At 51.2% G+C, this 269,336-nt stretch overlaps 4 protein-coding genes and 1 long non-coding RNA gene across 6 annotated transcripts in view; 2 read left to right on the top strand and 3 right to left on the bottom strand.

Annotated features, from left to right (window-relative positions):
* Positions 1 to 10,273: 10,273 nt before the first annotated feature.
* Positions 10,274 to 48,237, top strand: MBTPS1 (membrane bound transcription factor peptidase, site 1). 2 transcript variants are annotated; one of them, XM_059999969.2, is made up of 23 exons: positions 10,274 to 10,744; positions 11,448 to 11,705; positions 14,640 to 14,843; positions 16,450 to 16,560; positions 16,971 to 17,080; positions 18,658 to 18,774; positions 19,437 to 19,504; positions 23,108 to 23,210; positions 24,522 to 24,673; positions 25,993 to 26,154; positions 30,277 to 30,421; positions 33,152 to 33,340; positions 33,775 to 33,947; positions 34,437 to 34,552; positions 35,046 to 35,202; positions 35,930 to 36,054; positions 36,748 to 36,825; positions 39,869 to 40,009; positions 41,808 to 41,939; positions 42,792 to 42,918; positions 46,102 to 46,232; positions 47,413 to 47,626; positions 47,999 to 48,237. In XM_059999969.2, exons 1-22 carry the CDS (start codon positions 10,576 to 10,578, stop codon positions 47,607 to 47,609), a joined length of 3,165 nt encoding a protein of 1,054 aa, XP_059855952.1. In that variant the 5' UTR covers positions 10,274 to 10,575; the 3' UTR covers positions 47,610 to 47,626; positions 47,999 to 48,237. The 2 variants fall into 2 exon arrangements, with proteins under 2 accessions (XP_059855952.1, XP_059855951.1); XM_059999968.2 differs by having other exon boundaries at positions 47,413 to 48,237.
* Positions 48,238 to 61,320: 13,083 nt separating this feature from the next.
* Positions 61,321 to 92,569, top strand: SLC38A8 (solute carrier family 38 member 8). Its single transcript, XM_060001040.1, has 10 exons — positions 61,321 to 61,509; positions 65,902 to 66,100; positions 75,360 to 75,501; positions 76,332 to 76,433; positions 79,592 to 79,649; positions 85,308 to 85,422; positions 86,706 to 86,853; positions 87,234 to 87,442; positions 88,640 to 88,691; positions 91,000 to 92,569. Exons 1-10 carry the CDS (start codon positions 61,321 to 61,323, stop codon positions 91,091 to 91,093), a joined length of 1,308 nt encoding a protein of 435 aa, XP_059857023.1. The 3' UTR covers positions 91,094 to 92,569.
* A 4,093-nt stretch (positions 92,570 to 96,662) lies between these two features.
* Positions 96,663 to 205,466, bottom strand: LOC132417328 (oxidative stress-induced growth inhibitor 1-like). Its single transcript, XM_060001038.2, is given in 19 exon segments — positions 96,663 to 96,828; positions 97,360 to 97,451; positions 97,868 to 97,945; positions 99,772 to 99,884; positions 100,457 to 100,510; positions 103,545 to 103,624; positions 103,838 to 103,941; positions 106,443 to 106,579; positions 124,107 to 124,204; positions 126,383 to 126,491; positions 131,832 to 131,856; positions 135,144 to 135,248; positions 136,243 to 137,121; positions 139,677 to 139,768; positions 140,004 to 140,195; positions 141,308 to 141,444; positions 142,555 to 142,659; positions 192,313 to 192,465; positions 204,896 to 205,466. Coding segments are annotated over 17 exon segments (2,391 nt in total). The 5' UTR covers positions 142,622 to 142,659; positions 192,313 to 192,465; positions 204,896 to 205,466; the 3' UTR covers positions 96,663 to 96,799.
* MLYCD (malonyl-CoA decarboxylase) lies at positions 189,654 to 206,418 on the bottom strand. Its single transcript, XM_060001039.2, has 6 exons — positions 206,411 to 206,418; positions 204,896 to 205,688; positions 196,202 to 196,314; positions 195,174 to 195,330; positions 192,313 to 192,465; positions 189,654 to 190,187 (listed from the first exon to the last, which is right to left on the bottom strand). Exons 1-6 carry the CDS (start codon positions 206,416 to 206,418, stop codon positions 189,654 to 189,656), a joined length of 1,758 nt encoding a protein of 585 aa, XP_059857022.2.
* Positions 206,419 to 263,081: 56,663 nt separating this feature from the next.
* Positions 263,082 to 269,336, bottom strand: part of LOC132416463 (uncharacterized) — an 8,682-nt gene continuing 2,427 nt past the window's right edge. The window contains exons 2-3 of the long non-coding RNA XR_009517600.1: positions 269,087 to 269,164; positions 263,082 to 263,137 (exon numbers count right to left, since the gene is read on the bottom strand). This is a non-coding gene — a long non-coding RNA (uncharacterized lncRNA). The remainder of the gene's footprint in view (positions 263,138 to 269,086; positions 269,165 to 269,336) is intronic.

The raw sequence follows: 269,336 nt of genomic DNA, 5'->3' as shown, positions 1-269,336 counted from the left end.
CATGTGGGATCTTAGTTCCCGACCAGGGATCTTACCCGAGCCCCGTGCAGTGGAAGCGCGGAGTCTTAACGACTGGACGGCCAGGGCAGTCCCCTGGACACTTTTCTCAAATAAAATGTTACGTTTCCACGTATGATGCAGATGGCCAGAGCCCTTTTTGTTAGAGGTGGCAGCAGGGGTGGCGGGTGGAACTCTTGCCCATAAGCTGTCTCAATGGTGCTCCCCAAGTATCCTTTATATCCCTTATATTATAAGGCTTATAGTTATAATTGATTATAAGGCTTATAATCAAGAGTTGGTTGCGTCTATAAATAAAGAAATTTTGGTTCAGTGCTTGCAGAGCCTTAGAAGCACCTAGGGTCCTATGGGATCAAGCAGGCTCTCTTCTGAAGAGTCAGGAGGTTTTAGCGTTCCCTTCCCATCCACGTGTTGTTTGATCGCATTTTCTGTCGGTCTGGTGGTAGATAGTTCTTGCCCCGCCTGCTGCCTCTTTCATTTGTGTGGCAGCCACAGTAAGTGCCACAGATAGTGAGAGGCCGCAGGCCTGGGCAGACCACACATGGCTCCTAGCGTAGCGCTTTAAGTGGAGCTGGGGTGGGCGTGTGTTGGCATCTGCCCCCTGACACCAGGGGAGAGTTAAGGTACTGGTTATATTTTGGAACAACTTGGCAACTCCAGCCCTCGGTGACTTGAAATATTAAGAACGGGAGGCTGGACCTTGGTTTCTCAGTGTTTGGCCTGAGTCAGGTTAGGGAGACTGATTTCCTCCTCCCTGTGGCCTGATCGGTTTTGACACGCTGAGAAATCTGTTAACTTGGTTTATTAATATTGAGAATGTCTTTTTGCTTAAGAAAATGAGTTTCAAGTAAAATGAGGAAAGTACTAGCCTTCTACGGGGCTGGCCAGTACTGGATGGCTGAAGGGTCAAGAGAATAAGGAGACAGGAGCCACATCTGAGAAAGAATAGGCAATAAAAGCAGTGTGGACCATGATGGTCCTTCACTTGGGCACTCTTGACTCTTGGGGCTGAATTGCTTGTGTTTTTTCCCCCTACGAAACCTACTAATGGACAGAATGTGCCAGAATGAATGGTTCAGTCAGGCTTAAGAATACACCTTTGTTTTGGCATGGTCTGGCATCTCTTAAATGTTAGCCTGCTAAACAATGGTAATACAGTCAAGTATGCAGTTAGTTACAAAAGCGGTATTTTTACAGTCAAATTTTAATTGAACTGAGTGGTATCCTTCCATAGCCTAAACAGTTCAATTTTCTCTGGATCTGTTTCAGTAAAGGGTCATTAAAAAGCAAGGCACATCTTCATAATTAGACGACTGTCAGGTGATACAAGTCATTTCCTCTCATCTGAATTGTGTTCTTTAATTATTTGCAAAGAAATCCTTTTGGATGTACTTGAGCTCTACGGGGCATCATAATCCTAGTGATACCCTTTTATAATGCAAAGTAGAAGATTCTCAGAGCTGTAAGGAATGTTAGCTGTCACTTGCCCAAGTAATACATCTCCTCTACCTTGTCTCCCTTTTATACACGTCTCATTAAATATTATTCCTGGCATTGTATTTTTTGAGCTGTTCATTTTACATTTAGTATTTAATGTCAAATGTTTTTTGATTGTACCTTTATTGGAGGCATAATTATACTTATTTATGGAAAATCCATAATTTTGTAAATACCATCTTCTAGGGTGTACCTTTGTATGCAAAGATAACCAGGTCTTCTACGTTAAGAATTTATAGAAATTAAAACCAGTAAACACTTAGTGGATCCAGTAACAGCCCTAACCAGGCCCTATGAGTAAGTGATATTACAGATGATAAACTCGTTCAGAATGTACTAGCTAAAAGCATAGCCTTAAGCTAGAAGGTAGACACAGAGATTTTTGAAAACAATTCCTAGGAAATAGATCCCTTTTAAGCGCTGCTATATGTACAAATAAAATTACATTTTTAACATATTTTGACTTTGTGCCGCTGTCTTACCAGAAAATTTGTTTTTCTATAAAATTTATTTTAAAAGATTTATTAAAGTATTTAAATAATATGTTTTATCTAATTTAAAAGTGTAACATGTGCTCTTTGTGAAAAGGTATGAATAGAATTAAGAACATAACTACCTGTAATCATAGTATCGGAAAGTAATAGAATCATTGGTACCATTTTGGTAGATAGTTTTTCGTGTTCTTTTTTCCTTGTGCACATAGATACATATTTAAAAATCAAGATTTGGGGGCTTCCCTGGTGGCGCAGTGGTTGAGAGTCCACCTGCCGATGCAGGGGACACGGGTTCGTGCCCCGGTCCGGGAAGATCCCACATGCCACGGAGCGGCTGGGCCCGTGAGCCATGGCTGTTGAGCCTGTGCGTCCGGAGCCTGTGCTCCACAATGGGAGAGGCCACAACAGTGAGAGGCCCGCATACGGCAAAAAAAAAAAAAAAAAAAAAAAAAAAATCAAGATTTGGATCACACTGTACATGAACTGTTTTCCTTAATATTTCATTAACATTTCCCCCATATTCTTCGGGAAATATATTAGTTTCCTATGGCTGCTGTGTCAAATTTCTATAAACTTGGTGGCCTAAAACAACACAGATTTATTCTCTGGCAGTTCTGGGGGTCGGTAGTCTGAAGTCAGTCTCACGGGGCTGAAGTCCAGGTGTCAGCTTCATTCTTTCTGGAAGTTCCAGGGGAGAATGTGTTTCCTTCCCTTTTCCAGCATCCAGAGGCACCTGCATTCTTTAGCTCCTGACCTCCTCCTGTATCACTTCAGCCTCATGTTTCCGTCATCAGTTCCCTGCCTCCCTCTTATAAAGACTCTTGTAATTACATTGGACCCACCTGGATCGTCCAGGACACTAGACATCCTTAGTTTAGTTACACCTGCAAAGTCCCTTTGGCCATATAAAGTAACATTTATAGGTTCTGGGGATGAGAATGTGGACATCTTTTGGGGACCATTATTCAGCCTTCCAAAGGACCATAGTTTGAAATTGCTGCACTGCATTCCATAGTATGGGTGCACTAATTATTTAGCTAGTCCCCTATTGCATTTAGGTGGTCTGTAATTTTTCCCAGTTAAAATCCTTGGACGTAAATTATTGTATGCTTTCAGGTTTATACTTATATGGATTTTAGGAAAGCAGGGTAACCTACCTCGTAAGAGTGTGGCCTCTGGAGCCAGACCACCCAAGTTCCCAGCCCAGCTTCCCCACTTACTGGCGGGGTGACTCCAGGGAAGGTGCTGAGCCACCGTGGGCCTCAGTTTTCTCATCTGAAAATGGGGGGATGGGTAGGAACAGGTTGTCGTGGGATTAAGTGAGTTAATACATGCACGCTACTAGGATAACACCTGCCACATGATAAATGCTCAGTAAGTGTTAGTTGTTGTTATTACTGAAGTTATTAGACTAAAAGTTTTTTACGTCCATATATTGGCAAATTACTCTAAAAGGTCATAAGAGTTTTTTGCATTCACTAGCAACCTATGAGAGTACTCATTTTATTGGGTGGGATTCTTAAACATGATTTTATTTTATACTCAATTTTTGTCTCAATTTTTGTCAAAATGTTACTTGGTTTTCATCCTGTAGATTATAGAGGCACTGGGGTTAATCTTAGCAGCTGTTTACTATCTCAGTTCCTTAATTCCTTGGAATGAGAAATACTTTTAATTTCTCTTTGACTGGCTCAGTCCATCTCTTGGTGTGTTCAGATATCATTCTGTGTGACAGGTGGTGGGTGTAAACCTATTTGATAAGGTCCATGGTCTGGTTGTGCACACATGGGTCTGTGCAGAGTGAGTCTCACAGAAGAGGCTTAAAGTTGCCCCCACCCGTCCACCACATTGTATTTTTATAAATTATTTTATTTATTTATTTATGGCTGCGTTGGGTCTTCGTTGCTGCCCGCGGGTTTTCTCTAGTTGCGGCGAGCGGGGGCTACTCTTCGTTGCGGTGCGCGGGCTTCTCTCATTGCGGTGGCCTCTCTTGTTGCGGAGCATGGGCTCTAGGCGCACGGGATTCAGTAGTTGTGTCACATGGGCTCAGTAGTTGTGGCTCGCGGGCTCTAGAGTGCAGGCTCAGTAGTTGTGGCGCACGGGCTTAGTTGCTCCGCGGCATGTGGGATCTTCCTGGACCAGGGCTCGAACCCGTGTCCCCTGCATTGGCAGGCGGATTGTTAACCACTGCACTTCCAGGGAAGTCCTCCACCACATTTTCAAATTCATACTCCCACCCTCCTGAGGGCAGCGCTAGCAACTGAGACTAAATGTAGGACCTTTTTTTTGCATATTTTGGAAACCATTCAACCTGCCAGAAAGGGTCCAAGAACAATAGAAGCCCTTTTTTCCCTCTGAACAATTTGAAAGTAAGTTGCAGACCTGATGTCCATTACCCCTAGATACTTCAGTGGGCATTTCCTGCAAGCAAGGACCTTTTTATGCAGTCACGGCACAGCCTTCAAAATCCAGCAGTTAGTCTTGATACGCCACTGCTAGCTGATCACAGGTTGGCCCCATTCAGGTTTTGCCAGTTGTTCATTCCGGTAATGTACTTACAGTAAAGGGATCCAGTTCAGAGTCTTGAGTTGCAGTTAGCGGTCATGTCTCTTGAGTCGCCTTCAATCTCAGCCATTCCTTGACTTTCATTACCTCAGTACTTATGGAATTTCTATGCGAGTTGTTTTGAAAAATGTCCCTCGATTGGGGTCCTGATGTTTCCTTAGGATCTGATTCAGGTTGTGCTTCTTTGGCAGGAGCCCCTCAGGTGACGCCAGGCTCTTCCAGTGCGTCTGCCCGGCGGACCTGGGTCCATTTGTCCCATCGCTGGTTAACCTGATGAAGCGTCTCCATTGTAGGGTTACCCTATTTCCTTTCGTAAATCAGGATTTTGCTGGGAGCCATTCTGAGCCCATGTGAATAACTTATTCCTCTTCACAGTTTAAGTTTATTTTACGTATATATGCTACAGTGGACTCATGCTTTCCTGTTGTATTCAGTGGGTCAGGATCTGTTACGTTCATTATTTGCTTCGATGCTCAGATTGTCCTGTGCTGGCCTCTGTGTCCCTTTGACACGTCCCCACCATTCTTTGAGCTTTTCCTTACTTTCTGGCGCAAGAAGATGTTCCAGACGCATGTCTGTTCACCCTGCCCAGCCTGGAACTAGCTCTCTCTCCAAGGAGCCTGGTTTCTTTTAGTGGAGAATAGTTATTTAGAAAACCAGTTCTGGCTTCCCTCCTGTTGGGATATCACTGCCCCTGTGTCCTTTCAGCAGACAGAGCTAGGAAATACATGTATGTGTGTTTGTGTGAGTGTATTTTTCTACATCTGTCTGTATATTGAAAACCTTAAGTTCACACCACTACTTCCAGTTTTATTGTGATCCTGCATGGTTCATTCCAGTTTTTCCCCTTTCATATTTGAGACTTCCTTCCCTGTCAGTGAGAAATCTGCCTCCCATCATCCACAAAATATTTATTTGATCAAATCAGTGTCCCTTCGCGCCTCACGCAGGCTCTGATACCCCTCGCCAGGGGCCTCTCCCCTCAGCCTCCGTCACTCCGCGCCAGGCCGCTGCAGCTCTCCCACCGCTGCCTCCTCCTTATCCTCGGCCGATTATTTTTACAGAAAGTGTTTTCTTTTCCTGTTGTGTCTGTGCTCCTCTTCTCTGTGCTCACCTTACGCTTGTTGCTGCGTACGTGTTGGCCACTAGATGGTGAGCCCGTCTTGGGGACACACTCTCCAGGGCTGAACTGTGGAGTGAGAGCGGAACGCAGCCGTTGTGCACGCGGTCGCGGGGTGCCTTCAGAGCGCTGCGGAGGAGTCGGGGGAGCCGTATCTTTAAAACAAACAGGCCAAGGGCGCAGAGGTCGGTAGGCGGTGGCGGGTCTTCCCTCCCCAGCGCCCACGCCGTCACTCACCCGCCTCTAGGTCCCCCGTGGCATTTTTCTTTTCCTCAGTGCAAATTTATGTTTTGAAGCTCTCTCTTTCTGGGACTGGGAAACGTAGAAACCTCCATATCTGTTGTCACTCTTGAAAAAGAGTGTCTTCCTAGAACCAGATTTTAGTTCACCTTTAAAGAACGGAAGCAGGTCAGCCAGGTCCAGATAGGGAGTGTCTCCTTGTTCCGGTCCTTCCCAGCCTTCTCCTTCCTCCCCCTCCATGGGGATTGTCCTCATGAGGGTGTCTGCTTTCCAGCCCCTGTGGTTTGGAGACTCCTCTAGTGTGGCCCTCTGGTGAGAGGTTCAGTGACCTTTCAATTACTAAACCAGTGACCGCTGTTCATTATGGAAATGTTTCCCCTAATTTGGGGGTTTTGACCTCCCTCTTCCCCTCTGCCCTGAGCCATGCCGCAGCCCCCCCCCCCCCCCCCCCCCCCCCCCCCCCCCCCCCCCGCTCTCAGGCTCGCCCGACAGCACTCAGGTCCTGCTCGTGTTTCCTGAGCCGGCTTTTCCTGCAGCCTTCGCCATCCCGTTTGGGGCAGACGCCCTGGGCGTTGGGCCGGAGGCCTTGGTGCCGTCCCTGCCTCCTCACGGGCGCGCCCCACATCTGGTCGTCAGCGGAGCCTTTCGGCTCTGCCTTCGCCACCCCTGCCCCTCCCTGGCCCAAGCCACCCTCTTCACAGGGGCCTTCCAGGGGTTCCCCGCTTCCGCCTGTGTCCGCTCCACACGGAGCTCCAGCCGGCCGGTGAGGCTCCTTTGCTCTGCTCATGCTTTCCCTGCCCGTTCAGCGCTAGGGCACGGGCCTCTCATCTCCCCCCCGAGGTCCCCTTCCCTCGCCCCTGGCCTCTGCTCTTCCTGGCACACACCAGGCGTGCCCTCGCTCGGGCTCCTGCCCTTGTCTCCCCAGCGCCCGCGGCACCCTTCCCCAGGGGGCTTGGTGAGCGCCCCGCTTCCATCGGGTCTTCACTCAGAAGTCCCCTTCCAGAAGCTTCTGCAGCACTCTGTCTCAGCTTCACCCCTCTGCCTGACTTGTCACATCCCCCTTCTTTCTTTTTTCTGCTTTCAAAATTCAGCATTTATCACCAGCTAAATGCCACGTCTTCTCCTCATCGTGCGTGATACCTGTCTTCCCCCGAAAGGGCCGCTCCACGAGGCAGAGATTTCGGTTGTCTTGTGCTCACTGCTCTGCGGGGCGGCCGGAGCAGTGCCTGGCTCTGGGGCTCCGGGGAAATGGGTCGGAGGAGGGAACTGAGCCGCTCGCCCCCCCCCCCCCGCCCCGTCGCGGGGTTCTCGTTCTGCAGGGCGCTCCGCTGGCGCTCTGAGCGGCTGTTTCCGCCTGTCGCTGGCCCTGCTGTTCAGACCCGTGCCTGCCTCAGCGCCCGCCCTGTCACCCTCTCCAGCCTGGCACCGCTCACTGGCTGCTCCTGCGCGCACCCAGCGTTTCCTCGCCGGGACGTAGCTCTGCTCAGGATGCCCCGCTTCTCCTTCCGTATTTCCACGCTTCCAGCCCTGCGGGGGTAGAGTCGGCCAGAGCCAGCTGCGCCCCCTCTCCCTAAGGCTCCTCCTTCCGTCCCCCGTCCCCACGCGGGCCCTGTGCCTCTCCTTTGCTGTCGTCCTTTCCTGCGCTTGGCTTGGCCGTTGGCGTTTGTGCTCGGCCTCCTTGCAGGCTCCCACCTGGAGGCCTGCGTCCCTCACCTACTAACAACACGTGTTTCCTCTGTAACCCCTGGCAATGTCTGAAACTTGGTTAGCACTTCATAAATTTGTACGATGTAGTGAGTAAATTAAGGTAGACTGTCTTACGATCGTGCAGTGTCCTGTTTTCCAAAGACCTAAAAAGTTTCCTGTTTCTGTTTGGAAGAGAACTGATTACTTTAGTCATTTTAAAATTTCAGAATCCCTGACCTTTTCTTTCCGTTTCTCTTTCTTTTCAAGTCAGGCCCCTGCCCTCAGCTGTGAGAGAACATCAGCCATCTCTCCCCCACAGGCTGATTGTAAGTTCACTGTCTTTACCTGTGTGTGAATTATTTTGGAACAGGTTTAATTGAAGTTGATGTAACTCAACTTGTTAGGTGTAATATTTGCTCACTAGTATGGCTCACTAATATTTGCGTTATATCCAGTCCAAATGTGTCATAGATTCTTTTTTTTTAAAGCTATCTATTTTACGTTTGGTAGTGTAAAGATGTGTCATAGATTCTTTAGCATTCTGTTTTTATTTTATTTTTTTAATTGCCTTAATTGAGACCCATTTAAATCTTTTCACTGTAAGTTCATTTCCTATGAACATAAGAGCTCTTATCACCAGTGATTAGCTTTCTCTACTTTGACCCGTAATACTATAATTAAGTCAGCTATATACTTCAGATAGTTGTATTCTGTGATACTGCTGCAGGTATCAAGTATGAACAAGGACTTGGGCCTCACTCCCAAGCGGCTTTGCTGTAAAATAGGTCGGAGTGACTGTTGGTGTCCCCTGTTGCTTTTCTTCCATCTTTCTGTTCTGGTCTTTGTTTTCAATTTCTTTGTTTATATGACTGGCATTCTCATTGTTCTTCATGTTGCTATGGAAATAAGTTTTAATATTTCATTTCTATCTGATTAACTCTGTTCCACCAACCTTGGTCTCCAGTTGCAGAGATAGGCCTGCTTTTCAGGTTCGTTTGTTATTATAACAATGAATGTCCTAATTTTTGAACTTCAAAGATTGTTTAGATACTCTTAACCCTTTACTTTTCTTTTCCTTTAATAAATTTATTTATTTGTTTATTTTTTGGCTGCGTTGGCTCTTTGTTGCTGCGCGCGGGCTTTCTCTAGTTGCGGTGAGCGGGGCTACTCTTCGTTGTGGTGTCTGGGCTTCTCACTGCAGTGGCTTCTCTTGTTGCGGAGCGTGGGCTCTAGGCATGTGGGCTGCGGTAGTTGTGGCTCATGGACTCTAGAGCGCAGGCTCAGTAGTTGTGGCTCACGGGCTCTAGAGCACAGGCTCAGTAGTTGTGGCGCACGGGCTTAGTTGCTTCGCGGCATGTGGGACCTTCCCAGACCAGGGCTCGAACCCGTGGCCCCTGCATTGGCAGGCGGATTCTTAACCACTGCGCCACCAGGGAAGCCCAAACCCTTACTTTTCTTTATCAGTGCTTTCCTGTTTATAGAAGCACACATGAATAGTTCCAGAAACCACAGACTCCTTGTTGCTCTCAGGTACCAGTTTCTGCCGGAAGAATAGGTTTAACACCCTGACATCCCTCTCCTGAAAGGGGGCTAACTCCTTGTCCTGCGTGTTTTCTTTTTAGAAACAAGTAGGAATGGAAGGCCTGTCGGTCTCACTGGTCTGTCTTCCCCCTGCTGGATTATTTGTTTCTGGTGTGAGCTGTGCAACGGATTTTTCTGGGCGTGCTGCAGCCTGTGTTGTTGTTTTATCACTGCTCTGTTCTTCATTGTGAAGAATTATGATTTTCCTTACCATTCAGATACTTTGAAAGGTATTCGTGCTCACGTGCAGTTTAATACTCAGCAGTTTTCTTTGGCAACAGCTTTTACCTCACGAACTGTCCTCTCATGTCACTCCCAGTAAAGAGGTAATTTGATTTTATAACATATTCAGCAGGTTGAAAATCTTTTAAGTTGAGGCTTCAGGTAAAATACACTTAGTGACAATAAAAACTCTTCTGTGCTCTCTTCATAGAATTGGCAGAAAGTATTTCAAAATCTGAAGAGGCATAGTTTGAGTAATTTTAGACCATTTATGTCGTCTCTTAAAGAAGGTGGTAAGTACATGACTTGCATGGAAATTAGTTTGCTCTCAGGTGTTAATTTTAAAGCAGAAAGTAAGGGTGTATACCAAGCTTTTGCCTGAAAAATTGGTAAAATTTATCGGGAATTAAAGTGCTGACTGGGGAAACGCCCTGGAAATGAAGAGCTGCAAATGATGGGAAAATACAGCATCTGAAATAGAGGCGTAGTAAGGACCATAGGCAGAGGGTCATGGTTCCTCCTCCTCCGTGGTGCTGGGTGCTCAGGGCCAGTGTGCTTAATATTCCCGGGGTTATTTGTCATCCTTATTTTTCTCATTTATTTTATCCTATTTTATTTTTGAAGCTGTCTTAAAACATTTTTTCCCCCTGAAAGAAGTGAGGAGTAACTAAATGAAAGTGAAATAATAAGATGTTCCATGGTTGTGTCATACATTTATTTCGTCTTGTAGCTGGTGTGTCTTTTTGACCCTCTTATCTAAATTGCAGGGATCACTAACCCTCCCGGCTCTGTCAGCGCACTGCTCATGTCTCTGTGCGCTTGCTTTGTTTTATAGACTGGCTCACGGAGTGATCACTCATCCCAGTTGGACTTTGGTTCTGTGGTGCAGATGGAGCGTAGGACTCAGGTGTCTGGGCCAGAGTGAGCGAAGCCTGAGGCCCAAGATGGAGAAGAAACGAAGAAAGAAATGAAAGCCTCTTTTCAGGCCAAACCACAAAAGGCCATGAAATTTAACTTTTATTTACCTTGGACTAGACTGTAAAATGGCCGATCAGTAATGTTTCAGCTTTTAGCTGAAACAAAAATTAACTTATAATCAAGGAAGAAAAAAGTGCGATTTGAATTTATGCGATTTTATGACCATATTCACTCATGACCATGAAGCTTGTCCACATCTGGCTGCTTCTGCTGGTGGTTTTGCTCTGTGGGAAGAAACATCTGGGTGACAGACTGGAAAAGAAATCTTTTGAAAAGGCCCCATGCCCTGGCTGTTCCCACCTGACCTTGAAGGTGGAGTTCTCCTCAACAGTTGTGGAATATGGTAATGATATTATTTTAAATGTCAGGGACTTTCCCCCACCCCCAATGCGGTTTTTTTCAGATTTATTGTAAACATCAGCTTTTGCCAAAAACAATAAATTTCGAATGGGCTGAGTGCATAGTTAGTTCTGCTGAAGTTTGTTTTTCCCGTATAATCAGCTTATATGAAGGAAGTAAATTGACGTTCTGCATTATTTCCCTAAAACTGGATTCCATGGAACAGATGTCATTGTAGCTGGTGAGGGTGGGGACTTTGGAGGGGCTGAAAGTTTATGTGACCAGTTGTGGATAACTAAGCAATTAGTCTGACATAATCTGCTCTACATTTTGTTACTGTTTTCAGTAAAATAAAACTGAGCCTTCGCTTCTCTGAATTCCTTCTTCCTGTTTGAAAACCTTGCATGCATTTCTCTGCCGTACACTCAAATTTCTGTTAATGTTTGGTTTTTGAAAAATAGCCCAGGTATCTGATTCGAAGTGATGTGTCCTGTGATCAGTGGGGGTTCATCCACATCGTTTTAACTCAGAGCTCTGGAAGCTGCCATCCAGGGTGTTTAAAGCAGTCTGTTTGTTTACTCCTCTTTCTACTAGGTTTTATGATATGTAAGCTTTCTTTTACCAGGGAAGTTTTAGATTAAGTATAATCTTATGTCATAATATAAGTACGTAAATTCTCACTTTTATTTTGTGGTCATTGATTGCAGAGTATATCGTGGCTTTCAATGGGTACTTTACAGCCAAAGCTAGAAATTCATTTATTTCAAGCGCCCTGAAGAGCAGTGCAATCGACAACTGGAGAATTATACCTCGAAACAATCCATCCAGTGACTACCCTAGTGATTTTGAGGTGATTCAGATAAAAGAAAAACAGAAAGCGGGGCTGCTAACACTTGAAGACCATCCAAACATCAAACGGGTAACACCCCAACGGAAAGTCTTTCGTTCCCTCAAGTATACGGAGTGTGAGTACTGTGACCTTGGGCTGGTCTGTATCCATTTCTGCTGCGCTGGGAATAGGGGGAGGATGTGCGTATTCACACGTGGCAGAATTTGAAAAGCAGTACAGGGAATATTCCTGTCGCTCCATCTAGTTTCGTCAGTCGTGAACGTTTTCCTGGCAGGAATTTAAAAAACCAAAAAGAGACTTTGTGCTTCTGATAGAAACAAATAACGCAGGTTTGCAGTAGAGGGTGATGGTTGTGTCTGTCGTGTGGGAAGTGATTTTCACCAGGTTCCTCTCAAAGCGTTCAGGCTTTGAGGCCCTGATGCCCCTTCACACTCTGAAACGAAGACGGTGTCTTTGAGTCTCCTTTTTATTTGCATTTTGCTTCTTTCAGCGCATGTTTTTATTTTTGAAGGCATCTCGCGAAACACCTCTTCCTTGGGTTTCATTTTGCTTTTCTCAGACCCTCCCGACCGCGTACCATCGCGCCTCCGCTGGGCTTGTTTAAGCTGGGAGCTGGGCAGGGGCAGTGATGGAAGGAATTTGCTGAGTCCCTTTCAGCTCCAGGGCTTACTCTCCTATAGTCCTTACAACTCGGGCCTGTCGAGATAAGTTTATCCTTAGATAACAAGTTGCATATTATTGCATAATATTTTCCAAAGCAAATGTATTACCAAAGGAAAGGGTTTTTATCCCCCATTTGACGTAAACTGGGGCAACAGATTGCTAGTTCCATTACCGTTTATTGTCATTTCTTTCATTAGATGGAAAAAGAAAATTTTGCTCTTCTTTTTTTGTCTGTCGTATACTAGGCCTGAGAACCTCTGAGGTTTCAAAAACACCCAGGGGACAAGCCTGACTAATTTGCATCCTGTGACAGCCAGTTGGAGAGTCAGCTGTGGAATTCAGGTGTCTGGCTTTGCAGAGCTCTCTCTGCTAGTCCACGTTTCGTGGTGCCTTTTCTCTTTGAAAAGCAATAACCTCAGAGCAATCCAGGAAGATAAAAGCAACCCAAAACTTGTACACTTAGCCAAATATATAAATTCGGCCTTTTTTATTTTTTAATCTTATCTTAAAGAGCTGCAGAATATTTTGGGAAACATAGAAGGGCTGATTTTAGCACAGGAAGCGTAGGGCTCATGGTGGGGGTTCCCTTCTGTATCCTCTCCACCACCGTCGTCAGATGCTGTGCTCGGCAGCCCGTAAGGAAATAGTATGTATCTCCTTGTTAGCCGTGGCCTTCTGTGGTAAGCAAGGCCTCTTTAAGCTTCAGTGCTTCTCATCCAGAAAATGGAGACAATACCACCTACCTCGGAGTTCTTACAAAGGTAAAAGGAAGTAGTGCGTGTGAAGAGAGCTTAGCAGATTTCTTAGGCTGTTGTGAGCAGGCATTAAATGTTCATTTTTGGGGAATTCCCTGGTGGTCCAGTGGATAGGACTCCGTACTTTCACTGCTGGGGCCCGGGTTCAATCCCTGGTCAGGGAACTAAGATCCCGAATACCACGTGGCACGGCCAAAAAAAAAAAAAAGTTCATTTTTTTCTGTGGCTCTGTTGTTCAAAGGCTTTGCTTTATTTTGGGTTGGAATCTGTTACGCTCTGGATCCCATCCCTGGTCTCTCCATGGGCCATAAGACAGAGCTAACCTGAGTTCCCCAAGACAGCACTGCAGGGTATTTCAAGGCTATCCTGGTGTCCCCCTTAACAGTTCCTTCTCTCCAGGATAATAAAAATATCCAGTTCCTCCAGGGGTTACTAATATGACCTGGCGTCAAGTCCCCTCACCACTTTAATTGCTTTTCTTTGAATGCTTCCTGTTTTCTCTTAACGACTGAAGCCGGAGTTGAATGCAGTCCTTTGGTTGCAGTCCAGTCTGCTGAAAGGAGAGCACAGCAGACCCGTCCTTAGTTCGAATACTGTCCTTCAGTTAGTGCCCAGGCTGTTGACCGAAGGAACAGAATCAACGTGGGAGGTTCAGTATAGAATAATTTCAGTTGCACTGGGCACATAATTACTTAATAGAATTGACATGACTGTATATTTTTCCCGGTCCCTGTGCTTTCATGGGTGTAGCCTGGTGAGACTGGAAGGAAAGCTAAAGTAATTGGCTTTAGAAACAGAACCTCAGTGGTATTACAGATTTGCCCTTTAGAAACGGATGTGACATATGATTTTTTCTTCATTATAGCATGGTTTTTGAAAGGTAAAGGGACAACCCTTGTGGTATTTCTTCTACTTTTTTCTTCCACTAAGAAAAAAAAAAGTATTTACAGATAGTAAAATCCATGCTTTTTAGTGCAGTTAGGCGAGTCGTGGTAAAAGTGTGCAGTCAGGTGCCCACCAGCAAAATCAACATACAAGACAGTTCCTTCACCCCCAGCAATCCCCCGAGCCCTCTGTTCTGCTTTTTGAAGGGTGACGTTCTAGCAGATACGCACGCTACGCACACTGAGGACGTTGGGCGGGTCACAGTAGGAAAAGGTCAGAGCGAGGTGTCCTGGGATCACACGGCTTTTTCCTGTCCCAGGGATCACACTGTAAACGGTGAAGTGTCACCATTGCTTAGTGGACATTTTCTTATACTCCGCCCTCCCCACCCGACACACACACACTTCTGGTTCAGTGGGAACAAGTGGTTGATGAAAAACCAGGCATTTCTTCAGTTTTATTATCACAGTTGACTTTATTTCTTCAGAAATGATTATCTTATCAGTCTTTCCCTGCCTTACATTGGTTAGAAAATTCCAGGTAAAGACCTATTTGGGAATAACGTGATGGCTAAGTAATATCCTCTGACTCTAGCCACGTGGAGAAGCTCCTTCTGGCCGAGGGGAGGGAATATCACCACCCTGCAGAAGGGATTTCAGACGGGAGTCATTGCACTGGGGGAGTGGCTGTTTCCCTGACAGGTACGTGTCCCCTGCGTTTCTGATCTTTCTCTCCCGTGGCTGCAGCTGACCCCGCCGCGCCCTGCAACGAGACCCGCTGGAGCCAGAAGTGGCAGTCGTCCCGCCCCCTGCGCAGGGCCAGCCTCTCCCTGGGCTCGGGTTTCTGGCACGCCACCGGGAGACACTCGAGCAGACGGCTGCTCAGGGCCATCCCGCGCCAGGTCGCCCAGACGCTGCAGGCCGACGTGCTGTGGCAGATGGGCTACACAGGTGGGCCTGTCAGCCGGGGTGGCCTCCCCTCCAGGGCCTCACGGGTCTGTCCTTCTGCGGGTTGAGCTGGACGCAGTCAGCTGCCCCTCGTCTCTGGCTCCTGTTGTGGGGGGCATCTGTTTCTGTGGCTTTTCTAATTGTTTAGTCCTGTTCACTTTTTGTGTCTTATTTCCCTGTACTGTTTCTGAGGTGACAAGGAGTAGATTGTGGAGTGTTTCTTTCCTGTTGACACACGTGAACAGACACAGCACTGCCCCTGCCAGAGCTGACTGGCAGTCCAGCAGAGTTCTGTAATTTCCCAGGGAATGAGATCAAATCCAGAGATAGTTACCTTGATTTGGGCAGTCTCGTGAAATGGAGCACGTCCCTCCTGTGTGGTGCCCTGTGTTCGGCATGGCTAAGTGATTGACTGTCGAGGTGGTTACCTTTTGTTTCAGAACAGGAAACGATAGTAACGACCATACCCTGGGAAATAAAACTCACAACCCATCAGATTTTTTTTCTTGCTGATACATCAGGGCAGAAGATTCCTGTTTTAACGAATGTGGAGGTTTGGACCCTAAATATCAGCCCATGTCTCTGGCGCCTCATACATCACAGTTTGTCTCAGTGTCTTTCCATTTCTCCTTGGCTTAGAGACCCTTACCTTAGAGAACCAAAGACCTTCCCTAACCGCGCCTCAGACTTAAAACCTGGGGGGCTGACATTTTATTAAATTATTGTCTCTTCTTGGTTTATCCTTTTAGGGGGAAAACTTCACAAAACAGAAGTTCTCTAATCATCAGAAAAGCATTTTTCCTTCCCCCCAAACCAGCTGGTTTCCAGTATTGTGTCTGCATTTTTAAAAAGTAAACAATACACTTTGTTGGTTATCTCAGTGTAATTGATTATTTAATGTAGTACTGATACATAAATACAACCCTCATACCAAAAAGACATTACCTTTGTTACTTCTGTTAGCCTTTCAGTGAGTATCTTGTATTTTTTCCTACGTGTTTTCTAGAATTCCTTGATCTAACAGCTTGAGTCATGTTTCCCATCGCAACAGATGGCTTTTGGCCAGCATCTGAAGTAGACTTGTTATCATAGAAAAGTGTGCAATACAGTGGTCCTCCTTAAAGTGTGCTTTTCCCTGCGTGTGGTGGACAGCCCCTCTCTGCAGAGTCGCTGTCCGTTAGTGAGCAGCACCGAGTCCTGGTCGGGAGTAGAAGCGGCCCCTGCCCTCCCGGAAGTGAGTGCTTTGTGGTGCCCTTCGCCCCATGGGCCTCTCTAAGGAGATGAGGACGTAGAGACTTGGAGAAAGTTGCCCAGAGGGGAAAGTCAGTCATTGGTGGAGGATCTGGAGAGGTGGTCCCCCCGCCCCCCTGAGAGCCGGTGACGTTGAGGGGCGTCCGGAGGGACTTTCTGTGTGTCCTCAGGTCTCATTTAGCGGCAGGTGATGGTATTCCCCTGCTGTCCCCTCCTCTCCTTCGCACCTGGCCTACTGTGTGCCCTTTGGGCAGGCTTTGGCCCTGGGTCGCCTGTCATTCTCTCTGGGTCCCAAAGAGGGATGTATTTCATAAACGATGATTTCTCAAACACCATTGTGCTTTCTTTTTGGCATAAGGTGCTAACGTAAGGGTTGCCGTTTTTGACACCGGGCTGAGTGAGAAGCATCCCCACTTCAAAAACGTGAAGGAGAGAACCAACTGGACCAACGAGCGAACCCTGGACGACGGTGGGTGGCTGATGTCCTGAGAACCTGAGGGGGTGTTTTCTGGTCACCGGCGGGCTTCGCATCACTCCCATCCTCCGTTTTATCAGCTGCGAGGGTATTTTTCAGTGTAGATGCTTAAACAGTCCGGGTACAACAGTTACTCAGGCAGACCCAAGTTGTTTTGTGCCTTTTGGCAGAAGCTTTTCAGAGTAGGTCGGGAGGTGAGTGAGGAGAGAGGGACGCCTGGTGGAAGGGAACCTCCTTTTTGGGGGGAGAGCAGGAGTGGCTGCCCGCCGAGGTGGGGCTGGCGAGGCCGGAGAGGTGCTGGGGAGTCTGTGTCTCGGGCTCGGAGAACGAGCTCGTTGGAAACGCTGCATCGTGGCACACGTCGTATCAGCTGAGTTTCGTGCCTTTTTCCTTTTGGACAACAGGGCTGGGCCACGGCACGTTCGTGGCGGGTGTGATAGCCAGCATGAGGGAGTGCCAGGGGTTTGCTCCGGATGCAGAACTTCATATTTTCAGGGTCTTTACCAACAACCAGGTAGGTGTTTTGAGGACCCCTGAAACGTAAAGGGTTGATATTAAAATGTGAAAAGTCAAAACTCTAGAAAACGCGCTGCTTCAAAAGCAGCGCACGTCTGCGATGCTGAGCTGCGGCTGGCGTCCCCCGTGTGCCGTGCTGTCCCTCCCGTCCCTCCGCGGGGCGGCTTTGCCCTGCTCCCACCGCCCCCTTCATCGGCCTCACTGGAACCCCAAAGACCCTGCTCCGAGGGGATTCCTTGACCTCCCATTTCTCCTGTCCCGCCGGCCGGCCCAGGGTTCCTGTCCACCATGTCTCGGGCACACTTCTTGTGCTGGAGAGAACAACCCCGTGTCTGTGTGTTCGCTGCCCCTGCTGGACTGACCGCCTTGAGGGTAGCCTCTGTGCCCAGCACCCAGTGTCGTGTTGGGTAACGTGGATTTGGAAACTTGTTCCCTCACTCTGCATTTGGAAATGTTACTGAAAAAAGGGAGGGTCCTAGTATTTATTAACTGTTAAAATTTAATTTTTGCATAGGTAATACATAGTTCAAAAACATCAAAAGGCAACACAGGGATACTTCTCCCAACCCTGTCCCCGTCCGACGGGTTCTCACCTTTACTTCCCCATGTTCCCTATGTGGTAGTTTCTTTTTTTCACATACCCACTCCTAGAATTTCTTTTGCACATTCAAGCAAATATAATGTTTTATTTTTAAAAGCCTTTAAAAAACATAATTCTTAATCATTATGTTGATTCTTTTTCCACTGTAAGGTTTTTTTTTTTAACATTTTCTATTTATTCACATATTTTCAATTTCCAGTGCTCTCTATTTCTACCTGTAGATCTAAGTTTCCACATCACGTAATTTCCTTTCAGCATGAAGAGATGCTTTTAGTATTGCTTGTAATGCAGTCTAGTAGCTATGACTTCTCCCAGCTTTAGTTATCTGCAAATATCTTTATTTCATCTTTATTCTCAAAAAACTATTTTCACTGAATATAGAATTCTGGATTGAAAGTCTTTTCATTCCCTCCAGCGCTTATTTTATTGTTTTCTGTCATCTATTGTTTTTTACTCTAAGTTTAATTTTGTACCTTACAAAACACATGAATGGCGATACACAAAGAAATTTAACTTTTGTAAGGAAACTATGAGAGAAATAATAACTATCAGAAGTAATTCTGTGAAATAACTTTCATTGATACCATTTATTCTTCAGTCTATTTAGGAATAAAGAATATTAGACAAATACATCAAACTATTTAGAAACACTTAACTGAATAGACGTGTCTTAGGACAAGTCCTTTTATAAGAGGGGCAGTTAGAAGTTTGAGGTCTTCCCTGGGCAGGCAGGCTGTAAGGTCAGGAAGGCGCTGGACGTGAGGCCGGGCGGGACGGGACCCTGGGAACCTTGCCTCTCCCCAGAGTCCAGCCCCGAGGATTGGAAGCTCTGGGTGTAGTGGTTTACATCGCAGGGCATTTGTTGTTCTTGGGATCTGTTTCTGAAGTTTAAGTGAATACTTCATGCTGCTGAGAATCTAGCATTTGGAGACTTCCACTGAAACACCTAAAGGACTGTTTTAAAAATGGGCCAGGTCTCCTACACGTCCTGGTTCCTGGACGCCTTCAACTACGCCATCCTGAAGAAGATCGATGTGCTGAACCTGAGCATCGGGGGCCCCGACTTCATGGACCACCCATTCGTCGACAAGGTTGGTCCTGCCGCTGTGCGGAGGACGAGGCGTTTGGTGACGACTCCTGCTCTGCCTTGCGCCCCGCTTTGCTTCGTGTCTAGTGTGCTGGTGGCTAGTCGCCCACATGGTGACCACTCTGTGAGGACGTGAGCCATGGTGACTTGTGTGGGAAGCAGCACAGGGTGCTGTGTTGCTTCCTCTCACCTGAGCACACGGCCTGTCTTTTCTGGGCGTGCCTGGAAAGCCCGGGTCTGCTCTGTGTGCGTGGATCTGTGTCCTGGAGTCTATCGTTTCTGGAAATTCTGACTGCCAGCCATACCACGTCTGTACTGGCCTGGTGTTGCGCTTTCAGGGGGATACCTTCTTTTTTTAGTTCTGTTTTTGGAAGTTGTGGTTATTTTTGAACAATTATATATTGATTAAGAGTGGTGGGGCTTCCCTGGTGGCGCAGTGATTGAGAGTCCGCCTGCCAAGGCAGGGGACGCAGGTTCTTGCCCCGGTCTGGGAAGATCCCACATGCCGCGGAGCGGCTGGGCCCGTGAGCCATGGCCGCTGAGCCTGCGCGTCCGGAGCCTGTGCTCCACAACGGGAGGGGCCACAGCAGTGAGAGGCCCGCGTACCGCAAAAAAAAAAAAAAAGAGTGGTGTACTTTCATAAATAAATGCTTGTTAATTTTGTAGGTGTGGGAATTAACAGCTAACAACGTCATCATGGTTTCTGCTATCGGCAATGACGGGCCTCTTTATGGGTAAGTACCCCTGATAGGAATAACCTTAGAGGTATTTTTTTCCTTGAAATAACTGAAAACCTGTTGTTTGTCTGTCTCTTGCTATACCTGTTTATATCTGTCTAAAACTTTGTATTGTGGATATTTTCAGCACATACAAAAGACTTTGTAATGAATCTCATGTGCCCACTCACTCCAGCAGTTGCCAACTCAAGGCCGATTTTGTTTTATTTTTTGTGTTTTTAACTTTGCTGGAAATAGCAATTTGGAGGCCTAAAGTTTTTATTCTACTCTTTTTACCCCCAACCCAAAATCAATCAGGAAAGTAAATCTGTTAGAAATAAATGGATTCTACCGTATTTATTGAGACCCAGTGTGCACAAGGCACAGGGTAAAGAGGTAGGTAAGTTGAGGTGCCTGCCTTTTAGGAAAAATAAGGTACAGGTACGATGAGAGGAGAAAGTGCAGGGTGGCGTAACAGACACCGTGTTTGGGGGACTGAGGAGAAGGATCAGATAGGGAGGGAGCAGAGAACAGTGTCACAGAAATGTCCCTTTGTGCCGGGTTATGGTGTATTAAAGTGGCTTGAGATGCAGGACATCAGTCACTGAATCACAGGCAGTCGTAAGCGTTTGTCTGGTTAGTGATCCCAATTTTCCTTCTGCTTACACCTCCAGTTTTTATTCTGTAGATAATATAAATAACCTCTTGTGCTGAATCACTTCTGCGGTGGGATGTCTGTCACCCCACTTTACCAGGCTCCCGGGACGTGTGTGGTTCAGTGCCGTGGCAGAGGGCTTAAAGTAACTGCACAGGAAGGAGAGAACATACGGAGCCTGCCCGGCGTGCCCTGATCCAGGAGAGCCGCCTGGCATGGCCGTTTGCTCCTGCCTTCAGGAGCACGTGCCCTGTCTTCAGGGACACCCTGGCCGTGCTGCTGGGGCAGAGCAGGCCGTCTTGAGCGCTGACTGAGCTCATCCAGGGTGGGGATTAGGCTGGACTCTGTGAAATTACGATTCTATAAGTCACAACCCGTGCACATGCGCAGTCGTGGTTCCAGCCTAAGAGCTGTTCTGTCAGCGATCCCATCTCCTTGTAGGGCTCCACGGTTGGGGATCTGGCTGGGTCCTCAGTCACGTGTGTTGTGACTCACAGGCGTGAGTGGTGTAAACACGTCCCAGCTGTAGTTCTGCCACGAAGAGCACCAGTTACTTAGTGACCTCACCCAGTTTCCATGTCTTCTCTTTCTAACGCTTCTCCATTTGTCCCTCCCCCCACTTCTGACGTCCCCGCCCCAGGCCAGCCCACCGCAGCTCAGCATCCCCAGGTTATCTGTCAGTTCCCCCGCCCATCCTCTTGCCTCCAGTCTTCCCCAGCCCAGCTCTCCCTTCATGGGGGATGTGGGGTGGCGGGGAGGGTGCGGGGACGGAGCCAGGCAAGTTTGACCTGCCCTTGGGCTGTGGGACCTTTGCTTCTCCGAGCCCTGGCCCCCTCGCCTGGCTCTGGAGGGCACGAGACCCGCCCGGGTTGGTGGCTGTGAGGATGAGGATAAAATGAGCCAGCCGAGGGAGAGCACCGCGAACACGGAGCCTCTGTGAGTGGTAGCTGTTCCTTTCTCTTCCGTTTCTCTGTGTTTCTGTTGTTAAAACAGAGTCTAGCAGTTTCTTTAACTAAGGATCTGCAGTGGCTCGTTATTGCCTGATCAGATCTAAACTTTTCTCCTTGGTTTTCAAGGTCTTCAGTAGTCTAGCCTGGAGCTGGCAAACATTTTCTGTAAAGGATCAGGTAGTAACTAGTGGAGTCGTTGTGGGCCACATGGTATGTTGCCCCTACTCGCCTGCCCTTGTAGTGCGAAGGCAGCATGGATGTGTAGACGAATGGGCGTGGCTGTGTCCCGGTAAACACTTCCCACTCCCTCGTGCACTCTTCCTCAGAGCAGGCTCCTCCTCGGGTCTTCCTGGGGAAACCGTGTTCCTCTCGGTCTCCGTCACCTGATCCTGCTGCTGACCGCCCCCCCCCTCCCCCGCTGCCGCAAGCCTGCCTTTCCGTTCACACCAGCTCTTCCACGTGCCATCCTGACTGCTTTGCACACACTGGTCACTCTTCTGAAATCCTGTGACTTCTGTGGGCGGTCCACGTGAGGGCTTCTAATCAAAGAGCTGCTCGTGTTTAGTGTGTCAGGGGCATCTCGGGAGAGGAAGCCCCGGTGTGGGACTCATGTCTGCCCACAGAGCCTCACAGCATCTGGTGTCCGCCAGCTGCTGGGTAGGCTGGGGGTGGCACGCGGTCACGGTGCCACAGCCTGAACGGGTGTGGCTTACTGTGGGGCCTCGGATAGGGCTGGTCACGTGACAGTCATGCACTTGAAGAGCCCGGTTATTTATCGGAGGCGTGACGCTGCCCGACATGTCCCCACGGGTACCCCTTCTGGGAGCTCTCTGGGGTCCGGCACCCTCGATGCTTAGATTTCATGGTGCCAAGGAGTCTGCAGCTGCACTTCCCCCTTCTCAGCACCAACAAAGATTTTCTGATGCTTTCCCCTGATTTTAAGGGTGTAAAGTATAGGGATTGGCAGGTAGAGGCAGGGTGGGAAGCTGGTGTTTTTTGCTATCAACTTCAGTGGGAAATACTGCCAGTGACTTCTGTTCTAGTCTCTGCTCTTTGATGTCATAGAAATTTGTAAACTTTTACTGTCAGCCGATTAACAAATCACTGTTGGTGCTTCTGAACAACCAGCTGGTAGCATGCTGGTGGTGGGTAAGCTAAGGAGGTGATGCTAGGGTCGGCCCCGTGTGGTTGAAACAGTAGTATCTTGCTGCTGCTGTCGCTTCAGCTGCTCGGATTCAGTTGTGGTTCAGGAGTTCATGTTGTGGTGGTGGAGCGGAAATAGATAAAGCTGGGAAGTGCAGTTCCGTAAGTGGTTGTTTCATACTGTCAAATAGTTCATCTTGACTTACATCTTGACTCCGTAGTTTAAGTGTTCGTGTCATTGCGGATCTAGCGCCCTTGAAGTGCAGGGGAGAACCGCATGCTTTTTCACGCGCATCCGTGCCTTCCCGCTGAGGAGCCCGGGGTTACGGAGAGATGAGTGGTCCCCACGGTTCCCATGAGGAAGGGAGACACCTACCCGAGACCCAGGGAGAACTTTCACTTTCTGACGGTGGCAGGTGCACGTGTGTGGCTGTAGTTCCTTCCCAGAGGAGCCGGGGACCGAGCTCGGGGGGGCTGCGCTCGCAGCAGTTGGGAAGTGGTGTACGGACGTGTACGCAGGTGACGGGGCTGGTCGTGGCCAGTCTTGTGAAGCTCGGAGGAAGGGGACTCCTGCACGCCTGGCAGTAGTGAGGGCAGAAGAGAGTCTTGGGCCGGAGGGCGATAAGTTGACAGGGAGGAGGGAGGGAGGGGAGGAGAGAGGGAGAGGAGGAGAGGGCCTCTCAGGTGTGGGGAGACCACCGGGCCGGCAGAGGTGGCAGTGCCGGGCCGGGCCCTCCCAGCCGCACGCGCCTCGCCGCGGGAGAGCTGCTGTGGGCTCCGACCGTCCCGGGGCTGCTTGCCCTTGTTTGACTCTCTCACTTAGAGTGATTCCTCTCCCCCCACCTTTTGTGTCTTTTTCTTGCCTCGCTGCAGCACTCTGAATAACCCTGCTGACCAGATGGATGTGATCGGAGTGGGCGGCATTGACTTTGAGGACAACATCGCCCGCTTCTCATCGCGGGGAATGACCACCTGGGTAGGCGCTGCTCCTTTTGTCCGGTGTGCCCGCGGGAGCCGCGTGCAAGGGCCTCGGGGCTGTCTGTGAGCACGGAGAGAAAAGCAGCCTGGAGGCAGCCCGCCACGAGGACACGCTCTAGCGCCTTCCCTGCCGTGTCCCTGTGGCCCAGCGGGCAGGTGCCGGTTCTCACTGTGTTTCCCGGGTCCACTTCTTTTTAACTTGTTTCTGAGTAACTCGTCATTTAGGTCGGTTGGATTCATGTGCACTGGTCCTAACTGGTAGGAGGAGGGCCAGCAGTCCTCCGTGCTGGGTGGGATGATTTTTTTTGGCCTTGGGAAGCAGGAGAAGCCAGTGAGCACGGCTTAATATCAGCTCCCTAACGTGGGAATGATTGCATTTAGCTGGACAAAATTGAAACGACTCTAGCAAGGTAATTAGTTCAGCTGCGTGAGCTGTAATTATGTGGCCGACTCCTCCCATCTGAGCAGAGCTGGGGTCGCTCCCTCGGGCGACACTTGGGGACCCTGACCTGCCCTCCGCGTCCCCCTGCTGCTCCGACCCCCCTGCCTTGTCCTCGGCCTTTATCGAGGCCTGTGTTTTGACGGCATTTTGAGAAACGTTCCTGAATTATCTGTGGGGCTGCAGGTGAAGACGTCTTTGCTCAGTGTCCCGCGTGTGAGGCTCCAGGGTCCATTTATGCTTGGTTGCCGGGAAGGATTTTGTCACTTCAGATTGGTGTACTTCTTTCTTACAGAATATAACTCCTATTGTAATTCTCACTTTGCCCCAGTTTCTGGGAAGCTTAAGAGAGTTCTCAGTTAAACTCTTATCCCAGGTTACTTGTATGGTTATATACTCACTCTTCTAAGTCATTCTTTCCCCTCTGGTGAAAGATTGAAATATCCAGTCATATCACGTACTTTTTTTCTTGTAAAGGAAAATGTTTCTTTTTTTTTTTCCTAATTTCTAATTTTTATTTTCTGATTTTTCTAGCATATTTCTAATTTTAAAATTATCTAGAAATACATCAGTTTCCAGTTTCCAGCCTTGCATGTTAGCAGAATTTAAAAGATTCACTTTTAAAACGCTTGATGGCATTACCGTCATGCTGGTCATTACAAAACGCACCAAAAATAATTTTATTTTGTATACTGTCATTTAAGCTTCTTCTGAATTGCAGTGAATTTCAGATGAAAACCAGCATCGTACTGAGGTTACAGTGTGTTTAGCTGACCCACATTTCTGTTCTGGTTTTATCCACTCATAACTGCGCGTGGCCATGTGCCAGTGTATGTGCCGTGGTAAAGACCACCCTGCTTTTGTTTACAGGAGCTGCCAGGAGGCTATGGCCGCATGAAGCCTGACATTGTCACCTACGGCGCTGGAGTGAGGGGCTCCGGCGTGAAAGGCGGGTGCCGGGCGCTCTCGGGGACCAGCGTGGCTTCCCCAGTGGTGGCAGGTGCTGTCACCTTGCTGGTGAGGTGAGTGTGGCCCAGCTGGGAGGAGGTGGCGTCAGGGGACCAGGAGCTGAGTCTTGCTTGTCACCAGCTTGGCTGTATGTAGAGCACATCCCGGGGCCTCACCCCATCTCTACAGAAGAGGCAGGAGTCCGTTCTTTCTTAGATGGTTCTTGTGGGCGTTAGATGAGCCCGTCAAGCCTCCTGCTGTCAGAGGAGTGAGGAGGGGAGGCCATTGTGTCTTCCGTGCCCAGCCAAGCAGCTTCTCTACGTACAGATGTTTTCAGTGGTGAGGAAGCTTTTGCTCTCCTCTTCTCCCTGCAGCAGGTAAAATGCCTCTGTGGTGGGTCAGAAGTGCTTTTATGGTGTGAGGAGGAGCTCATAACAGATGCCGAGCGGCAGAGAAGCGCTTCTTCGTTTCCAGCCTTAGAGCCCGGCGAGGAGCCAGAGCCTGAGCCTGGTCTTGCGCTGTCGGCAGGAGGGGGGCTGAGCTGTGAGCAATTCTTTTTTTCCGCCAGTAAGACTTGATGCCACTTTCCTCCCCTCACTCCTCCTGAAGTCGGATCTCCTGTCTAGACCTATTAGAAAAGGTCCACCTACACTCCACGACCACCCATCATCGTAGAAAAATATTTAGCAACTTAGTAGAGTCAGGTTTTCCTTACTGTTTACTGGATTTTCTCCCCTGCATTTAGGGGCGTAAAATTGACTTGTATTTATAATACGTAGATACGCAGAAATGCGTGTTTTAATGCTGGTGTTCTAAAGCAAGTGGGAATGTCTGGGCGCCGCTGCCCGAGTCCAGCTGCGTTCCAGTGATGAACCCTCTACCAGGCCTGTCCCACCGGGGTGACGCGTCACACACAGGCCTCCAAACAAAACAAGCACTTGGACGCAGTGGGCCTCACTCCGAGGCCGGGCCTCTTGGCCACGCTGCCTCGAGTCCCCGCAGGACCCACCTCGATCCTTCCCTTCTCCCGGCCGGGCTGCGTCCACGTGTCCGGAGCCTGTAACTCCTACCTGTTCTTGTCTCCTGCAACCTCTGAGGTCGACTGTTAAGTTAGTGGGAAGATGTGTTTTCCCGATCGATTTAGTAAAAACAGGCGCTAGCCCAAGAGTCCGTGTTCTCACAAGCCACACGGAAGGCTGATGAGTGGTCAGTCCCTAGGCAGGTGCAGAAACGAGTACGTTCGTTTGCATCTTGCATGAGTTTTACCGAAGAAGCTCCTGTTAGATACAGATCAAGATTGGAGGTCACATGACTGCGCACGAACAGGGTAGGGATAATCTGGTTTTCATTCTGTTGCTGAGAGAAAATGAGCGAATATGGTATTTGCCCCCAGCACAGTCCAGAGACGGGAGCTGGTGAATCCGGCCAGCATGAAGCAGGCCCTGATTGCAGCAGCCCGGAGGCTGCCCGGCGTGAATATGTTTGAACAAGGCCACGGCAAGCTGGACCTCCTCAGAGCCTACCAGATCCTCAGCAGCTACAAGCCACAGGCCAGGTCGGTGCGCTTTCCTTTTGAACAGGCCTGCCTTCTCTGCCCCGGCCTCCTCGGCACAGAGTATTAGCCTCCACGTGGAACCAGCCCCAGTCACACAGCGCTCGGGGGCCTCGGGGAGAGCTTTGCCGTGCTGCTTCTGCTGGGGCGCTGCCGACAGGATTGCTCCCCACTTCCTCATGTTCTGCTGTTTGTAACGTCAGGGGTTCCCTTTCCTTTGAAATCATCTTAGATTTACAAAAATCTGCACAAATCGTACAGACGTTCTCATATACCCTCTCCTCGGCTTCCCCTCAGGCCAACACCTTGGTAGTCTGTGATTCCTCTGCTAGAGCCAACAGGTGCACCCTGATGCTGTGCTGGGGTTAGTCTGCAGACAGACGCGCAGTGGCCGGCTCCCCTCGTGTTCTTTGGTCCAGGGTCCAGGCCCCACGTTGCGTGCAGTTGCCATGTCTCCCTGGGCTCCCCGGACCCCTGACAGTTCATCTGTCTCGTCATTCATGACTCTGAGTCCTCTGATGCTTTCTCGTGATTAGTGAGGTGCTGTATTTTTGGCAAGAATTCTTTTTCACTTCTTATTTTGAAATGATTTTAGATTTACAACAAAGTTTTAAAAATTGGTGCACGAGGACTCATAAACCCTTCACTACCTTTCCCTGATGCTAGCAACTTACATAACCATAGTAGAAGCCTCAGAGCCTGGAAGTTGGCACTGATACGTTACCATCTCCCAAGCTGCAGACCGTATTTGGATTTCACCCAGATTTTTCCCACCCACATCCTTGGCCTGGTCCAGGATCCAGGCCAGCATCCACGTTGCGTTCAGTCGCCGCGTGTCCTTGGTCTCCTCCAGTTGGGACAGTTGTCTCAGTGTCCTTCCTTTTGTTCTGGGTGGTGCTCACCTGCATCATGAAGTTTAGGTGATGTGTCAGGCTGGACCCTCCAGGAAGCAGGTGCCAACGTAGACTCAGACGGCCAAGAGACTTCCTGGGGGGAGGGGCCTATGAAGGATGAAGGGGCGAGGAGGGAGGAGGACCCTCACACCCAGCACAGGTCTGAACTTTTCCCAGTCACCGAGATTCCCTGAACCGCAGTCGCCTGGTAGAGGCACCTGTGTCCCCCAGGGCTGGGCCTACCCTGGTGCCCTCTGTGCTCAGTCCTTGGCACAGATGTAGTGGAGGGTCCACTGGCGTCCGTCAGCTGGGCTCCGCAGCAGGAGATCTGGTGCGGTGAGTATCTCTGCCAGGTGTCCACTGCAGTGACTGTCCCTTTGTGACTGCGAAGTGTCTTGTGGGGACGCCCTTGAAGGTGATCTTGTTTCTTATAGCACAGGGAACTGTACTCAGTGCTCTGCGGTGAGCTAAATGGGAAGGAAATCCAAAAAAGAGGGGGTGTATGTATACGTATAGCTGATTCACTTTGCTATGCAGTAGAAACTAACAACATTGTAAAGCAACTATGCTCCAATAAAAATTAAAAAAAAGCAGATGATCTTGTTTCTTAACATACTTTCCATCGCTAAGTTTAGCATCCTTTGATGGTTCCTCCCTGTAACAGTTCTTACTGTAGAGATTGTCCCATGGTGATTTTCTGTTTCTCTCATTCCCTTCTGCATATATTAAATGAAATTCTGCTGTAAGGAAGAGCTGTCCTCCTGTCTTATTTATTCAGTGGTATCAGCGTGGACACATAGGTACTTATCTGACTCTGTGGGTCATGATCCATTAGTGTCATTGTTTATTGCTCATTTGTCCCAGGTTTGGCTCTCTAGGGCTCCCGCTGGTTGGCTCCCGTGTCTTTTCAGCACGTCTCCATCAGTTGGGGGCACTTTCTCACTTTATGGCAGCATTTCTGTGCCCAGTGTTGGTATCGCTTCTTTGCCCGAGCAGCCCTGGTCCTTTAATTGGAGGGTGGGTTTAGAAACGGACACCTGGGCACCAGGCGTGCTCTTGGCAGCTGTGCCCATAGCCCCTTTCAGCAGACAGAGCTGGTGAGTGTCTGCACACACACACACCTGTACCTGTTTCTATGTCTGTCCGTGAAGTCGTCTGTCTCCTGATCCCACCTGACGCCACGGCCCTCATCTTGAGTCTTCCTTCTTGCTGGCTGTCCTTCCCCAGCAGCCAGAAACCTGGCTGTCACTCGCCACGATGTTTATTTGCTCAGTCCTAGTACACGCTTGTGGACAAGTTTTAGAACTGCTAGCTCGTACCGTGCTGAAAACAGATATGCTAACCAGAGGATTGTGTTTGTGTGTAGTTCTTTTTATCTTTAGCTTTATAGCATGTAGTCTACTGTTTGTCACAGTGATTTAGGTTAATATCTTCCTCCTCACCACACCCCTTTCAATCTGGTTTTGCCGTTTATTTTCAATGCAGTTGAGTTCATTTGTCAGCATTTCTATTTCTTTTCGGATTCCTCCCACATCCTGGTTGATTTCAACTAGTTATGTATCGGGTTATGACTCTAAGGTTGGAACTGGACAGAGTGCACCGGGCCAGGTATGGCTCCCCTCAACCCTTCTGTGCCACTCCCCCTGCCCCTTTCCCTCCACCCCCTAGGTAACCACGCCATTAGTTTTTGCTTTATCCTTGCATTTCTTTTTTCACATGCGAGCAGATACATACCTACCATCTCATATCCCCTTTCTTACGTGAAGGACAGCATTACTATAAATACTCTCTTGTACTTTTTTCACTTAACAGTATCCTGGAAATCACCTTGTGTCGGTTCACAGAGATCTTTCTCCTCCCTTTTCTTTTACAGCTCCATAGTGTAGATACCTCTGTTTATTCAAGCACATATCTATATATGGGCGTTGAAACTGTTTCCAGTATTTTGTAATTTTAAGCTGCTTGTGCCTGTGCATTTTAGTTTTGTTGGAGGTGCGTCTCCAGGGAAGATTCCTAGAAGTGGGGTTGCTGGGTCCAAGCTGAGAACAGAGGGCACTCTTCCAGGTCTCTCCCTTGCCCTCCAGAAGGGCTGTGCCGTGGGAGCTCGCCTGTCTGCCCGGAGCCTCACCTGCAGTGTCCGGCCATGCTCTCCTTTCTGCCAATCTGACACGTGAGAAGTGCTATCTCAGTGTTGTTCTAATTTGCCTTTCTCAGGTTATGAGTGAGTTTGAACACTTTGTCTAGAGTTAAGAGCTGTTTTTATATCTTTCTTGTGAAGTGTTTGTTCATTTCTTTCACCATTTTTCTTTTCTGGGGTTTTTGTCCCTTGGTTTTTACGTGTTCTTATGTTAGGGTAAGCAACCCTTTATTGCAAGTATTTCTCCCAGTTTGTTGGTGGCCTTTAGACTTTGTGAAAGTGTTTTCGGCCATGTGTTTTTTTTCTTTTTTAACAGCCGAATTTGTTAGCCTGTCGTTGCTGTTGCCCCTGGATTTTGAGGCACAGGAAGCCTTTCCCTGCACTGAGGTGAAGGAGGGACTCGCCCATGTTTCCTTCTAATGCCTGTGGGCTTTCTTTTATTTACTTGAGAGGATCTGATCCATTTGGAGTTTATTCTTGTGTATGGTCTGAGGTGGGGATCTGATTTTATCTTTTGCCGAGTGACCACCCATTTGTCCCCGCTCCAGTTATTTAAAAGTCCATCTTTGCTCCAGTGTCTTGAGACTGAGTCCTGCGTCTGCTCTGGGGCTGGTCACATACTCGTTCTCCACCAGCCGCAGCCACCAGATTCCAGGCTCGCAGAGGGGAGAGGTGATGCCCACGCATCCCGCTGTGCTGCTGGTGAGGCAGGTTGGCCGGGAGGCCTCCGCAGCACAGGGCGTGTTCTGAAGCCAGGTTCCCAGACCTCAGCCGAGGGCAGCCCTGGAGGCAGGCTCTTCCGAGGCTCAGGGCCGCCCCGTTGACGCTTTCCAACGCCGTCTACGGTAACACTGGATTTTTTTTTTTTTTTTTTTTTTGCGGTACGCGGGCCTCTCCTTGCTGTGGCCTCTCCTGCTGCGGAGCACAGGCTCCGGACGCGCAGGCTCAGCGACCATGGCTCGCGGGCCCAGCCGCTCCGCGGCATGTGGGATCCTCCCGGACCGGGGCACGAACCCGCGTCCCCTGCATCGGCAGGTGGACTCTCAACCACTGCACCACCAGGGAAGCCCTGTAACACTGGATTTTTTGTTTCAGTCTGAGCCCCAGCTACATCGATCTGACCGAGTGTCCCTACATGTGGCCCTACTGCTCCCAGCCCATCTACTACGGAGGGATGCCAACGATCGTCAACGTCACCATCCTCAACGGCATGGGTGTCACAGGAAGAATCGTAGACAAGGTGAGACTGCCGTCTGGCCAGCGGTGAGCTTAGACGTGACCCAGATTTACTCCTGCAGTTAAAAGGGACGGGTCCTCCTCCTGCCTGGGTGCCGGGGGATTGGAAGTAGTGGTTTGTTCTCCCCTGAGTGCTTTGTATATAAGTCAGGGATACAGTAATGAGGCCAGTGTGCCACTCTTCTACTTTGGCATCTTGGGTTTGACTCCTGAATCAGCTAATTGCATTTGAATCTTCATTTTTACAGTTTCCTGTCTGTAATTAAAGGCTCACTTACAATTATTTTATTGTTTAATGAGGACACATGGGCCTTCATGTTTAGAAGGCATGGTCTTTATCTGAATTTTGTGTTTATAATTTGTTTTACACTTACTACGTAAACATTATCACAAAAATAAAGGATTGGGAAAGAGAGCAGAAAAGCGACTTCAGCCCTACACACTCTAGAGCCACGATTTGAAAGAAAAAGTTCAAATCATATTTTCTAACAAAGCACTGTAGTTGTTTAAATAGGTGTGTTTAAATTGATTCAATGCCCCCCAACACTTCCTGTGTTCGTCCTTGCTTTTTCATTTCCAGGTGCCTCATTTCATCTATTTCTTGACTGCAGGATTTCACTTTTCATCAAGCTGTCACAGAAAGTACATTTCTTATGATTTCGTGAGATTAATAAAGTCAGTTGCCTGCAGGAAAGAAAAAAAAGAATCTTTTCCAGCCCTTATCTGAAATAGATATTTTTAGTTATCTTTGTGTGGCAGACAAAAATTTAGTCTTTTTTCTTTTTCAGTTCTCACGTTATAAACATTTAAAAATGTTACTATATATAAGCACCGATGTTCTTTCTAATGGTTGTTTAATACTCTGTAGAATTGTTGAATCGTTACGTGCTTACTGTTTCTTCTTGCTTGAACAGTTAGGTGGTTTTCAACTGTAAACATCTCACTGAATATCTTTGTATATATCGTTTTCTTTTGTTCTGAATTATTAACATAAACTCCCTGGATTAGAATCCCAAGTAAGAGGGTGTGAACATTATTAATGGCTCTTGGTACGTAATACCAGATTCTTTTCAAAAGAGGTGCATCAGCTCAGACTGCCGCTGATGGTGTACAGAGGGGTAGTGTCTCTGCTCTGGTGGTACGTCCTTTTTTTCCCAGTTGCATGAGGTTTTAAAACATTGTGATAAAATTCACATGCCATAAAGTGCACCCTTTTACATTGTGCAGTTCAGTGGTTATTAGTATATTCACAAGTAGTGATGCAGCAACCATCCTACTGGATAATTCCAGAACATTTTCATCACTTGAAGGAGAAACCCCTGTTAACACTTTCCATTCCCCTTCCCCCAGACCGTGGCATTTCCTAATCCCCTTCTGTCTCCACGGAGTTCCCTTTTCTGGACGTTTCCTATAAATGGAGTGGTATGTTACGTGGTCTCTGTGACTGGCCTCTTTCACTGAGCGTAATGTCTTTAAAGGGGCTCATCTGCATTGCAGTGTATATAGTGCTTCACTCCTTTTCATGGCTGAAACGTGGTTCACTGTGTGGATAAGACCCCGCTTTGTCAGTCGGTGGACACTTGGTTTGTTTCTGCATGGTTCATCTTTTAACTTTAAATCTGCAGGGGGTAGTCGGTACCTTGTTTAACGATTCGTAAGGTGCGTGTCTGCACGTTTGTTTGCTGATTATATTTCCTCTTGTGTGAATTCGTGTTTCATTTCCTTGGCCCATTTTTCGCTAGGATTTAGGTTGTCCCTGTCAATCCGACCAAGATCTTCACTTCATAGAGAGATTAACCACTGTTGTGTGTCATGCAAAAAGATTGCCCAGATTATTGTTGTCTCTTTAATGTTAGAGGTGGTTTAAAAACTTGGGGGGGTGGGTGCTGTAAAAGTTTCACTTTTACATGTAGTTGAATTTTCATCTTTTGTGAGTTCTTCTGTTTCAAAAATTAGAAGCTTATCCCTCCAGAAATATAAGAAAAATCTCAATTTTATTTTCTACTCACTTTCCTTTTATGCTTGTTAAATATTTAATGTTTTCACCTGTGTTAACTTGATATGTGTTACAAGCGATGGATAAAAGTTAATTTTCTTCTCTGTTGTTAACCAGTGGTCTTGTGCCCTACGAATGTTTTTCTTCTTTTTCACAGTTTTTTTTAACATGCCGACTCGCCTGGGGGGAGTATGTCGTTGCACTCTGGCTTGTGAGGGAAATGAGTAGTTCAGGTTAGCTTGAAACGTTGGTTCGCTGTGCGAGCTGATGTGCGTTTCCGGTCTCGTGCTTCCCTTTCACCTGCCCCCAAGCCTGGAGAGGCCTCCTCCGGGCGCCGCGCACACTCCGCCTGCCCGGTCGCTGGCCCAGAACCTGACTGGTGACACTTTGCAGCCGTGTCATTTTATTATTTTATTCCTTTCAAGCAATGTGATTCGTTAAGTGTACAGCCAGTTGAGATCTAACCCCAAACCTGGGAATATTCTTTTCTGTAAGTTCTCTGCAGGTGCAGGCTCTTCGTCAAGCCGTGTGCGTCCACACTCCCTGCCTCCTTTTAAGCTTGCGGGGAACTTGTCTTTAAAGGCGGGGTTGGTCAGCGGCGGTGTCCCTAGGCCCCTCCGGTGGGTGACGGCCTGGCGCTGCACGGCGGCCTTGGGCATGGGCTCCGTGGTACCGGCTGAGCGGGCGGTGACCCGGACGGAGCTTCTCACCCGAGCCTCTGCCACTTTCCTCCCGCAGCCCGAGTGGCAGCCCTACTTACCGCAGAACGGAGACAGCATCGAGGTGGCTTTCTCTTACTCCTCAGTGCTGTGGCCTTGGTCGGGCTACCTGGCCATTTCCATCTCTGTCACCAAGCAGGCCGCCTCCTGGGAAGGCGTCGCGCAGGGGCACGTCACAGTCACCGTGGCTTCCCCGGCGGAGGTGGACGTAAGTGCGCGCGCGGGGGTTCATGTGCAAAGGGGGACGGGCTGAGCGCCAGGCGCTGGGCTGTGAGGCGCCGTCCACGGGGTCCCGGCCCGGCGAGCAGGGGGGTCACAACCCACTTGGTGAAGGGGGCGTGGGTGGGCTGTTCTGTGCCAAATTTCAGGCTTAAAATGATTGTAAAATGTAAGGCTCATGCTATGCAGTCTAGTCGTTTTTAGAAACCAGGTGCCTTAAATTTGAATTCTGAAACCATCATAATTGAATTCATAATTCTGAATGGAATTAATTATGGTACACAAATGTCCTCTCCTACCGTTGTTGTGAGAAATTCTTGTGTTCTGTTTGGGTTAAATTGATAAATAGAAGTGAGGTTTCCAACCTGAAAACCTGAAAGTTTCTTCTGAGCCAAAGGGACGTTTCAAATTTATTTTTTTCAGTCAAACAGTGGTGCAGAACAGACTTCAACAGTGAAGCTCCCAATTAAGGTGAAGATAATCCCCGCTCCTCCTCGAAGCAAGAGGGTTCTCTGGGACCAGTACCACAACCTGCGCTACCCGCCCGGCTACTTCCCCAGGGATAACCTGAGGATGAAGAACGACCCTTTGGACTGGTAAGTGGCCGCCAGACCCGGCGTCCGTCCCCGCCACTGCCCCTGTCCTTCCTCCGCGGGGCTGGGACAGGAGGAAGGGTGATCAGTGGCAGTGATGCAAGGTCACCTGTGTGTGGCCACCCTGGTTCACTCCCAGCATGCCTGCGTTGCCATGCTGAACTTGTCCAGTGCAGGTGGCTGTTGGCCTTTTACTCCCGCGCCACCGCTAGAGTGACGCTTCAGGGCCCTTCACGAAACGTTTCTTTGGCCACATCTTCTCGTCATCTTACCTCCTTCGTGCTTGTGCCGCGCAGGTGATTTCCTGTTATCACCCACTTTATGTGCAGCCCGGAGAGAGCTGCTCTGAAAGGCTGACTTTCTTGCCAGTGGACTGGCTCCCAACCCTCTGTGGGCGGTGGAGCTGCTCCTTCAGAAATGCGCCCTGTGGCCACGTGGCTTTTATTCCGAGTAAGGACTGTTGGTTTTAGTGCCGGGCTTCCTGTGTTTCAGGAATGGTGACCACATCCACACCAACTTCAGGGACATGTATCAGCACTTGAGAAGCATGGGCTACTTCGTCGAAGTCCTCGGCTCCCCCTTCACGTGCTTTGACGCCAGTCAGTATGGTGAGGGACACGAGGTGCCGGCGCGGCGGTCCCGCTCAGCTGGGGAAGGGTGGAGGCAGGGTAGGCTCTCCCGTTCCCAGTGGCGGCCAGGACCAGAGAGAGTGGCCCATGTTCCTAGCGTTCAGCTGAAATGAGAAGCTCTCAGAATCACTGGGCACAAGGACGTTTGTACACTTCCGTTGCATTTTTTATTTTAATTAAAAGAAACTCTAGCACAGAATTTTGCTTCTCTTCAGGTGAGTGAATATCCTTCACGTAGAGCATCAGCAGTGAAACAGGCCGCAGCTGGCTGGTGTCCGCGTACTGTTGGACCCTGATCCTTTCTTTTTCACCCCCTTGTAAAGCGGAACAGGGCACAGGCCAAAGTACTAGAGGCCAGTGACTGGAGTTGCTGAGGCCAGTGAAGTACCGTGCTCCTGAAACGGTGATGTCCTGTGGGTGCGGCCCTGTGGGCGCAGTGGCCGCTGCTCTCACCCTGGGCTCTCTCCCTCAGGAACGCTGCTCATGGTGGACAGCGAGGAGGAGTACTTCCCCGAGGAGGTGGCCAAGCTCCGGAGGGACGTGGGCAACGGCCTCTCGCTCATCGTCTTCAGCGACTGGTACAACACGTCCGTGATGAGGAAGGTCAAGTTTTACGACGAAAACACAAGGTACTGATACCAACTGGTGTTTGGGTAAGAAAGTTGACTCTCTGGGAATTAAATTCCACCCAGCAAAGACGTAGATTGCTTGGCCTGTCGGTGGTCCTTTCGGCTGTCAGGTTCCGACAAGCTCTCTCTTCGTTGGCAGAGATGTTCTTGAAAGTTGCTTGGGAAGGAAGTAAACTGCTCACTGACCCAAGTCGTGACTGAAAGGGTTCCTCGTCCTTGTTGATCTCAGACCCTTCGGCTTTAAATTTCTGTTGAGTTCTTTTCCGCTCTCCCACCTCTCCTTTACCGAATCTGTGTACATTTAAATGCACCGAGAAGACAGTTATTTAAAGAAACCTTTCAGTAGGTTGGTTCTCGCTGAAGACTTCCCGGCGTGTTATGAATATCTCATCCTTACGATGTGCGTTCTTTCTTCAGAGTCTGTGCCTTGAACTTCATGAGCTTCTTTCTGCGTTTACTCATCCTCTCAAGGTCTAGGCTCTACGTGCAGCGCGTTTATGTTAAATGTGGCGCATTTCATGAAATAAGTTGGGCTTTGCTTTATTCTGCACGCTGGCGGCAGCATTTACATTGCAGTGTTAGTGAAACCCAGGCAGTTAGGCTCGTTTTTAGCCGAAACCTAGTGTGGAGGGGCTGGACTCTGGTGGGAGAAGTCAGCTTTGTGACAAAAATATCAGGCGTTTGTGGGACGCTTCAGTCCTTCATGAAGTCCCTGTCATTTTCACAGGCAGTGGTGGATGCCAGACACCGGAGGAGCCAACATCCCAGCCCTGAATGAGCTGCTGTCGGTCTGGAACATGGGATTCAGCGATGGCCTGTACGAGGGGGACTTCACCTTGGCAAACCATGACAGTAAGGTTTTGTGTTTGCTTTTAGTAGGGCTCATCATTCCCAGAGATGGGCAAGCAGAAGCCGTGCGTCTTTGAAGTCTTAAGTTTCAGAGAGAGAGAATGATGTGATATCACCTGAGTAAGCAGGGTCTGTGGAGAGAACGGCGCGGTGTCTTCACAACGGGCACCTGTAACACTGGGTGTTGACCCTAGTTTTTGTCCAGACTTTTAAAATGAAAATACTTCCTGTGAGCATTCCTAACCCACCTATAAGGTTCTTTGTGTCCTGGGTGTTCCCAAATATGTCATAACCCGCCAGGCCCCTGATAATGTATAAATTCTGTTTATGAAATAATGGCGTATCTCATTTAAGAAGTCCCCCCCTTTCATTTTGGTGACTAGTTTCTAAAACAATATCTTGAACGTTGCTGTCGCTAACTCTGCTCATCCTGACTTAGGTTGTCCCCAAGCCTGACAGCTCCAACTTCTAAAATCTACCCAGAAACCTTAGATTAATAGAATAATTCAGCTTGAATTTTGACGTAATTACTTGCAGTTTGTGTGACCAGGCAATAATAGCAGCTCCTCTCTTAAGATGAGAAGCGATTTTAGCAAATACATGACATGCCTGAAGATTGCATCTGCCGTAGATGTGTAGCTGCTGCTGGAAGCGTTCAGTGTTCCTACGTTCTAACTTTGAACGACTGTTCTCTAGTGTATTACGCGTCGGGGTGCAGCATTGCTAAATTTCCAGAAGATGGCATAGTGATAACACAGACATTTAAGGACCAAGGTAAGGAATGCTATTCGTATACTTTCTGGTTTCCCTTTTTCTTTCTTTCACTTTTTTTTTTTTTTTTTTTTTTTGTGATACGCGGGCCTCTCACTGCTGTGGCCTCTCCCGTTGCGTAGCACAGGCTCCAGACGCGCAGGCTCAGCGGCCATGGCTCACGGGCCCAGCCGCTCCGCGGCATGTGGGATCCTCCCGGACCGGGGCACGAACCCGTGTCCCCTGCATCGGCAGGCGGACTCTCAACCACTGCGCCACCAGGGAAGCCCTCTTTCACATTTTTAAATCACAGGGTTTTTTTTGTTTTTTTTTTAATTTAACTTATTTATTTTTGGCGACGTTGGGTTTTCGTTGTGGTGCGTGGGCCTCTCACTGCGGTGGCTTCTCTTGTGTTGCAGAGCCCAGGCTCTAAGCCCATGGGCTTCAGTAGTTGTGACCTGCAGGGTCTACAGTGCAGGCTCAGTAGTTGTGGTGCACAGGCTTAGTTGCACCACGGCATGTGGGATCTTCCCGGACCAGGGATCGAACCCGTGTCCCCTGCATTGGCAGGCGGATCCTTAACCACTGCGCCACTAGGGAAGCCCAATCACAGTTTTATTACATGTAATTCACCTACCATAACATTCACCCTTTTAAAGTGTGCAGGTCAGTGATTTGTAGTGTTTTCACAAGTTGTACGGTCATCACCACCATCTAATTCCAGAACATTTTCATCACCAGAAAAGAAACCCCGTACCCATTAGCAGTTTGGATTTTTAAAAAATTCTTTGCAGTATGTGTATGGTACTTCAGGTGAGACGTCTTGTGTAATACGTTCTGGGGGATACGTAGAAAGATAAGACAGTCTCTTGCTACTAGTTGGAATATGTGTGTAGTGACCACTGCAAAATAAGTTGAGTTTCTTACAGGAGAAGAGGGGCTTTTGAATATTTGTAGGGTCTTTTTTTAAGAGTGTCTTCAAAGTTGCTTGAAATTTTTGTTACTGTTTATGAATTGTTCTGCTCTGTGATTGCCAGATTACTAAAATTTTAGAAAAATGTTGACTGTGCTTTGAACTTAACTGTGTAAACATAAAGAATACTACAGTCATCTAAAATTCTCTGAAGAATTAGAAGGGAAGAAAGGTCTTTACTTTCAGTTTTGCCTTTTTACTACAGACAGCCATCACCTAGGAAGGCAAACGATGCCATGTCCCCTGGCATCAGTACCTGTGACACTGCTGAGCGCGCTGAGCAAACCGGGGTGCGGGAGGAGCGGGGTGCCCCGGGCTGCCTCTGCCCTTCCCGAAGGTGGCAGCCGCCCCCGTGCTGCCCAGGGTGGTCTTCCCCCAGCCCCGCCCCTCCAGAGCCAGGGTTCCGCACCGTGTGTCCCTCTCACCTGTACAAGGCTGTGAGAGAGTATTCCGTGACCGATGTGATGGGCTCATGGAAACTCATAGGATGGATCCGTTTCCTCCTGCACGTTGATATTTTCTGTTTCAAAAGGGAAGGCCCCCTTCCTTGTGAACTTTGTCATTTTCTGTAACTGGAAGTCGGGGACAGTTTCCCTAGTTGAAAATGACAAGAAGTCAGGATTTCTCACTCATCGGTTTGTGTCTGCAACGTATAATTTACTTCTGTGTTGCCTGGAAGGGGCTCTTTCCTTCCGGTCAGGGCAGAGTCAGTCAGTAAGTAGTTCTGTGTTCATAAGGGTATATATTAACTTTTAGAACATAAATGATCCTGTCTTCCCAGTCCCCTGGCACAGTTTACCGTGGCTTAGTAATTCTTTCTGAGATCCGTTGCTCACAGGGCAGTGTTGCTTCTGGAAACTCCCCTGGGGTGAAGGCCGTGGTCTCCTTGTCACCTTGTTGCCATCTGGTAGCTCCTTTTTTTGTGGGGGGGAGAGGAATCAAAAGGTTTAAGGGTGCGTACTTTATTTTGGTGTTCTGCTAGCCTGAAAATGAAAATTAATTACCTGGGAATCCTTTTTAAGGGACTTTTTATTTCCAAAGAGGCTTTAAGTTGAGTAATCTTTTGGGTACAAAATAGGAATTTGAAAATCTGGGTTATGCTGGATCAACATTTTGTTTCTATTGTCAGAAACAAAACTCTGTCAAACCACGAGGCCAAGTGGCAATGCTGTGTGCACTTTCCCCACGTCATCTGTTTTACTGATGTGTCTCTCCCTCCCAACAAAGAAAATCTTGTTTTCCCTTCCACTCAGTTCCTAGTGGGATTATACGTAGAGAGCAGGAAGCACTGCATTTTTGAGCCACAGACATTTTAGGTGTGACCAGCGCAGTGGATGCTGGATCCTGGTGCAGACGTGTGTCGTCTCCAGTGTGCGGGATGCGTTTGCTTCAGGGGTGGAGACTTTGATTATGTGATGGTGTCACCAGCAGTTGCTGCGTGGCATCTGTGCACTGTTGGCTTCTTGATGTGGTCAGCGTTGTAAACTGTGTTGTTTGGGTAGAGGTGAGAAGTCTCTGCTGTTGGAACGTTTGTTACTGTATTTATGAGATTCATGTAACAGATACCTTAAATCTAAACTAAAACTACATGGGCGTATGTTCTAAAAATTAGTTCTGGTTGTCCTAGCTTTCAGGTATTCAGTGTGAAGCCTGGGCACCAGTGTGTATAACTGTGTCCAGAGAGGCACCTGTGTGTTGGGCAGGAGCTGCCCCTTGTGTGTGTGATCCGAAGACATAAGCCTCTCAGCATAATAAGAAGAGACAGAAATTTGGGTTTGGTGGATAAAAAGGGAGAAGCAACGCCTCTAGGATTGTGAATACTATGTACCACCATTTCAAGTGAAAATGGAAAAGGAGGGTTATGGGAATATACGTGCACACATACGTGAATTTTGCTGCAGCCCAAATTCGTGGCACTTTACATGTTGTTTTCTTATCCTAAAAGTTGGCGCGGTTGTGATTACTGGATTTTGCTGTGGGTTTTTTTTTTTTTGCAGGGGGGTCATATGGAATAAATGTCAAGGTAAGGGGCATCTGGAAAGTTGTTCATGCCTCCACAGAACTTCTCACTGCTGTTTCTGTTGTGTTGTTCAGGATTGGAGGTCTTAAAGCAGGAAGCAGCGGTGGTTGAAAACGTCCCCATTTTGGGGCTGTATCAGATCCCGACCGAGGGTGGAGGCCGGATCGTGCTGTACGGAGACTCCAATTGCTTGGATGACAGTCACCGGCAGAAGGGTGAGAAGTGCTGGTGCGGCCGCAGCGGGTGGGCCTTGGTGGCTTTGAGGTTCCTGCCCCTTCTCCCCCTTGTCCCTGGACAGGCACCCATGAGATGCTGGTACCTAGGGGCTGCTCAGGTGAGCCAGGTGCTTGGGATGTTCTGATAGGTATCTCGGGCTGGGTGTGTTTAATGAGCAACACAAAAGCGCGCTCGCAGGCTGCGCTGCCCTCCCCTCCCCCTCCACGCTCCTTGTGCTGAGGCCAGCGGAGGCCAGGGCCCCCGTGTTTTGGTAGGGAGGCCAATTTACCCAGTCTCTGCCCTCCCTGGTGTCCCCCTCTGGAGGCTGTGTCCCTGGCACTGCCGCGCAGTCCCCCTCTCAGGTCTGACCCACCCTCATCCCAGACTCGGGAGTCTTGGCCCTCGTGAGGGGTGCTTGGTGTGATCGCTGGGTGTGAGGTGGGGGCAGAGAGGCGCAGCTCGTCCTCAGCGCCCCTCCTCCTCCTCGGCCTCTCTCGATGCACCTTCAGGTCTGGGGGTTTGAACTTGGACGAAGGCTTTCATTTTTCTCATTTTGTAAAGGAGGCATGGATGGGTGCAAGTGTTCCGTCTCTTTGCTGGTGAGATGATGACTAGACCAGACCAGAACCTAGTCTTTCAGGTCCCTGAGGATGGGGGGCAGGAGGGGCCAGGGGGAGCCATGTCCTCATGTGCAGGCAGAGGGGCCGAGGCGGTTTGGGCGTGAGCTGGGCGTCTGCGCTGCGTCCGTCCCCCCCTCTCTCTCTCTCCCTCTCTCGCTCTCTGTGATGTGAAGGTCAAGTGACTACGTTCCTAGCATTTCATATAAATCCATAGAACGTTTTCTTTTAAAACAGTCCAAAGTGAAGGTTAAAGTCATAGTTGAAAGAAGATTAATGTTTTATTTCTACAGAGATTGTCTTTTAAGACCTGAGATCTCTGGTGAGTCTTTATGAAAACTGTAAATGCCTGAGAGAGTGTCCTGGTCCTTACACTTCCCGTGTCCGCCTGGAGGAGCTTTTGGGGCCGGGAGCACGTGACTGGGTGCTCCGTCGGGAGACAAGTGCTTCCTGCCGTCCCCTCTCTGTGACCCTCACCCCGTCTGTGCTGGTGTTGATGGGATGCAGGGAGGTGGCCGCTGGGGAGCAGTGATCCCAGGTTTAAAGTCCGTGCAGCTCCTTGTCTCCTGATAGGAAGGATCCGTCCGTGTGGCCCTGTGACGGAGGCTGTTGAGTGCAGCCCAGCACCTAGACTCCCTGGGATGACCCCCGAAAGTAACTGACCATTTTCAGCTTTCCTGCTCTGTGGTCAGGGCCCACTGACTCAGGGCGGCCCAAACTGCTAGACTTTGTACTTGCGTTGACCTTGAACCCACCTCCCTGTGGTGTGCACCCACTGGTCCTGGCTCTACCCTCCCCTGAAAATCTAGATCCCTCCACCGGGACAGCCTGCGGGCATTGGCGGGAGCTTTGGTGCCCGGTTCTCCTGTCCTTTCTCGCAGACCCCCAATCTCCGGGCGGTTCTGCTCTCTGGTGGCGCGTGATCCCACCATCCCTGCAGGAGCCCCTTCTGTCCTTGTCGTGAGGAACCCAGAACCGAGGGGCGCCTGGGGGCTGGGAGTGAGGCCCGCGTGGGCTGCCGATGACCGTGGAGGACGCGAGTGTCTCACGCACAGGGGTGTACTGGGACCCGACCTTCTGCCGTCCCGTTTCCCCCTTGTTCGGGGGCCAGCTTTGATTTTCCTGTAGAGGTCGCTGTAAACAGGTCTAGTTGCTAAGCAGCCTGTTGCTGAACCCGCAGACTGCTTCTGGCTCCTGGATGCGCTCCTGCAGTTCACGTCGTACGGGGTGACGCCCCCCAGCCTCAGCCACTCGGGCGCTCGGCAGCGCCCCCCCAGCGGAGCGCGCTCGGTGGCTCCCGAGAGGATGGAAGGTGAGTGGCCGCGGGGGGCGCCCCCGCCCGTGTCCTCCCACGAGACGGGCTCTTGGGAGGAGCGCCGGCAGCTCAGAGCGCTCTCGAGGTACCAGGCGCCAGCCCGGGGCTGCTCACAGGGACTAATCTCTAAGCCCTCTCCGGACCCTTGAAAATAGGTACTTCTTTCCGGTTCACAGAAGAGACAGGGCCCCAGGTCGCCTAGCGGGTGACAGCCCCGTGGCCACGCAGCCCGAGCCCCCTCCTCCCAGGCTGTCCCTGGACGCGGTGCGAGCCGCGGTGTGGTTCTGAACTTCCCAGTAGCCGCATTTAAGGACTAAAAAGAAACAGGTTAAGTTCATTGTGATAAAACTCTTTAGCCCCATTCACCAGAACGCCATTATTTAAACGTGTGACGCCCACCCTCTCAGTCGCTCAGTAGCCGCACGTGGGCAGTGGCTGCAGTAAGGGACGGCACAGATCTGAGGAGCAAAAAGAATTTTGAATTTTGAAAATGCAGATTTTCTTTTTGGCCTGAGCGTTAAATATTTGAAAAGAGGAAGCTGTTTCCACGAAGCGTATCTACAGGTTAGACTCCTCGAGTACAGCCTAGTGCGTGTCATTCCGGTCAGCGGGGTGGCCCGGCCGCTGCCGTGTGTACAGCATGGCCACCTTAGAGGGAGCGGCTGTCCTGATCTGTTCGCTCACTCTCGGCAGCAGCCAGGCCTCACCCCTGAGCACCTGGCAGGCAGGTGAGAAGCGCGTGTAGTGGGCCTGACGGCCGGGAAGCAGACAGACAACTAACGAAGCCTTGTTTTCTCCCTGCATCTTCTTAACAACGATGGCCTGGTTGCTGGCATGGGTGCTGCCCAGGGAACCACCTGCACCGGTACTCCAAGGTCCTTGAGGCCCGGCTGGGAGGCCCTGAGCCTCGGGCACTGCCGGCCTGTCCGCACCTGTCGTGGGCCAAGCCACAGCCTTTGAATGAGACGGCTCCCAGGTTGGTGACACTGTGCTTTTCCACTCCTGCTGGGTTTATGATTCATTGCCTTTTTTTTTTTTTTTTAGTAAGAGGGAGCGGAATTTTACTGACATCATTATCGAATAATCAAGCCGAGCTTGTCATTTTGTGATGTTTTTTAAATTAGCGAACTCCTGTATTGACCTTTGGAGTTCTGCACCCTGGTGGTGTCCTGCATAAAAAGTGCTTTGGGTAATTAGCCTCCCGTTAGGTTTGGTTGGTTCTTGGTTAAAAAGCTTGTGATCTGACAGTGATGTCCCCTTGAAGGGAAGCTCTGGCTCCCTTAGTTCGAGGTTCAGGAGTTGAGCGCTCCCCATGTGTGGTGTTGATTCTGGGCTACAGACAGGGTCTTTCTGTGTCACACCCGGGGGCAGAGACTTCAGGAGTAGATCTGGGTTCTGGCCTGTCGCCGGGCCCGGGGTTGCGTCTGTGCCCTCACCCTGGGCTGAGTGTCGTCCCTGGTAAAGTGACTTCTTAACCATGACAGACGTTGATCTGCCTGCTTCTCCATCTGTCACGCTCAGCCTCTTCATTTCTGTCGTTTCCTTTCAGAAGCCAAAAATTGAGCGACCCCTGCTGTTTCTCTCTTCGGGCAGAAGAGCCAGCTCAGGCCGCTGGTTCCAGGTTTTCTCTAGATCAGTCCCTCTCCCTTTTTCTCTCCTGGGCATGGCTGGCCCCAGCAGGACAATTTCCTGCTCTGGTGAGGAGATTTGAGGTCCTGGTACGTGATGCAGGGGCCCATGTTCTGGGCGTGGCTGTGGGAGCAGTCCCACCCCCACGGCTCCCGCTTCCCTGAGCGACGCCGCGAGCAGCTGTTTCCCCTCACAGGCGGCACGCCTCACGCACGTGGCAGGTTCCCCTTGAGGGGGGCCCCTGCCTCCTCTCCCCCGCCTAGCCTGCCCACTTTGTCTGGGTCTCCGTGTGTACAGGTGTTGGGGTGTGTGTGGCAGGGCATGGGGAGCCACTGTCTACACTGTGAGCCACAAAGAGGGGGCTGCCCGCAGGAGGCCCCGAAGCTTCCTTTGCTTTACTGTCATGAACAGAAGCACTGAGTGCGCCACTCACTCAGTGAGTGAGGAGCACGACCTCTTCAGAACACGCTCGATGGAAAACAGCATTGTAGATTCATTACGCTCTCTGCTCGTCAGCACTTTTGGTCCTGAAACTTTAATTACTGAGTACTTTTCCATTTCAGTTACCATGCCATCATTTAAAAATTTCTGATAAGATTCCACTTTTACATCTCATTTATTTATAACGTATCATCATCCTAGTATTCACACCAGACTTGGACTCCAGCTGTGGTCAGCAGTTCATGCCCAGTGGACAGTGGCTGTTGGCAGAGGTTCCCGAAACCCAGTTATTCTCCACAGTGCTGCTCGGGGCTCTGAGCATAGATAACAGTATCCTTGGTGTCTGCGTGTCCACGTCGAACAACGTGTCAAGTCCCAGCCTGGCCCGTCAAGGATGCTGCTGCTGTGCGGCTCCTAGACTTTGATTTTCACTGTCGCTCTCAAGAATTCCTCCTTAATACACCCACCAGGCTTCACCTTTACCTCACATCTCACATCTTGTGGAAAATTGTTCTCAGTTCTCATCGCCCTAGATCTAGGTCTAGATTCTGAATCTCTGAAGCGATGCGAGACAGTGTCAGAGAGCCCTGGAAAGGCTCAGGGTCCGTCAACCCAGTGCTGAGTGCAGGCGTCCACTCCATTCCTGAAACCAGGACTCATCTCCCAGTGTCGTTCCTGGGCGTCAGGCATCTGTACCCAGAGCAGTTGCAGGAATGTCAGACCTGTAAGGAGCCCCTGGGTGAGGCTAACCTCCTGTCCTCCCATCGGGACATTGTGAAATTCTCAAGTGATAATGTGGTGCGCTGTCACCCCGTCTGCTCAACGAGAAGGGGCCACTGCCAGGTAATTAAATTCCAGAACAGGAAAGCACCGTGAGAATTAACATACAGCCCCATGTATATTCACCTGCAGGGTTATAAAGCTTAAATGTCATTGATTCTGTAACTTAGCATTGTCAGTTTAATTTTCAGACTGATTAAACTTGAAAAGTAAAGTTAAATTACATAAAATAGAACAGGTTATAATACTCGGCATTTTCTGAGCAGTTGCCCGGTTGGACGGGCAAGATAGCAGCTTATCTGCTTCCTGCTTGGAAAACCTCTTCACAGAGCCAGTGTCGGCTTCCTGCTGACCTTCATCCTGATTGCTGATAGAACTGAACTCTTTGCTCTCTCTTGGCCAGAGTGAGAGATGGGCCAGCAATTTCCAAATGAATGAGAAGCGGAAAAATGGCGAATTCATAATTTGCAAGCATATTTCATTCTCTTCCCTGATTTTAGCCACAGCAGTCTTCAGAGTTTCCATTCGCACTCTTTGCTCTAATCTCTGTGTCTTCCCAGGCTGCTCTTGGCAGTATACCAGCCTCTCTTCCTCGGTTACAAGCCGTATTGGCCTGAATAAGTTCTTCTTCCGATCTTAGAATTAGTGATACGAATAATGGTACCATCGTAGCAAGTCCAGTACCTTTCGCAAAGCACGTGTGTTTCCTTTCTCCTCATTGTGGCCCTGCAGGCTAGGCAGATGCTCATCCCTTTATGCCCATGGTTTCTGTCCACGCCTCGGTTACTCGTGCGTCTGCCTTGTTCTGCCTCCCGAGAGGGGTGTCCTTGAGGACCAAGGTGACGGCTGGCCCCTGGCACCAGATCTGCCCCCTCTGCCGCCGTGGTTTGCGTCCGTCAGAGAGCAGTGCCCACGGCTCTGCTGCCTCGCGGTGGAGACCGCGCACCTTCCAGCCGGGCCGTGTCCACTCGCCTGCGTCCGCCGGCTCCTTTCAGAGGTTACGTGTAGTTTGCTCTCCTTCTTCTGGGTGACGTTTCTGGTTGAGGCCAAGGCAAGCTCGAGTTGCTAGTGGTGTAAACCCTCTAGAACTGAATCTTGCGTGTACGGACTTCACTTGACGTTCCTGTCTCGGGGCCTGGAAGTGTGCTGCCAGTTGTGTTTACCTCAACAGTTGTGTTCAGGTAGACGTAGGTGGGACAGCGTTTCACATTAATGTTTAAATCACTTTCTGTTTCTTAGGGATTGGCTCAGCTTCCTTGGGCCAGTACAGTTGCTTATTTTTATTTTGTTTGAATCCGTTTTCCTGAAGTAATCTTTGGAAACACCAGAAGTTACTCTCCATCGACCTGGACAAGGTGGTGTTACCCAGCTTCCGACCGAATCGCCCTCAAGTGAGACCCTTGTCTCCGGGAGAGAGCGGAGCGTGGGACATCCCTGGAGGTCAGTTCTTCGGCGTTTGACTGCTGGGCTGACTCATACTATGGTTTGTTCAAAAGAGCCTCCCTCTGTCCCCCAGGAGGTGGGCCAGGCCGTTCGTGTCTCTGCCTTCCTGGGACCACGGGGCTCCTGGCTTTCTTCGTGGTACAAATCAACAAGGCCCAAAGCAGACCTAAAGGATTCACTTGCTGTCGTCTCTTAGAAAATTCTACTTGAATTTTCAAGTTAGAATTTCTTTTATGATGTCCGTCTGTCACAGCATGGCCCCTGAACCCTCAACCCAGATGTCTTCACCGATTCTCTGCCCCGGCCCCCCTAGGATGGGACTTCCCTGAGCTGGGATTCTCAGTTAAATGTGGGGTGTCCCTCACCCTAAGTGACATCAAATGGTACCCCCCCCCCACCTGCCACATAATGGCTTTGGCCTCACTGGACTGTTGGGGACATCCTTTGTCTGGGATGATTGGACCAAGTCATTCCAGCAGAGTGCGGGCTCCTCTTCTGTTCCGGAAATCCCTGTGCTCTTGCACGAGTTTACAGCCCCCCACGGGCACTTCTCCTGGTGTTAGGAATTGGCCAGGAACTCCAGGGATCAGGAAGGGGTACCCTGGCCCACGTGGTCCAACCCTGGGGACTTTGTGTGCTGACGTCAAGCTCCTGAGGGCCTTGCCTGCAGGTCCCGGGGTGCACTGGTAAAGGTTAGTTCTGGAACCCCAGCGTCGCTCAGTTACAGAGCCGTGTGATGGCACAAACCAGGTTCCTCCGATGGCCACTCTCGGTTCCCGACCACGTGTCCCATCTGCGGGAGTCCTTCCCAGCAGCGGGAGCGTGGCCGGCCGTCCTCACCTTCCCGCCAGGCCTCCTCCCTCTTCCCCCCGTCCAGCTAGTGTAACACCAGCACCTAGACTTGTCCGTCTTCCGTGGTTTTCATGATAACAGAGATAGGGCGCCCCCGTTGCAGATTATCCGCGGCAGCAGAAGGACCACGCTGGCTTCTGAGGGAGCACAGGTGGGGAGGCGGGGCAGAGACCTCACACCCCACCCCCTGCCCCAGGAAGCCCTCGTCTGAGTTTGGATGCACTTCTCTCTCATTCTTTCTCTGGGTCACTACGAGCCCAGCTCACCTTGTAGGCACCGAGGCCGCGGCCGTGTGCACTGACCGTCCCCCGCTGTCCTCCTGCAGGGATCATGCCTGGCCGCTACAACCAGGAGGTGGGCCAGACCATTCCCGTCTTCGCCTTCCTGGGAGCCATGGTGGTCCTGGCCTTCTTCGTGGTGCAGATCAACAAGGCCAAGAGCAGGCCAAAGCGGAGGAAGCCCAGGGTGAAGCGCCCACAGCTCGTGCAGCAGGTTCACCCGCCAAAGGCCCCCTCGGTGTGACGTCCGCCCGGCTGGCTGTGAGCGCCAGGGAGCGCCTTCGAGGGTGGCCGCGGCGGGCGGGTGGAGCCGTGGGCTCCCGGGGTCCCCCTGCTCGAAACGCTCTGAGAGCCTGTGCTGAGCGGGCCTCCCCTGGCGAGGAGCGCAGGCTCACGGTGTGTCGTGCGGGGCGCGGGGCCGCGGGAGGGCCCCGCGGGGCAGCCTGGAGTCAGACCTCGCCGGCCACCCGTGCACCAAAGACTCGGACGACTTCTAAAGGCTGTCGGGGAGGAAACGGTTCTGACCAAGCTAGACGTGCTCCATAAAGGCTATTTTCTATATTTATTGTTGGGGAAAAGTCACTTTAAAGACTTGTGCTGTATGGAAGCAAAGCTATTTTTTTTTGTCAACAGAACGCAGTTTTTTACTATTACATCATGAGGAACTACACAGATGCCATGATCTCCTTTTTGATGAGAGGACCGACTGAGATTTTGACAGAAACTTGCACAAATCTGTGAAACATAGCCCTTCGCTTTATTTTTATAAGTACCAACTGCCATCGTGTTTTGTAATTTGGGTCTTGGTTTCACCATTATCGGTGAAGAAAATTTTCAATAAATACGCATTACCTGTATGAAGCTAAAAAGAAGTGTGTAACGGGCTCTTGCCCACCTGTCCATTTCTCTTTGATGACAACCTGGAATGGCTTCTGAGTCAACCTGTTAAGTATTTTTTTGAGATGTAATTCACGTCCTACAAAATTCTGTTTAAAAGTGTACCGTTCAGTGGTTTTTAGTATATTCCAAGGTTGTGCAACCATCACCGCTGTAATTCCAGAGCATTTTCATCGCCTCCAAAAGAAACCTCCTACCCAGCAGCCAGTCAGCCTCTATTCCCTCCTCCCACAGCCCCAGGCAACCACTGATTTGCTGTCTCTATGAGTTTGCCTAATCTGAACATTTCATAAAAAGGGCGTCGTATAATACACGGCCTGGGCGGACTGGCTGCTCTCGTGCAGTGCGTCTTAGTGATTCATCCATGTTGTAGCTGTCTCCGTACTTCCCTCCTTTCTAGACCTGAATGACACTCCGTCGGATGGATAGGTCTTATTTTGTTAATCCTCACTTGATGGACCACTGAGCTGTTTCCACTTTTTGTCTGTTGTGAATGGTGTGGCTTTGAGCATGCATGTACCGTTTCCAGTGTGGACATAAGTTTTCATTCCTGTTGGGTTGGCACCGCGGAGTAAAACCCTATAGTTTTATTCTTCACTTTCTGAGGAACCGCCAAACTCTTGTTCCAAAGCTGCTTCACCGTTTTACATTCCCACCAGCAGCGTATGAGGGTTCCAGCTTCTCCACATTCTCACCAACAGTTACTGTTACTCATCTTTCTGACGATAGCCCTCTAGTGGGTGTGAAGTGACATCTCATTGTGGTTTGATTTGCATTTCCCTAAAGATAATGATGTTGAGCATCCTTTCATGTGTTCATTGGACATTTTTATGTCTTCTTTGGAGAAGTGTCCATTTCGATCCTTTACCCATTTTTTAATTGAGTTGTCTTTTTATTGACTTGTAAGAGTTCTTCGATAGCTTCCAGATGAAAGTCCCTTATGAGGTACATGACTTACAAATAGTTTCTTTCATTCTGTCTGTTGTCTTTTCACTTTCCTGATGGTATCCTTACAAGCATAAGAGTTGTTCATTTTGATGAAGTCCTTTTTATGTATGAGGGGCCATTTCTGAGAAAGAAACCGTTGCCTAACCCAAGGCAGCCTGTTAAGTTTTAACCCCTGCCTGTACCGTTTTCTGTCCTCCAAGTGGCCAAACATGAGCTTTCGGATCATAGGTGAGGACAGACTGACCGGAAAGGGCAGAGGGCCTGTGGGATCGGGGTGCTGGTGAGGTCCTGCGAAGAGACAGGCCCAGGCCGGGGGGTGAGGGAGGAGCTGCCAACGCCCAACTCTCCCTGCCACGCGCCACCCTTGGCAGGTCACAGTGGTGAGCTGGCAGCTTGTCACCGCCTTTCGTGGCTGCCGTTGCTTCGAGGACTTTAGAGGAATTGCCGAGGGCCCCTCAGAGCTCTCCCCATCCCCAGCAGCCCACAGCGTGTCAGCATCTGCAGGCTCACGGTGGTGTGTTGTCCTCAGAGACGGGCTGTAGACCTAAGCGTGGTTTCAGCATCTCAGGACGAGGGGCTTGTGCCTCTGGTCTTCCTGCCTGTCCTCCACAGGTGTGGACGGCTCACCACCTGCGCCCAGCACTGTGAAAGCTGGGGTCCAGGGAGTGAGGACACGGCCCTAGTGAGACAGCGGGTCTCGGGGGGCTGGGACTCACCAGAGTGCTCAGGCCACATCTTGGGGATGGCACGTGTTTTGATCTTTCTAGAGAAGCCTACAATCTGGAGAATGTGAAATCTCCCAGTGCTTTTTGTTTTTTTTTTTTCTTTTTTTAAATATCTTTATTGGAGTATAATCACTTTACAATGTTGTGTTAGTTTCTGCTGTACAACAAAGTGAGTCAGCTGTACATATACATATGTCCCCATATCCCCTCCCTCTTGAGCCTCCCTCCCACCCTCCCTATCCCACCCCTCTAGGGGGTCACAGAGCACCGAGCTGACCTCCCTGTGCTATGCGGCTGCTTCCCGCTAGCCATCCATTTTACATTTGGTAGTGTATATATGTCCGTGCCACTCTCTCACTTCATCCCAGCTTCCCCTTCCCCCCTGTGTCCTCAAGTCCATTCTCTACGTCTGCATCTTTATTCCTGCCCTGTCACTAGGTTCATCAGTACCACTTTTTTAGATTCCATATATGTGCGTTAGCATACGGTATTTGTTTTTCTCTTTCTGACTTGCTTCACTCTGTATGACAGACTCTAGGTCCATCCACCTCACTACAGATAACTCAGTTTCGTTCCTTTTTATGGCTGAGTAATATTCCGTTGTATATATGTGCCACATCTTCTTTATCCATTCTTCTGTCGATGGACACTTAGGTTGCTTCCATGTCCTGGCTATTGTAAATACTGCTGCAGTGAACATTGCGGTACATGTATTTTTTTGAATTGTGGTTTTCTCAGGGTATATGTCCAGTAGTGGGATTGCTGGGTCATATGGTAGTTCTATTTTTAGTTTTTTAAGGAACCTCCATGCTGTTCTCCATAGTGGCTGTACCAATTTACATTCCCACCAGCAGTGCAGGAGGGTTCCCTTTTCTCCACACCCTCTCCAGCATTCGTTGTTTGTAGATTTTTTAATGATGGCCATTCTGACTGGTGTGAGGTGATACCTTATTATGGTTTTGATTTGCATTTCTCTAATGATTAGTGATGTTGAGCATCTTCTCATGTGTGTGTCAGTAATCTGTTTGTCTACTTTGGAGAAATGTCTGTTTAGGTCTTCTGCCCATTTTTGGATTGGGTTGTTTGTTTTTTTGATATTGAGCTGCATGAGCTGCTTGTAAATTTGGGGGATTAATCCTTTGTCAGTTGCTTTGTCAGTCTTTTCGTTCTTTTGTCAGTCTTTTCGTTCCTTTGTCAGTCTTTTCGTCTTGTTTATGGTTTCCTTTGCTGTGCAAAAGCTTTTGAGTTTCATTATGTTCTATTTGTTTATTTTTAATTTTATTTCCATTGCTGTAGGAGGTGGATCAAAAAAGATCTTGCTGTGATTTATGTCATAGAGTGTTCTGCCTATGTTTTCCTTTAAGAGTTTTATACTGTCAGGCTTTACATTTAGGCCTTTAATCCATTTGGAGTTTATTTTTGTGTATGGTGTTAGGGAGTGTTCTAATTTCATTCTTTTACATGTAGCTGTCCAGTTTTCCCAGCACCACTTATTGAAGAGGCTGTCTTTTCTCCATTGTATATTATCAAAAATAAGGTCACCATGTGTGCGTGGGTTTATCTCTGGACTTTCTATCCTGTTCCACTGATCTATATTTCTGTTTTTGTGCCAGTACCATACTGTCTTGATTACTGTAGCTTTGTAGTATAGTCTGAAGTCAGGGAGCCTTATTCCTCCAGCTCCGTTTTTCTTTCTCAAGATTGCTTTGGCTATTCGGGATCTTTTGTGTTTCCATACAAATTGTAAAATTTTTTGTTCTAGTTCTGTAAAACATGCCATTGGTAATTTGATAGGGATTGCATTGAATCTGTAGATCGCTTTGAGTAGTATAATCGTTTTCACAATATTGATTCTTCCAATCCAAGAACATGGTATGTCTTCATCTGTTTGTATTGTCCTTGGTTTTCTTCATCAGTGTCTTATAGTTTTCTGCATACAGGGCTTTTGCCTCCTTAGGTAGGTTTGTTTATTCCTAGGTATTTTATTCTTTTTCTTGCAGTGGTAAATGGGAGTTTCCCTAATTTCTCTTTCTGATGTTTCGTTGTTATTATATAGGAATGCAAGAGATTTCTGTGCATTAATTTTGTATCCTGCTACTTTACCAAATTCATTGATTAGCTCTAGTAGTTTTCTGGTGGCATCTTTAGGATTCTCTATGTATAGTATCGTGTCATCTGCAAAGAGTGACAGTTTTACTTCTTCTTTTCCAATTTGTATTCCTTATATTTCTTTTTCTTCTCTGATTGCTGTGGCTAAAACTTCCAGAACTATGCTGAATGATAGTGGTGAGAGTGGGCACCCTTGTCTTGTTCTGATCTTAGAGGAAATGCTTTTAGTTTTTCACCATTGAGAATGATGTTGGCTGTGAGTTTGCCATATATGGCTTTTATTATGTTGAGGTGGGTTCCCTCTGTGTCCACTTTCTGGAGAGTGTTTATCATAAATAGGTGTTGAATTTTGTCAAACGCTTTTTCTGCATCTATTGAGATTATCCTTCAGTTTGTTAATGTGGTGTATCACATTGATTGATTTGCATATATTGAAGAATCCTTGCGTTCCTGGAATAAACCCCACTTGATCATAATGTATGATCCTTTTAATGTGCTGTTGGAATCTGTTTGCCAGTATTTTGTTGAGGATTTTTGCATCTATGTTCATCAGTGATATTGGCCTGTAGTTTTCTTTTTTTGTGAAACCTTTGTCTGGTTTTGGTTGCAGGGTGATGGTGGCCTCGTAGAATGAGTTTGGGAGTGTTCCTCCCTCTTCTGTATTTTGGAAGAGTTTGAGAAGGATAGGTGTTAGCTCTTCTTTAAATGTTTGATAGAATTCGCCTGTGAAGCCATCTGGTCCTGGACTTTAGTTTGTTGGAAGACCTTAAATCACAGTTTCAATTTCAGTGCTTGTGATTGGTCTGTTTATGTTTTCTATTTCTTCCTGGTTCAGTCTTGGGAGGTTGTACTTTGCTAAGAATTTATCCATTTCTTCCAGGTTGTCCATTTTATTGGCATGGAGTTGCTTGTAGTTTTCTCTCATGACCCTTTGTATTTCTGTAGTGTCAGTTGTTACGTCTCCTTTTTCATTTCTAATTCTGTTGATTTGAGTCTTTTCCCTTTTTTTCCTGATGAGTCTGGCTAATGGTTTATCAATTTTGTTTATCTTCTCAAAGAACCAGCCTTTAGCTTTATTGATTTTTGCTATCGTTTCCTTCATTTCCTTTTCATTTATTTCTGATCTGATCTTTATGATTTCTTTCCTTCTGCTAACCTTGGGGTTTTTTTGTTCTTCTTTCTCTCATTGCTTTAGGTGTAAGATTGGGTTGTTTATCTGAGATTTTTCTTGTTTCTTGAGGTGGGTTGTATTGCTATAAACTTCCCTCTTAGAACTGCTTTTGCTGCATCCCATAGGTTTTGGGTCGTCGTGTTTTCATTGTCATTTGTCTCTCGGTATTTTCTGATTTCCTCTTTGATTCTTCAGTGATCTCTTGGTTGTTTAGTAGCACATTGTTTAGCCTCCATGTGTTTGTGTTTTTTATGTTTTCTTCCCTGTAGTTGATTTCTAGTCTCATTGCCTTGTGCTTGGAAAAGATGCTTGATAAGAATTCAGTTTTCTTAAATTTACTGAGGCTTGATTTGTGACCCAAGATGTGATCTATCCTGGAGAATGTTCCATGTGCACTTGAGGAGAAAGTGTATGCTGTTGTTTTTGGATGGGTTGTCCTATAAATATCAATTAAGTCCATCTGGGCTAATGTGTCATTTAAAGCTTGTCTTTCCTTATTTATTTTCTGTTTGGATGATCTGTCCATTGGTGTAAGTGGGGTGTTAAAGTCCCCCACCATTATTGTGTTACTGTCAATTTCCCCTTTTATGTCTGTTAGCATTTGCCTTATATATTGAGGTGCTTCTATGTTGGCTGCATAGATATTTACAATTATTGTATCTTCTTCTTGGATTGATCCCTTGATCATCATATAATGTCCTTCCTTGTCTCTTGTAGTAGTCTTTATTTTAAAGTCTATTTTGTCTGACATGAGAATTGCTACTCCAGGTCTCTTTTGATTTCCATTTGCATGGAATATCTTTTCCATCCCCTCACTTTCAGTCTGTATGTGTCCCTAGGTCTGAGGTGGGTCTCTTCTAGGCAGCATATATATTGGTCTTGTTTTTGTATCTGTTCAGTCAGTCTGCGTCTTTTGGTTGAGGCATCTCCCAGTATTAATGTTGGCAAATGACTGAATTAGAGTAATTGTTTGCCAACCAGAGTGTTTCTCCGGCTCCATCGTAAGACCATCCTAATGCTGCAGCCATGTGGTTGTGAAAGGAGGTTCTAGACCTCAGAGCATTGAGCTGGGCACCTGGTCTCCACATCTCCACATTGGCTGCAGGCTTTGGGTTCGCCTGTCTCTCTGGGGACTTGGATACCTCGTGCCCTAAGGATGGAGCTTGGACCTGGGGTCTCCTGTTCCCACTTGCTGGGAGGACCCCTCGCCCAGCCTTCGAGGTCTGCATCTACACGCGTTACTTACTTTGGGGACCAGGTCTCCTGCTCCCGTCCCTTCCCCGTGCTGAGGCTGGTCACTGCCCCACCTGTTCTCCAGAGACCAGCGTCCCCTGTAGCTGGTGCAGCCCCTGGCCCAGCCTCGAGTGCTCTTACAGCAGCCTCGGTGCACACGTGTGTCCTCTGGGTGTGGGCATTTGTAGGGTCATGTAGTTGGGACAGGACGAGGACAGAGATGGACAAGCGTGGATCCCCAGGGCACACGTTGAGGCCAGGTCGACACCACAGGAGAGTTGTTAAGGAACCGAGAGCTGTAGGGCCCTGTGGTTCCTGCCGCTGCAGAGGGGGTCAGGTACAGGTGCCGGCCAGCAGCAGCCCAGTGTGAAGGGAGCATCAGAGCAGCACCGAAGACACAGGACCTGCCTGCCGTGACCAGCTGGGTCACACGTGTGTGGATCCTTTCCTGTCTGCCAGCCAGAACGGTCCCACTGGGAGCTGCCTGCCTTGGGACAGTCAGGGAGGAGGGAGGTGGTGAAGCAGCAGTGAGACCGAGCTGGAGAGAGGGCTTCAGTGAGGCGAGCGTACGCAGGAAGGGGATCGGCTCTCCGGAGGACCAGTCGATGGGGTCTGCTGTGTGCTGCCCTGTCCGAGAAGGGAGGCCTTGTCGGGTGTTGCGGTGGGATACCCAGGTCCACCTGCGAGGAACATTCCAGAGAGGGTGTCACCATCCAGGGCTCTGGCTGTAGACTCAGACCGCCTGGGGTCCATCCAGTTCCCACCTGGCCACTTGCTGCCCGTGGGCCTTGTCTGATATCGGACAGCCCCGGGCCGGACACAGAGCCAGTGCTCAGTTATGTCACCTGTCCCAGTGGCGGGTCCCTTCGCGGTGACAGATGTGCCTAAGGCCTACTCACTGCTTCAAAGATTCCCTTTCATGCCCTGGCGTGAGCTCTCATTGTTCTAGGGAACAGCTCTATTTCTTTTAAAAACCAGAAACCGGAGGAGCCAACCCAGCACAACCACAGATAGGCCTGGGAGTCCTCGGGGGCCCTGGGGTCCCCGAGGGGCCGGGCATGGGGGTTGGGCCCCAGGGCTGGTCCCTAACCGTGCTCATCTAGCCAGGCAGCGCCCTGACTGCGTGGAGATGGGCCAGAAATAAGGGCAGCAGGACACCTGCAGCTGCCCACCCTTAGCCCCGCCCTGTGTCGGCAGATGGGCCTAGCTAGGGTCTTCCCTGCACATGCACTTAGCCCTCCGGTGCCTGGGCACGAGGACCCTGAGCACCTCCCACCAGAACAGGTCTGTGCTCGGTGAACCTGCCCTGGAACAACCGTGCTGCCTCTGCTGGGCACACCGCTGGCCTGGTGTTGGCAAAGTCTGCGTGCGCTGTGGGATCTGGGGGTCTCAGCGGTCCCGTGATGCTCTCACCACCATTTCTCAGATGAGAAAACCGAGATGGGACCAGCATTCCAGCCCAGGTCTGGCCTGGGCCTGAGCTCTGAGCCTCCAGTGCCAGACTGCTTCCCCTTTCCTTATGGCAGGAAGGATGCCCACTTGCTGGTAATAATGGGGGTGCTACTTAGGTTCACCGGCTAGAAAATGAAGTGAGTTAAGGACTTATATGTAGAGTAAGTAGAAGTTTTCAGAGAAAAAAATCTTGATTTTTTTTTTTTTTTTTAACCGTGGTGCCGTTAAGAGGATATTAACACGCAGAATGTTGGTTTAATTTGCTGGTAACATGAGGGCAGTGCAGGCGAGTGTCGTAAACATAGATTCCTGGGCCTTGCTGTAGACTTAACTAACTCCTATGCTCCTTGGGAAGAGCCTAGAAATCTGTTTTAGAAGCTCCCCAAGGTAAACAGAATGACCGTACAACCCCGCTATTCCACTCCTAGGCATAGACCCAGAGGAATTGAAAACAGGTGTTCAAACAAAAACTTGTACGTGAAAGTTCATAGCCGCATGAGTCAGTAGCCAAAAGGTGGAAACTACCCAAGTGCCCATCAAATGGATGAATGGACGACAGCAGCAGGACCATCCGGACAGTGGGATACTAGTCAGCCCTAAGGGAGCCGAGCTCTGACCACGCTGCAGCGTGGAGGCGCCTCGCAAACGTTACACTCATAGCGTAGGGTTCCATCTGGGTCAAATGTCCCGAACAGGCAAATCCAGAGACAGGAGGCAGGTTAGTGCTGCTTCGGGCTGGGGGACGGGAGGATGGGGCGTGCCTGCTGGTGGGGACGTGCTGGGCTGTTGAAAGTGTTCTGGAACTAAGCAGTGGGGACAGTGCACAGCAGTATGAGTGCATGAAATGACACTGAACTGTACACTTGGGCTAAAATGGTGAATTTCATGTAATTTTACCAGAAAACCCCCACACAGATCTCCCCAGAGGATTCTTGTGAACAGGCCAGGTGGGAGCCCCCGGCTCAGGGACGGGGAGAGGCTCTCCGGCCCCCCAGACCACACGTCAGCATGGATCTGGGGGTCAGGATCCAGGTGACCTGGATCCAGGTGACCAGGATCCAGCCCACCCGCTGCCCTGTGACTCAGCCTCCAGTCTGGCCGCTGATGCCTCCCGGGTGCCCCTTCCTTGGGATGCAGTGGGTGGAGGAGGGTCAACGTTAAGACTGTGTGAAGATGCTCCCTTTCACTTTCCAATCCAAGGTGCAGTTTTCTTTTCCTTCACCCAGAGTGGGACTCCGGATCATGACTCAGGGCACCAGCCCTTCAAAAAGAGGGAGGGGACAGCAAGGCCTGTGCCCTTGGGCTGTGTGTCACCTGGAGGCCCCCAACCTCTGCTCTGCGGCTGAGAAAAGACCCCTGCTGTTGAGCTTGGGGGTCGGGGGGTGGGGACGCCATGGGCCTCCAGCCTCTCAGAGGTGCCCGACCACCAGCACTCAGGATGCTGGGTGTGTCCGTTTCCTGCTGCCACTATAACCAGTTACCAGGAAGCAGTGGCCTGAAACAGCACATTTATCCCCTGCAGCTCTGGAGGTTGGAAGTCCAAAATCAGTCTCGTGGGGCTAAACTCAGGGCTGGTTCCCTCCGGAGGCTCCAGGCGAGAACTGATTCCCAGGCCTTCTCCAGCTTCTGGAGCCGCCCGCATCCCTTGGCCGGGGGGCCCCTCCGCCACCTGCAGTGCACACCACTCCACCCTCTGCTTCTGTCCGCACGTCTCTGCCCTCTGACCCTGCTGTGTCCCTGTTCTCGGGCGCTGTGATGGTGATCAGGGCTCACCGAGACCACCCAGGATACTCGCCCCGTCTCAAGGTCTGCACTTGCTCTCATCTGCAGAGTCCCTTTGGCCAGGTGACACAGCCGTAAGTTCTGGGACGAGGGTGAGGACATCTTTGGGAGCCGCGAGTCTGCCCACCGACCGCACTGGGTTCCTGCCCCTGCGCTGGCGCCTGTTCCCCGCAGAGGTTAACTGTCGCCCTGAAAGGTCCACGAGCTCCTGTATCTGCAGACCTGAGGCTTTATTCCTGCAGCGTCTGGTTCACTCCACCTTTCATTTATTAAGCCGCCTTTTGAGGGCCAAGGCAGGGCACAAAGCTGAAGGCGAAGCAGTCCCTGCTTGACCTTGTCCTAGGCAAAAGCCCTAAAAATTCTAAATGGTAACCACGTGTGTCATTCTGTGTGCCCCCTGAGGGAATATCTTGCAGGTTCAGTTAACAGTCTTGGGCCTGTGGCTGCCTTGACAGCTGGCCCACAGGTGGTATTTGCTTATTGGGATCAAAATATGAAACTAGAAACAAGAAAATACTGTCAGGAGTGCCAGCTAGTTTCATTCGTCAAGCCCTTGTTGGGGCTCCACCCCGTCTCAGCAGGCGGTAGCCAGCGCCTTCCTCTGCTGCGTGCTTCCGGGTTCCCGTGCCTTCTCCCCGTCACCTTTGCGCGCCTCCCCTCCCTGCCCAGGCCGCGCAGGCCTCAGACCTCTTCCCTCCTGATCCCACAGATGCCCCGAGGCCCTGGCCTCCGGCCGAGGCGGGCTTGAGGTTTGCGCGCTTGCCCGCCCTCCCAGTCACATGCGCGCTCCCTTGCTTCTGAGGGCCGAGCCGCGGCACAGAGCTGCGGCTGAGCAGGCGCCGTGAGCCCAGGCGCACAGGGCTGCCCTCCTCCTCCACACGGCACGTGAACACCTCTTGGGGAGCGTTATAGAAAACCGGGTGCCCGTCCCGTCCAGACCAGCTTCATCCGAAGCTCTGAGGGTGGGCCTGGCGCCGGCACTTTGAAGGGTCCCTCGGGTGTTGTGCAGCCCAGGTTCAGAGCATTGTCCTAGAAGCTCAGAGGCCGGCGGAGGTAGAAACACAGACATGTACAGGTCATTGGATTTGCCCCGTGCGTATTTCGACAACAGCAACCCTCTTCTCACTGGGTCCTCCTAAGGGCCCTGCAGGGTAGACAGGGGCTGTTACCACCATTTCGCAGGGGACCGCAGTGAGGCCTGGATCTCAGTCCTAGGCACTCTGGTTGCTGAGACCATCCCACCCCCCGACCCCTGCCCCGGTCTGTCTTCCAGAACTTTCTAAAGGGTGAGACAAAGGTTTGCGGAAATGAGCTGAGGTCACTTTCTCCCTGAAGTTCCCAACCTGTCAGGTGACCAGTACTCTGTGGTGACGGAAAGGAGGGAGCCTGGAACATCCCTTGACGGGTGCTCCCATGGGGGGCGACACGGGGCCGTGTGCGGGGCGCTGGGCTGAGCCCCGTGTGCCACCAGGGCTGCCCACCCACACAGATGGGGCCCCACAGGCACCTCTCCTCCCCGGGAAAGGTCACACAGCCCTGAGACTGGGTAGAGTGCAAATCAAAGCCCCTCAGAATTAAGAAGTTTCCCCCATTGAGTGGAATTTCACAGCCCAGTGGCCAATTTCTAAGTCATGCACGTTAATGGGCAGCTAATGAGGGACCCAGGCAGGACAGGGGCGTGCCCCGGGCGCCCAGAGCCAAGATTAAGGAGTACAAAGCCAGGCCGCTCTGAGAGCCCTTGATCTCCTTTCTCACTGCCTCGGGGTGGATGTGGGGGGAGAGAGCCATGTGAATTCCGGAGGGGTGCGCCCCAGCCCCTCACATCCTGCCGTCTGCTCACCCATTCATTCCCTCCCTTACGTGTCCGCTCCCATCCGGGCACCATCAGGGTCCGGGCGGGTGCAGGAGCCAGCGTGACACTGCTGGCTTTGAGATGACACACACTCGGGGCTGATTTCCGGACCTGGCCCTGGCCAGCGCTCACGTTTTGAGCCTCTTGCCCCACCCGTGGGAGCCCTGCGCTCTACGGACCGCGGTGACAGCCCTCGGGTTTCAGGGTGAGGACGCGGGGAGCGCTTGCTGCCAGGCCTGGGTCACGGCGAGCACCGCTCACGTGGTCGCAGCAGAACTGCGGCCCACGACGCCGTCCAGTTCCGGGCTTCCTTTCCCCTGGAGCCCGTGGACAGGCTGGCCACTCAGCAGATGGAGCAGAGCCCGCAAAGTATAAACGGAGCCGCTGCAGGGAGGTGGCACGGTCAGGGGCTTGAGACCATACGAGCAAAGCCTTTGGTGCTGATCTCGACGGAGAAGGACTGATTGATTGGGGGAGGCGTTGAACATGTTTAACTTACAGCAGCAGTTCTCAGGAAGGGGCCCCGGACCCCCTGAGTCAGAGACGCTGGTGATGGATCCCACACTCGGTGTTTTAACATGCTCTCGGGGGGATTTGAGCCTGGGCTCCAGGAATAAACAGGTTCACCTCTGAATTCAAGATCCGACCTTCACGGGGCTGTGTTTTCCGTGTTGGGACTGTTTCCAGAATTCTGCCGTCCTAGCCGACTGTATCGGGTCGGAGAGGTAGTCTCTACTCAAAGTGTGGTCCAGGGACCGGCAGCACCCACCTCCGCAGAGCTCGCGAGAAACGTGGAGTCTCGGCTCCACCCCAGGTGGGACGAATCAGCACCTGCCTGTTAACAAGACCCCAGATGATTCCCGTGCTCGTCTGCCTGGGGCGCCTCTCCAGAGCCTTTGCATGCGTGAGTCCACAGCACCCCCCCCCCCGGAGGGCACACGGACCCCCTTCTGCAGATGGGAAAGTGGGCTGGTCCCCCAACAGGTGACAGATGGGGGTAGGGGGCCTGGGAGGCATCCCGGGAGGAGGCGTTGGAGATGGTGAGATTGGTGCAGCCTCCCTGATTTCTCCCAGCTGAGCTCTAACCCTCTGGGGCGGCCGGGAAGGCCCCGCCCCCAGGAGTCTTAAGACGCCCGTGCTCAGGCCAGAGGTCTCAGAAGCTACGAGTTCTTGGGACGGGTGGCGCCGACCTCCTGTCCGTGTCCTCCTAGGTTCGGGGACGTGACCCCAGCACGTGCTCTCTAGGGCTCCCATAATTCATGACGCATTTGCCCACCCCGGTGGAGCTAGAGCCTTCCTCCCACCCCTCTGGGTCCTCTGAAGTGAGCCCGAGTCCCCGTCCCTGATGGCCCAGGACTGTCTGTCGTCTTAAAGATTGGACTTGGTGGTAAGGACCAGGGGCTGGAGCCCCTTCGCTGTGGAAGTTGGCCCGGAGGCGGGTGGGTGGGTGAGAACAGCCATGGGGAGGAAGGAGTTGGGGATTTGGAACAGAAAGGGGGTGGGAGGGTAAGAGTGCCCGTAAACAAGGTTGGAAGTTGCGGGGGCAGCGTTGGTTGAGGGGAAAGGCGTGCGGACCGGAAGCTAGGGGGCAGGTGGTTGCATAACGCTTTGGAAAGGGGGCAGCAGATGCTCGGGAAGAGGGGTACAGAGGCTGGGATGGTTGGGACAGGCGTCCTGGCTCTGGCTGGATCGAGGAGAGACGCATCCCAGCTGGAGAAGGGTGCCGTGAACTGGGAAGACAGTGCCGGGACCACCCCCTCTCTCTGCCCCTCTGCTGCTTCTAGCCATGGAGGGACAGACCCCAGGAGACAGAGGCCTTTCGGAAAAGCCGGTCCCCACGGCCACCCGCCCCAGTCTGTCCTCACTGGGTGCTGTCTTCATTCTCCTGAAGTCCGCGCTGGGCGCCGGCCTGCTCAGCTTCCCGTGGGCCTTCCACAAGGCGGGTGGGGTGGCCCCCGCTTTCCTAGCGGAGCTGGTAAGCCCATGGGGAGCATTTTGAGGCGGGGGGCGGGTCTCCGGGGGCAGGTAGGAACTTAATTTTATTTTTCCAGCTAGAGCCCTGGGTGTTGCTTTTGCAGAGCTGCCTGTCTCCGAAATTACTCCTGTGGCTTTTGCTTTTCCATCCCGCTCAGCTCACGAAGGGAGGAGGGAATCCCCCTGTAGACCCGGGGCGAGAGCATCCTCTAGGCGGCTGAGGGCCTCGCAGCCAGGCGGGGTGTGGGGAGGGGGGGAGGTAGAGGCGCGCTGGGTCTCTGCGGAGCGCTCGGCACCTGTAGCCAATCAGCGCTCCAATGCGGAGCGCTCCGCACCTGTAGCCAATGAACCTGGCCTTTCAGCTGGGGAGGCGCTGTCTCCGAGCCACGGATTGACTTCTCCTGCCTCCCGGTTTCGGCTCCCCAGTGAAAGCCCAAATCTCGTGGACAGGTCAGGACTGAGGCCGCCGTGACGCCTGCAACCTGCACGGTGTCAGCGGTGTTTGGCCAGTTCTGCTGGCTGCGTGTGGATTCTGAACTCTCTCCCTTCGCAGAAAGTTCCAGGGCCCGACCATCCTCAGCGGGAAAGAGCTGCTGATTAGCACAGCTTCATGTTATTAGCAATCTTTTCCTTGAGCTGATAGGAATCAGGCATTTCGTGGTAAGCTCTTTGACGGGCATCATCTCGAGTGCTTTTTTCTGGCAGCTGGCTGATAATGGCCCCATTGGTGGGCCCACGGGGCCTTTCTTGTCCTTCTGGAAGCTGCCACATGCTGCCCTGTGTAGTGTCTGGTGTAACCCGTGCCACCCCCATGCTGGCTGAGCGCCTGTCTGGCGCCGGGTGGCTGAGACACTGTGGTCTCCGTCCTTGTGAAGCTTGTTCTAACAGGGAACTCGGACAAGATTCAAGAAGTCGAATGACACAGTGTCAGATGGTGGGCAGTGTGACGGGTGGGATGACATCCGTGGGAGCGGGAGGGGGGCAGAGAGGCCCCCGCCAAGGCGGCGCTGAGCCCCAGCTTGTCCAGGCGCACGTGACGGGCAACAGAGCGGTGTTTGGATGTGTGCGGCAGAAAGGCCGCGCTTCCGGTACAGGGAGCCCGACCTCCAGCCGCAAAGGGTCAGCGATAGAGCGGATGGGGCCCGCATGGGGGTCCGTGGTCAGGCACAGACGGACCAGTCCGAGGACGCCAGGCAGGGCGGAGGCAGGGACGTGGCGCGCCGCTCCGCAGGCTCCGTGTGGGGTCTCCTGGCACCTTTCGGGAGTACGGATGCCGACTGCCCAGGTTTGGGTGGACCTGAGATCGTGCATCTCTGACAGGCTCCCGGGTAACAGAGATGCTGCTGGGGTGGCTTGCCCTTTGCACAGGATGGTCTAAAGATCCCGTCTTGGGCAGGCAGCTAGCCTTCAGGAGAGGGGACCCCAAATATGAATAAGTGGAAACTCCCGACAAGGGGAGAAGTCAGGCTGGTACTTAGCAACTCCCCCATCATTTCCTGACTCTCCCCTCCTCTTAGCCAGTGAGACTTCTGCCCTGTCCCCAGGTACAAGGCCTCCCCTTGGACGGGAGGAATGTTTAAAGATGCCTGCCACTGGGAGGTCAGTGGTGTGAGGTTTTAGGTCTCTAATGGCCCCATGAGCACCGGAGGGTTAATGAAATTAATGAGCTTGGACCCTCCTCGGCTCCAAAGAGAGGCGCGCCTGGCCAGGGGCTGTGAGGGCTCTTTGCTCACTGGCTGCTAAGAGGCTCAGGGACCGTCTCGAGGGTCAGCTACTCCTGCGTGGACAGCTCACTGCGTTAGCAGAGACGTACCTTCACTGGCAGAGGCTCAGCCTGACCCCCCACCCCCCTTCCCTTCCTTTCATCCCCAAATACCTACGAAGCACCTGCTGTGTTCTGGGTGCTTTTCTGGGGCTAAATGGTAAGCAAAAAAGACACGATCCTAGTCTCCATGGAGCTTAGAGTCTGGTGGATGAGCGAGACAGGGATCCTCATGCTGTATGCACTGTTGTGAGGCTGTGGCCGCAGGCCCCTGGACCCAAGGACCACAACCTGGGCAGCGTAAAACAACAGAAGTGTATTCTCTCCCAGTCTCAGAGACTGCAAGTCCGAACTAATGTGTCGGCAGGGTCCTTCCCGCCTCTCCAGCTCCTGGGGGCTCCAGATGTTCCTTGGCTTGTGGCCATGTCGCTCCAGTCTCTGCCCCATCGCCACACAGCTTTCTCTGTGTCTCCTCCTCTTCTGTCTCTTATTAGGACACTTGTTGGATTTAAGGCCCACTTGGCTTATCCAGAATGACCTCATCTCAAGATCCTTAATTTCACCTGCAAAGACCCTTTTCATTTAATTACATGTTCATTATTTGCATCTGCTAGGATGACTGCCAGTAAGTCCCTTTCACAGGTTCTGGAGATGAGGATGTAGACAAACCTTCTGGGGGGTTCCACCCACCATGGGGAAAAAAGTGGGCCCACGAAAGGTGTGGTTCTGCCAGAAGCGGAGGGTTGAGCCCACCTCGGGGGTGAAGTGTGGGGAGGCTTCCTGGAGGAGGTGACCTTGGAGAGGAGGGGGGAAGAGTAGGAGTTCCCCAGGTGAGGGACGGTGGTGGAGGCGGGGAGGGTGGTGTTCCAAGCAGAGGAACCGGCACGGGCAGAGGTCGAGGGGCTGGAGGGAGCATGCATGTTCCTCCTGGCTCTGAACTTCCAAGTTTCTCTCAGGAGGTCCAGTTTGATGTTCCCTTCAGCAGCCCTAGTTGTGGCTGCTGGCGTAAGAACGCGTCTGCTGTTCAGGGGCACGAACTGTGTGTGAAGACGGCCGTGCTGGGTCTCCCCGGGCTTCTTAGCTGAGTACCTCACAGCTCCTGCATTGTTCTCCTCCATAGAAGTGTGGGAGGGGCGTTTGGCCGTGGAGACCAGGTCCAGCTTAGAGACAGGCAGCCGTCCATCCTGGAGAGGCTCAAAAACATTTAACTACGTGGGGCAAGTGGGTCTCAAATGCATCAGTTGAGGCGGGGGTGGGGGGGCGGCAGGGGGGTTGTCGAGTGGCGCAGATGATTTGGAAAGCAGTTTGTAAGAAATTGCTAGAGTCGAACACACATCTACCCTGACACCCAGGAATTCCACTCCTCGGTGTGTGTCCAGGAGAAGGAAACGTGGGTCCTCAGAATGACTTATTCTAGAATGCTCAGCTCTTCATTCATAGTAGCCAAACACGAAGAACAGCCCAGATGTCTGGCAACAGGGGATTGGATTAACCAATTGTGCTTCTATCCACACAGTGAAATAGCACTTGGCAAAAGTAGGAATAAACTTCACCGATGTGCCCGATAGGGCTGGCCCTCACAAACGTTACCACTCAGTGGAAAGGCAGATAAGAAAATGGCTAAAAGCAGAAAAATATTAGTGGTTTTTTTCTGGGCACGGGGACAGAAAGTGACTGGGAAGGGACAGGAGGGAACTTCGGGGACGTGGTAACATTTTGTGTTTTGGTAGGAGTTTAGGTTGCACATGTACGTTGGTTATACCCCTTCCAATGATATACTGATATACACTTAAGACTGCATTTCACTGTGTGTAAATTTTATCTTACGAGAGGGACTGTAAACACACATCGAGCTCTAATTAACGATACGCACGCCCAAATCTTTAGGGGGAAGTATGCTAATTAATACCCACAACTTGCCTTGAAACGTACACCCAAGTTTAGATGGACGCATGGACGCACGGTAGAGATGTGATCAGATAAGCACAGTGATCTGCTCCTAGTAGAATCTAGGTAGTGGGTACAGGGCGTTCATTGTAAAATGCTTCCAACTTTCCTAGATGTTTGAAAATTTTTCAGTGTTGGAAAAAATTCCAACAGAGCACTGGAGAGGGAGTCTGGAGAATAAGAATGACCATCATTTCTTGAGCAGTTACCACGTGCCAGGCACTGAGCTGGCACAACTCTCCAGTAAGGTAGATGGTATCATCCCCATTTCACAGATGGGAAAACAGAGGTTGATGGTGGGCCTCATGCCACAGAGCAGGCGAGTGGCAGAGTTGGAATTGAACCCAAGTATGCCTGCTTCCTAACCATCATGCTTTATGGCTCTCCACCTGCAACGCATGTGATCTTAGGAAAGTAATTTAAACTCTGAGTTTCTGATGCCTCATTTGTCCAACTGGTGTGGAGTGGTGGGAACCCCAGATTCACAGACGTAGAGCCAGTGCGGCCTCTAGAATCCACCTGCTTTGCAGCTCTGGTTTCAAGGGAGGGGGCTGGTCGCTTGTCAGGTAGAGGCCCTAGGCTGTAGGCAGCCGTGGCCTCTGCAGGTGAGACCCGGAGGGAGTGGTATCAGCATCCTGGGGGGGTGGTTGTGGGCACACCTGGCCCCATGGTCCTGTTCTGCAGGTCTCCTTGGTCTTCCTGATCAGTGGGCTGGTCATCCTGGGCTATGCCGCCTCCGTCAGTGGCCAGGCCACCTACCAGGGCGTGGTCGGAGGGCTGTGTGGCCCCACCATCAGGAAGCTATGTGAGGCCTGCTTCATCGTCAACCTGCTCATGATCTCCGTGGCCTTCCTCAGGGTGATCGGGGACCAGCTGGAGAAGTGTAAGTACCTGCCCTGGAGTCAGGGCTGATCCCGGGTGTGGAGCTCGCGTCTCCCGAGCTCCTGGTGGATGAGCAGGATGTTGGCTTGGGCCCTTGGCAGGCAGCGGAGGCCGAGACCACTGCCAGCTCCTAACGTCGTGGCGAAGGGAGGTGCAGGGTTAGCAATTACCACCACAGTGAGAGTCAAGGAGCGGGAGGGAGCTGTGCTGGGGATCCAGGGGGGACTCATTCTACAGACGGGGAGGCGGCCCCAACTGCAAAGACACCCCTGTGAGAGAACCGGCAACACCTTGAATTTGGGGATGTCAAAGACGCTCAGCCCCATGCTCCCTTGGCCTCTAGTCCCCCCACTAACAATTTCCCTCTAAGCATCTCTTTGGCTGCGTCTTACCGATTTTGACTTGTTCTGATTTCGCTTTTAATCCATTCAGTCCTTTGCTAGTTTTTGCTATGATTTCCTATTTGACTCATGGGATGTTTAGAATTGTGTGATTCAATTTCCAATTATTTGGGAGTTTTCTAGTTGCCTTTTTGGTTTCTTTTTTTAAAAAATTTTTTTATACAGCAGGTTCTTATTAGTCATCAATTTTATACACATCAGTGTATACATGTCAATCCCAGTCTCCCAATTCATCGCACCTCCACCCCCACCCCCACCACTTTCCCCGCTTGGTGTCCATACGTTTGTTCTCTGTATCTGTGTCTCAATTTCTGCCCTGCAAACTGGTTCATCTATACCCTTTTTCTAGGTTCCACATATATGCGTTAATATATGATATTAGTTTTTCTCTTTCTGACTCACTTCACTCTGTATGACAGACTCTACATCCCTCCACGTCCCTACGTATGACCCAATTTCGTTCCTTTTTATGGCTGAGTAATACTCCATTGTATATATGTACCACACCTTCTTTATCCATTCATCTGTCGATGGGCATTTAAGTTCCTTCCATGACCTGGCTGTTGTGAATAGTGCTGCAGTGAACATTGGGGTGCATGCGTCTTTTTGAATTATGGTTTTCTGTGGGTATATGCCCAGTAGTGGGATTGCTGGGTCATATGGTAGTTCTATTTTTAGTTTTTTAAGGAACCTCCATACTGTTCTCCATAGTGGCCGTATCAATTTACATTCCCACCAACAGTGCAGGAGGGTTCCCTTTTCTCCACACCCTCTCCAGCATTTGTTGTTTGTAGATTTTCTGATGATGCACATTCTAACCTGTGTGAGGTGGTACCTCATTGTAGTTCTGATTTGCATTTCTCTAATAATTAGCGATGTTGAACAGCTTTTCATGTGTTTTTTGGCCATCTGTATGTCCTCTTTGGAGAAAGTCTGTTTAGGTCTTCTGCCCATTTTTTGATTGGTTTGTTTGTTTTTTTTAATATTGAGCTGCACGAGCTGTTTATATATTTTGGAGATTAAATCCTTTGACCGTTGATTCGTTTGCAAATATTTTTTCCCATTCTGAGGGTTGTCTTTTCGTCTTGTTTGTAGTTTCCTTTGCTTTGCAAAAGCTTTTAAGTTTCATTAGGTCCCATTTGTTTATTTTTGTTTTTATTTCCATTACTCTAGGAGGTGGATCAAAAAAGATCTTGCTGTGATTTATGTCAAAGAGTGTTCTTCCTATGTTTTCCTCTAAGAGTTTTACAGTGTCCGGTCTTACATTTAGGTCTCGAATCCTTTTTGAGTTTATTTTTGTGTATGGTGTTAGGGAGTGTTCTAATTTCATTCTTTTACATGTAGCTGTCCAGTTTTCCCAACACCACTTATTGAAGAGACTGTCTTTTCTCCATTGTATATCCTTGCCTCCTCTGTCATAGATTAGTTGACCATAGGTGCGTGGGTTTATCTCTGGGCTTTCTATCCTGTTCCACTGATCTATATTTCTGTTTTTGTGCCAGTACCATATTGTCTTGAGTACAGTAGCTTCGTAGTATAGTCTGAAGTCAGGGAGCCTGATTCCTCCAGCTCCGCTTTTTTCCCTCAAGACTGCTTTGGCTATTCGGGGTCTTTTGTGTCTCCATACAAATTTTAAGATTTTTTGTTCTAGTTCTGTAAAAGAAAAAAAAAAAAATGCTATTGGTAATTTGATAGGGATTGCATTGAATCTGCAGATTGCTTTGGGTAGTATAGTCATTTTCACAATATTGATTCTTCCAATTCAAGAACATGGTATATCTCTCCATCTGTTGGTATCATCTTTAATTTCTTTCATCAGTGTCTTATAGTTTTCTGCATATAGGTCTTTGGTCTCCCTAGGTAGGTTTATTCCTAGGTATTTTATTCTTTTTGTTGCAGTGGTAAATGGGAGTGTTTCCTTAATTTCTCTTTCAGATTTTTCATCATTAGTGTACAGGAATGCAAGAGATTTCTGTGCATTAATTTTGTATCCTGCTACTTTACCAAATTCATTGATTAGCTCTAGTAGTTTTCTGGTGGCATCTTTAGGATTCTCTATGTATAGTATCATGTCATCTGCAAAGAGTGACAGTTTTACTTCTTCTTTTCCAATTTGTATTCCTTTTATTTCTTTCTTCTCTGATTGCCGTGGCTAGGACTTCCAAAACTATACTGAATAATAGTGGTGAGAGTGGACATCCTTGTCTTGTTCCTGATCTTAGAGGAAATCGTTTCAGTTTTCCACCATCGAGAATGATGTTTGCTGTGAGTTTGTCATATATGGTCTTTATTATGTTGAGGTAGGTTCCCTTTATGCCCACTTTCTGGAGAGTTTTTATCATAAATGGGTGTTGAATTTTGTCAAAAGCTTTTTCTGCATCTATTGAGATGATCATACCGTTTTTCTTCTTCAATTTGTTAATATGGTGTATCACATTGATTGATTTGCATATATTAAAGAATCCTTGCATCCCTGGGATAAATCCCACTTGATCATGGTGTATGATCCCTTTATGTGCTGTTGGATTCTGTTTGCTAGTATTTTGTTGAGGATTTTTGCATCTATATTCATCAGTGATACTGGTCTGCAATTTCCTTTTTTTGTAGTATCTTTGTCTGGTTTTGATATCAGGGTGATGGTGGCCTCATAGAATGAGTTTAGGAGTGTTCCTTCCTCTGCAATTTTTGGAAGAGTTTGAGAAGGATGGGTGTTAGCGCTTCTCTAAATATTTGATAGAATTCACCTGTGAAGCCATCCGGTCCTGGAGTTGTGTTTGTTGGAAGATTTTTAATCACAGTTTCTATTTCATGACTTGTGATTGGTCTGTTCATATTTTCTATTTCTTCCTGCTTTAGTCTTGGAAGGTTATAGCTTTCTAAGAGTTTGTCCATTTCTTCCAGGTTGTCCATTTTATTGGCATACAGTTGCTTGTAGTAGTCTCTTAGGATGCTTTGTATTTCTGCGGTGTCTTTTGTAACTCCTCCTTTTTCATTTCTAATTTTATTGATTTGAGTCCTCTCCCTCTTTTTCTTGATGAGTCTGGCTAATGGTTTATCAATTTTGTTTATCTTCTCAAAGAACCAGCTTTTAGTTTTATTGATCCTTGCTTGGTTTCTTTGTTTCTCTCTCATTTATTTCTGCTCTAATCTTTATGATTTCTTTCTTTCTCCTGATAACTTTGGGTTTTGTTTGTTCTTCTTTCTCTAGTTTCTTTAGGTGTAAGGTTAGATTGTTTATATTAGATTTTTCTTGTTTCTTGAGGTAGGCTTGTATAGCTATAAACTTCCCTCTTAGAACTGCTTTTGCTGCAGCCCATAGGTTTTGGATCGTCGTGTTTTCAGTATCATTTGTCTCTCGGTATTTTTTGATTTCCTCTTTGATTTCTTCAGTGATCTCTTGGTTATTTAGTAACATATTGTTTAGCCTCCATGCGTTTGTGTTTTTTTACATTTTTCCCCCCTGTAATTGATATCTAATCTCATAGCGTTGTGGTCAGAAAAGTTGCTGGATATGATTTCAGTTTTTTTAAATTTACTGAGCCTTTATTTGTGGCCCAAGATGTGATGTATCCTGTAGAATATTCCATGAGCACTTGAGAAGAAAGTGTAATCTGCTGTTTTGGGATGGAATGTCCTATAAATATCAATTAAATCTATCTGGTCTGTTGTGTCATTTAAAGCTTGTGTTTTCTTATCAATTTTCTGTCAGGATGATGTGTCCATTGGTGTAAGTGAGGTGTTAAAGTCCCCCACTATTATTGTGTTACCGTCGATTTCCTCTTTTATAGCTGTTAGCAGTTGCCTTATGTATTGAGGTGCTCCTATGTTGGGTGCATAAATATTTACAATTGTTATATCTTCTTCTTGGATTGATCCCTTGATCATTATGTAGTGTCCTTCCTTGTCTCTTGTAACATTCTCTATTTTAAAGTCTATGTTATCTGATATGAGTATTGCTACTCTTTTGGTTTCTATTTGCATGGAATATCTTTTTCCATCCCCTTACTTTCAGTCTGAATGTGTCCCTAGATCTAAAGTGGGTCTCTTGTAGGCAGCATATATATGAGTCTTGTTTTTGTATCCATTCAGCAAGCCTTGTGTCTTTTGGTTGGAGCATTTAATCCGTTCACTTTTAAGGTAATTATTAATATGTACCTATGACCATTTTCTTAATTGTTTGGGGTTTGTTTTTGTAGGTCTTTTTCTGCTCTTGTATTTCCCACTTAGAGACGTTCCTTTAGCATTTGTTGTAGAGCTGGTTTGGTGGAGCTGAATTCCCTTAGCTTTTGCTTGTCTGTAAAGCTTTTGATGTCACCATCAAATCTGAATGAGATCCTTGCTGGGTAGAGTAATCTTGGTTGTAGTTTCTTCCCTTTCATCACTTTAAATATATCATGCCACTCCCTTCTGGCTCGTAGAGTTTCTGCTGAGAAATCAGCTGTTTACCTTGTGGGAGTTCCCTTGTATGTTATTTGTCGTTTTTCCCTTGCTGCTTTCAGCAATTTGTCTTTAATTTTTGCCAATTTGATTACTGTGTGTCTCGGCGTGTTTCTCCTTGGGTTTATCCTGTATGGGACTCTCTGCACTTCCTGGACTTGGGTGGCTATTTCCTTTCCCATGTTGGGGAAGTTTTCGACTATAATCTCTTCAAATATCTTCTCAGGTCCTTTCTCTCTCTCTCCTCCTTCTGGGACACCTATAATGTGAATGTTGTTGTGTTGAATGTTGTTGTATTGACTGTTGTCCCAGAGGTCTCTTAGACTGTCTTCATTTCTTTTCATTCTTTTTTCTTTATTCTGTTCCGCAGCAGTGAATTCCACCATTCTGTCTTGCAGGTCACTTATCCGTTCTTCTGCTTCAGTTATTCTGCTATTGATTCCTTCTAGTGTAGTTTTCTTTTCAGTTATTGTATTGTTCATCTCTGTTTGTTTGTTCTTTAATTCTTCTAGATCTGTGTTAAACATTTCTTGCATCTTCTCAGTCTTTGCCTCCATTCTTTTTCCGAGGTCCTGGATCATCTTCACTAACACTATTCTGAATTCTTTTTCTATCTCCACTTCATTTAGTTGTTTTTCTGGGGTTTTATCTTGTTCCTTCATCTGGTACATAGCCCTCTGCCTTTTCATCTTGTCAGTCTTTCTGTGCATGTCGCCTTTTTGGTTTCTGCCTTAAATGCACCATGGTCAGAGATGTGTATCTGTATAATTTTGCCATGTGAGACTTACTCTCTGGCTCGGCATGTGGTTTCTCTTGGTGAGCTCTTAAAGGGTGTGTATTCTGTGGTTCTTTGATACAGTGTTCTAGAACTCTCCATTAGATCAGGGTGATCCAGAGCTTTGATCAGATCTTCCATGGCGTTGCAGATTTTTGGGGCAGTGGGGGAGTCTAGTTATTCTGTCAGGTTATGAGACAGAGAGTGTTAAAGTCTCCAATTATGATTGCAGATCTGTCTACTTTTCCCTTTAATTCTATGAATTTTTTGCTCATGGTTTTTGAAGCTCTCTTATGAATAAGCACACACAGTGAATTGCCTTTTTATTATGAAATTTCACTTTTTGTCTCTGTAATGCTTTGTGAATACACCTGTGAATATAGCCTCTCCCACATCCTTAAGATTAGTGTTTGCACAGAATTTCTCTTCCCACTCTTTTACTCTGAACCTTGGAATTTTAAAATGCACTTCTTGTAGACAGCATATGGTCGGGTCTTGCTTTCTTATCATCTTGACAGTCTCGGGTTTTAATTGGCATATTTAGACTTTTACTTGGAATGTAATAATGACTGATGGTTGCATCTCGGTCTATCATTTTGCTGTTTGTTCTGTCTCTTGAACCGTGAAAAAAGGTCCCTGATGCAGGGATATGGAAATTAAAGGCTCCCATGTTGTGGGAAGGACTCTTATCCTCCACAAAAATGAAAGTTGGTAGATCTGAACCAACTTTAAATTGGCACTGAAATGCCCTGCCTGACAGTGGCAAGTAGAGGTCATGTCGGATTTCAATTCTGGTCAGCTGGTGGTGCTGCTCTGCTGAGATGAATTCTGAGGTCCTGCCGTGTTGAGAAGGATTCTGAAGGCCTGACTTAGTGGCAAGGATCTGAGGGGCTGCCATGATGGGAAGGATTTTGATGGGCTGCTTTGTGAGAAGGATTCTAGGGGCTGCCGTGTTGAGAAGAATCTTAGGAGCTGCTTTTTTGAGGAGGATACTAGGGGCTGCCCTGTTGGGAAGAATCTTAGCGGCTACAGTGTTGAGAAGGATTCTGAGGGCCTGACTTCTTGGGAAGGATCTGAGGGCCTGTTGTATTGGGACGGATTCTGATGGGCTGCCATGAGAGAAGGATTCTAGGGGCTGCCTTCTTTAGAAGAATCTTAGGGGCTGCCGTGTTGGGAAGGATTTTGAGGGCCTCCGTGCTGAGAAGAATCTTAGGGGCTGCTGTGATTTGGAGGGTTCTCAGGGGCTGCTGTGTTGCGAAGGATTCTGAGGTGATGCCGTGTGAGAAAGATTCTAGTGGCTCCCACAGTGGGAAGAATCTTAGCAGCTGCAGTGTTGGGAAGGATTCTGAGGGGCTGCTGTGTTGAGGAGGATTCTGAGGGGCTGCCTTGTTGGGAAGGATACTGAGCGGCTGTGGTGTTGGTAGGGATTCTGAGTGGCTATCCTGCTGAGGACAATTCTGAGGGCCTGCTGTGTTGAGAAGATTCTGAGCTGCTGCCATGTTTAGAATGATTGTGAGGGGCTGTCGTGTTGGGAAGGATTCTGAGGGCCTCCGTGTTGAGAGGAACCCTAGGGGCTGCCATCCTTTGGAGGATTCTCAAGGGCTGCTGTGTCGAGAAGGATTCTGAGGGCCTGCAGTGTCCAGAAAGGTTCTGAGGGGCTTCCGTGTTGGGAAGGAATGTGAGGGGCTGTGTCTTGAGAAGGGTTCAATGGGCTGCCACGTGAGAAGGCTTCTTCCTGTTGAGGCTTCTGAGGGCCTCAGTGTTGAGAAGAAATTAGTGGCTGTCGTGTGGAAGAGGATTCTGAGGGGCTGCCATGTTGAAAATGATTTTGAGGGGGTGCCCTGTTGAGAATAATTTCGGGGGCTGCTGTGTTAAGGATCTGAGGCCCTCAGTGTTGAGAGGAATCTTAGGGGCGGCCACGTTGAAACTGATTTTGAGGGCTTCCCTGTTGAGAAGGATTCCGAGGGGGTGTCATGTGAGGCGGCTTTTGAGGGCCTCAGTGTTGAGAAAATATGGGCCACTATGTTGGGAAGAATCTTAGCAGCTGCCATGCTGAGGAGGGTTCTGAGGGGCTGCCATGTTTAGGAGGATTCTGAGCGGCTGCTGCGTTGAGAAGGTTCTGGGCTCAGTTAGTGGACCACCTGGAGAGAGTATTGATGGGAGGCATGCCACCCCAGCTCTGGGTGGATTGACTGGTGGGAGGAGAGCATCGTCTGCGTGTTTCTGGTTAGGTATTTAGGGATATGTCTTTCTGAAGGCAAGTCCAGGTTACTTGGGCTGAAGGCTAATTGGACGTTGGGCTTTTGGATGGAGTCATTACGTTCATCGGGTACAAGAGACTGTAAACGATGGTGCCGAGGACACCAAGGTATGGCCTGGAAAGTGAGGGCTCAGGAAGGAGCTGGGCAGCCCAGATGGCAGAGGGGGTGCCTTCCTGGCTTCAGGAGTCCAGATGGCTAAGAAGGGCTTGCCCCCCGTCCCAGGCCACGTGGGATCTCTGTGCACCTTTGGGTACGCGCATTCCCTTGGCCTCTCTGGCCAGGAAAGCCTGCCTTGCCGCCCTCAGGGGAGGTCTCTGTCCCCTGAGCTCCACGTGGAGCTGTCCCGTTGCGTCACTCCAGTAGAAGCAAGCCATTGTGGTCAGGCCGTTGATCTCTTTTCATCGCGTGCTTTACGGAGCACGTGAGAACCGGAAGGGTTATGTTACAGCAGCGCCAGCCCCCCGAGTGGGCACCTCTATCTGCGTGCTTCCGGCCTCGAGCCATCTCGCTGTCTCCCCTCTCCCCCATCTGTCTAGCCTCCTCTATCTGATAACTCCAAATTCTCCGTCTTACTGTGGTGGAATCAAAACGGGTCCAGACTCTTAGGTGTTCCTTCTCTTGAGAGTTTGATGGGGTCTGTGTCCCCTCCCCCGAATCAGAGCGGGCTCCGTGACGGCTCGGCCTGGTGGAGGAGGGCAGATGGGACACTGCCAGTTCTAGGCCTGGCCTTTAATAGGACGGCACCTTCCGCCTTGGGCTCGGGACCCCCCAGCTGTCATGGACCAGCCTGCTGGACGGTCTGCAGGGGGGGCCCCGCGGAGCCCAGGCATCCCCACCAGGCACCCTGTGTGAGCGCAGCCGCAGCCGTTGAGGACCCTCCAGCCCCGCCCCCTGCCAAATACCCCCGAGGGCCCGCAGCCTATCTCTTGCGAGGGCCCGCAGCCTATCTCTTGATTCTCCTCTCTCTGATAACGGGGTTGCCCGGGGCTGCTGTTTGGGGGAAATGTATTCCAGGCCCCGACTTCACCACACACACCCTTTGAGCCCTTGAGTAAATTTCCACAAACAGGAGGGCCTGGGTGCCCCAAGGGCAGACCGTTGTGTTGTTTGCTGCCGATTCCAGCACTTAGAGCAGCGCCTGCCAGGCGGAAGGAACTCGGTGAAGGTCTGTTGAATGAATGCCTACAGCGTGTTCCCTCCGTCCTGGTGGCACGTGACAAGGTCCCCATCATGCTTGTCATCCCACCCCTTTAAACTCACGGGGATGACTCAGTGCCCACGGCGAACCCACCCGAGGACCCAGAGCTGGGAAGCCCGTGGCCGCGGCTCTTCAGCTGGGGGAGGCCACGCGGGGCTCGCTGCGTCTCCCTCCCTCCCTCCCCCTAGTGTGCGGCCTGCTGCTGCCCGGCGCCCCGCCAGCCCCGCAGCCCTGGTACACCGACCAGCGCTTCACCCTGACGCTGCTCTCCATGCTGGCCATCCTGCCCCTGTCTGCCCCACGTGAGATCGGCTTCCAGAAATACACAAGGTACAGGCTGCAGCCCCTTCCTGGCAGGACGATGGCTGGGGCTGGGTCCCCACCTCGGCGGACGCTTGGTGGGTGGTTCCTGTCCGCCTGGGATAGGGGAGCTGCTAGCACGGGTCTTCCCATTTGCAGAAGGGGGAAAAATGTTAATTACACAAGTCATACATGTGCCTGATAGAAAATACAGATAAACAAAAAAGAAATTTACCCGTAATGACAGGACCTGCAGCTGACATTTTGTTACCTAATGATTGTAGACTTTTTCTGCACACACACGCACATATGCTGGCACGGACACACACACACACACACACACACATACACACACTTTTTCCCATTTTACCGTCTTAGGCTCTCCGCGTACTTTTGGAAAAATTAAGCCTGGCAAAAGTCTTCACACAAGTGTGCCACCCACCTTCCCCTGTCGTGTAATGAAATGGAGCAGAGAAAGAGTGGGCAGGACCCCCTTGGCCCCCAGGCACCCCCAGCCCTCACCAGCTGAGTCAGGGTCCTCCTTCCCCCTGTGCTGTGGCCCAGTGGGCAGTGTCCTGACTTAGATACTGAATCCCAGTGGCTGTTGGAGAGACGGGGGCGCCCGTAGCGATCACAGGCTCGCAGGTCTGACCTCGCTGGGCCTGAGCGTGGCCCTGCCCTGCTCGCCTGGAATGCTCTTCCCGCTGTCCCCATTGTGCAGATAAGGAAATGGAGTCCAGACACTGGCCTGACACCTTGCCTGTGTGGGCAGAGCTGGCATTGAGACCCCGCTCCGTGTGGCTCCCCAGCCCCTACCTCACCATAGAGGCCCCTAACGCTGCGCTCCGTCCGTGTGTTAGCATCCTAGGCACCCTGGCCGCCTGCTACCTGGCCCTGGTCATCGTGGCACAGTACTACCTCGGGCCCCAAGACCTCGCTCGTGAGCCCCACCTGGCATCGAGGTGAGTCTTGGGCGATGGCTTCCCGGGGCTGCTGTGAGGGCTGCTTCTCCCCCCGACCCTGCCCATGGTTTGCACAGAGCCCTGGCTCGTCCCGTTCCTTCAAGTCTCTGATGCCGTAGAATTCAGCAAAGCCTCCTTTCCTGGGACTTCCCTGGCGGTCCAGTGGTTAGGACTGTGCTTCCACTGCAGGGAGCGCGGGTTCAAGCCCTGGTCGGGGAACTAAGATCCCACGTGCCACACGGTGTGGCCAAAAAAAAGCTCCTTTCCTTCTTCAGAACGACAGTGCTATCACTAGTGAGGACGGGGGACAGGCTAAGGGACACGGAAGCACTGGACACCCCAGCAGTCTGGGGCTCCTAGGCTGTTGCAGACGCGTTCCCCACAGTTTAGGGGCCGCAGAACCAGCCAGCAAGATGCAGGGGCAGAGGCCAGTGAGGCCCGACGAGCCTGAGCGAGGCCAAGATTGGGAGTGGGCCTGGGGGGGTTTCCTGTAGGAATGCAGAGCTGCGGTGAGGACTTCAGTTTTGCACGGAAGCCACTGCAGGGTTTTGATCACAGCAGGGGCTTGAAATCAAATCGGCTGGTGGTAGGCCAGCTCCATGAGCCTGTGACCTGTGACGTCCCCCAGGGTCCTGGGCTGAGAAGGGCCCTGCGCTTGGTTTAACGCCCTGCTGTCGCCATCCTGAAAGGCTTAACCGCTGTTGAACAGGGGCCGGGACTTTCATTTTGCACTGGGTCCCGCAAATCGTGTGGACCCTCCTGGAGGGTAGGTTGGAAGTGGAGTGAGAGAGAGAGAAGAGAGTCCGGGTGACTCTGAGCTTTGGCGACGCCGTTTCATGGGCTGGATGGGACGGGGAGGGGTCGGGTGGGGATGTGTAAGGTTGGAGACGGCTGTGAGACACTAAATAAAGACGTCAGGGAGCTGGTCAGACTGTGCGCCTGGAGTCCAGAGAGGCCTGGGCTGGAGAGAGGAACATCAACCCATAGATGGCGTGGAAGTAAGGCCAGGAGCCCAGGTGAGAACTGAGCTGGTGGCCCTCCGCCAGGCCCTGGGGGATCAGCGAGAGGGATGGCAAGTTAGCAGCACGTGTTAGCTTCTTGGGGCTGCTCGTAGTAACACATGAGCACAAACCGGGTGGCTGAAAGCAGCAGCGACTTCTCCCCTGGTTCTGGAAGCTAAAGTCCAAAATCAAGGTGTGGGCACGGCTGCGCTCCCTCTGGAGGCTCCGGGGGAGGGTCCTTCCTGCCCCTCCCAGCGTCGGTGTTGCCGGCACTCTTTGGCCTTCCTTGGTCTGCACATGCTTCGCTCCAGACTCGGCCCCCATGGTCACACGGCCTCTGCCCTGTGTGTTTCCTCTTCCTATAAGGACACCAGTTGTTGGGTTAACTCCCAGCCTACTTCAGTATGACCTCATCTTCATTTAACCAATTACATCTACAAAGACCCTTTTTCCAAATAAGATTTCATTCTGAGGTTCCCAGTGGCTGTAAATCTAGGGGGACACTGTACAACTCAGGACAGAGGATAATAGAATCTGGGTCTCAGAAGTCAGCAGAATTTCAAGAAGGTTGGGGTGATCGCCACCAGCTGCCGCTTCTGGGTCACATGGAGCTGAGCCCTGGCGCCTGATTTGGCCACAGAGGCCGCTCGATGTGGCTGAGTTTCATCAGGGCAGGAGGCGGGGTTGAAGGCCCAGGTGGATTGGGTTCAGGAGAGGGGGAAGGGAAAAGCCGGGAAAGAGCTCTTCTGAAGAGGGGAGAAGCGGAAAGTGCCGGGGCACAGAGGCCACGTCCCGTGTGGCCCACGGCACACCGACGGCATGACCCAGCAGTGGAGGAAACCCGATCAGAAGAGGGCCAGGTCCACTGCTCATCTGTGGCCTTGAGTCTACGGAGGGGAGGGTCCTGCTCTCTGGAAATGCAGCCTCCAAGGCTGGAGCTCGGGCAGTCTCACCCACGGGAACAGGAGAGGACAGCACGTGAGGCCCAGAGGACGCGGGCAGGCAGATGGAGCCGTGGGAGCGTGGGCGCTAAGAAGCTGGCCATCGGCTGACGGTGCTGTTGAGGGAAGTCCAGGAAGGCAGGGCTTGGCGGGGAGGCTCCGTGATCTGCACCAGAGTTAAGAGGCGGCCGGAGCGCAGCACAGAAGGGAGATACTTTGCCCACTTTCCCCGTGGCTGCTGTGACACGTTCCTGCCAAACTTGGTGACTTAAAACTACACAAATTTATTCTCTTATAGTTCTGATATCAGAAGTCCAGAATAGGTCTCACTGGGCTAAAATCAAGATGTCAGCAGGGCTGTGTTCCTTTTGGAAGCTCTAGATTGGAATCCGTTTCCAACTCCTAGAAGCGCCCACATTCCTTGGCTCGGGGCCCCTTCCTCCATCTTCAAAGCCAGCAAGGTTCCATCTCTCTGACCCTGCTTCTCTGGTCACAGCTCCCTCTGACCATAGCTGGGGAAGGTTCTCTGACTGCAAGGATCCTTGGGCTACGTTGGCCCGAGATCCTCCAGGGTCATCTTGTGTCATGTAAGGTTCCCAGGGTTAGGACATGGATCTCTTTGGGGCCCACTCTTCTACCACAACCAGGAAACCCCGATTCTATAGCGGGTGCTGTATATGCTCCCTCCACCATGTGTCCCTAAAGGTGCCGGAAGCTGGTACGTAGAGCTGCTTATTAAAGGAAGCTGGAGGGCCACCATGTGCGGACCACTGAGAGGGCTTGACCTGAAGATTCTGCCCCATGCACACCTCAGTTCTCTTGGGCAGCTTGGACAGAGGTCAAAGCATCCTTGCCCTGTGGGGTCTGTTTGATGGAGGCTGCCTGTGCCCCCAACCACCCCAGGCCCTAAGCTCACTGGGCACAGGCAGCCTCCAAGGGAGGCTGGGAGTTCCTCCCAGCCACGCCCTGCTCAAGTTGTGCCTGCAGGGAGAATGTCAAGTTACCATATGTCAGCACAGATGTACTTAGAAAGTGCAGCATTTAACATGCAGGCTTTTCCAACCCCCCAAACCCGGCAGTGGACATGGTTTTTAAAACCTGTCTTACAGTCACGCTTAGTTACATCTTGCTGGTGGTGTTGAAAACTCATTTTCAAGTTGAAGGTTGTCTTGAGTTTAACTTTTTGTAACAAGCACCCGTTTTCATCTCTTTACAGTCCTTCCTCCTGGGCCTCCGTATTTAGTGTCTTTCCCACCATCTGCTTCGGATTTCAGGTAACCTTGGCGTCCGTGTTGCAGAGGGTGGCATTTGCAGGCTCTGGGGACCGCCTGCTCCCTCAGGAGAGTGTGGCCTCCCTGTCGGGAGAAGCTCGAGGACTTGTGCTAGGGTGAGATGGGCTGTCTTTGGCAGACGGTGCACGTGGCCGGCATCTGGGCTCTGGGAACCGGCCCCGCCGACAGCCAGCAGCAGCACCTTTGTTTGTTGGGTCTGGGGTCCAGTGTGTGGGCCCGGGACCTGTCCCCTCCTCTGCGAAGTCCTCACGGCCGAGTCGCCACGCCTGGGGACCTGGAGCGGCCTTTTTACGTAGAACGCCTTCGTGCAGGTGGCTTCTGCCGCGCAGGCCTGGAGGCTTGCCGGCTAGGAGGGCGGGAAGGTGCGTGGGGAGCTGGCGGTACTGGGCAGAATATATAGAGTTTGATAGAATGGCATGGAGTAAGGAATTCCGTGCGTGGAATCCAGTGGAGGGGCTTCTGCCGCAGCGCTGGGTGGGGCAGATTCAGAGATGCCCTTTTCCAGGCGCAGATGCCTGGGAGGAGTCTTGAGCAATGTGTGGGAGGTGGCCAGCTAGAAGGGGAGGGCGCTTCAGCTGGAGAGCCCCGGAGGGGGCGGGGGTCCCAGGCTGGAGAGCTGCAAGGGGCAGGGCGGGGCTGGAGGGACGGGGCTGGCGTTGGGCTTCGCTCCCCGCCTTCTGGGCTTTCCTGGGGTCTCGCAGTCTCCTAGCAGGCGGCAGCTGACTCCCTTGCTCCATTGTTTATTGTAGGAAAGATTTGCCTGTCTCCTAAAAACAACCACCTCCCCACCACGACAACAACAAAACCGCCCCCAGTGAAATCCAGTTCTCGAGGGAAAGTGGCTCGGGGTTGACAGTGTCTCAGCTTCGTAGCCTGAGCGGCTTCTTGCTGTGCTCACCAACCAGCTCCACTTTGTGTTTGTCAGCTTATGTTTTCTTTGAGAACCACTTTTTGGGGAAAAGAAAAGTCCTGAAACATTTCCGTTGCTCTTTTTTATAAATGAGTCGCTGTAGCGTTTCTGGGGCTTAGCAAGCCGCTTACAGGCTTGCTAAGCGTTTCTTCCTGCACACCCAATATTTTGAAAGATGGAAGGCGACGATTTTGCTGTCAACCGTTTAGCCAGTCCTCTCTCGGGTCCCCGAGCACCATATGGTGTAGCAGGCTCGCGCCGGGCAGGGGGGTGCTTTCCAGATGCTTGTGAGGAGGTGCCCCCCTCACCTTTGCCTCGGCTCCCTCATCCCATTCTCCTAGCAACCGAGGCCTGGGCTGCCGTTTCCAGGGACACGGGATGCGGAGATGGGGGAGTTGGGAAAGGATGTGGATTGCAGGGCGGGGGTGGGGCAGAGGACTAGTTGCCGAGGCCGGGGATAGGGTTGCCAGGATCCAGCTTGGGGAGTCAGGGATCTGGGGGTTGGGGAACTAGGCGCAGGTGAAGGTGGAAGGGAGCCGGGTGAGGAGTGGCGCTGGGCTGGAGGGGCTGCTGAGCGGGGGAAGGCGTGGGCGGTCACCTGGCGTCATCGGGAGGTCGGATTCAAACACACTGCTCCCCACGCACTTAGCGGGGCACCCCGTCCAGCCTGCGCAGAGTCGGAAGGAGGGGCTTGGGGGAGCACGGGTTGTGGGTGCAGGCTCTGCTCCCAGACACCCTGGCCACACGCGGTACTTCTCCCTTGTTTGTGTTTTTTTAATTGAAGTATGACTGATGTACAACACCGTGTTAATTTCGGGTGTACAGCACAGCAATTCAGGCATATGTAGCTGAATATATATGCATGTTCGTTTTCAGATTTTTTTTCCTTTAGAGGTTATTACAAAATATTGAGTATAGTTCCCTGTGTTATACAGGAGGTCCTTGTTGGTATTCTGTTTTATCCGTCGTAGTGTGTATATGTTAATTCCAAACTCCTAATTTATCCCTCCCCCCATCCCCCTTTCCCCTTTGGTGACCATAAATTAGTTTTCTATGTTTGTGAGTCTTTTTCTGTTTTGGAAATAAGTTCATTTGTATCTTTTTTTTTTAGATGCCACATATAAATGATGTCATGATATTTGTCTTTCTTTGGCTTACTTCTTCTAGTATGATAATCTCTAGGTCCATCCATGTTGCTGCAAAGGGCATTATTTCATTCCTTTTTATGGCTGAGTAATATTCCATTGTATATATGTACCACATCTTCTTTATCCGTTCATCTGTCAGTGGACATTTAGGTTGCTTCCATGTCTTGGCTATTGTAAATAGTGCTGTAATGAACATTGGGGTGCGTGAATCTTTTCGAATTATGGTTTTCTCCAGATATATGCCCAGGAGTGGGATTGTAGGATCATATGGTAGTTCTGTTCTTAGTTTTTAAAGGAACCTCCATACTGTTCTCCATAGTGCCTGTACCAATTTACATTCCCACCAGCAGTGTAGGAGGGTTCCCTTTTCTCCACACCCTCTGCAGCATTTGTTATTTGTAGACTTTTTGATGATGGCCATTCTGACCTGTGTGAGGTGGTACCTCACTGTAGTTTTGATTTGCATCTCTCTAATAATTAGCGTTGTTGAGCATCTTTTCATGTGCCTGTTGGCCCTCTGTGTGTCTTCTTTCCCCTTGGTGTTTTTAAACGGCTTTGAGATACAACTTAACGTGGCATACAACTCACCCCTCTAACGTGTACAGTTCAGTGGTTTTTAGTATGTTCACAGAGTTGTGCAACCATCGCCACCATCAATTTTACAACATTTTCATCACCTTCAAAAGAAACTTGTACTAATTACCAGTCACTCCCCATCCCCCTCTTGCTTCCCTCCCGGCCCCTGGCAACCACAGATTTTTCTGTCTCTCTGCATGTGCCTGTGCTGGGCACTTCAGGTAAGTGGAAGCATACAGTATATGGTTCTTTGTAGCTGGATTCTTTCACTCGATGTGGTGTTTTGTTTTGTTTTTAATTTATATTTCTGGCCGCGTTGGGTCTTCGTTGCTGCACGCAGGCTTTCTCTAGTTGCGGCGAGCGGGGGCTTCTCTTCGTTGTGGTGCGCGGGCTTCTCATTGCGGTGGCTTTTCTTGTTGCGGAGCACGGGCTCTAGGCGTGCGGGCTTCAGTAGTTGTGGTGTGCAGGCTCAGTAGTTGTAGCTTGCGGGCTCTAGAGCGCAGGCTCAGTAGTTGCGCACGGTCTTAGTTGCTCCGCGGCATGTGGGATCTTCCCGGACCAGGGCTCAAACCCATGTCCCCTGCATTGGCAGGCAGATTCTTAACCAGTGCGCCATCAGGGAAGTCCCACTCACCGTGGAGTTTCTGAGGATCGTCCGTGTGGTACATGTGTCAGGACCGCGTCCCTTTTCATGGCTGAGTGATATTCCATTGTTTGGAGAGTCCATAGCTTGTTTTTCCTTTCTTCAGCTGGTGGCCGTTTGGACCGTTTCCACTTCTTACCCACCACATGCTCCTCTGCCCGGCGTCCCATCACTTAGTGAATAGTGAGCTTGCTATTGGCCAGCCAGCGTCCTAGATGCTGTCCCAGCAGGGCAGCCCTGCCCTCAGAAGCATTATTTCCCGGCATAAGACCAAGAGAAACACAACCCAGGAGTCATAGGAGAAACAGGAAGAAGGGCAGGGCCCCATCCTGCAACCACCAAGCATCCTTTCCCCATGTCTGGGTTCCGGAGTATAGGAGGTGGGAACGTTGATCCTGAGTTCCACTGCTTGTTGGTTGAGGGCCCGTGTGCGTGTGTGTGTGCGTGCGCGCGTGCTTGCCGCAGGCTGGACGCCGCCTCTGTGGCTGGAATCGGGAGGCCTGAGGCTGGTGTGCCCCAGCCCCTCACAGTGGGCACTCCATGAGGGTGGGGACTGTGTGAGGCTGGTTGATGGGTACCCCACACTCGCAACAAGGGGCACTGATATAAGGACCTGAGTGTGGAGAGCTGGGGTTGGGTGCAGGGAGGCCTCGTGACTGCGAGTGGGGCAAAGGGATGGATGATTGAGTAACCACCGGAGTGCCCTTCGCCCACGGGCCAGGCTCTGTGCTGAGAATGCGGGAGGCAGGTGTGTCTGACACCACATACCTGACAGACGCTGAACCAGCAAACCCAGATGTGTTCACCTGGGGGCCGTGAGAGCAGAACTCGGCCAGCTGGGGAGGAGGGCTTTCCTAAAGGATGAGTAGAAGCTGGCTGGACCAGGAGACATCGCAGGCAGAGCACACAGCATGGGCAAAGGCCCTGAGGCAGCGAAGAGGGACCGTGGTGGGCTGAGCTCGGTGGGCGAGGGGAGCAGGGCTCTCGAGCCTGGGGAGTGGGCAGGCATGGACGGTCATCCTGTTGGCTTTGATCACAAGTGAGTAAATGGATGTGGTGGTGGGAACCCTGCCCCGGGAGCCTGGGAAAATCCCAGAACCCATAGGGCACATCCAGATATAGCAGCACGTCTCACCCCTGGCTGCTCATCAGGGCCTCCTGGGCTGCTGATAAAACACCGCTGCCCAGGACCTGCTCCAGATAAATAAGGTCCACATCACAGGTGGGCTGCTGGCATTGGCTACATGTATTTTATATTTTTAAAAACTTGACCATGTGGGCTTCCCTAGTGGCGCAGTGGTTGAGAGTCCGCCTGCCGATGCAGGGGACACGGGTTCGTGCCCCGGTCCGGGAGGATCCCGCGTGCCGCGGAGCGGCTGGGCCCGTGAGCCATGGCCGCTGAGCCTGCGCGTCCGGAGCCTGTGCTCCACAGCGGGAGGGGCCACAACAGTGAGAGGCCCGTGTACCGCAAAAAAAAAAAAAAAAAAAAAAAAAAAAAAATTGACCATGTGATACAGTATGTAGGAAGTATATAAATCCTAAGTATGTGTACTCCCATGAAACCATCACCCCGATGCGGATATAGAACATCGTCAGCACCCCTGGAATGTTCCCTCAATAGCACCACCCCACCCCACTATTCTGCCCTGTGTCACCACAAACGGTAACTCTCGACTGAGGGTGATTTTGCCCCCTAGGGGACATTTGGCAATGTCTGCAGACATTTTTGATTGTCGCAACTGTGGGGGAGGCTCCTGGCATCTAGTGGGTCGAGGCCAGGGGATGTGGTCCGCATCCCACTGTGCACAGGACAGTCTCCAAGCATCAGCAGTGCTGCGGTTGAGAACCCCATCCTGGCTTGCTTGGCTTGTAACTTGAACTTCACGTACATGGAAACGTTCTTCTTCTCTGGCGTCTTTTGCTCCACGTTACAGCTGCAGGGCTCTCTGTTGAGGTGTGCAGTTGTGTTCACCCTTTTCAGTGCTGTGTAATATTCCACACATGAATATCTGAGCACTTCTACCTTCTGCTCTTGGTGGGCATTTGGGTTGTTACCCACGTTTGGGGACACTGAGACTTTTTTTTTTTTGTATTTTTAAAAATATTTATTTATTTTTGGCTGTGTCGGGTCTTAGTTGCGACGCTCGGGATTTTTGTTGTGGTGCACGGGCTTAGTTGCCCTGCAGCATGTGGGATCTTAGTTCCCTGACCAGGGATTGAACCCATGTCCCCTGCATTGGAAGGCGGATTCTTTACCACTGGACACCGGGGAAGTCCCAAGACACTGAGACTTTTTAGATGACGCCAGGTGATTCTAGCGCCCAGCTGGCTCCACTCCCGTTGACCCTGCTGCTCCCTTGCAGTGTCACGAAGCTGCCGTGTCCATCTACTGCAGCATGCGCCACCAGAGCCTCGGGCACTGGGCCCTCGTCTCCGTGCTGTCCTTGCTGGCCTGCTGCCTTGTCTACTCGCTGACAGGTAAGGCCCGCGCGGGGTGCCCGGGACCTGGGTGCGGAGCAGTGGGAGAAACCGGGATAATCACAAGTGTGTATAGAGACCCTACCGTGTCCTGGGTGCAGTGCTAAGCGGTTTGACTGCCTGTGCTGCTTTTGTCCCTAACACCCCCAGGAGAGTCCACAATTCATAGCGGAGGCCACTGAGGCTCAGAGGGTTGCCATGGCTTGTCCAGGGTCTCCCAACTAGACGTGGCAAAGCTGGGATGCAGACCCTGGCCCGTCTGTCTCCTGAGCCCCTGCTCTTCACGCCCCACGCCCCTGCCTGCCCGTCTCGTGGGATGGCATCAGTGATGGCTGTCGGAGCATGATATCCAGGCAGTGGTTTACAGGACACTCTCTTGGATGCAGTGGGTTTTACCATCCACACACTGGCACAGGAGGGTCTTCAAAGGTGACAGAAGTGTGGCTCAGAGAGGGGCTGTGCGCCACCTGAGGTCCCACGGCACATCCGGTGCACAGCCCAGGGCCTGGGCTCAGGCTGACTACTGGCCGCTTTCCTCCAGCCCAGCAGCCCTTTCTTTCATCAGCCTATCAGAGTCTCTGATTCAGGGAGCTCTTGGGCTCCCACAGATGTGTCAGGGGCCTTGGACACTTGCTGGGTGACTTCTGTCTAGCAGGGGAGGTCTCTCTCATTCTGTGGCCCCTGAGTTGGACCCGGTGATTGAGAGTCTCCTTCAGATGGTCCAGGGCCAGCAGACTGGAGAAAAACCAAAGCAAACCACAGCTCTTGGTCTGTGGTGGATGTCTCAGGACAGGGCAGGTGACACAGAGGCCGAGAGGCAGTGCTGGGTTGTGGGGTAGGGACCTGACTTCTGCTGTAATGAGCTGTGTTATTCCAGACAGTTGTTGACACCTTGGGTCTTGATTTTCCCCATCAGGAAAATGGGCGCACTGACAGCTTCTTTCTCTAGGTGCTCTAAGGGTGGGGTGGACAGGGCACGGAAAGCATTGTTCAGACTGCTTCCAGTCAGTCCACGCCCACGAGTGGGTGCCTTGTACGGGTGCCGTGAGCTGTTTGGAAGAAGGACAAGGGACAGTTTTGCCCAGCAGGAGTTTGAGTCAGAAGGACCAGGACCCTGTAGACTGAGGACAGGAAAGCCTTGGGAGATTCTAGAACTTTCTGTCAGCTCCTAGGGGAAACCTTAGCAGCGGTAGATCTGGGTGCTGTCTGCGTGTCGGAGTTGAGGTGGGGGGACAGCATTTTTCTAATCAGCTCTCCTGTGTTCCCCCCTTTACCCTTCACAGGCGTGTACGGCTTCCTGACCTTTGGGACAGACGTTTCTGCTGACATCCTGATGTCCTACCCAGGCAACGATGGGGTCATCATCGTTGCCCGGGTCCTCTTCACTGTGTCCATCGTGACTGTCTACCCCATCGTGCTCTTCCTGGGGAGGTGAGGCCAGCTCTTGGGACATGGTTCAGTGCAGAGCACAGCACCCGTCGAAACTTAGCACGTGCCAGGCGCCACGCCAGCCCACGTGGCGTGGGGACTGTCTTCACCTCTGTTTCCTAGAGGAGGAGACAGGCAGGGGAGTCAGGTGGTTTGGCCAGTGTCGCCCAGCTGGTGTCAGGACTGGAGCCTGGCCCCCGGAGCTTGGCGGCCCAATGTGGCCCCGCCCTGTCGGCTACCCATGTGCGGCGGGGGTTCCCAGGGAGTGAGCCCTGCCGGTGTGCAGGGCAGTGGTGGGGGGCACTCTGGGGCACCCAGTGGTGGGCGAGTGCAGGGCTACCGCCCCCGGGAGCCCGTGGGAGCCCATGGTGTGTGGCCTCCAGGTCAGTGATGCAGGATTTCTGGAGGAGGGGCTGCTGCTGGGCGTGTGGACCCCAGCCCCTGGCCGAGCCCTCGGGGCCGTGGGTCCGGATGTCGCTGACCGTCCTGTGGGTCACCGTGACGCTCGCCATGGCCCTGTTCCTGCCCGACCTCAGCGAGATCATCGGCGTCATCGGTGGCGTCAGCTCCTTCTTCATCTTCATCTTCCCAGGTGAGGGCCATGTGTGTGGGGGGTGGGAGCCCACGGAGGAGGGATGGCTCCCAGCCCTGTTTACTGGGCCAGGCACGGGGGGCCGGGGCTTCGCACACCTTCCCTCATTTAACATCTCAATGGGCGTGCTGTTATCAACCCAGCCTACAGATGGGAAGACGGAGGCCCTGAGGCCTCCTGGGTGGAATAGCTAGCATGTAGCGGGGCTGAGTCAGCCTCACAGCCTTGTCTACCCTCCCGCTGCTGCCACTCACTGTAGGATTTCATTTAATATTTTCAATGATATGAAACTCCTATGGTTGCAAGGTGCCCCACAAACATCTTCCTCCTTATCCCCCAGTCTGGGAGGCAAACACAGTTTCCATGATGGATGGATTCCTAGGAAACCTTCCCAGTGTTAGTGAGTGATGATGTGAAATTCCAGCCAAATTGGCCTGAGGGTTAGCCCGGCCTGGCAGACCCAGGGTGGCCAAGGCTAGGGGCTCCCGGAGAAGGGGAAGCACTGCAGGGGCCGAAACCCCAGATCCTGCGGCCCCTGGCCCTGGGAAGCGCTCTCAGACATGAGTGATGGGGTCCGAGTATGTCACCACCTCCCTTGGCTTCCTGCCCCCGCCGGCCAACCACCGTCTAGGGCGGATGGACCAGTGATGCTGTGTCTTGAACACACAGTACGGGTGGGTGTCCGTGTCCTCAGTGGGGCCTTGTAGCTCTAGCTGTTTCCCGTGCTGGAAAGGACGGGCCAGGATAGGCTTGGCGGCGGGGAGATCGACAGGATCTTTAGGCAGAGCTGTCTGCCTTCAAATCTCAGTAGCACCATTAAAAAAGAAAAAAAAAAATGACAGAAAGAAAAAAATAACCAAGGCAGCTGGTAGTTGTGAAAGGCGTGCCAGGGGTGAGGCCCCAAGTCTGGCCCTGACCCACTGCATCTCGTCAGAGACGTGAGTGTGCGCCGTCGTTGTCGCTGGAGAGGCCAAGGTGTTGGGGGGCGTCGAGCGGGGACCCCACAGTGGCACCACTAGCCACCATTCGGTGCCCACTCTCCGGGGCAGGGTGAGCCTGCGGGGCCACTTCGGGCGAAGGCCCTGGCGGCCTCCCGGGTCCCCGGGGACTGCTGGGTGTCGGCTGAGCCCTTGCGAGCTCGGGGCTGCTTTGGGTTCGATAACGAAGAGCTGGTGCGACCCCGGGTCTCCTCCGCAGGTCTGTGCCTCATTTGTGCCATCAGCGTGGAGCCCGTTGGACCCCGAGTTAAGTAAGTGTGTGCACGTGAGGGTGTCGCCTCTAGCGTGTGCGGGGCTCAGCGGGAGGGGCGTGCGAAGGCTGCTCGCCCGCCGGGTCCTGTGTGTGAGGGTTCTGCAGGCCAGGCCGGGAGGGGGGCCTTGTCCACACATCCCAGGCCAGCACACCGCGCCCTGTTCAGCCCATGCGCGGCCGCCCTTGCGCTCCGAGCGCTGTGGCCTCTGCTTGCAGCTTCATGTGATTTGGGGTCCTCCCGGCGTCTTGAGGCCCAAGTCGTGCATGCTTCCCCATCCTGCACTCAGACCCCGGGCAGGCTGGTCCTGTTGCCCCACAGGTCCCTGAGTTCCGGAGGCCGTGGGCTCCCCCATGCACCAGGGCAACACGTTCTGTTAACAGGACAGCAGGTCCTGGTTGGACGATGCCTCAGTGCTGGGCCCCACGCTCAGCTCCTTTACCCCTTCCTCTCCCTGCGATACTGGGATATTTCCATCCCAAAGACGAGGAGGCAGAAACCAACCCACAGGCAGGTGGCAAGCAGGGCAGAGCTGGGGCTCAGCGGGGCCCAACGCTTACCCCCTCCCTGCTCCACGTTGCTGGTTAGACAAGACAGTTTGGACCATCCCTTTTTTCAGCGGAGTACCCTCCGCTGGGTCGGCCTGTGGTGTGACTTGGACCATGTACTCTGCCACCGAGGGGCCCAGTTGGACCCCACTGAGAAAGAGAGTGTGTGCACGGGTGATGGGCCAGAGCTCAGCCGGTGCCAGGGACCCGGGAGTCTGTGCAGATCTTGGTCCCATTTCACAGATGTGAAAACTGAGGCCAAGACGGCTAGAGAGGACACTAGTAGCTTTCTAGGGCTGCTTGTGGCTTAAATCAACAGAAATGTATTTTCTCCCAGTTCTGGAGGCCAGAAGTCCAAAGTCATGGTGTCAGCAGGGCCCACGCCCTCTGCAAGCTCTCGGGGGGATTCCGTTCTGTGCTATTTCCTGCTTCTGGTGGCTCCAGGTGGTCCTTGGCTTGTGGCCGCATCACTCCCATCCCTGCCTCTGTCCTCACACAGCCTCTCCCTTGTGTCTGTGTCTCAAGTCTCCCTCTGCTTCTCTCCTCTGAGGACACCTGTCATTGGGCTTAGGGCCCACCCCCAGTCCATGGTGATCTCATCTCCAGATCGTCAACTTCATCACATCCGCAAAGACCCTATTTCCAAATGAGGTCGTGTTCACAGGTTCCAGGTGGATGTGAATTTGGGGGACCACCATTCAGCCCAGTACAGATTCTCTTATGTCACAGCAGCCGTGAACTTGGGGCCCACTTGCAGCCTCTCGTTCCCCTTCGTCCAGCCACATGGAGCCCGAGCTTGGTCTTCCCACAGCGGCAGGCCTGGGTGGGCTCCCTTCTGGGTTGAGAAGCATTTTTCTGGGTATCTCTAAAGCTGCCTTGGGCTTAGCAGCAGCCCCGGTTGCCTGGGGGCCTCCTACATGGTTCTTTCCCTGTAGCGCCCTTTCAAGTCTTGCTACTTCTGTGTGGTGCCTCAGCCCAAGTTCACAGCAGCTGTTACTGATGGGCTTTAAAGATATTTTTAATCCTAGCGCTGCTTTAGGGCTTCCTGATCCATCAAAGCTGCCCCGAGGAGCCAGCAGCCCCATCACGTTTACTTCTCTCCCCGCGTTCAGGCAGGCGGGTGTTCACGGCACCGAGCTGCCACTCTGCCACGCTGCGTAACTGGAGATGGTCTTTCCATGACAACGGATCCTTGTGGCCTTTGTTAACGGGCCAGAAATATCCCTATCATTTCGTGGGAATCTTATTATTGTGGCTTTTGCCTCACTGTCTGCACCGTCTCTCCTGGTTACGTTATGAAGCCTGTGGATGTGGTCTCGTGACCACCAGTTCCAGCCACCTCTGTCCCCTCCTCCGTGGCCCCCCCGCCGCTGTTCCCATCTGTGTGACCTAGGGCTTTCTTCTCCTTCCTCACTTTCGGGGGCGTCAACCCCCTAAAGAAAAGAAGCAGAAGAGAAGGGAGTTTGAAACTAGTGTCTCCCTCCCGCTATTTCTTTGTCTTTGATAAAATATTGGGAAGGAACGAGGTTATGAAACAACAGATCGGGTGAGAGTTGTTTTTGTTTTTTCAATTGCATGGGTACTTTATTTCCTGTTGTCTCAGAAACCCATCCCTACAGGTAAAGGAGGGTAACCTGAATTTTTTCCAAATTGGTGACTCTAGTAGGCTTCACATCGTAAGTTTTCTACATGTGTTTGGCTCGTCTGTGCAAATCTCCGGAAGAAGAGCGCGTGTTGACGCGCGTTTGTTGACTTGGCAGGTGCTTCCTGGAGGCCTGGGGGGTGGTCTCCGTGCTCGTCGGCACCTTCATCTTCGGGCAGAGCACGGTGGCGGCTGTCATGGAGCTGCTCTGAGGGGCGGCCCGCGGCCGAGCGGGATGGGGTCTCCACGGCTGCCCTGGTCCGGCTGCCTGCATCCAGCCGTGAGACCGATGTTATCTCATCATAAAGATGCTGGAGAAACGGATACGTTCTGCCTTCCCAGGCTGCTCATTTGGGCTTCTGCTGGTTCCCAGGGTTTCTGGTGCAGTGGTGAGGAGTTTCTTAGTGTCCTGGGCCTGTCCTGCAAGTAACCACAGACTGGGGGCTTCTGGCAACAGCAGTGCATTCTCTCACACTCTGGAGGCTAGAAGTCTGAGATCAAGGTGTGGGCGGGGCTGGCACCCTCCCTCTGCAGGCTCTAGGGGGACGGTCCCTCCTGCCTCTTCCGGCTTCTGCTGGTTGCTGGCCATCCTTGGTTCTCCTTGGCTTGTGGCTGCATGCGTCCAATTTCTGCCGCCTCCCTCATGTGGCCGTCTTCCCTATGTATCTGTCTCAATTTCCCTCTTACAGGGCTCACCCTACTTCAGTATGGCTTCATCTTAATTACTTAATTGGGATCTGCAAATATCCTATTTCCAAATAAGGTCACATTCACGGTTTCCAGAGGTTAGGGCTTAAACTGTGTCCCCCAGAAAAATAAGTTAAACCCATAACTGGGAGGCAGGTGCTGAGGCCCAGAGAGCCCTACTTTGGGGTGCTGAGATCAAAGGCACGAGGCAAGGGCATTGCTCGGTGGGTGAGAGCCCAGAGGGCATTTGGGGCGGCCTCCGGTGGGGATGGCAGTGCCACGGCACGGGGGAATGCCCAAGGAGATGCGTGCCCAGAGCTGGCCACACAGCCTGTGCTTGGCCTCGCTCCAGTGGGTGGGGGGGGGACCCGAGGAGAGCCCCCGCCCCTTCCGCTGGCTGGACCTGAAGAGCCTGGAGGCCAAGTGCGCTGTCTGCTCCATGATTCCCTCCCCGATCCGGGGGTGAGGAACCACACCTGGAGCTGCGGCTGAGGGGGCAGGGATCTGCCCGCGGCCAGGGAGGAGAGGAGGACGGGGCCAGGGGCTCCCGCATCGCTGTCCCCGGCACTGACCCTGCCCAGGGCCCGGCAACCCCGGATGGATGTTGCTGGATTCAGGCCGCTCTTCCTCTGCCCTGGGACGTCTGCCAGGAGCCAGCAGTGCCAGAGCCTGCGTGGGCTGACGTCCTTCAGACACCTCCCTCCAGGTAGGCAGCAGCCGGGCCTTGTTTGTTATCTCGTGTCACCTGTGTGTGTGAGGCTGGTGGTGATAGAACTGTGTTGGAGTTTGGTTTTTTCCAGTTTATCCACCTGTATTAATTTTGGTTTTTGAGATGTAATTCACGTACCACGTAGTCCACCCTTTTAAAGTGTACGATTCGGTGCGCATTAGACATACAGAGTCAATATCCGATTCCCGTACGTTTATCACCCCCAAAGGAACCCAGGACCCGTGAGCCTTGACTCCCTGTTCCGCCCTCTCTCCAGTTCCCCATAACCAGGGATCCGCTTTCTGTCTCTAGGGCTTTGCCCGTTCTGGACTTTCCACATGAATGGACGCATACAATACGTGGCCTTTTGTGTCTGGTTCCTTTGACTTAGCGTGATGTTTTCAAACTCGCCCATTTTCCAGGTGAGGCAACTGAGGCTTAGGAAACTCAAGGCCGCCTGTCGCGTGAGGTGCAGAGCTGGGTTGCGACTGATTTTGGGTTAAATTCCATTGTCCATTTTCTGTCCGCTCCTAGGGGTGGCCAAGGGGGGTGGGAACTAGTTGGCCCAGGGGGTGGGGATGGGGCTTCTGCCCCCTAGTGCCCTGGCTGTTGGTGGAGACTCTGAACCAGTGAGGGGGACAGAGGTCCCTTCTCCAAGTGCTCTCTGACCAGCCCCACCACGGCCTGCCACACCCTACAGTGGCCACAGCGTCCTCCTGGACAAGGGCGTCAGAACAGGCACATGTGCCGGCAGAACTGACTTCCTGGAGCATGTATCACCCCAGAGCTGGCAGCGGGTTTGGATGGTCCGAGACTTATAAGCATGGCGGGTAAGGGTCGTGCCAAAAAGAGAGGCAGTGTACGAAGTGGCTTTGGAGTTGGACTACTGGTTGTGAATACTCTCTGCCAGCAGCTGGTGGGGGCACCCAAGCAATGGTAGTTTTATTTCCAGAAAAGCTAGGTTGAGAGTATGAGGAGGTGAACGCTGAGCTTCCTGGCAGCTAAGGGGAAAAGGGAAATAGGACCACAGGGCTTATGCCAAAGCCGGAAAGCACGTCAGGGAGGTGGTGGCCTGGCACTAATGCTAAGCAGAGATGAGGGTGGGGCTCTTGCAGGGATGACAGGTGTCACCCCTGGGTACGATTGTTTCCATCTCTCTGACAGGTGGAGGGGATTCTCATAGGACTGAGCCTCAGATTGGCCATGATCACGCAAGGACGTGATGCACAGAAATGCAGGCTGGGATGCCGCCCTCTGATGTCTGAGCTCGTGAGGCAGGTACGATCATCTCCTGGACTGACCTCCTCCAGCCGCGAGCGCCTCCCCCTGGTTCGGGAGGACAGAGGGGCTCACGCGGCGTGCTTGAGATCAGGGTGGCGGCGCCGGGCTCTGAGCACGGGCTCTGGGTCTGGAATCGGAGCTGTCTCCTTGGCCAGGCTCCGTCCCCGCTCTAAACAGCCCTTGTCCTCAGGTTGCTGACCCAGGAAAACCTCCGTGAGTGCTATTCTTAGCCTCGGTGTCCTTCCTGGGACCTGGGTCAGCACCTCCTCCTTTCCTTCCTCCTCCAGCCCTTGGTTCCTATCCTGTTTGTTCCCCTCTAAAACGAAACTGAGGGCAGCCCCTCCCTCCCAGCATAGCCATGGGGATGAGCTTAGATAGACCCCCAGAGCCTGGCCTGTCTCAGGATCCCGGTCAGTGGTGACACGTGTGCTTGAGTGCAGAGACCCTCCTGTCTCAAGTGACAGCTGTGCATGGGGCCCAGTAACGTTCATGGGCTACAGGGGGTCCGACTGTCCTGGGGAGGTGCCCTTCCAGTGGCTCTAGGTGCCCCCAGGTGCTGCCCAGTACCTGAGGGTTGCCTGTGTCGCACACAGGACGGCGGCCACATGCCTCCCGTGGAAGGCTTGGGTTTTGAACGGGACACGGCCAGGGACACAGATGCTGAACATCTGTTTGAGCAGGTGAGTTGTGATTTTTTTAAAAATGAGATTCACGTAGCATAAAGTTACCATTTTGAAGTGCACGCTGCAGGGGCGTGGGGCGCCTCCGCTGGCACACAAGCACCCCCTCCATTGCGTCCCAAACGCCTTCCCCAGCAACCCCTACTCTAGTTTCCGTTTCTATAGATTTAACTCTTCCAGACGTGTCGTGTGCATGGGCTCGTGCAAACGTGGCCTTCCGTGACCGGCTGCTTTCACTCAGCGTAGGGTGTGTAGGCGTCGCCCGTGTTGTGGCCGCGGCGTCAGGTTCCTTCTATGGCTGAATCACGGTCCACTGCGTGGATAGACCTGGCTTTGTCCGTTCGTCCACGATGGGCATTTGTGATGTTTCTACCTTCTGGCTCGTGTGAATAAGCTGCGGGCACAAGTGCTTGCTTAAATGCCTCAATTCTTTTGGGCCTGGTATATACGCGGGGGCGGGGACTTTCTCCGTCTTTAACTGTTGGGGGAACCGGACTGGGATCTGACCGTATTAATCCGGAGCCGTTCCGCTGCACCTGTCTCTGCCGTGTGCAAGGTGGTTAGAGCACAGCACTGGGGGCAGACAGCTGACCTGAGGGCTGCTCTGGGTTTGGATGAAGCAGTGCCACGTGGCTGTGTGGCCTCTGCTGAGCTGCTTGCCTTTGGGTATCGGGTTCCCTACCTGCGGATCCCAGGATGACGCAGGAAGCAGCGACGGCGCCTGCCAAGTGCCTCGCACTGGAGTGAAGTAAGTGGACGCCCTTATCCCTTTAGGGTTGATGTTTGTTCTCTTCAGAGCCTATTCCACCCACTCAGAATCTGAGGAGGCGCTAAGTGCCCGTGGGTGCAGTCAGCCCCGAGCCTACAAGAGGCGAGAGCTGGGGCAGAGGGTCACGGACCCAGAGGGCGGGCTTCCTCAGTTGCGCCTCCAAGAGCCTCCACCCCAAGATTATTTTTTGTAAAACAGCCTGGAACGGTAGCAGCTCAGGGTGGGGTGAGGTGACGCTGTCAGCAGGACCTCCTGCAGTGGCCTTCTCGTGAGCCAGGCAGTTCCTAATCTTCAAAGGAGGGGTCTTCTCCCCACTTCACAGATGAGAAAACAGAGGCTGAGTGCAAGGATGCTGACATGTCAGCTGGGATGTAGGTAGGTTCAGCTGGGATGTGAATCTGCATTTTACGCTTCCAACAAGCCCCCATGATTTCACTGGGCACCGCGGCCCAGGTCCAGGCCCTTTCTCTGTCTCCCCCTTCCCCGGCTCCCCAGCAGCCCCGGCAGCTGCCTCCCTACCTGCCCTCCTTTCCGCCCTGCTTTGGGAAAGGGAGGCACGTCTCTCTTCTTGTCCCTTGGGACTTTTGCGTATTGTCTCTCCTGCACTGCGGCCAGGGAAATAGGAAGTTACAGAGGTAACTTCCAGCATCGGACTTGAATCACCTTGAAGTCTCGGGTCTTCTGGCTTGTTGGAACAGGGTGTGCAGTCAAGGATCGACTGTGTCCAGGGAGGTCTGGCTTTTGCGCTCGGCTCTTAGGAGGTGATGAACCTCTAGGACCTTGGAAAGTCCTGACACGTGTATCTTTGTTTACCTGGGGCCACTTGGGGTCAGCCTGACCTCCACAGGGGCTGGAGGCTAAGGTCGGCAGTGCAAACTCCGAAGGTGAGCTTCCCTGGTTGGCAGTTCCCTATGCGTAATGAATGTCACAGGGCAGCCCTGGGAGAACCAGGTGCTGTCTGCACGTGTCACTGGGAAGGGACACCCTAAGCTTGGTCCCTCCGGGACCCTCTGCCGTGCTGAGTTCAGTCTGTATGTATGCTTTTGCTGCCATAACCCGTTAACCACGAGTAGAATGGCTTGGCTGCGTTCTAAGAGTCCTTCTAGTGAATTACTGAGCCGAGGGTGGTCGTGGGGAACCCCCCGCACCTCGCAACAGGCGTGACTTGTTTGTCAAGATACATACCTCAGCGGCATCACTTCCACTTGACAGATAAGACAGCTGAGGCGACTTGGTTCAGGTTTCAGGGCTAATAAGGGGCCCCGAGCATCCTGACAGCTTCACTCGCCCGCTGTCATCAACTAGAAAACGGGAAACAAACACGCAGCCGTCCCCAACGCTAGTTTATTTGGTGCCTGTCCCGGGCGGCTGTTTGCCTAGCAGGGCACTGGCTACAAGGGGTCTACTGCCGCCTGCGGGCTCGGCCCGGGCCTGGGGGGCACTACAGGGTCCCAGCTCCAGCTCCTCGCAGGAGGAGGAGTGGCAACCAGGAGGGGAGAGAAGGGTGAGGGGCGAGCCCGCCGAGGACGAGGACGTGGGGGCTGGTCCTGTGTGGCCATGCGCTGGGGGCGGGGCCGCTCCCCCCTCACTCACTGCCGCCCTCGGGCTGCAGCAGGCCCAGCAGCTCGATGCTGCTCTGTCAACAAGCGGGGCGGGGGAGTGCCACGGCGGGGGTTCGCCTTTACTTCAACCAGCGGGAAAAGACCTTCTTCTACTGAAAAGACAGCTCGTATACCACAGTTTCTAGAAAAGAGTGCACGTCCTTCATCAGAGGGAGCAGGGCGGCAGGGGCTCAGTCGCGGCCCAGGGTGCACCAGGCAGCTGGAGAGGAGGGAGGGAGACGCGTCAGGGGGACGAGGCTGCAGTGGCCCCTTCCCCCTCCGGGCCAGAGAGTGAGGCCTGCAGGCTGCCGCTCCTCTGCCGGTGCCAACTCTGTGCCAGGCGGGCGGCAGGGGGCGCCGTGGGGAGGTGGGTGCGTAAAGCCAAGGGCCGGGCCCTACGAAGGGCACAGAGGTGCGTCTCCTGGGGGCAGATCACGTGCCCATGGAGGGAATGGCAGTTGGGCTGGGAACGCAGGGGGGTGTCCCACAGCGCGGCCTGCCCTGGCCTGGGGGTGCTTTCAGGGCCCCTAGCACAGGCCTGCCGCATGCTGGGCTCAGGGCCCTGGCCTTTGGGCGCGGCTGAGGCCCGGCCTCGCTGCCTTGTCTAGGACCCCCTCTGGTGGACTACACTTCCTGGCAGCTAAGGGAACAGAAGAGGCTAGGGTGGTTTGGGCCTCAGCTCAGCCATTTCTACCGGGCCCATGGCGTCCCCGCTTCCTCTGTAGCTGGTCCAGGCCCTCCTCCCCGCTACCTGGCACGGAGATCCGGGAGAGGGCCTCGGGCTGGCTCAGCGTGTCCACCTTGACGTGCCGGAACGCCTTGCACACGGGGCTCTGCAGGTGCCTGCAACGCAGGGGGCCGCCCCCCAGTCAGCCAAGCTCGGGGCTCAGAGCCCTGGTGCGAAGGTGGGGCCGGGGCCCCGGGGGAACAGCCTGGCTCTTGCCTCCCCCTGAGCAAACTTTCTGGATTTTTATCCTTGGGCAGCAGTTTTGAAACAGGAGCAACCCTGGCCTCCGCTCCCAGATTCAGGGCCCAGCAGAGCACGTTCAGGGGGTCAAGCTCCAGCCTGAGAAACGCCACCTCGAAGTGGATTGAGGCCCAGCCGTCTGAGTAGTGGAGGCCGCTGGAACCCCGCCTCTTCACCCTCCCAGCCAAGGAGCCTCTGGGACAAGGAAGGGCCTGGAAAGGGGGCCGGGGCAGGTCCCCGCCCTCCGTCCCCCGTCCCACCACCTAACCCCCGGCCGAGGGCTGACACCTACATCTTCCACTCCTCCTCTGTCTCCCAGAACTCGTAGACCACGAAGGTGACGCCGTCCGCCAGCCTCACGGCAGCGATGCTGCAAGAGGAGAGAGACCGGACTCAGTGGGGGGTGCACACAGCATTGAAAAACCTACCTTTAAAACTAAAAGCATCTCCACCTCCCACGTTGTCCTTCATAATCATTTTTTCATTTAATCCTTAAAAGTAGGAGAATCAGACATGGCCCAAGGCCAGAGCTGTCGTCCCTGTGTGAGCACCAGGGTACTCACCCCATTTCAAGACAGACAGAGACCCAGGCTGGGGGGATGGAGCAAGGTGGGGGGGTGCCTCTAAGAAGGTGGCCGACCCCGGGAGAGGGAGGGCCGGCCTCCTCCGAGGTCACGATACCACCCCATCTGGCCTCTCGGCCACCCCCGTTCCTTCTCCTTTTCCCACACGCTCAATAGCACAGAACCCCAAGCATCCCTCAGGAGAATCCTGCCCCCGTGGCGTCTGCTGCATTACTACAGGCAATTCCAGGTTTGGGGCTGCAGAGAGGACGCCCTACTGCATGCTGCCCCCTCCCGGCCCTTCCCAGCCCCAGGCCCCCTTCTTCCACGCCGTCTCCCTTGATGAGCACACAGCTCCCGTGGCTCCGGGTGACACCTGCATGCCCACCACTCCCCAGATCTCCCCACTTGTACATCGGCACCTCGAATGGCATCTGAAATTTAACGTGGCCTTACTCCCCGCACCCACGCGCCTGACCTTCCGCGGCTTCTCCCGCTCAGCCTGTGGCCCCGTCCTCCATCAAGTTCCTGAAGCATCTCACACTCCGCCCGGCCTCTTTCTGCAGCCCCCCACCCCATCCCGGCCATGGTCAAGTCCAGTCAGCCCCACTCCAAAACAGACCCCAGCTCTGCCCACATCGTGCCAAGACCAGTGCCCTCTCTGGGTGACTGCATGGCCTCTCCCTGGCCGCCAGCTGCACACCTGTTGCCACCCCTTCTTACACAAAGGAGGCAAGACCGAGTCTCCCTCCTGCCTAAGCATCTCTCCCCCATGGTCCCTGGTCCCCGGAACAAGCAGGGCCTGCCTGCCTCTCTGGCCATCTGACCCACCCACCCCTGGGTCACTCTGTCGAGCCACACCAGCTGCTTGCTTTTTCTCAAACACGGCACCCTCACTGCCACACCAGGTCTGGGCACGAGCCTGTGCCAGGCCTTCTGCGGCGGGGGGAGCTGCTCAGCACTCAGCCTGAGCACACACGCAGCCCCTCCCCAAAGCCCCCTGTTCGCTGGCCTGCACAGTGCCCACCGCCAACCGCAATCATCTTTCTTCACCTGCCCTCCGCCACCACCTGGAATTAACGTGCAGCAAGAGCAGCTGAGTCACGCTGCACCCCCAGGCCTGGCCCCCCTGCTTCACCAGGAAGCAGGTGGAGGCACATGTGCTCTTGAGGTAGGAAAAAAGCAACCGGGGAGGGAGACGCTCGAGGCAGGGAACAGGCACGGAGCCTACCGCTGGGCACCGACAGGTGGGCCACGGACGGGAGACAGCCCGGCAGCTTGCGCCAACGGCCCTCTGGGACCACCCCCAGCGCCCACTCGGCGGCTAACGCTGAGTGGGCGCTGGGGGCCAGGCACTGGCCTGTACCCCCCACTGTCATTATTCCACTGACGCCTCCAACCCCACCAGGGAGCGGGTCTGGGCAGTGGACCCACTTTACAGATGAGTAAGCTGAGGTCCGCGAGATGAAGTCAGTTGGCACGTTTGCGCAGCAAGGAAGAGCCCGCGCTAGGACCACCCCGCTAGGGGGCTTCCCTGGGGTCCGCTGTGTTCTCAGGGGTGAGGCCGGTCCTGCCCTGTGCCTCCACCCCAGACACAGCTCCCAGCCACCACCGCGCCCCGCGGCTTACTCACTGGAAGCAGTTCCTGGCTCCGGCGGTGCCCCTCAGGTACTGACGCAGGGAGTCCAGGAACTCGACCAGCTGCTCAGGGCACACGGCCATCTCCTGCCGGACCAGCTGCAGATGCTCCGGGGCCACAGGACCAGTGAGCCACCCTGCGGGCTCCCTGGCATCCCGCCTCCCCCGGGACCCCGCCCAGCCCAGGAGCCCGCCTCCCCAGGACAGGACAACTTCTTCAGAATAAAACCGACCCACTCCGCCGCTGCACACACACACTTTTCATTCTTACACGTGGAAACTGGCGAAAAGTGAGCTAAACTTAAGAAGCCAAATGCAGGGAGTAGTCCCACAAGTGCTGAAAAAACAGACAGGGTCGCTTAAAGAGGCTCCAGAGAGACTGGGAGCTACCTGCAAGGCTTCGGGTCCAGGACACAACAAAACGAGTGACCAGCAAAATTGTTTCTGATTGAATCAGCATTTTGACGTCACTGTCCTGCTGATTACGTTGCTCCGGGCCCCACCGATCACAGCCCTGGAGCCTCTAAGAATGCTCATGGGAGGGGAGGGTGGCCAAGTGCTGGGGCTGCATCTCCCCTTGTGGTGGTCCCAGGGTAGAGGTGTCAGGGACACTAAGCCGCCTGCATCTTGAGGCCTGGCTCAGGCAGGGATGGGGCCACAGGAGAGGGAGGGGTCCTCACCATGTTGGTGCTTTCTTCATCCGAGAGATGCTGCTGGAAGTCAAACCAAAGGGTCTGCAACAACAAAGTATGAAGAGATGCCTGAGACAGAGGCCACCGCTGCTAGGGAGGCTCCCAGGACCACCACAGTGACCCCTGAGCACCCAGGGCCACCGAAGAGCTCCAGCCCCTCCACCCCACGGTTCCAGCGGCTCTGGAGTCCCCGAGCGGGTGGGAGCTCCCAGGGCCAGGCCTCTCTGGGCAGGGCTCAGCCCACCCTCCAGGCAGTGCCGGCTCAAGACAGGAGCCGGGAAGCCAGGCTGCAAGGCCACCCACAGGGAGTGGCACAGATCCCTTCTGGCCGTGGCATCTAGGGGGCGCTGCAGCCACAGAGGCCAAGCACGCCAATTGCAGAGCACACGAAGGAGGCTCCACTGTGCTGAACCCAGGACGCTGGGGTTTTGTCACAACTTCCGCCGACAGCCTTGCTGGCAACAGGTTCCCCGACAACTTACACGTCGCCCCCAGTCACAGCCCCTGGCACCTCATGAATATAACGGCCTGAATGAGGTGGTCTGTGCTCGCTGGCCTTCCACCGGCCCTGGGGGCTAAACCCTCTCTACGAAATCTTATGTAACTTGCCAGACTCCCCGAGGTCATGGCTGCCCTACTGTGAGCTCTAGGAAAGCAGGAAGCCGGTGCACTCTGCTCCTGACCGCGTGCTTGTGTCTCTAATGGTGCCCAGCACCATGACTGCAGAGCAGAGAACCCAGAGGCCACATAAGCTGGTCCAGGGTCAGAGTCTGAGTCTGAGGCCAAGCCTCTCTCCTGATCCACGGAATCAGGATCTTTCTTCCTTTTTCTTGGGCACCCCAATAAAGGCCACCTCTGTGCCCATCCCTGTCCATCCTCCACGAGGGCAGCCCGTGTCCCTGGCGCAATCCCGCACCCACGCGGCCGATCTGCAGGGCCATGACCCATGCAGTCACCACCTGGACATTCTTAATAATGTTGGAACAAGGGGCCCCATAAATTACACAGCCGGCCCCAGAGAGGGTACTGACTTTCCGGGGACATAGGGTGTGCACGTCGGCGTTTGTAGGCGGCCAAGGTCTGCTTGGCAGAGCAAGTCTCTTTCCGTGCTTTTAAAACCGTGTAGATGGGCTCCTGGAGAGCACTGGTTCCCTAGATTTCTCCTGGCCAGCTGGGCCCCGCGGCAGTGAGGATGAGGTAAAGATGAGGGGAGGGTGGAGGAGGGACGGCGGCACCCACGTCTGCACCCCCCGCCCCGTCTCCCTGCCTCGCCGTCCCAGCATTCCAGGAGCCCAGGCACAGCTAGGAGCGCTCAGGTTCGCCCTTGGAGGGCGGGGTCCAGAGCAGGTCCCGGATTGGCCCCTGCTCGCAGCTCGGGCCAATCAGAGGCTGGGAAGAGGGCCCCCCGCCCCGTCTCCAGGACGCACAGGTGCTCCTTGGTTTCCAGCCAGCCGGTTGTTAGGGCAACTGGGGCGCTAAAAATAAACTTCAAAGAGCCTCCCCCTGGGGGCGCCCGCAGAGTTGTTATGACAACCGGGCCTCAGGGTCCCCGCCGAGCCTTTCCCACCGCTCCCACCCAGCAGCTGGCTTTAGCGGGGCGGGGGGGGGGGGGGGGGAATCCCACCTCAGCCTCAGACCTGCAGGTGGGATGGCCACCTCCTCCCTCGGACTCCTCTCCAAGTCTCAGCCTCACCTCCTCCTGGGGAGCCCCACCCACTGCCCTCATGAATCCCTCAGAACCCACAAACCCATCAAAGCACTATTTTTCTTTTGCCCTTTTGCAAAAGATATAAAAAAATTCAGAGAAGTAGGAAAAATGTAAACTTGCCACTGCAACCCCACAGCCTGGAGATCCCTGCTATCTTGGTTTATGTTGATATACGGTATGGTATGTGTATAGGTTCTGGCATCAGAATGTCTAATAATAACTGCTAAACAACATTGCTAATATTAAATGCTAACTATGCAGCAGGCTCTGTGCTAAGCCATTAAGACACCATTTAATTTAACCCTCACAATGACCCTGTGAGAGGTGCCATTCTGATTATTTTCTCTGTGGTTAGAGGAGGACTCTGAGGTTCAGAGAGGGTAGGTCATTGGCCCAAGGTCACACAGCTGTTAAGTGGTATAGCCAGGATTCAAATACAGGCAGTCCGATACTGGAGCCTGTTGGTAAACCTTAAGGCAAATTATTTTCTTTCTTCCAAAGAATGGTAATCGTTATGGGCTGAACTGTGTTCCCCCAAAATTCGTATGTTGAAGTCCCAATCCCCAGTACCGCGAAACGTGACTATATTTGGAGACAGGACCTTTGAATAGGTGATTAAGTTAGAATAAGGTCACATGGGTGGGCTCTAATCCAATATGACTGGTGTCCTTATAAGAAGAGATCAGGACACAGACACACACAGACACAGGGAGAAGACGGCCGTCTACACGCCAACGAGAGAGGCTTCAGAAGAAACCAGCCCCGCCAACATCCTGACTTCAGATTTCTAGCCTTGATCTGTGAGAGAATAAATGCCAGGGTTTAAGCCCCAGTTCTGGCAGCCCTGCAAAGCGAACACAATCGTATCCTGACTGCCTACCGAGCCGTGAAATGTTCTCCGAAAACACGATCCCATAAAGGCTGTGCCACTTTCCATCACTTGTGGATGTGTCACGTCCCATTTTAAGAAACTTCACGCTGCCGGTCATTCTAATCTCTCCTGGGACGTCACCATCCCTCACCCACCACCTTGCTGGGTCTAGGCTACCACCTGCCCAGACCACGCCGCCGCCTTAACGCCTCCTTGAAGCTCTGTCCCCTTGCTGCCCGTGGCCCTGCCGACTACTTTCTGTTCCTCGAGACGCCCCTCCTGGCTGCCCGCCCGCCCTCCACAGCCGCTCCTCTCCTCGGCTCCTGTACAATGGACCCGTTCCCGGAGTCCACCCTTAGTCCGCGCTCCACCTGGGGAATGTCCTTTCCAAGGCTTCCTGACTCCTGTCTCGAGCTCTGGCCTCACTCTGCACTCCCTGGGGGCTGGGAGGGCGGAGGGTGGATGCAGGGACAGAGGCGAGGGCTCAGTGGGCTCACCTTGCTCTCCAGCCGTCCTATCAGCCCCGCCAACCTGCTGATCTGGGCTTCCAGGCCCTCCTCCCTGGAGTCCGAGGTGACTGGGAAGGAAGAACAGACATGCTGATTGGGGGGGGCAGGGCCAGGCCTAAGGTGGAGGGGCGCTCCCGGCCCTGCCCCGGCGCTGCGACCTGTCCCCAGCCCTCCCAGGCTCGGTCCCCATGGGAGGCCCAAGCCCCATGTGGACCCACTCTCAGAATTCCCCCCAGGACCCCCCAGCCAGTGCCCCCCACTCTGGGCCACTGCTCGCTCACCAAGCGGGAAGCTCTTCCCTTGCTCCACGGCCGTGAGCTTGTGGTTGTGGGCGTAGACGGGAGTGGAGCTCCCAGACCAGGTCTCCACCACGCTGTGGTTCTGTCTGCAGAGGAGTGGGGCAACACACACTATGAGGGGGGCTGCAGGGCTCTGGCCGCCTGTGGCAGCTTCGACAAACATTAAGCACCGACTGGGGGCTGAAACGTGCAGAGAACTCACTCCGTGGAGCCCCGGCCCTGTGAAGTGAACATCGTGGCCTCTGTTTTACAAAGGGGGACAACAGGCCCACTGGCCAAGGCCACGCTGCAAGCGGGGCCGGGTTGGGATGAACTCAGATCCTTTCCAGGAACCCAGACCCTGTTCCCGGGAGGTTTAGTTCCAGGGCCGGGCGAGGCTGAGCCAGGCCCCCAGCCTCCCCACAGCCCACGGCTGCCCCTCTCCCCGGCCCTGCCGGCCTCGCTGGGAGCCGATTCAACGTTCGCTGCCCTCTGGGGTGGGGGCCTGCGTTGGCTAACAAGCCCCCTGTCCAAAAAAGGAAGCCCTAAGACACAGTCGAGAGCGGGCATCTGACAGACAAAGACCCGTGATCCTGACCTCAGCCTGGCCCCATCCCGTCATGACACCACCCGCCACGCACACTACTGACGTGCACACGCAGCCCACCCAACACTGCCTGGCACGTAGTAGCGACTCAACAAATGCCCAAACCCCATGTGCAAAAATGCTGGAAAACTCACCACAGACGTAAAAATACAGCCAGACGCACATATCCCCCCAACACACACACACACGCTCCTCCAGACGCACATATCCCCCCAACACACACACACACGCTCCTGTGCGCACGGCCGACACGCCTGGTCCCCAGGGCTGCCTTGGTAAGGTTCTGGAATTTGCCTCCTGTGAGCCTGAAAGCCCAGCAGCCTCTCCCTGTGCAGAGGGGCCAACCCCCCCCTACCCCTCCGCCAAGGGAGGAGAAAGGCTGGCAGGTTCCTTGAGGTGTCAATCGGGGCGCCTCAACAAACTCAGACCACGAGTGGGAACCGTGGGAGTCCCCCAAGGGCGGCAGGGTCTGAACCAGTGGCTCGTGCCTGGGTCACGGCGTCCCTAGGCCTGGGAAAGAGAATGCTCAGGGGACCTGCAGCTGAGAGCCGAAACAGCTGAGATCTGGGCAGTTTGAGGCGGCAGTGCCTGTGAAGCAGGTGTGTCTCCCCATCGCGATGTGCCACTCCTGCCAACAACATCCCCAAGTAAGCTTCCAAAAAGGGGGCAGGCAGGTGTAACGGCTGGCACGTGACGGAACTGGCAAAGCGCAGGAAATGGGCTCTGAAAATCACGCAGCGGTCCTATCTGTTCTGCAGCAGGAGAGAAACCGCAGGTTTTTAAATCAAGATAGTGATGGAAAAAAAAATGAAGAAAATCTATGTGACAGCTTCCAGAGCTGAGGCCGTTAACCTTGGGAACCCTCAGAATCACAAGACTGATCAGCTATGCAGAGTCCTGGGCCCAGCTCCCAGGGACCCTGATCCAGCGGGCACGGCCGGAGCCCAGGAATCTGCACTGTGCATATCCTAGGTGACCGGGCTGCAGGTGCTCAGAGCAAAGGCATTTTGCGAACAGCATCACTGAGCAGCCTTTGCAGTCATATCTGACTGGGACAAGCCCCCCACCAACCAAAAAAACACAACCCCCCAGGCCCAGCAACCAACACCCTGCTGTGCCGGGTCTCTGCCTGGGAAACCGCGGCAGAGACTCAAGGCTCAGTAACGCATGGACCCCTGGCAGCTGCCCCCGCCTGTTTCTATTTCTTTATTCCCCCTTTGCCCCGGGCACATCAGCTCTTCAGGGAAGAACCGGCACAGAGGAGTTGGCCGGAACTTAGGACAGCAAATGGGAGGGCTCGTGGCCCCCAGGGGCTGGCCCTGCCAGGCCGGAACGAGACTGCTAACTCTCCGGACCCCCATCTCACCGCCCCAACAGTGTCCCCCTGCAAAGAGGGGGGACACCAGGTACTTTTCCACGGCTTCAAGGACCCACAAACAAGGCTTTAAATAACACTAACTAACATTGGGAGAAAACCACTCCATTTCACTGCTCTTTCAATCTTTCTGAAGTCATGCTTTGATGCTCCTCTGTTTTCAATGCCCATCTATGATCTCACAGCCTCTCTTTTTGAACAAAGAGGGAGCAGGCCTCAGGGTCCAAGCTGACTGCGGGCACCAACAGCGCTGATTTTTACAATTTCTTCACTCACAGCATGTGATACTTGTTTTCGAATGATGGTAATAGCCACCAGAGTTTCCTAAATTTATTCCCAGGTTTTAAAAAATGAGTCAAACAACAGAATAGTTTTAGCTAAACAATAGTGTGAGCAATATGGAAATGGGGCCAAACGGACCAGAGTCTAGGAACTAGTCATAACTCTGTGAGGAGGCAGGTATATATCATCCCCACTTAAAGAGCTGGGGAAGTGGAGGCACAGAGGGGAACAGCAGCTTGCCCAAGGTCACCCAGCCCCCAAGCACACGAACGTCCCCACCAGGCAGCAGGTCAGCACACACACGGCCCACTCCCACAGGCCCCCACAAGGTCCCACCAACGCACCGGATCTGGCTGGTCTGCTCTTCGATGGCCTCCACCGCACTCTCCACCGAGCTCAGCAGGGACTGGATCTGAGTGGCCGTCTCCTTCAGGAGGAAGCGTGTCACAAACTGGTCCACGTTGCTCCCACCCTCATACACCTGTGGCGGGAAGGGAAGGGGCACAGAGGGGAAAGGAGTTGGGGAGGGATCGTGGGTGGAGATCTGGTGCAGGGGTGGGGGGACACCTAGGGTCAGTGTCTCTGCACTGGGATGGGGGTATCACAGGGCTCCAGCATGAAGGCAGGGGTACAGACTCAAGAGACCACGGTGTGAGCCCCAGCTTCACCAATTACTAGTACTGTGACCTCCGCACCACAATAGAAATCACTGTAGTAGCTGTCTCATAACACTGTAGTAAGGACTGAATGAAAAAATTACATAAAATGCTCAGCACTGTGCTTGTCACATAGCAAATACTCAGTATACAGTAGCTGCTATGATGGTGACGATGATGGTGATGGTGATGATGATGAGAAAGATGGTGGTGGGTCACTTCTGTTCAACATAGTATTGGAAGTCCTAGCCCCAGCAATCAGACAAGAAAAAGAAATAAAAGGTATCCAAATTGGAAGGGAAGAGGTAGAGTTGTCACTATATGCAGACGACATGATACGATAAATAGAAAGCCCTAAGGACTCCACAGAAAAACTACTAGATCTAATAAAGGAATTCAGTAAAGTAGCAGGACACAAGATTAACATTTGGAAATCGGTTGCATTTCTTTACACTAACAAACATCAGAAAGGGAATGCAAAAAAACAATACCTTTTAAAATCGCACCAAAAAAACACACAAAACCTAGGAATAAACCTGACCAAGGAGCTGAAAGACTTATATGCTGAACTATAAAACATTAATACAGGAAATTAAAGAGGATTCAAGGAAATGGAAAGATATCCCATGTTCTTGGATTGGAAGAATATTGTTAAAATTCACAAAACTACCCAAAGCAATCTACAGATTTAATGTGATCCCTATCAAATGACATTTTTCACAGAACTAGGATAATCCAAAAAGTTATATGGAACCATAAAAGACCCAGAATTCCCAAAGCAATCCTGAGGGGGGAAAAAAACAAGAAAGCAGGAGGCATAACTCTCCCAGACTTCAGACAATACTACAAAGCTACAGTAATCAAAACAATGTGGTACTGGTACAAAAAGAGACACACAGATCAATGGAACAGAATAGACAGACCAGAAATAAACCCACACACCTATGGTCAATTAATCTTTGACAAAGGAGGCAGGAATATAAAATGGGAAAAAGACAGGCTCTTCAGCAAGTGGTGCTAGGAAAACTGGACAGCCACAGGTAAATCAATGAAATTAGAACACACCCTCACACCATGCACAAAAATAAGCTCAAAATGGCTTAAAGACTTAAACATAAGACATGACACCATAAAACTCCTAGAAGAGAACATAGGCAAAACATTCTCTGACATAAAATGTATCAATGTTTTCTTAGGTCAGTCTCCCAAAGCAATAGAAATAAAAACAAGAATCAACAAATGGGACCTAATCAAACTTACAAGCTTTTGCACAACAAAGGAAACCATAAAAAAAAAACACGAAAAGACAACCTACAGCATGGGAGAAAATATCTGCAAATGATGCGACCGACAAGGGCATAATCTCCAAAATATACAAACAGCACACACGACTCAATAACAAAAAAAAACAAAGAACCCAATCCAAAAATGGGCAGAGGATCTAAGCAGACATTTCTCCAAAGAAGATATACAATAGCCAAAAGGCACATGAAAAAATGCTCAACACTGCTAACTATTAGAGAAATACAAATCAAAACTACAATGAGGTACTACCTCACACCCATCAGAATGGCCATCATTAAAAAGTCTACAAATGACAAATGCTGGAGAGGGTGTGGATAAAAGGGAACCCTCCTACACTGTTGGTGGGAATGTACGCTGGTGCAGCCACTATGGAAAACAGTATAGAGGTTCCTCAAAAAACTAAAAACAAAGTTACCATATGATCCAGCAATCCTACTCCTGGGCATATGTCCGGACAAAATTATAATTCAAAAAGATACATGCACCCCTATGTTCACAGCAGCACTATTCACAATAGCGAAGACATGGAAACCACCTAAATGTCCATAGACAGATGAATGGGTACAGAAGATGTGGTGTATATATATATATATATATATATACACACACACACACATATATATATACAATGGAATACTACTCAGCCATAAAAAAACACAAAATAATGCCATTTGCAGCAACATGGATGCAACTAGAGATTACCATACTAAATGAAGTAAGTCAGAAAGAGAAAGACAAATACCATATGGTATCACTCATATGTGGCATCTAAAGTACGGCACAAATGAACGTACCTACAAAACAGAAACAGACTCATGGATATAGAGAACAGACTGGTGGTTGCCAAGGGGGAGGGGGAGTGGGAGTTTGGAATTAGCAGATGCAAACTATTATATATAGAATGGATAAACAACAAGGTCCTACTGTATAGAACAGGGAACTATATCCAACCTCTTGGGAAAAACCATAATGGAAAATATTAAAAATGCATGTATATAACTGAGTCACTTTGCTGTACAGCAGAAATTAATACAACATTGTTAATCAACTATTCTTCAATAAAAAATAATAAAAGTAACTAAATTATAAATAAAAAATGTAAAAAAAGATGGTGGTAGTGATGATGGTTATGAACATGATGATGGTGATGATGGTGAAGATGGTGGTGGTAATGATGGTGGTGATGGTGGTGATGATGGTAAAGATGGTGGTGATGATGATGGTGAAGATGGCGGTAATGGTGGTGGTGATGGTTATGAAGAGGATGCTGATGATAGTGATGGTGGTGATGATGGTAAAGATGGTGGTGATGATGGTGGTGGTAATGATGGTGGTGATGGTAAAGATGGTGGTGGTAATGATGGTGGTGATGATGATGGTGAAGATGGCGGTAATGGTGGTGATGGTTATGAAGAGGATGCTGATGATGAAGGTGATGGTGATGATGGTAAAGATGGTGGTGGTAATGATGGTGGTGATGGTGATGATGGTAAAGATGGTGGTGGTGATGATGATGGTGAAGATGGTGGTAATGGTGGTGGTGATGGTTATGAAGAGGATGCTGATGATGAAGATGATGGTGGTAATGATGGTAAAGATGGTAGTGGTAATGATGGTGGTGATGATGGTGATGGTGATGATGATGGTGATGATGGTAAAGATGGTGGCGGTAATGATGATGGTGATGGTGGTGAAGATGGTGGTGGTAATGATGGTGATGATGATGGTGAAGATGGTGGTGGTAATGGTGGTGATGATGATGGTGAAGATGGTGGTGGTGGTGGTGGTGATGGTTATTAAGAGGATGATGATGGTGATGGTGGTGATGATGGTAAAGATGGTGGTGGTAATGATGGTAGTGATGGTAAAGATGGTGATGGTAATGGTGGTGATGATGATGGTGAAGATGGCGGTAATGGTGGTGGTGATGGTTATGAAGAAGATGCTGATGATGAAGGTGATGGTGGTGATGATGGTAAAGATGGTGGTGGTAATGATGGTGGTGATGATGGTGATGGTGGTGGTGATGATGGTAAAGATGGTGGTGGTAATAGTGATGATGATGGTGAAGATGGCGGTAATGGTGGTGGTGATGGTTATGAAGAGGATGCTGCTGCTGATGGTGATGTTGGTGAAGATGGTGGTGATGGTTATGAAGATGGTGATGGTGGTGGTGTTCTTGATGTTGTTGTGGACAGGGATAAAGTATTAGGGAAGAAGAATTCACAGCCTCCTTCCTTCCTTCTCTGAGGTGGATTCTTTGGGCCAGGCATGGTGTCACACGCCTGCAGTCCCAGCTTCCTGGGAGGCTGAGGCAGGAGGATCACTTGAGCCCAGGAGTTCCAGGCTGCAGTGCACTAGGCCCTAAGTTTGGCATCAACGTGGTGACCTCCCGAGAGCAGGGGATCACCAGGTTGCCTATGGAGGCATGAACCAGCCCAGGTCAGAAAAGAAGCAGGTCAAAACTGTGCTAAGTAAGCCCACACACCTGCGGTCAGTTGATCTTCGACAAAGGAGGCAAGAATATACAATGGGGAAAAAGTCTCTTCAGCAAGTGGTACTGGGAAAGCTGGACAGCCGCAGGCAAATCAGTGACGTTAGAACACACCCTAACACCATAAACAAGAATAAACTTAAAATGGCTTAAAGACCTAAACACAAGACATGACACCATAAAACTCCTGGAATAGAACAGAGGCAAGACATTCTCTGACATAAAACATACCACTGTGTTCTTAGGTCAGTCTCTCAAGGCAATAGAAGTAAAAGGAAAAGTAAACAAATGGGACCTAATCAAACTTATAAGCTTTTGCACGGCAAAGGAAACCATAAAAAAAAAAGAAAGAAAGAAAAGAAAAGACACTACAGACTGGGAGAAAACATTTGCAAGTGATGTGACCAACAAGGGCTTAATTTCCAAAATATACAAACAGCCCATACAACTCAGTAACAAAAAACCAAACCACCCAATTGAAAAATGGGCAGAAGACCCAAATAGACATTTCTCCCGAGAAGACATAGAGATGGCCAACAGGCACATGGAAAGATGCTCAACGTCACTGGTTATTAGAGAAATGCAAATCAAAACTACAGTGAGGTACCACCTCACACCGGTCAGAATGGCCATGGTTAAACAGTCTACAAACAACAAATGCTGGAGAGGGTGCGGAGAAAAGGGAACCCTCCTCCTCTGTTGGTGGGAATGTAAGTTGCTTCAGCCACTGTGGAGAACAGTATGGCGGTTCCTCAGAAAACTAAAAATAGAACTACCGTATGATCCAGCAATGCTACTCCTGGGCATATATCTGGACAAAACTATAATTCAAAAAGACACATGCACCCCTATGTTCACAGAAGCCCTGTTTACAATAGCTAAGACATGGCAACAACCTAAACGTCCATCGACAGATGAATGGATAAAGAAGATGTGGTATATGTATATATACAATGGAACATTACTCCACCAAAAAGAATGAAATAATGCCATTTGCAGAGATCATCTAGAGAGTATCATACTAAGTGAAGTAAGTCAGAAAGACAAATACCACCATATATCACTTATATGTGGAATCTAAAATATGACATACATGATCTTATTCATGAAACAGAAACAGACATAGAAAACAGACTTGTGATTGCCAAGGGGGAGGGGGTTGGGGAAGGGATGCAGTGGGAGTTTTGGGTTAGCAGATGCAAACTATTATACATAGAATGGATAAACAACAAGGTCCCGCTATATAGCACAGGGAACTATATCCAATCTCCTGGGATAAACCATAATGGAAAAGAATATGAAAAAGAATATATATATAACTGTACATACGTATACCTGAATCACTTTGCTGTACACCAGAAACAACTAACACAACACTGTAAACCAACTGCACTTCAATAAAAAAACAAAACAAAAACCCCAAAACCTGCCTGTGCTGACCAGCAGTGGCATAGTGCCTGGGAATAACCACAGCGCCCCAGCCTGGGCAACACAGCGAGATCCCATCTCTCTCGTTAAGGGAATTCTGCATCTCCTAAGTAAGTGTTCTGCATGTCCCCTAAATAAACACTAAACTTTTGCCTTTAAAAATAAAAAGGTGGGGTCTTCCCTGGTGGCGCAGTGGTTGAGAGTCCGCCTGCCGATGCAGGGGACACGGGTTCGTGCCCCGGTCCAGGAAGATCCCACATGCCGCGGAGCGGTTGGGCCCGTGAGCCATGGCCGCTGAGCCTGCGCGTCCGGAGCCTGTGCTCCGCAATGGGAGAGGTCACGGCAGTGAGGGGACCGCATACCGCAAAAAAAAAAAAAAAAAAAATGACACTCTGCTGGGAAGCTGGTCCCTCAAGCCCTGTGCTGCTCTCTGGCCTCCTCTACCAAGACCCTACCCTCCTGAGCCACCTGACCCAGCACCTTGGCCAGGCAAGGGCTATCAAGGAAAGAAAATTAAACCATCCATCACTCTGACTGGAAATTAATTAGCAATAATTGCACAAGGGAACCACGGCTACAGACAGAGAGACTGAGGAATGAAGGCCAGGGTGGGGAGCAGGGGAACACGGCTGTGGGTGGAGAGGGGCCGAGAGGAGAGGTGCACGCAGACGGGGAGGTGTGGAGGTGGACCTCCCGCGCCACCCATCAGACCAGGCGCACTGGCGGCAGGTCCCGACGGGGAAGGAGCCCACGGCAGAAAGCATGCCGGGTTCCGGCAGCCTAACGCACTGCAGTGATCAATTATCCTTCCTAGCAGACAGCTGAACTCACATGCAATCCAGTGATCGATGGGCTCTGGACAAACAAATGACCCCAAAGAACAGGAAGACAGAACGAGGTAAAAAAAAAAACAAAACCAAAACTGAACAAAAAGAGAAAGGCTGCTAGAAGCCATCAAGCAGAAAAGCGAGCTAAAGTGAGTCTGTTAAAAGCACCCACAGGTAAGCGACTGAGGGTGCAGTCAGGGATCAATAAGTGTAACTGGTTAGTTGAATTAAAAAAGACAAAATTTTCAAAAGAGTAAAAATGCAGCTTGTACAGTTTTGTCCTCCACTACCACTGATGCCTCAGCGAGAGGCCAGCTCCACAGATTTCAGAGGGAAAGAGGCAGAGCTGGGAATTCCACAATATGTGGACGAGTTATTCACACGCAGGATAACAGGGAAACCTTCGGAAATCTGCAGATCTCTGAAAGTTTATCAAATGAGCACCTTTCCGGCAAAGAATGCCTAGGAATTTCTCCCAGATCTTCTAGGGCTGAATCACAGAAAAATATTCTTGAATAGGGAAGTTGTGGAAAAAAAGTGAGGGTGATCGCCCGAATGAAAATGAAGGTTACAGAGGTTAGGAAAGAAAAACATTGACCACTAATAGTTAAATTTTAATCACATTGGATTCAGGGAATAAAGAGTGTCAAAGTATGGGAAAAGAGCCAATCACCTCAAAAACTGTTTTAATTTCACAAGAGGGCATAGAAAGTGTTCTTTATTAGCCAGGTATAAAAACAGGATTAAGAGTGTTAACAATGTATGTTTTAGAAGTCCCTAGTAAAATGAAAACTAGAATGTTTACCTTTGAAATCATAATCAATGCTATAAACAAAGCAGACTACCAAAAGGTAAAATGTCAAGAAAGACGAAGGATCATTAAAAAATGGGAAGCATTTAAGATTATGACAGCAGCCAGGCCAGACAGATCATAACAATAAAGAAATCTGCCTAAATTGCCCCACGTAAAGACACAGTCCCAGATTTGACCAAACGAGGTCCATCTGGAAGCATATATAAAGCAAAGGAGCACCAAAGGATTTGCAAAGAAAAGCCTGTGCAAAGATTCTGCTACCAAATTTGATCGAATGACTGGGACAAGCTGCAATACCACGATGAAGGTAGAAGTTAATGGGAAAGCATTAACCAAGCTTAAAAGGGTAAGAATAAACGGCAGAAGGCATAATGCATTACAAGGACGTGACGTTATCAAATCTTCGTGCATTATTAAATCTTTGTGCAATGGGAGAGGATATCGCTACAAGTACGGCTCTGCGGGGTTAGATGAATAAAACCACTTTATAAGGCAATTCTACTTTATATCAAGAGCCTTAGACTGCCCAGTAATTCTCTACTTTTGATAATCTACTCTTAAGAAATAATGCAAAATGTGGACAAATACTGATGTCTCAAGGTTAGTGTTAATTGATAATAGCAAAAACCTGGAAATAATCTAACATCCTCAAGAACAGGAATAGTATGTAAATTTAAGGAAGAATACTTAAAATGATACTTTTAAACAGTTTTATTAACATGGGAAAGGTGTCTGTTAAAATGTTAGGTGAAAAAAAGCAGAAAAATTTTTGTACACAGAATGATTTTAAGTGTATTAGAGAAATACCCATGAAAAAAAGGCTCAATGGTAATAAAGTGGTAACAGTGGTTAGAGATAGTGGGAATTAGGAGTGATTTGAAATTTTTCTCTACTTCCTGAATTTTGAATATTGAATACGTACCATTTAGGTAACAAAAGTATTACAACAAGGTCTATAGGCATCAAATGGCATGGCTAAATAAACAGGAAGGAAATATTAGAATTTTAAAGATTAAATATCAAAACAATTTAGTGTGAGAAATTAGTTCACCAGTGTCCCATAGGACAGATAAATTGGAAATAATAAATGTCTATTGTAAAGGGCATTACTGGGAAAATGTGAATGTCTTTAAAATGGGCAAAAAAGATGACTGGTTCCTCGTCTAATACACCCTTCTAGGTTATCTAGGTCTTTCCTTGTTTGGGAGCTACTTTTAACACTCTAGCATGTAGGACTTCCCTGGTGGTGCAGTGGTTAAGAATCCGCCTGCCAATGCAGGGGACACGGGTTCAAGCCCTGGTCCAGGAAGATCCCACATGCTGCGGAGCAACTAAGCCTGTGCGCCACGACTACTGAGCCTGCGCTTTAGAGCCCGTGAGCCACAACAACTGAGCCCACGCACCGCAACTACTGAAGCCCGTGCACCTAGAGCCCTGCTCTGCAACAAGAGAAGCCACCGCAACGAAGAGTAGCCCCTGCTCGCCGCAACTAAAGAAAGGCTGCGTGCAGCAATGAAGACCCCATGCTGCAAAAAAATAAATAAAATTTAAAAAAAACAAAAAACTCTAGCATGTAAAACTCGACAATAATGCAAATAATTCTCATCCACAGAAATGCATGTGAATTTTGCCCGGCAGAATTCAACTGACTGTTGTCCTGTGGACAGTGACCAATTCTGCATTTATTCACAGATTCATCTCAGAATTCCTGGTTGCCTATATACATGGCAAATGTTCTTTGAATTTTCCTTGGAGACAGTGTAACACCTTACTGGTTCTCAAATTAAGGAGTTAAATAAAATCTTTCACGTGTGTATACTTTATATTTGTACAAGAGACAACTTTACCTTTTTACAAAGTTGTCTTTTAACAACATATATTTCACAACAAAGAAGGGATAGTTATTTTCAGATTTTATACTCTGAAAGTATGATCCACATCTTCTTCCCAAGTATCCCTGGGAGAATTATAAAAACAAAATAATATGGGACTTCCCTGGTGGCGCAGTAGATAAGATTCCACGCTCCCAACGCAGGGGGCTGGGTATGAGCCCTGGTCAGGGAAATACATCCCACATGCATGCTGCTAGAGTTCGCATGCCACAACTAAGGAGCCTGCCTGCCACAACTAAGACCCTGCACAACCAAATTAAAAAAAAAATTTTTTAAGTCAAAATAATATGCAGTGAAGAAATCTCAAAAAAATAAAAAAAACAGAATACAAACTACTGGTTACTTGGTTTTATCCTAATACCATGAAATGAGAAATAAGTAAGGATATAACAAACTATTAGAGAATATTGAGAGAGGAAATATTAATCCTATATACTAAAATCTATCACTGCAGTGAAAGTATCATTCAAAGGTAGATTTCTAAACTTTCAAACTTTATTATCCAAAAAATTTTAAGCATTCCTTTTCACATATGAAAAAGTATATAGCAACAACAATAAACCAAAGGAAATAGGTGGTAGGAAATAATAATGATAAAAACTATAAATACAATAGATTCAGTAGTAGATACAGTATCAATACCGCCAAAATGACCATACTACCCAAGACAATCTACAGGTTCAATCCAATCCCTATCAAATTACTGATGGCATTTTTCACAGAACTAGGACAAACAATTCCAAAATTTGTATGAAAACACAAAAGACCCCGAATAGCCAAAGCAGTCCTGAGAAAGAAAAACAGCTGGAGGAATCAGGCTCCTTGAGTTCAGAATGTACTACAACTACAGTCATCAAAACAGTATGGTACTGGCACAAAAACAGAAATATACATCAATGGAACATGACAGAAAGCCCAGAAATAAACCCACTCATCTATGGTCACCTAATCTATGACAAAGGAGGCAAGAATATACAAATGGAGAAAAGAGAGTCTCTTCAATAAGTGGTGCCGGGAAAACTGGACAGCAGTTTAAAAGAATGAAATTAGGACATTCTCTAACACCATACACACAAAAAAACTCAAAATGGATCAAAGACCTACATGTAAGGCCAGACACTATAAAACTCCTAGAGGAAAACATAGGCAGTACATACACTCTTTGACATAATTCGCGGCAATATCTTTTTTTGATCCACCTCCTAGAGTAATGAAAGTAAAACCAAAAATAAACAAACGGGACCTAATTAAACTTAAAAGCTTCTGCACAGCAAAGGAAACTATAAACAAAAAGACAACCCACAGAACGGGAGAAAATATTTGCAAACAATGCGACTGACAAGAAATGAAATGCTGAAATATATTAGCAATTCCTATAGCTCAGCATCAAAACCAAACAATCCAAACACGGGCAGAAGACCTCGACAGACATCTCTCCAAGGAAGACATCCAGAGGGCCAAGAAGCACATGAAAAGACGCTCAGCATCGCTCATTAGTAGAGAGACGCAAATCAAAACTACAATGAGGTACCACCTCACACCAGTCAGAATGGCCGTCATCAAAAAAACCTACAAACAATAAATGCTGGAGAGGGTGTGGAGAAAAGGGAACCCTCCTACGCTGCTGGTGGGAATGTACATTGATACAGCCACTATGGAGAACAGTGTGGAGGTTCCTCAAAAAACTAAAAATCGAACTACCATAGGACCCAGCAATCCCACTCCTGGGCATATACCTGGAGAAAACCATGATTTGAAAAGAAACATGCATCCCAGTGTTCACTGCAGCACTATTTACCATAGCCAGGACATGGAAGCAACCTAAGTGTCCATCGACAGAGGAATGCATAAAGAAGATGTGCTACATATATACAATGGAATATTACTCAGCCATAAAAAAAGAACAAAATAATGCCATTTGCAGATTGTCATCCTGAGTGAAATTAAGTCAGACAGAGAAAGACAAACATCATATGGTATCGCTTATATGTGGAATCTAAAAAAAGGGTACAAATGAACTTCTTTACAAAACAGAAACAGAGTCACAGATGTAGAAAACAAACTTCTGGTTACCAGGGGGTAAGCGGGGAGAGGGATCCATTGGGAGATTGGGATTGACATGTACACACTTCTACATATAAAATAGATAACTAATAAGGACCTACTGTACAGCACAGGGAACTCTACTCAATACTCTCTAATGGCCTATATGGGAAAAGAACCTTAAAAAGAGTGCATATATGTATATGTATAACTGATTCACTTTGCTGTACACCTGAAACTAACACAACATTGTAAATCAACTACACTCCAATAAAAATTAAAAAAAAAAGATACATGCACCCCAATGTTCACTGCAGCACTATTTACAATAGCCAAGACATGGAAGCAACCTCAATGTCTACTGACAGAGGAATGCATAAAAAAGATGTGGTACATATATACAATGGAATATTACTCAGCCATAAAAAGAGAATGAAATAATGCCCTTTGCAGCAACATGGATGGACCTAGAGATTATCATACTAAGTGAAGTAAGCCAGAGAGAGAAGGACAAATATCATGATATCGCTTACGTGTAGAATCTAACAGGAAAAAAAAGACACAAATGAACTTATTTCCAGAACAGAGGCTCACAGACACAGAAAACAAACTTCTGGTTACCAAAGGGGAAAGGGTGGTGGGTGAAGGGATAAATTAGGAAGCTGGGATTAACATATACACACTACTATATATAAAACAGATAACAAGGACCTACTGTATAGCACAGGGAATGCTACTCAATATTATCTAATAACCTACAAGGGAAAAGAATCTGAAAAAGAATATATATATATATATATATATATGTAAACTGAATTGTGCTGTACACCTGAATCTTACACGATATTGCAAATCAACTATACTTCAATACAAAAGATTTTTTTTTAAGGAAAGAAAAGAATTAAAAAAATAAATACAGGAGAAAACATACTGTATAAATTAAATTTAAATAAACATGTCAGGGGCTCGTTTCTAGAAACAACTAATAAAAAAGGCAAAACTCTGTTAAATAGAAGTTTAAATGCAGCAAAATAGTACAAGATTTAAATCAAGACCTGAGCTGTAACAGTAGATGTTTTATTAAACGTAATCGGTGTCATGTGCCTGTTTTGTTTCAATGTTTTAGAATTAAAAAAAAAATCATAAGAACATACTATGCATCATCGATCATAAAACTGAACATGTCCATGGCAGTTTTGTTTAAAAATATACTAAAATGGACACCAAAAGTTTACCTAAAATTAGGATTGACTTTAAAATCACTACTATAATAATCCCCTCCCCCTGCTTAGTACCTCCACCCAAGCCTATGGATTAATTCTTTCTATTTTTGAATAAAAACATGATCCTAAGTTAGAGAAGCTGATTCACACACAGAAAGATATTCAAAACCACCTACAATTCACTCCCTATCACCCAATCTCAATTCCTGATAGACACAGAGATAAAACACTCAGCTAGTGACAAGATTCAGCAACGTGGTAAAAGAATAATGTGCCAATTAGGGTTTATCACAGGATGCTAAGGACTGTTCAATAGGAAAGAATCTAATAATAGAATCCACCCCATCAATAGTTTAAGAAAAATCATATGATCCCTGAAAAAAAATACCAAAAAGGCATTTGAAAAAAAAATTCACTACCACCCGCTAAGGCAACATTTAACAAAGGGAACACAAAAATATTTTTTATCAGACTGAAGAGGTTTCTAAAATAAGAGCTGCTATTAATATTATAATTAGTGAAGAACTACTAGAGAGATGCATTTGAACATCAGGAGCAAAACAAGGATGTCTGACGTAGCGCCATTACAATGTGTGAGAATTCAGGGTAAACGCAGCAGGACACAACAGAGAAACAGGAGGAACACATATCAGAAATGAAGACAGTAACTACACTGGTTAACCCTGATACTATGACTGCCTATCTACAAAAGCAAGTGAGTCACCCTAAATCAGTGGATGCAAGAGACGTATTTGAAATAATCAATGAGCTGCACTTCTCCCAACAAAAACTGGTTAGAAAACATGCAAGAAATGCCAGTCACCATTGTGACAACCTATCATAGCATCACCACCATCACTAGGAAATCACGCAGCCTTTGGTACACTCTAACAGCAAAAATCCTGCAAACTGCTTTAGGTTGTATCGGTAGATGTTAAAATCCTCTCCCTTTTACCATCACATCAAAAAGAATAAAATACCTAGGGAGGGTGGGAGGGAGGGAGACGCAAGAGGGAAGACATATGGGAACATATGTATAACTGATTCACTTTGTTATAAAGCAGAAACTAACACACCATTGTAAAGCAATTATACCCCAATAAAGATGTTAAAAAAAAAAAGAATAAAATACCTAGGAATAAAACTACCTAAGGAGACAAAAGACCTGTACTCTGAAAACTGTAAGCCGCCGATGAAAGAAATCGAAGATGACACAAACAGATGCAAAGATATATCATGCTCTCGGATTGGAAGAATCAATACTGTCAAAGTGACTATACTATCCAAGGCAATCTACAGACTCAATGCAATCCCTATCAAATTATCAATGGCTGGGCTTCCCTGTAAAACATTTTTAAATTTGTGTGCAAACACAAAAGACCCCGAATAGCCAAAGCAGTCCTGAGAAAGAAAACCAGCTGGAGGAATCTGGCTCCTTGACTTCAGAATATACTACAACTACAGTCATCAAAACAGTATGGTAATGGCACAAAAAGAGAAATGTAGATCAATGGAACAGGATAGAAAGCCCAGAGATGAACCCACTCACCTATGGTCACCTACTCTATGACAAAGGAGGCAAGAATGTACAATGGAGAAAAGACAGTCTCTTCAATAAGTGGCACCGGGAAAACTGGACAGCAGCTTAAAAGAATGATATTCGGACATTCTCTAACACAATACACAAAAATAAACTCAAAACGGATTAAAGACCTAAATGTAAGACTGGACACTATAAAACTCTTAGAGGAAAACATAGGCAGAACACTCTTTGCAATTGCAACAATATCTTTTTTGATCCACCTCCTAGACTAACGAAAATTAAACCAAAAATAAACAAATGGGACCTAATTAAACTTAAAAGCTTTTGCACAGTAAAGGAAACCATAAACAAAACAAAAAGACAACCCACAGAATGGGAGAAAATATTTGCAAGCGAAGCGACTGACAAGGGCTTAATCTCCACAATATACAAATAGCTCACACAGCTCAATATCAAAAGGAACCAAACAACCCAATCAAAAAATGGGCAGAGGATCAAAGTAGACATTTTTCCAAAGAAGACATACAGATGGCCAAAAAGCACATGAAAAGATGCTCAACATCGCTAATTATCAGAGCAGTGCAAATCAAAGCTACAATCAGAGGGATTGGTGGCACAGTGGTTAAGAACCTGCCTGCCAATGCAGGGGGCATGGGTTCGACCCCTGGTCTGGGAAGATCCCACATGCCGCGGAGCAACTAAGCCTGTGCGCCACAACTGCTGAGCCTGTGCTCTACAGCCCGTGCTCCACAACAACAGAAGCCTGCACACCGCAACGAAGAGTAGCCCCCGCTCGCTGCAACTAGAGAAAGCCTGCGCGCAGCAACAAAGACCCAACACAGCCAAAAAACCAAAAAAAACAAAAAAAACTACAAAGAGGTATCACCTCACACGTTCAGAATGGCCATCATCAAAAGGTCTACAGAGGGCTTCCCTGGTGGCGCAGTGGTTGAGAGTCCGCCTGCCGATGCAGGGGACACGAGTTCGTGCCCTGGTCCGGGAGGATCCCGCGTGCCGCGGACCGGCTGGGCCCGTGAGCCATGGCCGCTGAGCCTGTGCTCCGCAACGGGAGAGGCCACAACAGTGAGAGGCCCGCGTACCGCAAAAAAAAAAAAAAAAAGGTCTACAGACAACAAATGCTGGAGCGGGTGTGGAGAAAAGGGAACCCTCTTGCACTGTTGGTGGGAATGTAAATTGATACAGCCACTATGGAGAACAGTATGGAGGTTCCTTAAAAAACTAAAAATAGAACTATCATACGACCCAGCCATCCCACTACCGGACATATACCCTGAAAAAATCATAACTCAAAAAGAGCCATGTACCCCAATGTTCATTGCAGCTCTATTTACTATAGCCAGGACATGGAAGCAACCTAAGTGTCCACTGACAGAGGAATGGATAAAGAAGATGCGGCACAGACGTACAATGGAGTATTACTCAGACATAAAAAAAACCCAAAATAATGTCATTTGCAGCAACATGGATGGACCTAGAGATCATACTAACTGAAGGAAGTCAGACAGAGAAAAACAAACATCATATGATACCGCTCATATGTGAAATCTAATTTTTTAAAAAATGATACAAATGAACTTATTTACAACACAGAAACAGACTCACAGATATCAAAATCAAAATTATGGCTACCAAAGAGGAAACAAGGGGGCAAGGGATAAATTAGGAGGCTGGGATTAATATATACACACTATTATAAATAAAATGGATAACTAATAAGAACCTACTGCATAGCACAGGGAACACTACTCAATATTCTGTAACAACCCACATGGGAAAAGAATCTGAAAAATAATGGATATATACATATAACATTCCCTTTGCTGTACACCTGAAACTAACACAACATTGTAAACCAAGTATACTCTGATAGAAAGTTTTAAACAACCAAAAAAACACAATATTTTGAAGAGATTAAAAAAAGCCAGAAACAGATTTACAGGTATTGACAAGAAACTTACGGTTACCAAAGGGGAAACGTGGTGAGGCGGGAGGGATAAATCAGGAGCTTGGGATTAACATACACACACTACTACATATAAGACAGATAACCAACAAGGACCTACTGTATAGCACAGAGAACTCTACTCAATAATCTGTGATAACCTATATGAGAAAAGAATCTGAAAAGCAATGAATATATGTACAACTGAATCACCTTGCTGTATACCTGAAACTAACACAGCATTGTAAGTCAACTATACTCCAATAAAATTTAAAAAATAAAATAAAATCGTCTCTTGATAGAGAATTGTGTCCCATCTCTGAATAGTTATGCCCAAAGACCAAGAAACAAGTATGCGTTTTATTAATACCGAAGACAACATCGCTGGGCAGTGGCTCCATTCCCAGATTTGAAAACTGAGGCTCAAGGCGGTGAGTTCAATCGCAAGGAGTCCCATGTGGGCAACCAGTGTGCCTCACCCAGCCATGAGGAGAGGGGCTGGGGCTGACACACTGCACAAGGGTTCCAGAGCTTGGGGGCTTTCCATGCTGCCTTCTATGAATGCTCCCATTCCACAGATGGAGAAACTGAGGTTCAGAAAGAGAAGTGACTGGCTGGGGTCCTTCAGCCTGGTCTGGCTGACTTCATCTGCTAAGCTCCCTGGCCTCAACCAGCAGGCGGGGCTGGTCTTTCCTGAGCTCCCACAGCTCAGATAGGCTGCACGCCCTCGGGCATTACACGTCCATCACTGCGTGGCCCACTCCCTCCTACACGCCTTGGTCAGCTTGGTCCCATGCTGTGCTCCATACCTCCGGCCAGGTCCCTGACTCAGTTTCCCCTCCCATTTCAGCAGGAAGCTCTGGTTGTCTGGCCACGACCCTACAGGGTTCACCTTTCCGAGACTGTTTCCATAGTTATGAAAGCTATGTTTCCATGGTTATGTCACTTATAGTTATGATTGACTGTCGTTACCCACAGGGCTGCTGGGGGGATTAAGTGAGCGTTTAATCCTGGCTGTCACAGAGCCTCGGGAAATTCACGGTGACGCCTCTCCGTGGATACAGAGAAGGAACACACCCCACTGCTCCCCCCAGAAGCACCAGCCAGAGTCGGTGCAGACTCACAGGTGGGAAACGGAGCTGGGAGGCGGGCTGCTTATGCCCATCTGAGCCACCACGACGCCCAGCCCACGACCTGCCCCATCTCCCTCCTTCTGCCCTCCTCCAGGGCATAAATGCCAACAAGGAGGTGACAGGCCTGCGGGCACAGACTCTGAAGCCACACCCGAGCCCTCTCTCCAGGACACGCAGAGTCCTGCCCCCGGCTCCCTCCCAACACTCCTACTGGATCCACAGCCCAGCTCACATCTCCTCATCTGGACACGGCGTTCTCACCCCAGACACCCTCAGATTCCCGGTCAAGTTCAGATGCTCAAGTCCACCCCCATCCCACCCCATCCGTAACCCTGTAAAGGGCGTGGCATCGTCAGGTCTGACACCTGTCCAAGGCCCCGGAGTCCTCAGGGTGACTGCCGCTCCCTTCCTAGGACTCCATCCCAGGACCAAGCCCAACTGTGGGAAAGGGCCTCACGCTCTGAACCAGACACTGCTAGACAGAGCCGTTCAACAAGCCACTCCAGGTACTTCACAGTTTCCCTCACTCTCTCTAGAAGCCCCAAGCAAAGCCCACTTCAGAGCCACATTCGCCCAACACTTGTCATCACAAATCCAGGCCCCCTTGCGCGAGGACGTTCTGGGGAAATGTAGACCCAAACCAGCACTCAAGCCCTGGACCCCCGAGGGCCGCCCACGCCCACTGACCTTCTTGGTGTAGCCCATGGCCTTCAGGACAGAGTGATTCAAGGTCTCCAGGGAGGCCAGGACGTCCTCGTAGTCCCCCATGTGGTCCACAAAGTAATCTGGGGGAAAGGAAGGCAGTGGTCACAGGTCATAGGAGGACCATGCCCCTCCCCCTGGGCCCTCCCACCAATCCCATCTGTGCCCCTCATTCATTGCCTCTCCCCAGTCCCCTCCCCTCACAGAAAACACACCCCAGCCAAGCCTCTGTCCCTGCACAGCCAGCACCTACCACACAGCTCCTTGGTGTCCACATGGCTGCAGAGACAGAGAATGAGAGGGACTCAGAGACTGGCCTGTCCCGTGCCTCCCGCCCTCCTTCCCTCCCTAGCGAGCACGGCCTAGTACGGCTGGTAAAACACCTCCTGGGCCTCTCCTCTTTTCACCCCACGTGCTGGCACAGTGACCCCGGCTTTACAGGTGCGGGAACAGCAGGTGAAGGATGCCGCCCCCTCCAGAGGGTTCCATGTGTGTGCGTCTGTCTGACCCCCTCACCGTGCTTCGCCACCCCTTTCCTCTCCCAGAGCCTGCCCACCACATCAGGAGCCGATGGGGCTAAACCGGGGGCTGGGAAAAGCAAGGGGAACAGCCCACGGCTATTACAGGCTGTCAGCAGAACTCTCCCGCGACGCACTGCCCCGGGCATCCCTGCCTGCTGGGTCCTGGGCTCTGCTGGGGGTGCGGGTTGCCCTCCCTGCTCTCACTTTAGGCCTGGGATCCTCCTGTCCTTCCTCAGAGGAGGCTGAACACGAGAAGGCCACCCACGCCGGGGAAGGCGCAGGCGGCAGCTTCAGAACGCAGACACGGCGGGTCGGTGTGCTGGCGGCGGACGCCAAGGGACCTGAGCTCTGTGCAGGTTCTGATGACCTTCCCTTTCTGGGCCCCAGTTCCCTGAGAGATGCCGGCCTACAGAGCGTGCCGGCTTCGTCAAGAGGCTTCTGGGAAAAGGCCCTGCAAACTCTGTCTTGGAGGTTCCCCAAATCCGCATCACCTGGTGAAAAGTGCGGCCAAGTCCTGCAGAAACGAAGCCTGTTTAATTGTGCTCAAAGGAGCATTTCACCGACCTTTCTGAGCCCTGTGAACGGTTTTGGGCAGAAAACCTGTTTAGCATCCCAAGGAGGGGATGTTTACGGCTCACAATCTGGGGAACGTTGGAAAGAAGACACCCAAAGGTCTTCAGAGGTCTGGGCTTTGCTAGTGGTAAGTCCGCCCACCCGCACTCACAAACGCTCACCACTGCCGCCTCCTCCCAGACCCAGCTGCCCGAATGAGGATGAATAACCCACAGGCACCTGCCGCAGCCCTTTCAAGCTCCCCTTTCAAGCTCCCTGGGGCGCTGCAGGAACTGCTCAGACCCTCCATCTCGCTCCAGAAACAAAGGCCTGCCCTGGAGCCTGCGGCAGGAAGCCGTTTCTTTCAAGGGGCCTTTCCCCCTCCGCCTGCCCCACCCTGGCTCCCAGGACGCTCAGCCCCACCTCTGGCCCCAGGCGGCCCCATGCTGTGTCCCTTGCCAACGGGCCTGGTGGCAGCTCGTCGTCCAGACCTTCTCTAGCCTGTCGCAGGGGACCCCAGCTTATCCAATCTGCTCCAAACAGCCCCGAGGAACTCAGGTGTGGAGTAGAGAAGGGGGCTCGGGCCTCACCTGCCTGGGGATCACTCAGAGAGGGCAAAGCTGGAGTTCAGGTTGGGAAGGGTCGGCGTGTGTGAGTACAACGCGCACTCTGGACTCGATTTAGGGATTTAGAGTTTGAGGGTTGGGGCCAGAGTTTGGGATTGACTGAGACACAGGTTAGGGTTCCGGCTGGGTTGGAGAAAAGGTGATTAGGTACAGAGTGAGAAGGAGAGTTCAGGTCAGAGTGAGGACAGTTTGGTTTAAGACGGGATCTGGAGAGGATCACAGAGCTCGTGGTGAGACCAGGGCTAAGCCCAAGGCATTGGGGTCCGAACTGGGTCAAGGTGGCTCATCTCTCCCTTTCGTTATCCGGTGTATGTTCTGCAAATCTACGGTCCCTCCCAGGTTCGCCATGTGTGCTCAGAAAAGACAAACACTTGCCGACGCAGTATCAACCTGTCCACTCCCCAGGTCGCCCCGGCCAGTCGGGGCCAAACAGATGGGACTTCTTAGCTGGTTTGGGGACTTTGAGGTCTCTGTGCCTCCAGGGGAGTGGGCAGTGGAGACTGGCCACTGCGAGAGAAGGGAAACGCTGCCTCTCGGCCCCAGCCCCCAGGACTTAGCTCACTTGGTATTGTCCGAGTCGATGGTGTGGAAGAGACCCTCTAGTTCTTTCTCGTTGAGGACGCCATCTGCAAAGAAGAGCTGGAATTCCTCCAAGGATAACTTCCCGTCATCTGCGAGGAAGGGGTGAGGGGAGAGCAGCTGGTGTCTAACAGATGGGACATCCCCAGACCCAGACAATTCCCAAATCAACAGAGAAACTCCAGCCAGGTAATCCTCGCCTGCCCCGCTAATTCCCAAACTAGCAGATAAACCCCAGCTCAGATCATCCCTGCCGGTGCCGCTAATCCAAATTAACCAGCCAACTCAAACTAGCAGATAAACCCCAAACTAGCAGATAAACCCCAGCTCAGATCATCCCTGCCGGTGCCTCTAATCCAAATTAACCAGCCAGCTCCAGTTCACGGAGATCACAGACTCATCTAGCTAATTCCCAAACCAACAGACCAACACCATTTACAGATAATCCCCAAACCAGCAAACGCTGGGGCTCATTAAGCCCCACAGTCAACAGGTAGATAGAGCACACCTGAGCCTGTCAGGCAACCTTTTCTCCCAGTCACCTGACCACATGGAGGTAGTCTGACGACCCCTCTCTGTTGGTTCCAAAAACCCAGAACACCTCCGCACACTTTAATCATCTCCGCCTCGGCACCCGGGTCCGGATTCTGGGGAGGGAATGACCCCTCTCCACTCTGCCTTCACGGGGTCTGACGTGAGCCCGCTGCCAACGTTGGCACTCACCGTGCCGCGGATACAGCCCTGAGGATGCCAAACCCCGGGGGAGGTGGTGCCAGGCCTGGGGCTCTGGACAAGGGGCCCTCACAGCTGACATATCTGTCCCAACGCCTCCCTCCCCGTCTCACCTCTTCGACCTCCACTTGCGGTTGCCCTGGGTACCAGCAGAAGCTGGGGAAGTTCTCATGGGTTGGGGGCAGCTGGGCCCCTGAAAGAGGGGCTCCCAGCAAAACTCCAGCGACTCCCCAAGCTTTCAGCCTCCGCTCCTCCCACCTGGGCTCTCCTGCTCAGTACACCCACCTCCCCAACCCATCCCGGAAGCCACAGCCCCCTCCTCACTGATCTTAGCTTCCTGCTCCTCCTTAAAGGGGCCGCATCTGTGGGAGACAGCGGAGGCCAGGGAAACGGGTGAGCCCCAGCCCCTCTCTGCAGACCCCCTTCAGTACTTCTGGCAAGTCTGCAGTCAAAGCCCTCGAGAGCCCACGTGGCACGTTGTGTTGATTAGAAAGAAACGCGCTTCCTGATGGGGGGGTGGGGCGACGCGGTACAGCATCAGAGCACGTGAGGGGAGGGCCGCGCAGGCTGGACTGAGGCCCTCAACTCTCTCGAGTAGCTGCCCTTGAGCAGGGCACAACCCGCCCAATCAGACGCGGCAGACCTACTTGGACCCAGGCAGAAGGCACTCGTCCATTTCAAAGGCTCTGGAGCTTCTATCTCTGCGGCCAACAGCTCTGCAGGGGCTCAAAGTAGGGCAACTTTGAGTAGGGAGAAGTTGCCCACGCCTTGCGCTGGGCTCCGCTCCGCCCGTGTTGAGAGACGGGGAACATGGGAGAGCGGGCACGGGCTTGCACGTCGGGGGCGGCGGCAATGTCCGGCGTGCCTCCAACTTCCTGTCTCAGGTGCTCAGATTTCTTTCGTTTTCTTTCGCCCGCACAGCATGCGGGATCTTACCTCCCCCACCAGGGATCGGACCTGCGCTCCCTGCAGTGGAAGCTCGGAGTCCTAACCACTGAACCAACAGGGAATTCTCCCGGCTCATGTTTTAATGTCACAGACGGGAGAATGAATTTCTAACTTTCAAAACCCAGAGTCCCCCCAAAACAAAACAATCCCCCCCATTCACACATAAAGACCCAGAAACCAACCATACACAGTGCACGATACCAGCCGTGACATACATAAATGCTAAGTTATGGTCCTTGTCTTCTGTGAAAGAGGACACTTTCCAGGTTTCCTTTAAGAAGACTGATGACGACCCAGGAGCCAGGGAGCAGAACCTGGGCAGACACACAGGCTCTGTGTGTTCACGCATCTGGTCCTCACAACACCCCACCACATAGGTATACCATCACCTCCACAGAGCAGAGAGGCACAGAGCAGTTACGGGGCTTGCCCAGGTCCCTCAGCGGGAGGTCGAACCTGGCTCCTGAGTCCATGCTCCCGACCCAACCGGGGGCAGGGTCTTGTGTGGAGACCCCCAGCCACAGGGCTACATGGAAAAGCCGAAGCCAAGTCTGGACTCAGTGGAAGCGTGCTGTGATTGATTAGGCACGTCTGCCACGGGCACGGCACCATCCCTGCCACCATCTCCTTCTGCGCATCCAGGCACCTCCATCCAGTCCGCACTCAGGAGAACAGGCAGAGAGAGGCCCGCCAGGCCTCCCGAGCACAAAGCCTTCTCGGTGACATTTAGCTTGAAAGTCCCACCACAGCCCTGCTGAACCCAGATCAGCTAATGAGGGAAGCAACATCCGCCAGGGCCTCTGCCCAATTAGACGAGCGAGAGGGCCTAGCACCTCCGGGACGCCCCGCCCCCCCGCCCGAGTGGGCCGTTTGCAGGTGTCCTCGCTAATTAGCATGAGCTCAGCCTCTGCTGCAGTGACCTTTCAAATGCCAGGAGTCTGCCAGCGTCCCTGTTCCCTGGAGGAAACGCAGAGTGGCACCCACCCCTCCACCGGCCGCCACACCACCCTTCCAGGTCCTACACCCCAGGCTGCCCGGCAGGCACCCCACTCTCTGCCTCCCCGCGGGCGCCACGGCCAGGCTCCGGCTCCACCTCCACGAAGATGCCTCTGTCCTGGGAGCCGAAGCCCTTGTTCCTGTGATCCCAAAAGCCGATTCCACTCCAACCCGCGGCCGGGGGCCACGGGCTGGCATCTTGCTTCCGTGGACAACTGGGGCAGAGCCGGCATCCATTCCCTGCCCACACGATGTTGGCAAACTAGGCGGGGCTCAGTCAGAACCGCCCGCTATGCTCCCCACCTGAGCATCTGCGATCTCTGATTTGTCCTCTCTGAGCCTTGATTTTTGACACCTGTAGAAAAGGGGTGGGGGGTTATGCCGCTTCTCCCACTAGGAGCCCAGGGAACATCACATGAGGTCTATTAACGTCTTGGGGCCTAATAGATGCTGCACAGCTGCGGGCAGTCTCCACCCGATGGTGAACGCCCCGTGAAGCACGGGGTGAGAATCAAACACTTGTTGACAAACCAAGGCCCGTGTTGCAGGGCACTCAATGCTCATCAGCTGGTGTGAGGGCTCGCCGGTTCCTTACAGCACGCCAAGACCCGCGCTTCACCCCACCCCCCATGCCAGCCCCTCGAAGCAGGCACTAGAATGATGATCCCCACTTACAGATGGGGACACTGAGACCCTGAGAGTTTGGTGACTGCCTGAGGTCACAGAGCTGGTAGGCGGCTGAGCCCTGGCAGCCCCTGCAGCAAAGCGGGGGCCCTACCTCCTTCTCACAGGCCCGGGAAGCTTCCTGGGAACCAGAATCACACACCCCATTAACCCTGGTGACAACCCCCCACGGCCACTGGTGCTGGCCGGGAAGACGAAGGCCCCAGGGGCAGGAGTGGGCTTGGGCTCAGCCTCTGTGGGGACCGCAGGAGCAAAGTCGAGGGTCCCCGCAGCTGTGCTCAGGGGGCGGAAACACGGCCTCTGATGGGCCGGGATGCGGGGGGGCAGGGGATGAGCAACGAGGATGAAACCCCATCCGTGCCTGAAGGGAGACCAGGGCGCCACCCGCCCACCCACACAGACACACACACACAGCTCCACACACACACCCTTGGTATGTACAGCAACAGTCAGAGAACGGCCGTTCAACCCTCATGTGCACACACACTCTCAAAAGCATGAATGGTGACGCACAGCCAGACCCACACGGCTGCATCCCAGGGACACACACACCGCACTCCCAGCGGTGAGTGAGTCCGTCACCTGTAAGCCAGCAGCCATTTACTGAGGACCTACTGTGGGCCGGACAAGCCCAAATCCCTCCCTGGAAAATCCTCGTCATCTGCTGAGGGGCGTGGCCAACACACGGTGATGATCCCAGGCCGTCTGCACAAGAGAAGGTAGAGAGAGGCACCCCAAACCCCCTTCTCTAGTCTGACACTGTTCAGGCCGCGATGCCACGACGATTTCTCGAGCGCCACTCAAGTCCCCCCACCGCATCCCTCTCTTTCTCCGTGCTCCGTAGGGAATTGCTGCATGTGACAGTCCTGTATCCCAAGAGGCCAGGGAGGGGCCACCGCCACACCCAGGGATGGTGGGTGAGAGAGGGAGACCCCTGGGTACTAGCTTCCAGCCCAGGGCTGTTCCCCAAGGTCTCATGCTCTACCCCACAACACAGTGCGGGGATAGCTCAAGGGTAACTCCCAGGGTCAGGAGGGAGGGGTGCTGGGGCCCGGGAGAGCGCTGCCATCTTGACCTCCGGCCCACGCACGAGAGGGCCTGGGACCTGAAGGCCCTGGGGGGGTGTGGGCAAGCGATGGGCCATCTGTTCCCCACTCCTTCCCCAGCACGGGCCTTGATACTTCAGTAGTATTTTCTCGATGGATGAATAATGAATAAATCAACACTGAGCACTGCCTGCTTCTCTTTTAAAAATTCACCACCCATCTCCTCCCTGCACTTCCCCAACAGCCCAGGGAAGCCGACAGGTTACGTGTTATCACCCCACTTTACAGATGGCAAAACTGAGGCCTGGAGAGGGGCTGTGCCTTGGTTAGAGTCCACAGAGAGTTGCTGCCGGCCCAAGAATAATGACTATGGTATTTATACAAACGCTCTCTGTGGCCACTGTGAGGCTCAGGTGGGCCTTAGTAAACCTTGTTAGCTTCTGGCCTCTGCCTTCCAGAAAGGTCCAGGGTGGAACATCTCCAGCAAGTCAGGAGAAGTGGAGTGTCCTGAATTCACTGGCCCTGAATTCACGACAATGGGCTCACTTTGTTCGGGAAGCCGCGTGAAGTGGGGAAATCTGCTGAGGTCCGCAGCAGAGCTTCGACTGTCTTCATGCAGCTGGGTGACCCCGGGCAACTCACAGAACCTCCCTGGGCCACTACGGAGTTGACAGAATGGGGGCAACCGCACCGAGTGTATCAGGTGGCTCTGAGGAGCAGGTGTGCCAGGGCCCAGGAAGGGCCTGCAGTGAGGCTGGGGGCTTCCTGGGCCCCCGCCTGGGTTGCTCTGGTCCAGCCCAGCTGCATGAGATTCAAGAACATCAAGGATTTACCACGGGCAGGGCATCACAGCATCACCAGCACCTGCTCTCTGAATCGGCACGGCTCCCCTACTAAGCAGGAACTACGGGGAGTGCCATTGTAAGATGGGGAAACTGAGGAACAGAGGCAGGATTCAGAGTCCTGCACTCCCAACCAGAAAGAGTCAGGTCCTCATTCAGGGGACAGCCTGGGAGGGAAACTCACCATTTTTGTCCGCACGGCGGAATATCTGCAGAGAAGAGAGGTCGAATCAGCGCTGGCCCGGAAGGGGCGGGCTTCTGACCACTGTCCCCAACCCCAGGTGGTCTGGGGAAGCTGGGCCCCCTTCTCCCTCCCCGGGGAAGACACCCTGGCTGGGATCCAGGGGCGGGAGGGCGTTTCAGGCAGAGGTCCTCCCGCCGCCTGCGCGGAAGCAGCTGCCCACTCTCCCTTCTGTGCCGGCAGCCTGCCCACGGCCACGCTGACACACGCACACATGCGCGTGGACACACGCTCACACCCATCACGTGCTTGCGTGTGTGCTTCCAGAGCTGTGGGTCTCTGGGCTGCACGCCCTGTTGGACGCTCAAGTCGCACACTCAGAATTCCTGTCCCATGGATGCAGCCGCTGGCCTTATACATCCCCCCTCCAGGACCCCTTGGGAGCCTGGTTTCCTCCAGGGAGGTTGGGTTAAGTCTGAACAGAGGTGTCTGCTAAGGGAACCTTGAGGCCTGATGACTAGATCAGCCAGGGCAGAACTGGATTATTTGGGGGGTGGGGGAGTGGGTAGGCTGCCAGCAGCTCAGAAATCTGGTGCAGATGCAAGGTTCCGCTGCCGGCTGCCGTGGGAAGGGGAAGAGGGGGGGAGGGGGGAACCCCATCCCCTCCAGCCTCAGCTGAAACCAGATGACTCCTCCTCCTGGTGTTTTTGGGACCTAGTAAGCCTTGCTGATGGAAGGAGAGGCAGGGCCCCCCTGGGTGACCATCACCCCTTCAAGGACAGAGCCCCCTAGGCCCCTCCCTCCAAGCAACGGGGCAGGCATCCATCAGCAAACACCTGGGGCTGTGACAAACCAAAGCAGCAGCTCAGGAAGCTTCTCAAACATCTCCCCTTCCTTTAGCTGAACCCTGAGTCCTCGGCACGGGGCAGTAGCCACTGTGGCTGAGGCAGAGAAGGGAGCAGTTATCAGCACCCCACACGCCTGCTCCGCAAGGTTCCCGGAGGCAGGGGTCCCACCTTCAGGTGCCCGTGCCGGCCTGAGCGTTAAACAAGTGGCTGACACGACCACGTGATGTGGCCCCCATGCCTGCTCATCAGCCCATTTCACAGATGAGGAAATGGAGGCTCAGAGCCAGCTCATGGCCAGCATGCGAGGACTCCAGAGTCCACCTCCAGTCCTGTGAGAACCAGGAGAGGTCTGGACAGGTCTTCCCTGCAAGGGTGGCCCAGGACTCTCAGCTGTGAACGCTGCTGGGGCTTTGAGAGGGTTCAGCTGTGCAAGTGCGTGTCGGGCTGTGTGTGAGCCTGTTTCGGGGGGCACTGAGCCACAGGCACTCACAGCACAGATCCCCCTTCCCTGCCCAGCCCTTTCCGTCCAGAGCCAGCTATGGGCTCCAGGAGGAAGGGGAGAGCGGAAATCCACGCTCCCCCAACTCACAACGATGTGTCTCACACACACACACACACACACACACACACACACACACACCTCCCAGAAACCCACGATGCACAAGAGAGGCACCCCTGCCCGCGGTCACCCACCACACAGGACACCCTCACTGGGACATGCACACCCCACTGCCATGCTGTCCCCTGGGGGGCAAAGCTCCCTCCACCTCCCCCCAGCACTCTACCGGGGACATCCATCCTGTAGGATCTCCCTCCTACGGTGGGGAGTGGGTGGGAGGGCGAGGTGGGGCCCCGGAGGGGATGGATGGGGGTGAGGTGAGGTAGGGAGGGTGGCGAAGGGAATGACGGGGCTCAGAGTGGATAGGGGTCCCCAGAGGGGTCCAGGCTCAGGGAGGACGGGGGATGGCTCCGCCTCTGCTGACAGGAGAGGGGAAGACAGAGGTGCGGAGGGGGCCTCACTTTGAAAGAGGTGGTGCCTGGGGGAAGGGTATTTAGGGTAGAGAATACAAGGGCTTAGGGTCTACAGCCAGGACAAGAAAGGTGGCCCCGGACCTAGGGGTTGTGCGTGTGTGCCTGTGTGTGCGTGTGTGTGTGTGTTGCGGGGAGGTGGTCTTAGAAAAGTAACGACTGGGGCAGGAATCGGGATGGAGAGGAGGAGGGGGCCGGAAGCGGCCAGAGGCTCCCGTCCCGGGAAGGGATGGGGGTAGAGGATGAAGTGTCGGGATGGGAAAAAGATGAGGGTTTGGCCAGAACAAAAGTAGGGGGGCGGTGGCCGGGTCGAGGGGCTCCAGGCTCCCGGCTCTGAGAACGTGTAGATCCCCAGAAGTGGAGGAAGGGGACGGGGAGGAAGGGGTCGTCCCGGTCCAGGGACGAGAAAGGATTCGCATGGAGACCCGCCGGGAGGTAGAGGGGCAGGGGGCCGCGCTCTGGGACGCGGAGGGGCCGGTGCGGGTCCTGCTCCGGACCGCCGAGGGGGAGGGGCAGGGGGGTCCCTACCCAGGGAGAAGGGGGCCTCGCAGGTCCCGGCGGGGACGGAGGAGGGGGCTCGGGGTCCCGGCCGGCGCGTACTCACGTCCAGGATTACCGCGGTGCCCCCGCGCGGCGAGGCGGGGCCCGGGCTGGGGCCGGGGTCCGCTGCGGGGACTGCGGGGGCCAGCGGCGCCCGGGGCTCGCCCATCCTGGCGCCCACCCAGCGCAGCAGCCCGCCCAGCGCCCTGCCCTGCGGCGGCGGCTCCCGGAGCAGCCTGTGCGCGCCGGCCCTGCACAGGCGCGCCGCCCGCTCGCACATCGCGCCGCGCCCGCCGCCGCCACCGCCCGGAAGCCCGCCGACCCCCGCCCGGCCCGCGGACCGCCCCCGCGCGACCCCCTCCCCGGCGCCGCCCGTGCGCCCCGCCCTCCTGCCCTCCCTCCCTCTGCCCCCGCGGCCGCGCGGGGACTGGCCGGCGCTCGGGGACGGGAGTGGGGGAGGGGCCGCACCGCCCGGACCCCGAGCCACGTGCCCCGTGGCCACAGCCCCCAGCCCCCGCGGCCGGGCGCGGCGGCTGGACGCTACCCAACAGGCGCGGGGTCCTGGGGGGGTCTGGCTGCGGGGGTGCGTCCCTGGGGGCTGCCCCCCCTTCGGAAGGTGCCCCGCCCCGCCTTGGTACCGCCGCAGGGGCCGGAGCGCGGTGTCCGGCGAGCCCGGAGCGCCCTCTGCCGGCTCCGGCTCCGGGTATCAGCGCCCACGCACGGGGGGTCTCCCCCACCGCTCCGCTGGTACTCACTCTTCTCTTCCTCCAGGTGCACGCCCGGTGAGCCCTCACCCGCCTGTTAAACAACGCCCAGAACCAGTCTTCACTCCGGAACACCCTCTTCCCCTCACTCCCCGCATCCATCCACCCACCGACCCAAAGAATTAAACGAGCACCTGCTAGGTGCTAGGCCTGGTGCTGGCACTGGCTTCCAAGGACAGGGAAAACAGACGAGTTCCTTGGCCTCCTTGAGCTTACATCCAAGTGGGCGGAGCCAGATACTGGAATGATTCCACGGATAAATGAACAATTAAAACTGAACTGTTATGAAGAGGTGGCACCTTGGGCCATGAGAGGGGAATTTGCCTATAGGCCGTGGAGGGGTATGTGTCAGAAGAGGCTTCCTACAGGAAATGATCCTTATGCTCTGAGAGTGGAAGGAAGAGGAGTTAAAGACAGGAGGGGAAAGTGCCCTCTGCTAGACACTATCCTGTGCAAAGGCCCTGTGGCAGGTGCAAGTGTGGGGAACATGAAGGACCGACTGAAAGGAGACAGTGTGGCTGGAGGGAGAGTGGGAGAGGCTGGGACTAGACTGGAGGGGTGGGCAGAGCAGGAACGCCTCCCCAGCACCCATTCCTCAAACACAGCTGCTGTCTCCTCTGCTCCCACTCAGCTGCCCTTCCTCCTGGGGCACCGTCCATGGACTCCCAACCCCCCAGCCCAAGGACGTTCTCCCACCAGGCCCTGTGCTTCTCCCCCCGCCCCCACTCCCCAGCTCCCAGAGCAGGTCCTGGGCACCTGGCCGCCTCCCCAAACACAGAGTCCTCAGACACAGGAGTGCAGGCAGGCGCTGGTTTTATTTGGGACCCGGTTCTGGGAAGAGCAGGGCCTGGGGTCCTCCTGGCTCGGTGCTCAGCTGGCCCCGGTGACCCCAGCTCACACCGGCAGCTCTCACCCCCAGTTACAGCTCTGGGCCTCCCCTGTCCTGTGGTCACTCTTTCCACCCTGGTCTGAGTCCTGGCAGCCTGGGTTTCTCACTCTTCATCTGAGAGGGCCGTTGCATGGGCTCGTGGCCGCTCCTGTCTCCTGCCGGGAGAGGCCCCCTTCCATCACTGGGGCATCTTGGGATGGGCTCTGCGTCCAGCAGGGCCGTGGTGCTCTCCCCTCCTCTTTAGGGCCTGGGTGCAAGGATGCCAGGCCAGGTGCTAGGGCGGCTTCCTGGCCTCCTTCCTCAGCAGGGAGCTGGCCACAGCCAGGGCCCCGCCCTGCACAAACCTCACGAAGTTGTCCCCGGCCAGTGGCCCCACGGCGTACACGCCCTCCCGGTGGACGCTCTGGTAAGTGAAGGGGTCCACGTCAATGGGGTTCCTCTTGGCGCTCAGTGGCTGGCTGGGGTCTGTGGCGAGGTCAGCGCCTGCGCCCGGGAGGAAGGACAGATCAGGGTGGGAGCCAATGAGGGCCAGCACCAGGGCGATGCCGAAGACCTTCTGGAGGCCCCGGGGGTCCCGGAACACGGCCTGGCGGTCCTCCCTGAGGAGCAGCAGCTGGTGCTCGGGGAGGCTTCGGTAGCCCTCGTAGGAGCTGGGCAACAGGATGGACTGCTCCCGCATCATCTGGTGCACCTTGTGGTACTCCGGGTACAGCATCTTGGGCAGCTGGTTGAACACCAGGCCGGGGTCGTCCACGGACCGGCGGAAGGCGTGGATCACAGGGATGTTGTAGTGGCGGGCGTAGAGGACCGCGTCGGCCGCCGACAGTCCCGCCCCGATGATGAGGACGGGGTCCGAGGACGGGGACACAGTGCCTGCCCGCGTGGCTGCCTCCAGGGCCGACAGATCACGATGCACGAAGGGCAGGGCCTCCCCGGGGATGCCCAGCCGGGCTGGGCTGTCAGACGTGCCAGTGGCCAAGACCACGTTGCGGGCGCATAGGGAGAAGGGCTGCTGGCTCTGGTCCGCGGTGGTCACGAAGCCGTTCACCTGGAAGAGGGGGCTGGGGTCCTGGGCGCCGGGGCTGCTGGGCTCGGGCGTCCCCCACTCCACGGCCGTGACCACGGCGCCAGACACAAAATTATGGCTCAGGCCCTTCTTGATCACGTAGTCCCTATAGTAGTGGGCGATGTCCCCGGCCGTGGCCCGGCTGTTGCGAAGACCTCTGCGGGGAAGGACGAGGGAGGGTGAGTGTCACAGAGCGGACTGCGGGGGAGATGGACAGGCTGGAGCCAGGCCCTGGAGCTGGACGGTGGCTGCACCACCCAGACGTGTAGGACTTGGTTAAGTGGTTTAACCTCTCGGAGCCTCAGTCTCCTCTTCTGTACAATGGAGCTGATAAGGGTGCCTCATTAGGGTGGGGTTCAGAGTGTGGCCTCCGGTGCCAGACAGCCTGGGTTCAAATCCTGGCTCTGCCACCAGTGAGCTCGGGGCCTGGAACCCTCTGCCTGGGCTCCTCCTTTGCAAAATGAGGATGACCGTGGTGACAGCACCCGTTCCCTGCCATTGCTGAGAGGCTTAGATAATACGAATGAAGAATTTAGAATAGAACACGACAGGTAGTAAGTGACAGGAGGTCGGCCACTACTATTTCCTCAAGTGACTAAATAATATTTTACATAAATGTGGTAGGATTCCGTTTTTATAAAGTTCAGAAACAGACAAACCTAATCTACAGAGTTAGAGGTCAAGCGAGTGGCTGCCTCTTAGGAAGTGGGTGGTGACCGGGAGGGGTCTGAGGGGGCTGCTGGGGATGGGGGGAATCTGTTTGTTGAGTCTGGGCGGCTGAAGCGCAGGTGTATCCACTTTGAGAAATTTCACCCGCCTGTAGGCATGTGAACTGTGTAGTTCTCTGTATGTCCCTGTATTTCAGTAAATAAGTTGGTTAAAGCGTAACCCATGTAAAGCACTTAGCATAGTTCTTAGCCCACACAGTAGCAGCAGAGACTATTATTATTATGATATTACTACTATTGTTGTTGTTGTTATTTCTATTGCTATTATTGCAATCCTTTCTGGGGCCATGACTAGGGCCAGCATTGCCAGTGGGTGACGCACAGACATTTTTTTTTTTTTTTTTTGCGGTACGCGGGCCTCTCACTGCTGTGGCCTCTCCCGTTGCGGAGCACAGGCTCCGGACGCGCAGGCTCAGCGGCCATGGCTCACGGGCCCAGCCGCTCCGCGGCACGCGGGATCCTCCCGGCCCGGGGCACGAACCCATGTCCCCTGCATCGGCAGGCAGACTCTCTCAACCATTGCACCACCAGGGAAGCCCGACGCACAGACTCTGACATCATCTCAGCTCCTCCCCGTAGCTACCTGGGTGACCTTAGGTGAGTTACTTTTCCTGACTTGTGGACACTTTGTTACGGATTAACTCACTGGAAGGGAATCCTCTTTGACGGGCAGGCCTTCAATACAACTCCTGACTGCAGAGTGAGCTCAGAGCACATCCCCTAAGGCTCCAACCAACCCAACTGCTAGTCTGCTCCCGAAACTGCAAGTCTGGAATCCATGCCTGTGGGCTGGGCATTTCCCCTCCTCTATTTTAGTAAAAATTGTTTCGAGGGACTGTCCTGAGAAGATGTGGCATCCGGGGTTCTTTATGATAGTGGCGCACGGGAAAGAATAAAAGCTCCATGACCGGGAAGTGGTTTAGGAACCGTGGCAGCACCATGAGGACGGGAGTGCATCTGTTGTGGCTTTTGGCTCCAACATCTAAGCACAAGGCTGGGTATGAGGAAGTACTCAGTGAAGATGCTCACCGTCTCTTGGGAGTGTAAGTGGCCATGTGAAAGGATGGTTGCAAACACTGTGTAATGGCCATGTGAAATCCTCATGACATAATGTTACATTTTAAGAGTCCGATAGAAAAGGGCATGTCCACAAGTTAAATTTACGTTCCCATCTGTCTGTTAACACATCGCTACACCAGCCTGGATGTCTTCCTATCAAATTTTCAGGGACAAAAAGTCTTTGTGTCCAAGGGACAGTGAGCCTCAGGGGTGGAAACGGAGCTGCCAGAGAGGCCGACTGCCTCCTCGGTGGGGACAACAGGCCCCCTGTCACAGCCCCGAGGGCGGCGGAAACGTACGAGGGCGAGCGGGGGCTAGAATTTATCTATTCAGTGATTCTGCTGTCTCTCTGGGGTGGAGAGAAGTATGCAGTGTGGTCTTTATGGAGCAGGAAACCGGATGGGAAGAGAACCCCCCGAGATGCGGCGGTGCCAGGTAGGCATCACTTGTTTTCCTTTTCTCAGTTTTCAGTTTTCTATAGTATGGTTATGTTTCTAATGCAGAAATATTTTTTTAAAAAAGTGCATCCTATTAGCTGACCTAGACAAAAAGAGACTGTTCCAGGCCAGGCTCAGAATCGTGGGAGGCCAGAGGGCTGGGAGCCTGGGCTGGAGGCTCCGGGGCAGGGCGTGGGGGGCAGAGGCCAGCTGTCACCCTCTCCTTAGAGCCTGGGATGCTACAAGGAGGCCAGGTCGAGGTCGTGCAGCAGGCGCACTGGACAGGGAGTCCTAGGTGACCGCAGCTCTGCTCTTCACTCCCCGTGTGGTCCTGGGCAAGTCCTTTCCCCAGCCGAACCTCAGCTTCCCCCGCTGGAGTAAGAGGAAGGGCGGGCTAGATGAGCCCCAAAGCCCTTTGGCTCCCAGTTCAATGTCGGGTCGGGCCCAGGTCTTCCCTGCCCATCTGGGGCTTTCCAGCGCAGCCTCACCTTCGCTTCCTGCACATCCAGTCCTTGATCTGCAGGTCCGGGAGCCCCATCCAATCGCCTTGGCTCAGGGTCACCATGGAGCCTTCAATGGACTGGGAGGAAAGGAGACCAAAGTCCAGGCTTCTGCTGGCCCCCAGTCCACTGAGGGCTGGAGGGCAGGCTGAGGGGGGGGGGAGGGGGAGGTGAATAGAGAAAGGTGGGCAATGGAAGCGTCCTAACCCGAGTTAGGGAGGAGGAGGGACCCTCCCCCTCCCCTCCTCCTCCCCCTCCCCCAGACTTCATGTAGATTTGGCTCAAGTCCCCTCACCCCTTCTGGGCCCCACTCACATGCCAGGCGCCCCCTGGCAGGTTCCGGCCCAGGACCAGGTGGGGGATGGCTCGCTCCTTCTGGTGCTTCCAGGTGAGGACAGACTCCACGTTGCCCCCAAAGTCTGTGTCTGGGCGCAGGAGGGCATCAAACAGCAGGGCCACAGGGCTTTGGCACCGGCCTTCAAGGCCTTCGGACAGGTAATCCAGGTCCTGGGCGGGGGGACACAAGTCAGAGGGCCCACTGGAGGAAGGCCACCTGGTCCTGCCTTTCCACCCTAGTACCAGGGTGTCAGATAAGCTTGGGAAATGCTGCCTCTCAAAAGGAGATAGTGCACATCAGCAAATTAAAGGCTCTGACAAGTCCTGCAGCTGTCACTTACCCGTTTAATTTTGCCAAACCCAGTGTCTCTCAGATTTACTGGAGCAGGGACATTTTTCTCTGCATATTATACCGAGGGATGGCTGTCCTGTACAACAGTGGTCCCCAATATTTTTGGCACCAGGGACTGGTTTCGTGGAAGAGAATTTTTCCACAGACGAGGGTGGGGCGGAGGGGGATGGTTTAGGCGGTAATGTGAGCGACGGGGAGCGATGGGGAGAGGCAGATGAAGCTTCTGTTCGCTTGCCTGCCGCTCACCTCCTGCTGTGTGGCCCAGGTTGGGGGGGGGTCCCCCGCGGGGGGCAACCCCTGCTGTAGAAGGCAGTCTGGAAAATGCCTATCTAGACCCAGTGCCAACTTACTTCCTCACCCACCAGCTTGACGCTGGGAGGGGCCCAGGAGGATGGATGCTGCCTGAAGTGGGGGGCAGACACTGAGTGGCCTCCTGGAAGGCGAGGGGCGTGGAGGGGAGGGTGGTGGGCCCTCCTGAGCAGGGGCTGGTGGACCTGCAATATCTAGGGCAGGGGTTCTCAGCTGGGGCACAACTGGCCTTGGGGCTGGATAATTCTTTGTGGTGGGGCCTGTCCTGTGCATCGTAGGATGTTTAACAGCATCCCTGGCCTCGACCCTCTACGCCTGTGGTGTCACCACTCTGGTCGTGACAACCGAAACTGTCTCCAGGTGGCCAAGTGTCCCCGGGGCGGGCGGGGGGGCGGAAATCATCCCTGGGTTTAGAAGCACTGGTCTAGGGGAGCTGAGACAAGCTGATGTGGGATTTGTAAGTCTTCAAAGACAGCTGTGATTCCTCTTCCCAGTTTCTGTGGCTGATTTCGTGGGCTCTCGCACGTTTGGTCTTACGTCTCGTGAATGCATCCTTTTCATTTGTGCCCGGGAGAGTTTCCCCGCAATGGGGGTGTCCCTCCCACCCGGAGCTCAAGCCCACCTGGTCCACGATGGAGACCCCTGGTGCCTCGGTGAGCTTCCTCTGCAGCAAGGGGTGTGGGTGGATGGCATCTGGCTTCACGTAGGGGTTGTAACCCGAGAGCAGGTAGGACAGGCAGATGCCCGAGGGACCATTGCCTGGGGAGAGAGGGCGGGGTCAGAGGGCAGCGCTTTTGAGCACAAGAGACCACCACCACCGAGGGCTTTGGTCTCCATCTGTCTCGTTCATTGATTTGCTCTTCAGGCATAAAAATAAAAACAGAACATTTATTAGCACTATACCACTTGAACAACAATAAAGTTGTGGAAGTAACCGCTGACAGTTACTGAGTGCTTACTACGTGTCAAGCGATTTTAATAACAACAAAATAATAAGAAACTGACTGCCGTGGCTGCTGTACCAGGCCCCTCCACAGCCCCGAGCGCACTGAGCCAGACACATGCTACTTTTCCTCCTTTTCTACTTGAGGAAGCTGGGGCACAGAGAGGTTAACTGACTTGCCTGTGGTCACACAGCGGCATGACTGAGATCCTGAGATTACTGAGAACTGACAGTGGGGTCAGGTCGGTCAGAGGGATGTGTAAAATATTAGAGCACAGATGGCTACGTGCTCTGGGGATGAGCTCGGGGGCCAAGGGTGCTCAGCGTGGGCGCTAAGCCACCTGTGGGGCCGCCTGCCCCCAGGTCTGGATGAACCACACTGCTTATCAGAGGCACTTTTTGGGCAATTAACCTCATGACATCACTCCTATTCTTCTCTGTCTTTCCCCTGTCTTATGTTGTGCTGTTCTCAGTCTTAACTCACACGTCGACAGCTGTTCAGACGAACCCTATGAAATCACCGATGCGCAACTGTTTTTAACTTACAAAAATGGCCATTTCATGCGGTTCGACCTGGTGTTTGCCTGGAGGGACGGGCCCTCTGTCCCCCATTTGTTCAGACCTGACGGCAGGACAACATGCTTCGGCTGCATCCCCGTCACACAGGCACGCAGGCACAGGGAAAGTACAGGACGGGCACAGGCACAGAACTAGTCCCCCCACCCCCTGCCCCGCCCTTACTGCGCAACCCCTGCAGAGCACCCTGCTCTTGCCTCGAGCGTTCTCGGGAGGGTTACTCGGATGATGTTTTATAAATTGCTGAGCACAGCACTGGGCACAGAGTGACGGCTCCAGGGCCTGCCCGCTCCTGACCTCTAACCCTTGGGGCTCAGTGCAGCCCCTCCCCCGCCCTGGGCGGCACTCACCGATGATGACGACCGGGAGGGGCTCTGAGCTGCGGGCACCAAGGTGGTCCTTCCATCCGTTGCTCATGGCTGGGGCTCTCGGGGGGGCTTGGGGCTGGCAGCAACCTGGGGGCACAGGGGAGGAGGGGGCCCTCGGTGAGCCGGGGTGTCATGCACTTACTTCCCAGCTGCAGGGTGACCTCCTGTGGCCCTCAGGATCAAGTCCAAGGTCCTCCCTGAGTCTTATCAGGATGACACTCCCCTCTCATACCTGCTATACTCTAAACAGGTCCAATTATGCAGGGCTCTCTCCCCCAGCCTGGTCACCTCCTCTCTCTGAGCCTCACTCCACACTCCCCATCTCATCAGGGGCAGTAACTGTCCTCGAAGCTTATTCAGCTTCCATGAGGCCCCCCTCTGCCCAACTGTGGGCAAGCCCTGCCCAGCACTTCTGTGACGGCCACAGCCCTCACCCCACAATCCGGCCCTCGGGTCTTCAGTGGACTTGGCCCTGGAGAGGCACTTCTGAACTGGCGACCTCTCTGGGTCTCAGTTTCCTCATCTGTAAAATGGGAATAATAACGTCTCTACCCCATGGGGTTGCTGGAGGCGGGGGGGGGGGGGGGGGGGAGGACACAGGTTCTGTACGTGAAGCAACTGCCTCGAGAAAACGGGCCACCGGGAAGAGACCGGAGCTGACTGTCTCCTCCAGAGGCTGGGCTAGAACAGGTGGACATGCAGAAACCACGGACGCCTGAGCCCCTCGGTTTGGGGAGAAAAGCGTGCAAACCTGCTTGTCTCTGGAGCACCAGCGCCCCCTGCTGGCCACAAGCCCAAATCACTCAGAGAGACCCAAACACCGTTCTTAGGGCTGCAGGTGCCTGAGGAGAGTCCAGACCCACCTTCTCCACATTCCCCTAGACGAGCTAACGGGGGCCCTGGCATCACCCACTGTCCAGCAGCCCTGCTGTCCTGACCACCACAGGGCAACACGCATACGAGCATGTGAGGAGCAGGCAGGCACTTAGCACTTTCTATGTCCCAGGTATTTGACATGTTTTTTCTCATGTCCTCCTCATACTGACCCTATGCAGAAAGCACTGTCGGTGCTATTATCCCACTTACAGATGGGTAAACTGGGGCTCGGAGAAGTCGCACAAGTTGCTCAGTATCACGCAGCCGACTTTTAAATTCAGGGCTAATGGTGCCGAGGCTTTGCCTGAATGCACCGTGCACGCTGCTTGGCCTGTCCCCAGGGAGACATGGGGCTGGTAGCAAGTAAAAGGGTGAATGGGGGGCACAGGGCCCAGACCACCCAGAGCAGCCAGGGATGGGGGCCCGGCATCGCTGGCCTTCAGGATTCTTCCAGAAAAGGCTGAAATCTGGGTTTTTAATGTGAATTCTCTGATTTGGAAAAGTGGGCAACTCATTCACAATTTTTGAAAATCTTGAACAGGCTGGTGCAACACAAGCGAGGCCAGCGTACGACCTCCGATGTGCGCAGAGTGACAGCAACACCAGTGTCCACCGCTGGGCAGGTAGGTCCCGAGCAGAGGGACGAGGGACAGCCGCCCAGACAGGCTGGTGGGAGGACCTGGGTGTCACTCCCACAGCAACAACAATGGACCTTCGCACAGCACTTTGCAGTTTGCGAGGAGAGGAGCTTCCACCTGAGCCGTAGCATCTGGGACTCTCGGGCACCCTGAGAGGTGGGCGGCGTCACCGCCATCTGGCAGGTGAGGAAAGGGAAGCTCAGAGGGTGAAGGGTGTCTCCAGTGTCACACAGGGGGATGTGACATTTAAGGACTCCCTCCCCAGTGCCCTCAGGTCCCCTGAGAATGGCCTTCCTCACCTCAGCTGGGGCCTGGGCTGGGACAGCCTCCTCATCCCGTCTTGGTGAGCCCCGTGTTCCCCATCAGGGACCACGTGGCTCTCTCCACGCCTGGTTCCCTGCAGGGGCCCAGGCTGTCTGCCTGGGAAGAGGATTCTGGGGTGACACCACTGCCACTGCCAACAACGATACAGAAAGACCAACGTTTCCATATTCCATGGAGTTAGCCAGGTGACAGGCGTGCTCGAAACACTTGACGCGCATTAACTAACTTAATCCGTATTTAACTGCGTTGTTATAAGGACTCTCGCAATCACTCTCGTGTTACAGAGGGGGAAACTGAGGCCCAGCGAGCTTCTCACAGCCCCGTATGGTTTGCGAGGAGTTTGCCCCAGCTCGCGCAGGCCGAGCTGGGTTTGAGCCCGGGATGGCCTGTTCCAGAGTCTTCTCTGTGCCCCCCGAGCTGGAGTGACAGTGTGTGACAGTGTGTGACAGAGGCCCCTCCTACCCCGCTGAGTGTAGCACACGTACCCATCCCTGCCCACCCTGCTGCTCTGTCCCAGCACTGGTGTCGGGGGAGGGAGGCCAGGTGGCCAATGCTCGCAGCTGGGAGGGCACAGTTTCTCACTAACCACTGGCCGCTGGGTGTGCCTGGTGGCCCTGGGGAGGAGGGCTGTGTTTCCCAGAACTCTTCCTCCTGGTTCCTTCAAACAGCCCCAGGGCCCTGCACTGCACGTCCTCACTGTCCCCAGCAATAGCAGCAACGGGACGCAGGTGATGTCCTTGCAAGACGCTCCTTCTGCATCGGCTCCTTTAATCCTCATGGAGCCCACTTTACAGACTGGAAAACTGAGGCTCAGGGAGGTGAGGCCATGCCCCCCTGGTCACAGAGCCAGTGGGTCATGAAACTAGTTTGTTCACTGAGGGCTCAGACCACCTAGACACCCCATAGCCCCCCACAATGGGTGTCAACCTGTTCCCCGCGCCCATGGAGTGCCCACCCCGGGCCAAGTCCTTTACCTGAAGCTTCAGTAAAGGACTGAGGATCCCAGTCCCTTTGAATCCTCCCAGCGCCAGTAAGGAGGGTACTTGCAGAAGCCCCCGTTTACAGATGAGGAATCAGAACTGACTGCCCCCTTTTCACGCTTCCCGGAGGCAAAGGGGCCCCATTTACCACCAGAGCTTTTGGACTCCAAGTCCAGTGCTCGCTGCCAGAACTTCTGGATGCCACACACATGAGGTCACCACCCAGAGGCTGACCTGAGAGGTTACTTCCTGTGCAGCGATACAGCCCCAAGTCCCGAGACAAAGCTCTCAAAACCTCGGAAGAACGCATGCTGCCAACTTTCATTTGCAAGTTTAACTTCCCATTTCTGCTATGCTTTTTAGTTTTGTGGAGTTGGAACGGTCAGTTTTTAATGCGAACGTTTTGTTGGAGTTCCTCTGGTTGGAGATGGCAAATGTCCACCGAAAAAAGTTAACATTGAAAACTCATTCAAGTTCACAAGAGAAAAGAAGCCTAAAAGAACTGGGAATAACTGCACCTTCCGAGGTGCAATTATTTTCTCTTTCTTTCTTTGGAGTTTGCAGCATTGGAACTTCTAGGGTTATCAAAGCTTGAAACTGCTCTAAGACTCGGGGCACCTGTATGGCTACATTTACTGAGTACCTGTGGTGGCTTTTTGCTCATTTCACTTTAATGACAACCCCCACCCCTGCCCCGTGGGTTTTCTTATCCCCATTGCCCAGAGGGAAAAACTGGGGTCAGGAGGGAGCAGGTGTCTTTCCCAGGACTGTTGGAGACCACGCCCCCGAGCCCAAATCCTGCCCCTTGATAGCTGTCAGAGGCGGGGTGAGTGCCCTCTGAGGAAAACAGCATGACAACAGTGCCACCAAGAAAGTGGCGGGGGGGCCGGGGGCGCTGAGGACGCGCTGCCAGTCCCCAGGGTGACGCCTCAACCCCAGCGTGCGCCCCGTGGCACCGCCTCCCCCCGGAGCCTCCCCCATCTGGAACCCCAAGAGCTCCGAGGCTCCCCAGACCCTCTGGGGCCTCTCATTCTGGGCACCCCAACCCTCCTGGGAGAAGCCAGGTCCCCGGGACCCTGCGGCGGGAGCCGAGGGTAGGTGCCTGGGACCTCTGTCCCCTGCAAGCAGGAGAGGCGGGGTCCCGGAGGGCAGCACCCAGCCTGCCTCTGTGACCCAGTGGCCTCGGGGCGCCGGGCAGCCTGCCCGGGCTGGCCACACCTCTCTTTCCTGCCCAGAGCAGCATCACACGGGCTGGGGTGTACTCCAAGCGGGCAGGGCAGCTGTCAGCTGAGGGTGCCAGGCACCTGGAGATGGGCATGGCCAGGAGGGGCGAGGGAGGACCCTGGGGTGGGGGCGATCATGCTGGTCCGGGGAGCCTGTGTGGCTCCAGGGCCCCGTGGCCACCCCTGCCTGGGCGGGACTAGCTTCTCCCACCTCCCCCGCATGCCTCGCCTGGGCCACTCACCTGACGGGCAGGGGTCCAGGACACTCGTGAGCCTGGCCTCGTCAGGCACTAGGAGAACCAGGGCTCACGGTGCCGGCCGAGGGAGCAGGACACCCATTACCCCGTGGGGATCCAAGAGGCTATGAGTGGCCGGGAAGCGAGGGTATTTCACGAGCTGGGAGGAGGCGGGCGGTGGGCGGGGCCAGGAAATCACTTTCATAAGCGTGAGTCAGCAGGGGCCCCTGCATGAATGAATTTGCGCACTTGAGGGAGGGCGGTCACGTTGCCAGCTCCGGGGGTGGGGGGGGACGGCCTTAAAGGGCCCCTACCCGGGGCGGGGGTGGGGGGGGTGTCCCTGGTGGGGTGGGGCCCGGTGGTGGCCAGGCTGAGCCAACCTGGCCTTTCCCGTTAGGGAGGCGGAGACAGTCCTGCCCAACGTACAGTCAAGGCGGCCCCTTTAAGTGGAGAAAGAAGTCCTGGTGCCCTCATTCCATCTGGTTCTACGTGATGTCTTCCCGCTCCTCCCCTCCCTCTCCTTCCCCACAATAAAAAGCCCTCTGGCACCAGCCGGAGCAGGCTGGGAGCCCAGCTGTCACTTCCTGGGCAGGCTGCTTCAGTTTCCTCATCTGAGAATGGGGCTGAGTAATAACTCTCCCTCCTGGGTGGTCGTGGCGTTTCAGGGATGTCATTCTTGGTGACCGTGCCTAAAACATGGTTCATGTCTTCTTTTCTTCTTTATTTTTTCTCTTCAGCCTGTAGCACGGCGCGCCTCACATTTTGCCGATTCTCACGCATTTTATTATTGTATCATCTCTCTGCCCAAGCCGGGATGTGGGTTCTGAGTGGCAGGGAAGTGTATCGGTCTGCTCTATCCTGAGCGCTCAGCACATAGTAGGTGGTCCAGAAGGAAGGACGGGAGGGCTCGAGAACAGTGCTTGCCCCAGAGACCTCAGTGCATGTCAGATGTCATTTCATTACGGATGTGATTGTCACCCCCATCGTCCGCACTGGCCTGGGGACTTCCCTGCCAGTCCTGCCCCACCCTGTGGGCGGCCCCACTAGGGCTGGGACCAGGGTTAAGCAAGGAGGCACTCACCTTGCGTACCAAATTTAAGGGGATGCCAAAAACACTCAGTGATCAAGAAAACAGTATTTTGATGCAATTGAAAAAAATAAAAATTAATGCCAAAAATCCAAGATAAACAAAAATGTTAAAATTTCAAACAAAGATCTGTAACCATGCCATGCCAAGCTGTACTGGAGCCTGATGCAAAAAGAAAAATCAGGATACCCATGCTGCCTGTATTTAAAACTTTGATATTTTGTTCATCCTGGATTTGAGGCGTTACTTTTGATTTTCAAAAATATTGCATGGGGCTTCCCTGGTGGCGCAGTGGTTGAGAGTCCGCCTGCTGATGCAGGGGACACGGGTTCGTGCCCTGGTCCGGGAGGATCCCACGTGCCGCGGGGCGGCTGAGCCCGTGAGCCATGGCCGCTGAGCCTGCGCGTCCGGAGCCTGTGCTCCGCAACGGGAGAGGCCACAACAGTGAGAGGCCCAAAAAAAAAAAATACTGCATGAACACACTACGTGCCTTGATTATGGAGTGCTTTGCTGCCCCTTGCATTTTGTGCTCGAGGTGATACCTCTCTCCTAGTCCTGGCCCTGGTGGCCACAGGGTACAAGGGCCCTGCCGTGGAATATGCACAGGATGGAATATGCACAGAGGGGAGGCGGGGCACCAGGAGGGGGGGACGGGGTCTGACCGCTGGGCTCCTCTGGGGACAGGGGATAGGGCCCGGGTGAAGGATGGCTCTGAAGATGCAGTGCTGCTGGGACCGGAAGAGAAGGGGGAGAAAGGAGAGAGAGAGAGGTTGAGGGGGGAGGAGAGGGAGAGAGGGGTGCCCCACAGGAAGGGGCTGGTGACAAGCGTTTGGGGGGCAGTGAGAGGAGCTGGGATGAGAAGAGAGACCCCGGGGGACCGGGCCCCCAAATCACGTGACTGGTCCAGGCAGGGCTGCATCCGGTGCGTGGTGGGGTGGGTGACACCTGGTTTCTGGGCTCAGCTCTAAGGGCAGGTGAGCTTGGGTGAGGCACTGCGCCCTCGGGGCCTCCGTTTACCCAGGAGAAATGGCACTCATAGTCCTTTCCTCCTGGGGTCCTCGGCAGCAGGGACCCTTGGTGTCAGGTGACACAGTGTGACATACATGCAGGTGGCGGCAGGAAGTCCATCGCTCCAGGCCTCAGCTCCCTGGCTGGCTTCTAGCTCTGCTGCACATGTGCTGTGTGACCTTGGGCCGGTGGCCCACCTCTCTGGGCCCCTGTTCCAGCGGGGCTTTGTTAGCAAAACTCCCTGACACCCTGGTGTTCACCGCACACACACCAGGACCTAGGCTGGGGTTTGCACACACCAGGAGCCGTGATGGCCGAGGAGCAGAGCTGACCCTGGTTGTCCCTCTGGCCCAGGCTGCAACTTTCCCCAGCAGCCCTGCCTGCTGTCTCCACTTCTCCATCCCAGGGCTCTGGCCTGCAGCCTCCCGGTGGTTTTGGTGGGTGTGTAAACAGAGGCGGACGGACACACTCCAGGGTCAGAGCCTCCCACCCGGAGCGTGGTGGGGCAGGGCGAGGCTGAGGCTCAGGGTCCAGAGGGAGAGCCTGGGAAGGAAGTGGGCTCCGGGCACCCCCATCTCTGGGTCTGGTCGATCTTTCCTCCCAACCTGCCCCGCTGCCCGCACTGGCCCTGACCCCTTTTCCGGATTTTGAAAGTTTGCTGATATGGGAGAATTGTGGGCGGGACATGGACTTTCTTCCCTGTCGCCTGTTTACCTGACAGCAGATGATCAGAAATAAAATGTGTTGAGTTGCTTCTAGAAAGCTCGACTAAGACAAAGACTGATAATGTCACAGGCAGACAAAGGGGCAAAGGTGAGAGGAGCCGCAGAGAAAGAGCAAAGAAGGGTCTTTGCAGGTTCACTCTTGGGGGACTGGCTCTCTTGGACTCCACTGGGTGCCCCGATTCCTTTAGACCTGCCCCGACCCCTTCTTGGCCATGACTTAGAATATTAAGCGCCAGAAGTGTGAGCTTCCTCATTCTGATGTGCTGAAAGTAGGGCTCAGATGCAGCAAATAAAAATATGGGCACCCAGGGCTTCCCTGGTGGCGCAGTGGTTGAGAGTCCGCCTGCCGATGCAGGGGACGCGGGTTCGTGCCCCGGTCCGGGAGGATCCCACATGCCGCAGAGCGGCTGGGCCCGTGAGCCATGGCCGCTGAGCCTGAGCGTCTGGAGCCTGTAGTCCGCAACGGGAGAGGCCGCAACAGTGAGAGGCCCGCGTACCGCAAAAAAAAATTAAAAAAAAAAAATATGGGCACCCAGGTAACTTCCGGAATTTCAGATAGACAAGAAATAAACTTTGAGTATGTCCCAAGCAATATTTGGGATACACTTATGCTAAAAAAATTTTTTTCATTCATTTTCATTCATTTCATTTTTTTCATTTTCATTGTTTATCTGAAATTCAAAGCTACCTGGGCAGCCTGCACTTCATCTGGCAAATCTAGCCATAAGTGTAAAATATACGCTAGATTTCAAACGGTTAGCAAAAACAGAAAGCAACTAAAAAAGAAAAGGCAAAATGGCTCAATAATTTTTATATGGATTCCAGGTTGAGATGAAAATCGTGAAAATATTTTGGACATCTTGGGTTAAGTGACATAGATTATTAAAATTAGCATCACCCACCTCTTTGTTTAACGAGGCTTTTGGAAAACTCACAGTTACACACTCGACTCTCATTTGGCTTGTGCGGGACGCTTGCACCAGCGGCTCGTGCAAACAGGGACGTTCTGGGACATTCCCGGGTTTAGCACCAAAAGCCCCGCCGCATCCCAGGAGCCCCTCAGTTCCAGGTGAACCAGGATGGCTGGTCACCCTGGGCCATTGCAAGCAGCTGGGCACCTCGCTTCTGAGCCTCACTTTCCCCCTCCGTGCCCTGTACCGCCAGCACGGGGCTGGCAAGGTGGTAACAACCACTGGTCCGTGCAGCTGAGGGCAGGGGCCTGGCTCACGGGAGGAGCCCACACAGCAGCCTGTGCTTAGTGTGCAGCCCCCTGCCCCCCAGGCTCCCCCCCACCTCCCCTGCAGGTGCTGGGGAGCTGGGGAACCAGGGGAAGCGAGGGGAGGGGTAGCCTCAGGGTGCTTCCCCGGGGATCCTGAAACAGCCCTCACACCAAGCCCACCGTTCCTCCCTCCCTAAGAAACCCCAGGACGGGGACTTCCCTGGGGGCGCAGTGGTTAAGAATCTACCTGCCAATGCAGGGGACATGGGTTTGAGCCCTGGTCCGGGAAGATCCCACATGCTGTGGAGCAACTAAGCCTGTGCGCCACAGCTACTGAGCCTGCGCTCTAGAGCTCACGAGCCACAACTACTGAAGCCCGCGCGCCTAGAGCCTGTGCTCTGCAACAAAGACAAGCCACTGCAATAAGAAGCCCGCGCGCCGCAATGAAGAGTGGCCCCTGCGCACCGCAAGCAGACAAAGCCCATGCGCAGCAACGATGACCCAACACAGCCATAAATAAATAAATAAGAACAAAAATAAAAAATAAAAGAAATCCTAGGATGGTGCGAAGGGGCTGTTCTTGGCCTCTCCTCATCCCTCTCCTTTGGGGCAGCTCCCATGGCTCTGCCACTTGCTGGGCACTTCCAGGCACTGGGCACCGTGGACACAAGTTTCTTTAAACATAGCTGAGGCTCAGAGAGGCCGCCAATATTGAGCCTGAGGTCACACAGCATAGGTGGCAGAATTGGGGCTTGAACCCAGCGCTGCAACTGCAGAGCCTGGGCGCCTGCAAGAAAAAGGCTGACTACGAAGGAACTAAGGGAGGAAGACAGCCTGCTTCCTGTCTCAGACACAAAGGCACAGACCCCTGAACTCTCCCGGAGGGCCCCCTATCTCCACGGCCGCCCCCTCTGTGAGGTGTTCACACTGTAAGGTGTTTGGGGGATTGATACATTTGACCTGTTAACCAGTCCAGCCAGGAAGGCTCGGTGCTGTTATCCTCCCATCCCTCCCATGAGGAAACTGAGGCCCTGAGAATGGGAGATGTAGCCCTGTGTCACGGCAGGCGGCAGAGCTGGGCCCAGCGCCCTGGCATGACTAGGCCAGGCCCGGCCAGCGCATGACAGGAGAGCTAATATTTGCCCTTGCCGGTTGCAGAGCCTTGTCATCCACCGCATCCCATCGATTCTCCCGATGACCCACAGAGGTGGGCAAATATTTTCAATGACAAGTTTCGTTTACAGATGAAGAAACCCGGAGGGACCTGCCCAAGGCCAGGGGCAGTGAAGTGGGGAGAGGGGATTCAGAGTTGGGTCTGTCTGGTGGCAGAGCCTGTGCCTGCTGCCCCAGGACATCGGTGTGAGCTGCCAGGACGCAGGGCAGGTTCACGCCCTGGATAGTCACCATAGATCCCCTGGGGGAGACGGTGTCAAAGGTGGGGAAGCCCACATCCTGCCCCCACATGGAGAGAACCAAGGAGGGCCCCGAGGAGGAGTGTCTGCACAGCGTTGAGGGTGGGGGTCTTCAGCTACATTTCCTGCTTCCTGATTGCCCCCCCTCTTTTCCTCAAAAACCAGGAGGGAAGTTTTGGCAGGAGAATGAATGTGTCTGCCCAACAGTCAGGGTGGTCAGGGGTCCAGCCCAGGGTATAAAAGGCTTCCACTTTGGAGTCAGACCAACCAGGATTCTGGCTCCATCGCTTTCAGCTGTGTGATTTTGGGCAAGTGACTTAACCTCTCTGAGCTTCCGTTTCCTTATCTGTGAGCTGCAGATGGCACAGCAGTGCTTCTCATCCCTGCTGCACGTCACAATCACTTGGTGGAGGGGGTTTAAAGATACACTAACACCCAGGCCCCAGGCCCAGAGATTCTGACATCATGGGGCTGGGATGCGGCCAGACACGGGAAGTACCGCTGGTGATTTCCATGTGCGGCAGGGCTGGTAGCCTCTGTCCCTGCAGCTGTTGGGGGATGAGCTGAGATACAGCCGAGGAACTGCCTGGCCCGTGGAGATGCCCAATACATTGGACTCCCTTCCATCCTGGCGGCCCATCTTTTTGTAAACCACAGTCTTTATGCTGTTGCAGGAATAGCCATGAGGTCTAAAAGAGAAACACGTCCTTGGAAGAGGCAGGCTACCAGGATGGCAGGGGCCAGCTGGTGACCCTGGTGGGGCCTCGACCAACGGGACAGACCTCGATGTCACCTTGCTCATTTACCGAGATTTGGTTTCCTCAGCTTTGACTTTTGAACTTGATGGAGGACTCGACGTTGACCCCCACGGCTTTTCATCTCATTCCCTCTATGCACACCCAGCCCCTGAGCCTAAATTCCAGTTCTAAGGGAAAACCTGGAAGCAGAGACAAACCCCGGCCACGACAGACAAGGAGACACGCAACAAGCATTGATATTCATAGCAAGAACTAAGCAACTTCCGTGCTGGCCACTGAGCACAGTCCAGCCAGCGGGAGCCAGTGCTCGGAGAGGACCATTCGGCAGCCTTTGGAAATGCCAGCCACAGAGCCAGGAGGCAATGTGGAAACTCATTATGATAGAAACAAGGGAAGTAGACGACGTGGGCCTGAGGGCAGGAAGTGGAAAGGAATCAAGGAAAAACAAAAAAAAGAAGGAAGCTAGAATCTTTGCCGGGGCCAAGGAATTGTAGACGGATTTTTTTTTGTTTTTTTTGGCTGCGCCACGTGGTACAGAGGATCTTAGTTCCCCAAGCAGGGATCAAACCCGTGCCCCCTGCAATGGAAGCACAGAGTCGTAACCACTGGACCGCCAGGGAATTCCTGTAGATGGACCTTTAAAATTCGAATTTTCACTATCTCTGTATAATCAATAGTAATAATCATAAGGAAAGGCAATTTGAGACAAAGATTTTCTGTTTCATTTTGTTCACTGATGTATGCCTTATGCAGGGCCTGGGACAGACACAGTAGCAGCTCAATAAATACGAAATGAATGAGTGAATGAATCTTGTTGCTTTCACACTTTGCTGACAGATTCTTAAAAGATTTTGAGCACGAATGGCCCCCCTTGGCTTTATATCACGTGCATATAGATTGGTGTGCCTTCTGTATATATTTCAGTCTTGGATGACAACTTTGCAGGGGCTTGAAGACAGAGCCCTGTGGTACGCCACTAGAGACCCTCCCACTAGTGGACACAGCTCTATCTTTGGCAGAGGGGTGAGTGAGAAGGGTCCTGTCTGTGGAGTCAGAAGCTCTGGGTTGCCCCTCTGGAACTTATTAGCTGTGTGTCCTCGGGCAACTTACTTCACTTCTCTGAGCCTCCATCTCCTCGTCTATAAAATAGGGACACCTGCCCCTCAGGGTAGCTTGCTGCTTGGCACGTTGTGGGTTCTCAGCAAACTGTGGATACCGCCACCTGTGCTTCCCACCATCCAGACGTTTTCACTCTGGGCAGAGAGTCATTTTCCAATCATCCAGCCCACATTTCCACCCCTCCCCCACAAAGATCCTCTAGCGCAGTGGTTCTCAAAGTGTGGTCCCCGGACCAGCAGCTTCAGCAGCACCGGGGAACTTACTAGAAATGCAGATTCTCAGGCCCCGCCCTAGATTCACTAGATCAGAAATTCTGGGATGAGCCCCGCTGTCTGCATTGTCCCCAGTCTCCTGCGTGACCCTGAGAACCACTGCCGTCCATGCCATCCTCCGGACCCGTCTGCAGGCCCCACAAGACAAAGGAATGACCGTCATCTGACTCGACTGCTCCTGGAGAACCCGTGCTGAGTCCTTGGGCCGCTGCTTCCTTCTCCCTCCGGCTGGTAATCCAGAAGCAATCTGTGATCTGGGGTTGGAGAGTGAGCACGTGCCCCCTCGTCCCTCAGAAACCCGGGGCCCATCTGCTTGTCCCTGACCTGGAGGGGCCTGCCGGTGTCCTGTGAGTCCTCTTAGGGCATGTCCCAGGTCCCTCAGCACGCGGAGCGGTGGTATTGCCGAGGGCTGTGACCTGCCCTGACCTGCCCCTCCTCCAAGCTTCCGGGCCCTCCTAGCAGGTATGTGGTTCCTTCTAGTCCAAGTTCATTGTCCGGGCGGATAAGCACTCCTGGGGAAGTCCGCTGCTGTTGTCCATTGGCCCAGGGTAGCAGCGGCATCCCTTTCCTTTTTTCTTTTGCCCCACATGCTGCTAAAAAAAGCCCTGTTTGCTGTCCTTATTGGATTTCACATACCCTTCAGGCCTTGCCTTCCTGGGCAGTGGTGAGGTCAAGGCCTCAGTGACCTCATTCACCATCCTTTGTCCTGCGAGCTAGACCTTTCCCCAGGGACTGGACGGGCTGGGAGAATAGCCCCAGGGGCGTTTCACATGTTTCTCTGCAGAGAGCACCTGTGAATTCCCGGGAAGAGAGCTGCAGGGCTTCGGGGTCTCGTGGTTGCCGGAAGCAGGGTTCCAGACTCCTGTCCCTCCTTCCTGAGGCCCCATAAGAGACACCTCCAGAGTCTCTTATAAACTGCAGATTAGACCCTGTACCTCCTCTGCTGTGCCACGTCCAGGGGCTCCTAGTTGTCCTCGGACCTGCCTGCCCTCAGGCCCAGCAGACAGGCCCGGCAGGAATGGACCTGGAGGGGGCCCCACCTGCCCCGGCTCTCAGGGTTCCCCCGGCACCCAGCGCCCATGCTGTCTCCCGCCGGCTGCCCTGCTCTGCCCGCGATCTCCTGCCTCCCTTTCCTCTGGTTCCGGGCAACCTCTCTGGATCCAGCTCTCTGCTGCTCACGTGAAGCAGGGATAACCGGAGCTTGCATTTCCTGATCCCTACAGTGCGCTGGACTTATATACCAAGAGCTTATAACCCAGGAGGCTCGGGCCTTGCCAACCAGACCAGAGCCAACAAGCGCTTCATGCCCAAGTGTCCCGCGTCCGAGAGAAGACGGTACGGGGGAGCTTTGGAGGAATGGGGGTGAGGGCGGTGAGGGTGACGGGGAGCCCCTTGGCAGTGGGAGCACTTCCACTGAGGGGGCCTGGTCACCCAGGGAGTTGGTGGGGGAGGCCGAGGGAAGGCAGGGCAGACACTCCCAAGCAGAAGCCCCCCCAGATCATCAACTGGACTGCTTTGTTTGAAGAACTAAAGGAAGTTAGAAGGGTGCAGGTGAGCCAGAGGGGCTGGCCAAGGACAGGCCGTGCAGAGAAACAACCTGGACATTACCTGGGCTGCAGTGGGAGCCCCTGCCCGGCCAGCGAAGCCCCAGAGCAGTGGGCAGGCTGTGGTGGCTACTTGGCGAGAAATGGCAGTGCCCTGGGCCACGAGGCTGGCGGTTTAGGCCGGGAATAGATGGGTGCTCGGTCCCTCCTGGAGCCAGCGTCAGCACGACTCGATGACAGGTTATACTTGGGGAGTGAGCGGTGCTGTCCTGCTAAATGTGGAACCGCTGACTGACTCCCTCCAAAGGAAAAGCCAGGATCGCCGTACCTGCCGATTCCTACGGCCTCAAAACTCCCACCATGGCTGATCTGAAGCTACCAACTCGATGTGCGGAGTTGGGAAGAGACAAGCGTAGTCCCGTGAGAGCCGACCCCAGGGGTCAAGAATACCAGCCATTCTCCGGGTTTGAGCAAGGCGACGGGTGCATCTTCACAGGGCCACGGACTCTGGGGGCTTCCCTGGTGGCGCAGTGGTTAAGAATCTGCCTGCCGATGCAGGGGACACGGGTTCGAGCCCTGGTCCGGGAAGATCCCACATGCCGCGGAGCAACTAAGCCCGTGCTCCACAACTACTGAGCCCGTGCGCCTAGAGCCCGTGCTCCGCAACAAGAGAAGCCACCGCAATGAGAAGCCCCCGCTCGCCGCAACGAGAGAAAGCCCGCGCGTGGCAACGAAGACCCAATGCAGCCAAAAATAAATAAATAAATAAATTTATAAAAGAAAAAAAGCGAATACCAGCCATTCTCCTGGTTTGAGCAATGCAACGGGTGCATCTTCGCAGGGCCGCTGACTCTGGGGCCCCCTGGACCACAGGCAGACCCCGTGAGGATCTTGCAAAGAAGCTTAGAGGCCCCACTGGCTCAGCTGAGGTGGCGGCGTGGCCCAGGGGAGGGAGGGAAAAGTGGCTCCAGCAGGAGAGCGGGCCAACCGGAGAGAACAGAGAGACTGGGATAAAAACGATAACGATAAAAGCTATGATCTATTACATCCTAACCAGACGCCAGGCTGGTGCTCAGTGCTCTGTGTACCATCAGTGTGCACGTCATTCTCCGAGGCAGGTCCCATCACCAGCCAGGTTTACAGAGGAGCAAATCAAGGGACAGTGAGGGGCCGAGCCAGGCAGCCTGATGGCGGCAACACCCCCTGCTGCCTACTTTCCCAACTGAGCCCAATTCCCCCTCCAAACACAGAGCCTTCCTTGGGAGTGGTTTTGTTTTCTGAAGAAACGAGGCCTGCTTGGTCTCCTTTGATACTATGCTGAGCTGAGACCAAAATGAACCACAGCTGGTTTCTGGTTCCTCATGCTCATGATCTTCATCCTTATCTCCATCGTCTGTCACCTTCGTCACCATCACCATCTTCATCTTCATCATCTCCATCATCTTCATCTCTATCACCATCATCTTCATCTTCATCACCTCCATCATCTTCATCTTCATCATCTCCATCATCTTCATCTTCATCATCTCCATCATCTTCATCTCTATCACCATCATCTTCATCTTCATCACCTCCATCATCTTCATCATCTCCATCATCTTCCTCTCTATCACCATCATCACCATCTTCATCATCACCACCACCATCATCTTCATCATCTCCATTACCACCAACATCACCACCATCTTCATCACCATCTTCATCATCATCTTCACCTGAACCATCACTAGGTAGTGGGATAATAGGACTGTTCCTTACATGTAGTTCCACGTTATCTGCCATGGCCGAGTACTGCTTGTACATTTTAAAGGGGGGCAATCCCATGATGGCACTGAGGTACTGTGATTGGAGCTGGGTAAGGAGATGCCCGGGACAAGGGGGTGCCTGTCTGAATAGACGAGAGCCCCACCTTGCTCACAGGGCTGCATCCAGCAGGACCTGACAGGCCCTGGGCTCTTTGGACTGATGGGGGAGCCAGCATGCTGGGCAGCCTGCCATCTGACCTCCACCGCTGCCTGCCCTCTGCAGCGCTGGGGTGCCGCCCCCGGGCACAGTCAAGTCCGGGCCGGGCCTTGGAGGCTCTGCACGTTTGGTGCACGGTTGGGGGTAGAGGAGCAGCCTGGCTGTGCGGGCTCGGGGAGGAGGGGCGCTGAGGTGTCCGTTGCATGAGCAGGGTGCCCCAGACACCCTCGTCACGGGACGATTCCTGCACTATAGGTGATGACGCTTTGACAGTGGAATCGGAGGCATGGGGGCTAAATCATCATCGGGCTGGGCCTGGCTCTGTTCTCTTCACAAGTCTGGGCAAGGATGGGCTTGTCCACCTCTGGCCGTCAAGGACCCTGGACCTGACTCCAGGCCGCTGTAGCCTTCTCCCTCCTTCTGGGATTCGGACTCCATCCTCTATTTGATGAGCGTGGCAGATGCTGTCTCCACAGCCAGGGGGCAGGCGCAGATCATCCTCTGCTCTTGTGCCCTACTCCCCTGGGAACTCTGGGCCCCCTGAGAGCTGAGGCGCAGGGTCCCGGCCACCAGGACATCGACGCTCAGAGGGAGCTGCCCCATGAGCCCAACGCCTCGCTTCCCAGGTGGAGAAGCTGAGGTCCAGCAGGGGAAGTGGTGCCTCTAGGGCCACCATGCTGCTTCCCCCTAAAAAGGCCAGGACTCTGGGGAGGGGGCTCCATGCTCCCCGCCCTTCAGGGACTCAGTTAGCAGGCGTCTATGCACCAATGCTGTGCTAGGAGATGGGCGCACGATGCTGGAGGAAGAGGCAGATCTCGCCCCCAAGGAGATGACAACCCAGTGGGGAGAGGAGCAGATGAGCATGTGAATGAATGTCCTGTCACCAGTCTGGTCATGTCAGGAAAGGCCCCCAAGAGACAACTGGGCCGGGAGCAGAGGGTGGGAAGGATCCACTGGGCTAGAAAAGGTCTTCCAGGTGGAGGAAGTGGCAGGTGCAAAGGCCCTGAGGTTGGAAGGAGTCTTCTGAGAAACCAAAAGGGGGCGTGTGTCTGAGTGAGGGTATCAGCTGAGGCTGCAGGGGTTGACAATAGCCAGGTCACGCACAGCCTGGTGGTCTTTGTCCCAGGAGCAAAGGGAAGACCCCAGATGAGGGTCACAGGATCAGACTCACATTTTGAGAAGATCGTGGGGAGGGTGAAGGTGAGTGTGGATTGGGGGCTGTGGTGTCTGTCCCAAGAAAGCATCAAGGTCACGGCCACTTTCTGTCCCCAGGAAGAAGCTCCACCTGGGTCGGGCCATATTCCAGACACTGTGTGTGTGTGTGCATGTGCGTGTGTGCTGTAGGGTAGGAGACGCAGACAGGAGAGGTGGAAATGCCAGTGGATGGAACTTGCTGAGGGGTTAAAGGTCACAGGGCATGCGGGCATGGTCTGTCCTCCTTCCCGAGGGTCCAGAGCCGCCCAGTAGGCTCTCCTCTCCCTGAGCCTGTGTGGTCTGTCCTGGGCAGGGGCAGCCACCACCCTGGATGCCCTCTTCCTCCTCCTGGGACTGCCCTGCGTGGCTGCTGCTTCCACGTGTGCAGGGCGGGTTGGGTCTCTGGCCGGGGCCTGGGGCCATGGAGAAACAGGTTGGGCTCCTGAAGCCCAGCCCTGCAGACCACTCCGCAGGAAGCTTTGGGCCCACGGTGCCCACTGACATCAGTGGGCACCCCCTGTGCTGGTGCCTCTCCCAGGGACCTCATGGGGAGGACAGGAGCCCAGGTCCCGGCAGGATCTGGGTCCTGTGAGTCTCCTGCCCTAATACCACCATGATTACACCCTGAATCTCCCCTCCTCCCTGGCAACCGTGGGATTGCATGTGTGTCTGGGAGCCCCCAACCCCCCAGACAGCTGTCCTGGTTCAGTCTTCGCACCCTCTACCCTACCCCAAGATGCCCAGAGACCCCTCTCCCAGGGCCAAAACCAAGACAGATAACAGAATATGCAGGCCTGGAGCAAAATGATAACGCAGGGCCCCTTGTTCAACAGTTAGTAAGAATATCAAGATGATAGGGAACCCTCCTGCACTGCTGGTGGGAATGTAAATTGATACAGCCACTATGGAGAACAGCATGGAGGTTCCTTAAAAAACTAAAAATAGAATTACCATATGACCCAGCCATCCCACTCCCGGGCATATATCCAGAAAGGACAAAAACTCTAATTTGAAAATATACATGCACCCCTGTGCTCACTGCAGAATTATTTACAATAGCCAAGACATGAAAGCAACCTAAGTGTCCATTGACAGATGAATGGATAAAGATGTGGTACATACACACAATGGAATATCACTCAGCCATAAGGAGAATGAAATAATGCCCTTTGCAGCAACATGGATGGACCTAGAGATTATCATACCTAGTGAAGTAAGTCAGACAGAGGAAGACCAATATCATACGATATCACTTATACGTGGAATCTAAAAAATGATACAACTGAACTTATTTACAAAACAGAAACAGATTCACAGGCATAGAAAACAAACTTACGGTTACCAATGGGGAAAGGGGGGGAGGGATAAATTAGGAGTTTGGGATTAACAGATACACACCACTATATATAAAATAAACAGTGAGGACCTACTGTATAGCACAGGGAACTATACTCAATATCTTATAATAACATATAACAGAAAGGAATCTGAAAAAGAGAGAATCACTTTGCTGTACACCCGAAACTAGCACAACACTGGAAATCAACCATACTTCAGTTAAAAAAAAAAAAAGAAGATCAAGATGGTGAAAGCAGAGCTTAAACCCAGCGAGGGCCCTTCTGAGCCCCGAACGCCTGTGAAGCGGCCCTCGTCCCATTTAGAGGTGCAGGAGTGGGGGCCTGCCAGCCAGTCGTTTTCAGGGTAAGAGATGCCTCCCAGCAAAAGAATTTACCAGCAGTCTGGCCCTGAGCTCCTTCTCGCATCCATTCACGCCATGATCAGGTTCTGAGCTCCCGCCAGACACCAAGCGCCGCAGAGGCCCCGAGACTGGAGGCTGGTCCTGACTCTGGCCTTGGACGGGCCCCCCGCACCCAAGGTCTCCATGGGCCCTCCTCACCAGGCCTCCCAACGCTCACCAGCCTGGAGCTCCTGGCGGGCTTCTCCCTGGCACACTCAGGTGCCTGGGACTGGATGGCTGAACGCGTTGATCCCCAGGAGGGGGTCCCCAGAGCAAGGGGGCATGGCATCCTGTCACTTCCCCACCATGCACAGCCCCCCGTCTGTCCATTGCCGAGGGCCTCCCCATCTCTCGCCTGCATTGTCCTGCAATGCAGTAACCTGCATTGTCCCCGTGAGTTCTATGCAGTGGGTGTAACTTCTAACTTACACACAGTGCAGTGCACGCTTAAGTTTGCAGATGTGCATGCCCACGTGGCCACCACGCAGGCCACCATGCAGGACACGCGCGGCCCCCTGGAATGCCCCCTCCTCTGACGCCGGTCCCCACGCGTTAGTGTTGTCAGCTCTCCATCTTGCCACCAACGGCATCGCACGGAATGTTCTCTCATGTCTGGATCTCTGGCCCTGGGTCCACTCACGCCGGTGCGTGGGTCGTGGGTCCCTGCGCTTAACCGCTGGGCAGAGCCTCACCGTCTGCATCCTCCACAGCTTGTGTGTCTGTTTCCTGGACATTTGGTTGTTTCTAGCTTTTGCTCTGATGGTTCCAGAGCGAGCCTTTGCGGGGACACTGGCTTTCGTTTATTGGGGTGAATGCATGGAAGCGGAAATGCCGGGTCACAGGGAAGGCGAGTGTGTGAGGTTACCAGACACTGCACGTGGCCCTCCAGAGGGACGCACCACCTTGGCCGGGTCCCTGCGGCCGCCGCCCGGCTGGCCCCCGCCCCCCGACACCAGCCAACTTCCTGCACGGGAAGCTTGCTTTGCAGCCAGCCCCTGCCTTGGTGCGGTGTGGGGGGGGGGGGGGGGTGCTGGGCAGGGGTGGAGAAGTTCCAACTCGGCGGCATCGCCCGGCCCTCCACCACCGGCCCTGTTTATCTCCCCAGCCGAATATCTCCGGCTCTGTCCCACCTTGAACCTCACATTCCAGCCGTATCGAAGGCCCACAGTTCCCTGCACACACGTCATTTCTGTCCTTCTGCGTGGACTGTCTTTTCCGCTGGGAGCACACGTCCCTCCGTCGCCCTCCTGCAGGCGGCCGCCTCGTCTTCTCAGATCTAACCAGAGCATCGTGGCGACCTGCCGACGTCTCCCGGGCCCTGACCCGCATCCTTCGGCCCACTTCCACCTGCCCGCTCGAAGCCACCTTGGCCGGGGCTCTTCTGAGCACACCGGGTTTGCACCGCGGGAGGGATGCCACACAGTCAGGGCAGCCCCTTCCTCCCAGCTACGTCCTCAGAGCCCAGCAGGACGCCCGGCACACAGGAGGCCTCGGTGAATGTGCAGTAAATGCTCAGCTCCGCACAGTAAAGCCCACACTGTACTTTAAGTACTGTACTCCGTACAGTAAAGCCCAAAGTGTGCACCCCCGTGTGACCCCCACTCAGGGGAAGACATGGAACACGCCCAGCTCTCTGTCCGACTTTTGGCCCCTGAGGTTAGTGGTGCCTGTTCTTGAACTTCACATCAAAGGAACCACACAGAATGTTCTTTCTCACGTTTGCCGTCCTTTGCTCGCTCCGGACTCCGGACTTAGGGGCACATTCCTTGGCCCTGAATCCTGCTGCCTCGGTGGCCGGCGACCTTGGCAGCCCCTGCCTGATTGATTTCCTCCCTCTTCCAAGATTTCTCTTCCCCTTCCATCCTCAGCCCGGGTCGGGGCTTTGTCAGCAAGTCCCTGCTTCCTAAGCGGGAGAGGCGTTTTCTTCCTGTTATCAGCAAGTTATCTTTGAAATTCAGGGACTCAAGCTGTGCCACTGCCCTGGTCCTACGCGCATGGGGTTCCTGGGCAACCGTCCCTGTTTCCTGTGCCTCACTGCAGCCCCTCTTTGCAACGAGCTGGTGGTTTAATCACTGTAAGCTCTGGCCCGTGCACATCACCTTGGTCCACCTGGCCACACTTCTGAGCTGAATTCTCCAAGTGGGGTCCCAGAGCAGGAAATGCTCAGCTTCGTACAGTAAAGCCCACATCAGCACCAACCACCTGCGAACTCAGAGATGCAAGTTCTCAGGCTCCAGTCCAGACTCGCTCTCTGGGACACTCACTGCTTCTTTCTTTCACTCTCATCTTCACAGCACCTCTGGCCCCAGATGTGTGGGTGTCTGCCCTCAGCGACTGAGTCTCAGACCCCAGCTGGGCGTCCTACAATTCAATTCTGCCACCAACCAGAGATGGAACAGACCCAAGTTAGGGGCGCAGTCCCTGCTGCCCCACTTAGACGCCAGGCACAAGCCGTGGGTTCCCAGGCCACCCACGCTTCTGTCCGCCTTGGCCACAAATCAGAGGTTCCCACGACGCCCTCCCTGGTTTCACTAATTTGCTAGAGGGAACCCGGGAAGACAGTTTACTTACTATTGTTGATTTATTACAAAGGACATTTGAACGGATACACATGAACAGGCAGATGAAGAGACAGACGGGAAGTCTGGAAGGATCCTGAGCACAGGAGTTCCTGTCCCCTGTGGAGCTGGCGTGCGTCACCCTCCCAGCATGGGGACACATTCACTGACCTGGCAGCTCTCCAAACCCCATACTTTAGGGATTGTTATGGAGGCTTCATCGCGGAGGCACGATCGATTGTTAACTGACTCCCCGGCCCCTCTACGATGACGGTGGGGCTGAAAGCTCCAAGCTTCCCATCGTGGTCCTGGTGACCAGCCCCCTCCTGAAGCCGTCCCTGAGGCCACTCAGGGTCACCTCATTAGAACAAAAGATGCTCCCCTCACCCAGGAAATTCCAAGGGATTTGGAAGTCCTGCGTCCAGAAGTGGGGGTCAGAGATCAACCGTTAGTATAAAACATGCTCCTAGCATTTCATCATGTAGGAAATGACAAAGGCTTTAGGAGCTCTGGCCGGGAAGCAGGGATGAGGAGCAAAATACGTATGTCTTATTATATCACAATATCGTGCTCACTGAATCAGAAACTTGCGGGGGCTTGGCAACTGTGTTCCCACAAACCCTCCGGGGGTTCTGATGCAGCTCAAGTGTGAGAACCCCTGACTCCTGGCTTGTGAACACGTTGGTGATGAATCAATCAAAATGGGAACACAAATTCCCTGGATTAGAAGCATGTTATCACGACTCTAGAAATTGCAAAGAGGTTCTGGAGCTCAGGGCTGACGTGGTCTGCTCCGTCGTCAGAGCACCAGCCCGAGCCTCCTTGGTCACAGACGCCTGCCCCACACGGAGGGTGATGCGGACCACAAGGTGTCTTTTGTCTCCCCGAGAGCAGGCGCCTGGCGTGCCAATTATCTTCCACTGGCTTCTCCCAGATCCATGCTCTCCCTTCTCTGTCCTGCTGTGAGCCCCGGGAGGCTGAGGCCCTAGCCAGCTGCCTCTGGTTGGATTTGATCAAACGGAGAGGCAGGCAGGAGGCAGGAGGTCAGAGGGCAGGAGGAGGGAGCATTCAGGGCAGACGTTGCACAACCAGCTACAGGGGGTGAACCGGCCCCAACTGGCAGTGTCTGCCAACTTCTGTGGTGTAAAGGCTCCCACCACGGTCAATTTCAAGCTACCCCCATGGCAGGTCTGCCCGCAGAGCTGGGGAGAGATGTGCAGGAGTATTTCCAGATGCGTCCCTGTAGGGAACCTCACGACCACAGCTTGCAGCGAAATGGAGCAAAGTCATTAGGGAGGGATGAATTTTGAGTAGGTGTTATCTTTGCTTTGAGTATAATGTATTAATTGTAAGTTCATATAATTTAATTCTCAGTAACGCGAGTGCTTAACAACTGGTTCCCAGAATTTCTGAAGGCTTGACAGTCGGCCTGGCGGGCAGGCCACTGGGCCTGGAGACACTTCCTCAGCCGGCCTGTCTGGAGCGCCCTCTGTGGCCTGGCTCCAGCCCTGTGATCCCTCCTCGTGGTCTGGCTCTCTCCCGGCTCCAGAGATGCTCTCTCCCCCTGCCTCTTTAGCCCGGGGAGAACTCAGTGTCTCTCCTTGTGCCCTGGCTGGGTGGCCCAGAGGTGGTGTCCTGGGGGTGGGAGACAATGAAGCAGGAGCCCATCCCTGCCTGAACCCCGGCTCACTTCCATTTCTGTCAGTTATCAACGTTCTGCATAGGATGTCAGTGGAAGAAATGATTCTGAGACCAGAGGCCAGAAACCCGGGGTGAGGGTGGTCGGGGGGCGGGGGCTCTGGTGAGCTTCTGGAGGACAGAAAGGCACTCAGCAGAAGTGCTCGCATCCCTCGGGCATCGCGGGTGGGCGCGGCGGCGGGAACCCTCTCGGGAGGTGCTGTGGCCGCATCTGTCATGATGACAGCGCACATGGCCTTGACCTGGCAATGCCTCGGGAGGTATTTGTCTTAGAGGCAGCCTCGCACCTGTGTGAAATGATGTTTGCCTTGAGTTATCCACTACAGCATTGTTTAGAAGAAAACGGGACACGGCCCAAGTGCCAATGGTCAAGAGACTTGTTAAATAGGTTCTGGCACATTCTTACAGTAGATTATGTTGCAGCCATTCTTTTGGGGATGACACAAAAGGTTCTCCATGACTGCAAGTGAAAACAGGACATCAGGGTGGTGGGTAGACTTTGCCTCCATTTGTGCAGGAAAAGAAGGCAGGCAGGGAGGGGGATGGGAGGAGGGACGGGGATGGGAGGAGGGAAGGGGATGGGAGGAGGGAAGGGGATGGGAGGAGGGAAGGGGATGGGAGGGGGAGGGGATGGGAGGGGAGGGGATGGGAGGGGGAGGGGGAGGGGAGGAGGGAGGGGGAGGGGAGGGGATGGGAGGGGGAGGGGGTGGGAGGAGGGAGGGGATGGGAGGGGAGGGGATGGGAGGGGGATGGGAGGGGAGGGGGATGGGAGGAGGGAGGGGGATGGGAGGAGGGAGGGGGATGGGAGGGGGAGGGGGATGGGAGGGGGGAGGGGGATGGGAGGGGAGGGGATGGGAGGGGAGGGGAGGGGGGAGGAGGGGAGGGGGGAGGAGGGGAGGGGAGGGGGAGGGGAGGGGAGGAGGGAGGGGGAGGGGAGGAGGGAGGGGGAGGGGAGGAGGGAGGGGATGGGAGGGGAGGGGATGAGGGGAGGGGGATGGGAGGAGGGGAAGGACGGGTCTGCTGCCTGGGGGGACACGCCAGCACCTGCAGCAGGCGTGTGAGTGGGGACCTGCCTGGCTGGGGACTGATTTCTCACCATAAACCCACTGGTACTTGCTGGATGCCGAGCCAGTTTCCTGTACTATCTGGTCAATAAATAGATACAATTCAAACAGGACTGAATATGGGCTCCCGAAACTTAACAGATGCCTCTTCCTGTTCGTTCTCAACTCGGCCTCACCACCCTGCACCCCTGAACTCGAGTTAGGCCGGCCCCCCGACCCCCTGCTGGCTGAGCAGGGTGGGGGCACCCAGCCGAGGCCCTCCAGGAGCCCCGGCTTGGCAGGAGGGACCCTGCGGCGGTGACTTCTCTCTCCTGCAAGGGCTTCATGTCCACCCTGCCCTAACCCTCCGCTCAGCTCCGTGGGCGGAGCGTGGCTGCGCCCGCCTGAGAAGAGGGACGCGAGAGCTGGGTACAGAGTGATGCGCCCACAGCCATGCCCAGGATTCGGGCGGGGAGGGGTGGGGACCATATCTGCCTCGTACACCCTGCAGCATCTGCGCCTGGCTCAGGGTAGGCTGGCAACGTCTCTGATTGACTGACCGCTGGACAAGGACCCAGCTGCTCTCGGCTGAAGCGGTCCTTCCAGTGAAGGCAGGCTGATTCAGGCGTTTTGGCCTTCCTTTCTTGGAGGGAGGGTGGTTTCCACCCGGACGCATCTGATGCCCAGGTGTAGGGGCATGGCTTCACAGCAGCATTTCCCAAACTCACTGGCCACGCACCCTTTCTTCAAGGTGCGTTTTGCAGAACTAGTGTTCCCTGGAACACACTTTGGGAACCCTGGGTTAGACGGTTGTATAAATAACCACTGTCACCCTTAGAGGCCTGGGCGCTGGGGTTTTAAAAGATTCCCCAGGTGATTCTCACGTGCAGCCAGGGTTGAGAATCACCGCTCCAGAGCTAAGTTCAGTGGGTGGGGCCAGAGGATGGTCCTTTGTACTGCGATCCCGGGTCACATCAATAAGGGCATCACCTACAGAACGTGGGAGGTGGCGGTCCTGCTTGATTCAGCACTGATCAGTAATCAACGGGAAGGGAAAGGGTCTCTGAGGAAGTGATGTTCCCACTAAGACCGGAAGGATAGGTGAGGAGCCTCCAGGCAGAGGGGACAGCACTGATGGACACCCTGGGGCTGGGACGGCCTGGTGAGCGTGAGGGTGACAGTGGGACCAAGGGTGCCGAGTGCTGGGGGGGAAAAGAGGGGGTGTTGGGGAGGAGGGTGGAGGCCCAACCACACAGAGCTCTGAGAGGCAGTGTGCTGAGGAACTTGCCTCAGGGGTGCTTCCGAGCTGTGTGGCCTGCGCCAAGTGACTCAACCACTCTGGACCTCAGTTTCCCCACAGGTAACAGGAGGATAAAAACAGCAACCCCTGCACAGGTTTGGGAATAGCCGTGAACCCTGAGAACTGCTCCCGGCTCACGGGGAGCCCTGCAGAAAGGCTGGCCTCCGCCACCGCCAGCATCATCACACCATCATTATTCATGGAGGCGCCCAGGAGGCAGAGCCAGCTTAGAAACAAGGCCACGGTGGGGGGGGGCGGGTCTGGGGTTCCGGCTCTTCTCCATCCCGACTGCCCCCTCCCGCCTCTCCCTGCGTACACACCCCCATGTGGAAGTGTCTGCGCTGGCAGGGGCGCGGGGGGTCTGGATCCCTTCCAGGCCCCCCACGGGGAGCTTCTGTGTCTCTAATGCTGTGACCACATTCCTGGAGAGGAGGATCGGCACCCCGCCCACCCCTGCAGGCAGGGAAGCGGCTCCCAGGCGGTTGGGGACAAGGCACCCCTTCCTGGGATCCTCCTGGCTCTGGCCGGGACTGGGTGGGGCAGGGCCCTGGGCGGGGGCCTGACTCCGTGCCCCAGCCCTCCGGCCCCCGGCAGGCAGCGACTGGCAGAGGGAAGATGCAGCCAGGTGGAGAAGGGGGGACTCAAGAGGCAGGACCTGCCTGGCCACCTCGGCTCCCTGCACTGGGAAGCCCGCCCTGCCCGGGTGCCAGAGCCGGTTCCCCCTCTTCCCCGCCGACCCCCTCCCCCTCCCCCCCTCCCCCCAGCTGCTCTTCCTTCCTTCCAGCTGCTCAGAGGCAACCTTTACACCCCGACTCAATCAGCAGATCCCACCCACTGTATCTGCAAATGTATTTGGACTTTGACCACTTGACACCACCCCAGCTGCTGCCACATCTCTGCCCTGTGTTGCTGCAGAGCCTTCTAACTAAACCGGCCCAGCCTCCACGCAGCAGCTAGGACAGTCGCATCAAACAAAGCTGGGGCGGGGGGAGGGGGGAGGGGAGGGGGGAGAGGGAGCGGGGAGAGGGAGGGGGCCCTAGCCTTGCAACGACTTCCCTCTCACCTGGGGTGTAAACCAGTCCTTTGCGACCTGGCATCACCCGTCTGATCTCCTCTCCCACCTCTCTGCCTTCCTGGGCCTCCCCCAGGCTTGCTCCCACCACGGGGCCTTTGCACTTGCTGTGCCCTGGGCCTACGATGCTCTTTCCTCGGACATGCACGTGCCTTGTTCCTCCAGTCCATGTGGGTCTCTGCTCATATGTCTTCTCAGTGGCCAGAGCACTCTGTATAAAACAGCAGCTCCTGGGACTTCCCTGGAGGTCCAGTGGTAAAGAATCTTCCCTACAATGCAGGGGACTCGGGTTCGATCCCTGGTCAGGGAACGAAGACCCCACATGCTGCGGGGCAACTAAGCCGGCGCGCCACAACTGCTGAGCCTGCGTGCCTCAACTAGAGAGCCTGCGTGCCGCAAACCACAGAGCCCACAAGCCCTGGAGCCCGCGCGCCACAACAAGAGACGAGAAAACCGGCATGCCACAGCTAGAGAGAAGCCCGCGCACCACAATGAAAGATCCCACGTGCCGCAGCTAAGACCCGATGCAGCCAAAAATAAATAAATAAATCTTAAAATGAAAAAAGAAGCAGCTCCTACCCTCCTCACGCAGCTGTCTCTCGCCACACAGCCCTCGCCAGCACTGACACACTACACACTTACTTGCCCGTTTGCTTGTCTGGGTCCCCACACTGGGATGCCAGTTCCCAGAGGGCAGGGTGTTTTCTGTTCTGTTCCCTGGTGGATCACAAATGCCTAGGATAGGCCCTGGCACGTAGGTGTTCCATAAATACCACTGCATGAATTGGGCCTAAGAGTACTCCTTAAGCGAGGGACAATTAAGACCAGAGGCTCCTGGGTTCCTTCCTCTGGGGCTGACCTTTCTGTTCCTGGAGACATAACATCAGAGGCGTCAGCTCTTCCAGGGCACCTTCAAACCCCTGGCTCCCTGGGAGTGTCGACTGGCCTTCAGGTTTCTCATCTGTAAATGAGGGGGTCGGCCTGGGCTCCTCCCCTGGGACTTTCCATCTCAGACATTCTGGACCTGCCCTTCCCATCCCCCCATCCATTCTAATATCCAGGGGCTTGGGAGTGTGCAACAGGAAGTGGCGGTCAAGATGTAAGCTGGGCCACGTGAACTGCTACCAGGCAAACCCCATGTGTCTCCACATCTTTGTTTAGACGCCATCACAGCTCGGGGAGAGGAAACTGGAGGAGTGGGTGGAATGGTGGCCTCCCAAAAGATACGTCCAAGTCCTGTAACCCCAGAAACTTACGAATGCGGCCAACTGAGAAAAAAGGGTCTTTGCAGATCAAAGTTAATCACGGTAAGGATGTTGAGATGAGATCGTTTGGATTGAGTGTGGCCCTAAATCCAATGACAACTGTCCCTGTCACAGAGAGGGGGCTCCGACAGGGGAGGCAGTGTGACCGCGGAGGCAGGGCCTAGAGCGATGCAGTCACGAGCCAACGGAGGGCGCGGCAGAGCCCGCGGGTGTGCCCTGCCCACGCCCTGATCGGGGCTCTGGCCCCGGGAATGTGAGAGAACACATTTCTGTTGTGTTAAGACGCCCAGTTTGTGGTCCTTTGCTACGGCTGTCCCAGAAAGCTCCCACAGGAGGGATTGCAGGGGATTAAAGCCTGCGGGGAGGGGCCTGTCGAGGATTACCTTTCCCACCAAGTTTCAGCTCTGGGCTTTCAGCCTGGTCCCACCCGACTGCCCGGCTGCTCCCGGCACTGGGATTGGGGTGGGGTGCGTTGGGCAGGGAGCTTTCCGGGTACAGGACCACCTCCCCTGGGCAACGCCCCGGCAACGCCCGGGCAACGCCTGCGCATGGTGTTTGCCCGAGGTGGAGCCCAGCGAGGCGGGGCACACAGGGCAGCACGTGGGGTGCGGCCTGGCTCTGCCTGAGCTCGGCTGCCGGTGGCTGCGGCCCGGAAGCCCCAGGAGCTCTGCTGTCAGCCTTGGAGGCCAGCCATTTAAACCAGAACAGATCATGGGAGTGGAGTTCTACCAGCCACCCGGAGGCGGGTCTCTACCCAGGAGGATGGGGTCGGGGGGCACCATTTACAGACCACTGACCCCAACCCCGGGGGCTCAGCGCCTCAGCTGCATCACATCACGGGGCATCTCAGCTTCCCCACCGGGAAGCTGCGGTTACAGGCATTTCACAGACGAGGAAACGGACGCTACGCAACCTTCCCAAAGCGACCCCCGCAGAAAGTGGCAGGGCTGGGGCCAGGACCCAGTGGGGCCGCAGCATCCCCTGTCCGGGGGGTGGGGGGAGGACTGGCTGGGGCCTTGGGCATCCCTGGGGGCTGTGGTTCCTCTGCAGGACTCGAGGCGGGCCCGCGCCGTGAAGCACGCGGTCTCCTGGGGGAGCTGCTTCGCCAGAGACTGAGTCAGAGCGCCCGGGCCTGTCTCCACCAGCCGGACACAGGGCCAAGGTGGGCGCCAGAGGCCTAGGAGGACAGAGGCAGGGAGGGAGGCCTGGCCACCCTCTCCCTCGGCCCCGGAGTGGCAGGGGCGTGGGCACACTGGCGAGGGCTCCTTCTTGTGGAGGGTCCACAGGCGTCTGTGAGCAGCTGGCGCTCTGAGGAGAGCCCCGGCTCCGGGCTGAGATGGGAGTGATGGTGGCCACTTACGTGGGCTGATGACAAGGGACGATGATGGGTCCTGGCACCTTCTGAACGGGGGGGTGGGGTGGGGGGAGTGTGCCAGGGCCTCCAGAGGGAGCTCCCGTCACCCTCGCAGGGGAGGGACCAGAGTTAGCCCACTTTACTGCTGGGAATACTGAGGCTCAGGGGTCACAGCACTCTCCCCAGATCGCGTGACGGCAAGTACAGCCCGGGGGCTCCCGCCCAGGCCCCCTGACTCCACAGCCCACGGGCTTAACCCTCCTCGCTCCGGGCCCACGGGGCTACGGGGTCTGGCCGCCACGTCCCTGGAGCTCCCCCTCCTCTCTGGCCCCTTCTCGCCACAGCCCGCTTTCCCTACCTGGTGACAAGTAAGGCTGGGTTTGCAGGGCTGACAGGTGACCAGCGCTGGCTGGGAAGGAGCGGGCACAGTGGAGCTGGCCCTCCCCTGCGGTCACTCCGCCAACCTGGATGTGGCATCAGGGGAGCAGGGGGACAGGAGGCCAGGCTGGCCTGTTTGTCGTATCGCAAAGTCCTACCCTGGGCGGGTGGGGGTCTGTGGTGGGGGGAAGCCTGGACAGCCTCTGCCCCAGGGTCCTGCCTGGGCCCCGCTCCTTCCCTCGCAGCACCTCCACCAGAGCATCCTCGGCCTCAAGGTGGCCACCCTGAAAATGGGCACCTCTTGCCAAGGTGAGCCCGACGCAAGGGGAGGTGGGCAAGAGGCCCCACAGTTGGACGGTTCAGAACTCTGGTCTCGGGGGCAGACATCGCCACGGCCAGCCCACCGCCACCACCTGCTCGCAGCGTGGCCTGCAAGACCTGTCTCCTCACTTGTAGCGTGGGCGCGCACCGGGCACCCTCCAGACCTGGGATGGGGCAGACGTCCCTCTATTTACTGGAGGTTTCTGGATGGAGCTGCTAAAGGAAAAGCGAGATCGCGGCTCATTCCCAAAGGAGGCCGCCAGAGCCAGGAGAACCCGAGGCATCGTCGCCATGCAGGCTGCTGCCCCAAGGGCAGAGGTGAGGACGGACCAAGCGGAGGAAGGAGGCTGCTCAGACTCCAGGGGCCCCACTGCCATTCGGAAAGGCCTGCAAACTATCTCGTCCAACGTTCCCGAACTTCCCCCACATGCAGACTCAGAGAATGTTAACAAACCAAAAAGTCTCACTTGGAACGCCAGTAGGAAAAATTCTAAATAAAAAAAACCGTATTTTCTACAGATGGCCAATCGGCACATGAAAAGACGCTCAACATCACTAATCATTAGAGAAATGCAAATCAGAACTACAGTGTGGTGTCACCTCACAGCGGTCAGAATGGCCATCACCAAAAAGCCTACACGTGGAGGAGCTTCAAGATGGCGGAAGAGTAAGACGCGGAGATCGCCTTCCTCCCCACAGGTACATCAGAAATATGTCTACACGTGGAACAACTCCTACAGAACACCTACTGAACGCTGGCAGAAGACCTCAGACCTCCCAAAAAGCAAGAAACTCCCCACGTACCTGGGTAGGGCAAAAGAAAAAAGAAAAAACAGAGACAAAAAGATAGGGAAGGTACCTGCACCAGTGGGAGGGAGCTGTGAAGGAGGAAAGGTGTCCACACACTAGAAGCCCCTTCGCGGGCGGAGATTGCGGGTGGCGGAGGGGGAAGCTTCGGAGCCGCGGAGGAGAGCGCAGCAACAGGGGTGCGGAGGGAAAAGCGGAGAGACTCCCCGCACAGAGGATCGGTGCCGACCAGCACTCACCAGCCCGAGAGGCTTGTCTGCTCACCCGCCGGGGCGGGCGGGGCTGGGAACTGAGGCTCGGGCTTCGGTCGGAGCCCCGGGAGAGGACTGGGGTTGGCGGCGTGAACACAGCCTGAAGGGGTTATTGCGCCACGGCTATACGGGAGGGAGTCCGGGGAAAAGTCTGGACCTGCCGAAGAGGCAAGAGACTTTTTCTTCCCTCTTTGTTTCCTGGCACTCGAGGAGAGGGGAAGAGCGCTGCTTAAAGGAGCTCCAGAGACGGGCGCGAGCCACGGCTAAAAGCGCGGACCCCAGAGATGGGCGGGAGACGCTAAGGCTGCTGCTGCCGCCACCAAGAAGCCTGTGTGCGAGCACAGGTCACTCTCCACACACCCTCTTCCGGGGAGCCTGTGCAGCCCGCCACTGCCAGAGTCCCGGGATCCAGGGACAACTTCCCCGGGAGAACACACGGCGCGCCTCAGGCTGCTGCAACGTCACGCAGGGCTCCGCCGCCGCAGGCCCGCCCCTCACTCCGTGCCCCTCCCTCCCCCCGGCCTGAGTGAGCCAGAGCCCCCTAATCAGCGGCTCCTTTAACCCCGTCCTGTCTGAGCCAAGAACAGACGCCCTCCGGCGACCTACAGGCAGAGGCGGGGCCAAATCCAAAGCTGAGCCCCTGGAGCTGTGAGAACAATGAAGAGAAAGGGAAATCTCTCCCAGCAGCCTCAGAAGCAGCGGATTAAAGCTCCACAGTCAACTTGATGTACCTGCATCTGTGGAATACCTGAACGGACAACGAGTCATCCCAAATTGAGGAGGCGGACTTTGGGAGCAACGATATATACATTTTTTTCCCTTTTTGTCTTTTAGTGAGTGTGTATGTGTATGCTTCTGTGTGAGATTTTGTCTGTATAGCTTTGCTTGTATCATTTGTCCTAGGGTTCTGTCTGTGCATTTTCTTCTTTACTTAAAAAATTTTTTCTTAATAATTATTTTTTATTTAATAACTTTATTTTATTTTATCTTCTTTCTTTCTTTCTATTTTTTCTCCCTTTTATTCTGAGCCGTGTGGATGAAAGGCTCTTGGTGCTCCAGCCTGGGGTCAGGGCTGTGCCTCTGAGGTGGGAGAGCCAAGTTCAGAACCCTGGTCCACAAGACACTTCCCAGCTCCACGTAATATCAAACGGCGAAAATCTCCCAGAGTTCTCCATGTCAACACCAACACCCAGCTTCACTCAGCAACGAGCAAGCTACAGTGCAGGACACCCTATGCCAAACAACTAGCAAGACAGGAACACAACCCCACCCATTAGCAGAGAGGCTGCCTAAAATCATAATAAGGCCACAGACACCCCAAAACACACCACCAGACATGGACCTGCCCACCAGAAAGACAAGATCCAGCCTCATCCACCAGAATACAGGCACTAGTCCCCTCCACCAGGGAGCCTGCACAACCCACTGAACCAACTTTAGCCACTGGGGACAGACACCAAAAACAACGGGAACTACGAACCTGCAGCCTGCAAAAAGGAGACCCCAAACACAGTAAGTTAAGCAAAATGAGAAGACAGAGAAACACACAGCCGATGAAGGAGCAAGGTAAAAACCCACCAAACCAAACAAATGAAGAGGAAATAGGCAGTCTACCTGAAAAAGAATTCAGAGTAATGATAGTAAAGATGATCCAAACTCTTGGAAACAGAATAGAGAAAATAAAAGAAATGTGTAACAAGGACCTAGAAGAACTAAAGAGGAAACAAACAATGATGAACAACACAATAAATGAAATTAAAAATTCTCTAGAATGGATCAATAGCAGAATAACTGAGGCACAAGAACGGATAAGTGACCTGGAAGATAAAATAGTGGAAATAACTACTGCAGAGCAGAATAAAGAAAAAAGAATGAAAAGAATTGAGGACAGTCTCAGAGACCTCGGGGACAATATTAAACGCACCAACATTCGAATTATAGGGAACCAGAGGAAGAAGAGGAAAAGAAAGGAACTGAGAAAATATTTCAAGAGATTATAGTTGAAAAATTCCCTAATATGGGGAAGGAAATAGTTTATCAAGTCCAAGAGGCACAGAGAGTCCCATACAGGATAAAGCCAAAGTGAAACAGGCCAAGACACATATTAATCAAACTATCAAAAATAAAATGCAAAGAAAAAATATTAAAAGCAGCAAGGGAAACACAACAAATAACACACAAGGGAGTCCCCATAAGGTTAACAGCTGATGTTTCAGCAGAAACTCTGCAAGCCAGAAGGGAGTGGCAGGACATATTTAAAGTGATAAAGGAGAAAAACCTACAACCAAGATTACTCTACCCAGCAAGGATCTCATTCAGATTTGATGGAGAAATTAAAGCCTTTACAGACAAGCAAAAGCTAAGAGAATTCAGCACCACCAAACCAGCTCTACAACAAATGCTAAAGGAACTCCTCTAGGCAGGAAACACAAGAGAAGGAAAAGACCTACAATAACAAACCCAAAACAATTAAGAAAATGGTAATAGGAACATACATATTGATAAATACCTTAAATGTAAATGGATTAAATGCTCCAACCAAAAGACATAGATTGGCTGAATGGATACAAAAACAAAACCCATATATATGCTGTCTATAACAGACCCACTTCAGACCTAGGGACACATACAGACTGAAAGTGAGGGGATGGAAAAACATATTCCATGCAAATGGAAATCAAAAGAAAGCTGAAGTAGCAATTCTCATATCAGACAAAATAGACTTTAAAATAAAGACTATTACAAGAGACAAAGAAGGACACTACATAATGATCAAGGGATCAATCCAAGAAGAAGATACAACAATTGTAAATATTTATGCACCCAACCTAGGAGCACCTCAATACATAAGGCAAATGCTAACAGCCATAAAAGGGGAAATCGACAGTAACACAATCATTAGAAGGGGACTTTAACACCCCACTTTCACCAATGGATAGATCATCCAAACAGAAAATTAATAAGGAAACACAAGCTTTAAATGATACATTAAACAAGATGGACTTAATTGATATTTATAGGACATTCCATCCAAAAACAACATAATACACATTCTTCTCAAGTGCTCATGGAACATTCTCCAGGATAGATCATATCTTGGGTCACAAATCAAGCCCTGGTAAATTTCAGAAAATTGAAATCGTATCAAGTATCTTTTCTGACCACAACGCTATGAGACTAGATATCAATTACAGGAAAAAATCTGTAAAAAATCCAAACACATGGAGGCTAAACAATACACTACTTAATAACCAAGAGATCACTGAAGAAATCAAAGAGGAAATCAAAAAATACCTAGAAACAAATGACAATGAAAACACGACGACCCAAAACCTATGGGATGCAGCAAAAGCAGTTCTAAGAGGGAAGTTTATAGCAATACAATTCTACCTTAAGAAACAAGAAACATCTCAAATAAACAACCTAACCTTATACCTAAAGCAATTAGAGAAAGAAGAATTAAAAACCCCAAAGTTAGCAGAAGGAAAGAAATCATAAAGATCAGATCAGAAATAAATGAAACAGAAATGACGGAAACTATAGCAAAGATCAATAAAACTAAAAGCTGGTTCTTTGAGAAGATAAACAAAATTGATAAACCATTAGCCAGACTCATCAAGAAAAAAAGGGAGAAGACGCAAATCAACAGAATTAGAAATTAAAATGGAGAAGTAATAACTGACACTGCAGAAATACAAAGGATCATGAGAGATTACTACAAGCAACTCTATGTCAATAAAATGAACAACCTGGAAGAAATGGACAAATTCTTAGAAATGCACAACCTTCTGAGACTGAACCAGGAAGAAATAGAAAATATGAACAGGCCAATCACAAGCACTGAACTTGAAACTGTGATTAAAAATCTCCAACAAACAAAAGCCCAGGACCAGATGGATTCACAGGCGAATTCTATCAAACATTTAGAGAAGAGCTAACACCTTTCCTTCTCAAACTCTTCCAAAATATAGCAGAGGGAGGAACACTCCCAAAGTCATTCTACGAGGCCACCATCACCCTGATACCAAAACCAGACAAAGATGTCACAAAGAAGGAAAACTACAGGCCAATATCACTGATGAACATAGATGCAAAAATCCTCAACAAAATACTAGAAAACAGAAACCAACAGCACATTAAACGGATCATACACCATGATCAAGTGGGGTTTATCCCAGGAATGCAAGGATTCTTCAATATACACAGATCAATCAATGTGATACACCATATTAACAAATTGAAGGAGAAAAACCATATGATCATCTCAATAGATGCAGAGAAAGCTTTTGACAAAATTCAACACCAATTTATGATAAAAACCCTCCAGAAAGTAGGCAGAGAGGGAACTTTCCTCAACATTATAAAAGCCATATATGACAAACCCATAGCCAACATCGTCCTCAATGGTGAAAAACTGAAACCATTTCCACTAAGATCAGGAACAAGACAAGGCTGCCCACTCTCACCACTCTTATTCAACATAGTTTTGGAAGTTTTAGCCACAGCAATCAGAGAAGAAAAAGAAATAAAAGGAATACAAATTGGAAAAGAAGAAGTAAAACTGTCACTCTTTGCAGATGACATGATACCATACATAGAGAGTCCTAAAGATGCTACCAGAAAACTACTAGAGCTAATCAATGAATTTGGTAAAGTAGCAGGATACAAAATTAATGCACAGAAATCTCTAGCATTCCTATACACTAATGATGAAAAATCTGAAAGTGAAATTAAGAAAACACTCCCATTAACCATTGCAACAAAAAGAATAAAATAACTAGGAATAAACCTACCTAAGGAGACAAAAGACCTGTATGCAGAAAACTATAAGACACTGATGAAAGAAATTAAAGATGATACCAACAGATGGAGAGATATAGCATGTTCTTGGATTGGAAGAATCAATACTGTGAAAATGACTATACTACCCAAAGCAATCTACAGATTCAATGCAATCCCTATCAAATTACCAATGGCATATTTTACAGAACTAGAACAAAAAATCTTAAAATTTGTATGGAGACACAAAAGACCCTGAATAGCCAAAGCAGTCTTGAGGGAAAAAAGCGGAGCTGGAGGAATCAGGCTCCCTGACTTCAGACTATCCTACAAACCTACAGTAATCAAGACAGTATGGTACTGGTACAAAAACAGAAATATAGATCAATGGAACAGGACAGAAAGCCCAGAGATAAACCCATGCACATATGGTCACCTTATCTTTTTTTTTTTTTTTAAGGGCTTCAAATGCTTGGCTTATTTATTTATTTATTTATTGGCTGTGTTGGGTCTTCATTTCTGTGCGAGGGCTTTCTCCAGTTGTGGCAAGCGGGGGCCACTCTTCATTGCGGTGCACGGGCCTCTCACTATCGCGGCCTCTCTTGTTGCGGAGCACAGGCTCCAGACGCGCAGGCTCAGTAGTTGTGGCTCATGGGCCTAGTTGCTCCACGGCATGTGGGATCTTCCCAGACCAGGGCTCGAACCCGTGTCCCCTGCATTAGCAGGCAGATTCTCAACCACTGAGCCACCAGGGAAGCCCTGGTCACCTTATCTTTGACAAAGGAGGCAAGAATATACAGTGGAGAAAAGACAGCCTCTTCAAAGAGTGGTGCTGGGAAAACTGGACAGGTACATGTATAAGTATGAAATTAGAACACTCCCTAACACCATACACAAAAATAAACTCAAAATGGATTAAAGACCTAAATGTAAGGCCAGGCACTATCAAACTCTTAGAGAAAAACATAGGCAGAACACTCTATGACATAAATGACAGCAAGATCCTTTTTGACCCACCTCCTAGAGAAATGGAAATAAAAACAGAAATAAACAAATGGGACCTAATGAAACTTCAAAGCTTTTGCACAGCAAAGGAAACCATAAACAAGACAAAAAGACAACCCTCAGAATGGGAGAAAATATTTACAAATGAAGCAACTGACAAAGGGTTCATCTCCAAAATTTACAAGCAGCTCATGCAGCTCAATATCAAAAAAAACAACCCAATCCAAAAATGGGCAGAAGACCTAAATAGACATTTCTCCAAAGAAGATATACAGGTTGCCAACAAACACATGAAAGAATGCTCAACATCATTAATCATCAGAGAAATGCAAATCAAAACTACAGTGAGATATCATCTCACACCGGTCAGAATGGCCATCATCAAAAAAGTCTACAAACAATAAATGCTGGAGAGGGTGTGGATAAAAGGGAACCCTCTTGCACTGTTGGTGTGAATGTAAATTGATACAGCCACCGTGGAGAACAGTATGGAGGTTCCTCAAAAAACTAAAAATAGAACTACCATACGACCCAGCAATCCCACTACTGGGCATATACCCTGAGAAAACCATAATTCAAAAAGAGACAGGTACCAAAATGTTCATTGCAGCTCTATTTACAATAGCCAGGACATGGAAGCAACCTAAGTGTCCATCAACAGATGAATGGATAAAGAAGATGTGGCACATATATACAATGGAATATTACTCAGCCATAAAAAGAAACGAAATTGAGTTATTTGTAGTGAGGTGGATGGACCTAGAGTCTGTTATACAGAGTGAAGTAAGTCAGAAAGAGGAAAACAAATACCGTATGCTAACACATATATATGGAATCTACGAAAAAAAAAAAAAGTCCTGAAGAACCTAGGGACAAGATGGGAATAAAGACACAGACCTACTAGAGAATGGACTTGACGATATGGGAAGGGGGAAGGGTAAACTGTGACAAAGTGAGAGAGTGGCATGGACATATATACACTACCCGACATAAAATAGATAGCTAGTGGGAAGCAGCCGCATAGCACAGGGAGATCAGCTCGGTGCTTTGTGACTGCCTGGAGGGGTGGGATAGGGAGGGTGGGAGGGAGGGAGACGCAAGAGGGAAGAGATATGGGAACATATGTATATGTACAACTGAGTCACTTTGTTATAAAGCAGAAACTAACACACCCTTGTAACCCACACCCTTGTAACCTAACACCCAATAAAGATGTTAAAAAAAAAAAAGTCTACATGTAACAAATGCTGGAGAGGGTGTGGAGAAAAGGGAAGCCTCCTACACTGTTGGTGGGAATGTAAACTGGTACAGCCACTATGGAGAACAGTATGGACGTTCCTTAAAAAAACTAAAAATAAAGCTACCATGAGATCCAGCAATCCCACTCCTGGGCATATGTCCAGACAAAACTGTAATTCAAAAAGATACATGCACCCCTATGTTCACAGCAGCACTATTCACAATAGCCAAGGTTTTTTTTGTTTTGTTTTGTTTTGTTTTGCGGTACGCGGGCCTCTCACTGTTGTGGCCTCTCCCGTTGCGGAGCACAGGCTCCGGATGCGCAGGCTCAGCGGCCATGGCTCACAGGCCCAGTTGCTCCGCGGCATGTGGGATCTTCCCGGACCGGGGCACGAACCCGCGTCCCCTGCCTCGGCAGGCGGAATCTCAACCACTGCGCCACCAGGGAAGCCCTACATCTGTTTTATAAACTAAAATGGTGACATTTACTTGTTGTAAATTCAGTAATGGCCCCATAGCTCATAAGTGATGACACCAGGGTTAGAACCCGTATCTGGGTTCAAATAAATTAGGTCCTAACCTCTACTGTCACAGGTAGTCTTGTGATGACAAAATCGAAGGGAAAAAAGTACTGTAAAGCTACAGTTTTTATGTGTCTGAAGGTCATCCATGTAACAATCATGACAGTACAGTTATGTCTGGGGGTTCCGTGGATGGGGCCGTGGGTTGGGATGGTCAGAAAGTACAGACGTGTCTAACTCATGAACCGTCCTGGCCTTCTGGGCGGCTACACTTGGGCCTGCCAAAATCCCTTGGATTTCTGCCATCGGAAAGGAAGGGCCTGACAGTTGAATGATGTGTCTTCCTTGCCACCTACGCTCTTCTGCCGCTCCAGTCCCCCCTCTGCTCTGAAGCGGCGCTGTGTCTGCCAGTGACAGCACAGCCTGCCAACCACCGGTGCTGGGCACAGCGGCCTTTTGATTCAAGGACATAAAACAAGGGACACGGAGAGTGTTCCTCTGGGCTCGACGGGTATCACTGCAGGAGTGGAGGTTAAGCTTGGAGGGACGGAGGTGTCACGTGTTTGTTAATAAATTTCTCTCGTGTGTGACGTGTAAGAGCCTCAAAAGCCCATGCCCCTGGCAGGCCCCCTCCTGCCTGGCTCCAGGCCAGGACTGATGAGTCCCATGGCTGTTTCAACACATGACCTTCCTCTTCAGAAGGTCAGCTATCAGCTGCTGCTTTGGAGGGTGGCGGCCTCGTGATCCTGAGGTCTTGGGTAAAAAAGCTTTCAGCGACAAGGCTGTTTTGAGAATTGCAGAAATTGGAACCGAGGGGTTTGGGATGTCCAGTGCTTATTTCAACAAGCTGACCCGTCTCTGTGGTTGCACAGAACCCAGAGAGAGCGCTGAGCCGTGCAGACAAAAAGGTGCAAATGTTCAGAGTTTAAGGCAGTTGTCGGCGTGGGCTTCCACTGAACACATCTGGGGGCAAGCCTGGCTATTTGGAGGGCCTGATGAAGCTGAGATTACCTGGTGCCCCAAGCCCCCCGTATGCTCGCGTTTGAGGCGCCACATTTATGGATGGGCTGCTTCTGCTGCACATCTGAGAGCATCTCGCTGCCCGGCAGACACCATGCTGGCCTTATCTTGTCAAATATCCCACAGCCGCAGCATGGCCGCTAACACCAGCGTCCGTGCAGGGAGGTGACGTGCAGACCCGTGTGCGAGATTTTTAAGCGAAAGCTTAATCCAGTGTTTGCAGAGCTCCGGAAGGCCCACAGAGCCTGGACAGTCCCCCAGCATCAGGGCGCCAGCCGCTGGCCACGTGGGGCTGGGGAGCCGCCCATCTCCTGGCCCCCGAGGGCAGCTCCTCGCCGGGCTCTGAGTTCTGCCTGCACGTGGCCTTCCTTCCGGTCCTCGTACTGACCGCTGGCCCCTCGAGAGCACATCTGCAGCAACTGACGTCGATAAGCCCAAGGGAAGAGCGCACTGTGTGTGTCCAGAGACAGGGTCCCCCAGAAGTTTCCCGAAGTGTGAGGTGCGCGAATCTGGAGGCTCTTGGACAAAGCCAGCATCTCATTGAATCTTTTTCCGATTCTCATTCTTCCAAAAGTCTTCTGAGGACTTTCTGGATCCTCAAGGGGAACGTCTGTAAGTCTGTCTGGTGCTTTGTCCAGCTTTCCCACTCCCTAACATGCATCTCAGAAGCAACCAAATTTATCTAGAAAGTTGTAATACTGCTTTGTTTTTAACGTATTATCTTTACTCTTAACTTCTATTTATTGACAGGAAACACAGCGTTTCTTTATGGCAGGGATGTAAAAATCGCCCTGGTGGTTACCAAACGTCTGCAGTTTGAGGCCACGGCCTCTACATTTAGCGGGAGGGATTTGTGATCTGGGCTCCGTGCCGGAACCAGAAAGCCACGTCTGAGTCAGCCGGCACGGTGACCCATCTGAGGGCCTGGGGAGGGGGTGCCCTGGGACATCTGCGAACATGCCCACTCTTGCTCCACTGGAGATGACGACCAGCTCCGGCTGGGGGGTCCCCAAGAGCCTGCGGGGAAACTTGGTGAAAGCCAGCGGAGCAGCAGGCTTGGACAGCTCAGGTCACTGCAGCGGTTCTGAGCGCTGTCAGCTCCTGTGAGAGGATGGGAAGCCTGCTGTGCGGAATCTGGATGCAGGTTACACACCCGCCCGGGGGCTGGGGGTGGCAGGTGGGTTTGTTATTTGCTAAGTTGTGATTAAAGTCCCCAAGTTCAGGCTTCCCTGGTGGCGCAGTGGTTAAAAATCCGCCTGCCAATGCAGGGGACATGGGTTCGAGCCCTGGTCCGGAAAGATCCCACATGCCACGGAGCAACTAAGCCCGTGCGCCACAACTACTGAGCTCATGTGCCACAACTACTGAAGCCCGCGCACCTAGAGCCTGTGCTCTGCAACGAGAAGCCACCACAGTGAGAAGTCCGCGCACCACAACAGAGTAGACGCCGCTCACCTCAACTAGAGAAAGCCCGCGCGCAGCAACGAAGACCCAACGCAGCCAAGAATAAATAAATAAATTTATATATATATATAAAAAGGCCCCAAGTTCAGGAAAGGCAACACCGCCATCTTGTGGACAATAGTGTGCACAGCACCCGCGATGCCTGCTGATTGGGATCCAGGCTCAGAACCATTTTTAGCATCAGACCGGTTTCTGACCCTGCTGACAGTGGCAAAGGGGGATTTGTGGCCTCCTTGCCTCTCCAGCCACGGCAGGTCACCACCCACGGAGCCACCACACCTAAGAGCCTGCGTGCCGCAGACACCGTGCTGGGTTCCAGACCTACCTGTCCCCTCAAATCCCCCCTCACAGCCCCAGGACTGGGCGCTAACACCAGCATTCCCTGCAGACCTGCCTTCACTGCCAGGCAGGGGCCCTGGGGACACTGTGTAGCTCGGGAGAGGTGGAAGTGGGACTGCGGAGAGAAGCATGTCTTTTAACTTCCCTTTTCTGTGTTTAGAGGGAACTTGCCCTGTAGGTCTCAGGTCACACAGCTGGGCTGTAAGAGCAGCTCCCAGGCCCGTCCCTCTGGGCCTGTGTCTTCAGCTGTCAGTGGGGACAACGGCGCTCCTGTAACAGGCCCCCTCGGGGTCTTCAGACTGAATGCAAGTCATCACCCGGAACACGCCTGCACCCAACAGCCCTCCGTCAAGGCAGCTGGGATTGTGCTTCCTGGGCAGGAACTGGATTTGCAGGAAGTGAGGTCTTGTGGGCTCCTGGGATGGGTGGGTGGGGACTGTGTCCTATTCCCACACAGCAGCCCCAGGGGGCAGGACTCTGTGGGGAGAGCCAGGGCAGGGGGCCAAGCCTGGTCAGAAAGACCCTGTCCGTAAGGGGCCGTGATGCGGGGCGCCCAGGGTGATGGTCGCTGTCAAAGCCAGGGGACCCTCTGCAGGTGGCTGAGTTGCGTTGTCGATACCCACGTGCGCGTCCTCGGTGGGCAGACCATAGAACTGTTGGTCCAAACTGGGACACTTCCGAGAGGGAAGGGACGCTCTCGTAACAACTATGCCAGGACAGGGGCACCTCGGACGGGCGTTGCCCCAGGCAAGCAAGGACGACGGTCACTCTTGTCATCAGGTGTGCAGGTGGCAAGTGAAGACGTGGATGGAGATGAGATTCTCGAGGGGAAAGAAGGGACTCCTGGGATCAGACCTTGAGGGACCATCTGCCAAGACTTGAGGGTAGCGGGAAGGAGGCAGCGGGACGGCCAGTAGCGACGGGGGAAGAGCACGTTCCCCGGGCCTGACTGCTGCCCAGAGGGCACCTGCTGGGATTACCCCTTTGGGGTGGCTGGGAGTATCGCAGAGCCGGTGAGAGGTGGACCCCAGAGCAGGGCGAGGGGAAGGAGCAAGTGCCCGTGGCAGTCCTCTCTGGAGCAGTGTGGAAAAGAGCCGCACCTCTCTCCCAGGAAAACAGCGTTTGCAATAGCTAAGGCAGCTCTCTGGTCTCCCTCCTTCCCTGCCAGAGTTATCAAGGAGGGACTAAATTTTGCTCAGGAAGTGCTGTCTAGTGCACAGGAATGAGGGCTGCGTTTCTCCAGTGGATGGAAAATACGTACTGAGCCTCTGCTACGAGCCAGGTGTGGTGGGAAAATTCACAGCAACGTACTTGAAACGGACAAGCCTGGGGGGGGTGGGTTCCAGCCTTTGTCACCCATCCACACCAGGCTCTGTGGTAGACGGGCTACGGCCCGCCCCCGCCCCTAGGAACCGTCCCCCACCCCCGACACTTGTCACCTCCCACCACCATGGGAACAGTGGATGCCAACCGCTCCACTCGACTGGTCCAGAGACAGAGTCGCCTTCCAGCTGGACCCCTCGCGGGGCCCGTCTCCCCGTCTCCAGACTGGGCCGATCATCCCTCCGCCCTGCCCACGGCTGAGGCCGGGTAACTAGCGGCGGGGCGACCCAGAGAGATGGTCTCTACAGCGGTGGGACTGTGGGCAGACCCCTGGGCTGAAGTGGGTCTCCAGAAAGTGGCGAGGCCTTGGAGGAGAGCGGAGAGGGCAGCGGAGAAGATGGGGGGGCCCTGGGCAGGCAGCAGGCCTGCTCTGCCCTCCCAAGGCTCGCGGGGCCCTGCTGTCTCCGCCCACGTGCGCTCAGTGGCTCTGCCCTCGTCCGGTGGATTTTACGAGCTGAGGTTCTCTGCCCTGAACTGGTTGCAGCGGGGCGTCCGTCCCTGAACCACTGGCAAATACCGACTGCTCAGATTTTAGAGAAGACACTGGATTTAAACCTTCCCAACAGCCTCCCCCTTGCTGGAGTTTTAGTGTCACAACATCTCCATCCCTGGCCGTCTTGTCCGGCCAGGCTGCCCTCCCGACTCCATCCCCCTCACTCCTGCCACGGTGCCGCTGGCCTCCTGCCCTGGGGCTTTGCTTGCGCTGTGAGGTTGGAAGTCAGGGCGGCGTGGACAGCGCTGGGCAGGCCTGGGCTCGGGCCCCAGCTCCAGCCTCAGCAGCTGCTCTCAGCATTCCCAGAGCCTCAGTTTCCTCATCTGTAAATGGGAATCACTCCCTCAGGCTTCGGGGCTGGGAGGTGGGGAGAACAGCCAGCCCAGAGCAGAGATAAATGCTGTTTCTTCCTCCTTTCCTCGAAGACTAAGAATTAGCTAGTCGAGAAGTAAGTCATAAAGAGAAAAACAAATACCGTATGCTAACACATATATATGCAATCTAAAAAAAAAAAAAAAGGGTCCTGAAGAAGCTAGGGGCAGGACAGGAATAAAGATGCAGATGTAGAGAATGGACTTGAGGACACGGGGAGGGGGAAGGGTAAGCTGGGATGAAGTGAGACAGTGGCACGGACATATATACACTACCAAATGTAACACAGGTAGCTAGTGGGAAGCAGCCGCATAGCACAGGGAGATCAGCTTGGTGCTTTGTGACCACCTAGAGGGGTGGGATAGGGAGGGTGGGAGGGAGACGCAAGAGGGAGGGGATATGGCGATATATGTATATGTATAGCTGATTCACTTTTTGTTATACCGCAGAAGCTAACACACCATTGTAAAGCAATTATACTCCAATAAAGATGTAAAAAAATTAGCTAGTCGAGAAATGCACATGCAATCAGAAAAGAAGAAAAAAAGGAAAAAAAAAAACCAAAGACGAGAAAGAGACCTGGGGTCACTCTACCGATTTTGATAAACTGCAAATAATGCAGCAGCTTTCTGTGGTGAACAGGAATCACGGAGCAGCTTTTGTTTCTATCCAAGAAGAGATCAAAATGGACTTTATATTCCAACAAATATAAAGCCACAAACAGAACTACATGGCCCTCCTGCAGAAGTGTTATGCCCCTAGATGACCGATAGAGGGCAGGGCTGTGCAACCCTCAGCTGCCCTAGATCCGGAGGGCAGAGAAGGTCCAGCCCTCTGAGATGGAAGATGGGGTGGGTGGTGCAGAGGAGCAATGCGGGGGCAGGCATCGGAGTGCCTCAAGCCAGCATGGGAGAGCCGGCTCAGGGCTTTCTGGACAAGGTACCAGCCGGGAGAGCTCAGCTTGGGCCAAGCCACTGAACATGGGGATCCTCGTCTGAAAGCGAGGTGCTGCTTAGCTGCCATGGGGCGGTGAGGACACCTCAGTGCACAGAAGTTCCTGGAAATGAATTGGTGCACTTAGTCACCGTATAGAACAGAAGCCAGAAAACCATCACAACTCTAACTTCCAAAGAGGGGGACGACAGATTCCGGAACCTACATCTGGGTGAGTGTGACGGTGGTCCCAGAGTCCAGATGTATAAACATCTGTAATACAGACAACAGCTGGTGCCTTTTCAAAGCTTTATGCATGTCATCTCCTTGGAGGCTCTCAGCAGCCCCCGAGGTAGGTGCTGTGGTTACCCCCATTTAAAGATGGGAAAATGGGCAAGACGAGGGTAGGTGGTTTGCTGCAGGTCACCCAGCTGGGAAGTGGTGGGGTCGGGATTTGAACCCGCCGCTGGCTGGAGCCAAAGCTGGTGACGTCAACCATTATGGCACCTACTGCCTTTCAGAACAAAAGCCGCCCATGAACAAGTCAGAGCAGGTCAGCACCAAGGCCACTTGCAGCCCTGGAAACGGAATTCATCTGAATTCCAGAATAGCCCAAGACTGTTGGACAACAGGCTGGAGAGATCTGGGGTCCATCTGAACCACAGACCCCAAAGCAATGAGAGAGGAGGAGAGCCGTGCACGGGAAAGGAGGGGAGAACAGTCACCCCCATGGGTGGGGTCTGTAGGGTGCGGGCTGGGAATGCCAGGGGGAGCAGGCTCTGTGCTGGGGAGGGGTGGAGGGTGGCTGCAGCCTTGAACCCTGGGCGCTGTGTTAACTGACTACTAATGACACTCTACTGAGCCCTTACTGTGAGCCCACCATACTGCCAGGCACAAGTAGAGGAAGATCTGGTGGTCAGAGCGATGGCTTGAGAGCAAGTGGGATGGAAAACAGGCCTGGGAGACACTGTCCGTGCTCGTGTTACTGCATCCCCCTTGCGATGATGCCCCCGGGCAGTGGTTGTACTCTTCCGTAGGATGTAAATTCGCAACGTGAGGAGGGTCCGTGAGTGAACTTCTGTTGCCTCCAAAGCCAGCTGCTGTCTGACTCCTGCCTGGCTGCCATTGCCAGAAGGACAACATACGCACAAGTGGGCAGTCTGACCATCCCTCAGAGGAAGTGGGCGGCTGGGCTGTTTCAGCCATCTTCTGCCCTTCTAGGGCTTGTAGGGTAAGTGTGGGAAGTGAAGGGGGTTCCCTGTAACACACATGAAGTGAGGGGGATTTCAACCCAGTGCACTGTAATGGAAGCGTCATAAGCTTTCCCTTCAGTCATGTGGACAGAGGCGCGGAGTCCTTATCCAGCCATCTGTATCCATCAGCTCAGTCCACTCTGGCTGCTGTAACAAAGTGCCACAGACTGGGTGGCTTAGAACAGCAGAAACTGGTTGCTGACAATTCTGGAGGCTGGAAATCTGATATTGGGGGGCAGCACGGTCGGATGAGGGCCCTCTTTCAGCTGCAGAATTGCCTAGGGAACTTCCTGAGGTCATGAGGTATAAGGACACTAATCCCATTCAGGATGGCTCCATCCTCATGACCTAATCACCTCCCAGAGGCCCCACCTCCTAATGCCATCACCTTTGGGGGTTAGGATTTCAACATGTAAATTGGTGGGACATAAACATTCAGAGCACGGCACCATCCATGTCCACCCATCCATCATCCAGTCTTCACTGGAGACTGGATGTAACTAAATGTAACACATTTTAAGTTTTTTTTTTTTTTTTTTTTGCGGTACGTGTGCCTCTCACTGTTGTGGCCTCTCCCGTTGTGGAGCACAGGCTCCGGACGCGCAGGCTCAGCGGCCATGGCTCACGGGTCCAGCCGCTCCGCGGCACGTGGGATCTTCCCGGACCGGGGCACGAACCCGCGTCCCCTGCATCGGCAGGCGGACTCTCAACCACTGCGCCACCAGGGAAGTCCAAGAAATAAGTTTTGATAAAAATGGAAAATTACTGATGGTTGTGGAAGCTGGGTGGTATGTACCTAGGGTCATTACACTATTTTCTCCACTTCTATTTTGTTTGAAGATTCCCATATAAGAGGCTGAACAAAGATAAGGCGTGCAGTGTGGGAATCAGGGGCTACGGTCTCAGGGGCCGCCTGCCACACGGAAGCAGTTGGTGCCTTAACTTTTTCCAAGCTCCTGGACGGCGGTGACATCAGGCCTGCAGAGCTCGGGGGCCTTCACCATCAGCTCAAAGCAAAACCAAGAAGGAGGGGGCTGCTTCCTGCTGCCTGACTCAACTTCACACCCGTCTCCTCACCCACAATCAGCAGCACCTCTGCCATCACCTCTGTCCTCAGGCCACACGCTCCAGGCCCGCTTCACAGAGCATCAAACCTGCCAACGGGCTGGCTGGGGACCAAGGGCACGGCTAACGAGGTCTCAGACCTCAAAGACGACCACTATGCGATCGTGAGTAACCACGCGTTTAATGCTTCACAGGACAAACGTGTTCTTTGCTACGGAGTTCATCACGAACTTGAATCGCTATAACTGTCAAGTCTATAATGCAATTTAAGCCCCAGGCGACAAGAGCTCTCGTGTCCAATAACTTGGCTTAGTGAAGTTTGTGCAAAGTCACAAACCTTATCACACGTTCACAATCTCCAGAATTTAACTAGTGAAGTGTAGCACAGCCCTCTATCCCTTTGCAATCAGCAGAGAGAAACGGCTAAAACGATCATGGCTGAACCACGTTCTACGCTGGAAGGAACATCTGTTCTCACCTGTGCCACCTGCCCGGGTCCCAGAGTGGCTGACCCATCCACCTTGGGTCGAGAGCCGGCAGAGTCTCCATGGTTTCTGAAGACCATCCCAGGGCAGGGAGCCAGGTCAAAGGCCACGATGGAATCTTCTGGAGAGAGCACAGCATCCCCATCCAGCCCACGTCTACCTGTACCCACCACTACCTTGCAGCGGTAACGCATCTTCCCTCGTGCAAAGCCCGGGCCCGGCCTTCCGGTGTGACCCCGCCACGGGCCAGAGAGCACAGTTCAACTCTGGTTCACTCTAGAAGCTCCTTTGGGTACATAACCCCATCCCCAACCCCTAGGAAAATTATCCTTTTCCAAGCCGGGGACGTTGGCTTCAGCAAAGGTGACTTAGAGTTTGCTGTTCTTCTGAAACTGGGCCACCAGGCTGAGGACCTGCTCGGAAGCTTTGATGCTCTTGGAGCTGAGGTAGGTGGTCCTGTTGGTGGCCGTGTCCTCCAGGAAGTAGCGGTAATTGACCATGAGGCCACACGAGCCCGTGATGCCCTTGAGGCTGACGTCGGCCATCCAGTTGATGCGCCACATCACGGCCCCGTTCTGCAAGTGGAAGTTGGCCACGGGGTTCAGGGCGTAGCCCCGGTGCTTCTCCCCGTACAGGTACCAGGCGCAGAGCCGCATCAGGGGGGCCTGGAGCGCCCGGACCAGCTGCTCAGACTGGACCCACTCGCTGCTGCTGAGAATGGTCTTGAGGGTCTCATTCACGGGACCGCCCGTGATCTTGGAGATTTCTTTACACTCGGAATCTGTCAACAGTTCGTTCCTCCCGTGATCCTTTGCTTTTGACTTCAGCAGCCCCAGAAGCCACTTGGTGAACCCGGGGATAGGGGACAGACTTGAAAACGTCCCCAGGTGAGGAAACTCCTTCTGCAGGGCACAGTTGGGGTGGGGAAAGGAAGGTGGAGAAAACACACACACACACACACACACACACACACACACACACACACACACACACACAATTCAGCAGGTGAGTCACGGATTCAGAAACACCTCCTCATTTCTCGCTTACGTATCATTAACCTCCGTGTGCTGCTGTGTGGTTTACAAAGTGATATTTGCTGCGCACGAATCTTCTTCTTTCAAGGAACAGTTATTAAGGATCTGATGTGTGCCAGGTCCTGGAGGCAACCTGAGTCCCCAGGACAAGCCTTTACTGTGGGGTCTCCAATCTGCACCGCTATCCACAACGGCAAGTTGGGAGACCTGCCTGAAATTGGAGGGATGGGCTGCTACGACGTGGGGTGCTGTCTTCTGACTACAGGTCTTGTCTTTCTAGCCCACCAGGACCCTCCCATGGACTTTGCTGCCGCCACAGAACCTGGTTTGGTGCTTGGCACACAAGTACCCAGTGACTGTCTTCTGTTTGTTGAATGAATAACTGATCGCTCAACTATATAGCACAGTGGGTGCAGAGGATGGGATAGAAGGGGAGGTAACGGTTATGTCTCCACATCAGATAACACGGTTCAATCACTGTTGTTCAAATTACAGAGAGATCGCAATGATCATTTTGAAGAACTCAGTATCTTCCAATTAAAAATGTAATATATGCTCACTATAGAATAAATTTTTTTAAATTTAGGACGGAAGCAAAGAAACCACCACACTCTCCAGGTCTGACAGAGTGTAACTCCTGGTCTTTCTCTAGGCAACTTTTGCAAGGGCAAGACAGTTATTTTACACCCTCATCCTGCTTTGTGCATTTATATCATGAGCACTTTCTCACTGTCACTCAAAATTCAGAACCGTAACTTTAGCGACAGAACAATATTAAAAGATAAAACGATCCCATGACTTTTCCTAACCCTGTTCTTTTCACTGGGCATTTAAGGTGCCTCCTCCATAAACCTCCACGAACACCTCTGTGGAGGAAGGGCTGCCCTTCCCTCCAGATTTCTCAGGTGACTTTCCGGCTCCCAGCCCAGACGTGGAGAAGAGGTCAGCAGCAGGATGGCTCCTGGGCTGCCTGATTCAGAAACAGAATCTGCTGTATCACCCAGACCCCGGAGCCTGCCCCTCCTCTGACTGCCTTTCTGCCTCACACCAGCCCTGCTACCCGCCCACCCTCGCCCCAAGCATTAGCACCTTCAGCAAAGAAGCAGGAAATAAAAGAAGAAACTCAGAGTAATCAGATGTGCTTCTTATCGCCTCTGGGGAAAAAGTGGCAGGGAGTGATTCTAACGAAGCTGATACCCAACTGAATCCCAAGTTCTCAGACTTAAAACTGTGAATTTAACACGAAGCACGCAAGTATTTAAATTCCACCCTATTTGTCATTCTCTGAGGAAGAGCTTCTGCAGCAGCTGTCTGTGTTGAAACCACCAGAAGCGGAGAGTGCTGCTGTCAGAGCCAATTAGTCATGATCTAATTATTTTACCTAAAAATTAGATTCTGCACATTAGAGTTCACTCCAGCCCGTCATGAGACAGTTTTAAAAAGCCCAAACCCAGCGTGGACCTGAACATTTCTGTGTTTACCAGGGCAACCAAGAGAAGGCAATTATAAAAAAAAACCAGGTGCCAGTGCATTTACCCTCCAACTGCCCGGTCGAAGTCGAACCTCGATGCTCCCTCCCGGGCCACGAGTGGGCGAGGGTGGGTAGGGAGGTTGGCAGGGCCAGGACTGGACAGTGGGAGCGAAGGGGGCCCTGCTGGCGACTATGCCGGGACAGCACGTGCCCATCAGGAGCTGCCCCGCCAGCCAGGGTGCAGGGTCCCCTGCAGAAGCCGCCGCCCCCAGGACGCATCTGGATTTGTGGCCCATGAGAAGCCGGCTCTGAGGGCCTTTTCCTCGGCACCGCTTCCACCCCCTGACGAGTCTCGGGGCTCCTAGGAAGTGCCGAGGGGCACCTGGCACTCTTCCACCCCTCCTGATCGCTCCAGCCCAACAGCTTCACCCTGTCCGCAGAGGTGAGGGCAGAACTGCTGGGCCATCCCAAGGCGGGGGCACCGACAGAGGTGCGGCGGGGTCAGGGTCGAGCCTCGCTCACCTGCAGCTCCTTCACCACCCGCTTGATGAGGAAGGCGCCCAGCTCCACGCCCTGCAGCCCCTGCTGGGTCAGGCTCAGCGAGTATAGGACGGCTGTGGTGATCTTGTCCCGCTCCTCCGTCTCCGACGTGGGACTCTCCTTCACTATGATGGTCTGGAAAACATAAAGGACGGTGACGGGCAGCTGTGGATGCACCCGCCTCGCCCTCACCCCTCCTGGGGGTCCCTCGACCCAAGGACCAGGCTCTAGAGGCAAGCACCCTGTTCTGAGACCTCTCTGGAGGCGGCAGTGGTCTCACAACTTCCCTGGCTGTTTGCTCAATGTTGTATCATTTCTACCACTTTGAAATTCTCCCACAAGCTTCGCTGAATCACAACTGACGTCCCCTAGGTCTCTCTCAGGGGAGGTCTCTCTCTCTGTGCAATCTGCTGCCCTGCGACACCCCCAGACAGCACGCCAGCCCTCTGCCAAGGCCACGGGGCCCACTGCCTGCGGCTCCTGTGCGCAGGCTGCCCACTGCGTCCTGCAGGCGTCCCTCCTCCCCTCTGAATCCTAGCTGTTTACATTTCCCAGTAAGCCGGATGCAGTCCTACCTAAGTTTTCTTTCAGGAAGTGTACCTTTTTATGCTTTTCCTACGTACCTTTTTGGTTTTCTGTCACGTCCTTATATTTCCACAGTCAAACCACACGCCCGCACAGACACGTACGAGAAGCGATCTAAGAATCAGCATGACTCGTACTGGGAGGTCCCTTAGCCAAGTCCGACTTGATCTGCTCTGAGATGTGAGTGCGGGGCGTTCTGAGCTTTAATACCCTGAGGGCCACTGGACAGTAGTGGTGGAGACCTTGCAGTTGGCGTGGACACAGGCCTGCCAGCCTGCTTCTGAAGGACACGCTTATGCTGCTCTCAACTCCTACCAGCTACCCTGGATGCTTGGAGTAGGGGAGTCTGGCCCAGAGTCCAGGCTGAGGTCTGGAGCCCACAGACTTTCTTAAATTGCCAATGGGACGCGTGGGTCTGCGCGTACCCCCCTCGGGAGAAACATCCTCAGCTCTCATCCCCTTCAGACGCTCGGAGGGTCTTTTCTGTGACTCCTGGGAAGCCATGAACCGTCACCATAAGGAAAGTTGGGCAGATGGTGACGCAGAGGCCGTGACATCCGGGGCCCCACCAGCCTCTCCTGCACCGGCAGCTGCCGGAGGAGCTCTCCTCCCATCATTCCTCATCTTGTTGGATCACCTCCTTTGTTTTTCAAGAAGTCTGTAGGTTATCTCGTGGTTCTGGACTCAAAATTTGTCTCCAGCAAATCTTTTTTTTAAAGTTTTCAAAAAAAAAACCCCCAAACCCAAACAAATGAACCTTTCTTTGATTATATGAATGAGATATGCATAATATCAAAGAGGCAAGAAATAAATGCATGAAGAAAAAATCACAAATCACTCCACAACTGAACACCCAGTCCTACTGTTTACGCTCTGGGGAGCGCCTCTCCAGGTCGGTCTCATTGGCCCCAGGCAGGTACACACATAAGTACGTGTGCATACAAAACCACGCACACACGCGGCTCTCATGTATGTGTCCGGATGCGCGAGTCTCCTCACACGGAAGGCACCTGCCCTCAGGGCTGGGACCCCGGCCCTCCACCGTCCCCACTTCTTCCATCATCCCGGGCAAAGCTCTCCCCTAGCCTCGGAGTCCCCATGTCTAAGGTGAGGACAGTAACGGCAACAAGCCTGAGTCACAGGGCACTGTGAGCAGTCACACAGGAGGGCGCGCGCGGGCGACGCAGAAGGTCACACCAGGTGGGCTAGGCTGGAACCCGGATCTTCAGTCAATAGTAAGTCAAGGTTGACGTGCCAGGTCAAAAGTACAAAGCTAAATCCACACTTAAGCCCACACATGGGACTGCAGGCTGTGTGAGGACAGGCCAGACGCACACGCCGTCGCTCCCTACAGCAGCCTCTCCCGGTGGGCACCTGGGTTATCACTCCCACCTCCAGACGATGCTGCAGGGGGCAACCGCCCAAACTCTCAGCTCTGAGCCTCTCCTGGGATAGATTCCTGAGAGTGGAATTTTTAGGTCAAAAGGAACACACGTTTTACATTTTAATAGTTATTACCAAACTGCCCCCAGGGAGGCCGTGATGACTTCTAGTGCGTCATCACAGTGCAGGCGCCTCCAAACAAGCATCCTATGGGAACGTCTCCCTGCTGACGAGTCCTCCGCCCTCGGATGCCAGGAGACGCTGCCCAGCGCCCACCTGACGTCTGCCATCACCTCTCAGCCTCCGAACAGGCCATTCCGACCCCAAAGCCACAGTGACCCAGGTGTGCCCACTTCCCCTCAACGGACCTGCTCTGCAGCCCCAGCCCCTGCCCACCGTGGGCCTCCGGACTGAGTGTTTCAGACACTCCCCAACGCCTCGAGGAGAAGCCCAGCTTGCTTCCGGGGGGGAATCACCACACCGGGCAGAGCACTGGGCCCGCGTCAGGCACGCAGCCCAGCCGACTTTCCAATTTCTCAATCGGCTGTCTTTTGAAACTACCCACAGGCACTCAGATGCTGAAGAGTTGATCCCCGTGCCCCTGCACCTGTACCCCTCTCATCCATAACAGCCTGGACCACGTCTCAACCCAAGGTCCACACACCCTGGCAAAAGCTTGCCCCGTCCCATCACTGCCCACACACTGCCCGTCTCCACTCTGTGGCTGCAGATCTGGAGACTGTGTCTAGCTAATGCAAAGATCCACAAAGGCCGAAAAGCAATTTATTTTCAAAAAGGGGAGAAAACTAAGTTAACAGAAAACTCAAGGCACCCTGGGCCGTCTGCCCCGTCCTGAATCGACCGCGCACAGGTACCTGGATGCTGCTGGAGATCTCACTGGTCAGGGCCACGTGCAAAATGATCAGGGGCTCCCCCGGGGTCGAGCAGTGAGAGAAGAAGTAACACCTTCTGTAGGGCCCCACGCGCCGTTTCATGTCCGCCCAGTTTTTAACGGGATGCACAGCCTCAGCCCTGACGAGAACGTGATGAAAGGGCAAGACAAAAGTACAGATCACAAGTTAAAGAGCCGCGGGGCTGATTCCTACTCGTTCTATTCACTCAAGTCAAAGCAATCCTTTAAATACAGCTTCAGCGGACTCTGCGGGAAATTCAAAGATCATCTTAGCGCGAAACAGCGCTGACTGAGAGGAAGCACAACTGGTGACCGTTTTACACACAAAACTGTGCTCTCATCCCCGGTCTTAAGACTCGTTTGCCAGGCCCCGGGGGAGCAGGTATGTGGCAGATTTCAACACAGAGACCTGACCAGATGCCTGTCACCGGACATCCTACGTCTCTTGCTTCCCCCGAATCTCCGCAGTTTGAAGTCCGCGCTGCCTGAGGACACGCATCACCTGGCTGCTTCCATGTGTCCGGCGACCTCGGCCACCGCTGTTTTGTTTCAACATGCGATGTGGCAGCATGCTACTGTCGGCTAGCCTGCATTTTACCGTGTCCGGGGGAAGGTGGGAATCACGCACTATACTGTGAATTTGGAGATTTTATCCAAGGGAGACATTTTCACAGCTGGTGAGACAGACGGTTTTTGAGTTACTAATGCCAATGCTTGGGTCCAGTGAACCCGGGCAGCTCTGATCATGGGGTTGCTGGGGAGACGCGGGGCTGAGGGCTGACCGAGACCCCAAGCGCAGGTTCACCGGCACGAGGACCAGCTTCCACCTGTGCCCCTTCCTCCTCCGTGGTCTCGGCATCACCTGGTAGGACAGCCACCTTTGTGGATCCTGTGTTTGGGTTTTACCAGGCTTGGAACAAAACGTACACGGGAATGGAGACTGGCTTTCCGCTGAACCATAAGAAAAGCGGAAACGTCATAAATACTTACTCACTGATTTTCTGCAGCATTTCGCACGGTGAACGCCAGGTGACCCGCTCCAGGTTCAGGAACCCGGAAGAAAACCATTCTGAGAACATGCTTTTCAGCACCCCGTTCATTTCCTGAAATGGAGAGGGGGGAGCGCTGGCCTTCCGAGGGAAAGACGTCCAGCCCATCCCCGCATCGCTGCCAGCACAGGGAATTCGACACCAAAACCTGATACAAAAGAGGAGTGGGCAGGATGAGGCTGTTCTGAGGCAGCTCCACTGGGCTCTGCTCTCGGCCACGACAGACCGAACTCAGCTCTACGTCTTCCCTCCCTCCTACCACCTGTAAGACACCTGGGTTCCATCTGAGCTAAGTTGCCCAAATCAAATAAAGTGTGCCGATACATTCGCCGCCGTGAACACAGCTGCACACGTGATGCTAAGCTGACGCTGAACGGCGTCTCAGTGCAGGAAACTCCAACACCCTCTCAGGAACATTCTCTGGTTCACCAAAAACACCTTTTCTTGTTTCCCAAGAGAAACGAGGACCCCACATTTCGACAGCTCTAAGGTGTGTGTTCTCCTATTTTCACATCTTGGTGGGCAGGACACCTTGTTCAAATGATGGCGGGTCACGGCTTAGTCGGCAGCATTTTTTCCCCCCCGAGTGGGCCGTAGAATAGTAGTGTGTCGGGCAATCCATGCACTTAGAATTGATGACGTTATTCTAATTTCACTTACTTACATTTATTCTACTTCCCAAAATGATTTGAGTCAACTTTACCATCAGAGATACATTCGCACTGAAACTTTTCAAGCAAGAATAGAACAAGAGGTAAGGAAAGGAGAGGACACGATGCAGGGGCAGAACCATCCCAGTTCAGTCTGTGGTGACTGCTGACCATGTAATAGTGGTAAGCTTCGTGACAGCCAGAGCGGAGGGGACGTCCAGGGCGAGAGACAAGGCTGTTGTTCCTCAATGGCTGCGTCCCTTTTTCCCAAATCGATAGAAGCTTCACTTTTTACCTGGGCACGTGACTGTTCAGGATAAAGTCTGCACTGCCGCTAGGGCTAATCATGAGACTGAGTTCTGGCTTCTCAGACGTAAGCAGAGGTATCCTGCAGCAGCTTCTGGGAACCTTGGAAGATGGCAGGAGCAGCAAAGGGCTGCTCTTTCTCTTTGTCCTTCCCACTGCAGGGAAGAGATGTCCTTCCATCTTTTTCTTTGTCCTCCCCACCGCAGGTTGGAAGGCGATGGGATGGCTAGAGCTGGAGCAGCCATCTTGGGCCATGAGGTAACTTTGGGGATGAGGTTTTCAGGGAAGAGCAACAAACAGAAGCCTGGGTCAACTGAGGGCACCGCAGAGCAGGATCAGCCCTGGGCTGCCTACCTCCAGACTTCTTCATGAAAGACAAACTTCTCTTATTCAAACCACTGCTGTTTTGAGTCTCTGTTAGTTATAGATGAACTGCATACTAACAGATACACTGCATATTATTACTGAATAACAGCAAACATCTCAGTATGTCTGGTACAGAACTGACCTTATGAATCCCTGTATAAGAATCGCAAAGACCATGATGGAAAACACCTGTAAAACTGTACACAAGCTATGAAACTGTTATAGGGCCATTTCACATTGTAATCTCTGGTAAAAGGTCAAAGGACTCAGAACCTTGTCACTTGAGGATAAGTTGCAGGCATGGGGGTGGGTGGCTCAGAAAGGGTTTCAGAATGAAGCGAGGTCCATCTTTAAACACTGAAGGCCTCGGGCACACAAGAGGCCCCATGGCGGCAAGGAGAGGGAGCATGTCCAGGACCAACAGGGGGAAGGCACAGTCAGACTCCATGTAAAGAAGAGCTTCTGAGGAGCTAGGGCTGCCCACAGAGGTCCTCCTGGGAGACAGCGGCCCTCCCCACGGGAAGAGATGAGCACAGGGTGGGCAAGAACACGGTGGAGATGTTTTAGAAAGGATTTCCACGTCGACAGGCGACTGGACCATGTGATCTCTGTAATTTCTCGTAACTCTTCTTCTTTTTTTTTTTTTTAAGAGACGGGGTCTCGCTATATTGCCCAGGCTGGAGTGCAGTGGCTATTCACAGGCGCAATCCCACTACTGATCAACATGGGAGTTTTGATCTGCTCCGTTTCCGACCTTAGGCAACCTGGTGGTCCCCGCTCCCGGGAGGTCACCATATCGATGCCAAACTTAGTGCGGGCACCCGATCGGCATAGCGCACTACAGCCCAGAACTCCTGGGCTCAAGCGATCCTCCTGCCTCAGCCTCCCGAGCAGCTGGGACTACAGGCGCGCGCCACCGCGCCCGGCCCTCGTAACTCTTTATCCCATGGTCTAGTCTCCTCTACTGGCCTCTCAGCTCTGTAAGGGCAGAGATCATTTCTGATTTAGTCCTCTGGTTCTCAAAGCCATCAGTGGAGTCCTCCATGTGGAAGATGATTTAACAGATTGATGGCAAATGAAAAAGAGAAGACAAACTGGAAAACAGTGACCAGGAAGTAGCAGGAAGGGAGGAGAAGGGATGGCTCACCAGGCAACACAGAACGGCTCCTTATAAAACTGTATTTCCTGCACTGACTACAGTGGTTCTCAGTCTTCCTGGGGTCCTCATACACTGTTGCACATGTGCTAAAAACTGGGGACACTCTCCCCAGAAAAATGCAAACACATTAATAAAACTCTGCACACAGCTTCCTGGGGTTCATGGAGCCCTTAGAAACTCAGTTCCCAACCAGGGTCCCCAGGTTGGGAACCTCTGCACTGAAAGGTTAGGAACGGACCAGCCGAGTTCTATGTAGGATGTACATGGAACTCTATGGCATCTCTATGAGACGCACAATAGGAACAAGTTGGAAAAATCTGCCTTCGGCATTCATTCAGTATTGATTATGAAAGGAATGGTCTGGCTGACGGAAGCGCCTCTTCTACAAGTCCCTTCGTTCTATTCTGGGCTACTGACAGCTATAACGTGGGACACTGGACACGAGATCCGGGAATCTAGGTTAAAGGTTACACATCTCCACCGCCCAGTGCTAACAGGACCGCAGCTGTTCAGGCTGGAATTAGGTGCCGAGGGCAGCAAGGCTACCCGATCTCAGACAGCAGGAGGCAGAGGAATCGTGTATGCGTCATGCTCAGTGATTGAGAAATCATTTATCAGCGACCCAGGACTCAAAAATACAACTGCTGGGACAACGTTCCCATCTACAAATGAGTTCATCTCTTAGTCTAGCTAAGGGCAGAATTTAGTAGAACCACGAGGACCACCAGGTTAACTTCAAAACAGGACAAGACACCAGAGAAGCTTTACAACAAACTGTGGTGCGGCTGGTGGCGTGGAGACCCTGCCTGATATGAGTTTGGTCCCTTCTCCAGTGTTCCGCCCGGGCTTCTGTTAAGATTCCCACAGGTCTCACCGTCATTTCTACATTCAAATCGCCCATCGTTTCCTAAATGCCAGCTCCCTTCTGCTGCCCACAAATATCTCACGGTGCCCAGACCCTCTCTTAGAATGCGAGTCCCCTCGGCTTCACTGGGGATTGTATCTGTAAGAGACTGAACTCTTCAACCCCAAAGGGCTTTTGGAAATAACTCTGAAGAAAAACAAAAAGCCTGTAAACTGCACACACAAGAAGCATGCGCCTGCCCGCACACCGCGTACCCCGCTCAGGAGCTGGACACACAGCCGCAAGTTCACAGGGCATCTCGTTGAGGAGGGCAACTGACGGGTGGATTGGATTCACACCTCAGAGCCCAAAGCCCACACTTCCCCGCCTCGGGAAAGAACACGCAAACCTGGACTTGCGGCCACATGTCCAGGCATCATAATAAGCCTCTCAACTCACTTGGAACCTCAACAGAGAAGAAGAGCATTTTTAACAAAAAGAGCATTTGGTCTTGTAAGCAAAGGGACCGTCTCTTTTCCTGGTGTGATTAAGCTGCTTTGTGGATTTGGTATTACCCACCCCTGCCCAACACTGGATGACTGATTTACTGTTCTATTTCCTAAGATTAAAACTCGGGGTGGGGGGCAGGGGTCCTGCGATCAGAGAATTCAAGGACATTGACAAGTCCCTTTTCTACAAATTCCTCAATTATGAAAACAACTAAAATCCCTTTCTTGGGGTAAATCCATTAAGATCAACTCACTTATTATAATCCAAGAGTTGCTACAAAGTGGCATCAGAGGGACGGACCATCGCAGTAGAGACTTGGGATGAATCAAGAAGTCCCAGGCTGGCCTCCAAGACATTTAGGCTTCTAACGACCTTTTAATTGATGGGCAGCAACGTCCATCCTCTCTGCAGCTGATCTGCTATCCTGAAAACCACAGCAGACATCTGACGTCTGCTGGGCTGTAAAAACTTTCTACACAGCACTTGCATCTTCCCAGCAAATAGACTTGATACCGACTCTGAATTTCCTATCAGGAAGGATTAAGAATAAGAAGAGAAACCTCACCGGATTTAAAATACCCAAGAAAAGAGACCTGCCCCTGCCGGGCCTTCCGCCTTGGGCTGCACGCTGGGCTCCACTCAAACAGAAGCGTCAGCCTCTGGATTCTTCCCGTATTTCCAATAATCACAGCCCTCGGTCAGAGACCAAGATCTTGACAAACTGTCCTCATTCGTAACTGTGTTTTTAGCCAAGCCCCGCAGTATTTCTAGAAGAGAAGCAGGCTGACCCTGGGCAGACTGACCACTATCGCCTCAGCAGCAGAGCTGGTTGGCCCAGGACAGTTAAGGGACGTGGCTACGATCACCTAAAATCACGCTTCAAACCAGCATAACTGGGGCCTTCCTTCCCCACCTGGTGCATCTTCTGCTGTACCCACTGTTCTGTATGAGATGCCCAGTCAGCATCCCTTTGGGCCTCACACATGCCAGTTATTCTAAGGATGCCTCTGTGCTCACGAGATTCAGCAAACAAGAAGCTGTGAGGAGAAGCAGAGCACTGAGTCCAGTCCAGGGCAATGCCCAGGCCTGAGCCCACAGCAGCTCTCGTCCACCTGACATCAGCTGGCAGCTCCAAGGTCAGCAAGGGCCAGGGGAGAAGCACACCTGTGTGATGGGGTGCCGTGTGCGCAGCAAGGGGTGCTCAGGTCTGCTACTCCCTGCCTCCCGGGCGTCCCGCGGCACCCTAGGCGCCTGGGGATCTGCGGCTCCTGCGCTGAAGCTCGAGGGCCAAACTGCTGGTGGTTTCCAACACTGGATTCCTACAAGCGAAAAGCTCTAGCTTTTTAACCACCTCTTTAACTTGGCTGCAAAATCCAGAATGAAACAAACACGGAATCAAGATGGACCACACACACGTTAAGTGATTCTGGTGATTAATTACAGTATCAGATCCCAGTGACGATTTCTATGGGTTAAAAAAAAGTCAACTCTGAATGTTTTGAATGATAGGGATAAAAAAACATTTACGCAGCCACAAAGAGCAAGGGGAAGGGGAGCGACAGATTTAGCTGCTAGCGGTTACAGGCACTCGGGCTAAGGGCAGGATTTCTAGGTAGAGAAACGCAAGAGGTGTGACGGAGCCACCTGAAAAGCCTTCTGCACCCAGCGTGTCCCGACCGTGCGCAGAGGCCAAGGTCCGTCTAGGGTCACTCACCCTCTGCTTGAGACATATCTTGATTCCACGTGACTTTGTGCCTTTCGGTTGGTGATGTTTTTCCCTTACGTGTGTGGACGGCCTTGGCTATAAAACAAGGGAACCCTGAACGTCTGAGGACATGGTGTTGCTGGCAGCTCTGGATCTCCCTGGGGCCAGCTCCTCTCCCACAAGTCAAGTCTCAGGGTCACAGCTTTGAGCTCTGATGATGTCCCTTCTCAACCTCATAACCAAGAGTCTTCTCTTGTATGTGGGGAAGAGTAAGGAAACGAGTCCAATTATGTCTCACAGAATCGGATGTGACATCAGGAATCCCCCAGGACAAGGGCGGTCCCAACGTCTGCTAGGATCTCTCTCTCTCTCTCTCTCTCTCTCTCTCTCTCTCTCTCTCTCGGCCGCACGGAAACCTTCCCTGGCCTCCAGGTTCCGTTCCAGGCTCAGACCTCTGAATGGAGCAGTCTGACCTCAGGACGAATGGGAGCGGTTAGCTGCTGGCTTCGCCAGATGGCAGGGCACCCGGGAGTCTATCTCACGCTTCATTCATCATTTTGCTACACAAGACGAAGGTCCCAGTTTTCAAGGAGCTGATCATCCACTTGCGGGGGAAAAATACATTTCAAACAACAGATTCTGTGGTTAATGTATCAAATCCAACTGAGTGGTACGATGACGTATCTATGAAGCTCGAACCGGGTGGGGCCACCCTGAGCTGGAGCACCTGCAAAAGCCTAGCAAACGAGCTGGGAGTGCAGGCGGCTCTTTTCCTAACAGGAATCACGCAGGGGCGCGGGTTCAGGAACGTCCCATCCAGGAGCCAGCTTGGCTGGAGAGGAGGGTCCGTGGAGGGGAGCGAGTAATGCTGGGGGAGTGGGAATGCGCAGGATGGCTGGTGGGCAGCAAAAATGCCAAAGGAAAGACACCGAATGCCATCCTCCTGGCCACGGAAGGTTTGATGATTTTTCGACAGAAGAGCAGAGACTGACCTGAGGTTTCAGAACAAGGTGTGTGCTGAGGTTGCTGATAAGATGGACGCTTACACAAAGTCTTGGAAAGATAAACACAGTCACAACTAGAGAATATTAAACTCCTGAGTCAGTGAAAGTAAATAAAACAAAGCCATTCATCAGCTGGGTTGTCTTACCTTCCCTTCAGTTTTATAGAAAAAGGCAAATCTAAAAGAATAAGCCCATTTTCGATCTAGTTAGGTTGTCAACTAAGAGAGCTGGGGTGCCATGATGAAGTACACACCGTGGAGCGTGGAGACGGGGCTTGGGGGGAGGCGCTGCACTGGGCCTCGACAGGCTTTAATCACCTCATCTGTCCAACAGTCACCACATCTTGCTGAGGCTGAAATGAGCAAGTGCGTGAAAGGCGCTCACGCATACCGTGCCCGCCCCTACCTCTTCCCATACTAGAAGGGAAGCTTCTGGACCAAGTGATCTCGGAGCCTGAGCACGCCTGGTACCATACAGACAGCCGATGAATGGCTGAATGGAGGGGTGGAGAGTTCCATCTGGGGACAGGTCACCTACCCAAAAGACATCCTACCTTGGATGAGGTAGACAGACATCCTACCTAATTCTCAAGCCTCCTATGCAATGAGAATTAAGTTTCAGAAGGCTTTCAGGAGCACCTGTCTCCGCTTCAAGGAGGAAAAAAAAAAAAGGTCTGCTTGGATTGCAGACGAAACCCAAGCCTCTCTTGGGAGGAACCAGATGGGTATGCACACAGTGTGTGGAACCCAGGGTCTCAGCCATTCAGATGGGGATTTAGTTGGGAACATGGTCGATTCAACACACTGGGATTCCAGGACTGATTTGGTGCCAATGCAATAAACAACTGAGGTTCTCAGCCTGTGACTCTTACAGCTGAAGGCTCACTGGTCCTAGGTAATACTTAGCATCGTAGATTAGCCAGCTATTATGAGCAATCAAATCATAGCTACTGTTATCATCCTGAGATTAACCCTATCCTAACTACACACAATTTTATGCGTGTCGGGCTCCGTAGCCAAGAAAGATACGAAGGTTTCTGATAGACACCATAACTCACACAACATGATAAGGATATAAAGTGCAGAGCAAAGAACCTGGGAAATGTGGGTTTGGGTGGATGATCAGAGACATGCTTATTTGCTCTGAGGGCCTGGTCAAGTCATGTGACCTCACGTGAGAGGTCGCCATGTGGAGACACGCTTATCACCTCCCCAAGAGTGAGGCAATGAACGTAAAAACCGTTACACCAGTGTCAAGAGTTCTTAAAGGAATCGTTCAACTGTTCAATCCTTTTTAAAGCCAACTGCACCTACTAACCTTCTGAAGGCCAGAACGTTTACAGCATTTTTGGTTTACTAAAAGAGCGAGTTAGTGGTCCCACCATATTTAACATCAATAGTAATAAAAGGACTATATTCAACTATCAGCCACCTTTCAAGTCATCATTATTTAAATCTTAATCTATTTATTTGCATCTAACCTGAGCTCACTGTGCTAAACACCTGATTTCCTCAAGAAGTCAACTTAGAATCCTATTTTAGGGCTGAACTCAGGAAGGTAAAAATACCCTGGTCATAGTTATGAGGCAGAGAGAAAATAGAAGGCATCCAGACTCCTAGACGGTGGCGACCTCGAGTTCTAGTCACCTGTGTACGTTTCACAGGACTTTTTAGGACAAGGGCTTACACAGTGGGTCCTGCGACTAACTTTTACTGACCCCATCCAGGTCTTCAGAAAGTTACCGGATGCTCGGTTCGGTCCGCATTCAAGTGTACCACATGGACGAAACCTCTCAGGTAAAAGAATGAAAAAGAGATTTTATGGAGCACGCTCATCAGGAACGAGGCGTGACAGTCACCTTGAAAGTACGCGAGGGCCGAGTTTCTATAAAGACAAGCGAGGTGAGCCTAGAGGGAGGCAAGGACTGGGAAAGCGTGGGAAGGAAGGGGACAGGGTTCGGGGGCTCTGACTCGGGGCGAAGTGTGCGCGGCTCCAGGCAGGGGAAGGTGGAATGCTTGGGGCTTGAGGAGCGGGTGAGGACGACATGGGGAGAGCCGCCAAGGGTCGGGGGCGGCCCGGGCGGGGCCTTACCCGGACGTGCGGTCCCTCCATCAGCTTGAGGGCCTGAGCCTCGAGCAGGTCGGCCCGCAGCTGCACCAGGAAGCGCACGCCGCCGTCCAGCTTGCTGATGTGGTGGAAGAGGCTGCGGTAGCGCGGCTCCAGCGCGTAGCGCAGCCGGTCCTCTGCCTGCAGGAGCACGGCCGCCTCCCGCGGCTGCTGGAGCAGCTGGAGCACGGCGGCGCTCTGCTCGGCCACCTGGCCGTGGTCCACGCCGAAGCCCCGCGCCAGGCGGCCCAGCAGCTCGGCACGCTCGGCCGCCTCTGCCAGGCCGCCGTAGAAGCTCACGAAGTCCGCGCACTGGTTCTCCGCCGGCGCCGGCGTCTTCTCGCGCAGCCCGTAGGCCGGCATCGCGGGCACCGCACGGTGCAGCAGCTCGTCCATGGCCCGCTCCAGGGCGCCGGCCGCCGCCGCCCGTCCGCTCGACAGCCGGGGTCCGGGCGGCCGCAGGGGGAGCCGCAGCCAGAGGAGGAGGAGGCGCCCAGCCGACACGGTCGGCCGAAGGACTGGCATGGCGTAAGGATACAGCTGCCTGAGGAACGCCAACGCCGCCGCCGCCGCCGCCGCGCTTCCGGCTTCCGGCTTCCGGCACGCGCCAGTCCGGTTGCCCCAGCCCGGTTGCCCCAGCCCGGGGGACGGGCGGGGCGGCGACCAATCGGAGGGCGGAGCGACGGGGGCGGGGCGGAGGGCGGCGCGAGGCCAAGTGTGGCCAAAGGTAACCCGGGAGGCGACCAATCGGAGGGCCGAGCGACGGCGCGGGTGGCGACTTCAGGGCAGGCCTCTGCCCTGTCATCTAGCCACCCAAAGTCACCGCCTCAGTCCCTCTCCTCTAGGGCCGAGCTCTCCAGCCCCAAGGAACATCACGGTCACCTAGGGAACCTGTTACGCACGCAGATTCCTGGCCCTACTCCGGAGATTCTGATCCAGTGTGTCTGGGGAGGAGCGGAGCAATCTGCGTGCCTACGAAGTATTCGTGGTGGTAATTCTCTGGCAAGGTAGGTTTTGTCTTGGCCCCTGCCTAGGCGCTCTCACTTACCCAGATGACCCCCCAGAGCTAGGCTTCCAGCTGCCTGCTGGAGAACTTTCTCACCGATACCGCAAACCGGGCTCTCCCAAGCATCTGGTTCCCCAACCTGTCCCTCCTTCCTTGGTCCTTATTCATTCATTCATTCGTTCCTTCATTCAACAGAGTGTTTATTAACCGCTTGGTATGTGCCAGGTCCTATATGGGGCACGGGGATAAAATAATGAACCAGATAGACCTGAACCTGCTGCAGGGAGTTTACAGTTTAACGAGGGAGACAGATGATATCATAACTACAAATTGTGTTAAGTGCTATAAGGGAAATAAACAGGGTGGAGTGATACAGCTGGGTCAGAGCGGACGTCCCACTGTGGACAGGGTCATCAGGGAAGGCCTCTCTGAGGAGGTGACATTTCAACTGATACCGGAAGCGGGGGGAGGTGGGGAGGTGGGGAGAAGCTCACCTATCCATTCTCCCAAGTTCAAAAGCACCGTTTTTTATAACCTCTTCCCTGCCTTTCATCCCAACATCTAAATTTTATCGAATCTGCTTTAAAAAGACTCCTGCATTCATCTCTTCTCTCTGGCTCTCTGCTCCTGCAGCCCGTGTCTCTTCTTACGAGGGCCACTTGCAGTAGCCTCTCTGCTTCCAGGCTTGATTGCTCCAATCCATTCTCTGCATCAGCCGCTGGGTGAACTTTCTAAACTATCCATCTAACTACATTATTCACTTGTTCAATGACCAAATGCTTTGAGCCTGACAGGCAGAGCCTGGCACGGACGGCCCCTGCTCCCCTCTCTGGCCCCGTGTTCTCTCTCTTCCCACCTCACGTCCCTTACTCTGTGGCCTGGTGGCTCCCAGATGTTTAGATTTGGGGATCAGTTTTTAAACACTGGGAAGACGGACATAGGACAGGGAGTGGGGAGGTGGCTGGGATCGCTTCCGTCTACAGCCTTGACACACACCCCTGCTTCAGACAGTCCCTCCTTCCAGGAGTGAGATTTCTGCCACAGTTAGTGAGAGACTGGGGGGAGTTCGCAGGGCTTGACGCCAAATTCAGTGGAGTCCAGAGGAAAAGCCATCCAGGGTCCCACTGTGCTCTTGGAGAAAGAGAAGCCTCATCTAGGTACAAAGGATGAAGGAGAGGATCAAAGAGACCATTGAGAACACATGGTGGGCAGTATGCCCGGGGCAAGTGGGCTCTGGGGCAGGGCCTTTCTTGTGTGTTTCGGGAGCTACAGGGCACCCAGCGATGGGTGGGCAGAAGACGGTGAACCATTCCCTTCCTTAGTCACACAGTAGTCAGTAACTGATGTCCCACTGAAGTCCCTCTGATGTCCCCTGTGCCGTGAGAAGGATGTGTGCAGGCCCTGGCCGAGCCCCTCATGTGCCTCTCTGTACACTAATAGGACCACCAGTCATTCAGCACTTCCTAAATGCCATCCCCTGTTCTTAGCACTTACCTGCAGTATCTCATTTAAGCTTCCCAGTAACCCTATGGGGCCAGCACTATTATTCGCATTTTATAGAGGTGGGAACAGAGGCACAGAGAGATACAGGGACTTGCCCAAGGGCTCCCACTAGTAAACGCAGCAGTGCTCCCTGGGTCTCTCCCAGCCTGGGGCGCAGAAGGACTATCTGGGCGCAGGCTGCTCTCTCTCCAAAGTCTGCGCTCCTTCCACCCCAGGATCCTGCCTCTGCTAAAATGAGGATTCCTGCGTTATTTAGAATTGAGTTTGTTTTCATGCTGAGATGCCGAGGAAAAGACAGGAGAGACAGGAATCTAATAAATACCAACTCCCTCCCACATGGCCGAGGGTTGACTGCTTTCAATCCTCACATCAACACTGTCAGGTAGTTGTCCCCCAACTACAGATGAAGCCGAGGCTTGATGGGGTCACGTGACAAACCAAGGTCATCCTGTCAGTGAGAAGCAAAGTCCAGGTTTGACCATTGTCTATCGGCGCCGAAGCTTTTCCTTTTCCCACTCTCGTGAGTTAAGTTTCTGGAAAGGTTTTCCTTCCTCAGAGGCCATACGGGAATCATCCATCTGTTCCCAAGTTCCATCCCAGTGATGATGGGAACCAACAGGGAGTGATAACTATTATTTTATAATGGGGGAGAAATGCAGAGGGGGGGCCAGCCCTAAGAGATATTAAAATTTATGAAGCTCCAGTAATTAAAACTGAATGAATACACAAACATTTATGAAAATAACAGAAGAGCCCAGAGGTGCTTGGGTATTGGGTGTAGCGGCCCACATCATGGTAGCATCACACATCACTGGGGGGAAAAGAGCAAAGTTGTGTCCTCACACTGTACAAAAGAAATTCCAGATGGCTTAAGGGTTTAAAATTTCACAAAATGAAACAAAAGTATTAGAAGAAAATAATCCCAGAGTGCAACAAACCTTTTGAAGCATGACACAAACCCAGAATGCATAAAAGAGAAGATAATTTCAGTATATAAATTTTTTAAGTTCTTTACACTTAAAAACAAAAGCAAAAGACAAACACTACCTTGGAGAAATATTTGCAAGCTATTATCACATAGAAATGGCTAATCTCCCTAATATATAAAGAACTACAAAGCACCATGGGAAAAGACTGTCAACCCAGCAGAAAAATGGAGAAAAGATCTCACCAGAGAGTTCTGGTGAGAGGAAATAGAAGAGGAAATAGCAATGGCTCTGAAAAATCTGTAAGGTGGGCTTCCCCGGTGGCTCAGTGGTTAAGAATCCGCCTGCCAACGCAGGGGACACGGGTTTGATCCCTGGTCCAGGAAGATCCCACATGCCGCGGAGCAACTAAGCCCGTGCGCCACAACTACCGAGCCTGTGCTCTAGACCCCGCGAGCCACAACTACTGAGCCCACGAGCCACAGCTACTGAAGCCCATGCGCCTAGAGCCCGTGCTCCTCAACAAGAGAAGCCACCGCAATGAGAAGCCCGCGCACTGCAACGAAGAGGAGCCCCCGCTCACCGCAACTAGAGAAAGCCCGCGGCAGCAACGAAGACACGATGCGGCCCAAAATAAATAAATAGAATAAATAAATTTAAAAAATATATGAAAAGCGCTCAACTTGACTCGTGATTAAAAAATGCAAATTAAAATACTCCAGTGAGCTACCAGTTTTGATTTACCGTGTTGTAATGATCAAAAAGCTGCGTGACAGTCTGTGCTCACGAGCTTGTGGGGAAGCAGGCATCCTCTTCCACCACTGGTGGGAGCATCACCTGGTACAGCCCGTGTGGGGGGGTGAGGGGTGCCTTGGCAGTTATCTCTCAGCATCACAAACTGGCCCAGCAATGTGCACAGATACATCCTCCATCTGCTGAATGGGTCAATGACAAGGTTGACCAGACCTGGGTTCTCAATCGGCAGGACCAGGAATCAGGCAGGGAGCCCAGGACAACAGCAGGGTCCCTGCAAGGAGACGGAGGTGAGGGTGGAACAGCCATCTCTGGCGACAACAAGGACTCAGTCTCAAAAATCCTCTGCTGGAGCACCTTGGCCAGGAAGAAACAGCAAAATAAAGGTGGGGGAGGGGCTTGGTTGGCGCATCTCCATCCCCAGAGGCAAGTACAGGGAGCTGGGACAGCACATTAATAAAAACCATGGGCTCCGAAATCAGCAGAAGGTCCTGGGGACGCATCCTGGACCTGCTGCTTTCCAGTTCAGTGACCCTGAGTAGGTTTAGTCACCTTTCAAAGGCTGTTTCCACATCTAACAGATGTAATTGAGAGTAACTGTCTATTGCAGGCTTGTGAGGATTAAATGAAACAATTCATGTTAAGCACGTGGCAAGTAGTAAAGCCTCTGTAACATTTTAGCAAAATTACGGTCATTAATATTTGGGGGTGGGTGTATATTTGCATGTATCCAAAAATGAAGCACCATGTTGACCCCGGGCTCAGAGACACTCTGATTCCTGTGCAGCTTCTTCCTGGAATTCTGCAATAAGTGAGGGAAGAGGCAGCTGAGTGTGAGAAAAGAGGGTGGAAAGGGAGAGAAAGAGTCAGAGACTGAGACCGAGACGGAGACAGAGAGAGAGGCTGATGGAAAGCCATTTCCTTGAGCAATTGCCAGGATAACAAAAAGATTTTTCTTTTGAAACAATTTTCAAATAGTTACAGTTATCAAGGGAGATGATTTCGTCCTCTAGGAAGTGAGGCTCTGACCTCCCTTCCATTTTCTCCTCCTTCTATTCCCCACCCCACCACCACATTTATGGGAGAGAATATCCCACACCAGCCAGGTCTCCCACGGAGCAAAACTGCAGGAAGCATTAGGAATACGTGGGACTTTTGTTCCACTCAGATAGAAATCCAAAGCATCTTTTGTTCAACGGTAGGGGAGCCGGTATCTGGCTGACTAGGTGCCAGAATTCCTATAGGTAGAACCCTCTGGTCCAAGCATTACAGTATAAAAACACCGAGAGGTAGCAGTTCTTTATGGGGCCAGCCTTTGTTGGGCATACCAGATCTTACAGGGCTCCAGGGAACTCTGTTGGGCTCCTTTTGCAGAGACAGAAATACACAAAGCCTTCTGAAGGAATACTAGTTCCTCTTCTCTAAGGAAGTGGTGAAAACTCATCTCCAGCTGGTGAAAGCAGTCTGCCTGGTGCAGACAGGTTCCTTTGGTGCTTGTCCTTATTTTCCTTGTCCCATGTGCTCTCATCTGTCCTGGGATACTCCTGCCTTGCTGCAGGGACCTTGTCCACTTTGCTCAGGTATTTGCTTCAAGTACGGTTCTCATCCTGTCTCTCTCCCAACTTCCTCCCTTTTCACATAATTTCTTGAATCTGCTTTTTTCTGTGTTCATACTTGTTTTCCTCCAGGTGTCAACGGCCATTCTCTGCTTCTCCCTGCTTGTGCCCTTGGTTCAAAACATTGTCCTAATCCCAAACTGAAATTAAGAAAACAATTCCATTTACAAGAGTACCAAAAAGAAAAGAAAAAAAAAAAAACTGAAGAATAAATTTAACCAAGGACATTTAGGACATGTACGCTGAAAACTACAGAACACTCAAATTAAAGAAGATCTAAGTAAATGGAAAGATATCCCATGTTCATGAGTTGGAGTGTTAATATTGTTAAGATGGTAAAACCCTCCAAATGAATGTGCAGATTCAATGCAGTCCCTATCAAAATTCCGGTTTGCAGAAACGGAAAAGCCGAACCTAAAATTCATAAGGAAAACGCAAGGAGCCCTGAATAGTCAAAACTTCTTCTTTGTTTGTTCTTTAAGAAGAAGAAACTTGGAAGATTCACACTTCCTGATTTCAAAACTCACTCGAAAATTACAGTAATCAAAACGGTGTGGTATTGACAAAAAGGCAGACATATAGATCAATGGGATAAAATTGAGACTCCAGAAATAAACCCATACATCTACGGTCAACTGATTTCCCACAAGGGGTTCTAAGACCACTGAATGGGGGAAAGAATAGACTTTTCAACACATGGTGCCAGAACAACTGGATATCAACATGCAGAAGAATGAATTTGGATGTCTACCTCACACCACACACAAAAATGAACTCAAAATGTATCAGTGACCTAAATGTAAAAACTGAAACTATAAAACTCTCAGAAGGGAAAACAGGTGTAAATCTTCAGGAGGTTGGATTAGGCAATGGTTTCTTAAATATGACACCAAAAGCATAAACAACAAAAGAAAAATAGATACAGTGGACTTCATCAAAATGAAAACTTCCATGCATCAAAGGACATTGTCAGGAAAGTGAAAAGGCAGTCCACAGAATGGGAGAGATATTTGCAAGTCGCATAGCTGACAAGGATCTAGTATTCAGAATGTATAAAGCATTCCTATGACTTGGTAACAAAAAGACAAACAACCCACTTTTAAAAATGGGCAAAGGAATTTGAATAAACACTTCTCCTAAGAGGATATGCAAATAACCAATAAGCATATGAAAAAACTGTCAACATCAATAGTCATTAGGGAAATGCAAATCAAAGCCACAGTGAGATATCACTTCAAATCCACTGGTATGGCAATAACAATAATTACAACAAAATAATAGTGAAGTAAGCGTTGGTGAGGATATTGAGAAACTGGGACTCACATACACTGTTGGTGGGAATGTAAAATGGTGCTGCCATTGTGGAAATTAGTTTGGTAGCACCTCAAAAAGTTAAACATAGAGTTACCGTATGGCCCAGCAACTCCACTCCTAGGTACGTGTTCACACACGTTCACAGAAAAACTTGTACATGAATGTTCACAGCAATATTATAAGCTCAAAAAGTAGAAATAGCCCAAATGTCCATGAGTGGATGAATGGAATAAAACAAATGTCACATTATCTATCCAAGGGAACGTTAACAGCCATCAAAAGGAATGAAATACGGATGTATGTTACAACATGGACCAATCCGGAAAAGATGACACCAAGTGAACGAAGCCAGATACAAAAAACCACGTTTTTTATGATCCCATTTATGTGAAATGTCCAGAATAGGCAAGTCTATAGAGACAGAAAGTAAATTAATGGTTGCCTAGCACTGAGGGGAGGGGAGAGTTGGGAGTGACAGCTAACGGGCGTGCAGTTTCTTTTCGGCTGATGAAAATGTCCTGAGATTAGACAGCGGTGATGATTGTACAACGTTGTGAATGTACTAAAAACCACCGAATTGCACACTTCAGAATGGCTGAAAGAGGTACAAACTTCCAGTTACAAAATAAATGAATCACAGGTATGAAATGTGCGGCGTGGGGAATACAGTCAAAAGTTACGCAATATCTTCGTACGGAGACAGATGGTCACTAGACTTACCATGGTGATCATTTTAAAAGGGAGACAAATATTGAGTTGCTGTTTGTGCTACAGGAACCAACACAGTGTTGTAGGTCAATTATACGTCAAAAACAAACTCAAAGAAAAAGAGATAACATTGGTGGTTACCAGAGGTGGGGGGTGGGGAGGGAGGAGGGAGGAGGGAGGGGGGAGGGGGGAGGGGAGAGGGGGAATTGGATGGAGGTGGTCAAAGGGTACAGAATTCCACTTACAAGACAAATAAGTCCTAGGGATGTAATGTACAACATGATTAATATAATTAACACCATTGTATGTCACATATGAAAGCTGTTAAGAGCAAATCCTGAGTTCTCATCATAAGGTAAACATAATTTTTTTTCTATTTCTTTTATTTTGTATTTATATGAGATGATGGACGTTCACTAAACTTATTGTGGGAATCATTCCATGATGTACGTAAGCCAAGTCATTATGCTGTACACCTTAAACTTCTGTCAGTGATATGTCAGTAAAACTGGAAGAAAAAAAAATAAAGTGGTTAAAATAAAAATGAATTTTACGTTACGTGGATTTTATCTCAAAAAAAAGAAAAGAGACCATCTCAGAAGGATTTGCATCTCTCTAGCCAATTTCCATCAAGAGAATGTGATTGGTCCAGCTTGGATTAAGTGACCAGGCTGGTATAAAAGGTCACAAAGACCAAATGGGGCTGGGGGGACTCACCCTTTTGGGTAGGGACACAGTATTCAGAGGAGAGGGTTATGGGCCAGGCAGCTGTCCCAAAAGATGTTTACTTTAAGCATAAAAAAAGCATTAAAGAAAATCTTGGAAAAAAAATAAATCACCCATAATTCTAGCATCTTAATTATGACGGTTTTTATTTCTGCAAATCCTTCCAGTATTTGTCCACAGGCCAACATATTTTTCTGAGTTGTAATCACTATGTTTGTGCTATTTATTTCCTGTTCTTTTTTACTTCCCATCATATCACAAACATTTCCCATGTTTCTAAATCACCTTCATAATCATCCTTTTTAATGGCCGCATAACATTCAATTGAGTTGATGTACCATAATCTCTTAATCACTTGGCCATTTCCGGATATTTACATGGCTTCTAATTTTTTTCTGCTGACATATATATATATATGAGGAAATATTCTCATGCACACTGATTCTTTCTTTACTGGAGTTGCCCAAATTACTTAAAAAGACCAAACAGGATAAAATTTCCCATGAAATGTCAAACTAACCAAGAAACCTAGCATGGAGAGAGACACGTAAACTCACTGGGGCTCCCTGGGAAGACAGACTCAACTCCTGGAGACCCCACCCCCACCCCACCGCCCCCGGGAAGCCTCTGCTCTCTCACCCCTGGTGTGTTTATGCCTCTCTCCCCGCTAGTAGTTCCCTGAGTTGTCTGTGCTGTGAATATACAAATGTGGATTTATCTCTTCATTTGGGTTGCATCCAGGTGGGTTTGTTTTTGCTGTTACAGTGCTACCACGACCTTCCTCAGACATGTCTTCCAGTCCTAGGGCCAGACTCCCTGTAGAGTTTCTCACCCTTGACACAATAGACATATTGGAATATATCATTCTCTGTGATGTGTTTGTATCTGTGGAGCTGTCCTGTGCATCCTGGTCTCTACCCACTAGATACCAATAGCAGCTCCCAGTGGCAACAACCAAAAATGTCTCTGGACATTGCCAAATGTCCCCTGGGAGACCACGCTGCCTTCCCACTGTTGAGGACCACTGCTTTAGACTAGTGGTTCTCAAACTTTGTTGCACTTTAGAATCACATGGGGAAGCTTTAGCAATATTCCATGCCCTATATCTGGAGCACACTACAATTCAAAAAGATACATGCACCCCAGGTTCAAAGCAGTGCTATTCACAATAGGCAAGTCATGGAAACAACCTAAATGTCCATCGACAGATGAACACATAAAGAAGATGTGGTACATATATACAATGGACTATTACTCAGCCATGAAAAAGAACGAAATAATGGCATTTGCAGCAACATGGGTGGACTCAGAGATTATCATAATAAGTGAAGTAAACCAGAGAAAGACAAATACCATATGATATCATTTATGTGCGGAATCTAAAATATGACGCAAATGAACTTATCTACGAAACAGAAACAGGGACATAGAGAACAGCCTTGTGGTTTCCAAGGGGGAGGGGGTTGGGGGAGGGATGCAGTGGGAGTTTGGGATTAGCAGATGCAAACCATTATATAGAGAATGCAGAAACAACAAGGTCCTACTATATAGCACAGAGAACCATATTCAATATCCTGTGATAAACCATAATGAAAAAAACATGAAAAAGAATGTCTACATATGTATAACTGAATCACTTTGCTGTACAGCAGAAACACAACATTGTAAATCAACTATACTTCAATAAAAAAAGAAATATTCCATGCCCAGACTGCACCCCAGTCCAATTAAATCAGTCCCCCCCAGGGACACTGCTAGATGCCAATTCTCACATTGCCTGCACACTGGAATCACCTGGGCGCTTTACAGAAAAGCAAACACTGATATCCCAGCTGCACACCCAGGGGTTCTGGTATAATTGGTCTGGAGTGGGGGGCTGGGCACTGGGATTTTTAAAAGTGAAGCCTTAGATGACGTGCAGTCACGTTCGAAACCACTGGGGCAAATGCCCGTGAGTGGAACTGCTGGGTGGTAGGGCTCCACTTTACTAAGTAATGGCAGACTGTTTCCCTACCACTTCTTCTTTCACACACGTCTGCCATCCTCCCCACATCCATGCCTCCAACCCTGAGCTCTGCCATGGCAGGGTCTGTGTCTCGTTTACCTTTAGATTCCTGCTGCCTAACCCGGTACACAGTAGCTGCTTCACGTATATTTGTTGTGGAATGATTGGAAGGGGGTTATAATTTTGCTGCGGTTGAAAAACACCTTGAAGTTAGAGCCAGCAGGGAAAGCAGCAGAACTGTAGTGACTGGAGATGGGGGTCAGCGGCCCTATGGAGTCTTTAACACACTCCTGAGTCAAGCTAAGAAAGGTGGTCAGTATCAGCAAGTGTGAGGACTTGCTGATGCTTCATTCTGATGCCTCTGAGGACCGTAAACGGCCATCAGGGGCCTCCCTGCTGTCTGAAGGGGGTGCCAGGAATGAGGGGCTCTGGGGTGCTGGCAGAAACGAGTCATGGCTGGGATAGGGAGGCTGAGCGAAGAGAAGGTGGGTGGAGATGGGAGTGACGGGACTCCTAGGTACCACTCTGTGGTCGGCAGAATGATGTCCCCCCAAATACATGCCTGTCCTAATCCCTGGGACCTGTGAACGTGTTCCGTGACATGGCAAAGGGGAATTAAGGTCGCTAATCAGCTGAACCTGAGATGGGGAGATCATGCGGGTGGAAGGGGAGGCAGAGGAGTCAGAATAAGAGAGAGACTCAAAGCCGCTAAGCTGCTGAGTGGGATGGAGGGAGGGGCCACAGACCAAGGAGCACGGGCAGCCTCCTGCCTGGGAAAGGCAGGAGGACAGATCTCCCCTGGAAACGCAACAGGGAAAGTATGTCTTGTATCAAACTCTGGCCTCTGCTAATAGTAAGAATAGCTAATATTTGGTGGTGAGTGTATTAGGTGCCAGAGACTGTCTTAAGCACTTCATGCAAACTCATTCATTTAACCCTCACAACAAATTCTGAGAGGTAGGTTCTATTTTTAATCTGCATTTGTCCTGATCAGGTAAACTGAGGCCCAGAGAGGTTAAGTAACTTGTCCAAGGTGGCCCAGGCAGTCTGGCTCCAGAGCCCACAGAAAATGCTGCCATGCTTGTGACTGATTACACAAAAGGTCAGTTTCTTTCTGGTAAGATCGCAGCCCTTCTAGATATGTGATGGGGCAAAACCGTGGGGGCGGCTATGTGCAAAGAGCAAGCCTGTGTTATTGTGGAACAAGCAAGCTTCTGCATCTGGCAGGTTGAAGGGTTGAAATGATGGTCCTGTGGCTTATAAGCTGTGGGACTCCAGGCAAGTTGTTGAACCTCTCTGAGATGTAGTTTCCTCCCCAGAAACAAGACAACACAACTCAACTCTACCTTAAACAGCTGGCATTTCAGTGACATGAGGAAAAGTATGAGAAAACACTCCATAAGTGTATTTTCACTTCTTGCCCCTGCCTGGTTTTCTGATGTAGGGTAGCAGGGAAGTGGTTGAGAGAGATACTGAGTGAGTCTTACTTCCTGTGCTCAAACCCTCGAGGTACCCCTTGCTTACTGTAACCAGAAGCAAGTTACTTACCCTCTCTAGCCTCAACCTTGTCATCTTTAAAATGGGTGCAGTGAAGCTAGTACCCCCTATAGAGCAGTTGTGGAAACTGAGAAAGGTATTCTGGGTAAAGTATGTGGCATGGTGCTGGGGACTCAGGCAACTCAGTGGGCGTTGGTCCTTCCGCTTGCCTGACACGGGAGGGAGGAGCCCATCCTTCTGCTGAAGAGGCGACAAGAGATGGTGATGCTGGTGGGGGCACAGAAGTAAGAAGAGGCCCTGTGAGAAGCAACAGCTGACAGGGACCCAGAGGGAAGGGCCAAGCGGCCAGAGGTGGGCAGGCGGCCGGAGAACCAGGCGTTTCCAAGGACAGAGGGTGGGTGGCTGGAGCTTCGGCCAAGCCTGCAAGGACCTTCCAGGGTGTACACGGCGGTGGTCGTCTAGAGGGCGAGGGAAGAGGGCTGCTCAGAATCCACCCTCTGCTTCCATTCCCTGTGATCCCCCCTGAGCCTCCCTCATGGGGATCACACACTGCCACGTGAAAAAGATCTGGTTCCAAAACTCTTACACCACGATTGTATTTTTATTTAAAAAAAAAAAAACACGCATCCTGAAAAAACGTTCACCGAAATGTTAATACTAGTTATTTCTGGGTAATGGCTTTTCTTTTTTTAAAAAAAACTTTAGGGCTTCCCTGGTGGCGCAGTGGTTGAGAGTCCGCCTGCCGATGCAGGGGACACGGGTTCGTGCCCCGGTGTGGGAAGATCCCACGTGCCGCGGAGCGGCTGGGCCCGTGAGCCATGGCCGCTGAGCCTGCGCGTCCGGAACCTGTGCTCCGCGGCGGGAGAGGCCACAACGGTGAGAGGCCCGCGTACCGCAAAAAACAAACAAACAACTTTAAAATATATTTTTGGGTTGTCCAACCTTTTTTTTTTTTTTTTTGGATTACAATGAGCATGCGCGACTTTTAATAATAAGAAAAAGTCATATTTTCTACACTTCCATTTTGGATGGAAAGAAAGAACCTATATTTGTCTACCTTCATAACTTGTGCATCTTCCAGGAAGCTACATTTCACCCTTTCTTCGATGCAGCTTGACGCGGTGGACGCTTGGAGGCACTTGGGTGAACAGCCCTCGGCCCCCGTGTGACAAGGATGAACAAAGCTCAGGTCCTGCGTCCAGACAGCTCAGGGCGCCCAAGCCATCACTTCCCGTGTTTGTAAATGTCTCACGCTTCCTGCCTCAGTAACTACATTAAACGCAATGTAGTCTCTTCCTGGGGTCTCAGTATTCTCACCAAGACCAAGTTAGTGTGAAATACTTTGCTTGGTTTCAATTCCTGTCTCAGGACATGCATTCCTTCATGCTCCTGGGGGCTCCTGCAACACATGGGGTCACTTACTCCTTAAATTGAGTGGTCGCAGACTGTCACGATTTCTTGCTGGTCGGTACTAATGGTGATGATATTCATATTTCTGAGCACCGACTACACGCTAGGAAAAGTGCAAAGTCCTTCACACGTTTCATCTCGTTTAACTCTCAGATAACCCCTGAAGGAGGAGCTTTATTACTTCTCCATTTTACAGATGAGAAAACTGAGGCTCAGACAGGTTATGTAATGCGTCCAAAATCACACAGCTAGTTAGCAAAGTGCCAAGAATTCAACCCATTTCGGGCCGATTCTAAGGCGTAAGATGTTCATCTCTACGCAGTACCACTTTCCTGTATGCACGACACATTTCATGGGCTGCAGCATAATGTATGTTCCAAAGATGGTGGTAATAATTCCTATCTTCCTAATTCTCCTCTCCTTGAATCTGAGTGGGTGTGTATGGCAGCCATGCAGTTCGCCGCTCAGATTTCCCCTCAAGAAAGAACTCGGAGTTGAGCTGCAAGGAAGACTGTTAGCCTGCAACTGTTAACGCCCTCAGCACGCGCCTCAGCTTTCAAGCCAAGGCCATGCTCCTCCTGGGCAGCACTGACGATGACTCAGCAGAGCGGAGGGCTGGGGCTTGGCCACTTCCCAGCATGGGCGTCTTCCAGCAGACGACCTTTGGTCCAGAGCATGAGGCTGGGTCGCCCACGGCTGTCCCATCTGCACTGCCCTCTGAGGCTCCCCCTGCCCGTCCTGCACGCCCCACCCCTTTCCCTTCATAGGTATCAGGTCCACAGCTCGGTCTAAAGGCTCTTCCTGCCTCTTTCTGCCTCCTTCCTCTGTTCTCGCTCAGATGTTGCCCGCGACAGACCTCTTGGACTCCAAGCTCTGTTTCAGTGGCCGCTTCCCACAGGACTCATGTGACACAGCCTATTGCTGTCTTGTAACCAAGAGAATGTTACGGAGGTGTTGCTGCAAGACTTCCAAGGCTGGGGCATAAAAGCTGAGGCAGCCTTCACACCATTCACTGGGCTACTCGCTCTTGAAGCCTTCAGCTGCCATGAGGCTGCCGTGTGGGGAGGAAGTACAAAGCAGCCCACCTGGAGAGACCACATGAGGCCCTGAGATGACAAGAAAGGGGTGGGGGAAGGGTGGGGGAGACTGGGGGGAGAGAGAAAGAAGGGGTGGTGCAGAGAGGGAGGGGAAGGGGATGGGAGGAGGGGAGAGAGAGAGATGTGCCTGGTCAGCCACCCCCTACTCCAATCTCCTGCTGTTCTAATTCCAGCCATCACTGGGCTAAAACCACATGAGACCCTCAGCCACCTGCCCAGATGAGCCCTTCGCCAATTCCTGACCCACTGAGACGGTGACTGGCAAATCACTGTTGGCTGTTTCAAGTCACAAAGTTTTGACTCATTTGTTAGGCAGCAATAGATAATTGGTAGAAGCACCCTGTGGACAGAGTGTGTGAGGCTGAGGCCTGTCATTTTCCATTAATGCTTAAGATCCTTGCTGCTGTCTGAGAGCCTGGAACATCGTAGGTGTTCAGCACACATCTGTCACTGCTTTGCGTGTTCAATAAGATTATAAATACGGACTAGATCTGAGCTGCCTCGAAATACATGCGTAGCGGTTGAAAACATTTCCTTTCTAATTAAACTGTGATGAGGATCCATTCTAAGACAACCTCCAAACATTTGTTAATTAAGAGAAACAGAAGGTACTTCTGAGAGCTGGGATTAAAATTATGAGACTATAAAGCTCCACATTATGAAACCCCTACTGTCAAATGAGCAGAAATGACTGTGATGAGGTCCTGGCTCCTGACCAGTGTCTATATAAAGACAAGTGCAGTTGAGACGAAGGAAAGCAAAGTTGTGCTTGTGTCTCCTCAGCCCATCACAAATCCTGACACAGGCTGCAATATCTTTAAAAAGGAAGAGACAGAAAGAAGGGAAGAGAGAAGAAACAAAGAGGCATGATGTAGTGAAAATTTCTGGGCCCAGGAGTGTGTAGCTTCAGACACTTGTGGTTTGTCTGGTCTCAGGGAAATCCTTAACCTTTGCTGGGCTCAGTTTTCTCATCTGTAAATGGGGAATAATAATAACAGTACCCTTCCCTTAATGGACTGTTGTGGGAATTCAATGAGATATGCCTGGGAAGAGATTTATTGCCTTAAAGTACTTTACACATGGAAGCTTTGCTCACTTAAAACTATTATGAAGAGACATTTGCTTTCTTGTTGTAAGGATCGCTTGTCAAGTAGCTTAGGAAGCAAAATACTGTAATTGAAAACATGAAGATCTTTGAGCTGGGCACATCTGGGTTTGAATCTCATCTTCACCGATGTAAATGTAACTTGGTTGGTAAAACTGTTGGCCGAATCTACTAGAGCTGAATGTATGCATTCCATATGACCCAGAAGTTCCCTCCTAGGTATGAACCGAATAGAAGTGTTCACCAAAAGGCACGTCCTAGAATGTGCACAGTAGCCTAGCGGTTTAAAAACTCAGACCTGGATGCGACCCAAAGGTCCACTGTATTCATTTTCTATTGCTGTGTAACAGACTGCCACAAAATTAGTGGCTTAAAACAACACACGTGGGCTTCCCTGGTGGCGCAGCGGTTAAGAATCCGCCTGCTAATGCAAGGGACACGGGTTTAAGCCCTGGTCTGGGGAGATCCCACATGCCATGGAGCAACTAAGCCCGTGTGCCACAACTACTGAGCCTGCGCACTACATCCCACATGCCACAACAACAGAAGCCTGCACGCCTAGAGCCCGTGCTCCGTAGCAAGAGAAGCCACTGCAGTGAGAAGCCTACAAACCTCAACGAAGAGTGGCCCCCGCTCGCCTCAACGAGAGAGAGCCTGTGCGCAGCAACAAAGACCCAACACAGCCAAAATAAATAAAATACATAAAAAAACTTCTTTTCATTAAAAAAAACCCCAAAACAGCACACGTTATTCATCTCACAGCTTCTGTGAGTGAGGAATTTGGGCACATGGGCTTTGCTTCAGAATCTCACAAAGCTGTAATCAGGTATCTACTGGGCAGGGGCCTCATTCCAAAGCCCGACTGGGGAAGGGTTCACTTTTACGCTCATGTGGTTGTTAGCACAATTTAGATCTTTGTGGCTGTAACCCTGAAACTTTGGTGTCTAACTGGCTGTCAGCTAGAGGTTGTCCTCAGTTCCTTGCCACGTGGTCCTCCGAAGAGCCAGCCAGGGAGAGAGTCTCCTTGCAAGATGGAGGGCGCCATCCTATGTACCCTAATCATGGAAGCAAATTCCATCACTGTTGCTGTATTCTGTTGGCTAGAACTGAGTCAGACACCCTGCCCACTAACAAGGGGAGGGGGCCACCTTCGAGTCTGTCCACCATACGCATCAACAGTAGAGTGGACACATAAAGCATGGAATGTCGCACGGTGGAATACTCTACAGCCGTGAGAACGAGCAAATTCTACCTCATGCAACAATGTGGGTAAACCTCCAAACACAGTATGGAGTGAAAGGAGCCAGACGCCAAAGGGTGACGATGAAACAGGAGGGGAGGGGGCAGGGCACGACATTTAAGAGAATGACACAGCCCTTCAGGACATGACAAAAACTGGTTAGAACTGATCAGGTCCAAGATGGCAGAAGATTCGACTTCCAGCGGACCTTGAGCCTCAGTATACCCTCATTGTAACAGATCAGCTAAATGACACACGCACAGGCGCCACGACAGTTCCAAGGGCGACCGTAAAAGGCCAAAAAGTGGGCGGTGGCCCAATTTCTGGAAATCCCCGCCTCTTCTCCAAAATAATTGGAATAATCCTCCCACTTATTAGTCTGTGAAATTACCCAGACCAGAAAAACTAACCACTGCATATTCTGGGGCCTCGTGCCTTCTGAGATGGTCCACAGTCTGTCCGTGGAGTATCTCTCTAAATAAATCCATTTCTTACCTATCACTTTGTCTCTCACTGAATTCTTTCTGCGATGAGACATCAAGAAGCTGAGCTTCATTAAGTCCTGAGACCAGGTGTGTGATCTCAAAAGACCGTGTGTTCAAGTCCCAATCTGGGTTCCGGCCGGGTTCGAGTCCTAGCCCGTGGGTTCAATTCCCATCTGAGTTGTGTGGTTCCAATTCCATTACAGAAAGTTCAATAACTGTCAAAACCAACCTCTGCTGTCAGAAGCCAGGATGGTGGTTACTCGGGGATAACGGGAGATTGACAACTGGGATGAGATATGACGGGCTTTGCTGGTGGTCACGTTCTGTTTCTCGACCTGGATACTGGTTACAGGGTTGTGCTCACCAGCACGATGCAAACTCACTGTGATGGGTTCACTCCTCTGCCTGGACCACGTCTCCTCACTCATCAGCTGGCTGGCTCCATCACAGCATCACCTGTCCCAGAGGCCCATCCTTATTAAAACCATCTCCCTTCCTCTTACTGCTTCTCTGTGGGAACCTTTTGTTTCCACCACAGCAGACCTATCACACATATGGAGTTATTTTATTGATTTACTTTTAAGTTGATTTTTGTCTCTCTCCTCCCCACTAGGATGCGGCTCCACGAAAGCAGGGACCACACGTGTCCTGCTCTTTGCCATATCCCGGGGTCGACAGGTGAACAGCAACACATAGCCTCCTCCTGTTTCCCAGTTCACGTCTCCTGTGAGAGAGGGACCAGCAGAGGCTGAGAAGCATCTCTGAACCATTTCCAGATTCTGAAGCTGGTGTGCAGCCCTCATCCGACCAGTGATGGTCAGAGGAGCTGGGCTACGAGGCAATGCTTTCTGGAAGCCGTGGAAGGAGCTGTAGAAACGGCTCCAATGACATCCCCCAAACTCCCCGTCACACACGTCTTCATGCTCCGAGCCTGAGCCAACTCCTTGCCTCCCTTTTCAGGTCGGGTTTCTCTGGCCAAACCAACATCGCACTATATCTATGTCTCCTCTTGCCAGGAGGCAGTGGCAGGTGGCTGATCCCCGACTCATTTGCACAGGCTGCCGGCGACAAGAACTCTTTGCTCCGTGCTCTCCCCAGGGCCCGGCTGTGCAGATGAAAGGGGAGTGCTGTCACCGTGGGACGGGACATGAGTCTGCTGAATCTATATCATTTCTGACAGATGCAGGGCTAAGGGAAACAGATCTGCTCCTTGAGTTGAAAGTTTAATTCCAGCTGTAGGCTTTGCGAAAATGGAATGAGACATGGCGGGAGCGAAAAAGCAAAACAAGTGAACAAATAATAGTGAGCATTCTCTTTGCTCGATGACACCCTCTGTGTTTTCAATTGCCAAGCACGGGGCTGCCCTAAACCAGGACATGGGTTCAGTCACAGAAACGCTGGTGTTCAGCCACCAGAGGGATCATTCTGAAATTCTAAACGACTTCATTGCTCTCCTGCTCAAAGCCTGCCAATACCCTCGGTCACCCAAAACAGATTTTTCAGCACTAGTTCAAAGCTATGGCATTTGGGATTTGGAGGACTTGCGCAGCTGTATTCCAAATAACTTGTTATGGTGAAAAGTTAAAATATGGCTGTTTTCGGATGACTTAAAATTACGTTTAACTTAGAAATCTCTGAAAGGTCTATATGAGAATGTTTATAATAGCACAAACTGTAAACAGCCCAAATATTCATCGACGGGGGCATGATAAATAAATTGTGGTCTCTTCATACAATGGAATACTACTTAGCACTAAAAAAGAACATGTTACAGGTACACACAACAGCATGGATGACTCTCGTAAATGTGATAATGAGCCAAAAAAACCCCAGACACAATGACCGTGGGATGAAGATTCCATTATATCACACTAAAAATCAGGGAAAACTAATCTATGGTAACAAAAGCCAGAACAGGGGTTACAGCGGTGGGGGGTATGCCTCTGTACCCCCTGGGAAGGGAGTCTTCCGGGGTGTCGGAAAAGTTCTGTGTTTTTATGGGTGTGGATTACACAGCCATATATGTAAAAACTACAGAATTGTACCCTTAAGATTTATGCATTGTAGCCCCATAGAAACAGTGGGTTTGATCTTATCCACATGTTAATGATCACATCACTCTCACTTACACTCTGAGAAACTTTGGGGGGTTGAGGAAAAGAAGGGGTGATCTAGTCAGCGAGTCTGGGATTGCATGAATGTGGAGGCTCGCCCAGGCTGCACTGCCTGTGGGAATACTGTCCGCCCCTTTGTTGCACATTTGGAAACCCTGACGTAGAGAAAAGCCATTTGTGATTTGGCCCCTTCCTATCCCCACATCGCCATCACTTTCAGCTCCCCAAACACTCCCTGAGGTTTGTGACTTCCAGAACTATAGGGGAATTAATTTCTGTTGCTTTAAACCACTAAGTTTGTGGTAATTTGTTACAGCAGCCATAGGAAACTGATACAATTATCATGATTACTGCTGTTATATTCTTTTTCACATCTCACCTTTCCCCACTCCCCTTTTTTTTTTGGCCTTCGTCCAAGAAGATTTTCATACACGAAAATCAACGCAAAATGGATTAAAGACTTGAATGTAAGACCTGAAACTGTGATACTCCTATAAGAAAGCACAGGGGAAAAGCTTCTTGACATTAGTCTCAGCAGTGATTTCTTGCATATGACATCAAAGGGACAGGCAACCAAAGCAAAAATAGACAAGTGGGAGTGCATCAAACTAAACAACTTCTGCACAGCAAAGGAACCAATCAACAGAATGAAAAGTCAACCTATGGGGCAGGAGAAAATATCTGCAAACCAAATACCCAATAAGGGGTTGATATCAAAAATACATAAGAAACTCCTACAACTCAGTAGCAAAAAACCAAATAACCTGATTAAAATATGGTCAAAGGACCTGAATACACATTTCTCCAAAGAAGACGTACACGTGGCCATCGGATATATGAAAAGGTGCTCAACATCCCTAATCATCAGGGAAATGCAAATCAAAACCACAATGAGATATCACCTCACACCCCACAGGATGGACATCATCAAAAAGATAAGAGATGGCAAGCACTGGTGAGGGTAAGGAGAAAATGGAGCCCTTTAGACTGTTGGTGGGAACGCAGCCACTTTGGAAAATAGCACGGAAGTTCCTAAAGAGTTAAAAATAGAATTACCATACGATCCAGCGCTCTCACTTCTGGGTATATTTATCCAAAAGAACTGAAATCAGGATCTCGAAGAGACACCTGCACTCCCATGTTCACTGCAGTGTTATTCATAATAGCCAAGGTATGGAAACAACCTGAATGTCCATGGACAGATGAATGGATAAAGAAAATGTGGTATATAAGTACGATGGACTATTATTCAACCTTAAAAAGGAAGGAAAACCTGCCATTTACAGCAACGTGGATGGACCCGGAGGATGTTACGCTAAGTTAAATATGCCAAACACGTAAGGACAAATACTGTGATTCCATTTATATGAGGCATCTAAAATAATCAAACTCACAGAAGCAGAGAACAGACTGATGGTTGCCAGGGTCTGAGGGGAGAAGGAAATAGGAAGTTGCTGGAAAATGGAATTTTCAATTGATATAAAGTCTCAGTTATGCAAGACGAGTCAGTTCTAGAGACCTTCTCCAGGATACAGTGCCGCCAGGGAACAAGGCTGTATTGTGCACTTCAACATTGGTCAAGAGCGTAGATCTGGTGCTAAGTGTTCTTACTGTAACCAAGCAGGACCCTCAGAAGCCTTCCCAGAATAGACCCCACCATTTCCTCCGCCTGCCTTCTGTCTGCAGAAAAACTCTAGTTGAAGAATACATTTAATCAGAGAAGTGAGAAAGTGTAGAAAGAAAGGAAAACAGTGAAGCAAGTCAAAATAACAATACTTTAGCCATTAAACAAAGTCAAGGACCTTTAGTTCTTCGTCAAGGACTAGAGATGATACTCTGCACCATGTCCTGGGAGCAGTTTGGCAGGTACTGAAACCTCCACCAAGTGGAAGAAGTTAACTGTCTGCCGCCCACGAGCACGTGGACCCCAGACCGGTTGCAACCAGCCGGTTGAGGAGGCTGACTCCCGATGACCTCACCACCAGCCAATCAGAAGAAGGTCCACGAGCTGACCACGCCCTCCTCCTTGACTCCTCACTACCCGCTCCAGGGCGGGACACAGTCTGGAGAGCGCGGGCCGCTGCGGCCCCCTTTGCCTGGCAAAGCAATAAAGCTATTTCTTCTCTACTTCATCCAGAACTGTCTCTGCATTTCTATTCGGCACGTGTGAACAGGGGCTGAGCTTCTTGAGTTTCAGCAACATCACCGCAAAAAACAAACAATGAAAAACAAAACGAACAGGATACAAGGAAACATTTGGAGGTGATGGATGTGTTTATGACCTTGACCGCAGTGATGGTTTCATGGGTGTACGTATATGCCCAAATTCATCAAATTGTATGCATTAAATATGTGTAGTTTTAAATATATCAATTGCAACTCAATAAAGCTGAAATAAAATGAGAAGATACAGATTTCTTGAGCTTGAAAATCTCCCCCTTTTCCTGCTGAATCTACCTAGAGGGAGAACTTTGATATCCACGTTTCTCCACCACACTATCCTCTTTCATCTAGAATTCAGCAAAATTCTCCTGAGAAGTCCACGTGTATCAGACTCTCTGGGACGAGGATGGGGGGTGGCGGTCTGGGGGGTGGAAGGGGTTTAAATGTAGATCTGGGGCCCCCTCCAACCTTACTCATTCTAAATCTCAAGAGATGGGAATGAGGATACAAAAATCTCTATCAAAAAACCACACCTCAGAAGATTCTGACACACAAGTAAATTTACGAACCACTCATTTGGTTGCAAAATGCACCCCATTTTCGATTTTTGTTTGTTCTTAATAAATACTGTAGCAAAATCTACATGTTCCAGCAGAGGGGGATGTTACTGCATGAAAGAAAAAAAAGCCTTTGGCAGGAAAATGGGATTTGACAAGTCCCACTTCAGAGCGGGAAAATGAAGATGTTTCCTCCAAAAGGATGTCCACCTGTGGAAGGGCTTCCCCACCACCCACCCTGTTCGGGATCTCAGAAGAGAACCGTGGCACTCGGTTGAACAAATACTGGCTGATTTTTTCACGTTCTGAGGATTTGGGAAATGGTTAAAGCACAGTGCTGTTCAATTAGTAAGACCTTTGTTTTTAAGGGGTTTTTAGGGAAATGATTTTGACACCTATCGCCCTGTCAAGTGTGCATTTAATTCTTAGTTTTCTGACTTCCACTGCCACACTTGGCACTCTTCTGAGGAAGCCGTGAATGAAGCTGTATTTTTTTAATCCCTAGATGAAATGAGAAATCGCTGCAAAGCGGCATTCACCCTTGGACTCCATTTGTTCTCACTGGAGGCAGAGATGGAAATTCTTACCGGAAGAGGAAGAGAAACTGACATTTTTCAGCAGCCCCTTGTGCAAGGAGTTTATACATTGTAGCCTTTAGTTTCCAGGCTACCCTGCAAAGTCTGGATTAGTTTCTGTGGGGTTTGTTTTTGTAAAAGATTTAATTTTATTTATTTTTCGCGGCGTTGGGTGTTCGTTGCTGCGCACCGGCTTTCTCTAGTTGTGTTGAGCTGGGGCTTCTCTTGTTGCAGAGCACGGGCTCTAGGCGTGCGGGCTCAGTAGTTGTGGCACGTGGGCTCTAGAGCGCAGGCTCAGTAGTTGTGGCGAGTTTCTCTGTTTTAAAGACAGGGTGACTCAGGATCAGAGGGGCTGGGGAATTTGTCCAGATCATACAGGAAGAGAGTAACAGCCTGAATCAAGATTTGAAACTTGGTCTAGCTGACTCAGTAGAAAGCAAAACAAAGAATCATCCCAGTCTCCTGTTACCTATATAAAGGAGGTTTATTACCTTTAGTCAAAATGACAGAAATGTGACGAGAGATGCTACATGCATTAGCTCAAGATGAGGTCCAGCTGCCCCTCAAAGTGCAGCCCGAAAAGCGACCTTGTGAGAACTTCCCTAAAGGGGAGCTTTCACACCCCATCTGACCCTGGCCATCACAATTTCTTTCTTCCATGGTCTTTGTGGCAGGCTGTATGATGGTCCCCTAGACATGTCCACATCCTAATTTCCAGAACCTATGAATATATTTCCTTACATGGAAAGAAGGACTTGGCAGACTTGGTTGAGTCAGTAACCTTGGCCCAGGATTGTTCGGGTGGACCCAGTGTCATCACGAGGGTCCTTGTAAAAGGGAGGCAGGAGGGTCAGGGTCAGAAAAGAAGACAAAAGGACGGTCAGGAGCCTCCAGAAGAAACACAGCCCTGCCGACACCTTGATTTTAGCCCAGTGAGATCTATTTTGGACTTCTGCTGCATAGAATTGTAAAACAATAACTTTGTATTGTTTTAACCCACTATGGTTATGGTAATTGGTTATAGTAGCCATAGGAAACTGATACAGTCTCCAAACATTTTCGATCATACACACCTTTCAGTAAAAAAATGTACACTGCACAGATACATTATGACATTATAAAGCAAGCAAAATCAGAAATTAAAAAGGATAAAATAAAGAGGACCTAAGAAATATTTCAAAATGCATTTTTAAGTTTAGGTGCAGTAACAGTACAAAACCCCTTTTGGCTATAATTACAATTATTTGTATTAAAATATTAATAGTATTTTCAATCAGAGTGAAGGATTGAATATGCTTCATTATATTTTAAATTCTTTAACACTTTTTCTCGATACCAAAATTTAAGAACCTGATTCTGAGGTTTAGTAGGTTTTTTTTTTTTTTTTTGCTGTACGCGGGCCTCTCACTGTTGTGGCCTCTCCCGTTGCGGAGCACAGGCTCCGGACGCGCAGGCTCAGCGGCCATGGCTCACGGGTCCAGCCGCTCCGCGGCATGTGGGATCTTCCTGGACCAGGGCACGAACCCGTGTCCCCTGCATCGGCAGGCGGACTCTCAACCACTGCGCCACCAGGGAAGCCCTCAGTAGGTCTTAACACATGGTTTGAAAGACTATCATAACTGAAAAATATTTCCCACAAAGATTTGTGGCTCTATGTGGAAGCTAATAATGATCATTTTCCAATCCCAACCACCAATTACGCAAATTTCTGTGGACACGTGGCCAGTAAATTTCCATGTTTCCTGATCTTGATGTTGTTCTTGCAAACTAATGGGAAGGTGGTACTTTTGATATTTTTACAAGTGGGTTCAAAACCCACTAAAACTTTTCTTACTAAACTCCTCCTACTATAACTTTTTAGGAGATTTTGTAAATAGTTAGAATGGTTTATTTCCAAAATTTTAGGCACACAGCTATGGGCACTTTTATAAGTGATACTTTCAAAAGTGGGTTTCTGGGGGGAAAAGGTGACACAATAATGAAAAACTTCCCTCAAATACTCTCTCCATAGCAGGAGTTTCTTTAAAAAAGCAATTCCTTTCTCATTAGTATTAAAAGTGGAATTTTTATGGGACAGATTGATTATACTTTTTTTTAAATTGGAGTATATTTGCTTTACAATGTCGTTAGTTTCTGCTGTACAGCAAAGTGGATCAGCTATATGTATACATACATTCCTTCTTTTTTGGATTTCCTTCCCATTTAGGTCACCAGAGAGCATTGAGTAGAGTTCCCTGTTGATTATACTTCTGAAATTATTTGCTGGGTTATTAATTCCTCAGAGCTACTTGTCATTGGAGAAAATATTAGCAAATTTGAAACACCTGTCCTTTTGTTTTTAAAAAAGTGTAACTTCTTTAAGTTTTGACACTCTTCTATGGCTTCCGCCATGAGATACTCAAGGTATCCACAAGGTTTCTTCCCATCTCATTGCGAGCTGTGGATTGCATAGGGTTAACTGCCCCAGTGACACCTAGCGGCACTGATGCTCGTGTACTTCTCACATCACCAACTTCTTTTCCTTCGTTTTCCTTTCCCCCTCTTCTTCATCCTCCTCTTCTCCTTTTTTGACCTCAGGTAGAGATGGATGGGTTACAGAACACACCATCATCACTGGTCCACCCAAGATCCCTCATTAGGAAGAAGCCTTTCTCCCTTGTGCCCCATAGGTCATTCACATTTCTCTAGTCCCCCAAGCAAGTCTTCTCATGTATTTAATGGGTTTTTTTCAGGGGCAGCGGGGGGTACACGCTCTTGCAAAATATAGACTGTTGTTTTGTGTGATGTATTTTTAATGTATGTAAGTGGTTATCTCATTCCTTTTTCCACTGAGCTCCTGTTTCAAAATCCATTCATATTGCTGTGTGTACCTCTAAACCGTTCCCTCTAGCTCCCTGCCCCCATATGCAGCCCTGTATTTTCTTTCTCTCCCAGGGATGGATATTCATACCTCTGACTCCTTGCCACCATGAAAAAAATAAGAGATTGGACATCCTTGTACCTGGCCCTTTATAAAACTGTGTGAGCCCTTCTTTGAAAAACAGACCTGAGAGTAGCACTGCTGGGCCACTGGGCGTGTGTGCCACTTCTATTGGACCAAGTGCTGATTTTCTCCTCCCAGGAATAGCTATGCCATTCTGGTCTCCTGACCATCACACGTGAGGATCCCATGTACCCACATCCTTGCCAACAATCGGCGTGATTCAGCTTTCCAACTGTCGGTCTAACATGTATAAAATGCTATCTCACAGTTTTAATCTCCATGATGACTACTGAATTTGAGCATCTTTTCGGATGCCGTGATCTTCGTGGTCTTCCTCTTTTGTAAGTTGCCTGTTGATGCCTTTTGTCCATCTTCCTATTTGGATTACTCTCTGTTCTTACTGATTTTCAGGAGTTCTGTGAATAGTCTCTAACTGTGTTGTCCAATATGGTGACTACTAAGTGTGTGTGGCTTTTGAGCCCTTGAGATGTGGCTGTTTCAAAGTGAGATGTCCTGTGATGGTGTAAACGACACTTACAGTTTGAAAGACTCAGGATGAAAAAGAGAAAGCATGAAGCCTCATTAATAATTTTTATATTGATTTTACGTTGAAACGGTTTTATTCTGGACATATCAGATTAAAAATATTATTAAATTAATTTCATTTATTTTTATGGTTTTAAATGTGGCTACAAGACTAGTTTAAATTACCTAAGTGGCTCAAATTATATTTCTGGGGAAAAGTACTGGGCTGCCCATTTTTGACATTGTAAATGCTGTCTCCTACACTGTCCCCTTTTAATGAAAAGGGCAAAATTTTATTCACGGTGCCTTTCATTTTTGAAAAGGCCTGAATTTTGATGTAGTCAAATTCACTGATTTTGTTGCTGTCTGGCTTATGCTTTGAAACGTGTTTTGAAAATGTCTTCCTCTGTCCTGGCCCACAGATATTTTCCTAAGTTTCTTCTATTAGCTTTGCAGTTTCAACTTTCACTTTTAACTCTTTAATTCCTCAGAGTCCACTTTTATGTAAGGTGTTACACGGTTATCTTGTCTTTGCTAGTTATCCTTATACCATCTATTAAGCAATCTACCTTTTATTCACTAATTGGTGATGCTACTTTTATTGCATATTAAATTCTTACACACACACACCTGGGTCTGAGCTCGCCTATTCCATCACTGGTTATACTTACACAGCTTTTCCATAAAATGTTATTGTTATTAAAGAAGTGATATACTACTGAGAATATATATTCCCTGGTACATCTTTCATTTCATGGCTCACAAAAAAAGTGGTCTTTATGTATTTCTTTACTGAAACAAAATCTAACCAATACCATTAGCTATGACATGATTTTTTTTTTAATCTATACTCTCAACCAGTTGTATAGAAAACCTCCCACGCAGCTTACTTTCTTCTAATTCTAGGTTGTTCAGATCCTCAGTGTTTTCTACGCCTTTTCCAATGGCAATGCTGACAAAGAGACGAATTTTACTTTTTGCATTTTTCTTTATATTATTTGACCCATTTTTACCGCAGCAAGAAGAACAAGCATTTCCTCAATGGTATGTGTCTCTCTCGCCTATTGCTAAGAAATCTCAAGAGAGACGTTAGTATATTTATAATTATATTCAGTACAGTTTTACAAAGCACTTAGTATTGTCTGGTTTTACACATTACTGAAAAAAAAATTGTGCGGGTTTGGCTTCACGTCTTGGAAGTTCAGTTTTTCAAGGTCATGACCATTTCGACTCTCATTAGCTAGTATCCATAGACGTAACAACGGGTAGTCTGAGAAAGGCGTGCTTTACTGACCCAGCGTCCACGCCTCCTTCCCACCGGCCCCACCTTGATTCGATTCAGAGTCGTCATCGCACGCTCTCAGAGTTTTTGCGCAACTGACACCAGCCTGCTCACAGGTGAGCACGTGACTCAGACCCAGCCAATCAGCCTATTCCAGCCTCCTGATCCTGATTGGCTCATGGGTGGGCACGTGACCCAGGCCAATGAGATTCAATTCTAGGGTTTTGTTGGAATATTAGCAAAGAGAAGCTGCCTCTGCACTGCAGTTGTTGAACCTGCGGCTGTAAGCCTGGGCCACCTGGGAAGAGTCTGCTTAAACACAGGGGGCCTGATGGTGTAGTTTGAGCTCCTCCTTCAGCCTTGCCTGCCCTCAGGGCTGTGGACCAAAAAATGCCCCCCTTTTTGTGTTTGGCTATTTGGGTTGTTTATGGTCATTTTCAAACTATAGAACAGATGAGGAACCACTACACCCTGTTCTTTACCTTCAAGACTGTTTTCCTGTTTATAAAGGTCTTTGGTCAAGGCACAGGGCAGAGTGACTGTGTCCCCTAAGGCTAGCTTGTGGGCTATCTATGACCGGCAGGCTTCCAAGTGGCCTGATGGAAAGGCCCTTCTCACAGGCCACTCTCCAAGCCCGAGCTGATGACATCCACCAGGAATTCACCAGCTTCATGCCCGCCTCCCACATTCTGTTCAATACGTTCCTAGTTTGCAATACTGTATGGTACACTTGAAATTTCCTAAGAGGGTGGATCTTACTTGTTCCCATCACACAAACACACAGAAAATGCTAACTATGTGAGGCAATAGATTTTTGTTCATTACCTTGACCGTGGTGATCATTCACTATGTATATCAAAACACCAAGGTGTACACCTTAAATACGTTCAATTTCTACTGGTCAGTTATACCTCAGTAGAGCTGGGGAAAAAAAGTGTAATGCTGCAGTGTGAGGTCTTGCTTCTTATTTCTGATCATTGCAGGTGTTCTGGGAAAAGGGAGGACTTGCCAACTCAGCAATCTTCTGTGTTCCTAGTTACCCACAGAACTTTGTGTTGGAAGACAGTGACACAAGCATTGCAAGAGAAGCAGAGAACCCCGGACTTGAAACAATCTCAGATTCTGATTTATAGCCTCATCATCAGAGAACTTGTGTCATCCTAACAAATTCAATGCTCATATACAGTTTCAGGGCAAAACTCTTTAGAAAAAGGCCTAGAAGTTTCTTTTAAAATTAAACATCCACCTACTCTACAACCAAACACTTCCATCCCTAGATTTTTACTCAAGAGAAATAAAAACACGTGTTTACACAAAGACATGTACATTAATGTTCTCCATAGCTTTGTTCATAACAGTTCCAAACTGGAAACAACCCAAATGTCCTGTCAACAGAATGAGGGTTTTTTTAAGCGATATATTCAGACAATGGATTACCACTCAGTAATGAAAGGGAATGGATGAGTAAACAAACAATCCGATTAAGAAATGGGCAGAGGAACTGAAAAGACATTTTTCCAAAGAAGACATACGAATGGTCAACAGGTACCGAAAAGGCGCTCAGCATCACTAATCATCACAGAAAACAAATGCAAATGTAAATCAAACCCACGGTGAGATATCACTGCGCACCTATTACAATGGTGCTCCTCAAAAAGACGAGAGAGAAGTATTGCTGAGAGTGTGGAGAAAAGGGAACCCTCGCACACGGTTGGTGCAAATGTAAACTGGTGCAGCCACTGCGGAGAACAGTATGGAGGTCCCTTAAAAAAACTAAAAATAGAACTACCATATAACCCTGCAATCCCACTTCCGGGTATATTTCCAAAGTAATGAAAACCGGATCTTGAAGAGAGATCTGCATTCTCATGCTCACTGTAGCATTATTCACTATAGCCAAGATATGAAAAGCAATTTAAGTATCCATCTATAGATGAAGGGATAAAGAAGAAGATACAGTGTGTATACACACACACACACCGGAATATTATTCAGCCACGGGAAAGAAGGAAATCCTGCCACTTGCAACAACCTGGATGAACCTTGAGGGCATTATGCTAAGTGAAATAAGTCAGATAGGGAAAAACAAGTACCGTATGATCTCACTTACGTGGAGAACCTAAAAAAAGTTGAACTCACAGAAACAGAGACTAGAATGTTGGTTGCCAGGGGCTGGGGGAAAAGGGGAGATGTTGGTCAAGGGGTACAGACTTCCAGAAATTAGATGAATAAGTCCTGGGGATCGAATGTACAGCACGGTGACTATGGTTAATAATACTGTATTTTACACTTGAAAGTTGTCTAAGAGAGTAGATTTTAAATGTTCTCACCATGAAAAAGAAACGGCTGGGACTTCCCTGGTGGAGCAGTGGTTAAGAACCTGCCTGCCAATGCAGGGGACACGGGTTGGATCCCATGCCGCGAAGCAATGAAGCCCGTGCGCCACAGCTACTGAGCCTGTGTTCTAGAGCCAGGGAGCCACAACTACTGAGCCCACGTGTCACAACTACTGAAGCCGGCACGCCTGGAGCCCATGCTCTGCAACGTGAGAAGCCACCACAATGAGAAGCCTGTGCACCGCAACAAAAAGTATCCCCGGCTCGCTGTAACTAGAGAAAGCCCGCGTGCAGCAATGAAGACCCAAGGGAGCCAAAAGAAAAAAGAAAGAAAGAAGCAGGTAGCAGTCAGAACTGTAGCACAAGTAGGGGAAACTTAAAAAAAAAAAAGGAAGAAAAAGAAATGGTAATTATGTGATGTGATGCAGCTGTTAGGTATGGCGATAATCACTTGCAAGTGTATCAAATCAACCCGTTGTACACCTTAAACTCACACAATGTTATACGTCAATTATATCTCAATAAAGCAGGGAAAAAACTAACAGGAATGAACTCATAAACACAACAACATGGAGGAATCTCAAAAACATCATGCTGAATGAAAGAGGCCAGGCCCCCAAAGCGCATAATGTATGACTTTGTTTATATGGAGTCCTAGACAGACAAATGATCTAGGGTGAAAAAAATCAGGACGTGCGCCTCTGCGGCTCTGGATCCACCGCGGGCCATCCAGCAGAAGCGGGGACCCTGGAGGAAGAGCGGCCGCTGCAAACACTCTGCCTTCTCCCTTCCTCCTGCCCTCCGACCACTGCCACTGCTTCCACTGCCCAGACCAGGCCAGCTCGCACGTCCGGTACGGACACCGGCAACGTCACAGCCAGTAACAGAGCTGAGAGGCAAACCTGGGTCTGCCCTGCTCCGCGGCGCAGGTTGCCAGATTTAGCAAATAAAGATACAGTTGCATTTGAACTTCGGGTAAGCAACAAATGATTTTTTAGGATAAGTATATCCCATGCAATATTGGGGGCATGCTTGTCCTTAAAAATCATTTGTCCTCTGAGATTCGCATTTAGCTGCTCGTCCTGATTTCTATCTGGCAACCCTTTCCCAAGCTCTTGCTCTTTCCACATCTCCGTCCCGCCACCTCTTACGGGAAGAGACCACGTTGCACAGACCACCGTTATCAGTGAGGCCTTGTACAGTCACAGACTGGCATTCTGGTTTGCACTTCTGTGGTGGTGAGAATTTTCTGGGTTACAGTGACAGAAATCCAACGGAAACTAGGTAAGCAAAAGGGCAACTCGTTAGCTGATGTCAAGCCTTGGAAACGACGGGCCTCGGGGACTGGAACCAGGAAGCCGTCTCCTCTCCCTGTCCGCCCCTCTCTGCCCGGCCTGCCTTCTCTCTTTGCTCTCTGCCCATCAACTGCGCCCAGTTCCCAGACTCACATTTGTCCACGAGGGGCGTCTGCTTCTACTGAGATTTGCCAACAATCCACGGGAAAGTCCATCTTGGGTCACAGGGAAGCAGTTTCCCACATCGCTGGGCCTCCAAGTGTGGCATCGGAGCGGCATCGGCCAGGGCTTACCATGAATTCTCGGGCCGCCTTCAGGTTCTCTGAGTTAGAATCTGATTTGTCGATCCTGCACGTGACTGTGACGCATGCTCAGGTGCGAGAACCACCGCCCTAGAGGAAGGGGAGCAGCCACGTCTACAGGAAGAGAAGGGCTCTGGGCGGAAGACAGTAAATTGTTATCCGTCACCCCACCAGCCTCTCTGAACCAAGGTGCCGTGAGTTCTCACCATGTTTCGGTAAATGCATCAGGGAGCCTGCAGGGGCCGAGACCTTGCGGTGTGATGACGTCACCGGGACCCGTGCACCGATGGGGTGGCCTGATGACCCGCCTTCCCCACGTGCGTTCCCAGGTGTCTTTCAACCCTTGGTCCCTCCCTCCCAATCCAGCCGGCCTCTCCATCTCCATCCCTCCGTAATTAAACTGCAATCAGCCCATCATTAGTATCCAAGACAGGGCAATTAAGTGGTAAAAATAAGGATGCGGCATTAGCTGTCCCTTTTAAAGGCAGAACAAGAGCCTTTTACATTTTGTAAAAATATGCTATTATATTAATATGCCTAACCCTATTATGGTTTCTTCAAATTCCTCTCTCTTTTCGCTTAAGACATTAAGGCAGGCATTTTAAACCGTATCTCTGTGCAGCATCTCCAACATTAACCAATTATTAGACACTAATTGCTCTGCGTTCCAGCCACCTCTCTAAACAAAGTTTTCCATTTGCCGAATTTAAAACATAGCAGAGCAATTTGTGTTCCTTAATAGCTACAAATTTGTTAGCTTGCCTCAGACCAGCAAAACTTGGGAAGCTATTATGTAACTACATAGACGTCTCTCCGATGATGGTAATTAATGCAGAGATTTCCAGAAAGCACCGTCATTATGATTGGGTCTATAACGGCCAGCGTTTGACAGCCTGCAGGGAGGGTGGGGGGGGGGGTGGTAGTGGCACAAAGTACCCCTGGAACATTTTCCTGGTCCCTCGGTGGTTCTTCGTGAGTCTGAAAAAGCCCTTCGTTTTCCTTAAAGGGAATAAGAAACCGAGGCTGCAGCCCCAAAGCTAATCCTGAGCAGGGCGGCCACGGCATCTGGTTCTGGTCCCTCTCCCCAACTCTACCTCTCAAATGGTCGGTACCATTTCAAACCAGAGTGCTGGGGCTGATGTCATCTAACTTCTATTAAAATTGTGTTTACTTTTTTGGCTGAGTTGGGTCTTCGCTGCTGCACGCGGGCTTTCTGTAGTTGCGGCGAGCGTGGGCTACTCTTTGTTGCGGTGCGCGGGGTTCTCATGGCTGTGGCTTCTCTTGTTGCGGGGCAAGGGCTCTAGACACGTGGGCTTCAGTAGCTGTGGCACGTGGGCTCAGTAGTTGTGGCACGTGGGCTCAGTAGTTGTGGCTCCTGGGCTCTAGAGCACAGGCTCAGTAGCTGTGGCGCACGGGCTTAGTTGCTCCGTGGCACGTGGGTTCTTCCTGGACCAAGGGCACGAACCCGTGTCCCCTGCATCGGCAGGCGGACTCTCAACCACTGCGCCACCAGGGAAGCCCTCGTGACCTCTCTTAAATGTCTTGCCCTACTTGCTGCAGGGCCTTTATACGCGCTGTTTCCTGTCTGGCTCACTCTTGTCTCCCTTCACCTAGCGGACTCCTAGCCACTCCTCCCGGTTCCAACCTCACTTCTTTTCCACTGGGAGGGGCCAGAGTTCCTCTTATGCTCTCTCATTCCACTCAATTCCTTAGCCAGACTGAACGTTCCTTGAAGGTCTCCAGCTGCATCTATTGTTCGCCTTTGTACACATCCACGTAAGAATATAAACCAGTATATTCTATGTGGATTAAAACTGTGTAAAAGATGTCTTGTGTTTACAGGGAAGCAGAAGTGTCCACCTTCATGAATGCCCACACAGATAATGGAAGGTCTCGCAGGTCAGAGACAACCTTTTCTTGACTGTCCCATGCACTGCAGGATATCGCGTGTCCCTCTGAAGGCCGCTGCCTACGCCAGGCATCGCAACCCCCCCCCGCAAACTTCCAGAGCACCTCCTGGGGTGGGGTGACGACGCCCCCATTCAAAAGCCACCACTCTAGAAACCCAAGAGACTTGCTTTATCCAGAGAGACTCACCTGCTGGGATGCAGGGCAGGGGTGGAGCTGCGGAGTGATGGTGTGGCATCATTTCTCACCCCCTCACCCATTCAACACCTGTGCGCTTGCTCCGGCTGGGTGCCGGGGACCCAGGGGTGAGCGGAACCTCACACAGCCCCTGCCTTCGTGGGGCTTCCCCCCCAGCGTTGTAAGGCAGATTGTAGGGAAGGTCTCTGAGACCTGGATGGACACGCGCGTTCACCATTACTGGTTAGAATGCTCCGGAAGAAGGAGTTACAGAACTTGGGCAGGACTTCGCACCTCTCAGACAAGTGCTGGTGCGCTCCTAGAAGATGCCCTAGACAGTTCATTTTCACGTGTACACCTGTCTGTCTGCCCATCTCAGATGAAACAGAAGATATATGTATCAGATTTGGAGATGAGAACAAAAAGAGACGGCGCTTACGCTGGATGATAGGATCGAGATTGGAAAAATCTTAACAGGTTGGAAGGATGGTAGGAGCACAGCTGGAGTAAATCTAACGAGGCTGAATGCTAAGAATCCGTCTTAAATACCCCCAATCCCCACAAGCACAGGACAAGGCAGACCCAGCTTGAGGGAGGTTCCTACGAAGAACCCCCAGGAGGCTTAAGTACCTCCAGACCAGCAATGGCATGTGGTAGCCATAAAGTAAATGCAACTCATTGGCTACATTACGAAAGGTATTGGGTCCAGATGCAGGGAGGGGACAGTCCCACTGGAGAGGCAGTTGTTCTTGACTTCCAAATCACACCAGTACTACTGCTGTTACTGACCCCCTTGCCCCACTGTCATTGTCCCCCTCACTCTACGAGCACCTCAGGGACATCACTAAAATACTGGGGCTTTGAGAGAACCTGGGATAAGGCCCAGTGCAAGGGAAGTGGCCTTCCTAATCAACTGTCCTTTTGAATCTCAGTTCCTCCACTGATTGGCTGAGTGACATTGGTCAAGTTAGTTCACCTTTCTGAGCCCCATTTCCATCACCTGTGAGGTGGAGAGAATAATATTTGAGGATTAAAGGAAACAATGTATACAGAGTATAAGGCGGGCCTTCAATTACCCTGAAGTCCCTTCCGTATAATTTCTAAGATTGGATGCGATTCTATTGCTTCTTTCCTTTTCGTCTAGACGTGTGGGATGCTTAAAACATCCCACAGAGTGAAAGCAAGGGTCGTGTCACCAATCCCAATTAGATATTACAAAAGCTCCATCAATCTGGGTGAGTATGTTACAGGGAATTGAAAGCTGAAATTGGCCACTGCTCTAAAGAACAGAGCGATCACCCCATAAAGCCCTCATGTAATTTTTTCCCCTTTGCCAGCAGTGCGTGTCTATCAATAATCAGTACGTTATTGATTTCCTAACACTGGATAATGCAGCTAATGGTTCCCCTTTACCCAGCCAGGACGAAATGAAGAGGCCAGGGTGTGCTGAATGATGGCTACTTGCCTCATTATTTTGGGGGCATGTTAATCCACAGCACGGATGACCTACACAGAAGCTGGGTGTCTCTGGCTTTTGAGAATGGAATTGAGTATTGATTCCTATACCATCCTCTTATTGTTTAAACAAACCACAGTCCCTGAGTGTGTGCTGCTGACCCAGACTCTTACTCGTTAACAAGCTAAATGGCTTTGCACACGAGCCATCACACACCTGTCACAGGCTGTGCCCATGGAAGCCTGTGGCTCCTTGACAATTTGGAATGGAATTTATAACCATTTTATAAATGGTTAAATTTATAACCAATTTATAACCAAATGGAATTTACAACCCACGCTCCACTTCCTGTGTAAGACCGAGTGCACTCTCAAATCTTTCAGCAAATAACCTTGTTCTACAGGCTTAGGCAGGAGGAGTATGGGATGATTAATTTTCTATGTCAACCTGACTGGCCATGGTGTGCCCAGATGCAACGCTATTCTGGGTGTGTCTGTGATGGTGCTTCGGGGTGAAGTCAGCATTTGAAACTGCAGACTCAGTAAAGGAGATGCCCTCCCCGGGGTGGGTGGGCCTCACCTAACCCGTGGATGGCTTGAGTAGAACAAAAGGCAGAGGAAGGAGGAAGCTGCCCCCCTTTTTCCTGCCTCCCTGCTTGGGCTGGGACATCTCATCTCATTTCCTGCCCTCACGCCCAGATTTTCACCATCAGCTCCCTTGGTTCTTAGACCTTTGGACTTGGACTGAGTTACACCAGCTGCTTTCCTAGGGCCCCAGCTTCCTAGACAGCAGCTCGCAGGCCTGCTCAGCTTCCATCACTAAATGAGCCAGTTCCTCATTATATACATTTTATATACATATATATACATTTTACATACATAAAATTTTATATACACTTATATACATTACACACACACACACACACACACACACACACACACGTCCCGTTGGTTGTGTTTCTCTGGAAAATCCTAATACATCACTTTCTTTTTTTAAATTGAAGTATAGTTGATTTACAATGTTTCAGGTGTACAGCAAAGTGACTGAGTTTCATATATATATATATATATTTTTTTCAGATTCTTTTCCATTATAGGTTATTATAAGATATTGACTATAGTTCCCTGTGCTATACAGTAGGTCCTTATTGTTTATTTTATAAATAATATGTTAATCCCATACTCCTACTTTCTCTCTCCCCCTTTCCCCTTTGGTGACTGTAAGTTTGTTTTCTATGTCTGTGAGTCTATTTCTGTTTTGTAAATAAGTGCATCTGTATCATATTTTTGATTCCACATATAAGTGATATCATATGATATTTGTCTTTGACTTACTTTGCTTAGTATGATAATCTCTAGTTCTATCTATCTTGCTGCAAATGGCATTATTTCATTCTTTTTTCTGGCTGAGTAATATTCCATTGTATATATGTACCACAGCTTCTTTATCCATTCCTCTGTTGATGGGCATTTACATTGCTTCCACGTCTTGGCTGTTGAAAATCCTAATACATTACTTCCTGGTGATGCCTTTGCTTTCTTATTTATCAGTGCACCAGGCACCTGGTCACTCCCCAACCCAATTCAGCTCCGGAAAGAACTGGGGGCGGAGGGGAGTGGGCAGGAGGGAACGTGGAGGAAGGGTGAGGACAGGCTGTGGCTGAGTGTATGTGCGTGCATGTGCGTACGCACACGTGTGGGAGGAGGGGCACGGCAGCAGAAGGTCTGCACCCGTGGCGGGCGGCTTGGCCTGCGCACCATTCTCCTCGCCCTCCTGCTCTCACCAGTACGTCACTGCGGGTGGAGCGGGCTCCGCCACCAACTCAGGACTTCTCTGTCCAATGGACTCTACAAGCAGACAGTACACACCGCATGGGAGCAGGGTCTTTACGTGAGCTTCCGTGGTTTGGCTTGGCCTCTTGAGCTCCAGTTTTGGCCTTGAGGAGAGCGTGTCCCAGAAAGCCGTCAGCCCTTCAGGAATAAGAGACCCATGGAGTAGACTGGAACCCAGCCCAGTGGCCAGAACAGAGTCAAGCCTGGCTCCCCCGCAGATGCATGAATGAGAAATAAATGCCTGGGGTAAGCCTGGAGCTTGGGACTATCGATTACACAGCATCGCTACAGAGAAACCTGACTTCTGTGGTGGCTGATCAGGTGCTGGGGGCCTGGAAGCAAGCGGTGGGGAAGGAGCGAGAAAGGGGGTCTGCCTCGCGGGGCCCACACTCTGAGCCATGAGCTTTGTTTGGGATTCAGATGGCGGCCTCCTGCTGCGCACTCCTGTTCCCACACTTACTTCCCTGATACGTAACTGTACCTCTGGGCCACCGTCTCGGAGGCTCAAGCAGCCGTGGGTGAGAACGGCAACGGCAGCACTGCTTGTCCGGAGGAAAGACGTAGACGTCCCTTAACAGGAGCCAGGCTGAAATCCATGGGGTGTATTACAGGCAGATCGGATGGGCCAGACCACAGACATCCACTTGTAGAGGCATTTCACAAACAACCTGGGGCTGGAAAAGCAAGCCGTGGAATGATGCAGTCTGAATGATAATGTTTACATAAAGATTAAAAACCTAAAACACAATACTGCATATTGTTTACGGATGCACAAAGCTGTGTTAAAAGTATAGAAACATACACGTGAAGGAGAAACACCAAATTGATGGCGGGAGACCGTCAGGAGGGGCGGGTGGGGGGGGAAGGACTGGAACGGGTACACAGGAGGCCTTCGCTGAATCGGTGACGCTTTGTTCCTTAAAAAAACCACATTTGAACAAACGTGACATTAGGCTGAGGTCTGATAAAGCTGTGTAGGGGCGCACAGGTATTCATCATCCCATTCTCTCTCTTTGTCTGTGCGTTGGAAATAGTTCAGACAAAACTGCTTTAAAGGAAGAAACGTCCATGGTGTGTGACACGTGTGGGCAGAACAGGGGTGACGGTGGAGGGGAGACGTGGGCGTGTGAGTGGAGGTGACAGGGACGTGGCTGGAGGCCTGTGGCAGGCTGGACCCCCAGGAAGCCGGCTCTGGGATGGTGCTGACAAGTGGGCGTTTGTTGAGGAGGGGGGAGGGGACAGGTCAGCTGCCCCCCGGGAGCTGTGGAGCTGAGGTGGCCCTCAGAGCTGTCCCCAGCTGGGCCGAGACGGCCAGGCCTTCACACACCAGCACTGGTGGGTCACCGGGCGAGGGCCGCCGTGAAGGGCCTGACGGTGGGTGCAGCTGAGCCACCTGCTGACAGGGCCGCCAGGAGCTGAGACGTGTCCCCATTGAGGGGGTCCGGGGGGCCCCACAGGTCACCTGCCACCCCAGGTCATTTGGGGCAAATTCATGAAGGACTCGGGAACCTGGACTGGGCTCTCAACAATTCCTTAGCACCCATGATGATCACACCTAGAATTTTAAATAACACTTCAAAAGAGGTACAATTTGAAGAAAATTCAAACCTGCAGAGAAGTCGCAAGGACAGAACAATGACCACCCCATCACACATGCCCCTCACCCAGAATCCTCACCTGTTAACAACGTCCTCTGTCAGCATCTTCCCAGGAAGCCGCCCTCGACTTCTGGGGACACGTGCAGGGTCACGGCACTTGATCCTTCGAGAGGTCACCTGTGTCCCCTAGGAACAGGAACCTCCCCTTCCATAATCAGGATATGATGATCAAGTTCAGGAAGCTTAATATGATTCCACATATTACTTAATAATAATCCGTATTTCACTATCCAATCCTATGCTGGGGGGCAAGTTCCCCCCAATCCACGATCCACCTAGGATCATTCCTTGCATTCTAGAGTCAGGCTAAATAGCTTTTTAAAGGAACACTATTTTGGAAGTTTCCTGGCATTTTCCAGATTCAACTCACGGGGAGCCTCGGCGTGGAAAGAGAAGCCGCCCCTGCCCCCGACCTCAGCTGGCCCCGGCGAGGGAGGGTCCGAGCCAGGCACCCCTCTCCGTCTACCTCTCCTCTGTACGCTCCCCTCATCCTCCCAGGATGCTAATGGTGACCCGGGGAAGGTGTCGTCCGGTTCTTTCACTTGTGGTCTTTCCCCACAGCAAGCAGGCGAGTGAAGCCACTGAGAGGCCCAAGCTCCTTCATGATGAGGGCTCTGGACCCACCAGGCTTCGCGGGTGTGCACCTGGGCAGGGCTGCTGAGCTGGGAGAATACGCACCTTAGGCTGGGTAGCGCTGGGTAGGGATGCTTCTAAATCGCATGCAGCTGCTCCCCTCGTTTCCAGCCCCATGGGGCGTCCTGCACGCCCATGGGAACTGGCCCCAAGAGCTGAGCCCCTGATCACGAGTGCACACCTTCAGCTTGTGCCCAGCCATCTGCCACTATCAACCGGGCCTCCGACTTAACACGTTCAGCCGCTGCCTTCTCTCTTCTGCCTTCACCCAGAAGCAGGGCAAATATCTATAAAAACACACGTAGTCATGGATACTGTCAGAGGTGCTTCAAGGTTTGGACAGACACTGTCACATGCAATTCACCGCTGGCATATCACACACAGCAATAATTCAACAACCCTTTATGAAAACCTCTATTTGTTCAGGCCACTGTGGTTGGAGTTTCTGTGCCATCTGTCATGCATTCCTAATGGATACAACTTCCTACAGGTACAGCTGGCCGGAGCCTGAAGTTCACAGCAATGGATGCTTGCGCTATCATCCGTTGCTACTAGCAACACCTTGCAGTCTGATTCTGGACCTGGAGAGACACTGCTTGGGTTCAAATCTTGACGCTGTTCCTGAGTGACCTGGGTCAGGTACTGAAGCCCTTTGAACCCCCATTTCCTCACCTGTAAGATGCAGATAATAGTATGAGAATTAAGTGAACTGGGGCAGTAAGCACTTGGGCAGTGCCTGAGCCGGCAAGCACACCCCCTGCTAGCTGCTGGCGTTGGGACACCGACCTGCCGGCCCTCCCAGGGATGGCTCCTCCCACAGAATGAATGTGGTGAACAAAATGTAATCATTTTATTTTTTGCATCAGTAGAAAAATATTGAAATCAATGGAAACATATTTGGACCATATGTACAGATTAATGGTCATATTCTTAAAACATAGAAAGATCCTGAAACAGAAAAACTGACAACCCAGTTTTTACAAATGGGCAAGGCACTTGCCCTGGCAATTCACAAAGAAGAACCATAAATGGCCGATAAATAAGCACGAGTTCCACCAGTCACTGAAGAAAAGCACACGAAATCAACAGCGAGAGAAATTTTTTAGCTACCATTTTCAAATGATAGCATCAGGCCCCAATGTCGGTGAGACTGCAGGAAAATGCACCTTTATCCCTCACTGCTGGTGGGATTTAAAATTTCTGTCGTTCTAGGGTCAAGTTAGCAACATCTATCAAGGCTTTCTAAGCATTGAGTATCTATGAATTTATCTTAAGGAAATAATGACAAACGTGCTCAAGGAGCTTTGAGAATGTTCACTGCCTGCTGCTTATAAAGTGAACTGGATTCAACCTAAACATCCAACAAAAAGGGGTCATTTACGTAAATTATGACACGTCCACACCATGAAAACCTTCGTACCTTTACACAGCAGTAGAAAAAATGTTTACTGATATAGAACGTGTTCGCAGTTTACTGTTAGGTGAAGAAATAACTTAAATAAGAAACTGTACACACGGTAAATCCATTTGGGTAAAAAATGAAAAGTACACTTTCGCAAAGGAAAAATATTTAGTCATACACTCCCAAACTTTAACACTGTTCTTTCTGAATAGCAGAATTATGGATAATTTTTATTTTCTTTTGATTTTGTATATTTTCTAATCTCTTTATAATTTTATAGGCATCACATTTATTTTTCTTTAAATGGAAATAAGGTGTGATGACCCACGTAAACTAAAATTGGATAGGCATGGGAAAAACACTTCTTTTTGATATACTTTTTCAAGAACTGGTAATAAAAGGGGTTGTTCCACTTCCTTTGGAATCTTATAGTCTTTTTCAAAATTAGAGAAGAATCCAGTTGTATCAGTGGGCAGTGTAAATTCCATCAGGAGACTTTAACGGATTTACTCATTAAGAGCCTGACATGTCAGGCTAGAAACCCACTGAGAGTTTCAGCCTTTGTCTCATCCTGAATCCAACAAGAAGTGAAGTCTGCTTAGCAGAGTGTTCATTACACAATAAATTGAATGTAGCCACTGAAGATCTTCATGCAAATATCTTCATTAGTAAAATTATGCAATTAACCTGAAATACACGCTAAATGAAGCAGCCAAATTGTTGCATATCTTCCCAGCTCTTAATTATAATTTTGGTAATCAATTTTTCTCCTGATTACCAAAACGAAAAAAAAAAAAATCTTCAGCGTATGCACAGATCTGAGGCTGAGCTGGAATGCGAGATAAAGCCCTGAATCGTTTTTAGCAAAGAAGGCCATTAACCTTTCCTGTGTTTTTGTTCATTGCAGGCATCTCCTGCTAATGCTCGTTGCTCAAGATGATTGGATTTTAACAAGAGCTTTTTGGATAAAGCATCAGTCCTTCCTGAACTGTACGTTTTGCAAGCGCCACTGTCATTAAAGGTTACGATTATCATCTTCCCAGCGTATATTTCTAAAATGGCTTTTGACTGCGGTGTAGAAATTTTCCTTAAGTGCAAAGGGACATCCAAGCTCACGCCCCAAGGTACTCAGACAACCCTGTCCTCGTGGTCACGTGTCCCACCTTCTCTGGTCTCTTGTTCCAATGTACTGAGTTAGAGGATTTGAGGGTGGGAAGACAACGCAGTACAGCAAAGCCCTGGGGGAAGTGCTTAGTCCTGGGGAGGCTGGATTTCTAGGATCTATAAAATGGAGAAGAGAACAAATTCACAAGCCAGTGAGGATTGAGGTGAGTAGAGTCTCTGGCACATGTAAAGGAGAAAATATATTTGCTGACATTTAGATTGGTATCTTTTAACATGTTCTCCCTGAAACAGTCCACCTCCTAAGACTAAACCGGAAGTTATCACCTCTAGATAGGACAGGGCAGGTGGGTACCTGATCTTTCTAGCAGGATGTTGATTTTGACCATTTGACCTTAGAGTTCCTCCCAAGATGTCGAAATGCCGAATGCTCAGTCATGAGAGTAGAGCTGGGAAGAAGACATATATGATATAGAGAGAAAAGCCAGGAAGGCAGGGCCTGGGAGGGCAGGTTGTGCACTGCACAAGGACGCCCTCTAAGGGGTGCCTGCCGTTCACGGCAGAGATGCTGTAGATTTGTGTATTTACCCTGAGAGTTTTCTAGATACAAAATCAGTACATTACAGTGATTTTCTGCCAGATGGAAGTAAAGTATCCTGAGGAAGGGACGCATCTTTCTAAACTGCACAAAGACACTGTACAGGCTCTCGCGTGGGGCACGCCCTCTGTTGCTGACTCCACAGGAAATGTCTGGGGAGCAGAAGGGAAGATCAGGCACGTGGGTCCTTCGGAGGAGACCCTGGTTGGGGAGTTATGGGGGAACCCGAGGGTGGAGGGCTTCTGCCTGGTTCCTGCTCAGGACCTGGAAGGGGGCTGCACCCCGGGTGGTCCCAGTCACGTCAGGGTGAAGCTGGGGATGCAGCAAGATTAGAAGAGAAGGCCTGAAGGGCCGGGCAGGCTCCTGGCAGGAAACATGTGGTCAGTTCAGACTGGGAACTTGACGAAGATGTGGGCAGAGCAGAGAAAAGCCAGTAAAAGCAGAGAGCCCTGGCCCTCTTCAGCCCGCACAAGGCCGCGGGGTGGGTGTGGTGAAGCTGGACGGACAGGCTGCCCTGCAGAGCTGGGCCTGGGGGAGAAGCCCAGGCAGGGAGGGAACTAATTCCCAACCTCACTGTCCCCGCTCCCTTTGTGTGTGTGTGCGTGTGTCTACGCGTGTGCGTGTATGGTAGGTGTAGTGTGTGTGTCTTCCCAACATGAACCAAGTACGTAATGCCAAAGGCTGGAGCTGGATTTGACGCTGACCGCCCGTCCCCAGAGCCCATGCCCTGACTGCCCGTCTCCACTGCCAGCCTGGCGGGAGGAGCGCCCTGGTAAGGATGTGGCCCAGTGCCCTGGCCAGAGCAGTAGGGGAGGCTCCCCCTGCCCGGGAGACTGTATGGGAGACACTTTGTTTCAGATCGCCCACAGACTGTTATTTTGGGGGCCAAGAAGGAGGGGGGACTCCAGATAAAGGGCCCAGGGCCCAGCTGGGATAAACGTGTGGGGTGGGAAAGAGCGTGACTCTCAGCATCAGCAGGGAGTTCAAGGTGGCCTGCGTGTGGGAGAGGCCTGGGTTGCATCTCGCTCACATGGGCTTTCTCACCAAGCCACGGGCAGATGGGCTCCAGAATCAGCATACATGGAACTCCCTACCAGGATTCCAGAACTCTCCTCCTAGCATGCCAGCACATGTGCCCTCTGCCTTCCCAGAAAATGTCCCTTCCGGAAAACCTCTGCTAGTAAGATAGAGGAAGGATGTGTTGTGTGTGTGGTGTATGGGTGCGTGTGTGCGTGCGCGTGTGTGTGTAGGGGGGGGAGAGGGGGGAAGAGAGGGTGGAAGAAGAAGATAGTGAAATCAAACCCTCCTCTAACACTCAATCCCAGAAAGTTAAATGATTACGGTACCCTTATGATGGAATGTTCTAGAACCATGAAAAAAATCTTATTTCTCAAAAATAACAGATCATCAGGGGCTTCCCTGGTGGCGCAGTGGTTGAGAGTCTGCCTGCCAATGCAGGGGACACGGGTTCGTGCCCCGGTCCGGGAAGATCCCACATGCCGCGGAGCGGCTGGGCCCGTGAGCCATGGCCGCTGAGCCTGCGTGTCCGGAGCCTGTGCTCCGCAACAGGAGAGGCCCACGTACCACAAAAAAACAAAACAAAACAAAACAAAAAAACAAAAAACAGATCATCAACAGTTGGAATGACAGATGCAGAAGTCTTTGATAAAATCTTAGCAACCGGCATAGAACAACTCATTAGAGAAGGGTCGCCCAGACCACATCGGCTTTCTTCTTCATGTAATTTATCACTACATAAGAGAAAACATTTAAAAGCATTAATAACTGAAGCAGAAAATTAAAAAAAAAAATGATTCGATGCCCTCTTTTCATAAAGGCTGGAAAAACAGTAGTTAGAGGGAGTTTTCCCTTAACACAATGACCCTTTGCATTTGAAATTCAAATCCAACAGATTTAAGCAAGAGCCTGCCTTCTGCGCTTGGCACGGTGCCAGGGCCTGGGCCGGCCTCGCCTGTCCTCTCCGCCTTGTGTAAACCTCACTCTGCTCCTGCACTGCCTCTCCGGCCTCATCTCCTCCCATTCTCCCCCTTGCTCATTTAGCAGCAGCCTGGTTGGCCTCCCTGCTCTCCTGCAGCATCCTAGCTTTGCTTCTGCCACAGGGCCTTTGCACGGAGGGCTCCCTCTGCCTAGGACACTTCCCCCTGCCCCTGATATCCCCATAGCTGGCTCCCCCATTTCTTTGAGGTCTCAGTTCAAATGTCACTGTTTCCACAGGGACTTTCTTGAGAAACCTATGTAAAAAAAAACAAGGGCCAACCCAACTGCCTACCAGAGATCTCTCCATCTCTCCTCCCTGCCTGTTTTTTCTCTCTCATCATCATCTGCGTACCACATACTGACTTGTTTATTTACTGTCTGTCTTCCGCTGCCAGAATGCCAGGACCACGAGGGCAGGGCCTTTATTCGCTGTTTCTCAGGGCCCAGAACAATGCCAGGCACAATAATTGCTCAGAGAATATTTGTTGCATGAATGAACGGAATGGCCAAATGGCTCTGCCCTGCGGGAGAAGCTGTAACGTTCACAAATCCTCTGTTTCAAACCTTCTTGCTTAGGAATTCTGTTTGCTTGCATTTAAACATTTATTTCTGAAAAGGCAAAGTATGCTCCTGGCGTAAAACTCTAAAGACATGGACTTAGGCGTACACAGTAAACATGAAGCTCTCCTCCCAACCAGGGAGACTACTCCCCTTCCCAGTCCATAGATGGAAAGGGTGGCTCAAGTGTAATTTATTTACTTATTTGTTTTTATACATTTATTTTTTTTTAATTTTATTTATTTTTGGCTGCGTTGGGTCTTCGTTGCTGGGCGCGGGGCTTTCTCTAGTTGCGGCGAGCGGGGCAGAGTACAGGCTCTAGGCATGCAGGCTTCAGTAGCTGTGGCTCGCAGGCTCAGTAGTGGTGGCTCGTGGGCTCCAGTTGTGACGCACGGGCTCTAGAGCACAGGTTCAATAGTTGTGGCACACGGGCCTAGTTGCTCCGCGGCATGTGGGATCTTCCTGGACCAGGGCTCGAACCCATGTCCCCTGCACTGGCAAGCGAATTCTTAACCACTGCTCCACCAGGGAAGCCCCCGCAAGTGTAATTTAAATTTGCATTTCTTTTTGCCAAGTGAGACTAAGCCTCTTATTAAGAGCAGTTAATAGCTGTTTTTTCTGAGGACTGTCTGTTGATTGCCTCACGCATTTTTTTTCTTGTTGATTCATCAGAGCGCTTTTCATGTTAAAGAAATCAGGCCTATGGATATGCAAATAGGTTTTCCCAGTCTGTCACATCCTCTCGCTTGTTTGTGGCGTGCACTTTCACACAGAACAGCTTCATTTCCCTGTCAAATGTATCAATATCCTTCATGGCTGCAAAGCCATGGAAAAGCTTCCTTTACTCAAAAATTATACACAATTTTTCATGCATGTTTTTGTGATCCTTTTACTTGCTGTTTGCATTCAGATTAGGAGTAGACTTGACCCTTTGTATTCCACGCAACAGGCCAGGAAGTTACCCTTCGATTTACTGTGAGCCCACAAAGTCTGTCCCAGGGAAAACACCAAAAACTGAAGCACCACGGTTTGTGGTTAGAAGGTGTCTTTCGTGGTTTCTAAAAACCACAGGGGCTGGGGGACGGGCTGCGTGTCAGGGGACTTATACAGCTGTCCTGCTCGTGGTGCCACCCTGGAGGTCCAGAGAGGGTCAGTAATGAAGATCTCCCCCCGGCGCAGGGCTGGAGGCTGTCTGGGGCGCCTCCTGAGGTTTCTGGACATGGCATCCACGGCAGAAGAATCCTAGGGAGGTGAAACCCCGTGACGGGGCTCTAGCACACAGTGTTCTGGAATTTCTATCTCATTGGGATTCAAAGAAATCCAAATATGAGTGAACCGGAGAGGAGTCTTGAGGGTAGGGGATCCCGTAGGTGCCTTTTCTTGGAAACTCTGCACCCTTGACGGTAGGAGGGTCTGCTCTGTCCTGACACTTCTGAGCTCACTCCTTCTCAGGCTTTGGTATCAGCTTGTCTTCTGAGGAAGGAGACGCTTGCTTTTCTCATTTCCTCTTCGTCTCCCCCTGGGTCATTTCCTACTATGGCCACAGCAACCCTCTGCATGCTGATCGCTTCCAAACATGTTATCTCTGCTGTATGCTTTTAAAGCCAGACGTTTTGAGGCAGAGTGCTAACTTGGAGGAAACTAGGAAGAATATTTAGTTATTTGGTTTTTTAAAACATTAATACCTTTATCGTTTCAAAAAATGATAACACGGTTATGTTTTCTAAAAGCTGAACAATGTATAAAAGGGCAAAGAATAATTCTCAAGAAAAAAACACCCTCAGTAGTCTACTCCCCGCAAACAACCATCCTTCTCAGTATTTGGTCTCTGCTCTATGGATAAAAAAACCAACCAATATGCTTTGTTGAAAAGGAGGAATTTTACTATACATACTATTTTTAATGAGAAAGCATTTGATTTTACTTACATTTGATAGTAACAGAATCTGAAGTTGAACTAAAGAAATCTCCACATTTTGGACACACACACATGCACACGATCAAGAGAAACAAGTTCACTGTCCCTTTAAACCTAAGAAAAAAGCTGATAAAAACCACAGAAGCTGAATTCATTAACTTTTTCTAAGACTCCATGTTTTAACTCTAGATGGTATTTACTGACTTTCTGGCATGAAAAAAATTTTAAATGTTGAAAATCTGGGGAGTAAAGCAAATTAGATAATTACAGTTGTGACACTTGAATTAATTAGTTTTGTCTTCTTGACTCTGTTTTAGAGCTGAAATCGAAGAAGACAAAAACACAATTCAGTGGCTTTGAAGATTTTTTGCCTTCTGACTTTGCCTCAGCAGTAAGAACTTAATATGAGTGGAAAATTAAGATTTCTGGTATACACAACAAAGACAAACTAAGGAATTCCACAGAGTTCAAATTACTGTCAGTGTTCCCAAGTGGCACTTTTTATCTGTGGTTGAGGGAAGGAGAAGTATCAACCTTGCTAATAAGTAAGATAACCAGTTTGAGTGTAATTCCCTGGAATGTATTACTGCATGGTTTGGTTTTTAAAGCAGGCAGGGGACCTGGAACTGAAATTTGGATGTTCTTTACAATCCACAGAAAAGACATGACAAGTTGTTCTAATGCGATTAGAAGATTATGCCTGATCACATTTCTCTTTCTAAGCATATCGTCTATGAAATTGGCAATAAAAAAAGAGATCCTTGTTGTTGTAACTTGATCCTCCTACTCCGTGGAATTAATCCATCCAACAGAAATAAAGGGTTGCTTCCCTCGTATCTCTCTTCATTTGTTCATTCATTCATCAATTCTTTCTTTTGCTCATGGTCTCATTCATTCATTCAATAAATACTCATCGGGAATTTGCTAGTGCCAGCACCCCGCTAAGCATGAAAGAAACAATGATGAATGTAGCAGTCAGTGTTTGCTGGGTAACAAGTCACACTATTACTTAGTATTGAAACTCAGTTTGATTTACAAGTATTAAGATATTTTTAAAAGGAACCCTCCTACACTGCTGGTGGGAATGTAATTTGGTACAGCCACTATGGAGAACAGTGTGGAGGCTCCTTAAAAAACTAAAAATAGAGTTACCATATGATCCTGCAATCCCACTCCTGGGCATATATCCAGAGAAAACTATATTCGAAAAGATACATGCACCCCAATGTTCACAGCAGCACTATTTACAATAGCCAGGATATGGAAGCAACATAAATGCCCATCGACAGATGAATTGATAAAGAAGATGTGAGATATATATATATATATAGATAGATAGATAGATATGTAGATATATACAGATATATAAAATGAAATACTACTCAGACTAAAAAAGAATGAAATAATGCCATTTGCAGCAACATGGATGGATCTAGAGATTATCATACTAAGTGAATTAAGTAAAAAAGAAAAAGGCAAATATCATATGATATAGCTTATATGAGGAATCTGAAAAAAAAGATACAAATGGGGGCTTCCCTGGTGGCGCAGTGGTTAAGAATCTGCCTGCCAATGCAGGGGACACGGGTTTGAACCCTGGTCCGGGAGGATCCCACATTCCGTGGAGCCACTAAGCCCGTGAGCCACAACTACTGAGCCTATGCTCTAGAGCCCGCGTGCCACAACTACTGAGCTTGTGCTCTAGAGCCCGCGTGCCACAACTACTGAAGCCCATGCACCTAGAGCCCGTGCTCCGCAACAAGAGAAGCCACCGCAATGAGAAGCCCGCGTACTGCAACGAAGAGTAGCCCCCGCTTGCCACAACTAGAGAAAGCCCAAGCACAGCAACGCAGACCCAACGCAGCAAGCAAGCAAGCAAGAAATGAACTTATTTACGAAACAGAAATAGACCCATAGACATAGGAAAAAAACTTATGGTTATCAAAGGGGAAGGTGGAGTAGGGGATAAATTAGGACTTTGAGATTAACACATACACACTACTATAAATAAAATAAATAATCAACAAGAACCTACTGTACAGCACAGGGAACTCTACTCAGCATTTTGTAATAACCTATAAGGGAAAAGAATGTGAAAAAGAATATATATATTCTTTTCTGCTTATATATATATAGTTATATATACATACAACTGAATCACTGTGCTGTATACCTGACACTAACACAACACTGTAGATTAACTATACTTTAATAAAAAACAGAGAAAAGATATTTAATTCTCACCAAAACCTTATGACATAGAGTATGAGCCCCATTTTTAACATCAGTACACAGAAGCACAAAGAGGTTATGTAACTCTCGGGGTCTAGGGGAGATAGACAGTGAATAAACGAACCATGTATAAAAGTCTAGGTGGTCTGTATACAAGTCTACTGCCACTATTTTCTGCAGGTTAGGAATATTTCTTAGTTGAACATAACTACAGGATGGCTGTATAATCACAGTTATGCTGAGTCTGAAGAGAGATCGTAGCCGGTACCATCAGGGCACAGATCACAGAGTGACCTGTCCTATGCTAGACGTTGCTATGGAAGGTCTCTCCCCAGAAGGGATGTTCAAACTCCCATCTAAAGGATACAAAAAAGAATAAGGGAGAGGGAGAGGGGTGGGGAGAGAGAAAGGCTCCAGGAACACAGTCACCAGTGTTTGTGAATCACCACTAAAGCACAGTACAGAGTGAAGTCTCGACCAGGTAAAGTGTGTCGCCATGCTGGGCAGCAAAGAGGGCTACCTCACCTGGAACCCTGAGGGGACTTCTCCCTCTTAGGAGAATCACCCACAGGTTTTGAAAATAAGTTGCACCGTTTAAAACTCCAGAACAAAATTAGAAAGGCAGATGCCAAATGGGAAAACATTCTAGCCATGTGTGTTAGTCCAATCATTAATTCATTCAACTACTGAGTGCAGACTAGATTCTACAGTTCCAAGGATCTACCCAAGGATCTACCCAAACATGTACCCATATAGAAAAAGAGTGGGGGGGGCATTCTCTAACATATGTTCAAACTTGATTCATTTTTTTTACCACATTCCCTCCCCCACACCACCAACATGTCTTGATAATCATCATCGGTATTGACTGGCCTAGCTCATTCTTTTTTTTTGTTTGTTTGTTTTTGTTTTTGCAGTATGCGGGCCTCTCACTGTTGCGGCCTCTCCCGTTGTGGAGCACAGGCTCTGGACGCGCAGGCTCAGCGGTCATGGCTCACGGGCCCAGCCGCTCCACGGCACGTGGGATCCTCCCGGACCGGGGTACGAACCCGCGTCCCCTGCATAGGCAGGCGGACTCTCAACCACTGCACCACCAGGGAAGCCCTGTTTATTTACATCTTGATGGATTTTAGGTTTTTATAAATTTCTCCTTTTGCAACCAGGGCTACCAGGAATATCTTTGTTCTTGTCTCTTTGCACATGGGTAAGTTTTTCTTTAATATCTAGAAATGAACGTGCTGCATTCTAAACATTTTAATAGCTACTGCGACAATACCCTCCAGTAAACCTGTACCAATTTGTATCCTTATCAACGTATAACGAGAGTATCCATTCCTCTGCCAATGCTAGGTATCATCAATCATTAAAATATCTAACAAACCGAAAAGCCCAAATAACCCCCAAACCATACCACCACAGCAAAAATAAACAAACAAAAACCAACTACAATCCTGATTTATCATTGTTGAGGTAGTTTGAACTTGAGTCGTCCTATTTTTCAGTGTAGTCCTCATCAATTGTAAAGTGGCTGAGTTTATGAGACACTATCTCACTGTCCAGGAGCAGTTTGCTTCGGGAAATTGCCCAGTTTTCTTTAAAAGTTTGTGGATGAATTGAGGGTTACGCTGCCTCCAAATGAAGTTTAAGGTTTATAGCAAATTGTATGGGTCTGAAGGATATCAAAGTAACGGCTCAGAGCCATTTCGAAGCGCTTACAAGGCTCCTATCAGAATAAGAGCATATATGGGCAGGGAATCCATGATTTGCCTAGGGCTTACGCATTATAGAATTCCTTTTGGGGGTAATAACACACGTCGGCAGGCCACCTTTCCTTCTGAGCAGAGTAAATGTGATAATGCGCTATTCCTTGCATTCATCAAGAAAGGGTGGTACTAGCCACATTGATAAACGTAGGCTTTATGATTTCAGAAGTTGTTTATGAAAAGAATGACTCAGTAAATGCAGATGTGAAACCACAAGAAATCTGAACTGGGCTTTCGACCGGGGCTGGTTTAATAAAAGCCATTATGTTTTACTTTATACTTAAGACATTTATATTTTAAATTTAATAAGTTGAAGTCTTAAGTGGCATACTTTTATTAAACATGGAATTGACTGAATACAATGGGTTTTTTTTCCTTTAAAAATGATTCCAAATTGTACTGAATTGATTCTAAGCGCTCAAGACTGGAACATTTGGTGAAGTCACTGGTAGGGATAGAAAACACACCCAGTAAACTAGGCCCTTATTCTTACGGAATTTCATGTTACGTTACTCACAGAGAATGCGATCACTCCTCTCGGAAGGCTCACACTTATAATAGAACAGTGCTTTCTGTGGTTTTGGGGTGTGATCACTACGAAACTGAATTTAAGAAAACCACCGTATAATACTGAACCCATATAAAGAATTCACCTCTTGCACCAAGCTATCCAATCCATAAGAAACTCCTGTTGATTCCACCTCTCAAATACACATCTGATTCATCCAGTTCTCCGTGTCCACGGCTCGTCTATGGCACCACGATCCCTCGTCTGGACCCCTGCCTGCGCCAGTGCAGCCTCCCAGGGCTCTTCCGGCATCCACTCCAGCTCTGGGTGGCAGATGTAGTTTGGTACCAATCCGGCAACTGTCACCCTCCTTGCTAAGAACACCCGAAAAACGAAAGAGAGGGTGATCCCATCTCCACCCCAGGGGTAGATTCTGGTTAGTCGCAGCCAATCAGGGTAGCCCTGTTTTCACTGCAGTGGATGGTCCAACGGGCCATGAGGACAGTTTCCTCCTTGCTAAGAAAAAGGTACTGGAGGTGTTGATATTCTCTCCTCTGGATACTGATGTACGTGGATGTGATGCCTGGAGGGAGGGCCCCCATCGGGTCACCAGCCCCAGGGTGAGGCCAGCACACTGCGGGTGGCCTGGGGCTCCAGCCACAGATGTCTCCTCTGAGTTGCCAGCAGCTCCAGGACCTCTCAAGCTGAGAGCCTCGCTCGCAATGACCAATTTCTGTGCCCATCTTTCCTCACTCCTTTGCCCAGCCCAATTCTTTCTGCTCCTGTAAATCTTCCTCCCCGCTAGACCTGGACTTTCTTATAACCCGTATCCTAGTTTCTCAGACTTTGCTTGCTTTGATGACCTTGACAGTTTTGAGCGGCACCGGTTGGGTATTTTGTAGAATGTTCCCATTTCGGAATGTGTTTGATGTTATTCTCACGGTAAGAGTTTGGTGAAGAGTTTTGGGGACCAAGACTTTTAGAGGTAAAGTGTCTTTCTCGCCACATCATTATCAAGGAAGGGTACGTACGATCAACATGACTTATCACTGTTGATGCTGACCTCGATTTGTTTGGTTTTTCCACTGTACAGTTGCTCTTGGGAAGGTCGCTCTGTGCCGCCTACACCTAAGGAGGGGGGGGTTCTGCTCCCCCAGAGAGCCATTCAGGGAAGGCTCGGCAGGTCTGTCAGGGAGTCCCCCAGCCAGGGTCTCCGTCAGAGGAGCCTGCGTTCTCCAGGAGTGGACCAGGCTCAGTGTCTCTGCCACACTCCGTCACTGGCTGGGCACAGCGTGGCCATGGCAAGTGTGGCCTCGGTACAGACGTGGCAATGGCTTTCAGGAGGCGGCAGCTGAGTCTGTGGGGCAGTCCCCCTCCCTGCAGTTGGAGATCTTTGGGACACCTCCTCATGGAAGCCTGGGCCACAGGGAGAAGCCACATGTAAGCGCTCCCTTGGCAGTCCCAGCCGAGGTCCCAGGAAGCCACCAGTATCAACCACCAGCCACTTGAGAGACGAGACCGCCAGCGTCTGAGCCTCCCGGAGAAGGCCCTGGGCACCACGGAGCGGCGACACGCTCTTGCTGCCGCGCCCCATCCCAATTCCCGACCCAAAGAATGTTCAAGCATTAAAAAAGTGGTTGTTTTTCGCCACTAGGTTTTGGGGTGATGTGTCATGCAGTGCCAGTAACTGGAACGCTGCCCGCCCTCACGTCCATGAGGACAGCCTGTCCCTTATAATAACCCCCCGTTTTGCTGATGTGGCCGTGGTGGCTTCTGTGACATCCACCCTGAAGCGTCACTGAAGACCCTCTCTGGCCTGTGGCTTAAGCAGTCTCTGGAGACACCGGTGAAGGGTGCTGAGAGGAACATTCTGCTTTTGACAGCAGCAAAAACTGCACAGCCACTGAGAGCTCTTCCAAGCCTGGGGCTCAGTCCTCCTGCACCCAGGCCATGGGTGTTTCTCCTCCTTGGTAAAGGCGCTTTATAATTCACCCTTAAAAATGTGTTCATTTGAAGGGATTGGGCGCTTGCAGTAGAATGGGAGGAACAAGCCGCTCAGTGCCCCTGGGCAAGCCTGCGACCCACCTGGTTCCATGAGAAGCGTTTTCCTACCCGGATGGGAAGGCTCAGCCTCTTCTGAGCAACGCAAACTGAAACGGTGAGACCAACCCTTTGACACAAAGACGCTTCTGGCAAGGTCATCAGAACCGCTATTTTCTGCTTATATAAAGAAATTGAAGCGTGATTTTGCACAAACAAGATTTGCTGATCTCTAATGCATCCTGGAGTGTTTATTCACCACCTTTTGGAAAATTAGAATTTGTTTAAACAAAAGATTTTCTTCTCATAATCTATTTATGGCTGACATTGCAAAAGTCATTTCACAGTACAACTCAAAGAGCGAGAAGAAGAAAGTGAGAGGGAAGGACAGAGGGATGACAAGGGTCACAGATCATGGGAGAGGAGTAATTACTAGTTTTTAGCTGTCCACTTTATGCAAGCACAGACCCGGAGGGAGGTGAGAAAGAGATGAAGGGGAGGAGAGAGAGGGGAGAGACCACTGTTGTGACCTACTGGGCATTCGTCCCAGCTCTCCTTCCTAAAGGTATTGTGATTCCATTCAGCAGGTACCCCATCCTCAAAGCAGACACCCCTCAGGAGAAGCTGCTCCCACCCCTGGCTCCAGGATGTGTCTGTACCATCCGAAGGCACTGAGAGACAGTAGAGCGTGGGCGGAAATTCTGGAGTCAGCTGGCTTAGACGAAAATCCCAGCTTTTCCACTTACAAGCTGTGCAACCTTGCCCAAGTAGCCTAACTTCTCTGGGCCCGAGTTTCCTCATCTGTAAAGTGTGGATAATAATTACACCCTTCTTATAGGGCTTCAAGAGGATTGAGTTAGTACTGTAAAGTGCTTAGCATGATGCCTGACACAGAGTAAATGTTTCATTTAATAAATAAAGCCAATCTCATTCGCATTCGCAGTATTTGGTTCAGGAACGACGTGACTGTCTCCAGCCAAACATACAGGAGAGGGAACTGACCCCTTCCTGATTTACTGCTGTGTGAGAAAAAACAGCCCCCACCTGTTTCATGGAGCATCAAGGGGGCCTGATAGTCACCGCTGAAGCCTTCCTAACAAAATAATTCCACCATCAGTGCCTCAGTCAACAGCTGGCTATGAGCTCTCAGCAGGTATCCCGCACATTTGGGAAGTTTTGTGACGTGAGAAAACAAAAGCTGCAACTTACCCTCAAATGCAGTGATGTTCTCAGCATATTACCTCAACCATTCACAAGGCTGGCGCAATGAGACATTTCATAGATACTGCCAACTAAAAATCGGCACTGGCCGTCTGCCTCTACAAGGATGCAGTCACAGGCTGCTGTGAGTCCTGACCTTCCACACCCCCTGAAAGGAGATCAGGAACGAGGCCCTCTGGGCTCTGGGAAAAGCTGGCACAACAGGCCTTCCAACAGTTAGATACTTCCAGGAGATTTTATGAGCCCAGTTCTCGCGCCCCCTTATATGCAGAAAATCACTAAAACCACGTATGGTGACATCTGCTCGTGACTAGCAGCAACCTTATGCAAAAATCTGTGCTTCATTGCATGTACCCCCTTCACCAAAATCACACATATACTGACCTTCCCCCCAGCCTCTTTAGAGCACTCTCTCAGAGCTATCTGAAATACTGTCTCCTGGGCTATACTCATTCTGCCTCAATGAAAAATTAACTCACAACTCTCACTCTGTGCTTTTTTTTTTTTTTTTTTTTTTTTTTTTTTGTGGTACGCGGGCCTCTCACTGCTGTGGCCTCTCCCACTGCGGAGCACAGGCTCTGGACGCGCAGGCTCAGCGGCCATGGCTCACGGGCGCAGCCGCTCCGCAGCATGTGGGATCTTCCCGGACCGGGGCACGAACCCGTGTCCCCTGCATCGGCAGGCGGACTCTCAACCACTGCGCCACCAGGGAAGCCCTGTGCATTTTTTTTCAGTTGACAATATTTACTTAAACACGTGTTGGTCTTCACAATCTCCCTTTGGTATCTTGGGGTCCATGCCACTTTTCTTCCAGGTCCCCATTATGCCCATACATAGGGGAAGTTCAGAGGCCCGGCGCCCGGGACCACTTATACTCAGTGAATAAATGGCTGAGTGTTCAGGGTCCACAGGCCACCTGAGGACCAGGCGTGCCCTGTCACGTGACCCAACGAGGTCACCTGAGGGCGCTGCCAGCGTCCGTGGGGCAGCAGCAGCTCAGCGCCGGCTCTCACATCATTCAAGGTGATCGCAGGTGCCGCCATCTAACCCACGAGCCTAACCGCGGGTAAACAACAGACACACACACGCGCACACACACCTGCACGCCAGGTACGCGGTGGCGCCGAGCCTCGGCCTCGGCTTCCCCGTCTCGTGCTTAGGTTGGCAGGAAAAGGCTCCCAAGTCTCACTGTCCGCGTGCGGTCGGCTTGGTGCCGCACGTCCCGGCACGCCCCTCGTGCAGAGGCCCGGCGCCACTTCCCATTGGCCACAGCAAGTCACGTGGCCATGCCGGCGGCAGAGCGTGGGTAGCGGCACGCCCCCCGCGGGTCCGGTAGGTGGATGTGACCCCCAGCGCTCAGCAAGGGAGTGAAGAACTGGAGCGCGAATCCAAGCAATCAGCTATTTAGGGCTGCTCGTGGTGGCTGTGACCTTGGACTGCCCATCCCCTTGGCCAGGCTACCACAGAGCAGAGTAGAAGTAACCAGATGCTCCTTTAAAGTACGGATTTCTCCGTCATTTCAGGAACCTGGAACTAATACCTTGTCAGGGTTCCTCTCCCCGCCAATCCCTGCAGCTCCATTACCACGGGAGAACAGTAGGGGCCCTCGTGCTTGTCAAGGAATTAAATACAAAGAAAGAAAGATGATTCTAGAAGTAATGCATAAATATGACCGTTATAAAATTCAAACAATAAAGAAATGTACAAAGGAAAGATATTAACTCATCCCTCACCCTTCTCCCTGCAGGCTGACATCGTGATCTCCGCTTGCCTCTGCCTCCTGGCTGTCCCCGAGTGCTCTTTTCTTCACAGTCCATGGGCCTGGCCAAACCATCTGTGCTGTCCTCAAACTTCTGTCCTGTGGGGTGCTTAGGAGTTGAATTCTCTCCTCCTTCCCAGGCTGCTGTTGCCTCCCTGGAACTTCTGGAGTCATTCAGAAATGGAGGCTTGTAAAAATAAGCCAGGATTCCTTACACTAAAGTGCAACTTGACCTGGCATTTCTGAGGGAACAGCTACGCCAGGCCACATGGGTTCTCCTTTCATCAAAGGCCGAGCCTCCTATTCCCTCTTGTTGATGTTGACGGGCCCAGTGTCAGCCCAGGAACCAGTATGTCTTGACCGTCCCATAATAGGCAGGGCAGAGCAGCTTCTTTCCTATGCTCGTGCCCCCAACCGGTAACACCGGCCAAGGAGGGGCAGTCGGCTGGGGAGGAAGGGTGGTCTGCGCAGGGGCCTTGGCTGCAGCAAGGGGACCGCCGTTCAGTGTCCGGCTCTGCCATTTGCCTCTCCCCTGACCTTCCCGTATCTTCAGTACAAAGGTCCCAGCCCTTTCCCTCATTCTGTCAACCGAGTACTGAGTATTAGAAAGGTCTCCGCCTCAACGGGCTTGAAGCATTAAAATGATTACCACGTGGAATATTCTGGATTTGTCTGCCGTCTGGCCTGCTAAGGAGGACGCTGGCAGTGTCAGCTCAGCTTTCTTGGTTACTAAGCTGGGGGGGAAGGTCGACTGGAGAAAAGGAGAGAAACTTAACCCATGGCTTTCGGGGGCAGCCACACCTGGATACAAATCTTGGCTCTGCCAACCGCTGTGTGGCCATGCACGGAGTGTCTTTCAAGCGGTGGGAGCTGCGAGGGAATTTTAATCACCAGTAGTCGACTGGTGTGATGTAGGGGGCCTGTAATCATTTCCTGGGTCTGCTCAACAAAGTGACACAATGTGGAGGGTTCACAGCAGCAGAAACGTGTTCTCTCGTATTCTGGAGGCCAGAAATCTGAAATCTAGATGCCAGCGGGGCCACACTCCCTCTGCAGCTGCTGAGGGAGGGTCCTTCCTTGGCTCGTCCAGCTTGCGGTGGCTCTGGGCATCCTAGCGTTCCTTGGTGTGGCTGCATCACACCAATCTCTGCCTCCATCCTCATGTGGCCCCTCCCTGGGGGTTTTGTGTCTGTCCCAATTTCCCTCCTATAAGGACCCCAGTCCTTGAACTTCAGGCCATCCTAATCCATTATGACCCCCTATTAACTCGATTACATCTGCAAAGACCCTATTTGCAAATAAGCTCACACCCATAGGTAGCAGAAGTTAGGACTTCAACATACCTTTTTGGGGGGACACAATTCTAGTCACCATAGTGCCCTTCCCATATCGCCCACCTTTGCCACTTGACCCCCGACTTGCCAGCAACCTTCAGCTCTTCGCCTGAGAGCTTTATTTTGCCCCTGGAACCTCTGTTGCCACAAATGCCAGTGAATTAACATCACTTCATTCCCACTCCCTCCGCCCCCAGCAGGGCTCAAGCAATGGCTGATGGAAGTTGGTATATAAATATTCCAGCCTCCTTACCCCTTGGGGGATAAGTCTGAGGCACGCCCTAGACTGGTTCCCAGAGTGCCTCAGGGGTACCAAGCCGTGGTGCCCACAGTGGAAGCTGGCTTGACAACCCACCCTTTATCAGCTGCGTTCCCTTCTCTGCCTCATTTTCCCAGTCCCTGATGTGTTTCTTTCACCTCTCACATACTTACACCTTAGGGTTCACTGCTGGGGGAACCCAAATAAGACATTAGACACTCAGTAGTCCTTCCCCTGCGATAGGAAAGCAGGAAGTGGCACAGCTGGGCAGGGCTTAACAAGGCAAGCATCTTCTTGAGCTACCAAAAAGGCATCTGCTGCAATCTGGCTGCAGAAACACAGAAAGTGGGAAGAGCATATGTCTGAGAGTAGGAGATTCACGTTGGATTAACTAGCTGTGTGGTTTGGGGCAGGTCACTTAACCTCTCTGTGCCTCCGTTCCCCCTCTTTAGAGCCGTGATGGGGGACCAGACGACCTCTAGAATCCTTTGTGTTTCTGGGACTCTGGGATCCGGCCGCCTGCTCCTCCGCAGCTGCGACTTTCAACAACTTCTTCGCCTGGCTCATCTATTTATTATAACTTTTTTTATTTATTAATGTTTTGAAGGCAGAGAAGGCATAGAAAGTGGGCTTTGTCTCTGAGGGCAGGCTCATGTTTTTGTATGGGTTCAAGAAAACATGACATAATACAGTGGAAAGTTTTATCATGGAAAAAGAAAAAAGTGATTTTCTTTATCCTATTTGTAACGGATATTTTATCCTATTTGGCAACAAGATAAAGTGGGGACGTGGACTGACTTAGGGGTCAGGCGATCTGGGTTGAATGCCAGCTCTGCTTCATACTAGCTGTGTGATGTTGGGCAAGCTTATTCACTCATTCAGTGAATACCTATTCATGGGTGTGGGTCAGGCAATGTCCAGGACATTGGAGAGTCAGTTGTGTGCAAAATGGTGAGTTCCTGCCTTCTTGGTGCTTACAGACTAGAGGGAAAGACGTTAATCAGATAACCACAGATATACCTACACACCATGAGAGGAGCTCTGAAAGGTAAGGACAGGTCACTATGAAAGTGATAAACAGGGCAAGGTCTGCAAGATTTGAAAAGGTCTCCCTGAGGAGTGATGTTTGAGCTGAGATTTAAGTAGACATAGGTGTCCGCTAGGTAAGGAGTGGAGCGGAGGAATAGCATCTCAGGCAAAAGCAGCAGCACATGCAAAGGCCCTGGGGTGGAAAAGAGCCAGCACATCCTAGAATTAGCTCGGGGGTGTCATTGACTCTTCTGTTTACAAACAAATGAATATATAAAAATGCCTCCAGGTCACTGTGGCTATCAAATGAATTACTGTGTGAGGAAGTGCCCATCAAGCGCTTCCTCTTTCCAGGCTTGGGAAAGGCAGGCAGGGAGGGCTCTCAAGTTCCTCATCCGGGGATAGAGGAGGGCGTGGGAATTGGGTTATAGGTCCCAGGAAAGCGATTACTTCATGTTGCCTCTTCATTGCACGTGGGTCAGGTGCCTTTTGCTTTAACCTGTTTATTGTTCTGGTCTCACGCTGAAGGTCATGGGTAGGCCGTATTTCTTGGGGCTTTGTTTGCTTTAGTTTTGAGAATTAGCAGTAAATCATGCAGGCTCCCGGCCATACCTTCTTGTGAATAGTTCTCTTGAGTTTGGGGACTTGCCCGACTCCAGGGGCTGACTGCAGCTAGAGGTCTGGGGCGGCTCTTAGGCTGGGTCTGGACACTAGGCTCATCTTTCAATTTGTGGGTGGAGACGGGGTCTCCACTCACACTCACCTACCTCCCATCCCCTCTTCTCTCTCCTTCCCTTCGCCCACCAAATGGGTACATGAGCCCCCTGCCCCCCAGCACTGCACATCCATGGTCTCACTGGGATGTACACAGCAATCCCTTCACAGAAATGAGAGTCAGGACGCTGGGGTGGTCCGATGATTTTCCCAAGGTTGTGAGCGATAAGCCTGGGCCAGGTTCGTGGCCTGTAACCTGTGCACAGGGCTTTGGGCTCAGGGACCCCCAGCCCCTTAGAAATTCTTAATAGCTTCAGAACAAAGGACCTGCATTCCATTTTGCACTGGGCCCTGCCAGTTACGCAGCCAGTCCTGCAGTGAGAGTTGGGCTTCAAACCAGATCGGCTTCATTCCAAACCCAGTGCCCTATCGCCTTCAGCAGTGCTCTTTCTAAACCGCACATCTGTCATGGGCATTTCCCCAGGGATTCCAATGGCAGTACTGGCTTCCTTAGGGCTTTGGATGTTGATAACACAGATTCTTTTTGAGGACAGGTTTCTTTCGCAACAATGACACATCTCAGTGGGTGCCTGGAACCTTCCTCTCCTGGCGGCCTCCTGCTGATTGGTGCCACACCAGATGCCCTGAGTTAAGCTGAACGACGGGCTATGTCCAGACCGAAAGATAGCAAAGCCCAGTGTAACTCCATCACCTCCACGTTTGGCACAATATTTACGATGAGAAATTCAACATTAAGCCTGAAATGCAGGACGTGATGGTGGTCAAGGGGTAGGAAGCAAAACAGGTAAACAGAGTTGAGAGAGAGCGGGGTCTTCCACGGCATGTCGCTGCAGCCGGCCTTCCCACGCTTCGCAAAAGGGCTCTGTGCCGGAAACCCTTCTCCCCAGCTGCTTGAAATTCACGTTGGACTGAAAGTTCTGAGAAATACTGTAGAAAAGAAACCTGTGCACTTCGCTTAGTTCGGTGTTTCCCCAGCTTAACCACTGAACTTTGTTTGTTTGGTTTTGAGAAGCAGCTATTTTTATACACTCTTTAGGAAACACCTGCTCAGACATTATACTGTTTCATGTTTCTAGTTGTGGCGGAATTATCCTTTACACAGAAGAACAAGGGCCACGGTGGGCATCTTCACTAACATGTATGTGAGCTTTCAGGCTGGTCCACTTAATGGGAGCGATGACAGGAGGGACAAGGCAGCTTGGACTTAAATTCTGACATGATACTTCTAAGTAGGTTTGCATACTTACAAGTGGGGCTACTTAGTTTATTTTAGAGAGTTCCAGCTACCTCTCTTGCGGTCCATTTGCCTAACACCTGCATACCTGCAACGTGCCAGGACTTGTGGCAGGCACCAAAGGGAACTTCAAGATAATAAAGTCCCCAGAGGCCCCCAGGGTCCCTCAGACAGTGGGGGAGACAGACACACGGCAAGGAGTTTGAGGACAATGTGACAAGTGTTAAAGGCATGTTCAAAATACTTTGGGGATCACAGAAGAAGACTACCTCTCTTTGAGAGAACGGAGGTTATTTTTTTTTTTCTGAGAGGGAATAGTTGAATTGGGTCTTAAACATTGAATAGGAGGTTACCAGGCAGAGATGCAGGTTGGGTTGGGGACATATTTCAGGGGCAATGAACAGAGAAATGTGTTGGTTGAGGTGCAGCAGGGAGAGGGGTAAGATTCAGACTCCAACTCCCAACATATGGGTTTTTCCACACCAAGCAATCCCCCGACAGCAGCTGGGTGTCCTGTAATTCAAGTCAACTCTGATACCATCTACTCAGAGGCAGCATCGAACTCCACAAGTGAAGGGCTCAGTCCTGCAAGACCACTCTCCACTTCAGGCTCCCGTCACGGTCCAGCTGGTTACCTGTGCCTGTGGCCTAACGGCTATAACCAGAAGTTCCCATGACCCTCTACTCGGGTTTGATTAATTTGCTAGAACGGCTCAGAGAACTCAGCAAGATATTTTACTTCATAGATAATATCCAGACAGAAGAGCTGCATAGGGCGCGGTGTGGGAAAGGGGCAGGGAGCCTGCATGCCCTCTCCAGGTGCACCACTCTCCCCTCTGCTTCACCAACCTAGAAGTTTTCTGAGCCCCGTTTTCGGTTTTTACCGGAGGCTTCATCACCAGGGCATGATTGATTAAATCACTGGCCACTGGCCATAGATTCAACCTCCAGCCCCTCTTGCCAACTGGAAGTCTGGGGGGGGTGGGACTGAGAGCTCCAACGCTCCAATCACAGGGTTGTTTCCCCTGGCAACCAGCCCCCATCCTTAGGTGGTTTCCAAAAATCACCTCATTAACATAAACTCAGGTGTGGTTTGTTCTGGATATCAAGACACCTCTACAGCTCTTATCACTTAGGAAATTCCAAGGGCTTTAGGATCCGAGCCAGAAACGGGACAACGACCAAATACATATTTCTTACTATAAATCACAGTATCACAGGGGTGGGGGGCCAGGTATGAAGGGCTTCTATCCTGGGCTGATGAACTTGGAAAGTAAGTGCCCAGAGTCTGCTCTGTACTTTCCCTACAAAGAGCCCCCAGAGCAATTTGGTAATCATCTAATTAAAAAATTAATTCTCAGATGGGCAGAGGGATGGAAAGAGAATAGAGCTACCATAAAGCAAGTACCATCACGTGTTAAACAAGGTGGTGTGGATACAGGTGCTCACTGGGGAAATTCTTTTAGCTCTGCCGTATGTTTGAAAATCTTCATAATAAAATGTTTGGTAGAGTGGACTCAATTCTAATTTATTATTTCCCTCTTCCTTTTGCAGTGCTCAGTTTTTCTTAAGCTTCTCTTTGATTACTAAAGTTGCCAGCACCAGAGCAGTTACGTCCGCAAACAAGTTGTCAGAAGCCTCAGATGAATTTTAGACCTAACTGAGTTGCCAATTTTCTTGCTTAGGGGGAAAAAAAAAAAACAAAAAACCTCTAGAAAGCAAATTAACCCTTGATATACCAGTTACGATTTCTTTTAAAAAGCTGGCTGTAAAATGCTAAGCCAGGCACCCAGAGATAGTCTGAATGAGTTAGTGAGGTCTGGGAAAGAAGGGAGGGTTCTGAGCTTCCGGAACAAAGGGCAGATCCCCAGCAGAGATCAAGGTGAGAGGGAAGTCCAAAATCAAGGTGTCCTGGGGCGGCTTCCTGTTTAGAGGCTGTGAGGGAGAATCTGTTCCCTGCCTTTCTTCCAGCTACTGGTGTTGTCAGCACTCCTTAGCTTGCGGACACATCACTCCAGTCTTGGCCTCTGTTCTCACAGGGCACTGTCTCTGTGTCCCTCTGTGTCTCTTCTCTTCTTTAAAGGACACCAGTCATTGCATGAGGGCCCATCGTAATCCAGCATGACCTCATCTTAACTTGATTACATCTGTAAAGACTCTGTTTGCCAATAAGGTCACATTCTGAAGTCCCAGGATAGGATTTCAGCATACCTTCTGGGGGGACACAACTCAACCCACAGCAGAGGCGGACAGGAAGAAAGGGTTTTGGGAGGGGTGTTTGGCTGGTCCCTAGATGTGATGCGTGGAGACAGTGTGTCAGGATGAGGGGAAAGTCGAGGTAAGTACAGAGCAGCCGGCCTGGAGTCGGGACCGTGTGGAACCAATAAATTAAACATCTCCAGAGCTGCCTACCTCTGGACCTTTTTATGAGGTCATTAAATATCCTTACTGTTAAAGCCATTTTTAGTCATTGCTTGCAACGAAAACTATTCTAATTTATTTTTTTTATTATCGAAATAAAATATCTGACCGTAAATACTTGAACTCAACACCTTGGCTTTGGGCCTAAGCATTAAATGCTTTCCTTCTTACCAATAAGAAGAAAAAAAGTCATGCATTAGTTATTTCCTTTAGGATGGATGACTCAAAAGATAAATGAGAAACTTGTTCTTTCTTCCAAAATAGCAAACATGATTTCTTTTTAAGTACATGAAACTATGCTTAAAACCCTCCAAGAGTTCTTTTAAAATGTAATTTTACAGATATGTCTTCTTACTAGTAAAACCTGTTACTTTCACAAGTTAAATTATATTTCACTATATTTACGTATTAACAGAATTGTCAACTCACAGGTTAATCTGCTGTGGGCATAGAAAAGTATGCCCAGATGAAAAGAATGCATTTTCATGAAAATAGAGATACATGAACTAATAAATTACTAGTTTTTAATAAATAATCTCCTTATTGAATAACTTATCCCTCTGGTAAAATATTTACCATACTCTTTAAAACCTTTTTAAGCAACTGACACACTCAGGAAGCCTTAAATGATGGGCTATCCTTTTGTGGCTGAAGAGTTGGAATGATTTTTCATTGAAGTGCATCTTAATAAGAAGCAAATTGATTTAAAGTGAGTCAAGTCCTCGTGGAGTGAGGGCTCTTCATGCTCAGCTCCTTGGACTGGAGGGTGAGCTCCTCATTTCACGGGGCCGAAAGGTCATGCTCTATCCCTGTGCTCCGATGTGCTGGGTAATTAAGAATCAATTCCTTTTCAATTACCTTAGGACCGGCCCAGGCCCGAGTGATTCAGAGTGAGACGCTTTTCCCTGCCACCCCATTTCTCCATGCAGTGTTTTCCTGTGTAGGAAGGAATATAAAAAAAATGACTGGAGAATTGATTAAAGACACGGATCCCCAGCCCCTGTCCCATACGTACTGGATCAGGATCTACAAAAGAGGAGCCCGGGAACCTGCATGTTAATCCCCCAGGGATTTCTTGTGTTTAGACTAGTCTGACTCCCCAGAGCTA

This window comes from Delphinus delphis, chromosome 20 (assembly GCF_949987515.2).
Source record: "Delphinus delphis chromosome 20, mDelDel1.2, whole genome shotgun sequence".
NCBI lineage: Eukaryota > Metazoa > Chordata > Mammalia > Artiodactyla > Delphinidae > Delphinus > Delphinus delphis.
Note: the sequence above shows the minus strand (reverse complement) of the source record. Positions and strands in the feature narration are given on the sequence as shown.

Excerpts from the sequence above, each read along its gene's own strand:
- MBTPS1 (XM_059999969.2), top strand. The coding sequence starts at position 10,576 with ATGACCATGAAGCTTGTCCACATCTGGCTGCTTCTGCTGGTGGTTTTG. Across the intron at positions 11,706-14,639 it reads TTCCCTCAAGTATACGGAGT|CTGACCCCGCCGCGCCCTGC; the intron begins GTGAGTACTGTG and ends CCGTGGCTGCAG. Across the intron at positions 40,010-41,807 it reads TGACAGTCACCGGCAGAAGG|ACTGCTTCTGGCTCCTGGAT; the intron begins GTGAGAAGTGCT and ends CTGAACCCGCAG.
- MLYCD (XM_060001039.2), bottom strand. Across the intron at positions 196,315-204,895 it reads TGGAGGGACCGCACGTCCGG|GAAATGAACGGGGTGCTGAA; the intron begins GTAAGGCCCCGC and ends TCTCCATTTCAG. Across the intron at positions 190,188-192,312 it reads GGGTGGTGAAGGAGCTGCAG|AAGGAGTTTCCTCACCTGGG; the intron begins GTGAGCGAGGCT and ends TGTGCCCTGCAG.
- SLC38A8 (XM_060001040.1), top strand. The coding sequence starts at position 61,321 with ATGGAGGGACAGACCCCAGGAGACAGAGGCCTTTCGGAAAAGCCGGTC. Across the intron at positions 66,101-75,359 it reads CGGGGACCAGCTGGAGAAGT|TGTGCGGCCTGCTGCTGCCC; the intron begins GTAAGTACCTGC and ends CCCTCCCCCTAG. Across the intron at positions 75,502-76,331 it reads GGCTTCCAGAAATACACAAG|CATCCTAGGCACCCTGGCCG; the intron begins GTACAGGCTGCA and ends TCCGTGTGTTAG.